The 243,793-nt window shown below is 37.1% G+C and overlaps 45 protein-coding genes, 1 non-coding gene and 1 pseudogene across 69 annotated transcripts in view; 16 read left to right on the forward strand and 31 right to left on the reverse strand.

The window, feature by feature from the left end:
• LOC18591323 (protein DETOXIFICATION 33) overlaps nucleotides 1-958 on the reverse strand; it is a 3,069-nt gene extending 2,111 nt beyond the window's left edge. Inside the window, exons 1-2 of the mRNA XM_007017379.2 lie at nucleotides 496-958; nucleotides 73-268 (exon numbers count right to left, since the gene is read on the reverse strand). Of these exons, the coding sequence (XP_007017441.2) occupies nucleotides 73-268; nucleotides 496-756 (457 nt within the window). The 5' untranslated portion in view covers nucleotides 757-958. The remainder of the gene's footprint in view (nucleotides 1-72; nucleotides 269-495) is intronic.
• LOC18591324 (F-box/FBD/LRR-repeat protein At1g13570) lies at nucleotides 2,030-5,355 on the reverse strand. The gene is made up of 5 exons (XM_007017380.2): nucleotides 5,271-5,355; nucleotides 4,678-4,793; nucleotides 3,247-4,092; nucleotides 2,747-2,902; nucleotides 2,030-2,569 (listed from the first exon to the last, which is right to left on the reverse strand). Exons 2-5 carry the CDS (start codon nucleotides 4,690-4,692, stop codon nucleotides 2,288-2,290), a joined length of 1,299 nt encoding a protein of 432 aa, XP_007017442.2. The 5' UTR covers nucleotides 4,693-4,793; nucleotides 5,271-5,355; the 3' UTR covers nucleotides 2,030-2,287.
• LOC18591325 (type IV inositol polyphosphate 5-phosphatase 11) lies at nucleotides 5,467-8,237 on the forward strand. 2 transcript variants are annotated; one of them, XM_018125899.1, is made up of 9 exons: nucleotides 5,467-5,673; nucleotides 5,999-6,113; nucleotides 6,210-6,366; nucleotides 6,472-6,602; nucleotides 6,796-6,872; nucleotides 6,979-7,104; nucleotides 7,455-7,645; nucleotides 7,733-7,870; nucleotides 7,990-8,237. In XM_018125899.1, exons 2-9 carry the CDS (start codon nucleotides 6,076-6,078, stop codon nucleotides 8,146-8,148), a joined length of 1,017 nt encoding a protein of 338 aa, XP_017981388.1. In that variant the 5' UTR covers nucleotides 5,467-5,673; nucleotides 5,999-6,075; the 3' UTR covers nucleotides 8,149-8,237. The 2 variants fall into 2 exon arrangements, with proteins under 2 accessions (XP_017981388.1, XP_007017444.2); XM_007017382.2 differs by having other exon boundaries at nucleotides 5,515-6,113; nucleotides 7,458-7,645.
• On the forward strand, nucleotides 11,145-16,665 carry LOC18591326 (protein DA1). The gene is made up of 12 exons (XM_018125898.1): nucleotides 11,145-11,721; nucleotides 12,467-12,624; nucleotides 12,927-13,017; nucleotides 13,196-13,331; nucleotides 13,548-13,668; nucleotides 13,788-13,871; nucleotides 14,402-14,521; nucleotides 14,652-14,864; nucleotides 15,094-15,156; nucleotides 15,269-15,387; nucleotides 16,000-16,058; nucleotides 16,150-16,665. Exons 2-12 carry the CDS (start codon nucleotides 12,508-12,510, stop codon nucleotides 16,461-16,463), a joined length of 1,437 nt encoding a protein of 478 aa, XP_017981387.1. The 5' UTR covers nucleotides 11,145-11,721; nucleotides 12,467-12,507; the 3' UTR covers nucleotides 16,464-16,665.
• Nucleotides 16,738-18,929, reverse strand: LOC18591327 (lysM domain receptor-like kinase 4). Its single transcript, XM_007017384.2, has one exon. The coding sequence runs from the start codon at nucleotides 18,730-18,732 to the stop codon at nucleotides 16,885-16,887; it is 1,848 nt and encodes a 615-aa protein (XP_007017446.2). The 5' UTR covers nucleotides 18,733-18,929; the 3' UTR covers nucleotides 16,738-16,884.
• On the reverse strand, nucleotides 19,642-20,607 carry LOC18591328 (probable calcium-binding protein CML41). Its single transcript, XM_007017385.2, has one exon. The coding sequence runs from the start codon at nucleotides 20,476-20,478 to the stop codon at nucleotides 19,906-19,908; it is 573 nt and encodes a 190-aa protein (XP_007017447.1). The 5' UTR covers nucleotides 20,479-20,607; the 3' UTR covers nucleotides 19,642-19,905.
• LOC18591329 (putative pentatricopeptide repeat-containing protein At1g19290) lies at nucleotides 20,750-25,016 on the forward strand. The gene has a single exon (XM_018125685.1). The coding sequence runs from the start codon at nucleotides 21,690-21,692 to the stop codon at nucleotides 24,501-24,503; it is 2,814 nt and encodes a 937-aa protein (XP_017981174.1). The 5' UTR covers nucleotides 20,750-21,689; the 3' UTR covers nucleotides 24,504-25,016.
• On the reverse strand, nucleotides 28,291-30,057 carry LOC18591331 (probable galacturonosyltransferase-like 1). The gene has a single exon (XM_007017388.2). It carries the CDS (start codon nucleotides 29,820-29,822, stop codon nucleotides 28,761-28,763), a length of 1,062 nt encoding a protein of 353 aa, XP_007017450.2. The 5' UTR covers nucleotides 29,823-30,057; the 3' UTR covers nucleotides 28,291-28,760.
• LOC18591332 (RING finger protein 5) lies at nucleotides 34,446-36,150 on the reverse strand. Its single transcript, XM_018125687.1, has 2 exons — nucleotides 35,771-36,150; nucleotides 34,446-35,404 (listed from the first exon to the last, which is right to left on the reverse strand). The coding sequence occupies exon 2, from the start codon at nucleotides 35,376-35,378 to the stop codon at nucleotides 34,668-34,670; it is 711 nt and encodes a 236-aa protein (XP_017981176.1). The 5' UTR covers nucleotides 35,379-35,404; nucleotides 35,771-36,150; the 3' UTR covers nucleotides 34,446-34,667.
• Nucleotides 38,192-39,613, forward strand: LOC18591333 (elongation of fatty acids protein 3-like). Its single transcript, XM_007017390.2, has one exon. The coding sequence runs from the start codon at nucleotides 38,520-38,522 to the stop codon at nucleotides 39,414-39,416; it is 897 nt and encodes a 298-aa protein (XP_007017452.2). The 5' UTR covers nucleotides 38,192-38,519; the 3' UTR covers nucleotides 39,417-39,613.
• LOC18591334 (probable 1-acyl-sn-glycerol-3-phosphate acyltransferase 4) lies at nucleotides 41,518-44,617 on the forward strand. Its single transcript, XM_007017391.2, has 4 exons — nucleotides 41,518-41,817; nucleotides 42,835-43,450; nucleotides 43,777-43,907; nucleotides 44,112-44,617. The coding sequence occupies exons 2-4, from the start codon at nucleotides 42,882-42,884 to the stop codon at nucleotides 44,555-44,557; spliced, it is 1,146 nt and encodes a 381-aa protein (XP_007017453.1). The 5' UTR covers nucleotides 41,518-41,817; nucleotides 42,835-42,881; the 3' UTR covers nucleotides 44,558-44,617.
• Nucleotides 47,090-48,580, forward strand: LOC18591335 (pathogenesis-related protein 5). The gene is made up of 2 exons (XM_007017392.2): nucleotides 47,090-47,505; nucleotides 47,705-48,580. Exons 1-2 carry the CDS (start codon nucleotides 47,448-47,450, stop codon nucleotides 48,388-48,390), a joined length of 744 nt encoding a protein of 247 aa, XP_007017454.1. The 5' UTR covers nucleotides 47,090-47,447; the 3' UTR covers nucleotides 48,391-48,580.
• On the reverse strand, nucleotides 49,224-56,015 carry LOC18591336. Its single transcript, XM_018125686.1, has 17 exons — nucleotides 55,466-56,015; nucleotides 54,422-54,781; nucleotides 54,153-54,293; nucleotides 53,932-54,064; nucleotides 53,694-53,807; nucleotides 53,525-53,598; nucleotides 53,368-53,442; nucleotides 52,986-53,078; nucleotides 52,826-52,886; nucleotides 52,330-52,662; nucleotides 51,836-51,962; nucleotides 51,617-51,716; nucleotides 51,225-51,294; nucleotides 50,992-51,144; nucleotides 50,756-50,851; nucleotides 49,968-50,290; nucleotides 49,224-49,826 (listed from the first exon to the last, which is right to left on the reverse strand). The coding sequence occupies exons 1-17, from the start codon at nucleotides 55,544-55,546 to the stop codon at nucleotides 49,569-49,571; spliced, it is 2,592 nt and encodes an 863-aa protein (XP_017981175.1). The 5' UTR covers nucleotides 55,547-56,015; the 3' UTR covers nucleotides 49,224-49,568.
• Nucleotides 63,468-65,245, reverse strand: LOC18591337 (calcium uniporter protein 4, mitochondrial). Its single transcript, XM_007017396.2, has 2 exons — nucleotides 64,534-65,245; nucleotides 63,468-64,236 (listed from the first exon to the last, which is right to left on the reverse strand). Exons 1-2 carry the CDS (start codon nucleotides 65,101-65,103, stop codon nucleotides 63,754-63,756), a joined length of 1,053 nt encoding a protein of 350 aa, XP_007017458.1. The 5' UTR covers nucleotides 65,104-65,245; the 3' UTR covers nucleotides 63,468-63,753.
• LOC18591339 lies at nucleotides 76,727-80,378 on the reverse strand. Its single transcript, XM_007017399.2, has 6 exons — nucleotides 79,875-80,378; nucleotides 78,349-78,475; nucleotides 77,728-77,867; nucleotides 77,517-77,579; nucleotides 77,337-77,405; nucleotides 76,727-77,129 (listed from the first exon to the last, which is right to left on the reverse strand). The coding sequence occupies exons 1-6, from the start codon at nucleotides 80,076-80,078 to the stop codon at nucleotides 77,058-77,060; spliced, it is 675 nt and encodes a 224-aa protein (XP_007017461.2). The 5' UTR covers nucleotides 80,079-80,378; the 3' UTR covers nucleotides 76,727-77,057.
• On the reverse strand, nucleotides 86,000-93,481 carry LOC18591340 (NAC domain-containing protein 30). 6 transcript variants are annotated; one of them, XM_018126181.1, is made up of 8 exons: nucleotides 93,384-93,481; nucleotides 92,930-92,961; nucleotides 89,777-89,820; nucleotides 89,094-89,259; nucleotides 88,165-88,391; nucleotides 87,897-88,007; nucleotides 86,955-87,267; nucleotides 86,000-86,442 (listed from the first exon to the last, which is right to left on the reverse strand). In XM_018126181.1, the coding sequence occupies exons 4-8, from the start codon at nucleotides 89,251-89,253 to the stop codon at nucleotides 86,213-86,215; spliced, it is 1,041 nt and encodes a 346-aa protein (XP_017981670.1). In that variant the 5' UTR covers nucleotides 89,254-89,259; nucleotides 89,777-89,820; nucleotides 92,930-92,961; nucleotides 93,384-93,481; the 3' UTR covers nucleotides 86,000-86,212. The 6 variants fall into 6 exon arrangements, with proteins under 6 accessions (XP_017981670.1, XP_007017463.2, XP_017981666.1 ...); XM_007017401.2 differs by having other exon boundaries at nucleotides 87,897-88,052; XM_018126177.1 differs by having other exon boundaries at nucleotides 87,897-88,052; nucleotides 89,094-89,313.
• On the forward strand, nucleotides 95,084-95,866 carry LOC18591341 (methyltransferase-like protein 2). The gene is made up of 2 exons (XM_018125410.1): nucleotides 95,084-95,425; nucleotides 95,505-95,866. Exons 1-2 carry the CDS (start codon nucleotides 95,213-95,215, stop codon nucleotides 95,739-95,741), a joined length of 450 nt encoding a protein of 149 aa, XP_017980899.1. The 5' UTR covers nucleotides 95,084-95,212; the 3' UTR covers nucleotides 95,742-95,866.
• LOC18591343 (protein BRASSINAZOLE-RESISTANT 1) lies at nucleotides 97,386-99,411 on the forward strand. The gene is made up of 2 exons (XM_007017404.2): nucleotides 97,386-97,849; nucleotides 98,273-99,411. The coding sequence occupies exons 1-2, from the start codon at nucleotides 97,610-97,612 to the stop codon at nucleotides 98,966-98,968; spliced, it is 936 nt and encodes a 311-aa protein (XP_007017466.1). The 5' UTR covers nucleotides 97,386-97,609; the 3' UTR covers nucleotides 98,969-99,411.
• On the reverse strand, nucleotides 99,925-103,415 carry LOC18591344 (probable GMP synthase [glutamine-hydrolyzing]). Its single transcript, XM_007017405.2, has 4 exons — nucleotides 102,730-103,415; nucleotides 101,408-101,549; nucleotides 101,043-101,184; nucleotides 99,925-100,591 (listed from the first exon to the last, which is right to left on the reverse strand). Exons 1-4 carry the CDS (start codon nucleotides 103,118-103,120, stop codon nucleotides 100,268-100,270), a joined length of 999 nt encoding a protein of 332 aa, XP_007017467.2. The 5' UTR covers nucleotides 103,121-103,415; the 3' UTR covers nucleotides 99,925-100,267.
• On the forward strand, nucleotides 104,949-106,694 carry LOC18591345 (peroxisomal membrane protein 11A). 2 transcript variants are annotated; one of them, XM_007017406.2, is made up of 2 exons: nucleotides 104,949-105,788; nucleotides 106,452-106,694. In XM_007017406.2, the coding sequence occupies exon 1, from the start codon at nucleotides 105,033-105,035 to the stop codon at nucleotides 105,786-105,788; it is 756 nt and encodes a 251-aa protein (XP_007017468.2). In that variant the 5' UTR covers nucleotides 104,949-105,032; the 3' UTR covers nucleotides 106,452-106,694. The 2 variants fall into 2 exon arrangements, with proteins under 2 accessions (XP_007017468.2, XP_007017469.2); XM_007017407.2 differs by lacking the exon at nucleotides 106,452-106,694 and adding an exon at nucleotides 105,967-106,115.
• On the forward strand, nucleotides 107,465-112,002 carry LOC18591346 (lysophospholipid acyltransferase LPEAT1). Of its 4 annotated transcripts, none has more exons than XM_018125827.1 (9): nucleotides 107,465-108,414; nucleotides 108,625-108,738; nucleotides 108,861-108,898; nucleotides 109,299-109,363; nucleotides 109,445-109,513; nucleotides 109,710-109,843; nucleotides 110,434-110,574; nucleotides 110,897-110,960; nucleotides 111,642-112,002. In XM_018125827.1, the coding sequence occupies exons 1-9, from the start codon at nucleotides 107,905-107,907 to the stop codon at nucleotides 111,647-111,649; spliced, it is 1,143 nt and encodes a 380-aa protein (XP_017981316.1). In that variant the 5' UTR covers nucleotides 107,465-107,904; the 3' UTR covers nucleotides 111,650-112,002. The 4 variants fall into 4 exon arrangements, with proteins under 4 accessions (XP_017981316.1, XP_007017471.2, XP_017981315.1 ...); XM_007017409.2 differs by having other exon boundaries at nucleotides 111,365-111,985; XM_018125826.1 differs by lacking the exon at nucleotides 111,642-112,002 and having other exon boundaries at nucleotides 107,471-107,673; nucleotides 107,885-108,414; nucleotides 110,897-111,363.
• On the reverse strand, nucleotides 112,203-115,447 carry LOC18591347 (deSI-like protein At4g17486). Its single transcript, XM_007017410.2, has 4 exons — nucleotides 115,085-115,447; nucleotides 113,381-113,633; nucleotides 112,923-113,210; nucleotides 112,203-112,712 (listed from the first exon to the last, which is right to left on the reverse strand). The coding sequence occupies exons 2-4, from the start codon at nucleotides 113,586-113,588 to the stop codon at nucleotides 112,480-112,482; spliced, it is 729 nt and encodes a 242-aa protein (XP_007017472.1). The 5' UTR covers nucleotides 113,589-113,633; nucleotides 115,085-115,447; the 3' UTR covers nucleotides 112,203-112,479.
• LOC18591348 (J domain-containing protein required for chloroplast accumulation response 1) lies at nucleotides 118,008-123,426 on the reverse strand. 2 transcript variants are annotated; one of them, XM_018126141.1, is made up of 8 exons: nucleotides 122,465-123,426; nucleotides 121,214-121,965; nucleotides 120,608-121,066; nucleotides 120,370-120,431; nucleotides 120,113-120,178; nucleotides 119,944-120,021; nucleotides 119,160-119,336; nucleotides 118,008-118,536 (listed from the first exon to the last, which is right to left on the reverse strand). In XM_018126141.1, the coding sequence occupies exons 1-8, from the start codon at nucleotides 122,938-122,940 to the stop codon at nucleotides 118,498-118,500; spliced, it is 2,109 nt and encodes a 702-aa protein (XP_017981630.1). In that variant the 5' UTR covers nucleotides 122,941-123,426; the 3' UTR covers nucleotides 118,008-118,497. The 2 variants fall into 2 exon arrangements, with proteins under 2 accessions (XP_017981630.1, XP_017981629.1); XM_018126140.1 differs by having other exon boundaries at nucleotides 121,139-121,965; nucleotides 122,465-123,422.
• On the reverse strand, nucleotides 124,701-127,407 carry LOC18591349 (arabinosyltransferase RRA3). The gene is made up of 2 exons (XM_007017416.2): nucleotides 126,914-127,407; nucleotides 124,701-126,100 (listed from the first exon to the last, which is right to left on the reverse strand). Exons 1-2 carry the CDS (start codon nucleotides 127,079-127,081, stop codon nucleotides 124,982-124,984), a joined length of 1,287 nt encoding a protein of 428 aa, XP_007017478.1. The 5' UTR covers nucleotides 127,082-127,407; the 3' UTR covers nucleotides 124,701-124,981.
• Nucleotides 127,598-132,011, reverse strand: LOC18591350 (probable protein phosphatase 2C 55). Of its 5 annotated transcripts, none has more exons than XR_001929069.1 (7): nucleotides 131,687-132,011; nucleotides 130,361-131,292; nucleotides 129,942-130,266; nucleotides 129,338-129,487; nucleotides 128,628-128,918; nucleotides 128,201-128,285; nucleotides 127,598-127,975 (listed from the first exon to the last, which is right to left on the reverse strand). XR_001929069.1 is itself a non-coding variant. In XM_007017421.2 (6 exons), the coding sequence occupies exons 2-6, from the start codon at nucleotides 131,116-131,118 to the stop codon at nucleotides 127,939-127,941; spliced, it is 1,569 nt and encodes a 522-aa protein (XP_007017483.2). In that variant the 5' UTR covers nucleotides 131,119-131,156; nucleotides 131,687-132,011; the 3' UTR covers nucleotides 127,598-127,938. The 5 variants fall into 5 exon arrangements, 3 of the variants coding, with proteins under 3 accessions (XP_007017483.2, XP_007017484.2, XP_007017482.2); XR_001929068.1 differs by having other exon boundaries at nucleotides 127,892-127,983; XM_007017421.2 differs by lacking the exon at nucleotides 128,201-128,285 and having other exon boundaries at nucleotides 127,598-127,983; nucleotides 130,361-131,156.
• On the reverse strand, nucleotides 132,809-135,331 carry LOC18591351 (cytochrome P450 734A1). The gene is made up of 4 exons (XM_007017423.2): nucleotides 134,612-135,331; nucleotides 134,079-134,323; nucleotides 133,522-133,885; nucleotides 132,809-133,332 (listed from the first exon to the last, which is right to left on the reverse strand). The coding sequence occupies exons 1-4, from the start codon at nucleotides 135,098-135,100 to the stop codon at nucleotides 132,919-132,921; spliced, it is 1,512 nt and encodes a 503-aa protein (XP_007017485.2). The 5' UTR covers nucleotides 135,101-135,331; the 3' UTR covers nucleotides 132,809-132,918.
• LOC18591352 lies at nucleotides 135,434-136,696 on the reverse strand (annotated as a pseudogene).
• On the reverse strand, nucleotides 138,603-141,775 carry LOC18591353 (protein indeterminate-domain 2). Its single transcript, XM_007017425.2, has 4 exons — nucleotides 141,200-141,775; nucleotides 140,669-141,065; nucleotides 140,331-140,563; nucleotides 138,603-139,638 (listed from the first exon to the last, which is right to left on the reverse strand). The coding sequence occupies exons 1-4, from the start codon at nucleotides 141,345-141,347 to the stop codon at nucleotides 138,926-138,928; spliced, it is 1,491 nt and encodes a 496-aa protein (XP_007017487.1). The 5' UTR covers nucleotides 141,348-141,775; the 3' UTR covers nucleotides 138,603-138,925.
• Nucleotides 146,668-152,936, reverse strand: LOC18591355. Its single transcript, XM_018126328.1, has 16 exons — nucleotides 152,773-152,936; nucleotides 151,765-151,976; nucleotides 150,835-150,971; nucleotides 150,647-150,757; nucleotides 150,435-150,536; nucleotides 150,125-150,233; nucleotides 149,820-150,020; nucleotides 149,432-149,600; nucleotides 149,253-149,334; nucleotides 149,073-149,166; nucleotides 148,681-148,777; nucleotides 148,189-148,282; nucleotides 148,039-148,111; nucleotides 147,415-147,588; nucleotides 147,189-147,311; nucleotides 146,668-146,986 (listed from the first exon to the last, which is right to left on the reverse strand). Exons 1-16 carry the CDS (start codon nucleotides 152,783-152,785, stop codon nucleotides 146,822-146,824), a joined length of 1,956 nt encoding a protein of 651 aa, XP_017981817.1. The 5' UTR covers nucleotides 152,786-152,936; the 3' UTR covers nucleotides 146,668-146,821.
• LOC18591356 lies at nucleotides 153,824-156,447 on the reverse strand. Its single transcript, XM_018125857.1, has 4 exons — nucleotides 156,146-156,447; nucleotides 155,437-155,555; nucleotides 154,940-155,012; nucleotides 153,824-154,121 (listed from the first exon to the last, which is right to left on the reverse strand). The coding sequence occupies exons 2-4, from the start codon at nucleotides 155,519-155,521 to the stop codon at nucleotides 154,109-154,111; spliced, it is 171 nt and encodes a 56-aa protein (XP_017981346.1). The 5' UTR covers nucleotides 155,522-155,555; nucleotides 156,146-156,447; the 3' UTR covers nucleotides 153,824-154,108.
• On the forward strand, nucleotides 156,471-160,025 carry LOC18591357 (COP9 signalosome complex subunit 4). The gene is made up of 14 exons (XM_007017429.2): nucleotides 156,471-156,690; nucleotides 156,780-156,931; nucleotides 157,263-157,366; nucleotides 157,470-157,530; nucleotides 157,717-157,809; nucleotides 157,904-158,004; nucleotides 158,218-158,326; nucleotides 158,410-158,454; nucleotides 158,593-158,661; nucleotides 158,749-158,840; nucleotides 158,928-158,970; nucleotides 159,153-159,212; nucleotides 159,341-159,400; nucleotides 159,492-160,025. Exons 1-14 carry the CDS (start codon nucleotides 156,561-156,563, stop codon nucleotides 159,564-159,566), a joined length of 1,194 nt encoding a protein of 397 aa, XP_007017491.1. The 5' UTR covers nucleotides 156,471-156,560; the 3' UTR covers nucleotides 159,567-160,025.
• LOC18591358 (probable serine/threonine protein kinase IRE4) lies at nucleotides 159,885-169,303 on the reverse strand. 3 transcript variants are annotated; one of them, XM_007017430.2, is made up of 18 exons: nucleotides 168,755-169,303; nucleotides 167,956-168,047; nucleotides 167,631-167,846; nucleotides 165,831-167,108; nucleotides 165,192-165,364; nucleotides 164,855-165,107; nucleotides 164,329-164,421; nucleotides 163,938-164,078; nucleotides 163,765-163,857; nucleotides 163,411-163,603; nucleotides 163,241-163,326; nucleotides 162,399-162,487; nucleotides 162,246-162,297; nucleotides 162,065-162,121; nucleotides 161,450-161,599; nucleotides 160,890-160,964; nucleotides 160,618-160,744; nucleotides 159,885-160,206 (listed from the first exon to the last, which is right to left on the reverse strand). In XM_007017430.2, exons 1-17 carry the CDS (start codon nucleotides 168,969-168,971, stop codon nucleotides 160,649-160,651), a joined length of 3,354 nt encoding a protein of 1,117 aa, XP_007017492.2. In that variant the 5' UTR covers nucleotides 168,972-169,303; the 3' UTR covers nucleotides 159,885-160,206; nucleotides 160,618-160,648. The 3 variants fall into 3 exon arrangements, 2 of the variants coding, with proteins under 2 accessions (XP_007017492.2, XP_017981345.1); XM_018125856.1 differs by lacking the exon at nucleotides 159,885-160,206 and having other exon boundaries at nucleotides 160,389-160,744; XR_001929064.1 differs by lacking the exon at nucleotides 159,885-160,206 and having other exon boundaries at nucleotides 160,677-160,744; nucleotides 162,065-162,137.
• LOC18591359 (uncharacterized membrane protein At1g75140) lies at nucleotides 170,045-172,442 on the reverse strand. The gene has a single exon (XM_007017434.2). It carries the CDS (start codon nucleotides 172,179-172,181, stop codon nucleotides 170,244-170,246), a length of 1,938 nt encoding a protein of 645 aa, XP_007017496.2. The 5' UTR covers nucleotides 172,182-172,442; the 3' UTR covers nucleotides 170,045-170,243.
• LOC18591360 (DNA ligase 1) lies at nucleotides 172,806-177,937 on the reverse strand. The gene is made up of 11 exons (XM_007017435.2): nucleotides 176,860-177,937; nucleotides 176,691-176,745; nucleotides 176,498-176,597; nucleotides 176,201-176,408; nucleotides 175,704-175,757; nucleotides 175,476-175,615; nucleotides 174,503-175,082; nucleotides 174,266-174,380; nucleotides 174,098-174,147; nucleotides 173,427-173,570; nucleotides 172,806-173,142 (listed from the first exon to the last, which is right to left on the reverse strand). Exons 1-11 carry the CDS (start codon nucleotides 177,346-177,348, stop codon nucleotides 172,879-172,881), a joined length of 2,199 nt encoding a protein of 732 aa, XP_007017497.2. The 5' UTR covers nucleotides 177,349-177,937; the 3' UTR covers nucleotides 172,806-172,878.
• LOC18591361 (outer envelope pore protein 24A, chloroplastic) lies at nucleotides 178,071-180,846 on the reverse strand. Its single transcript, XM_007017438.2, has 3 exons — nucleotides 180,519-180,846; nucleotides 180,066-180,422; nucleotides 178,071-178,309 (listed from the first exon to the last, which is right to left on the reverse strand). Exons 1-3 carry the CDS (start codon nucleotides 180,714-180,716, stop codon nucleotides 178,229-178,231), a joined length of 636 nt encoding a protein of 211 aa, XP_007017500.2. The 5' UTR covers nucleotides 180,717-180,846; the 3' UTR covers nucleotides 178,071-178,228.
• LOC18591362 lies at nucleotides 182,143-187,456 on the forward strand. The gene is made up of 6 exons (XM_007017439.2): nucleotides 182,143-182,302; nucleotides 183,275-185,190; nucleotides 185,272-185,347; nucleotides 185,927-186,309; nucleotides 186,506-186,604; nucleotides 186,770-187,456. Exons 2-6 carry the CDS (start codon nucleotides 183,304-183,306, stop codon nucleotides 186,923-186,925), a joined length of 2,601 nt encoding a protein of 866 aa, XP_007017501.2. The 5' UTR covers nucleotides 182,143-182,302; nucleotides 183,275-183,303; the 3' UTR covers nucleotides 186,926-187,456.
• LOC18591363 (transcription repressor OFP7) lies at nucleotides 187,911-189,610 on the reverse strand. The gene is made up of 2 exons (XM_007017440.2): nucleotides 188,217-189,610; nucleotides 187,911-188,130 (listed from the first exon to the last, which is right to left on the reverse strand). The coding sequence occupies exon 1, from the start codon at nucleotides 189,265-189,267 to the stop codon at nucleotides 188,236-188,238; it is 1,032 nt and encodes a 343-aa protein (XP_007017502.1). The 5' UTR covers nucleotides 189,268-189,610; the 3' UTR covers nucleotides 187,911-188,130; nucleotides 188,217-188,235.
• LOC18591364 lies at nucleotides 191,251-196,434 on the forward strand. Of its 2 annotated transcripts, XR_001929007.1 has the most exons (4): nucleotides 191,251-192,030; nucleotides 192,146-192,484; nucleotides 192,835-193,416; nucleotides 195,274-196,434. XR_001929007.1 is itself a non-coding variant. In XM_018125660.1 (3 exons), exons 1-3 carry the CDS (start codon nucleotides 191,728-191,730, stop codon nucleotides 193,330-193,332), a joined length of 1,140 nt encoding a protein of 379 aa, XP_017981149.1. In that variant the 5' UTR covers nucleotides 191,252-191,727; the 3' UTR covers nucleotides 193,333-193,470. The 2 variants fall into 2 exon arrangements, 1 of the variants encoding a protein (XP_017981149.1); XM_018125660.1 differs by lacking the exon at nucleotides 195,274-196,434 and having other exon boundaries at nucleotides 191,252-192,030; nucleotides 192,835-193,470.
• On the forward strand, nucleotides 196,807-198,662 carry LOC18591365. Of its 2 annotated transcripts, XR_001929008.1 has the most exons (4): nucleotides 196,807-197,276; nucleotides 197,359-197,574; nucleotides 197,646-197,759; nucleotides 198,200-198,291. XR_001929008.1 is itself a non-coding variant. In XM_007017443.2 (3 exons), exons 1-3 carry the CDS (start codon nucleotides 197,016-197,018, stop codon nucleotides 198,275-198,277), a joined length of 555 nt encoding a protein of 184 aa, XP_007017505.2. In that variant the 5' UTR covers nucleotides 196,807-197,015; the 3' UTR covers nucleotides 198,278-198,662. The 2 variants fall into 2 exon arrangements, 1 of the variants encoding a protein (XP_007017505.2); XM_007017443.2 differs by lacking the exon at nucleotides 197,646-197,759 and having other exon boundaries at nucleotides 198,200-198,662.
• LOC18591366 lies at nucleotides 198,741-207,475 on the reverse strand. The gene is made up of 10 exons (XM_007017444.2): nucleotides 207,278-207,475; nucleotides 206,183-206,271; nucleotides 205,089-206,009; nucleotides 204,892-205,012; nucleotides 204,659-204,802; nucleotides 203,408-204,172; nucleotides 200,472-203,208; nucleotides 199,793-199,983; nucleotides 199,626-199,685; nucleotides 198,741-199,352 (listed from the first exon to the last, which is right to left on the reverse strand). Exons 1-10 carry the CDS (start codon nucleotides 207,345-207,347, stop codon nucleotides 198,964-198,966), a joined length of 5,487 nt encoding a protein of 1,828 aa, XP_007017506.2. The 5' UTR covers nucleotides 207,348-207,475; the 3' UTR covers nucleotides 198,741-198,963.
• On the forward strand, nucleotides 207,845-208,975 carry LOC18591367 (deoxyuridine 5'-triphosphate nucleotidohydrolase). The gene is given in 4 exon segments (XM_007017447.2): nucleotides 207,845-207,943; nucleotides 207,946-208,241; nucleotides 208,345-208,436; nucleotides 208,537-208,975. Coding segments are annotated over 4 exon segments (684 nt in total). The 5' UTR covers nucleotides 207,845-207,892; the 3' UTR covers nucleotides 208,782-208,975.
• LOC18591368 (glucose-6-phosphate isomerase, cytosolic) lies at nucleotides 209,875-216,777 on the reverse strand. Of its 2 annotated transcripts, none has more exons than XM_018125659.1 (24): nucleotides 216,429-216,777; nucleotides 216,263-216,318; nucleotides 216,097-216,173; nucleotides 215,889-215,970; nucleotides 215,770-215,817; nucleotides 215,459-215,614; nucleotides 215,281-215,377; nucleotides 215,126-215,168; nucleotides 214,725-214,792; nucleotides 214,532-214,616; nucleotides 214,061-214,109; nucleotides 213,658-213,730; nucleotides 213,463-213,523; nucleotides 213,255-213,321; nucleotides 212,881-212,937; nucleotides 212,716-212,769; nucleotides 212,445-212,573; nucleotides 211,791-211,854; nucleotides 211,604-211,677; nucleotides 211,397-211,450; nucleotides 211,249-211,317; nucleotides 210,951-211,040; nucleotides 210,738-210,845; nucleotides 209,875-210,262 (listed from the first exon to the last, which is right to left on the reverse strand). In XM_018125659.1, exons 2-24 carry the CDS (start codon nucleotides 216,311-216,313, stop codon nucleotides 210,212-210,214), a joined length of 1,707 nt encoding a protein of 568 aa, XP_017981148.1. In that variant the 5' UTR covers nucleotides 216,314-216,318; nucleotides 216,429-216,777; the 3' UTR covers nucleotides 209,875-210,211. The 2 variants fall into 2 exon arrangements, with proteins under 2 accessions (XP_017981148.1, XP_007017511.2); XM_007017449.2 differs by having other exon boundaries at nucleotides 216,263-216,348.
• TRNAE-UUC lies at nucleotides 216,843-216,914 on the reverse strand. Its single transcript has one exon. It is a non-coding gene; the product is annotated as a tRNA-Glu (tRNA).
• On the reverse strand, nucleotides 217,989-220,103 carry LOC18591369 (protein LIKE COV 1). Its single transcript, XM_007017451.2, has 6 exons — nucleotides 219,911-220,103; nucleotides 219,539-219,591; nucleotides 219,247-219,356; nucleotides 218,836-219,003; nucleotides 218,530-218,754; nucleotides 217,989-218,434 (listed from the first exon to the last, which is right to left on the reverse strand). The coding sequence occupies exons 1-6, from the start codon at nucleotides 220,037-220,039 to the stop codon at nucleotides 218,331-218,333; spliced, it is 789 nt and encodes a 262-aa protein (XP_007017513.1). The 5' UTR covers nucleotides 220,040-220,103; the 3' UTR covers nucleotides 217,989-218,330.
• On the reverse strand, nucleotides 220,339-222,991 carry LOC18591370 (glucan endo-1,3-beta-glucosidase 7). Its single transcript, XM_007017452.2, has 5 exons — nucleotides 222,868-222,991; nucleotides 221,635-222,299; nucleotides 221,214-221,537; nucleotides 220,823-221,123; nucleotides 220,339-220,720 (listed from the first exon to the last, which is right to left on the reverse strand). The coding sequence occupies exons 1-5, from the start codon at nucleotides 222,932-222,934 to the stop codon at nucleotides 220,683-220,685; spliced, it is 1,395 nt and encodes a 464-aa protein (XP_007017514.2). The 5' UTR covers nucleotides 222,935-222,991; the 3' UTR covers nucleotides 220,339-220,682.
• On the reverse strand, nucleotides 226,149-231,336 carry LOC18591371. Its single transcript, XM_007017455.2, has 5 exons — nucleotides 231,024-231,336; nucleotides 230,045-230,106; nucleotides 227,585-229,948; nucleotides 227,376-227,484; nucleotides 226,149-226,973 (listed from the first exon to the last, which is right to left on the reverse strand). The coding sequence occupies exons 1-5, from the start codon at nucleotides 231,130-231,132 to the stop codon at nucleotides 226,345-226,347; spliced, it is 3,273 nt and encodes a 1,090-aa protein (XP_007017517.2). The 5' UTR covers nucleotides 231,133-231,336; the 3' UTR covers nucleotides 226,149-226,344.
• Nucleotides 237,204-242,508, forward strand: LOC18591374 (random slug protein 5). 4 transcript variants are annotated; one of them, XM_018125853.1, is made up of 9 exons: nucleotides 237,204-237,785; nucleotides 239,058-239,119; nucleotides 240,036-240,095; nucleotides 240,251-240,287; nucleotides 240,547-240,641; nucleotides 240,859-241,038; nucleotides 241,195-241,293; nucleotides 241,374-241,619; nucleotides 241,863-242,508. In XM_018125853.1, exons 5-9 carry the CDS (start codon nucleotides 240,576-240,578, stop codon nucleotides 242,160-242,162), a joined length of 891 nt encoding a protein of 296 aa, XP_017981342.1. In that variant the 5' UTR covers nucleotides 237,204-237,785; nucleotides 239,058-239,119; nucleotides 240,036-240,095; nucleotides 240,251-240,287; nucleotides 240,547-240,575; the 3' UTR covers nucleotides 242,163-242,508. The 4 variants fall into 4 exon arrangements, with proteins under 4 accessions (XP_017981342.1, XP_017981343.1, XP_017981341.1 ...); XM_018125854.1 differs by lacking the exon at nucleotides 240,036-240,095; XM_018125852.1 differs by lacking the exon at nucleotides 237,204-237,785 and having other exon boundaries at nucleotides 238,804-239,119.

The following is a 243,793-nucleotide window of genomic DNA, read 5'->3' on the forward strand; positions in this document are numbered from 1 at the left end:
TTTCAAAGTTCAGATTTGATTTTAGACAGATTTTTGTCAATTTTGTTTCAAGAATAGAGCAAAAATTCCAACCTGCAGCATTGGAGATTTCAGTGGTCTCTCCAAAGAGTTCAAGAATGGGAGGTGACCAAATGTAGACGGGAACCAATAAGCATGCTGTAGTGAACAAAATAACCCATGATCTCTGCATGTACACCCCCAACATCCTTATCCTCCCAGCACCATATGCTTGACCACATAGCGTCTCCAATGCGCTCCCCATTCCCAACTGTCACAAATTATTCAACCATGGAAAAGGAAACATAAAATTTCATTTCCAAAAATCAGTCCATATTTGGTAAAATATAGAGCTTTCTTACAAGCCTCAGTAACCTTCCTTTTGTTTTGGATTCTTTCCAACTTTTGTAAACCAAAAACAAAAAAAATCTTACCAAACCAAAACAGAAAGCTTTTTTAACGGACACAAATGACAAAAACTTAAGCAAAACAAATTACCATGACACCGAAAGCAAGACCAGCTACGACAGAGTTCTCAACGGACACCGCAGCAAGATCCAACTCACTAACATGACCAGCAAACGTTTGCGTGAGTGCTCCCAATGAGTACTGGCAAATTGCTGTTAATATCGCCGGCCCTGCAATATGCCATAACCTCTTGGACTCATATCCGAACTCCTTAACCCATCTCACAGGCTTTTCTATCTGGTTGCTGTCTGCGCCATGAGTGTTGAGCAGTGGAGCACTCTCCATAGCCATAGCCGCTGTTCTATGAAAGTTTGAACTGCCTAATGAACTAAACTAAACGCTTACTGTAAAGGGTTTCTCTCTGTCTAGTATTTAAGATAAGAATACCTTCAGAATCTTTGAATATTTTCTTGTATAGGAACAGACTGACTTGTATGCTGCAAAAGGCCAATATGCTTTCGCCTCTGGTTGAACGATTTGTTTGAATGGTTGTTTAAGAGTTAAAATAGCCCTCGTAGAGTTATGACACGTTCGGGAACTGGTCCCAAAGGCCTTTAGAGTCACCGTCGGTTGCAGCTCTAAATGGGGTTAAAGCTAGGTTGGCCGTCGATAATGCACATGTTCGATAAATAAAGATATATTAACTGTATTTTGACCCATTTACTTTTCCTGTTTTTCATTCGTGCCCCTATAGTTTTTCTTCTTCACATTCTTCTTTTTTGCTTTCAAATTAATGTTGAATTAATCACAGTAGTTTCAACAGGGGGTTCGGATTCTTAATTCCTCCATGCAAGTTTACTAAGAATAGTGGTGACTACAGTATTACTTAATCCCGGTTAATACAGTTTTAGTGTAGTAGAGTATGTCGTTTTCCACCTTTGGGGTTAGATTATTTAGAGCTTTTCTGGTGGGGCAGACAATGCTTCTCCTCTTGGGCCACGGGACTTATAGCTTGCGTATTGTCAATGTGAAAGACCCTAATAAGACTTTACTGGAAATTGGGCAGCAAATCTCAAGAGCTAATACCCCATAACCATATTACTTCTAGGCAGCAACTGTACCCCTACGAGAATTCCTCATTTGGTCTTGAAATTTAGACAGTGGGACTTGCCCCTTTGTCCCTTCGGGTACAAATGGAGCAGTGGTAGTTGGCATTCCCCACGTGCCAGCCGCCGCTACTATGGGATCTAGAACGGCCAGCAACCGCTACTATTGGATCAAGAACGGCAAATCAAGTGGTGTCGGTTGTTGTTCAATTTTCAAAACCAATTTTGCCTTATAGAATAATATGCTTATAGATTTCAATCCAACAACACTTGCACATCAACTTTATGTTTAAATTAAAGTGTTAGTGTGTTCCTTCACCTTTTACTTTAATGCAAACGATTCCCTTTGATCACGTAAAATCTCAACGGCAGTGCATGCATTCTCTCTGTTCATTTTAGAGTTTTTAAGTGTCAGGTCTCAAAGGGTTAACTCTGTACTAGAGCTGAGGCAAAACCGTGAGGCCCATCAAGATAATAGGTAGAGTCGTAGAGGAAGCAAGAGTAATATAAGAACAAGATAGAAATGAAAGATAGTTTCTATTTTCGATTTGCATAGATAAAATGAAGATACATTTTGATTAATGACAATAATAAAGGGTTAATGAGCACACCTCCGATGGGGGCTGCATTAGTTGACCCATTAATAAATACGTAAATAAGTGGTACTACTTACAAGAATTCTTCCGACAAGGCAAGGCACAACATCCAGAAGAACACAGCTTTTTGCATAATATTTTACATGTTCCTGTCTTTTCTTCATGGCAGCCACATGACTGTCATGGGTCTAAATAAATGACTTCTGCATATATTGAGGCGCGCCGGAACCGCAGCAATTCCTTCATCAGCTCCCATTCGCCATCCTGGGAAGCAGGCTTAACAGTCAACCGCTCAAGGACTGGCGAATTTGAAAGCAGGAACTTGATGAAATCCATTTCCGATTTAACACCGGAGATGCCTGATACTTTAACCAGTCTCAGATGGGCAAACAGTGAGCTCCAATGATCATCTTCCCAAAAGTTAGAGGATCTTTCCACAGTATTTTGTTCCTCTGGTCGAGCCTATAAAAAACACCATACTTTTACAATCGCTAACCAACCTCTAAAGTCAGGAATTATTACATGCATTACCATTTTAGATCAACTGTATATCTAAAAACGTTTATGTGATAAAAAAGCAGGAGATATTGCTATGTACATCAACATGAGAACCTAAGTGAGTAAATAAACAAAACTCACCAACATTTCCAGCTCTTGGAGATTTGGACTACTTCTTAGGAGGCATTGAGCAGCAATATTTTCCTCCAAATCATCAAAATCTATGCGAATGGATAGATAATTCAGATCAACACATGGGTTAGGCAACCTGCTTGGCACATTTCCAATAGCCAAATACTGGAGCAAAAAAAGGAAGAACAACAGTGCAAATTAGAATCTCATTTAGATAAATTAAGGTGACACATTGACATCCTTGAGAACTTGAACAAGTAAATCAGGATTCAATAACCAATTTATGAAACTAACTTATAATACAGAATCTATGATATTTACAAAGATCAGTAAAAAAAATCTGATTTTGGTGTTCGCAGAATCCTACATAGGTTGTAAAAAAGCATATAGATTTCTAAATGATAAAGAAAACACAATGCCACTCAATTGAAATCCCCAAGGAAACCATCAAACTTGTTCAATATACAAGAAGATACTAGTCTCTTCAATGATGCTCACTAAGCCATTACCTTCAAAAAGTAACTCTGAACCTCCAGCCTTCGAATATGGGGCAGATTAGCAAAGAATCTGAGCAATTTACTAGAGTTTTCTTCAGCATCGTTGTCTTCATCGTCGATATTCACATACAAACCAATGGAAACTAGAGATAAATGGACTGTATTCTGAAAGCTAACATCATCAAAAATACCTCCAATGTCAAAGAATTGCAGATTTGGTGCATCAATGTTAAGATGTGTGACACCAGTAAAGTTCATCAATGTTAATCTCTCAAGCAGAGGGCAGCTAGAGATGAGGTGTTCGAACACATTTTGGATGATGGTAATGTGCTGAAGATCAAGGCTCCTCAAATTCTTGAAACCTTTGAATGTCAACGGAGGTTTTAGCAGGCAATTAAATAGCTCCAAATGAATCAAATTCTGGCAATTAAATAAACAAGAAGGCGGCTTGTAGCGCTGGCCCTTCCATATTTCCAGTATGAATTCTTTGATAGAGCTCCTCGATAAACAAAGAATCCATCGATCAATGTCAGTGACTCCTAAAAGATCTCGATGAGAGAGTTTGAACTTGTGTAATGGACCACTGTGAAGTAAGAGTACATGGTCAATAATGTTTACAAGCTTGTTTTTTATGAAAGTTTGGTCTTGGGAAGAGACATTAAGACACTGATTATCAAAGACAAGATACGGTATTGTAGCCCATTTGTATCTCCACTTCCTTGACAGAACACTAGTCCTTACGGCATCCCTTATTGGCAAATGTGACAAGATTTGATCAATAACATGTCCTGGTAAGTTGCTGATCTTATCTAGCTCTGCCTCTGTTTTGATAGGCAATCTTAGTGGCTCTCTTTGCTTCTGAAACACTCATAAGGGACAGAACGAGCAAGTTAATGAAATATTACATACAGCAGTTAATACTCATAACATATTGGAGTTTCAAGCACAAACATAACCATACAACCATATGCAAATATATTCCATAAGAAGTGGCCAAGGAAACAGATTTTATGTCAAATTGCACCTTTTCAAGTTATGCAGTTAGTCATTTATTTAAACAAATAGATCCAAAGACAGAGTCTCTACATGCTAAAGATGGCAAGTATGAAAAAGCATCACTAAACCAATTGATGCACATTTCTGAGCGCATATTGGCATGTAATAACATAAAAAAGTAGCCATGGCCAAACTTAGAAGGGTGTATCTAGTCCTATTACCCACTTCCCTCCATTAGTTAAGCTTCAATACAAATCAAGAGTGTTGGAGAGTTTCAAATACAAATTTAAGCAAATCAAATCCTCAGTTCAGTACATGGAAACAGAACAGCTAGTGAAAATCTACTTCAATTTCCGAAATTTCACAACCTATGAGAATAATCAAAGCAATCACATTGTTGCAATGCAAAAAAAGGCTGGGACAGAGACAAATAAAAGAAGCACTCACAGTTACAATGCTCATTCTGCTTAGCTATTTGGGGATTTCAGGCATGCTTTTCAATTCCCCAAAAGAACATCCTAAGCCCGTCAAAGCCTTGTTTCAACTAATCTACCAGCCGAAATCTGAAATATTTAAACAAACAAAAATGATTGAAATTAGTTCCAAAAGATTCTTACAATAGAATAAAAATCAAGGCCTTAAATAACTTTAAAGTAAACAATTGTGGACTATAAAATTAGAGAAAAATATTAAATATTGCTTTGAAGTTTGTAATATCCAAAATATGAAATCAAAGAATAATACTATAAAATTAAAGCATTTTTAAGCTTGGAAAAATGGGTAATCGCCAGAAAAAGAAAATTCACTTTTCTGGGTACTACCCAAAACAGAATTATACAAAAGGGGGGGGGGGGGGGAGGAATCTTCATTACATTGGAATTTAAATCAAATTAGATGTTCAGCTTATACTGTTATAATAGGAAATACGAAAAATTGGGGATGGAATAAAGTAGGAGGAGAAAGGAAGGATTAGAATAACAATGCAAGAAGAAAAGGGAAGGATTAGAATAAAAATGGAAGAAGAAAAGGAAGGTCGTTACCTGAAGAAGAAGAAGCAGCGGGAGGAAAGAAAGTCAGCAAATGCGACTTTGGTTCGAGACTTGGAAGATAGGGGCCAGGGCTAGGGCTAGGGCTTAGGGGGCAAGCTCAAGTCAAGCCCCAATGGCAGTGAGCTGCGCGGGTCGTTGTACTCTCGCACGTGCACTCCCCGTTCATATATATAATATGTATCTGGACACGTACGTAACCATCCATCTTTGTTAACAGGGTCGGGTTACGTTTGTAAGTTAGCTCAACAAGAAAACAGTTTCGATCTTTCAACCGTGTGCTGAGACGCCAATCGAACATCCATGGTCTTGGCTCAGAAAACTCAGGGCGGTGAGCCGGTGACTCAATTCAATTGCATGCAATTTGGCTACGGCGGAGCTAGACCGGCCATCTTCGGTATCCTTCTGTCGACATGTAATTAGCTATATATACACGTTTGTATATATGTTACCATTCGATTAATGGATATCTGTACGAGCGAGAGGGTTGCTTGTTGGATTATGGTACTGTGGTATGGTCGTTGTCAACTTTGATTATAACTTTCATATTGTCAAAAACTCCCAACCTAACTCGTAGAGAAAAGTAGTCTTCAAATATGAGAGATCCCCATAGCCATAACATCGAAGATTTCAGACGTTTGACTTTCTGAGTTTCCATATCTTCACCGCCAAAAGCCAAAAATTTCCATATTTATATAAATATTACGTCTCTTTCTTGTAAGGTTTCCAAGTCAAGCGGTCGAGCTAGCTGCCTCCCTGCAGATGCTGGTTATGGTGATCTTATTCAAAAAGGAAAACGATGGGAAATTTCTATACAATATTCCGAGCTGGTAAAGGGTATGCGAGCTCCTTTGTAATTAGATATTATCAGTGTACTCTCTTCTCCTGACGATAGTGGGAATGATGAATGATGATTATGTCTTTATTTCGCAGAAGAAGATCAAAATGTCAGAGAAAACCAGTGGATTCTTTCAACAACCCCGCCGGTACTCATGAAGGAATAAAGACAGTGGGAGCGGATAATCTTTGCGACTTCTCTACAGATTCTAACCTCTGCATTTGCATAGTAACGTGGAACATGAATGGAAAGGTTGAAGTCGCATCCTTTTCACTCTGCTGATATATGTATTCTGAATTTGATGTTGATCAGTACTGTTCATTAGTATATCATATCTTATCCTCCTTTTTTATGAAGGTTTCGTATGAAGATCTAGTCGAACTGGTTGGGAGCAACCGAAGGTTTGATCTACTTGTGGTTGGTTTGCAAGAGGTGCCTCGAAACAATCTTGCGAGATTGTTGCAGGATGCTCTAGTTGAAAGTCACGAGTAAGCAAAACCCTTTCTCTCTCCTTCCTTTTCCTTTTCTTCTGTTGAAGCATTCTCTTGGTTGTTTCCCTCAGCAAGAACTCACTATATTGGCTTCGTTCAAGCATATGTTTTTTGACTGCCTTAATTGTAGTAAATCTTTATCCACAAGAAACCATAAATGATTGGTAGGTTTACATTATTTGCTTGTCAGGTTGTTAGGGAAGGCAATTATGCAGTCTCTGCAACTATACGTGTTCGGACCAAAGAATTCAGACCTGTTCACCAAAGGTAGACCCTGTCCTTGTGGTGTGAAGTTCATTTTTTTTCCATTGTCAAGACTAAGATAGAGCTTAAAATGGGATAACTTATCCCTTTTTCCAATTCGGAGATGTAGAACTTAAGGTGGATAAGCATTCTGTTGGAGGCTGTGGGGGAATAATCAGGAGAAAGAAAGGGGCAGTAGCAATCCGCATCAACTACAAAGGATTCCGAATGGTGTTTATCACTTGCCATCTCTCTGGTAATCCCTGTTTTATTCAATTATCTTCAATATCAATAGGCATTAAGCAGACAAATGGAGTTTCGATCCAAGTTTTCCTTGAATTTTCTTGGCAAGAAGTCGACGTTTTGATGATTATTTATCACAATCGGTGCCAACAAGAAGACCCAGCCTAATATAGTCTATAAGTGTGAGATCAATTCAAGATAGCAAAGTTGCTACAGAAAATCCCATTTAAAAAGCCCATAAATGCAATAGAGCTACCCTTGGACCAAAGTTAGAGCCCATAAAGATTTGTGTATCGAATTTTCATTCAAAGCCCGGAAAAAGTATGGGCCACTGATTGATGTTGTCATGCTCTCCTTGCAAAGCAGCTCATGCTCGGAATGTAGAAGAGAGAAACTCACAGTGCAGGCACATATCACACTCTCTCTTCTCCAAGTATTGGAACCCTTACGCCAGGCCAGCCCAGATCACAGTATGGTTGGGAGATCTCAATTACAGGCTACAAGGCATCAATACACATCCAGCCAGAAACTTAATACAAAGAAACCTTCACGGAGTCAGTAGTATATCTTGCCCATTTTTTCTCAACGTATCTTTCATTCATTAGTCTTCATCTGTTTTACTTTGTTGCCTGCTGCTACAGCTGCTCAAAAGCAAAGATCAACTCCTGCAGGAGGCCGAAAGAGGGCAGATTTTCAATGGATATTGTGAGGGAACACTCACATTCAAACCAACGTACAAGTACAATATAGGAAGCAGCAACTACGATACAAGTTACAAGGTGCATGCTCTCTGTCACATTCACTCTTTAAAAAACAAAGGATTCTTTACTAAGATACCTTCCTAATGAGATTCAATTATTTTCCCCTCACCTCTCTATGTTTCTTCTGCTTTTGACAGGTACGCGTTCCGTCATGGACTGATCGAATCCTGTTTAAGATCGAAGATCCTGACAAAATCAGCGCAAGTTTGCACTGTTACGAATCGATTGATGACATTTATAGTTCTGACCATAAGCCAGTGAGAGCCCAGCTTTGTCTCAAAGTCTGCAAATATTAGCTAGTAGTCACAACACCAACAGCAAAGTTCCTAGCGAAAGCAAAACAGAAAATCCCACTACTTCTATTTGATCCTGTAAATTTGCCCCACTATTGCTTCACATCAAACCAGTTCTGTTCTCTTTCTTTCATGTTAACACTAGTGTCATTGCATAATGCAGTCGAAAGGCTGCCCCATGCTTATTGTTTCACCTTAAAAATCAATTTTATTATTTATTCATTAAAAAAATAAATTATTACATCAATTATTGATATTTTATTTATTAATTTATGACATATATCATAAATTTGGTCACATTGTTCTTTGCCAAAATTCTTTTAAGTTAAATATGTTAATCTGTTTAAAGTCTACACTTGTCATGTTTCTATCAAAAAGATAAAATGTTTTAACTCTTGCATTGAGATATTGACCTTAAAGCAAAACAAGTGGATGTAGTTAAATGAGATGAACCAAATCTATTTAAAAAGCATGTATAAGTTTATCACTCTCAATAATTAAAATAAGCTCTATTACAATTTATTAATTGTTCTTAGACTTGAGAGATTAATATATTTTATTTAGTATCTATATGACTTTAATGTTGTCAACAAGTAATACCTAATTTAAAAGTTATATCTTGATATGCTGGGTTATGTACGTACTAAATAAATAATATTAAATGTTTAATAAAAGATTCACCCTTCTTTATTGAGAAAAATATTCAAGCGATATTCATATAATTGTCGGACTCATGAAATCCGACCAATATGTTTTTTAAAAGCAGTTTTAGAATTATATTATTTGCATTAATATTATACATTAATGTTTTTGAAGAAAAATATTTTTTTAAGTCCAACAGAAATGATAATCATGAATAGATATTACATGGGTTGAATATAACCATGGAAATTATTTATCCACAAAACTCATGAGGAATATGAAATGGTGAAAAGATTAATTAGTAAAAATTGTAATGAAAGTGACCTCATGGATTATTCTTTTTTCTGCATAAGTCTATTGCAATGTTGATGGATATTATTGTAATTAATGAGTAAATAAGATTTCTTAATTAATTTAAAAAACTAAATGATAATATTAAATTAAATAAAATTTTAAGTAAAATATTAGTAGATGACATGGGCTTGGACTAATAGTTGTAAAGAAAGATCTCTAAGGATTTCACGCATATTCTTCTTTTGAATTTTATATTTAAATCTTATTGGACTATAAATCTATGATTAAGTTTAATGGATGAAAGTCCATTAGTATATCTATAAAACTAAGGGTTGTTACTTCATAAGTCATCCAAATTAATTAACAACAGTTTTTAGAAAAAAAAATAACCTTAGGAAAAGAAAAGCCCGAATCTCCTTTAACTTTTAAAATACCTTTCAGAATTAACGTATTTAAATTATTTTTAAAATGTGAATATCTTAATCTATAATTTTTTTGTGATAAATTTTGTACTTTTATATTAAATGACAATTGTTGTTATTAAATTATAAATAAAAAATTCACATTTCTTATAGACAAAGACACTAACATGAAACCACTGTTGAATTTGTAATTTGTATGCATGTATTTGTTTTCCTATATTCAAGCTTTCATGTCAGCTCTCAATGTATTGACCAAAACCAGGTGACTCAACCCACAATCCAATGATGGTCAATTCATTGTATGATGAAGCCTTTGCAATCTTCTTATGCAACGCGTCTGCAAATTGGGTTAGAGACCAAAATTTCGGTTTCACATTTGAGAAGAAGTGGTCAACTACTGGTATAGATCTCTAGAAGGCCATTTTGCCATTTAAAAACAAAGGGTTTGGCAGGCTCATTAGACACTTCCCTCTAAACCCTTTTCTTGTGGAGCCTACGGTTTTGGAGTTTGGGACATGTCACAGTGGTTTTTACATGTGAACTTCAAACCAAACCAGACAACAACAAAAAAAAAAGAGAGACATATCTGCCTATATGGGAAAGACATTAGCTTAGGGATAGCCTCAACCAAAGCCATCTTTGTTGACATTGACTTGCTAGCAACCACTGCTTGCAACTCAAACAAGAATATGCAGTGTTTTTTCTTTTAATTTCAGTAGTCTAGATTAACCTAATATCATTTCCATTTACATGTTTAATAAAAGAAATTGCAGTCATAAAGGCATCATTACTCATTGTTTAATCTATAAATGAATTTACAAGCTAATTAGTTTAGTAATCCATAGCAGTAAATGCAGCAATTAAACTCAAAAGTTGATTTGTTTGACCAAAGATAGAAGTCACCAATGTATAACAATCCTTTTTTGGGGGGGGATAAGGGGAGATTTGAATCATCTTTATCTGAATTTTATGATGGTAATGATAAAAACCTTTGCAATCATATCCAATTATGTGTCATCTGCAAAGAATGTTTCAAAGACAAGTCATTATAATTATAATATTTTTCTAACAAATTATAATAATATATATAAATCCCATATTGTCACTTTCTATTGTATACATTCAATTATATCTAAATTAACATTGTGCATGTGGCCATATAATAAAATGAAGAGCCATGCACAAATGTTAAAGAGATTTTAAGGGAGATTGATTGTTAGACAGAAAGAGAAAGAGGAGAGAAAATTTTTTGTTGTGGGTTGGAACTTTTTCAATCACTTTGTGAGTCATTAGATATTCCCTTTTTTTAAAACCCTTTTTGCAAGCTAGTGGAACTGGAATCTTTACCAAAGAGTTTATTCTTTTTTTCTTTTTCTTTTTCCTTTTTTTCCCCCATTTTTATTTAATTTTTTATATTTTAAATGATCTCGGTCTCTTCGACATCCTAAGATCAGTTATTCGCCCCTTTTAGTCTTCTAAACTTTTGATCTGTTAGCAACTTTGAACAGGATAAGCCAAGCCAAAGCGGTAGTACCAAAAAAAGAAAACAGTTAAATTTTATTAAAAAAATCACTTTTTTGTTTTTTTTTTCACTTTTTTTTACCCTTTAAACAAAGAAAGCTTGCTCCTTTTTGTTGAGCGGGGTCTTCTAGTGGAAGAATTAGAAGAACCCCACATGTAAAGATTAAAGCTTTCTAAATTTTAGGAGGGGAAAGAAGAAAGAGTGAATGAAATGCCCAATTGGGTTTGATGAATCTTCGTCAATCCCTTTGGCGTTATGACAAAAATTCTTCAAAGTTGTACGCTTGCTTCATGTTTGACTTTGAATTTGCGTACAGTTGAAGAACACCTGTATTCTTAGCTTATTTGTCTTCCTATTTCTTACCACGTTAAACAAAATTCCCCAGCTTTTGTTTTTTATATTTCAAATTTATTTTTGAGGGTTGTAGGTGTGATAGATTCTTCTTTGGAGTCAAAAGAATAAAAGGTGTCACTGTTCTTCCTTGTTCTTTGTCTTCTTCAATAGATTATTCATTCTCATACACAAAAAAGAGAGAAAAGAAAAAAGGAAAGAAGAAAAGGGTGAGAGGGGGAATATATAGCTTTATACAGACTGGAAAAATTGAAACTTTTTTGGTTAATTTGGAGATCTTGTCTGATCTAGTTCTCTTCTGCAGTCTTCTTCCACCCTTTGCTGCAGGATTTTGGTTTGTTTGAGGTGAGTTATTTCTCCACTTGTTTGATTCTTTACCTTTTGTTCTTTATGAACCTGCAATTCAGTCGTTATATGTCATGAATTTTATGGGCATCCTGAGCTGGAAAGAATCTGTTTTCCGTTGTTTCTTCTCCTTCTCTTTCTTTCTACCTCTCTTTATATTCACTTGGTCTGGAGAGAATTTTGATGCTTTGCACTCATTTTTAGCTTAAGCATTCTGGCTTAGCAGAATGCCAGGTGGGTGATTTTGATTGCTAATTGTTTATCCTGGTTTGACTTGCTTGCATTGAATGACAAATGCAGCTGAACTGATATAATATAACCTATAGTAGGCAGTTTTTGTTTGATGTCTATATGTATGAACCGCTGTTATTAAACAGAAAATAGTTTAACTGCCTAGCCTATCGAGTCTCGTTAGCATTCTTCTCTTCTAGGCTGCTTATGATCCACTATGATTATATTCTTTAGGAACCGGTTTTGGCTCGATAAAATGACTGTTACTTGGTATTTTCCCCTTTATGTTATTTGCTGCGTTTTAATCTTCTACATTAGAATGGTGAAGCTTCTGTCAAGCTTTGTTGATTGATGATTTTTCAGTTAAAAGTATACATTTCTTCCTTTTATCTAAGCATGATTTGTGTAACTTTCTTCGTTTTGGCCTTCTGAATTTACTGAATTTGTTTTTAAATTTATTTAGAGTTTGCAATATCTGTTTGTTGATTAGCATGAATGTATGTTCTATTTGCAGGTGGAAACCTTGTTTACCATGAGCAGATAACGTTCTGCATTATGGATTGGATTAAAAAAATATTTAAAGGCTGTGCCCATAAATTTTCAGAGGGGCATCATCATGGAAATTATGTGGAGGATCCTCATCCCCAATTTAATGCTCCTTCTGTCTCAGGGGTATTTATATCTGTGACTGTTTCTCCATTTCTCTTTCCATATTGCTATTTATGTGTTCTCAACTTTTTGTATGATTTGATCCCATCCTACTCCCTGCAATGCTACTGGTAGGATATACATAAGGTCTTATCACTTGATGGATTTGGCTAGGTTGTGTAGTAGACATGTTACAAATTAGATTATGAAGCATTGGTTCTAAAGGATACTTTCTTATACAAATAAATCATTGGACTATTTGAGTTAGTCTAATTAGCTTCTAAGGTGTTTCCTATGTCACATCTTGGTCTCAACAATGAATGTAGGATGCATGGCAGGAGCTGGAGAATGAAGATGTAGATCGTGCTATTGCCCTATCCCTGCTAGGGGAAAGTCAGAAAGGGAGAAAGGTAATAGGTGAGTAGCATGTCTACCTGATGTTACCATGAATGTTCTTGTCAGCTGTACTTTATGATATCAACCAATTATTTTCTAATAAAATGAATTGAGATTTTTTTTATATTACCATCCAATTGTAATTCTTTTTCTTCCTTACTTTTCCTTATAATCTTAAGTTTCTCAAATTATTGGGTAGATGATGAATATCAACTAGAGGAAGATGAGCAACTTGCTAGAGCCTTACAAGAAAGCTTGAACTTTGAACCTCCTCCCCAGTATGAAAATGCAAATATGTATCAACCTATGCCAGTCCATTTTCCGATGGGATACAGGTATATGAATATGTCATTAGCTGCAATATCTATCTCATACCGGCTCAATTAATCAGGGCTTAAATATTGATTTATCTTTGAGCTTTTTTCTTGCGAATGTATGATGATAATGGCTTTTCTTGGCATCAATTATGCTGCATTGTATAAAAAATTTGTTGCTACATTATATAGCCTGATCCTTTTTGCTCCCATGATCAAATATTTCATTTTTGGTAGGATATGTGCTGGTTGCAATACTGAGATTGGTCATGGAAGATTTCTAAATTGCCTGAATGCATTTTGGCATCCAGAATGTTTCCGTTGCCATGCCTGCAACCTTCCAATTTCTGATTATGAGGTACAAATTTACATTCTTAGTAGACTTTTTGGTGGCTATTAATGTTGCTGTCTTAAGTTCCTTCATTAGATGTTTTGAGATATGAATAAGCTAACTTTAATGCATACTTTCTTCTGTAGTTCTCTATGTCTGGGAATTATCGTTTTCATAAATCTTGCTACAAGGAGCGGTACCATCCTAAATGTGATGTCTGCAACGACTTTGTAAGCTTTTTTCCCTTGCATCAGGCTTATGTTATCTAATATGAATTTGTGCTGTTGGTACTCCATTCAATGCATAAACATTTATGGCAGGATTATTTGTGATTTGGTGCATGTTTCAGTGCATATATATATATTTCAAATGAATGTCAATAACAATCTTATAGTAATACCGAATCATGAGTGTGTTTCTTATGTTATCCAGTTTTTCTTACCTAATAATGAATTTCAAGTGCTAAATAAACCAAAATCCTGAAGGTCACACAAGTAAATATAAGTGTCATCTGAATAGAGTCTTATGCAGATATGATGGCAAAAAGCATAGTGTATAGTTAATGCCCTTGGATGCAGTTTCATGTTTCAACATCTGAATGCATATCATGGGAAACCTCTATATGCATATCATGTTCATATCTTATATTATATACTGTTTTTTATGTGGTTTTGAAACAGAAGAAAGTAAATCTTCTATTTCTTATGCACATCACTCATTGCTAGTTGGTGTTGTCTTCTGGGATATATACTTTTGACAGATTCCAACAAACCCTGCTGGTCTTATTGAATATAGGGCACATCCTTTTTGGATCCAGAAGTACTGCCCTTCTCATGAACATGACGGTACTCCACGGTGCTGCAGCTGTGAGCGAATGGAGGTGAGTATGATGAAATACATGCATCTTTGTAAGCTTACTTAAGTTTCCTAAGTTAAATCTTGGCTACTATTTCTGAAGAAGAAAAGAGAAAAGGTTGAGAAAGTATGACACATTTCCTCCTAATATGCAGCCACAAGACACAGGATATGTTGCCCTTAATGATGGACGGAAGCTCTGCCTAGAGTGTCTGGACTCTGCAGTTATGGATACCAAGCAATGCCAACCCCTTTATCTGGATATACTAGAATTTTATGAAGGTTTAAATATGAAAGTGGAGCAGCAAGTTCCATTACTCCTGGTTGAAAGGCAAGCTTTGAATGAAGCCAGAGAGGGAGAAAAGAATGTAAGGGCAAAAATGCTTAAAGAATGACATAAATCATAATTTCTAAGACGTTTTTCCTTTGCAATATCATATGTTGACGCAACATCTTTTCAGTCATGTCTGACTGATGTTGAAAAAATATAGGCTTACTTCTGCTTCTAGATGTCATGGAAATACCATGTAGAATGATTTAATGTTTGGTCACTTCTTTATATTCTACAATTGTGTTCTAAAATGTTGTCTTGGGCAGGGCCATTATCATATGCCAGAGACTAGAGGACTCTGCCTCTCTGAGGAACAAACTGTCAGCACTGTAAGAATATTTAAAATTCTCTTTTGCTTTAATGTATGATAACTTGAAAATTTTCATTAGTAGTTTTTGTATTGCTCAGAGATTCATACTATCTTCAACCTGAAATCATCAGATTCTAAGGCAACCAAGATTTGGGACAGGAAATCGAGCCATGGACATGATAACAGAGCCCTGCAAACTGACACGTCGATGTGAGGTGACTGCGATCCTCATTTTATATGGCCTGCCAAGGTATTGTATTGCTTGTCATGATTGCTTTTACATATGCATTAATAGGTCCCCATGTAATCAAACAATTTTTTATAACATACAAATAGAGACTCAGTACAAGTTAATTAGATGCAGAAGATGGAACAAAGGAGATATTTATGTTACTTGCTTAGCACATAGCAATTTCATGTTTTTTTTTATCTTATTAATCCACAGAAACAATGAGGGGAAAAGGTGAAAAATGGTCTAGATCAGTTTAATTAATCATAACTACTTCAGTCATGTATGCCTTAATTCTTAAACAGGCTTGACGAGCAGGCAGCCCCCAAGATGAAGATACATAAAATGTTGCTGTCGGGTTCTATAGTCATTACATGTCTATGGTTTTAAAAGCAATGGAGTAATTGAATCAAGGGTAAAAGAGAAAAGAAAAAAAGGATGGAGTCTATGGGGATTGAATGAAAGAATTGTAGTCCTGATAGCCTCTTCTTTGTCTTATAAAGACCTAAATGCTCTTTTTGCAAACCTGGCATATTTGTAGCAGATGATGCTAGCTTTGATGTTGCTCTTAAATCTGCTAGTTTAAACAATGCTGATGTATTTGATGCAAAATCAAAATTTTTGACCATGTAGGTTACTAACGGGGTCAATCTTAGCCCATGAGATGATGCATGCATGGATGCGACTTCAAGGTTCTTCCTCTTTCCTTCATAATATGTAGAAAAAATCGTTTCTTTTTCCCCCATATGGAAGACATTGACATATATGGTTATTGTTTGCTAGGTTTCCGGACTCTTAGTCAGGATGTTGAGGAGGGTATTTGTCAGGTGTTAGCACACATGTGGTTACTTAGCAAACTCGAATATGCTTCAAGCAGCAATGTTGCATCAGCTTCATCCTCTGCTTCTAGTAGATTACAAAAGGGCAAAAGACCTCAATTTGAGGGGAAGCTTGGGGAGTTCTTCAAGCACCAAATTGAATCAGACACTTCCCCTGTGTATGGAGATGGTTTCAGAGCAGGCCATCAGGCAGTTTATAAATATGGTCTTAGAAGAACCCTTGAACATATTCGGATGACTGGGAGGTTCCCTTACTGAAATCCCAAGTCCCAAAATTCCCAAAAACATGCTTCCCTATTCTTTCAAAGAGTTAAAAGCTGGGCCTTTTCCTATTAGAACCAAAGGCCCCAACCACATAGGATCATATCTCCACAGAGTAGATTTTAGAAGAACTACCGATGTTCATTCCTTGTGGCTCTCAGTGCCACCCTTCATTTTTATAAATTTTTAGTTTTTAAAACTCGTGCTCATTAAATCTCTTTCATTTTAAGGTAAATTTCATTTCATGTATAATTGCAATAAAAATAATCAAAATCACAATATGACATCTTTTTATTGCTTGTTTCCAAGGAATTAAATTTTCTGAAGTAAGTTCCACTCAACAATTGGCTTGACTTCTAAAATTAGTCAGAATTTACAGAACTGTATCTTATATAGTAAAATAAACTTACAATGGCTGCTATGAAAATAGGTCTGCCCGAATTTTGGACAGAACTGACACTACATCCTCCATGCTTGGTCTCCTTGTTGGTTCTTCTGTCAAGCAGGCTACACTTAATTGAGCCATCCGAAGTGCAAATTCTGTCCGATTATCAGATTTTAGCCTAGGATCGATGAGGGAATCGAGCTCAGCTTCTGCATTGTCTTTTTCCATCATGGAAACAACTGTTGCTGACAGCAGTATTTCTCTTCCATCTTGTGTAATGATGGCATCTTTGCCAGTAATCAGTTCCAACAGCAAAACTCCAAAAGCATAGACATCAATGTTGGAAGTAACCTGCCCTGTCTGTACATGCTCAGGTGCCATATAACCTCTGGTCCCAACAACACGTGTTGTCTGAGCAACGCTGCTTGTTTCGTGGACCACCGCTCTCGCGAGGCTGAAGTTTGTAATTTTGGCCCTTAGACCACCGTTTAGCAGAACATTGCTGCTCTTAATGTCGCCGTGCACATAGGCAGGTTTGGTAAAACTGTGAAGATAGTGAAGTCCATAAGCAACATCCAAAGCAATCTGAATCCTCTTCGTCCAGCTCCCAGTCTCATCGGGGCTTTGATTGCAAAGCCAATCCCTTAGAGACCCTTCTTTCATATATTCAAAAACAAGATAGAAAGAGCCACCATTTTCACAGACACCTTGAAGCTTTATCAAATTGAAATGATTGATATTCTTCAGCAGTTGTACCTCCTTAGATACGTCTAGTCTCATTCTTTTCACAGCCAGGATCTTCCCACCAAAACCACCGCGGTAAACAGAACCGCTTATTCTGTTCATGGAACTGAAATTTTGTGTGGCTTTCTTTATCTCCTCAAATGCAAAAACTCTCAAGCCTTGGTCAAAGCTTGCAATTTCAACTCGGAGGTCTTCTGACAATACATGATTGATCTTCGTTCTTTCATGGCCACTCCGAGGAACTCCATCCTTTCTCTTATTGAACATAAAGATGGTGAACAGGATGATGATAAGAACCAGCATAGAACAAGCTGCTGCGATTATAAGCCCCTCATACAATTTCCTCTTTGATCTATGTCTTTCAGGATATTTTACAATTGGAGGTGAATCATGCGGTTGGTCCTTGTGAATTATGGTTTGTGAACTTGAAGGTTTCGTTGGCAAAGGAATTAGGATTGTTGTGGAAGGGAAAATAGTTTGTTTTTCTTCCAAACCATTTGCATCATCAATGCTCTTTCTGCTCACATTGAACCTATCACTGATGTCTGGAATATTATCCCCCAAGCTAATAGAGTAAGTCAGCAGATACTTTGTTCCACCTTTAATCTGATACCTTGTTGGACAAGCACATCGAAGTGGAACTTTCAATTCATTTCCAGGAACCAATTTGTATTCACTATGTGGATTTGCACGTTTAAGGGAGCTACATGTGGATAATCCCTGGTATGCCTTGGTTCCTATAGTATGATAGGTGCCGTAAATGCTTGAAATGTGAAACTTGGTGTTTGCCTGATAATACCGGCCTAAACAAGAACAATTTACAGGAATGATTACCTCTTTACCAGTTGGGAACTCCGCATGCCGTGTTACATTATTGATGGTAGCAAGCTCTGCCGGGTTCGAAGATGTGAAAGCTGAAATGCTGGGAACTGTGTCAAAAGGAGGTTGAGACTTGTAGATAAGAAAGGCCTGGCAATATCGCACTTGGCCATTGCAAGTGTAAAGAAACGCTGAAGAAGGACCTGATTCATCATTGTTACTGCAACCCAACGCTGAATTCCCTGAGTAGTTTTGTTGAGCAGTTATGTATAAAGTGAAAACATTGAGTAAGAGGAAGCAGAAAAGGAACTGATTCATGGTGAAAGTCAAGACGAAACAATTTGCGGATTGGAGAATATGAATTTGAAGGATGCTAGCTGCTGCCTGCTGCCTGCTGGGATTAATGTTGGGATAAACGCGTTTAAGGATTATAAAATATTGCAGTAAATCAGAGTTTGTTGACTCAAACAGCAACTCCTTACGTAGGCTACAAAAATGTGTAATTTCCTCAGGAGGTGCTTCATTAGTTTAATGATCCTACTTGCAAAAATACAAAGAATGACTCAACGTTTTTTACCCAAATTTTTACGTTCAATAACAAACGATTTCTTTCTTTTTCAAAGGAAAATTCTTAAGACCCCACTTCCATTAGTTTAGTCTCAAGTTTATCTAAATATATGCTGGCCCGTGATACAAGCTTGTTTGCTGTAGTATTCCTGGACTGTCATAACATTTGACTGCATACCTCCTGAACAAACCCGTGAATCCAAGCCTTGCCACCCCTATCAAAGGTTTTTGAGCTACCCCCAGATTTGGATAATCAACTCAATGTCTCCTTTTGTTATATAATTTTGTTTGATCTGAGGTTAGGCTTCACGATTTTATTAGACAGTAATCATACATTAATTATTAAATCAAATGTTCAGGTGCGATTTATACTTATAACTCACAGTCTAATTCTTGATTATCAACAAAGTGGGATTTTCCCACAACAATTATGAATGATTGAAAATCGAATTCATGTATATCTTTGTCTATTATTTTCCAGCATAATTGAAGCTTACAAGGACCGTTGCCTTGCTTGGTTTACGGGGCTGGGCCCGTCTGGGTGTGGAAATGAAGGAAGATACAAGACCTTGGTTATTCTTGACCCTAGTCAAGTCTCTCGTTAAACCATGACTGAACAGGCAAACTACCAATTTTGTCTACAAGTTTAGAACAGATATATTTGTTTTATCATTCACACTTTTTTATTGATTGAATTTGATACTAGTGACAATACAGAGAAAGCCTTGACCATGGTATTACTGCCAAAAGGCTTAAAAAGCACTTAAAACACTGATGAACCCACTACCCACAAAGAAACAAACATGGAAAGTAAATTAACAAGATTTCTCCATACATAATTTCAATGGAAAAACGTAGGGACGTTCAGCTGCTAGTGCCTGGTAGAACACATATATGAATAGACTCTACTTACACTACTTTTTTCTATGGTTCACCTCTCATCATTTGTTGAAATTCATGGAAGTCAAGCACTCCATTGCCATCAAGATCAAACACTCGAATCATGGCAACGCACTCTTCATACGATTTCACATCCCCTAGACGGTTAAGCATCTGCTGCAAACCTACCGGCGTGATGCACCCACAGCCTTTGTCAACCTCGTACATCTCGAACGCTCTTTTAATATCATCGTCACCCTCATTGCCTCCTTCCATCAACTTGACGAAGTCATTGAATTCCAACCGGTTGTCGCCATTGTTGTCGAAATCTTTGATGACCCTTTGAGCTTCCTGTCTTGATACGTAGTCGCCTATGGAGGCGAAGTAAGCACTGAGTTCCTCGCTCGAAATCTTACCATCTCCGTCACTATCAAAACGACGAAAGACAACTTGAAGATCTTCTTCTTTCGTACTGATATTAGGTGTTGGTGGACGAATTACAGTTGGTGATGGCAAGGAGCTTGAGGATTTGGATTTCGAGCGAAGTCGAGGAAAGCTTAACCTTAAACTCTTGTTGGAGAACCATTTAATAGGCTTGGAAATACTAGCAATTTCCATTGGAAACTACTTTGTTCAGGAGGAATAACTTGAGCTAAGGATAAACTCTATAATATGTATATTATATATACTAGCGAAAAGAATAGTTTGGTCAGAAATTTACCCTGGGATTTTCACATTGCTATGCAATTTGTAAACAGAGTTACAAAGGGGAACATCTAGTCTTGCGTAGAAGTTGCGCTGATTGGAAGACTAAAGAGGCCGAAGTTGCTACGCAGCTTCTTTGCCTTCTAGGGAGGGGCCAAACTACTGACCTTCGTACAAATTGTATTAATTCCTTTTGGAAAGTGACTGAGAAAATATGGAAAAAGTGGGAAACTTTTTTCCTTCCTTTTGGCCTTAATAATGGTGAATATCAACCAATGACTTTGAAGGATTATTGACTTTTCACCCTTTTCATTTGTCTCTAACTGCTTTCGTTGATACTTCCGCCTCTTCAAAATCTGATTGCACCTAGATGAACCGCTGAGCCTGAGGTACATAGAAAATGGCAATGGAAAGTGCGAGATTGTGGTATTGGCAGAGTTCATGAACCCCGGCAGCCTTCCGGTCCGGACTTGCTGGAAACGTATTTATACATATGTTGTCCCCATAAGGGGGAAAAAGATTCAATGTCACCTTCAAGAAAATGAAATGGCGGGAGGAACCTTTCCATCCTCAACAGCTCAAAAGCTTGGAGCTGGGGTGGTAGTGGCAGGGTATTCTAAGTAATTACTCAATGACTGCCACAGAAATGAGTCCGTGAAAGTTCAGTCACTAGTCTTTGGCAAAATCTTTGTGCCCGGATTGAAACCTGTTAGAACAAGACCAGGCATTGTGACGAGCTGAGCAACCACGAAAATTCAAGTGAGTTTCCACTTGACAGAGACAGGACATTGACAATCGAAGTACAACCGGAGTTTATGTTGGATTCGATGTCCTCATACCATGTCCGCTAACAGCAATGGATAGCCAAGAAATCGGCCCAATGAAAAGCCCATTCCTTTCCTATTAAACGGGCCATATTAACCCAATTCAAGTTTCAAGTCTTCAACTACAGTGTCGAATGCCCCCATCTCTTCCCTTTCAACTGCAGAGTCGGCATGGAAATTGAAGCATTTCCTCGCCGCAAAAGTTTTCATGCTCCAAGTCAAAACCTTGGCATGCAATTTTTGATTCTTCTCCAACGGCCGGAAATGCCGATTGTTTCATAACTGAGAAGATTAAACCCAATGCTCAGGTACTTTCGGCTCCACGCTCCTTCACTGCACTCTTATGTCCACCGCCCGCTCCAATCCTTCCACGCGTCCTCTCCACTCCACTGGAAACTCCGGGAAGAATTCAATATCACCCGACCCGACCTTATCTCCCGGATCACCCGACTCCTCATCCTAGGCCGTTACAACGCCCTCAACGACCTCTCTTTCGACTTCTCCAATGAACTCCTCGATTCCGTTCTCCGAAGCCTCAAACTAAACCCCAACGCTTCCTTCTATTTCTTCAAATTAGCTTCGAAGCAACAAAAATTCCGACCAGACATCACGTCGTATTGCATAGTCGTCCACATCTTGTCTCGAGCTCGCATGTATGATGAAACCAGAGCTCATTTATCCGAATTGGTCGGTTTATGTAAGAACAAGCACTCTTCTTTTTTAGTTTGGAATGAGCTCGTCAGAGTTTATAAGGAATTTAAATTTTCTCCCTTGGTTTTCGATATGTTATTGAAAATTTATGCTGAAAAAGGGTTGATTAAAAATGCTTTGAATGTGTTTGATAATATGGGAAAGTACGGTCGTGTCCCCAGTTTAAGATCATGTAATTGTTTGTTGAGTAATTTGGTTAAGAATGGGGAAAGTCATACGGCTGTACTTGTTTATGAGCAGATGATCAGGATTGGGATCGTGCCAGATGTTTTTACGTGTTCGATAATTGTTAATGCGTATTGTAAAGAAGGGAGAGCGGAGAGAGCAGTGGAATTTGTTAGAGAAATGGAGAATTCAGGTTTTGAGTTGAATGTGGTTAGTTATAATAGTTTGATTGATGGGTTTGTTGGTTTGGGAGATATGGAGGGAGCGAAAAGAGTGTTTAAGTTGATGTTTGAGAAAGGGATTTCGAGGAATGTGGTTACCTATACAATGTTGATCAAGGGTTATTGTAAACAACGTCAGATGGAGGAAGCAGAGAAGGTGGTTAAAGAGATGGAGGAGGAGTTGATGGTTGCGGATGAATTTGCTTATGGTGTGCTGTTAGATGGTTATTGTCAAGTTGGTAAAATGGATAATGCTATAAGGATTCAGGAAGAGATGCTGAAAATGGGGTTGAAGATGAATTTGTTTGTTTGCAATTCGTTGATCAACGGGTATTGTAAGTTTGGTCAAACTCATGAGGCAGAGAGAGTGTTGATGTGTATGAGTGGTTGGAACATAAAGCCGGATTCATTTTGTTATAATACTCTTGTGGATGGGTATTGTAGAATGGGCCATATGAGTGAGGCTTTCAAGCTTTGTGATGAGATGCTTCAGGAAGGAATTGAACCAGGTGTTGTAACTTACAATACCCTTCTCAAGGGTTTATGTCGTGCAGGTTCCTTTGATGATGCTTTGCACCTTTGGCATGTGATGCTCAAAAGAGGGTTGCTCCCTGATGAGGTCAGTTGTTGTACTCTGCTTTGTGTGTTTTTCAAGATGGGAGAAGTTGAAAGAGCTTTAGGATTTTGGAAAAGTATTTTAGCCAGGGGCGTTTCCAAAAATAGGATTGTTTTTAATACAATGATTAATGGACTATGTAAGATAGGGAAAATGGATGAAGCGAAAGAGATATTTGGCAAAATGAAGGAACTAGGGTGCTTACCAGATGTAATAACATATAGAATCCTGATTGATGGATATTGTAAAATTGGAGAAATTGAAGATGCTTTAAAACTTAAAGATAAGATGGAAAGGGAAGCAATTTTTCCTACAATTGAAATGTATAATTCTCTAATTAGTGGAGTTTTCAAATCTAGAAAATTGATCAAAGTAGGGGATCTTCTTACTGAAACGTTTACCAGGGGACTAGCCCCTAATCTTGTTACTTATGGGGCTCTGATTACCGGTTGGTGTGATGTAGGAGACTTGAAAAAAGCATTTAGCATATATTTTGAGATGATTGAGAAAGGGTTTGCACCCAACATAATCATTTGCAGCAAAATAGTCAGTTGCCTGTACAGGCTTGGCAGGATTGATGAGGCAAATTTACTGCTGCAGAAGATGCTAGGTACTGATCCTGTTTTAGCTCACTTGGGTTTGGATAGCTTGAAGACTGATGTTAGATGTCGGGATATTCAGAAAATTGCAAATACTCTTGATGAAAGTGCCAAAAGTTTTTCTCTGCCCAACAATGTGGTGTATAATATAGCCATGGCAGGATTGTGCAAGTCAGGGAAGGTCGATGATGCAAGAAGATTTTTTTCGGCTTTGCTGCAACGAGGATTCAATCCAGATAATTTTACGTATTGCACTTTGATTCATGGCTATTCAGCCTCTGGTAATGTCAATGAAGCATTCAGTTTACGGGATGAGATGCTGACAGTGGGTCTTAAGCCAAATATTGTTACTTATAATGCTCTTATAAATGGACTGTGCAAATCAGGGAATCTGGATCGAGCACAGAGGCTTTTCAGTAAGCTTCCATTGAAGGGGTTAGCTCCTAATGCTGTTACCTATAATACATTGATTGATGCATATCTTAAAGTTGGTAAAACTTGTGAAGCCTCTGGTTTGCTAGAGAAAATGATAGAAGAAGGGGTTTCCCCATCTCCAGCCACCTATTCTGCATTGGTCACTGGCCTTTGTGAGCAAGGAGATAATGGCAAAACTATGAAACTTTTGGCTGCTCAGGGTCATGTTAAATGTGGAGATTTGAAGACGATCACAAAGCTTCATGATATTATGCATACTGTGTGTCCATCCCTTGATGTTGCCACACAGAAGCAAATGGACTTGACAGTGTCCTCAGATGCTAGAGTGTCAGACAATGTGTATTATATATCTGAAGCTGTGTGTTGATGGATGCTCACAACTAAGGCGATGCTGGGATACTTTTATTTGTGGGAATAAGTTTAAAGATTGGCCATCCTGGTTTTCTTCTTTAACATTGAAACTCAAGGGTTGGTCTTGCATTCCCCTGCATAATACATACGTGAAATGCTTTAGAGCTTCCAGCATATCTTTTCTCCTGATGGCAATCAGATGCAATGGAGGTCCATTTTCGACATGCCCTATGGAGGAAGGTTGAAAACATATAATCCCATGTTTAACACATTGGTTTTGGACCAACTTTCATGATCTTCAGCTGGAAGCTTAGAATGATGCTTCATGCCTAGAACCAAGCTAGATGCCTCTCTAATCCAGGCCCTAGAGGCTAGAATAGGGTAGGATGATTAAAGTTTGTACATGTATCAGCCAAGGAATACATCCAGATAGTTGTTGAAATGAAAATTTAGTACAGTTGTGGACAGAGCCAAAACTTGATGTTCAAACTACAGATTCAGTGAACTATACATGGTCTTTGTGACAAAATCTCCTGTTCTTCATTCTGATCTAATGATGGGCAAAGGTCATAACAACTACTCGTTTCATGTACTTTTGTCCATTTGCATATTGTTTAGATTAATTAATCAAGATAATAGTAATTGAACATGCAATATCAGTAACTGCTGTTATTAATCTCTTAGAATTTTCAGAGATTCCATTGTCATATGATGGTCATCTTTTTCACGGTTACTATCAGTACTGTAAATCATAATAGACTCGACAGATTTAAGACCTCTAATCTTTGTATGGCTAATGGTGCAAATCAAAAGCCATAATATCTACCACAACTTTTGAGAAAATTTCCTATCCTTCTTCCACTCAATTTGACTCATCTTAGAATTGGGGGGTCTCCGTGGTGGCCGAGCTTAAGCAACTCGACAGGAAAGTATCGTTTTCTTCCACTATCGGCCGTCACTGTCTTACTTTTAAAAGACTATTCTCAAAAGTTGAGGAAGAGACGGATGTGTCTGTCTTCCTACGTTTACAGTCACTTGGAAGTTAAAGTTTTGTCCGAACCCAAGGACGGGAAAGCCAAGAAGAAGTCTCGAGCAGAGACGTAGCTAATTAATAACGGTACTAAGTCTGAACGAAGGTGATTATTGTTTCGACTTATTCAAAGCTTGAATCACCGGAAACCTTCAGGATTCCGGTGCCCTTTTTCTTCTTTCAGGTCTCTGCTCGACCAACAAGCAGTAGCACCTCCGTTAATCAGCCTAGTCCCCATTCTTATAGTTTGGAACTCAACAACCACCTTGATCTCACAATTCCAGGAAAGTTGCAGCTGCGACAGATACAACGACTGATGATGACTCGTTTGACAGAAACTTGACGTTTGACGCGTAAGTCAATGAGATTTGAATACACCCAAGCTTTAAAGTACTAAATAATACTTAGAAAAACCTGAAGCTTTAACCATCTTGTACTGTTCCCTAGTCAGGATTTGAAACTGATTTCCATTCTTTTCTCTAAAGGAAGGTTAAAGAAAACTTGCTCTGATATATGCAGAAAGGTATGGTTCATCGAACAAAGGTGTAAATTTTATAAATTTGCTTGTACAGCTCGATCAAAAGTGGGTAGACTGAAAGGTATACACCATCTACCAGGACTGCAGAAGTTGCTTAGGATCTCAGGAAAACCCCACGTGAAAAAGGAGAATAACTTGCTAAATATGGTGCTACTGCTACTGCTAACGCTAATTCCAATCGGACCAATGACAAACTAGCAAACACCCCATCTTCACAGATCGAAAGAGCTTTCTTTTCAGATGGCTGACCAGTGTTCTTCTTTGTAATTCGTGCAGATATCTGTCCCTGAGTATTCAGGTAGAATAGTCATGAAATGTGCAGCACCACTGCTTTTGGATAAAAGGGTTATCAAAAGCTACATCACCATGAATTGATGTTGAACAATACTACTTGTCATATTTGAAAGTCATTTCCATCTTTGATCTACTACTTCAAGTGGTCCTTTATTTATTTCTCATAATGATTGATCCTACTTCCTATCAGGCCAATTTCACAACGATTATTACTAATAAAAGAATTACTAACCAGAAGCATATTTAAAATTAATTATGCTTTCACCCTCTTTTAATTTTTATTTTTCTCTACACTAGCTAGAGAAATATTTTGGGGTTGAGAAAAGTGGGACCCACACGCTTTGACTTTATTCCCGATCACAGCCGTTGAATTTTCGTAGTCTTTTAAAAGTCATGCCACGCGGCATTCATGGAATCCCCCAACGAGCACGATTTATTGATGTTCCGGCAATACTTCTCCCTCTTTGTTCTTTCCCACTATAATCTACCGACACTCCTTTTTTTTTTATTAAATAATTTTATTTTCTTAATTAATAATTATACTTTTTTTAGAATAAAAAATTAGAAATAAAATGTCAAAAAATCTAACAGGCTGGCATTCGGAAAATGCCTAGTTGACATAATTGGATCCAAGACCAATAATTGATAACTTTATTAAATTTTAATGATATAATGCTTTAAAATTTTTTTTGAATTTTTTAAAAAATAAAATTATTTTTTATTACATTTTTTATCAAATAGATATTTATAATTAACGATTAATTAAAACACTATTTATTATTTTTATATTCACATTAAAATATGTAATGTAATTTATCACGCGATCATATCATCATGTCATGTCAATACATCTCGTTACCATATTTTATGACATGTGAGTGTTTTACGTTATTACCAAATCCCATAAAATGATACATGATAAACCATTATCATAAAAATTTATTTAACTCAAAATAAAAATATAAAAAAGAATATAATATATTTAACTTTTCATAAATAATTCAAGGGTTTTTTGTAGATATTATACCAATCTTATTCTAAATCTGATTTTTCTTAAATATAATTATTCAATGCATGCAACTAAATTAGTGATTAGCCAATACTTTAAGATCTAAATAATTAAATTTGGTCAGTTTTGGGAGACTAAAATATTCTATTCATCCAAATCTCAACATATGAAATCAATGTGAGTTGGAAGTTGACAAGGCATAATCAAACAAACCAGTATTTTCCCCATAAATAATTATTCCAAAATAGTTGTCATTCACATTTTTTTTTTAATTAGTGCAATTTTGTCATCCATATTTAAATAAAAATTAAAATGACTGCAAAGGCATTTGGCAATAATAACTTTCATTCAAGTACTAATATATACTTCTTCTGTCTCTTTTTCTTTATCCGGCACGACCTAACTTTGATTTTTAATTCGATTAGCGATTTAGAGTGTAATTATATTCTTCAATCTTAAAGCAAGATTAATTGGGATATCAAAAACGTAATTATAAAGAAAATAATGATTGAAAAATTAATTTTATAAGCTTTTTTTTTAATTTATAGATTAATTAAACCGTGAATCCCTAAGGAATATTGGAAAGATATATAGGATGGAGTTGTATGTGTTTGTCCTTTAATCATCCTTGAGGAATATGTATGTTATTAATTATGTCAACCCTATACTTTATTCTTCTTCTTCGTTAAAGAGTCTCATCAGCTGGCAAATATGTCTTTCCAGCCATTTCCACGTAAAAGACAAATTTCTAACCATTAAAATACCAGGAAAAAGAAAAGGAAGAAGAAAACCCAGTAATGCGGGTTGAATGCGAAATGCTAAGATCCAAGGAAAGAGGAGGAACTTGATCCTTAAGCATTCAATATTATAACCAGATTGCCAACCAGTTTCCGTTAATGGTTTCCCAGGGTATGTAACAAGCACATGAGAGGAACACATGGAAGGGAGGCCAGATTTATTTTATATTGAACAAGGAAAGATTCATGGAAAATTAGCCAACCAAAACAGCTCTTTTTGCTCTACAGACTTTGATTTTACAGTTTATCATCACACATCCGAGATGGAAATTTATGGATTCGTTATTATTACAACAAACTTCTTCTTTTTCAGAGTGTAGTCTTCTGGTTTGTGGGGAAACAACCAGCAAAAAAGAAGAGAAAAAACAAATTAATGCAGTATATATGGTACCTGTTTCAGTACTGTAATGTACAAGAAACAACTTAATCTTCCTCCATGGGCCATGGCTCCTCGTCCAGCTTCAGCTTAAAAAGTTTTACAGCTCCCCCCCATTTTCTTGATGATTCTGTCACTTTCTCAGCGGACAAACAGTTGCCAGAAAGATGGTAATAAACAATGTGCTCCTCCAGCAAAATTAATAAGCATTTCCCATTTCTTTTCCCCATCAAGAGTCCAATGCAAATGGAGTTTGTAGGAGATCATAAGGAGCCCATAGAGCGTCCAAAGGGCACGGCCTGTTTGCATCAAGCCTCGCCCATGGCTTCCCTTTTCCACTCCAATGTAAAAGACTAACCGGACCAGGATGCAAATCCCTACACAAACCTCTAAAATTATCCCCGCCAAGGCCATGCTGATTCCACCTATGATTAACCGGAACTATGTTTCCAGCAAAAACTAACAAAAATGGAGGCAAAGAACCCAACTCGTAAATTCTCATTCTTTTTTGAAGCTCCATCCATTCTTCAATCTTTGTTGTGTAATCTCCATCTCTCCATCGATCAAGGTCGATTACCATTACTCCAGTGTTAAAGTAACAAGCTTTACGGTTCGCAAAAGTTAAGGATAAAGAAGGGTTTGACCAAAAGGTTAGAGTAAAGTAGGACGTGAAGTTTGCATTGCAATATTCTGGTGCAGCCAAGACCGAGTTGTCTCCGAGTGGAGTTGCAGCGAGTTTAGCTATGTCGTCAACCAGAACCAGGTCCGAGTCAAGGTACACGACTCGGCGGACGCATAAAGGAAGGAGATTGGCCAAGTAGCTCCGAGCATAGTTCAAAGGGCAGTCCAAAGCTGAGCGGATTGAGGTTGAAATGAGGCGTGAGACGGAGGAGTCATCAAAAGGGTAGACCTGGAAGTTCAGGTAAGGGAAAGAGGAAGAGATGGTGGCGCGTAAAAGTGACGCGTTGGCTGTGGCGGAGGCGACGAAATGGAACGCAATATTCTGGGGACAAGAGGAATGCTGAAGCACCGAAAGAATAGCTGCCATGGAGCCCCGGATGTAGGCTTTATCAAGGGTCATTGCCACGTGCACGGCTTGATCCGAGCACAAAATGGAGCCTTCACCTTCTTCACCTTCATCAATTATCACAGGGCAATCCAGAGAGTTATAGAACTGCGGGGCTTCCTTGAATTGTTGGGCCATTGTTGAAACGGCGGTGGCATTGGCTAAGAAAAAGACAGCAAAGAGTGAGAGCAGGAGAAAATGAAAGAGTGCTGGTGATCTAGGCATTGTAGGGGGAATTAAAAGATATTGTTGAAAGAGGAAGGTAAAGGGGGGTGGTGGGCTTTAATGCTGGAGGAGGACTAGCCTAGGAAGTTAAGCTTGTTTTTATTTAAAACGAAGGTTGGGATTTACAAAAGAAGGGGAGAGTTAGCTGGAACGGTGGGCTAAAGCTGCAGAGAAAGGAAGGGGATTTTAAGGGGAGGGGGGGCTTAGTCAAGAATTCTCTTTAGAGGTGGGGGGTTGTTGTGTTCACATTAATTCTAGATTCTTTTGTATACTGTCTTCTTTTTTTTATGTATATTTCAATAAAGGGTCCACACTATGGTCCTACATCCTTTTCCCGCAACTCTCAAAATGCTCTTCTCCATTTCACTCAATTAGGAATGCTTTGCATTTTCTTAAAGATTAGAGTTGCTCTCCCATGGTAGAATCAAGTAAATGAAATGAGAGATATTAATTCTATAATGTTTAAGATTCGGAACACACGATCTTACCATTTGAATCAACTTAGCATTAATCGATACGTAATTTCTTAATATCGTTATGAATAAACTTAGATTTATATGATAATTGTCAATAATGGGTTGTAGGTGAGCTTCTTTTTGTTCTGTTCAAGTACCATGAGGTCACCATATCATCATCATTTCATGTTGTTCTTTCTCATTCTTTATACCTTCACAAGATGTAATTAATTGTCTAAAACCAGTGGACATGTATTTTGATTGAAGTTTAAGCCAAAAGAAAGAAAGAAAGCATCCTTTTGGCTTTTGCCATTCGAAGGGAGAATGAAAACGAGGGTGCTTTCTTTTATGCTCTCTCTGTCTCTGCCTATCTCAACAGCGACCATACAGGGAGAAAAAAGAAGGTAAAGCATATCGAAAGAGTGAACTCTTAGATATGGTCGACAATCGCAGTCCTGGAAAAGCATGGTCGAGCAACCAGAACAATCATGCTTTGTGACCAAGGTATGCTTCCCTTCTACAATGTATCGCCTATACCTTCCATAAAAGAAATCGAAATCTGTTTCATGTCCTTGAATGAAGCAAGTTACATGGTAGGAACTAGGGAACTTTCATATGCAAGAAACCCCAAAATTATGGGGTACTTAAAGTCAGTAAAACACGCTAATTATGTTCAAAAACATGTCTTAAAACACTCAGAAGAGATAATAGAATCAACCCTGTCGGAAACAACCATGCAAGAGACATACAGTAAGGAAACTCCTTTTGTTTGTTGTGGCGTATACACTGTGAATGAAGTTTTTAATCATTTACAGTGATCTTGGTTGATTCTTATGCTCTCTAGAGAGATTTGGAGAGGGATATAGGACCCACCATTGAAAAGCAAGTTGGCGAAAATGGATCTACTATTTGACCTTAAAAGCTATATATGATCAGCTATCATGCACTAATGGAGAAACATTGAAAATTTTACTGTTAGATTAGATCCTTTTGGAAGGATTTGTCTGAGCTTTTTGGTGATTTCAACTTGATTGCAGGGATGGGTAATTTCCTGTCACCCAACTTTACATAAATGTATAGAATTTAAACAAAGGAATGGAAGTGGTGAAGTTGGGGAAGTAGAGAGAGAGTACTTCCCCACCCATATCCTAGCCATCAACACTAATCAATAACCATCATCAAACCCATCCCTGTGGCATACCCCAGCAATGGGGATACATGTAACAAGCAGAAGCAGGGGCAAGGCAAAGATCCCTGTGAGGAACAATGTCAACAACCAACTGACCAAAAACACTAAAACAGAAGAATTTGAAGATGGAGATCAGCTCGGGGCTTACCCCCTACAACGTAAGCTTGGTAACAGTTGCTGCAGATGCCAAGGTCACTGACAGTTCCCCAATGCATCATTTTGGTCATAAAAGTCGGCTTAAACGAGCTGCACATGCCTCAACCCTTTTTTGTCCATATGCATCTAAGTCATCCCAGTAACACCTAGTACATGTACGTCGGTTGTTCTGTTCAGTACAATTAGGGGGAACGGACTGAACATTGGGGGGTCAAAGCGTTTGAAGAATTGAAAAATTAATGATTTTAGAGTTGAAGTTTGCGTGTTCCTCGTTTTGATTTCATCTGGTAAGGTAAATATAAAAATTCTTTGCCCTGCAAGATCAAACAAGTTGACAGAATGGAAATGGTATCCTTGAAAACCAGAGACTTTCATGCACTTACCAAGAAGCTTCTTCAATTCCTCCCCTTTTTGTTGTTTTGTTCATCATGTACCTGAAGCATTACACAGCAAGCCAAAATTTGCATTGTCTTCTACTTCTGTACAATAATATCTATATATATATTTTTAATATCCGACGACTTTTTTATTTAAATGAAATCACGTTTACCGACAAATCAATGTATAAACAAAAAAATTGATCAAATTTACGTAACGGTAATACTTGAATTTGAGATTTCAAACAATACATGATGATTTTAGTAATTTTTTTGTCATTTTGTTTAGTATTTTTTTTTTTTGAAAATGAGTGATATAAATACCCTAAATTATTTATCTTTTGCATAAATAGATAGATAGGATGGTGGTGGAAGAGTCCACTAAAATTAAACATGCCATGTCGCTTCTCTAAAAAGGCAAAGGGTTAAGCTAGCTATCTCGAAATCGTAGGCCACAGGCTTATCCATCGCAGCCGCAACTTGCACCGAAAAAAGAAAAGTGCTCGATGTTTAAGTCACAGAACCAGACACTCTGATATAAAAGAAAGTGATATGGTCATTTATACATGAAAAAAGACTGAACCACACCCAGACCAGCCCCGCCTGACGCCATGGACAGCTCGTAACACACAACATTACTGGTCCTTTTCGTGCCATGTGCACCTTCAAGGAAATGAGCATTTTTTGCAAGATGGAAGATATGGCCAACACACGTCTTATCTATAAACAACACAAGTCTCATTTCAAAATCACAAAACCAAGATCTTAGACTCCTTCAAATGCAATTACATGCTTAAGAAACATAAGGGCCAAGATCATTTTGTTACAAACCTATGATTAAGAAACATAAGGTCAAACTAATTCTACATCATATGCATTGGTCTGAAAATTGTATAAGAAACATCAGTTTACTATGTTAACTATGTATAAGTATACAGCCTGTATTTGAAACGATTCAAACCCGAACTTGTCCGGTTGTCACCTCTAATTTAGCAGTTGAGCCTCCAAGTAATTTCACAAATTAACCGCTCCTGGTACTTAGAGGGAAAATGAAATTACCTGACATGAGACCAAGGCTTTCAAATTTGCACGATCAGCAGTCCCAACACTCCAGGCCGGGCAAGCAACCCATGTGCTTAAAGCGTAGTCTTTAGATCCAAGGGGCCACAATCAACAAGAAAATCTGTAAACTGGTGGATCAGATGACTCTAGGAGGCAGAACAAATGGAGCCATGTTAGGACCACACGTCATACAAGAAGACATATGAAAACAATTCGAGCCCATAAGTACCCTGGACAAAAAGTCCCACTTCCAAGTAGAATCACTGTCTATGCCGTACAGCAAAATCATGTGACGGCTGTCTGAAAGTAGTTTTAAGGATAAACCAACACCAGACTCCACAATCATGTTGCAACAAAACCAACTTGAACAAAAATCTCTAGGTGCATGTGCGAACACAGGAGGATGCACAAAAAGAAGGTTGTTTCCTCTTCGAAATGGTAGGGTTCTAACGGGTGAGTGCTGACAATAACAGGGAAATGCCTACAACAACATCGGGTACAATATAACTACTTATTGTAACTTTTGATATAGTTCTATGGGGCAGCTGCCCTCAGTAAGACAGTAACTTTTATTGATATAGATGCAAAAAGGAGCTACCCAGCTCAACAATGTCAGCACAATGAACACTAGTATTCTACATTTGCCATTAAAATAGCTGAGCTTTAAAAATAGACAATGAGAGCCACAAGCTCAATTAACCAAGCAAAACAAGACAATCAATGTCATATCTATCTTTCAAATTGATATTCATAGTCCATGCAGTAGAATCACAACCTGGGTTCCAGACTCGAGCCAATACCATGATCTATAATAACTACAAGGATGGAAACATTTAGTTCCTTACTTACATAAACAGCTAAACAAGCATGTATAATTCTGTCATAGAAATTAACAGAAAGGGGCAATTTTTATTATCTCTGACTAAATAAAAACCCTTTGTTCATAAAGTCTCAAATGAGAGGGGAAAGGGCAGTGTCAACAGAACTTCGAGCACGGTTATGGCAAATGCATATAATAAAGCTTTAATTACAGAGAGAAGCAACGCCATCTAATCCTCTCTCAGCTATCCCCTCCCATAGACTCAAGAAATAACCAGTAACCATGAAAGATAGAACGGCAAAGCGTAATGTATTAAGATTGCAAGAAGTTCTAAAAATTGTAATTTACAAAATGGCTGGGCACATGAAATAGTACTGCATTTTATGTTCGCTAAATACTTGAAGACATGAGCTTCCACAATGATAAGTTCACTGAAAATGTTATAATAAAACGCAAAGAGGCAAAGAAGAGAGAAAAAGCCAAACTTGTGAACTATAGAGTATACAATATAGCAGCTGCTACAACACAAAGATGCATTTCAATGATACAGTAGATAAAAAGATCTTGCACTGCTTAAATACTGAAACATATAAGCTGCATTCCACATGTACCCGCAACCATTAAATGAGCAAAAATAAATATTGAAAGCACTATATAAACAATTCCTCACTCACAAAAAAGAAAAGAAAATAAAAGGAAAGAAAATGCATTGTTAGATTTATACAAGACATGGGGTTGACACTCCTAACATAAGTTAGAGATTTAGGCTCTGATAGCAGATTTGATCTATTGATAAATCATTGCAAAGATAACACAAACAATGATAAACAGAAACAGCATTTTCAGGTAATGATCCTGCTGGCCTTGAGCAGTACGATGATGATGATGATGATGGTGATGATGATATCCATGAGCATGGCCACCATGATATGAATTTGAAAACCCGTATGGATACCCAGCAGCTGCACCAAACATTGCCGCATCAGGAAACCCATGCACCTGAAGGTTAAACAATGATGGGATAAGACCACCAAAGGCTGCAGACAGTGTGAAATTCCCAAATCTAGCAGTTGCCATTGGTGCAAAACCTCCCAACCCTCCCATGAATCCCAATCCATTTTGGGGAAACTGATTTGGTTCAGGCGGAGGAGCCGTTTCAGGTCTTTGCCCAGCTGGACGATTCGGAATGTTGACACCCGGGATGGATTTAGACCTAGGATCACTCGATGATTTTCCCCTTCCATACAAGGGGACCAGCTTTTCTTCCTCAATAAGCGCCTTACACACAGGACATTCATGAGAACGGGAATGAATGTTAAGCCATTTGTAAAGGCAAGGCCAGCAGAAAAGATGACCGCATAAAGTCACAATGGGGTCTTGAGCTAAGTCAAAGCAGATATTGCACTCAAAATTACCAGCATCACCGTTAGCATTGTTGCTAGAGCAAGATGGACTTTGGGGCGACCGGCTCGCTGATTCCCCAAACCCACCTGCCATTTCTTAGACTTCCAAAACTCAGATTCCTATAAAATTAAAATGGAACCAAAATAAATCCTGAAACTAACAACTACCACTATATATTTAAAAATTCAATTCAATGAAAGAACAAAAGCTATAAAATAACAAAATCAAAGCAATTCATATGAACATCAAACCCTGTTAAATTCACTTGATTTCGAGAAATTAAACAATCTCAAAGATTCAAATCCCAACCATCAGATCTCTTATGAAAATCAGCATCACCAATTACAAAAACACGATTCATAACAACTAATCAACAAGAAATATTCGAATTTTGCCATCGGGATTCAACGATAACATAAACAAATGACGAAAAATTTAAAAAAAAAATCGGAAAAAAAAAAGAGGAGAAATGGGAAATTGCTGACCTTCAAAGAGACAGAGGAGATAGAAGGACCGATCGATTGGCCAATCGACCGATCCAAAAACGTAAAAGATAAAGAGGCAAAAAGAAACTCCTTTGTTTGGAAATAAAATTATTCTTGACGCGGTTCCAGCCTAGAGAACATTTCCACACTATTCCTGTTGCTGTTGAGGGAATCTTCTTCCGTTAAGGGATAGGAAATGGGGTACCCTCAACGTGGCGCCAATCTAGTGGTTGGTTTCCCTTGACTCGTTGACCGGTCGATGAGATCGCGCGTGTTCTTTGTACCGGCGGTTAACGGCGTTTGAATGCGATTGCTTGAAAGGTCCGCGTTGATTAAACTACACCGTCGCATTGACTCTCGGATTTAAGTTTTATTTAATCTCTAGAAAAAACAAAAGGCCTTTTCCTTTATAAATTTGGCGAGTCACGGACGGACTAGTCTCCTTGTCGCAACCGATAGTGGGCCCAATGTCTTTGAGGTGCAAAGCCCATTTTACTAATTTAAAAATGGCTGAGGCTTTTTTGTTGGTAACGTATCTTTGTTTTTTATTCAAGGCATGATGATTTATTCAATTAAAATTTTCAATTTCTTTATATTCAAAACATCTAAATAAATCCTTAATTGTGACGGAAATTAAATCGCTATTATATCTAATATTAATTAATATTTTTCTACTTACATAACATATGACTTAAAGAGTTGATATATGTACCATATCCAATATATATAATCACATCAAAAACATCTGTTATGTGAATAAAAAATTAAATAATTATTAATATTAAATTTAATGACCATTAAATTTTTATTAAATTTAAAGGGTATGTTTAAACTTGAATCAAAATCTGGTATCAAAATGTACGAAGCAAATTAATTGGAATGCAAAATTCTAATCAAAATAAGCAAAACGTGTGAACTTTGATGTATGATAGAGAAATGCACTATCAATATACCTATATATGATGAATTTAAATTAATGGGATGTCAGTTTCAATGTAATAACAGAGAAGAAAAACAGAACAAGGATCCCAGCAGCTACGTAATTGGTGTAGACAATTCGATTATAATGGGGGAAAAGCGGGCCAAAATTTATTGGGCATTTAACATTGGTGGACATCCTTCTTGATGATAAGGCTGACATTCTAGACGTGTTCATATGCAATACTTAATTGCCTAAGTAATTAGGATACAATTTCTCGTTAGTATTATATTATTTTCCAATAAAAATGACAAAGTAAAGATGTGGGTCGACTAAGAAATTATGGGTGTTTGTGGTAGATTATGTAACAGGGTTCACACTTTTAACTTTCAAAACATATTTATTATATGAAGAAAAATTTTTATTTATAAATTCAAGAAACATTTCATCATTTTTTAATGTGAGACTTATGATATTCTCTCATACTCAATTATACAATTATTGTATGGATCATTTTATCCATATAATAGGCAGATCTACTTTAATTCAAGTCTCTCTCAATATTGATATTTTTAAATAAGTTTTGATACTACTTATTGTCTGTCTTAATTTTATTTTAAGATATATATATTAAGTAAAAGAAGATTTTTATTTATAAATTTAAAACTTATTTCATATCTTTTTGAAAGAAGATTGCACACCTCTAAAATAAACTGAACCAAACCAAGGGAGACAAACATAACAACACTTAATTAAAGACATAATGTGAAAACCTTAACTTTAGAATGCGAAGACATTGCTCTGCCTTAATCGGCATGGTATAATAAATTCATTGTCCTAGTCTTCTAGAATTTTATTTCTTTCGGATTTCCAAGGAAACATCAAAATCAAAGAAACCATGCCAAACCCTACCATAGTCTTCCCTAACCTTCAACAATCAAAAGAATGATGCGTTACATTATGAAGATCACAACTAAAACCACGTTAATCATATTTTAGATTGCTATATTTAAATATATATATATATATATATATATATATATATATATAAGTGACAACGTGGATGAATTGATAAGGATTTAACCATAGAAAATATATTTCCAAGCTTTCTAAGATTTTAATATTCAACCTACACAATAAATTCAAGTCATGTGCTGGAATAGCTTATGCGATTGTCAAAAGAAGTTAGCTAATCTTTAAAGAAGATAGGATTATCCAAGAAATTATCATATTCAATTACTCTTCATTTTCCTATCTTCAATAACCCAAACAAATATGATATGCTATGCTTGACAGTTCAAATTATTACTATTACTATCAACTTTTTTTATGTTATAATAACAAAATCCTTCCAAAATCAGCTTTGTTGTGGTATTTTTAGCAGGGTCAGTTTGCTTAGCCTGAATTAACATATCCCAGAAAAGGACAAGGAAGTCGGCAATGCCCAATGTGGAAGAGGTTCCTTAGCCCTTGACCCCGCGACCGCGGTTGGTCTGACGAATGGGGCCCGCGCCACCTAATATTTTCCCTTTTTTTTTTCTTTGAAGGGAAAAAAAAAAGGAATATTGGAACCGGGAAAAGGATTCCTCCGCTGACCTCAAAACTAACAATCTCCAAGCTCTGTCTGTCTCCTCAAAGGTACAAATAGGCCGCGCCGTCCTTCTTTTTTTCTTCGTCATTTGCCATTTCTTAATCCTGCTCCCAACTATAACAAGTTTCTCTCTTTTATTTTCCCTTCCGATTCTGACTTCCCAAACAGAAATTTGTAGCCTTTTGTAATTCCAGATACAATTTTGGGTTTTGGGAGTTGATGTGAAATAAAATCGGGGCATGATGCAATCCGTGAAACACTGGCTATCAGAGCATCCGTCGATCGTGAACTTCCGGTGGAGCCACACCCAATCGTTCGGCTCCACGTGGTCCTTCCTCTTCTCCTCCATCGCAGTCTACGTCGTCGCAGCTACGACCCTCCACACCTTCCTCTCTCTCGTACTCCCCAAACGCCGACGGGTCCCGCTCGGGCCAATCCCAGCCATCCACAGCCTCTGCGTGTCCTTAATCTCCGCCGTTATTTTCGTCGGCATTTTGCTCTCCGCGGCAGCCGAGATTCGTGACACGCGCTGGTTCTGGCACCGCACCAAAACCATCACCACCCCATTCCAATGGCTCCTCTGCTTCCCGCTTGGAACGCGCCCTTCGGGGCGCGTGTTCTTCTGGTCCTACGTTTTTTACCTCACCCGTTTCCTTCACCTTTTCCGGACATTCTTCACCATTCTCCGCCACCGCAAATTAACATTCTTTCACCTCTTTAACCAATCAATTCTTCTGTGCATGTCTTTCCTGTGGCTCGAGTTCTCTCAATCGTTTCAAGTCCTAGCCATTCTGTTGGCTACTCTCTTATACTCCGTGGTCTACGGGTACCGATTCTGGACCGCGATTGGGCTGCCCAGCGCTTGCTTCCCTTTCGTGGTGAATTGCCAGGTGGTGCTTCTGGGGTGCAACTTGCTCTGCCATTTTGGGGTTCTTTTCCTGCATTTTCTGAAAGGTGGATGCAATGGAATGGGAGCTTGGGGATTCAACTCTGTACTCAACGGCGTAATTCTTTGGCTGTTCCTGAATTTCTACGTTAAGCGGCATTTGAGAAAGAGAAATGTCGATGATGTCAGTGGACATGGTGGTTCTTCTTCCGGTCGTTCCTGTGGTAGCTCGGAAATAAAGAGTGAATGACTTCTACACCCAATTTTTTTTTCTTTTAATAATTTTGTTCTATAGTTAGGGAAATCAATAGGTAAACATTTTCATTTTTATTTCAATATCTTGCATCCGATCTGTAAAGTGCGTGAGTGTATAAATCGACAAGTTGTTCATAAAAAGAATGAATAAGAATTAGGATAATTAAATACTATTTTTCCTGATTAATTGTTTCTTCATTTGTAAGTAAACTTGTAGATTTTAATAATAGCTGGCATTCCCTAAATAGCATAAGAAAATGAGTTACTACTAATTAAATATTGTATAAAAAAACATATTTTAATTAACTAAATGTTAACGTCACAAAAAATGTTTCAAATCTCGTATGAATAAATAGAAGATTTTAAAATATTTATAAATATAAGTATTACACGTTTTATTAGATTAATCTTTTCAAGAGAAAATAATGATCTTATTACAATATAATATTAGACTTGACACATACTAAGCACTTTTGCACGAGAGGCATGTTGAGTCATTAATGGTGGTAAAGACGTTATCGGATTTTTCTATCTGTTAGCCTTTTGTAAAGTGAATAATGGTCTAGTTTAGCAATTTTTTGTTTTTCTATATGTTAATAGTTACTGATATTATTTTCTTTTTGAACGTTAAAAGTAAAGTTATTACTACTATATAGTTGGGTATAAAAATAAAACAAAAATATAAATAATTCATTTATTTGAACCATTTTGTTTAAATTAGGATTACGTTATATCTACTTATTTAATCCTAATCAAGTAGATAATTTTAATTTGTAATATATCTTTTTTAAAAAAAAAAGAAAATAGTAATTGATAATTAATGAGAAATTAACAAGTGTGTCAGCAATGATCTCACCATATCCCCCAATCTGTTTCTTTTGGAGAAAATGACGTTTGTATCTAGAAGCGAAAAACACGTGACTTGAAACTGAAGGTTTCTTCTCTCTAACACGTGAGCTCTAAAAATGTAAAGTTAGTGTTAAAGAGTTTTAATCCAACTGGGGCTCCCCCCGGGTTTACCAGCGGGGTTTGCTAAGTCAGTAGTCAAGATCAGGACAGGGGAATGTGAACTTCTTCGACCACCACCCCAAAAGGAAAGGGTTTTAGTTTCGAAAATATTAACCACTGAAAATTCTCCTTCCTCTGTAGATATGTTTTGTTTTTTCCTAGGCTGTCGATTACAAGTAGGCTTCTCTGCCACATACACCGGATTCTCATTTAAAACCCACAATACAACATCACATCCCTATCATTTATGAATCATTACACCAATTTCTTCACATTTAATTCTAGATCTTTTGTCCCATGCTTTTAATATCTTTCTATAAAGTCAATAAGATAAAGATGTCTTACATTTATGTTTATAAATATTTTTTTTTTGCATTTAATAAGTATTTTTTGTGTTAAAAATGTAAACAAGTGACATGTATTAACTTTTTTTTAATGAGTGTAATACACTATTTTTACTAAATTCAACAGAGAGCAAATGCATCCCTTATATTTTTACCTTAAGGCTTAAGCCAGTGCAACCTTTCCCATTTAAAATATATATTTATTTAAATATATTTCTATGAATATCACTTTAATAAGTTTTTATAGATACGGTTTAATATTTTCTACTTTTTTTTAATAAAAATACGAATATGGGTTATAAATTTAGTGGGCCAGGCAATTAAATGGGTGTAGTGGTTTTATGAATCAGAGAAGAAGTCCACGTCGGAAAAGAATGCTTGATTGAACCGGAAGGATCTTTGGAAGAAGGAATGTTGCGTAACAATCGATGACGGCTTTGGAACTCCCACCAATACCAAAATCCTGCTTTTCCACCAATTCTTTATGAGTTTCATTATGTTCCAAGTAGGCCGGGAGTCATTAAACAAAAATAATATTCGATAATTAGATCGAATAATAAAATTAATAATAATTATTATTATTACGTAAATGACTAAATATAAACAAAAAAAAATCACGAAGAGTGGATGAAATCGATATTATTATCAACCTTAGAATTATCTAAAAAAAAAAAGAAAATGCAAACAAAAATTATCTAATTAGCAAAGTAGTTAGATATCTAAAAACGGGTGTCACTCATCATCGTGTCCCCAAACGTAGGACGGGCCACAAGTCAAAGCCACCCTGTCAAGAAATTTTGCCTGATTTGAGCCCCGAAAGGAAAAGACGACGTCGTCACCTGACGGTCCTCTGAATTGTAGTGAGCCAACCTTTCCTCGCTTCTTAAGATTAGATTAAGACGACTCCTCTACCAATTCTTTTTAATTCGCCAATCCCCCGTTCCTTTGACCATTTACTTTTCTTTTCCTTTTCTTTTCCATTCTCAAATCTGGAAAATAATTGCCCTTCATTCTCGTTCCGCTTCTTCCTTTTCGCGACACGAGGTACTATTAAATTAATTAATGTTTTTTTCTTTTATTATTATTAATTTTCTTTTTTTTGTTTCATGTTTTATTGGCATCCATTCATTCATTAAGAACTCTGTTTTTTTTTTATTTGATTAGATTTTTCATATTTTCTTAGGATTGGATTTCTCCTTTTTTCTCTGTAGAATCTTGTGTTGGTTTGTCTACTTTTTACTGTAAATGGACAAATTTATAATAAATACAATTAATATACCGTGCCAAGAAATGAAGCGTAATAAATATCTGCAGACTGCATTCAATTTTGAGTTGATATCTGCGTTTATTTTTATGGTTTGTTTGTTTTTTTTTCTGACTGCTAATGTTTGCAGTTATGTGAAGGAATGATTACTGGATCCATGGTTGCGTATTTCTCCTTTGTCATGGATTAGGAAATGAAAGAAAGAAAGAATTCTACTTAATCAGAACTAATTAGATTTGACAGAATATGAACCTTCTTACTGCTAATTGCTAATGCCATGACTTGTTAGGAGAATCATATAGTAATTAAAGCAATGAATGTGTTGCTGGCCAAGATATTTTTGAACATTTTCACCAGAAATCAGTTTGATTTTAGCCTTTCCGGTTACTGCTGTATGTATGTATGTACCAGTCTTCACCATTGTAGTTGAGCACCCATCCCCAGTAGTGCACCTTTCTGGCTGTAACTTTGGGAGGATTATCAGCAGTGCCAAGCTGTCAGTCAATTCAAAATGTACATGCTTGCAGCTTGTAATGTTATTGAAAAAGCAGTAATTCCTTTGAGGATGTGAGTTACCTATCAATCTTATGTAATCGTTTCCCTAGATGCTTGATTTCTCTGAAGACTAATCGACTGGTATGATGTGTTTGTTGCATGTTTTCCTTTTCTTTTTGAAGTAGGTTTGGCATTTTGTTCTTTGGAATTGTCATGGATTTGCATTTCACTTCCTATTAGTTTTTTGCTATGCTCTTGAACTCTAGGAACAACTTTAAGTGACTCTGAGGCCATTATTGCAGCTGTCTGTCTATAGGAGGGTGAGTCTTTGGACGGCTGCCAGGACAAGATGGAAGTTTGCAGGCCCCTCAAACCTGATGATAAATTAAAGCACCGCCCTTTGACTCCTTTTAGGTTTTTAAGGGGTCTGATATGTTTAGTGGTGTTTCTCTTGACTGCTTTTATGTTTCTAGCGTATTTAGGACCTGGGGCTGTCCTATTGCGATTTTTCAGCCTACACTACTGTAGGAAGGCAACATCCTTCTTCTTTGGCCTATGGCTAGCTTTGTGGCCCTTTCTTTTTGAAAAAATAAACAGGACTAAAGTGGTTTTCTCTGGGGATAATGCTCCACAGAAGGAACGTGTTTTACTTATTGTCAATCACAGGACTGAAGTTGATTGGATGTACCTCTGGGATCTTGCAATGCGAAAGGGCTGCCTGGGCTACATCAAATATATTCTTAAGAGCAGCCTGATGAAACTACCTGTCCTTGGTTGGGGATTTCACATCTTGGAGTTCATTTCAGTAGATAGGAAGTGGGAAACTGATGAAAATGTCCTGCGCCAAATGCTTTCAACCTTTAAGAATCCTCGAGATCCTTTATGGCTTGCTCTTTTCCCTGAAGGAACCGATTTTACGTACTCTTCAGTATTCCTTTAATCTTCTATACTCACATTGACACTTTTATAGCTAAACCCAAATATTCAAAAGATGATATTCTACTAAATATCTTATTAAACAAAGCTTATGATTTGTTCTGTGTTGCAGTTGCAGAACTTTCTATTAAATAGAGCTATTTTAGGTTCCATTGGTGCAAATACATGTCTTCAAAATGTTGTTTTGCATCTTGTATCACCTTATGTATCATTTTGAACTTACAAAATGATATTTTTGTTAGAAAAAACCAACTACTCTTGATTGATCTATGACAAGTATTAATACTTCGTTTGCCATTTTTTTGCAGCGAAGAAAAATGCAGGAACAGTCAGAAGTTTGCAGCTGAAGTTGGATTGCCTGTGTTGACAAATGTGCTGCTACCGAGAACAAGGGGGTTTTGCCTTTGCTTAGAAACACTTAGGGACTCTTTGGATGCAGGTTCTTCATTTCAAACAAACCTCAATGCTTTAATTTTGCCTGATGCTATCGTACTAACATAGAATTTCACAATGCTGGTGACTACACAGTCCAGGATTAACTCTTGGCACACATTGTGAATATGTTAGATGAGTAATCATGGCTTCTATTGATATAGCTTCTTCTAAAACTTTTACCCTCCTCTATGTTCTGATTTAACTGCAGTTTACGATTTGAGTATTGCATATAAGCACCAATGCCCCTTCTTTCTGGACAATGTTTTTGGTGTGGATCCATCAGAGGTTCACATTCATGTTCGACGTATCCCAGTTAAGGAGATCCCAACATCTAATGCAGAGGCTGCTGCTTGGTTAATTGATACATTCAAGCTCAAGGACCAGTTGCTCTCAGATTTCAAATCTCAGGGACATTTTCCTAACCAAGGAACTCAACAAGAACTTTCTTCTTTGAAGTCCTTATTAAATCTAACAGTGATAATATCCTTGACAGCCATATTCACTTATCTTACCTTTTCTTCCAATTTGTACATGATATATGTAAGCTTAGCTTGTCTATACCTTGCTTACATTACTCATTATAAAATTCGCCCAATGCCAGTTCTAAGCTCTGTAAAACCGCTGTCTTACCCAAAGGGCAAGAGAGATGAATAATTGTTCGTCACAAAAGACATTTAATTTACCAGCGAATAAATTTTTGGCCTTTGAACCTGATTACAATGCCTTGACATCTCTCTGCTGTGCTTTTCATTTTGGTTTTTGTTTCCCAGTGGGGGTCTCCATGGGCCAAGTCCATCGGACAAACGTTCTTAACAAGTCAAATCCGGCACGACCCGACCCATTCCTCAACATAATGGGTTTCACCAGAAATGAATTGGACTGTTGGACTTCGATTCCCGCCCTTCCTTGCCCATGTCCCAGTCCGCTGTACTGGCTTATTTGAGCTAACCTGATCCGATATTGGATCAGCTCAAGAAACTTTGCACCTTTACGTTCTCAGCTGATCCCATGTGATGGTTAAGACACAGGTGAAAAGCTCAACAAGCTATTGTCATATAGATAAAGCCCACATTTGATCTCCTCAAGAAATAAAGGAAGAGCTAAAAGAGAACCAATTATAAGCAGTTGGCTGGTCAATTTGTCATCAAAACTCACTTGAAAAGACAATTAGGAGTCAATTACTGAGTTCTCATCATCAAAATCTGACTAAATGAAACACTTTTGCTGGAATTATTGCTGATCCTTTGCAACCTTATCTTGCGTGTGGCAGGAATAAATAAAATATTTTAATTTTATATCAAATAAGATATTTTAATAGAGTTATAAACATGAACACTACATACTTCACACTCTGTCAGATAACATTTTACGGAAAAAATAATAGTTACATCATGAAGTATCTTCCAAAATTTTGCTACTTTGCGTTACTAAAGGAAACACTAGATAGCTTTTGGGCAGTTAAAAACGAAATAAGCGGTTAGGATTATAGTGCAAAAGAGGCATGGTGAAGGGTGGTTCTTTACTGCTGTCTCCTTGTCGCAAACAAACATGGCTATGTCTGTAAAAAGTGTAGGTTTTGTTTGTTTTACTTGATGTTGGGTTTGTTCAACTAAAAGGGACATAACAACAATCGACTCATCACATAAACAGACAGGGCAAGCTTTGTTTGTTCAGCTGCAAGTTTCCCAGACCAAATCAAAGGAAGAAATTTGAAAGGTTCACTTTGTCACCAAAAATCAAACCTGCACGGAAAGTTTTCCTGTTTGGATAGAAGGAAAAAAAAGAAAAAAGGAACAAAGAGATGAAGTAATAATCCATGAAATAATTGCAGGAAATACCAATGATTAGTCATCGTGATTAGTAGTATATCAAGATGATTAATAACATATAGACATTATCATAAGCTGTTTTCTCCATTGCTTTTCCAATGGCATTACAAATCTACTGTAAACAACAACCTTTCTCTTCTCTTAGCGTGTTGGGTCTTACCTCCATAATAATGAGTGAGTCCCCATGTTGACTATGAACATTTAAAACATCATGGCGGAAATCATGGAAAAAATGGAAAAATTGTTCCAGGGTTGCTCCCAAGTCAATTAATCAATCAAATAGACGGTAACTACTAACCATAGTCGTAAAAGGCGTTGCGGGAACGAATTCGACTCATCACCAAAAACTTACGAAAAAAATAAAATATTTTGTGTGTATCTTTTGTCACAATTTAAAAAAAATCATAAATTTTATAAAATAAAATCGTGTTCAATGAATTAAAATATACAATACCTTATAAATTAATATAGACCATGACAGTTCGAGTATAACTATCGATAGATCATCATCAGTTAAACCAGTTTAATGTCTTGTAAATAGAAAATTACAATGGTTTAAAGGGGAGGAAACGTAGGAAAAAATTAATAGAGTTGATTAATTATGGGGAATGGTGGAAGTTTGGCAACAAGCACGTGGTTATGGTGGTGGTGGAGGTGGGGGTGGGTTAAGTACCTAAGGACGTGTGAGGATCGGAGGTTGTGCTGATGCTTGCCACGTGGGGAGGAAGGGGAGGATCAAATCGCTTGTTGCGTCACGACAGCATGACCTCCATGACTCCATGAACAAACCACTTTGGTAGCTTCATATTAATCCCTTGTTTTTCTCTCTGCATCCTGTATGTCTGGCGGGAAAAAACTGTCTTCCTCACGTGACTCGATGCTTCTCTTGCACGTGCAAATCAAATTTTAATTTTGAATTGAAACCATAACCCGTAGTACTGTACTTAATTTGTCTACCTTCTAAATCTCAACATATTTTAATTGAAATATTGTAACTATTAATTTATAAAAATTAAATTAAAACAACTTTATATAAAACTCATACAAATTGTTATTGCATGGGATAAAATCAATTTACACGTAATATTATAATTTATTATAAAATATAAAAATTGACTTTCTTAAATTTTAATTAAAATTTTAAAGAGATTTATTAATTTTTGAAATGAATATTTCACTTTTAAAAAATATTTTTTGTTAGATACGTAATATTTATTTCAAAAATTAATAAATTTTTATATAATTTCAATCAAAATTTATAAACATAAAAGATATTACATAAAAAATTTTATATTTGATAAACTGTCAATATAAAAATTTCATAGAACACGATTTACACGCACCCATGACAGACACCCCGAACCCAACATGGGATTCAGCGTTCGACTATCTTAACCGACCACGAAAAGACAGGCGCCAAACAGTATGTAAAAAAGAAAAATTATTTGATAATTTGCTCAATGCTCTAAAAGAGAATCCGAAACAGAGCAGAGGTTACAAAAATCTAAGAAATTCAAAATTTACTGGATGATCTCCAAGAGACCCCAAAATCTAATCTTGGTCACGAAAAGATAGGACGAAGATTTAATATATCGGTGGACCCTGGTATAAATACAGGAAATTTCTATATTAACTCGCCCCACCGGATCAGAATCCTCTGCTCCAATCACTCCAAGCCTCTCCCTCCTTTCATTTTCTTCCTCACAGAAACCGTAATGGCGATTTTCTCCAGGGTTTATCTTGTTCTTTTTCTATTCAATCTCCTCTCATTTGGTAAATGCTTTGTCCTTTTTTGCATGACAGCATGGATATTTATGTGGGATTGTAATGATTTGTCTTTTCCTTGTTCCTTTTTTCTAGTACATAAAGCTGTTTGCTTTGATATTTTATGTAGTGAAAAGTTTAATGTTTGGTATTTGGAATCTGTTTCAGTTCAATGCTTTAAGCTTTTTTATTGTAACGACGATTTCAGGGACGATATTTGCTTCAGCAACTCTGTTCACGCTCCAAAACCATTGCAGTTTCACTGTGTGGCCCGGTTCTCTCTCAGGAAACAGCGCTGCCCTTGGTGACGGCGGTTTTGCATTGCCACCTGGTTCGTCAGCCAAATATCAGGCTCCACCCGGTTGGTCTGGTCGCTTCTGGGGTCGAACCGGCTGCACATTCGACAACTCTGGCTCTGGCAAATGCATAACCGGTGACTGCGATGGCGTGCTGAAGTGCACCGGCGGTGGTGCGCCACCCGTCACCTTGGTAGAGTTCACCATTGCCGGAGACTCTAGTGATAAGGACTTTTACGATGTTAGCCTCGTGGATGGCTACAACGTTGCCTTAGGAGTCAAGGCAGTTGGTGGCACAGGGGATTGCCAGTATGCAGGCTGCGTCACCGATCTCAACACAAACTGCCCGACTGAGTTGCGGGTCATGGACTCGGGTTCCATCGTCGCTTGTAAAAGCGCCTGCGCTGCGTTCAACGCGCCGGAGTTTTGTTGCACCGGCGATCACGCTACTCCCCAGACCTGCTCACCAACACAGTACTCGGAGATGTTCAAGAACGCATGCCCCACGGCTTATAGCTATGCATACGATGATGCCTCTAGCACTCGCACTTGCTCCGGCTCGGATTACTTGATCACATTCTGTCCAACCGAGTCATGAACATGATCTTGATTCATGTCTGAACCCATATTAATTTGGTATTCATTACTTTCTTTGGAAAATTTGATGTGTGGGATTGTGGGTATTTATTGATTTAGATTGCTATTGTAAGTTACAATATTGAAACCAAATTGTTTGCTTCATTTGCCTACAAATAGATGAATTAAGTATGGTGTTTTTAGTTAGCAAATTCTTATCTGATTTTAAAGATTGTGGTTGGTTTGTTTGGTGAGAAAGAAAATGGTGTAGAAATGTGAAAGCAGGAAATTTAAGAACCAAAGATGAAGAAGAGAAAAAGCCCATAAGCTTTGCGTGAGCTACAACTTTTTCAATGGGGTGGTTGCGTTTGCACTTGAATAAGTCTGATGTCCCTCCTTTTCAATGCTGTGGGTTTACATAACCAGACAAAGACCCATGTCTTCTTTGTCTCTAACTTCCAACTATTGAACTATTTAAGGAATGTGAAGGGTTTTGGTTCCGAAGCAAAGGGCATCTCTCATCTGTTTGAATAGGGCAGTATCAGTTGCTTCTTATTTAGCTCATTCTCTGTATATAATCTTTGCTTATTGATCAAACAAGAGCAACATACCAGTGTTTATGTTGCAATGTCAATAGCAGCAGCTGCAGCTGGATTCTTAATCCACCAAATACAACAAATCTGTTGTTTGTATTGCACCTCAAAAGCACATTCTACATTGCAACAAGCTCAATATACGTATCAATGCATATGAAAATTTCCAATGCTACATTACCAAAAAGGGTAAGTTTATACCCTTAATTGCTTGTATCAGTGCACCATTTCAGAGCCTATTGTTTAAGAGGGAAGAAGGGCATAGAAATAAGAAGATATGAGACTTTTCCTTTTCTTTCAAGGCCTTCGGCCAAACATCTGGTCACTCTTTTTTGTTTTTTTTTTCCTTTTCTTCCTTTTGGTTACTTTTCAATACATTTTCAACTTTCTCTACAAGAGGCTTTCATCTTTGGAAAGCCTGATGATCCTTGCCCAAATATTTCTAACTGACTTTTGGGCTAAAACACAGAAACTCTACATTCTAAGGCACAGTAATGAGTGCCACCTTTTCCTACAATCGAAGCCTAGAAAAATTACAAGCCAAAATTAGAAGAACAAAAGGAGGGGGAGATTGGAAGAACAAAAAAGAAAAGAGGGAGGGGGTGCGCTAATACTGCCTATACTTTACAGACGTTCCTTTCAAAGACGTATTGCTTGAAAATAAGCTACTTCGCAAGCGATTAAACCACGAAAGCTTCAACTCGCCAGAGCCTGTGCATTGGCCCTCACCTTCCTCTTCACTGCTAAAGAGAGTTTGGTCTGCACAGTCTAGTGAAGCTCCGCATGCTAAATTATACGATTGACATGCTGAATGGCATACCCGTAGTCTGTTGTCCCCATCGTTATCACATTTTTGGATCGAGATCTGGTCATATAAGATCAGCGTTTAGAGTCAAGTTATACCACTTCAATTAAGGGAAAGAGAGGGACGAGAAGCAAAATCAAAACAAGAATGGAGAGAAAAAATAATGCTTGGAAACAGACGAGAAAGGATGGGCTACTTTACCCAGCAGGCCAGTTGCTTGGCAGCTGCATCACAGTAGCTGCTCCCAAAGAGATTATTAAACAACTTTCGAGCACCACCAGGGAATAGACGGTGATAATTGGGCATGACAACAACTTCTTCTAGCTGCTGTAATATACTTGCCTCACTGGGTGCACAGTGTTGCCCATACAACTCCCTCTCCAATACATTTTTGCATACTGATAGACTAGAGAGGAGACTGGAGCTGTTCTGGCATGTGTAGCCTGCATAGTCAGAGCAGCGGAACTCACAAACTCCATTGTCACATACACCACCATGGAGGCTGCATTGTTCATCGCAAACAGCTGCATATCAATCCAATAAAAATGGTAAGAGAGAGGGGAAAAAATGGCATTTATTAACTGTATTTATCCCCTGATATATGCATGAGCAGAATTACATACAACACAGCATGAAATTGTTTCAGTAAGGAAATGAAAAACCTTAGAGGTATTGATGAATGGGTCAGCATATTGAAACACCACTAATTATTTAAGTTCTGTTTTCTTCAAAAAAATAAAATAAAATAAAAAAGAGCATATCTTCCATATGTGTGCTGAACTATGCAAGTAAAGGCACTTTAAAAGGGTCAATGCAAAGATGCGACAAGATAGAAGCCCTCGCCTTTTTCTCCACATGAACTACCACTAAAATGGATAGTATAGTGTATACTCTGAAAGTCACATTCAATAACTATTCCATAACTGTAAGAATACTTTCCAACTAAAATAATTAAAATAAAATGTTTAATAAACAAATAAACACATTACCAGTCGAGCAGTCAATGCCCGTATGACCATTTGCACATTCACAGACCCCATTTGACAGGCACTTGCCATGCCCGCTGCAATTGCTATGGCAAGATCCTGAAAATTATATAAGCCAAGAGACAAAGAAAAATAAGTACCAGTATACTTAAAAGGATTAGCTCGGAAGATATGGCATGACCCAAGTTTTATTTTGTATACTAGCTAAAGAATGAATAAGGAAAGATTCGGGAGCTCACGTTGACTACAATCATGACCATGAAATCCAAGAAAGCAATGACACTTCCCATTGACACAGTCACCATTAAAATTACAAGAGTTGGCACATTGCCCAGCCACAGGAACAGGGCTAGTGCTACAGAGTTCTTGGTAAGCAGGACAAATTAGTTCACCTGCAGATAAAACATCAAAACAAATCATTAATGCATATAAATAGATCCTGTTGACTGAAAAGTCAGTAGATCGATATTACCATTAAAACCAGGGAACTGAACTGGTCCACCAGCTTGGGGACACACTTTCCAAATACCATCCACAGCAACCTAAAAAGAACAATTATTAACAAAATTAATGACAAATGGCAGGGAGGAAAGAGCTTAAAGTTCAAAGCGCAAGATGATACTTTTCCGGCTTTACTTTTACTGTTATAAACAAGAGGAATATTTCAGTCAGCCAGACCATGATGGAAATAGATTTCTTGTAATATGGAAATTGCAGTAAATCAGTATTGGACAGGGTAACTGTATTTTGAAAAAACTAAGATCACAGCCCACAGCGCATAGATCACAACTCACAAGCTGCAAGGCCGCTTTTACTCAAAAATTACCAAGTGAAAAACTTGGCTTTACAAACGCCAATCCATACCTCTAATGAGTTATTTACACATCTGTGTTGATAGCAACCATTTCCTTGGATCATAGAACCCCGCACAAAACCAGTACGTACTAAGGATGAAGCCATGCACCTATGTAATCACAAAAATAAAATTTTATCAGCCATTGCCTCAAAAGTTCAAAGTATGTCTAGGGTCAAAAGGAAAATTTTAAACTACGTCCCTGAAAGTTTTTTAAGGTCAGAACTCACCTGGAGTTACTCCCTCTCACTTCACCTAACATTCTGTCTGGAGCCCTTGCACTATTAGTGTCTGTACAGGATCCATCAGAGTAAGCCACAAAGTATGTGCAATAATCAGCTAATGAGGACTGACCACCTGCAATGGTTAATAAATGAAGTTTATATACCTCGCAAGGAGTGCAAACTAAAAATTCAACAATTTTGATAAATGATAAGTGTAACACTGATTGCATTATATGCCAATATCTTGAAATCAGTTCATTAGCTACCATTCTGAGGTTGCATGCAGAGTACAAGCATCACATTAGGAAGAACATGTGGATGTAGACCAAAACTGAAAATAATTTTGCTTTATTTATGACTCGAAAATTCAACATTCATCAGTTAAAACACTAACTTTTAGTATGCAGAAATAAGGAATTAGTAGTGTTTAGGTCAGAAACATAAATACAAGGCCCTCAAAAACATGAAGTAGACAGATAAAAAACCCAACAAGGGTATACCTTTGTTAGCCTGAGGAAAATACCGAGCCCATTGAGGTAAGTCCCCACTATAACTTACAATAGGGCAGTAACCCTCTGCTTCCCTGTTATATGTACAACCAGACAAATTGGTTGTGTTGCAGTGATACGCCCCCTTCCAGAGATTGCAAGGAGAAGTAACAAAATCAGTTCCTTGGTTGTGACCCCAATCAAGACGATCTGCCATGCTATAGTTAGCTTGATACCATCCACTATCCTCCAACAAAGCCAGAGTCATTTTTGAAACTACTGATCTAGTATCCACAGATCCCGTCATTATCTCATTCATCAAAAGCCTTTTTTCCCAATGAGATCCTGCAGTGAAGCCATCACTTAAACATTAATGACCATCTTCCATTATGAGTCATATTTGTGTATTGTATGCTAATTTTGGGAGAGTATCCTTGTGTTGAAAATCTGCAACCAACGCATCAATAGAAAGGAAAAAGACACAATAAACAAAAACAGAATTGAAAACCTGATGTGCCACGTCCTCCCCCATCTTCTAGCTCTAAGCCAGTAAAATTTTCTGAAAATGCCTGTCAGGAAACTATCATCAACCATATGTTTGATCTCCCATTGTGTTTTCAATAATCTAAAGCCACAAAAGGCCAGCACAATGAAAAAGTTAACAATACCCCATAATGATGTCGTGAGTGCATGACAACACGTGGAAGCACCACACGAGTTACCATCCTCCCAAGCTTGTCATCCATGATCTGTTCAGTAACCTGCAAACAGGGACAACCATGCTATAATGAGGTTTTTAAGCTGTGTCCAGTGAAATACAAAGATCACTAATAAGCAATGTATGCTTTTTGTATTGGTAATTACAAGACATAAGCAACTTAGTCTCACAAGCAATCCTACAAATACAAAGTACTAAAAGTTCAACTGAACTCCAATTTCAAAGGCACAAGTCATTAGGGTTTGAGCTTTGACTTCAGAATCCAAAGTTTATTATGAAAATTGCTTTGATGTGTCTCAAGGGCATATTTATAGTAAATGCCATGTAATTACCTGACTACGTCTCCTTTTCCTCTCGTCCCTAAAGTGGGCAAAAGCATGCGGATCAAAGCCAAGAACATGCATAACCTGGATGAAAACAAACATGGCATTTAGCACACGAAATTTCCTTCTATACTCTTCCAAATTCATCAAATTAACATCAACAAACCTCATGGATAAGAGTAGCTGAAAGTAAAGTCTCTGCTTCAGCTGTTAAATGTCGAGGAGCAACATTCACATGCCCTACAAAATAGGAGTACACCATTGGTTCTGATTTCAGATTTCTACTGCACACAACAGCAGCATACACACTTAAGAGATAGGCCAACAAGAATTACCAGCAATTGCACGGCCCCATTGATCACGTTCACATGCTACTGCCCATGCCAAAGTGTTGCCAGTGGTAGGTCTTGTGGTCACAAGAAGGACCAAGTCCGCATCAGCAACACCCTCTGTGACAAAAATTAGACAAAGAGAACGGTTAAATAAGAATGAACCTAACAGGAGAGTGTTCTTAGAGGCCCAATCAAGATGAAAATGGAATCTAAACAAAGTAATGGAACCGCAATGAGATACCTTCAACATATTCACGAGGAAGCTGTACACCTCCATCTTGTCCACATGCAGAATATCCACTCAATCTCAAATTGCCTTTCACCGGCTCCACAGCCAGGGCTCTCTTAAACCAGTCAGCTGTCTGCCCTAGAGCCTTCATTAAATTTCTTTCAAAAGTTAGCATTGGCTTAATCATAACTCAAAGGAAAGCAAATTTATTTGTAGAATGTATAAAGTGAAACCTTGCGAAGACGACGGCGCTTGTCGTCCCCAGATATATCATCCAAAGTGCAATTATACCAACAATCACCATAAATTGGAGGATCACCATGAGGATTGCAGGAGGGTGTGCCAGGAGGAGAACTCACAGGAGGCTCCCCGAGCTGGTGAAATTAAAGCCAAAACAACGGCAAAACATAGAAAGCAAACAACAAGCACCCAACATTAGTTTTACAATCAGTGATCAGACCTGCAAAGATACAGAGTTTACCAAGGAAACAATTGCACTCACCTTCACAATTTCACCAACTTTTCGACAATCTCTATCCTGTGAGTGGCCAACGGCATCATAATTTAAATATATTCTTATAGGTTGTTTAGCATCCTTTGGATGCCCAAGCAATTCAGGAATCCCAAGCAACGACCTTCCTTTGTGATGAACATGATTTGAGATACCAGAGTGCTCGTAAACCTGTGGGGTAACCGAGTAAACCTTCCGACCTGGCCGTCTCCTCTGCTCAATTATCTGGTCATGAATACATGAATGTGAGACAATGTTTTCACTACTTCCTCTTTCTTGGCCTCTCCATTGCAGATGATGCTCCCGAAATTTTTCAGCAGAAGCTTCAAACCATAACAATATCAATAAAATCTGCAGTAGACACCAGAAAATCTTGAGTTTCAGAGGAATGCACACAAACAAAAAACCCCAAAATCAGAAATTAAAAGCAAAAAGCCAAGAAAAAAAATCTACACAACAATGGATCTAAGAAAACCAAGCTAAGAGTGGTTAACATCAGCACAAAGATCAAATTTTTGCAAATCATGAGCTCAACTTCAACTACCTGATATGGCGTAGACCCCATTAAATTTCAGCTTCAAATAATTCAAAGTACTAATATTGGGGGAACGGCTAAAGCTGTAGATATATAAATCCCAGCTTAAAATTCAAAATTCAATAGTTAATCAAACTAAAAGTTTACAGTTTTATCCAACAAGTAAACCCTTAGTGAACAGCTTTCCAAAAGGAAAGAACCCCGACCCATAAAAATGGTTATGGAAAAGGGAAGTAAATATGAAGTAAAATAAATAAAACTATGCATACTCAAATGAAACCCACCTTTATACGAAGAAAAAATTAAAAGTATTAAACAGCAAATTTTGAAATCTCTGTCCTTTTTTACAACTATTTTTCGCAGTAAACCAAGAGTTCTGCACCATTTTTTTTATTTCAAAAATTAAAACCCATAAATCTTCCTGGCCTTTTAATATTCAAACAGTTTGGAGCTTTTTCTGGGGAGGGGAATAAAACATTTACAGTAAGATCGAAGCTTACCTCGAATATAACGGCGGCAAATCGAAGCTTAAAATCAAATCTGGTTACAGTGCTTGAACCAAACCGGATTATAACCTCCATGAAATGTCCAAAAAGTAAAGCATGAACTCTTCTAATTCCATCAAATCTCCCTCGATTCTCCAGTCGTCTTCAGAACCCAGACAAACAGCTCTTCGCTCCACATTTCAATTCCAAAATGCAACCCCCAAAAATAAATACTCCAAAACAAAATCAAAAATTTGCAGAGCTTCTTTCGATTTGAAGAAGCCCAAGCAAACAAACAAAGAGAAAAGAAGCCTGAATCTCTGGGGTATACAAATTTCAGCTTGTTTTTCAATATAGAAAATGGGGTTTGTTCTCTAGCAGTGAATTAACACTGCTAAAAAGACACGATTTCTAAACTATTTCTCTTTACTGTTTCTGGGTTTCTTTTTCTTTTCTTTTCTTTTTTTTTTTTTTTTGGGTGTGCAGAGAGATGAAGAAACACTGACAGTAAAGAAACAGGGAAGAAAAAAAAGAGGAGATGATAGAAAATCAAATAGATTGGTGGGGTGGGTAGGCACGATAATTTTTTATTTTTTTCTAATATTAAAATAATTTTTTTAAAAAAAAGTTAGTAATATGAAATTAAATAAATATCAGGTAGCTAGACAATTGCCCCTGATGTTTAAGTAAATTACATGAATAAAGAAAAAAAAACCCTTTTTTAATTAGATTTTTAAATAAATTTTTATAATTACATTTATATCCGAAATGAGATGAATATAACAATTAATTCACTTAAATCCGAACTAATATTTTAATATATTACTAGGGTAAAATTTTCAGTTATTTAATAAAAATTAATTATTTTTTCCATTATATTATTTTTGAGTGGATAATTCATTCAAAATAAGTATAAAGTTTTCAGATAATTTTTTCAAAAAAATTTAATATTATCATTAACAAAAATAAAAAATTGAAAATACCCTTTTCCATATTTCATTTATTTATCCTTATATGCTATTGTCTTGTGAATTAATACAAGACAAGATAAATCTAAGAAATTTTATAATCTAAAATCTTCTAACTTTGTATAAATATTTGGCTGGCCCAATATTTAGTTATCAGCGTCATTCTCAAATTTAATTGCCAACAAAAGCCGGTTTTTCAGCAATAAAAATAAAATCCCATTGTAGCTATAATGTGATCCATATTTTTATAGCCAATTTGAAAGCAATTACCCATTGATTGAGACATATAATAATGTTACTATGATTAAATATATATATATTAAGGTTGTAATCAATGAATTATTTATCTTGAATTTGATAAAATTAATGCTATAAGTATATAAAACATAAATTAGGTTAAATTGTCAATCATGGCCATTGGTATATGTATAATAAGTATATAGCATGATGTGGATAATGCCTTGGAAGGAAAAAAAATCATGATTAAAACAATTTCACAAAATATTGACATAATAGTGATATGAATTAAATATCATATAAATTTCACAATGAATTTTGAAGTATATGCAAATTGAATGCTGATTTAATGTAAACTTTACCATAAAGATAGTGATAACGATTCATTTACTAGAATGATAAGCTTGAACAAATTAAAAAATAAAATTCGAACTCGAAAATGAAGCTAATATATATAAATATATATATATTTATTTATTTATTTATTGGAAGAGGGTGTAGAATGGGTTGACGTTTCATTGTTTGAATTCTCCAAATTTCTTGCCAAGAAGGCAAACCATACCCCGTTTGAAATTTTTCTTTGCCTCTTGAATATCAGCATGAAAACGAGTGCCAGGCACAAAATCATACGAGCTGGATGAGTTCATTAAATATTAGGACTCAACCCACGAGCCGTATTGCTAATTTCCACATTCAACCAGTTTTTTTATTTTTTGTATCATATTAAATTATTTTAAATTAAATAATTATTAATTAATTATAAAATTATTTATTATTTTATATCACATATACTAATGCAATATATTAATGTATATGACATACTGATATATATAAAAGAATATACACTATCACATCAACGTATGAATATAAAATAATAAATAATATTTTAATTACAATTATCATGAATATATTTAGTTTAAAATAAAAATTAACTTAAAATTTTAAAATAATATTTTTTTAGTATTTCAATAAAAAAAATTAAACTACTCTTTCAAAGCCACACAAATGCTTGATTAACATTTGAGTGCTTAGTATTAGAAAAAGTCAGTCAAATCCATAATTAAATAAGATAATTTCATGCCGTACGGCTCAAAACTTTGAATAGATTTTAGATATCTTCTATTGTATGATAAAATTAAATTCAAACATTATTAACTTCGGTGCTCCCATCAAATATTAAACCCACCGGTCCCACGTTTTTTCAAACTGCAAAGTGTCAGTTTTCCTTAGGCACTCGGTCCCACAATTTGGATAATTCTGATAATTAAATAAATAGATAATAGGTGGCAAATATGTCCCCTTAAATTTATTTTTATATAATAAAAATTAGAAGTATGTACCATAGCAACATAAGATTAGTCTATCTTTATATTAAAAATCAAATTCCAAAATTTATTAAGTAGGAGTGTGCAATGTTGGCCTTTTTATCGACCTACCAAGCTAATCCACGTGAACGATTTTTTAAGTTGCGGATTAGGTTATTTAATAATAATGTTGTCCCTCCCGGACGCATACTTATCGTCGAAAAAAAGAACATTGGGGGTTGTTTTGGTAATTTTATTGGAAAAGGTGGGCTTCGCTCATCAAATTTGCTCCTCAAAGCTATGAGGAAGTGGGGTTAATTTGTTTGTAATTCATGGAGGATTTGGTATAACGTGAACCAAGAGAAATAGTTTTGGTACATCATGATTGTGAAAGGGACGGGATAAGCAAAAGGCTGAGTAGGCATGAAGCAATGGCTATGCAAAATGTTTGGGGTATGGGCATTACGTGAGCTAGAATGTTGGGTTAGAAAGGATTCCTATTTGTGTGTTGAAAGGTTAAGGCAAAAACAGAGGAATCCCAACAAGCAAGAGACTAAAGAGGGAGGGAGGGAGGGGGGGAAGTGGTCAGATTTGGGTGTTTCCTTAACCAATTGTACAAGCTTGAGTTTGAGTTTATTACTAGATTAATGGGTAAAAAACAGATCTATCGTTGTCTTCAAATGTGTTTGCTGACCAACATTAGTTAGAACACAGCTCATCTACTCGATCAATAGAATAATCAAAAGCTTTATAAAAAATTTGTTTCCTTGGTGATTAACCTAACGACAACGGTATTGCAACTTCAAAAAATAACCCTAATTGTTTTTTTTTTTTCATTCTCATATAAAAAAAAGAACTTTAATTGAACCGTCTGTTCAAATGATTAATAAAATTTTATGTTAAAAAGATTGAGTAACGACCTTATAGGAAAACGACATTGGGTTTCTCATAAAGCTTTTACTGGTGAAAGTTTATACTGTTTGTCAAAGGAACATGTGAAGGACATGGAAACTTCAGAGGCAGCTTCCAACCAGGGAACGCATGTCACTGGGGAAGTCTCTTTGCGGATGACAAAAAGCTCTTTATCCAGCTTTAGAAGAAGATGGGAATATACCCATTTCTTCCTTTCTTTTTGGGGATAAGGATATGGAACAAGATGAATATCAAACAGATAAGGACCATAGGTTTGGTTGAAAGTAAAAATGTTGAGCATCTTAGGATGTGGACAAGGCTTCTTTCTAACAAATAATTTTCTGGGTATTAGGTAAATGACTTGGCTCTTTCTCTATATTCCATCATTGATCTCTTGCAATTTGAATGTAATCCCATGTCTTAGTTTGCATCCGAGTTAGATCAGTTGTCATAATCCTTGGCAATCAGGCACCAAAGCACTGAAAACGAGACTGTTTCTTGTGCCCAACTTGAAGAAATTAGTCAAGTATAATCTTTATCTCAGGGCAATAGAGACCCTTTTTTTCCAATCTTTTCATATATTTGAATTTCAATTTCAAATGTTTCATCTTGCCCTTTAGCATATACTGGAAGGGCAGCACTTCTGTTTTGTCGTTTTCTTTAAAATGTTTGAGGCCATTCTTAGATTATTATATAATGCTGGTGGATTGGAGGAAAAAGGTTCATCATGCGAGAAAAGTTCCCCGATTTAAGCCATTTGCATGATAATTAAAGTTACTCTCCCTCGATGAAGCTTTTCTGGTACTTTTAGCTTTGAATCTCAACAGTTGGGTTTGACATCCTTTTTTGCCCATTTTTTAAATAATATTAGGTTGCCTACCACCAATCAGGATTGCCTGTGTATTTCCAGGTAGCTAGACAAGTTCTCTCATAATTACACAAGCAAAGCAAAGCCAACTGCGATGGTTGCATAATTGGGCAGACCTCTGACTTTCCTTCGCGTAATCAGCCTGAATAGAGAGTGGTGGATGAATTATTGAGAGGTTACCACAGCCATTGGTTTGTTGTTGCTACATGCCAAACTAAAAAGCAAAAGCCGCATCAAAATTATTGAAAAGGAAGATTGGGCCATCCAGCTGAAGTTGAATCTGGTGGTGCACCTAATTAATTCCTTGTTCTGACCAAACCCAAAAGAAGATTTATAAATATTTATGGAACCTCAACATAATTTGTATGCCTGCTTGCGAGCTATAGCAAGTGGTTTTAGACCTTCGGAACCCTTTGCATTATGGACCAGCAGCAGCAGAAGCACCACCACGTTTCGTTTCCTTGACTAGTAAGCTTATAGGGAAACAAGTGGGGCTAGCCCTGACCTCGATCCTGTCATTTCCAGTCTTAGCCACATGGACGGGGGTCCCAAATTCGTGACCCCCAATGGAAGTGACTCGTGAGCTGAATTTCTCAGTTGCCCTTTCCATTTTAGTATCATTTCCTTGCAGATTTTGACAACCCAAATTACCAAATGAGTTGGGGAATTTGCTTATATTCTTGCTCCTTTCAAAAGTATGGCAGTTTCAGGTTTATTTTGGATTGAACCATAGGGAAAAAAACAACCAAATTGATGGGGTGTGCACTCAACTCCACAGGGACAGCTGAAGCCGAACAGAAAATCCAGAAACAAATCTAAAAAAACAGTGCAGATAAGGCACAGGGTGAGTAGTGAACAGTGATAAAGGTTTCGAATTTGCTTGCAAGTTTGTCGAAAAATGAGAAAAGCATGTCGCAATCTCCATTAGCCAACATGTACCAAGAAACCCAAGTCACTACAAAATACCAATCTCCTTTGGGTGGCTGCTATCGTGTTTTGTTTTGGTCCATGCTCCTTTTAGCATCTAATGCTCGTGTAGCCAGTATACCAGTAACTGCCAACACCTTTTTCCTTCTTGCCCACCTACGAGGAGTGGCTTTGATGCATGCAGCTGTAAGACATCCAGCCAAAAAAATAATATGTTCCACTACTAGTAGTATTCTTTTTCACCAGCATGTGTACTCTTTCCTTCTGATATTTCGCCTTTTACCCCTTTTCTTTCCCTCCAACTGCATATGTGAGTTCATTTTGTTCTCCTTTTGGTAGGGTTTAGTTCATTTTTCCATCCAATCCAGGAACAAGAACTTGTATTTGTATGACCTTCATTGTTCTAATCTGCTGAACAAAATGGTTTATCGTGAAGGAAAGTAAGAACTTGTCAGGACTGACTGCTGTAGCAAATTAAACAACATAACAACTAGGAATACTTGGGATTTCTATTCTTTTCAAAGAAAGTACTAAGAATATTATAGATATTTGTTTGTGTGTTCATACTGTACCAAATAAAGCCAATCCAGTACCTTATCAAATACTTCAAGGGAAATTCTCATGCACCTTGCTGATTGAAGGGGGGTGTCACTAGACCAAACAATTTCAGCTTTTTGAAAGAGTCCTTGTTAAACCCTTCAAACTAGGAATTCAATGCTGTCTTTTGTCCACTAGACTGGTAAAATGGCCGTTGCATCTCCGAGAAATTCAAAGTCATTCATTAAGAGAAAGGTAATTCAAATCCTCATGAGCAGTCAGAGATTTTATTCATTTACTGGGGATGGGAGAATGCTTTCACCCACCCCAGCCCGGATTCGAGCTTGGAGGGGGCCCTTTGCTTACAAAACAAGGAGATAAAAACAGCATTAAAGATTAGCTACCTCTCTGCCGACATTATCGCACTAAGAGCTCCTTACAACTTGTGCTATTATAAATGTAGTTTTTTTGCTATTTAAAGTCATAGACAAGTTGGATTCCAGCTCCTGCAATAAAAACTAAAAGAATAAAAGAGATTATACAGTGCAAGCTCTCACATGACAAGAGATAATCGAAGCCATCTAGCAGCCATTAGATTGCATGAATCGAAACAATTGTTCAATCATCCAATGGTCTCCATTTGTCAGTTGAGAAAACTGGGTTTACAGCAGTAATTCAGAATATAATGAAATGGAAGGAAAAGCAGAGTGGCTACTTTTTGTTTAATACTGATGTATTGGAGTATGTTTGTGAAGATTTAATTAAATTCTTATCACCTTGAGGCCGGAGAGGGAAGGCCAAGAGCCAAAGGGCAATATGCTTACAGAAATAATAATAAGCAGAGCTTTAATTCACAAAAGTCTGGATTAGGACCTTTTATCAGTTTCATCATATCTGTAGGCCCTACATAAACAAGTCAATAAAATCAAAGATACATTGCTTGTAAAATCAAGTGAGATTAATAAATTAATTTTGATTTGGAGCTGTTCAAGTTTGAAAAAGAAAAAGTTGTGGAATGGTTGGATACCAGTAACTGGAAAGGATTAGGACATGGGCTATGACCCAAGAGGACCCACTTGAGAAAGAAAATGAATGGAAACACACAGAAATGGAGGAAATGAATTTGTTGCTTAGTCTCATGCCACTACCAAAGATTTCTAGATGTAGCAAAGTTGTTGGGCTGATTAGTTGGATTAACGTTAGTTTTTGGACTGTTGCCTTTGCATACATACAAAGGAAGTGGTTAGATATTAGATTTGCTCCCCAAAAGTTCTAATAACAAAATTTCCACTTGAGCTTGGCTTATGTGCTATGGTGGTAGAAAGGGTGAATAATTAAACGAAGATCATGAAATTAGGGTGCATTATAATATTCTTTGTTGTTTGTAATCAAAAGGGTTGAATTATATTGTGTTGAAAGTGATTAAGAAGTACCACTTCTGCTTGATCACAGCAAAAAATCAATGAAGCAAGCGTCTGGGATGAGGATTGAGGAGGGGAATGAGCAGTAAATATCTTCATCCTGTGGGTCATGGTTTGTTGTGGATAATATCATGTTCATGTGTATATGTTTTATGGCTTTTGGAAACAGAGGGTCGAGTGGGGAGTGGGCACCATGCTCTAATGATTTTTCTTCTATACTCGATGGGAATGGCCCAAGAGGAAAGGGTTAAAACATCTTTTTCTCGGAGAAAATAAAGTGAGCTGTGGCCTGTGAGAGTGTGAGGTGTATGTATACATTGTTTCTTCCAAAACAAGCACTGGCAGAGATCTGGAAATCTGCCCTGCTTTCGCATTTGAAAAATTTGTTAAGCTTGCAGAACGGGATGATGTTTCCTTGGGTGAGATGGTGTAGACAGACAGCACTGGTAATCCGATGTGAAAGTAACATAGAAAACTTGGTTGCATTGTCAAATCCAAATAGAGTGTAGATTTAGACTGTTGTTTGTCTTCCCATTGAGAAAACAATGGGCTACGTGCCCATCACCCTGCCACGATTTGTTTGTATAAAGCCCTTCTCTCTTCAGTCTGCTTGAAGCCCATTGCTCTTTAAGCCTGTAAGTTGCATCATACATGGCACATGGGCCATTGGGACCAAGGACCAGGGGAATGAGCAATACACAAAAGTACCCATTTGTCTATGGAAAACGAGAACTATTGGACAACTTTACAGTATCTTTTAACAAAGGACCCAACCCGAGGATTGGACCTTAAAATTACATGCACATGGACCTCAATACAAAGCCGCGTTAGTTCATGTCTATATGCACAACTTAGGCTTCAATTCATTTTAGATACACTGTTTGAGCCCTTTAATCCCTGTACAACTATTTACTATACACCTGAAAAACTTAAAACTACAACCATGGATGTAGATCTTGCTTCTTGCATCCCATAACATTTGGGTTTACTTAATTCTACGACTAGATGAGACTAATAAGTCTGGAAAATTGATACTTGAAATGAAAATTCTCATTCAAAATAAACAATTTTCATCCGTTTTCTAATCATTACTATAGAAAAAAACTCTACTAGTTTCCTTGCACGGGCGTTAGATAATGGCCTCCTCTTTATGTTTCAAGGTTGAGTTAAGCTCCAAGTTGGGCAAGCCACTGGGGGAGAAGTTGGGATAAAATGCCTGGCGGAGTTGATTATACTTTTCAATGTCAAAGTTGTGGACCTTCATGAGTTTCTTCTGTTTAGCTTTGAAACGGCGTTGAAAGAAGCCTTCGAAGGAAGGTTCTGTCGAAGTCCTGAGGAAAAAGCCATAGGCCATGGCGAAGTGAAGGGAGGTGACAAAGAAGCATATGGGCTCCATGACATCCCAACTCAGTTCCCAAAACGTCAGCCTCATGAACCCAAGAGTCTGTGCCACTAGGAACCCCAGCCCACAATAGAGCTCACGGCGAACCAGAGTCTTAGCCTTTTTGTCTATTTGACCCTTTTGTTTCTCCATTTCGTCCAGCTCTGTTCTTCTTGGGTCGTTTGGGAGGGCCATCGATTGTGAAATTAAGGTCTCCATTGATTTAGCAACCTGCAAGAATGAAAATCAGTCTGTTTTAATTATTCATGCATCTAATCAATTTCATGTTATGCATCCAAAACAGAGCAAGGATAAAGCCTTTCTCGGTTTAGACTCAGTTCGGTCTACTGCTATGACAAGGTCCGCCGCCGCTGACCATTTCGGCAGAAGCAGACCCACATCGCAACTTGCAGGTCGAACATGATGACCACGTTTTCCAACAGCGCGTGTATCGCACTCTTCTAATCCGCTTTTAGACTTATTAAAAAAGAAAGAAAGAAAACAGAGTGCCGGTGAGAAATTTTATACCTGCTCGGGGCGGAGGAAAACGACGTCACCCAAAACGATGACGTTTCCGGACTCATCCAGCATCTTGGCGAACTCCAAAGCTTGAGCTTGATTTCCGCATCCTTCGAGGCAGACTTGAACGAACTCATTATAAGAAATCGAACTCTTGGGAATCTCCCTCAGCTTCGCTTTAAGCTTCTCGACCTGAGAAACCCTCAGTAACTTCCTCGCATCCTCAACCGAAATCGTAGCCAACGATTCGCCGGCCGCAGCATCCATCTGGGGAGGTGGAGTAAGCCCTTCCAACCAAAGGCGATCTTCGGTAATGTCAATGCCTCGGAACCTCTGTCCCAGTTTCTCCCCGAGTGGCAGCGAGAAAAACTCCGAATACATCGGAGCCATCTGGCCGGGACTTCTCCGGTGGATGAAACGTCGGAAGAATCCTCGCAAGACGGGTTCGGGCGAGGTGACGTAATCCCGTCGGGATGCGTTCTGCAGTGAGATCATCGAAGAGTTTTCTGGACTGACCAACGGTGAGGGAATTCTGTAACCTCTCAACAGACGCTCCGCTAGCGTTTTCCGAGCCGCCATTCTCAAGGGGCACAGAGAGAGAGAGAGCTTGTCAGTGAAAGAGAAGAAGAGAGGAATCTGGAGTAATGAGTTGAATGTGGGGGTGAATGGGAGAGATCTGGTATTTATAGTGTCCAAAGTCGTGGGAGAATCTTTCTTGATGACAGAATCCCGGTCCTAATTGCCTTCTAAATAATTTTTGTTACCTTTTCATAACTTTCATTGCTTCTGTACGTAAATTTTGTTTTAGGTTCAAATACACTGTTCTCTTACCTCCTTCATCTGGAAATTTTATCCAATTCATAGTCCAAAATTAGCCTACTAATTTCCCTTTCAACCTGCTTGGCCAGTGACTGAAATAGTCATTCCCTATATTCCCAATCCCTCTCTAACAACATGTTTGCTTCACAATGATTGTCAGTTTTTGAAAAAACCTAAATAAACATTAACAAGGCATCTCAGTAATAGCTATTCTAAAAATAAAGAATAGATTAAAAGTTTTATTCAATAAAATTATTTTTAAATAAATTTAAAAATTACCATCATATATTTTTTTTTTCTCAATTTTCACATTTTCTTTCACTCTTTTATCTATTTTCTACATCTTTCCTCCTTTCTAAAGTCTTTCCACATAGGGCAATGGTGGCATTGCGGGAAGCGTTGATTAGTGTTTCTTCACCATATCTTCTTAATTATGAAAAAAAAAAATTAAGAAGCAAATAGCAACTTATTTTCGATTATCAAAATAAGTCTAAATCATATTTTCTATTTTTCTTGTTTTTAAATTTTAAAATAATTTTAAAAAGTGATTTTTTGATAAATAATTTCGAGATAAGTTAATTCAGATATAAAGATTAGTTTTCCAAATTTGGACTAGATGGATCGTACTTTGAGGATTGTGTGTTCTTATATTAATGTCATTGAAAGATCACGACGGAAAATAATAGATGAATATCACAGATTAAGCGAACTTTAATTAATTAGTCAATCTTTTATTTTTTAAAATAAATTTCTCATTATTTTTTAAAAAATACGTAATATTAAAATGTTGACTCATTTGTTCTTTAAGGGTTTATATATAAGTAATGTTATATTTCTTTCAAATGCTAAACCATTAATTAGTTCATTTAAAATAGTAAAAATAATTAAAAAGAAATATGATTTATAAAGAAATAATAGCTTTTTCATTTCTCTTTTTCCTCGTCTACCTTCTTTTTCCCAAGATAATTTACACAATACAAAGTATTTTTCTCAATATCATCCAAACAATAGAAAATATTAAATTTTCAAAGAAAAATGTCTTCTATAGAAAAACTCCTTTTTTTTTTCAAAAAATTAATTTTCAATTATCAAACAGAGCCTAAATCACACTCTCTTTTCTTCTTGTTTTGGGGTTTTATAATAATCTTAAAAGATGATTTCTTAGGAAATAATTTTGGAGTTAAAAGTTTAAAATAAGTAGCCTAGTATAGCAAACTCGCACTAAATGTATCGTACTTCGAAGATTGAGTATTTTAGATTAGTGTCATTGAAAGATCATGACGTTAAGTAACTAATTAATATCAAAGATTGAATGAACTTTAACCATTGGGTCCATCTTTTATTTCTTGTTTTTTTTAAAATAAATAATATTGAAATATTGACTTTTTTTAAAAGGTTTGTAAATAAATTTATAATGCTAAATTAGAACCATTAATTAGTTAATTTAAAAATAATTTCAAAAGAAATATGATTTTATAAATAATTAATAGGTTTTTCTTTTCCTTCTATCTCCATCCACTTTTTTTTAAACAATTGATAATACGTTTTTCAGTATTATTCAAATAATAAAAAATATTAATTTTTAAATAACTTTTATAAAAAAGCTCTTCTTTTAAGAAGCCAATTCCTCAATTGCATTTTCTTTTCTTATTGTTTTTGGGTTAAGGAATAATCTTAAAAGAAAATTTCTTGAGAAATAACTTTGGAGTAAAAATTTTATTTCGATATTCCATATTCAGACCAGATATATCGTACTTTAATGATTGTGTATGTAGATTAGTGCTTTTGAAAAATCATGATGGTACGTACTAATTAATATCAAAGATTGAATGAACTTTAACCGTTTGAGATAATTTTTTATTTCTTAAAATAGATCCCTTATTGGTATTCATAATTCATAATATTAAAATGCCAACTCCTTTGTTTATAAGGGTTTATGAGTAATTTTATAATGTTAAATTCGAACCATTAATTAACTTTCAAAAAAACAATTAGAACCATTAATTAAGTTAATGCTTATTTGACTTAACTCTTTTTTCAACTTATCTCTTAAAAGTAGAAGTCGGGTCAAACAGAATTTTGAAAAACTTTAGAAGAAATAAAAGTAGTTGTTTTCAAGAACAAAATCTAAAAAAAAAATTCAGAAAAAGCTCCAAAAAGAAATTTTCTCTTCTCTTGCTTTCAAAACACCTTAGTTTTTTGAGAGAATTTTTATTTTTGTTCAAAAAATGTAATCTTTTATTATATATAATCCCAACAATACGCTTTACGGTAATTTTAATCCAAATTAAGGTTTTATAAGTTGTTTTACTAAGAAATTATAAAAATAAATTTATCAAATAGTTTTAATTTAATTTTAAAGGTATTATTTTTCATAAGAACTTCATAATAACTTTTAAGTTTAAAAAAATTAAACCAAACAGACTCTTAAATTAAAATTAATAAAATAATTAAAAAATAAATATGAGTTAAAAAAAACATTAAGTTTTCCATTTCTCTCTTTCTCTGTGCATCTTCCTTTTCACAAGATAATTTAAGTCAAGATAATATANTTTAAGCAAGATAATATATTTTTTTAATGTCATCTAAGTAATAGAAACTATTACATTTTCAAAGAAAATGTTTTTTATAGAAAAAATTTTCTTTCAGAAAGTATATTTTCAATTATCTAACGGAACTTAAATTAATCACATTTTCTTTTTTTTTTGTTTTTAGATGTTATAATAATCTTAAAAGGTGATTTCTTAGGAAATAATATTCGAGTTAACAATTTAAGATAAGTAGCTTCGTATTCCAAATTCGGACCAGATGTATCGTATTTCAATGATTGTGTATTTCAAATTAGGGTCATTGAAAGATTATCACAATAAGGAAGTAATTGATGTCAAAGATTGAACGAACTTTAACCGTTGAGTCAATCTTTTATTTCTTAAAATATATATCTTATCGGCATTCTTTTAAAAATAAATAATATTAAAATAATGACTCATTTGTTTTTAATGGTTTATAATTAATTTTGTACTTCTTTAAAATGCTAAATTAGATCCATTAATTATTTCATTCAAAATAGTAAAATGATTTACCAATAAATAATAGGTTTTTCCATTTCTCTCTTCTCCTAATTACCTTCATATTCTATTCATGTATGATAAAACATTACTTGCCACTAAAATATTTACTCTTTCACTCCTTTGGAAAATTAAAGTAAATTCAATTATATAAACCAAAAAAAAAGGTTTTGCTCCACTTGAGCATAGTTCTAAGGAGTAAAAATGAAGAAATTTGGATAGAAACCTTAGATTAGAGTCTTAGTTAATTTCCATATTAATGCCAAAAAAATAAAAAATATTTATCAATTATGACCATGACGAAAACTAATATTACAATTGGGTACATAGAATGGGTGGCATTATATAATTTCGTAAAGGTCAAGGACCATATTAATAAATCAATGGATTTGATGAAGAGACACATTGAATCTGAACAAAAGCAATTGACCTTAGTAAGCTGTGTCTTTTCAATCAGAATAATCAACTCCTTTATCAAGGTTAATTGCCCTTTAATCACTGTAATTATTACCAAATACTAATCCATTAATCAATGGATTTGATCAAGAGACACATTGAATCTGAACAAAAGCAATTGACCTTATTAAGCTCTGTCTTTTCAATCACAATAATCAACCTCCTTTATCAAGTTTAATTGCCCTTTAATCACTGTAATTATTACCAAATACTAATCCATTTAAATACGAAATCCGAAAACTGGCAACCGAATCTGTAAATAGCAATGAATTTGTGGGACTAAACAGTGAGGCTCTCACTGGTCACAGTCGGAAACTTTTGCGGGCCAGCCTCTTTGCAGCTGTCACTCTAAAATTTACTTCGTGGCATGCCACTTGCCTTGCAGTTTCATTAGAGCTTTTGTTTTCAGTCTCAAGTCTTAATTACGCGTGAGACTTGGACAAGACTCTATAGCCCATGCTAGTGTGTTTCTTGGAAAATTTAGTTATGTATTTCGATGATGATAGTCAAAATTTGCACACGTTTTTTTCCCATCATGACCAGGGATGGGAGCCTAAACCAACCATGGTTACCAATATTTGACCCAAGGTGTCTGGTTTTTATGGTGTCTGCCTCTTGGCATGATGAGCTAGGTCGGTGGTTTCCCCAACGTAAATTTGGGGCTTTTTGCTTACTCGAAACAGTGCAGCTCATGATGTGTGTTGTCAGAGGGTTTGAACCAATCATAAACCGGCGAGCCAATCATGGAAAAGGCCTGTTTTTTTCCTTAAGAATCACCTGGGAACTGGCATGTCCATGATCTTTTACAACAAGAACACATCAGCTAATGGGCCGGGGAGCATGTCTCGGACAAAGAGCACTAACATTTTGGCTTTGGGGTTTTTTTTCAACAATTTACAGCTAGCAAAACGAAACTTTTTAGTATATATCGTCTCTAAGCCATGATTCACACCATGACTTGGGTTTTTTCCGGGGCTCTGATGATGCTTGCGTGTGCTCATTGCGCAAATCTTCTCTGAATAAAACTCTTTCAACCCATATATCCATATGGAAAAAGACCCTTTTTTCTTTTCTTTTCTCATCTGAAGAATTCTTCACGAAACTCTCTAATTAGAGTGCCTAATTAACCACTTTGGCACCTTCACTTCACCTATTTAAGTATCATAGTTCACGAATTATGGCAGAGGAACATGTCCATTTCCTTTTAATCCTCAAAATTCTTTACGCAATTCTTATTCTTAGGTACGGGTAAGTCGAGGCACGCTTAAGGTGCAAAGATACTTGCGAGTTTAGAATAATATATATAGTATAATTTTAAAATAAAGGCGAAAAGTGAAACCAACACCATGCTGATAGATATTAAGATTGAAGTGCGGCACATTGTGCAGTGCTCATATCTTCTTCTTCTTCTTCTTTTTCTTCTTCTCTGTTTAAAAAGGAAATGAATCAAAAAGAATTGTATGAACATAACATTAGATTTCTTTTTTGTGCTTAGAAGTTGACATGGGGGGGCGGCTGGTGATTTGGAGATTCTTAAGCCAAGTGGGGTGAAAGATTCCTAGCCTTACGAAAGAGGTAGGGACTTCTATCTACAAGAGGTGATAGGGAAAACATGAGAAAGAATCCCATGAAAGAATGAAAGAAAATTCACCCCAGGAATGTTTTGTTAGTCACTGAATAAGAATTAAAGAATCCCAACAAATTGGGGTTGGAATCACAAATGCAGAATGCTGTTGGGTTAATTTCCATTTGAGAGTGTGTATGAGAGATTCTTGGACACTAGAGGCAGTGGGAAGTCTGCTATACCCCGTTTTCGCATCTCACATGAAAGATACATGCCACTGATACATGATCGAGCCAAGTTCTCAAATGTTTTTCCTTTTTTGGATAAAATTTAAGGTTATGATCTCCTGGTTTTTCCAGGAGGTAGGTTTAGAGGGTTAGAGCCATACGTTCTTTTTCTGCAATGAGTCAATATCAGCTTTGAGACATCGTCTCATTTGGTCCACATATCCCGGTTGGTTTCGTGCCCTACACTAAACCAGACAGCATCCGCATGCTGGAATCGTGCCACAATTGGCTTGCAATCATCAGCAACCATTGGTGTGGTAACTTAACTTCCCAAAGTTAGGGGTCTCTGTTAGTGGGAATCCGCCACGGCACTGCACCATTTCGTCCATTGGACACCCATGTTTTCATTTCTAGTTTGCTAATAATGAAATATAACGCTATCTGATCCTCAACAAGAAGTTACAAGTACAAGTAAAAATTACAATCATCACGTATCTTGGCTTTACAAGTTCATGAAGTTTGAAATGCATACCAAGCTATGTATAGGGATATTGCACCAGAAACAGGCTATACCTATGGAGGGATTTGGTAGATCTATGCTTACTCCACGTAATCCCCCACTTTTATTTTGTGGTCCGTGAAAGATTACCTAAGAGTAATCAGTGACGGCACTTCGGGTGACAAAAACAAACTATATTTCCCTACGAGGGCCACTCACTCAACCACTTGCCCTTAGGATGTTTTGGAACAATGACGCAATACGAGAGGAAGGCACTCGTCCAATCAAATCATTGCATAGGAATTGCACCATCCCTAGCTCCTTAAGCATTGTTCTTTGGGCAATCACATAATTAAGGTTCCATCCAACATAGGCAGCTCATTTTTCATCAATCAGAGATCACATGCAATGTGGTTAGGCAAGATGACCTGCAATTATTCATTTTGTTTCCCTATGAGCAAAAGAGTGGATTCCACTGATATTATGGGATGATGCAATCTTGAGTGCCCATTGCTATATGTAGAGATAAAACTTATCCCAAAGGCTGGTTCCTTTAGTCTCCAAACCATGCAATGTTTTTCCATACCATCTAGTTCTCTGCAAAATGTGGAGGTGTGTCGGTTTCCACAGCCAATGCAGAATTGAGTTGCTATACTGTTGGTTTGCACCCAAATTACCCTTGAAGTTTTATCACATTAGCCTCTTTCGAGGCATGAAGTGGAAAGCCAATTGCTCTTAATGGACCCTTTAAATTAAGGATTAAGACAAGATTTGCTAATTAGAAAGCAATGGCATCAGCATTCGGTTTGGCAGGCTTAGAAAGCATGGTACTAGCATGCAATTAATGGGATCCGAATCTGATTGTAAAAATTGACAGGAGTGAACAAAGGAGTGCATGACATAGGTTTTTGGATAATGAGGGTTTATTTAAGTCAATTGTAGGACTCCACGAATCAGCTTCTGATTCTGCAGGAAGGTTTGCATGCTTCTTGGTAGCAATTAGCAAAAGGAGATCTTTATCGATTCTTCCAGCAATAGGTTGGGAAAAGGGACTGGCGTATCGGTAAAGATGGCCCGAAATCTGCCCCATAATTAGCAGCTATAGATGAAACTTATAGCAATGAATTCTTTCCCATCTTTTTGGTGTCATTTTATTGAGAATATGAAAGTGATTCGAGTGAGATCACGTATTCCTACATGTGGCTTTGACATTATTTGCCACTACCAACGTCCACATGCAAGAGTTAGGCCGGATTAGCCGCTTAAATATGACGCTGCCTTTGGATTTGGTGAATTCAGCCACCCAGGAGTTTCTTTTTCCTTTCATACGGTGAATATGTAAATTACAGATCAATATCACTGAACAAATTTTCATTACAGAAAAGATTTTGCTAAGGAGAGATTCTTTAAAGTTACTTAAATTCTTGTTTAAAGGAATATTTTCATATTAATTGTAGCAATTGACAACTAATGTGATATATTTTAATATATTAAAAAATATATATCATTTAATATAATAAGTACTTGAAAAGCCAATATAAAGTTGGAATTGACGTAATAAATTACAAATTAATATATGATGAATAGGAAAATTATAGATTAATATCATAAAACAAATTTAATTACAAAAATGATTTTGCTAACTTACTCCTTTTTAAAATTGGTTGAGTTCTTGTTTGTAGTAATCTTCTCGTATTCAATGCAGTAATTGATAGTTAATTTGATGAATTCGAATACATCGAGAAAAAATACCATTTAACATGATAATTTTAAAAAATTATCTTAACGGGCGTAAATGGAACCAACAAGACGGAGTAATTTGGATGTATAGTTAAGCCTTTGTATTACCATAAATTAGAGGCGAATATAAAGTAAAAGGTCATAATTCACAATTCGGAATCTGCATAACTCTTTCATCACAGTTGTGTGGATGCTGTTGTTGATACGTTTCTACCTTTTGTAGCTGAAGCAGCCTCCTCCTATTTATTCTTGTCCTGGTGTTTGAGGGCAAGCCCCAATTTGGCAGATTGATTGAATCTTTATACGAAGCAAATTCCATACTAAGGGGGAATAGAGTGCTTGGTAAGCATCATTGGATTCATACATATATCATCAGGAAGATGTACATGAGCTATCCCATGACTTGCAAAAGGAGTATTGATTCATGTGTCAGCTCTCCAATGGATATGCTTACCTCACCAAGTGAAGAACTTCCAACCCAAATGTATGTTGTCAGGATAATACAATTAAACTCCCAAAATTGGCTTCGGTCCTTCCCCTGGTTTGTGCCATGCATGTACAATCACTTTAGGTCCATATGCAACCTTTATTACAACTTCTCTTCTTGTTTTCCTTCTCAAGGGCTGAATCATATTCATGGGGCGAAATATGGTTTATCCATCATTGGTTGGCCAAAAACTATGGAATTTTTTTATTTGTACTTAATTGAAAATATATCGTATGTTATTTTCAATGAATATTGTCACTTTTTATATATATAAGACTTGATAATATGTATTTATATAATACAAATGATGGTTGATGTGCATACTACGTCATAATACGTCACGTCAAGTTTCAATTTACATCAAGTAATAGTTGTTATTGAAATAACATTTGTCACATTTTTTTTATAAAATAAAAATTCAATAGAGTCGAAAAAAGGAAAAAAAACTTAATTAAATACGATAAAAATGTGAAAATTTAATTGCAAGAAGGAATATATAATTCAGAAATTTTCTTTTTTATTATTTTAGCCATAGTTAAAAAAATTCAAGGCAATCATTGGGGTCGATGAGACTAGTAATGATCAACTGTAGTAATATACATTAGAGTTGGAAAATGGACACCTTTCTCATTCAAAAAGCCTTGTACATGCCTGGTGACGTGATGGAAGAGCATTAGCATTAAAAGAAACATAGAAAGATTGCAAAGCCTCACAGAAAAGGGTTGCCTGAATATAACACTCACGCAATTTCCAACTTTCTTTCTGTTGATTGCAACCTCGCACTCATCTCTTTTTGCCTTTTAAAACTAAAGCATGAAACATAGCTGTAAACCTCTAAAAATATGTTCCTGATAGGGTTTTCGATCACCAATCCTTCCCATTCTTTCTTTCTTTCCTTTTTTCATGTTTCCTTTTGTCTTTGTTAGTGTCATAATTAAAAAATTTTCATTTTATTATCAATTAATTTCAAACCGCATGTCCGTCCCATTACTATCGACTCTATAATTCATGTCATGGGAGTAACTTGATTCACTAATTAATTTTACATTGGATGTGCAAACCATAACTTATTAGAGTCAAAATATAATTATGAATCAAAGAGGAATCGATTAAATTTGTTATTGAATTCGTTTTAGATTCAGAAATCGTTTTATTTTTTAGATATCGGTTAATTGTCAAACCCTGAAATTAAATTACTATAACTAACCCAACAAGAATAGATTTAAAACTATAGGGCAACTTGATTATTGAATGCTAATGCTCCATTAGAGAATTAAAGTAGAAAGAAACAAAAGGGGAACACGTCATATTAGAAAAGCAGTTTTTGTTGAATATATTACGAGGAAACTGGCTTTAGGTCTTTGACCAAACGACCTCCGACCAGTAATACGAAAGGGCTAGGTAAGACAGTGGCTAAAAGATTGGGCGTAAAAGAAAGTATCCCCCACGATGTGGGATCCGAGAATGAATCTGAAAGAATCTTTGACTAAAACAGGCTGAATCTTCCTCTCTGTGTTGTTCGAAGGATCAATCATGGAAAAACCTGTCCAAGATAAAGACAATGAAGAGCTGTCGATGACTGCCCGCAAATTTAGAGATGTTTGAGACCAAAAGGATGATGGTTTTGTCGAGATGAAGGGTAAAGAAAATACAAAGTTTTTTCTTCTTTTGGTGGGTGGATTTGGCTTTTGATTAATGGTTGAAACTGTACAAGAAAAAGGGTTTGAAAAAGAGCAGCAAAATCCCAAATATGACAAAGAATTGAGAATAAACAAACATTTACCCCCGAAGGATATTGAAACTATTGAGTAATAATTGATTTAGCTATTTTTTTTCTTAGTAATACAGTCAAGGGTATATCTAAACTCTGTTTAGATTTAATCCTCTCCTCGAGCCCTTTTTACAACCCAATTATTGGGCCATTGATGGCCCAATCTAGCCCACAGAAAATGTACTATGATTGCTCAACCCAATTATTTAGAGATTATTGTCTTTAAATTTTCCTAAAATCCAACAAATTTGAGCCAAATGGCCCAAATTTAGTTCTATGGAATACTTGGCCTTCCACTTTTCCTTATCATGCTTGATAGTCCATTTTGTGTCTTTCTTAGGATGCTCAAGGCCACTACACATTTTCTTTGTGAATTTTTTTTTAAAAAAATACAGAAATATCTATTTACATAGAAATGTATGAAGATAAATAAAGAAAGCAGCAAAAAGGGTAAAAAAAAGAAGAAACAGACCAGATATTGATTTGGGAAAATGGGCCTAGTGGTAGATGTGTGGGCACAGTCTGAATTTATGGTGCAGCGGTGTTTCTAGTACAAATTCCGGCTAATGAGGCAAAGAAAAAGAAAGCAGCCGCACATGGGTTAAAGGGGGGGCCATCTCCATCTTCCATGACTTTGAAAATGGAAAAGCTGTAAAAATGGTAACCAAAAAAAAAAAAGCTAATGAAATTGGAAGCTAATTTATCCAGCTATCCAACAATGAACAAACTGACGAACCAACTTTATGAGCCATGCTGGTTTTCTTTCCCTTGAATTGCTATGGTGGGGGCAACTCAAACTTCAACTTTCATGCTTACCCTTTTGTTTATTGGGCTTGTTTTGGTTAAGGAATCAACCTCCCAAGAATCCATTGCCGACTGCCCTTTTTTCAGTAACAGTGGTTTTAAAGATTGGGGAAAGAGTTAATAGAATTTTGTATTTGAGTGCTTTATTAGAGTTAAGGAAGGCCTATCAAAATTTATTGTTGTTGTAGCTGTAATGAACCAAAAAAGAAGCATATAATTGAGGACTATGCAGATGTTGGACCCAAACCTTTTGCCTAACTATACTCTAAATGCATCGGATTCTCTGAAGAGAAAAGGGAGGATAGGTTTATCATCCCTTGGCTAAATAACAGAAGCTACATAATTGTTGCTGTGTGAAATAAGTGTGTTGAAAGTAGTCTTTCCAGGGAAGTTTCTTCGATAGTTTCATAATAAGTACATAACTTGGTTTTGATTGGAAATCCATTGGACAGTAGTTGGGTCCCAGAAGGATACTGACATCTTACAGATTAGGACATCCTAGGACCGTATGCAACGATGAATGACTGATCGGTAGCAAGCTATCAATGAAACAAAAACCAAGGCGCATAGCAGAGTTCCTTTTCTTTTTCCCTGTTTCTACCAGTAAGTTCGTATTAAAATCGAGTGAACTTGAGGAGTTACCTCACAGACAGTCATGGATGGAAGCCATAAGGTTTTGTCGTTTTTTCAGTATGGAAGCAAGGCCATCAGTCTCGTTTTTCATTTTGCAACAATGGCAACTCGAAGAGAAGATGAGATGAAGGAAGTAGAGAAAGGAAGAATATATACATTTTTAAGAAATCCACTTCCCCAAGTCAGCAGTACATTCAACCAAGCTTAGAAAGGGCGCCCCCAGAGGGGCTACTTAGAGGTCTTTGTAACCAAAGTTTTGGATTATATCTACATAAACTACTCTACCAAAAAGGAAGAACCTCTATAGCTTGAAGTAAATACTAACCTACTTAACAAGGGACCGGAAAGATAAACAAGCCACGAAGACATATTTTACAGATATCACTACCCGCGGGAAGAGGACATTAGGATGGATACACCAAGTATCTGTTAGCATTGACAACCAAACTCAAAAGCTGTCCAATGTCATTTGCAAACGGTCTTCAATCTCTTTGCAGCCTGAACAAATCCCACAATGACCTGCAGCTCATCCATTTGCTACACCAACAGAAGGCCATTTTTAACCATGTCATCAGAAATAGTCCAAAAACTAAGAATAAGCTTAACAAATGGAAACTTCTTATCATATCGAAGCTAAGGTTGTTAGTTTCACAGCACTGGGAGAGAATGCAATCAGGTGCACAGTATAATGAAAGAAGAAAAAAAAAGAATCAGAGAGAAGCTATGAGCAGTTTAATAAGTTACCTGTGACATGAAATGCCTCTGGACAACATCAATTAGTTGCTCTTTTGATGGATTGGGGATGGCATCCACCTAGCAATAGCAAAAGCAATGAAGGTTTTAAGCTATCGTTTTCCTTGTCTTGTAATGTGCTACACACAGTACGGATAATTTTATTTAATGTTTCTCCATGAAGAAACTTACAAGATTGAAGTGTCGCCAATATCTCCATAAAGCAGCCATCTCCAGTTTGCTGAGGTCAACTTTCTACAGGGGGAGATATTATGAAAAAAACAAAAGCCTAATTAGGCAAAAGAATAGATAGCTAACATATTTTTGCAATACTTTATTATGGGCAACAGACCAAAACGAAAATTAGATTAAAACATATGGGATTTATAATTTTTATATATACCGTGGACCCGCGGGGTGTGGAAACAGATCCCTTAGAGTGCGAGTCACAAGAAAGGGACCTGCTCATAGTCTTGTGAGAAGACCCGGTCGATTTATGTGTTCTATGCCTCGATCTGTGGGACTTTTGAGTGTCATCAGATGCTGGAAATTGAGAGATAGAACAAGTAGGATTAAAAAAAAAAGTGCGGTGGGACCATTAAAAAGATAAGAAATCAGACAATGGAGCTTTTAGAAATAGTGAAAGTTAAAGGTGAAGACACAATGGATCCTATGTACCAACCTCAACTACTTTCCACTAGTGAAAAATTATCATCCAATATCACAATATCAAAGGAAATAGCTAATCAAAACTTCAAGGATTATAGCACTCCCATTTCAAGACACAAAAGTCTTACTCACTACATAGCATATGAGCAGCACAAGAGTTAATAGCACCCCAAGTCAGCACTAACACATGAATGGGATTATACACACAAACAAGACAATTTAGACTCAAGTAACTAACCGCCTCCTGAAGATTGTTTTGGTTTGAAGCAGCATAAAAGTTCAAACTTATACAGGAAACTAAAATTTGGAGGCAGATGCAGTTTTTGAAATAATGAAATCAAAAAGACAAACTCACCCAAGTCAGATCCATTCCACTGCATGTTTTCGAATTCCAGGTCGTCATCTTCTTCATTACCAGTAGGAGCTTCAATCACACTGAGGGCATTCCTCTGTAGCTTTACTTCTATGCCATTGGTAAGAACCTGTGAATTTTAATGATTAGACAGACAAATATCACTATCAGCTACAAAGTAAATGCCTAATCTACTAATATGCTCCAAGAAGTGGAAGCACATCGAGACAAATTTCCAAATTTTTGGCATGACAGAATAGGCAGGGAAGAGAGATGAAAAACACTATAAAACACTATTCTAATTTAACAAATTAATTACATCATAGTGTTGGGAAACTACCAAGCCAGAATAAATTAGAAAATTATACGATTCTGTTAAAATAATCTGTTAGAATTAACACTGTCAATTTGTCTTTTGATCCACGCGCTCATCTGAGTAAAAAATAACAAAAATCAAAAGCAAACACACACATGTCTACAACAAATATAACTTGACAAGAAATCTACGAATTTTTCAAAACAAATCTGCAGTTACAAGAAAGGAGCAGAAAATTAATTTAAAAAAAAAAAAAAAACCCAGCTCCATCTGTTCTTGCTTATCAGCAGTCAAGGAGTGGCAATTGAATCAAAGGATGATGATCTCCAGCAAGCCATGACTTTGATTGCATGATCCGCAACTTAAAAACCAAGGAAGCTAAGTCAAGCATAAAAATTACTGCAAGTTTTGAATAGCTGATGAGCATCGAGAGATCGACATCCAAGCAGAATCAGCATCAGAACATAGAAAACAGAATATGGGTTTCTTATAGCGAAACATTACAAAATCAATTCCAACAAGATCCCAAGGCCAAGGATAACCCAATCATGCAATCCCAAAAGTAATCTCTGTATAAACATAAATTCCTAATTAATTTAATTTATTTTTTAAAAAATTGAATAGCAGAGTAGATTTTAAGCACTACAACTAAGGTCAAGTAGAAAAAGAAAATACACTAAATAAACACAAAAAAATAAAAAAATCATTGTAAAAATGCGAGAATAGTATCAGACATCAGCTAAAACACTTCAAGATACCAGATCCATTGACAGACACTTGCATGCAATCAAAACCCACAATCAAAACCTCATATTTGCAACTTGTAACCAATAAAAAACCATTTTTTTTATTAGATAGAATCATAAGCATCAAAATTCAAGCAATTTTAGACAAGAGAAGCTGATTTCGCAGATTTATTAAAAAATCAATGCTATAAAACAGGACATGCAATTGTACTAAAGAGAAAAAGATTCAATATAAATATCGTAAAAAAAAAAGAATATAAATCAATGAAGTGAAACCAATAGCAAAACATTTAAGCTCGAAAAACCTCAAATTGAATCCACATTACATTAAAAAAATCAAATTTGAAATTACTTAAACTTGAAGAAAATATCCACATTATAAACCAAAAAACCAATAGCAAACAATTCCCAGATAAAACCCCCAAACCCCATTTCCACCAAAACCGAAAAAAATTCCAAGGAATTACCAGCCAATGCCACCCGCCTAGTCCAACAGCCTTCTTGACCACGCCTTGAAGACCAACGAGCACCGATTTGGTACGATTATTCCCAGTGACGACCACCTTAGTATGACGCGGAAGCACCGAGAGCTCTTCTTCGCTACTGTCTCCGCAGCTCTGTAACTGCGAGAAACCGCCACCATTGATGGAACTCTCCATTGCCTCCAACATGATTTTTTTTTTCGCAAAAAAATAAAAATTCCCAACTCAGTGAGTCACTTGTGTGGGTCAAACTCGGAGGAAATTCGAAGCGTTAAGGATCAAAATTGCATTGGATCGGAAGATCATGCATTGGTGGTTACGTATGTGGGATTTTCGTAAGCAAAAGAGAGAGAAATTAAGGAGAAATATGGGAATTTTGTGGAGAGAAAAAACACAGTTTAGAGAGAGAAAGGGGAAAAAAATAAAAAGGAAAGAGAGAGAAAAAAAATAAAAGCAGAGTGTTTTCTTAGTGAGAGAAAGATGAGAGTGACTGGTTTTTGTTTATTGGTTGTTGTTGCTATGAATCCCGACGACCCGAAATGGACCAATCGCAGCACGCCACGTAATTGCATTTAAGTGTTTTCTCGTTAATCATGCGCTACAGCAGTGAAAGAGAGAGAAACATGCTTGGTTCGCGGCATGATTCGAATACAACTAGCGGTTTTTCCCTTCCCCCTTTTTCCCTGCTTTAACAAGTGGTTTTGTTTTTTGTGTGGAGCGGTTGACCGTTTGACTAGCGGTAAAATGAAGTTTTGTGGGTACAGTGAAATGACAAAAATGTCCTTCTCTCTCATTTCAAAATTCATTCTTTCCCGGAGTTCGGACAGGTTTATCCAATGGAAATCCTACTAGTTTTGGACTAATTGGACTTAAGAGGAATAATAAAAGAATTTAAAGACGACTTAGGTTCAAGATTATTTAAAAATTAAATAAAAAATAAATTCTGGGTTATGAAGCACATGATAGTAGTAGAGAAATTCTTCTTCTAAAAATCATTATTTTAATGTACAATGTCAGAGAACTACAGCTATAGGTTTAAGCAATCAATGTTTTTCTATGCTAATGGATAAGAGACCATTATTCAAAAGACATCAAACGCAATTCTCATAATGTAAACTCAACGACTATGTACGCAAAAGGATATCGATTGATTAAAAGTAATTACAACATTATTACATTCAAAAGAAGGTACTTTCTTTATAATCGTGGAGTAAGTTTTTCAATTTTATTAATAATATTAGAGAGTCGAGTTTATATAAATAAATTATTAAATAAGTCTATCAATATAGAAAATAATCATTTTTAAAATTAAAAAAAAATGTAGATATTTTTTAAGAAGGCTACCGACACGAATGTTAATGTCTTTTTATTTTTTTCTAGCTGTTTCTAGATTTTAGACAGAATCGTGAAATTCAGCAAACATATAAAGTTTGGTTAATATGGTAATTTTGGAAAGCTAGCAACCAAAATAAAAAAGCAAAAAAATTAGCACAACTCCCCCACGGTAAGAGAAAGCGTAACGCATACTGAAACGTAACGGAAACCGGGAATTCATAACCGGGACCCACAGGGAGAGGAAGCGCTATTCACCGTCGGTGTTGTCTTATCCAACATGGGATACTTCCCTCCTCTTCCCCGCCCTCACTGAGGGCAAAAAAGAAAAAAGAAAAGGCCCTTTCTTTTTTGCCACCCGATTTTCCCGCCACAACGGATCCATCACATCCGTTGATTCAAGATGACAAGTGCCAACACCGTTGGATCATTTCGGCGTCAATCGAACCGTCCGATTGAAAGTATAACTTTGCGGGCAACAGCGTCATAAAAAAAGCGGACATGTCCATATTAACATGTGTAATGATCACAAAGTTGAAAGAGGGGTGGACCAGCAAAACAGTGGGGACAAGACGACTGCAACCAAACCGAACCATTATCCCTATGCCCCCCCCCGACATTTAATCAGAGCCGTTTGATATTTGATCCGATTTTGATGCATCGGCTGATTGTATCGTGATTCGTGTAGGAATTGACGCACCGAATTGGTTCGGATAAAATTAAATTAATGGTGGTCTAATAATGTGTGTAATCAGACAATATTTTGGAGAGAATTTTTGACTTTGATGATTTGTTGCAGTGGAAGTGCTATTGCCAGCATTGTTTTCTTGCTAATTAAAGGCCAGTGGGTTTCTCTGTCCTTATTCGGCGACGGTGTACTTTAGCAGTAGGAGTCAGTCAGGATTAAATTACCATTTTTTTTCCAGAAAGAAGGTTCTATAAAAATGGTAAAAAAATAATTAACGGAAGATAAAGAAAAAAGTGATTATAAATTACAAGTAGATTTTTTTAAAAAATAATGAATGTTGACACTATCAACTTGCTAACGTCAAAACCAAAAAGAAAAAAAGAAAAAAAATCTAAAATTAGACTTGCAAAGTTTCATGTATCACATTTTTATTTTATATGATTTGAATCTAACTTTTATCCACGACATATTTCAATTTTATTAAATTTTAATATTTTAAAGTAAACAATAAAGTTACTTGTTCGAGTTGGATAATGTTTTTAACTAAAAAAAGATATTTTTCATCCGTTTAAAATTTGTAATTTTATAATGAAATAATCGTAATTACTTAAATTAAAGGTTGTTTAAAAGAAGCATATGAATATATTTATATGTTTTTCGTATTCGGAAATAGAAGACAAAATATATATGAAGACAAAAGGATATTTTTGTACAACGTGATGGGCAAAGGAAACAACAAGAGGAAATGGAAAAATTAGGAAGGTACAAGGAAAGGAAATAGATGAGATAAAATCAATCAAAGCAATATGAATCAGTTTGGATTTATTTTGATTTTGGGGTATAATTCGATGAATTCAATTAATTTTAATTTTTAAAAAAATTAAAATTAAATCAATCTTATAGTCATCTCCATATATAATAATGGGATGAATAAGGGGAGAGCAGATGCAAGCAAGAGGGACCAGGGTAAGGCATTTGATGGATAAAGCAGACAAGACATCGGGGCTCCACCATGCAACTGCTTTCCTGCTCACTCCCTTCCTAGCAGGTTTTGCCAACGCTTTTTCCGTCTTGACTGCCATGTGAAACACCCCCCCCCCTGTGAATTTGTCAATCAAATGTCATCAATCCTCACTGTTCACCTCCTAATAATTTCACAGTTTGCTGCAAATTTACTTCCATTTCCATGGGGACCCCTTGGCTTTTTTCCTTCTATGATGCATTTTCTGAGTTGATGAAGAATAAGATGAAGGCTTACAGACAGGGGAAGAACGTTAGTGATATGCATTCCATGCAGAGGATGCTACCAGCCTAGTACAACCAGGCTGTTATCAAAACAAAACCTCTGAATTTTGTCTCGCAAAGCCTTTACTTGGTTACTTATTTCACATAGAAAAATGTCAAGGACTGAAGAAGAAATAAAATTATGGGCAGTGCGCAGGGGGCACTAATACGAGAGAAATCATAAATGGTGCATATGGACCACGGTATGCTCCTTATTATACATACAATCACCATTGGTAGTACCCTTGTCAACATTATTGTTTTGTGTTTTTCCTTTCGCATTAATTACTTTATCTCAAAAAAAGGAAAAAAAAGATTGTCTACTAACTATTTAAATTATATAATCTGATTCGAAATTTGTTTATTTTCTTTTTTTAATTATATTTAATTTATGAAATGAAAGAAATTAATGATCGGTAGATTTTTGTTAGATAAACATGTATACGAAAGATAAATTTAGGTCAAATGGTCATGTTGTAAATGTTGGTAGGCTGCTGTTAGTTGGGGTTTTTTTTTAAAAAAAAAATTGTGTATAAAGATTTAAATGTGGTCGTTGGTGCTTATTTACTTAAGCAGCCACATTAGTTTTCGTAGGCTCCCTATAACCCATTGAGTGGGGATTCATTTGCTTGAACATGTGGGAAAACAAGAATCATCAATGGCTTAGAACTAATTGATAAATGGACCCGTACGTCATTTGTAATATATTATAATAATTCTCTTTGGTCGGTATCTTTGTTTCCTGTTTCATTTTTATAAAACAAGAAAAGCCCTTTGATCATGGCTCGATTTCCTGCTCACCAGGTAATATACTGCTCTCTAAATGGGGCATGTTGGGCTGCCTACAGCCCTCCGACCTAGCCCTTTGACAATGCCTGTAGGCTGAACCCAAATCCAAACTGCTTCCAAGGGGAAAAAAGCCGCCAAATCACTTGCCTCAGGCTTTTAGATCCACTCATTTTTATTATATATATATATATATATATATTAATATCAAGAAGTGGATACGTATATTATTTTCTAAGTAAGAGAATCATATATTAATTAATAAAATAAATACTCTAATATTATATATATATATATATATATTAAATTTGTAAACCCTAATTCAAACAAAGTGACGCCACATCTAGGCATGTTAAAGAGGATATTCAATGAAGTTTGGTATTCTGGGCACTGTGATTGAGTTTGAAGTCTTTCATTTAACTTCTTTTTAGTTGTTATGAGTTAGTCACCCGTGCATGATCATGTATTGTTCATTAATTTGCTAATGAATGCAATTGGACATATTTCTATTTCATGGGGCATGCAAGTGGCGCTTGCCATAGGCGTCCCGCTTACCTTTATAAGCTGATGATGACTTGTTCTAATTTTTCTTGCCGTTAAATAGAGTTTTGTGTATGACTTAATTTCTTCCTTTGTTTTCAATATAATGAAATTAATCAACATAATCAATTTGAATTAAAATGTATAAATTTATACTTAAATTTAAACATAATAACATGATCAAAAGATAAAATAATCATACTTTCTTGTTGGGTCTTTGTTGTATCATGCTTTCTTCATCTTCATCTTCCTTAACAACCTTAAAATCCCACCCAACAAAACGTTATAATTCTAAAAAAAATTCCAGATCGGGATATACCATTTATTGACTTGTTTGCTATTTCATTGGGAGGTTCTTTTACCTTTCTTCTTGAGACTAGTGATTTTGTGTACTTGTTGTTTGAAATCTGTTGTGTATGGTTACTGCTGGTGGTTTTGCGTCTCTTTATTTTGTCTCATTGGGATCATACGTTCATTTATGTTTCCTATATTTTGTCGATGCCGATTCCTTTTTACTTTTGTCGGGTTGAAAATTATGTATTCTACATATTATCTTATACGAGGCCCACTTTGCACTGCTTTTATTAAAAAACTATTTTAAAAACTTGGTCGAAGGAGTTGCGGAAAGGGGTTTCTTGAGAATCATTCTTCTTGTTCCAACTAATGAACAAGTAGAGCAACAAGATGCTGCTACTACTGCCTTTTGGGTGGAAAGTTGTGACAATTTCTTTTGAATTTGGAATGATTTTGCTAACCTTTCATAAATGGGCTCCGAGTCTAGATGAAATGTTGGTCAATGTCCTAGGTTCTCCATGGAATTATGTTTCATGGGGTCTTTTCTCTGTTAGTCTGCCTCATGTTTCAACCACTCCTTAGAGCTGTAAACTCTATTTTCGTGCCAGTACAGCAGACACTTCAAGTATCGTACAATCCGTGTAAAGCTGTTAACTCCAATCCCGAGCCTATACAACAGATGCCTCAAGTATTGGATAACCTGTGTCGATGACGTACAGCCTGCACGACAGACACTTGAAATATCTATCTACGTTGATGACGCCCAAACTTGTTAAAATACTGGGAATGAGAGTAAATAACGATGATCTCAAATTAAAGACAGGTGAATGGTTGTTTGGACGCCCACTCGTTTATGATTTTATGATTCATATGTTTGGGCCTTTTAATTCTCCAGCCCATATGCTGTCTCTAAATGGGGTATTTTGGGCTACCTACAGCCCTTGAGCATGACCTGTAGGCTGAACCCAAATCCAAACTGATGTATACCAGCAACCTTCCAACGTGGGAAAAAGGCCTCCAAATCACCTGCTTCGAGCTTTTAGATCCACTCATTTGTATTATATATATGTATATATTATGTTCAAGTCAAGTATAGGAGTATATGATTTTGTATTTGTCAACAGGCTCGCTGTGAGAGGGTAGTCAGAGAGATGATTGCGAGTCATGCTAAGGCTAGCATTTGTCATCATTTAATAACAATTTCATTCATTTGGCTAAGCCCTTGACCTTTTACATGCTGATATATAACATTTAGAATATGATAATTCACTACCCTGTGAGTGTTGAGTGAGATGATTAATCCTCCAAATATGTAATATATATATATATATATATATATATATCTTAATTTACTAGTTTCTGACAATTGCAATACGTATGAAAAAATAAGTATCTAAACCTAAAATGGCATGAAGCATAAGTACTTCTTTCGAAGTTTCTTCATTCCGCGAAAAGGAACTCTCTTTCTTCCACCTGCAGATGCTGCCATATGGCTATCGGGTGACGACGATGGACCTTCACCCCTTTGATCCCCTTTGGCATGCTTTGAAGCTGAAACAGGCGCAGAGCCAGCAGTTTTGAAGGATTCGTCACTACCCGAGTTGCTTCCCTCAACACTAACCACAGATCCTGTTAAGCAATCAAAGGTCAATGCTTTGGCATACCCCATGGGAAAAATCCATCATAGCAATAAATTGAAGTTAAGTCAAGGATGCAATGGGTGGGTCTTGCAAGGTTAAATCTCAGTCTCACTAAAGAACTAGTATACTAGGCTGCAGTTGATGCTAGATGCATCGTTCTTTAAAATTGTCTCGCATCCTTTGCCACATGTTCAGGAACTTAAGTTTTAATGATGTTTCATCTCATTGGGGTATTGAGAAAAGTCTTCATCTTACATTCAAGAAAATGAGAAAAGTTGATTATGAATCAGAAAATATGAAAGTTTTCAGCAGTCCTGTCATCAGGCCGGTTCTAGAGAAATAAATTCACAAAGAATTTCAAAATGCAAGAGCAAGTTCACTTCCATTTTCAGGAAATGGAACAGCTGTATGTTTCTAAGGAAATGTAAGAAAATCTCAAATGATGGAGCAGAAAGAAGATGGAAAACCAATGAGCTGGACAAAGTAAGACAGTTGACATACCTAAAGTGGGTGGAACTATAACCACCTCGTCCAATTTTTTGGATGCAGAGACATTAAGCTTTTTACCTTCATCCTTCTGTTCTATAACTGGGTCCTCAAGGTCTTGCAACAAAGCCATTGCATCAAAGCATTCACCTGATGAAAGGCTCATGGCACTTGAATTATCTGAGCTTGAAGAAGGTGATGCTGGGCTATTAAGATCATCCAATTCCAGAAAGCCAACTCCTCCTGAGAAAGAATCCATTTCATTGAGGTTCTCTCCATGATGCTCTGGAACTGGAAGTCTCCCTGCAACAGCATCATGCTTGTTCACCTACAAATAATGGCTAGAACTCAAACGCACAAACAGAACACCCAAATTTAATTATTGAAAAAATGACAGAGAACAAAAACTACTCCTCTTCAGATACTCTTCCTATACAACTAATGTTAATGAGTTGCACATGGATTTTCTAGATCTAGTTGTCTAGTGGTATCTTATTAATCTTACAAGACATCCTATTACTCAAATAAACTCATCTGTTTGATTTCCAGATGCCAGCAGTGATAGAAAATAGTTTGAATATTAGAAACTTCCAGACTGCACAAGTATTTGTACTCTGACCAACTTAAGAAGAAGTTTAGCTAAAGTATAAATGATTCATAACTATTGAAATCTAGAATTTTTCCTGCTCTGTGAGAAGGATAATCCTAATCAAAGCACAGATTTCGTGTCCTAGGGCCATCTTGCTGATATTTTAGGTTATTCTAAAGGTGATTTGTATGCAAAATCAGCTGCTCATCAAGTGTCAACATGGTGCCAGGGAAGATATGACCAGGTATGCATATTGTCAAATGATAAAAAGTGAAATTGAACATAATTTATCCCAAAAAGATTACAAAAGAAAAAGAAATTGAACCCAAACTGGCCAAAGAAAAGCACAGATGCAGATTCTGACATACCTCAGGGTTGCTTGAGGAAACTCTTCTTGTGCTACTGTTAGCATCTAGAACAGGAGGTTGTGTTAAGTGATTCCTGGTTTCAGTCTCAACACCAGCACTGCACACTGTCTTCTGCATCTCATGAAAAAGAGAAAGTCTACACATGGAGCTCTTTTCCTGCGTATCATTCAACCAAACTGGCTAACGAATGGCAGGTCCAGTTGAGAGTTGATATAAAGCCAATATGTAAACAAGTAAGCTTGTAGGACTTTCAGTTTCAGTTGAGTACCTTTTTCTCATTGTCATCGCTCAGTATCTTCTGAGTTATGCTGAAAACTTGCATCACATACTCAGTCTTACGCCCATAAGGGACTTGACCCTCATAGTATTCAAGAGTGGTTTTCCAACCAATAATATCAGAGTTTGAGAACACTTCACGGGCCTCCTCTTTAGTCTCCCAGAAGCCATGTTCCACATCAATGTTCTCGTTTGAGCTAATCAAGAACCAAAAATTCTCTGCATTTGGCAATTAAGTGCCATGAGCTTTATAACTCTAGAAAACTAATATTCTTGCACAATCGTTGGTGTACAAAATATTATTTAACTGGCCTTATGGCTAAGAAATACACATGCTTGACATATGGCTTTTCGAAATTAACACACTGTATCAATGATATAGCTTTCAAAGACCTATCAGAACTCAACTTCCTTAGAAAGTAATAATAAGAATTACCTTTTGATTTTGAGGACAAAATTTTAACAACTAATTCAATCCTTATTGTTTCCTTTATATGCCCACTCTAGTGTGTAACATCAATATTGAAGAACTCGTCCATGACTTCGTGATAAGAAGAGCACATATGAATAGACTTTTGAAAATAAGCTCAGAAAGAGTCAGAGGAGATACAGCCTTCGGCACATATCAAAGACCAAAGACTATTGAACATACATATTTTTTACAATAGGGAGGATACAAGTAAGAGCGTATGCAACTATATTGAACATACATCTTGTTTACCATAGCAGAGAAACAGGCTTACAGTCCTGTAATGACATAATAGAGACAAAAGCTTACTCACTATTCAGAAGCGATATTAAATTAAATTAGTATGGTTCAGAAAGAGAAGTGACCAATTGTTCTTGATGATGCACTATGTTAGTTTATAGCAAAAATCAGGGTAATTATTGATAAATTACGGAAAACATAATGACCCTTACTTGGTAAATTTTGGGGCCGATATCTGTAAGGATTGTCATCTATAACATTGCTTGGTAGAGGAGATCCACTAGTATATTTGTTGAACCAGGTAAAGAACTCCTCATACGTGCAGTTGAAATCAATATTATCCGCAGGTCGGGAAGCTGCCGGATTGGCCATGGTGATCTGATTTCAGGCAACAAAAGACAACCTCATGACCAAATACTTTATCTGGTCCAGCTGGAAAAGGAAGGCCTTTCAAGCTAGTGGATATCAAGTTTCCGCAACACTTTAAAAGGGGAAACCAAAAAAACTAGGAAATGATGCATTAAGTGCAGAAATAGAACCATGCAGCATCAGCCAACATTATCCATTTAGTTGACTAGTAATGAACAATAAATTGAAGACAACATAGGTCCATTCCCTGAATGGGCCAACCTCTCACTTAATGTCAACTATAAGCAACCACTCAAATTGCCAGTTCCTTTTAACTCCAGGAACACTTTGAAACACTAAAATTCATCCAGGGAGTAATCAATATATGTCACACTAATTTTAATTTAAGGCAAAGTTTTTAAATTTGTAATGAAGATTTTTTTTTATCCAAAGATTGTAGCTTTCAGAGTAAACGCAGTCAACCAAAGACCAAAAAACTGAACCAACAAAAGAAAAAAAAAAAGGAAGGATAAGATGAAAAGGGCACCTCACTTTCCGGTGGAGTTGAGCTGCCGGATTCTCGCGTTCAATCTGTTTCACGAATCAAAATTCAAAGAAAAGCAGATGATCAGCTGCAAGCTATGATTACTTATTTGCTTAGTTTCCAAGGAAGTGAAGGAAAAAAACAAAGAAAAGAAAAGAAACCAAAACAATTAGCGTCTTTCAGCTCTCGGGTCCGCTGACTCATTGACTCGGGGTGACATTAACATCCACTGCTAACCAACATAACAAGAAAGGAAAAAGCCTTTCGCTTTCCTTCCTTCATCTAAGACTACAGTTATCTTTTCTCTTTTACTTTCTTTTCCGACCAACCAAACAGACGATCCTTAACTGGTTTTAACCATTTCAGCTGATTTCACATAAACAAATTATACTTATATATCCAAGGACAGCTCTGATGCTCATTACTAAACCAAAAGAAGAAGAAGAAGAAAACAGAAGCAAATTAAAAGAATTTCTTTACCAGTGACGAGCCACCGGAGAGAGTGAGTCCCTGCTTTCGTTTCCAACAACGTTAGTAATATTACCCCAACAACGTCAACGGCCCCTTTACGTCTATAAAAGAACCCCCAGTAACCTAGGCTAAGCATGCCCCGATCAGAGGGTAACACGTGGGGATTTCTAGTTGGATAAAAGAAAACCCTGCTTTGTCCAAGTGGCTTTGGCCTTTTTGTCTGGTTAGGAAATTTCCATTTTCCCTTCCTTTAAGACTCGCGATAGGGCCCGATTATGTCATCCGAGAAAATGGAGAGGAAAGGGCAAAAAAGGAAATCGGATATGCCTACGTCGTTAAGTCAAGCAACGGGAATGAAAGGAAAGGACATGGAGTCGTCAAAATCTCGGTTAGCTAGAGATAAGATTACTAACACTTTACAATGAAGGGTCATGATTTCATATAGTACGCCTATTCCAGAATAGTCCAGGGGATTCTAGCTCTAATTTAATGTTAAATTTTATGTTTTTCTTACCATTGATCTGATTGGATCAGTTTTATAACAACCTGCGGTAATAGAAGTAATAAGTGTTACATCATGTTCAGTGCAAAAAGCGCGTAGAGTTTCATAAATATCTCGGCCTGTAGTACAAAGGACTTTTCGGCCTACATATGGAAATGATTGTGAAATGAATAATTAATTATTGAATTTTTTATTAAAGGAAAAAAAGGCGTCACTTGGAAGATACGTAGACGATTGAATTTTCCATGTCTTTTTCTTTTTACTTGAAATCAAATCTCAGCTTGTCATTAATGTGACTATGTTAACCTATACTAATTATGAACCAAAAATCTTCTATTCTTGTCTGTTCCTTTTTAATATTTTCTAATCAATTTTGTGTAATATCGTCATATTTTCGGTACATTATTTTTTATATTGTTAGGATTTATAGTCCAAAATTTAAAAATTTAAACTTTTTATTGATGATAAATAATTAAATATATGATGTATATGTTAAAGAAACACGAAATCGTAATCTACTGTTCCTCTCACCAAACGACTTTTGCACTTACAATTGGATTAGGGACCGCGAAATCTTATTTCCAAGAAAAGCTTATCCATCTACCAACTTACTAGTAAAAGATTCCACTTGACTACCTACAAATGGTCATCATCTAGTTTTGTTATATATGCATAAGTTTCAAAAGAGAGAGCTTCCCATATGTACCTAAACCAATCAAATTCAACGATACATACCCAAATTTTGTTAGGCAGACACAAAAGCCTTAATAAATTCGTCAGGTGGTTAGCAAACTTACAATGAAGGCAAAAAAAAAAAAAGTACTGCTCCACGAAATTCTTATGATTAAATTCGAGGTCAACAGGGTAATGGCAAACGGGTTTGGTGCATGCATTAGCCAGGTGAACAAGGTAATGATGATTCGCAAATTCTTCGATGAAATCGTAGCCAACCCCGCCTAGAATATCTAACGAAAGTTTCCATTTTTATTAAATTTTTAGTGTAACCCATTATTAAAAAAGTTGATATTGACAAATTTTGGTGCTCAAATTAAAGTTTATTGGTATAAAAAATGAATTTGAGAAATGATGGACGGGTTCAAAAGGGTGAGTTGTAGGTTCACCGATCATGGGCGGATCCACATTGGAGGGAGTGGTGTCACGTGATGCCATTCACTTCTTAAAATATTTTAATTTTTATATTATTTATACAAGATTTAAGATAATTAATATACTAATGAATTTATTATATTTTACAATTTTATAAAAAATGGAATTAAAAACTCTGAGTAAAAGTGAATTATCAAAAAGAAATTTAAATACTATAGAAAAAGACAAGAAAATTTTATTCTATAATTTAAGATTTAATTAAAAAAAACCAAAACATAAATTACTTTCTTTATTTAAAAATTCAAATCTTCCCTTTCTTGGTTATTGGTTGTGTTTTTTACTCTCTTAAAATAATTCATCTAAATTTCAATTATAAGTAATTTTCAACTCAAAATAAGTTTTTAAATACTTCATGTTTAAATATTTTTTGATTNGAAATTGTGAGTTTTTCTTTTTTTAATTATTTTATAGATATATTATTTAATTATTTAATTTATGTGACTTGTAAATATTTATATTTAGTTTTGATCAATAAATAAAAAATTATCATTTTACTAGTTAATGAATGTGAGAATTTGTTAAATAAAATCATATTTTATTTAATTTTAATATTTTAATTTATATTAATAAATAGTAATTTTTAATAAATTTTTTAATTATATATATATATAAGCTGAAAAGATGTTTTAAAAAAATCTTATAAATTTTAAATCTTGAACAACAATAACAAAACTCTAATAATGGTATTCAATAATATTCTTCAAAATAAAATCATGTAAAATTTAATATAAATACTCTCTCAGTAGACCATTTATCAAAAAAAAAAAACATTTAAATGACATCACCCAAAAAAATTTATGGATCGGCCCCTATCACCGCTGTAACCCCGCCTGAGCAGAGCCCAAACTGAGGTTACTCAGTTTCCGAATAGGCAGCAGCGCCGCCGCCGAGAAAACGCCCACCACCCCCCACCCCTTTCCTCTTCCTAAAACTTAGAGAAAGACCCAAACAGGAAAAGAAATTAAAGCGGAAAACGAAAATAAAACAGAGCAGAAGTGCAGAGCTCAAACTCTTACCTTGATATAAGAGCCGGCTTCCAGCTTTCAACCTGTTTAGACAAAACCGAAACTCGAACGTACAGATAAAAGGTTCCAGAAATGCATGGAAAATTAAAAAAAGAAAGAAAGAAATGGAAACAGTATTATACTTCAATCATATAGAGCTTCTATCTCCTTTCAGGCTCAAAGAAAGCAAAAACCTCTCTAATCTAGACCATCACGATTAACTTATTTGACATCAAATTCACTCTAATCACCGAGAAACACATACAAAATCGTAAGAACAACGGTTTCATTTTCGATTTCCTCCAGTTTCTTATCAACCAAACAAAACAGAGAAAAGAGAAAAAAGAAAACTCAAACAACCAAAAACAGAATCACTAGAGAGTGTAAACCCACAGCTGTAAAACAAAATTAATACTTAAAAATAAAAAGGACGCAGAACTCAAAAAAAAAAAAAAGGAATTCTAACCTTGAAACGATCGGAGGAAGACAGTGACTCGGTGAGTCACTTTGTTTAATTTCCTCAATCACTACTCGAAAAGAGGAAGAGCTTTGGGACCTATTTATATTATACGTGAAGGGTTCACTCAACTACAAAAACTAACCAGGGTTACCCGCCCACAGTTAACCATGTTTGATCGAGCATTCACCACAAGGAAGTGTATGACGTGGCCCTCCGTCGTTGGCTGAGCTCATGCAATCAGGTGGAGGCAGAGGGAGCTTTGTTGTCAAAAGACTTTATTTGGGCCGCCAACCTTCCAGGAAGCTTCCTGTCTCCCGTTAATTGAATTGAAACACGCCTTTAAATTTGTTTTTGACGAAGTCAACTCAAAATTTACAAGGGTTGCCAACTTTGTCATTGGCTGATTGCTACCATGCAAAAAAGCAACTTTGTGAAAATAAAATTAATGATATTAAGTAGCAAAGTAAGAGAAATAAATACAAGATAGTTAAACTTAAAATAATTTACCTCAAATTACAACATTTTTTTTTATAATTTATCCTTATATTAAAGCATAAATATTAAGAAATCTTTTTTAATAAATAACACCAAGTCAAATTACCAATAAAACTTAAATCATTACCAACTTTTGGCATCAAAGTGAATACATTTTTTAATTTAATTCATTGTTTACATTATATAAGCAAAAAGAGTTTACCTTTTTAAAACTTTACTTATGCTACTTTGTTTTATGTCAAATTGAAAGACTATTTTAAAGTGTTAATGTACTTAACATTACCAACTAAGTCATCAAATTCTAACACTTAAGTCATGATGTATACATTTATTTAGGTGAAAAATTTTACCTTTATTTTTTAACATGTAAGAAATTCGATTCTAAATAACGTTTGTGAGCAATTAAATAAACAAAAGTAAATTGAAATCTCGAATTTCTCGATTTTATATACAGAGGAGAATAAATGGTTTCAAATTACTGTCTAAATTTCTTCGAATTAAGGTGGCAATAGTAAATATAGTACTAGATTAAGTGTATGATTCTATTTATACATGCAAAATTTGACTATTTTACTATACCACAATTTTATTTACTACTTTTTGCGTTTCTTTTATATTGCTCAAATCGGTACTTATAATCTGAACCGTCCATCATGGTGGTAACGCTGGGCCCATCATGTTGATAAGGTGGAGCACCTAAAGTAGAGACTTGGTCAACCATAATTTGTTTAAGTTTGGTCTTCTAGATGGACAGAATAGATATTTGAAAAGGTTAATGTATTTGTCTATTTGGGGTAAAAAAGAGTAATGAAAATTAGGAAGGCATGCATTAGAAAATACTCTTAATTAAATAAAAGGATAATTTAATTTTAAATTTTTAAAAATACAGTGAAGTATAGTAATTGTAATTTAAATACTCATTTTTTGAACTTAAATATTCATTTTGTATATGAACATATTAATGAATAAAAATTTAATACATTGTCATTGTATATATTTCATGTACTATAATTGAATTAAATGTTAGTATCTCATTAATAAATAAATTTTAAAATTAAGAATTTTTAAAAATAATATTCATAATCTAAATTAATATTTATTTTAAAAAATTTTATATTTACGTGTTCAAGAAGTGACACTTTACGGTGTATAGATATTTGCTACCTTCAGTCCGGCCCAATCTTAATTTTCAAGCTCTCAGCCCAATTGAACTGCGAGCCCCGAGCGGCATAAAAAAGACGCGTAGCTGAGTTGAGTTGCGAAAATGGAGGGCGAGTCGAAACCAAGCGACGAGCTATCTAAGATTCTTAGATTCCGGCATTTACCGATTCCCAACTCAAATGCCGTCTTCATCGACCCGGTTCGCGTGTTCAACCGATCCTACTTCCGGTTTAAGGTATCTCCTTTCCGCCTACTACTCCCGTTTCTTTGAATCCAAACACCCCACCCGAGAATCCGCTCTCTCCTCCAATCCAAAGAAACGGAAACGAAAACGGAAGAAACAACCTCACTCCCTCAATGAAAAAGAACAAGCCGCCGATCAACGCCATCAGGTAATTCATCGACCAATCATGTAAACAGTCTTTTAGAAGTTTAATTTGATTTTTAATTTCTTTTTCCCGTTCCTTGTAGGAGGCGAGGCCTTTATTGTTAAAGGCGCATGAACTTTTACTTGGAGCGGCTGATTTTCCAGCAATTATGAGTAAATTAAGGAGCGAGTTTTGTTCTTCGACGGAATTATGCGGCGGCGAAGAACATTCGTTCATTGAGCTTGGAAGAGTGTGGCAAGCTCCTTTATATGATATAACTCTCGATTTTAAACATAGTCGATTGACAAACGAGAGTGAAAATGGAGGTTTGGTTCGCTGATTTAATGATTTAAATAAAGTGTTATTCCTTTTTTTTCATTATCAGTGAGAAATGTTTTAACAGACATTTCCAGTTCATGTCATTTGGTTATAATAATTTTGAATAATAAATGACGTTTCAAGTTATTTTGGATTATAAAATGTATGGTACTGTATGAATATTATAGGACAGTACATCAAATATAAATCTTTTTAAACGTTGTTACTCTTATGATTACATGTCTACAAGGAAGAACAATGATGGCATTGTTCGGGAAGCTGGAAGACTGTAACATTATCACAGTGGATTAAAATAAGTTGAGATTTTTAGTTGGAGGAGGATTGCTGTCACATGCCAAAACTAGAAGTTCATGGATTCTTCTTGGATGATCTGCTGAACTTTGAGGTCAGAATTCAGCCTGACGAGGGATGATTAAAGGAAAGAAATCCCCTTCAAGCACGTAAACTAGGCTTTGAATTGAACCACCTCTGACTCCCCTGCTGGTCTATCTAGGCGTGGTAAATTTGACTTGTCATTCCAAGTTCCTTCTACTTATCTATTTCTGCCACCAAAAAGTCAAATCCTAAAACAAAGGTAAACAAATTCGAGGTGTAACATTTAATTAATCAACATTGAGATAAGACTAATATTCATGCAAATTTGATCTTACAGGCCTACTTGTCCAACATTCACTGGCAAGGAAATGTTTGCCTTAACATTCTTCGCGCAGACTGGAAGCCAGTTTTAATGATAAACACCATCATTTATGGTTTATATCCTTCTTTTCACCTGTAAAAAGCTGTTGATTTGATCCTTAATTGATTAAACTAACTGTAATTGTTTGAACAAGCAGCAACCCAATCATGGAGATCCCCTGAATAACGATGCAGCTGCATTGTTGAAGGCTAATCCAGAAAAGTTCGAAGCCAATGTGAAAAAGGGTATTAGATGGTGGGTATGTTGGAGGAACCTCTTTCCATCGATGTACATAAACATCCAATCTGTAAGCAGCAGGAACAGACTAAAAAAAGTGACGTGGTGACGATTGTTATTTTTAATTTTTAATTATTTATACTATTATATATATTATATAATATATATTCTTATAATTATCATTTAACCACTTTTTATTTTAAATCCTGAATTACAAGAGGTAATTGGATTCACTTTCTTTGTTGTTTCTAAAGTTAGAACTGGAATGATTGATCAGCTGGAGAAGAGAGGTTATGAAATTGGCAAAGAAGGAATCCACTGATGTTAAGACTCTTCTATGAGACCAGATAAAACTGATGAGATGATAATCTGTCTGACACACTCATATCCGGCGTGGGTCCCATAACGACTTGGTCCCACCTTGCTTTTGTACAAAAAATTATTTGGTCATGACTCGTAACGTACTTGGAACTTTCACGCGCCCACCCCTTCCCACTTTTTTCCCGCCTGCTCACGTTACCCTCAACTTTTCCCACTTTTTCTGATCATCCCACTAATCCAACGCTCTCAAATTGCTCTCTCTCTTTTCCAATGTACCCTGCCGCACAATATGATTTCCATATAAAGAAAGCTAACACAAGGGGGGGAGAGAGAGAGAGAGAGAGTAGTTTTCTTTTTATTTTCTTTTTCTTTCTTTTAGTTTTTTTTTGGTTTGGTCTCACNCTTTTTATTTCTTTTTCTTTTCCATTTTTTTTTTGGTTTTGGGTCTCACACAGAGAGCGAGAGATTCTTCCTTCTAACATTTTTTTTGGTCCAGCGAAGGAAAAGCGTATTCCTCGTGAGCCTCTCTACTGCCCTTTCCTTCCTTTCCTTCTTGTTTTTTTTAGTGATCCTCTACATCGCACCCAACGCTCCCCCAAATCTACACCTTCGCCGCTGCTGGTAGAATCAGAGAGATGACGTCAGATGGTGCGACGTCGACGCCGGCGCCGAGGAGGAAGCCGTCGTGGAGGGAGAGAGAGAATAACAGGAGAAGAGAGAGGAGGAGGAGAGCTATTGCTGCTAAGATATATACTGGGCTTAGAGCTCAAGGAAATTACAATTTGCCCAAGCACTGTGATAACAATGAGGTTCTGAAAGCTCTTTGTGCGGAGGCTGGTTGGGTCGTTGAAGAAGATGGCACCACTTATCGGAAGGTAATCTCTTGTTCTTTTCACTTTTTACAGAATGGTAGATCTGTACAAAGAAGCTGCTAATTTTTTTACTCCTCTGCTCATTTCTTTGTTCTAATTTAGTTGGATCTAGCTCTCATCTTGATTTTAGTTTGGATTTTTGCTTTCTGGGTTCTTTTGATCTGCTCAGTTTCTGTTTGATTTTGCTTCTGTTTATTTGCTTCGAAATATTGGGTCAAAAAAAGAGAAGTCATTGTTATGGAACGAGAAGTTGCTAATTAGACAATTATTCACTGATCTGTGTTGGAACTAGAACTTCAAGAATAACTGAAATGAAATGTTGATGAGCAAATTTTCCTGATTAGCTTGTAGTTATTGCTCTCGCTCTTGATTGATAAAGCATTTCCTGTTAATAATTTTTAGTTTTTAATTGGATTTGTTGTTCAGGGATGTAAGCCACCTCCAATTGATATACCAGGCAGTTCAGCTAAAATTACTCCATTTTCTTCCCAAAATCCGAGTCCCTTATCTTCTGCATTTCCAAGTCCAATTCCTTCCTGTCAAGTCAGTCCTTCCTCCTCTTCCTTCCCTAGTCCAACTAGGCTTGATGCTAATAACCCGTCTAGTCTCCTTCCATTCCTTCGAAGTGCCATTCCTTCATCTCTGCCTCCTCTCAGAATCTCGAACAGTGCCCCTGTGACACCGCCACTTTCATCTCCAACCTCAAGAAACCCTAAGCCGATTCCCAACTGGGAAGCCATTGCTAAAGAGTCCATGGCCTCTTTTAACTACCCTTTTTATGCTGTATCTGCTCCAGCTAGTCCAACCCACCGTCATTTTCATGCTCCGGCCACTATACCTGAATGCGATGAATCTGATACATCCACTGTTGAATCTGGTCAATGGATAAGCTTTCAAAAGTTTGCACCTTCTACATCTCAAATGCCAACTTCTCCAACATTTAACCTTGTGAAACCTGTGGTTCCACAAAGTTTGCCCAATGATCTGATCATGGAGAAAGGGCGAGGTTCGGAGTTTCAGTTTGAGAGTGGACAGGTGAAGCCGTGGGAAGGAGAGAGGATTCATGAAGTAGGACTGGATGATCTGGAGCTCACGCTTGGAAGCGGGAAGGCTCGGTGTTAAACTAAGTGAGGCTAACAGTCAAAATGTTGTTCTGAAAGTATGTTAAAACAGAAGAAAAAGCTGTTTTGCTCATTCCTGGTTCACACAGTTAGATATCCAAGAGCATTCGGTTCGGTTGTTTCATCTATCAATGAAAATTGGACATCTTAAACCAAAGGTGGGAGGAGTTACATTTTCATCTGCAACTGTTCCTTTTTTTTTTTCTCTTTTTCAGTCAGTTGATGCTCACATTCCCTGGTTGAATTGTTGGGGGGATTGGGTTGTTTTTACAAGCATTACCTGTAGATACTGTGGGATCTTCTGGTTGTGATAGAGTTCGTTTAATCTTTCCTTTAGGCTTTGTAGGCTTGGGTAAAACCTCACAGAATTAAATTATTTTTAGTGGTTTGTATTGTTAATGGGTGTATCATGTTGGTAAGCAAATTTTTTTTTTTTTATATTCAGTGTTGAAGTTTTCATTGTCTTTACATGGTAATCAACCTACAATCAAAACTTGAATCCTAAACCAGGAGGAAAATGGAGATGCAAATGGAGAATTTATTGCTTCAATAGTCATTCTATATCGACCTCCCACCCACCACCAAGATTTTATTTTACACAAGAGTTGGCCGCCTCTAGAGTGGGGATTGCCCCCGACAAACCCCACGTTCACTCAAATGATCTGATAATAATACACCTCATAAAACATGGAAGAAAACGTGTAGGAATTTAGATTGCAGAGCTGTACTGCAAGACCATTCTCCACTGCCTGATTGGAGTGGTCTGGCCTTATCCATATCTCTTCAGAATTCAGATGATTGAGCCTCAAACCTTCCATCTTGTTCCCATTCGGGGCTTGGGCCATCAGCCATGTAGCTTTCTGTAATCATCGTACCATTTATCTAATTATCTTGTATGTGAAGTTTGATGGTTGCAGCCTTATCAGCATTCATAAGACCAGATATCGTTCCATACAATTGTTCAAAGATACCACAACCAATTTCTATAACGATCAAATTTTATTACAATAACCAAATGAGGAGAACAACGGGTTTAAGACATGTTACAAAAGCTCTACAAAGACTACCGAGATAAACAAGGCACATAGCATAGGGTAAGAATTCTTTCATTGTACAAAGACTTCTCTGGTTAGGTAGATGATACAGAGGAGGATGAAGAACGATGCTACAATACCATACGGAGATGGAAATACTAACCCAATCATTTGGAACATCTGGTCTTCATTCTCTTGCTACAATCTTCTCAATACTAAGATCTTAGTGATTAGTCAAGAGAAAAGGTGAGTGGCTCAGGCATTCACTAGCAAGATAAGCGCGTGTTCTCCACATCTTTGGTTAGCCTTTCTATTTCTGGTTTTATATCCTTTTTGACATTTGCATTGCATTCTTGGTATCTGAAGCAAGTCACAAGATGATCGTTAACAATTCCTGCCACTTGCATGAATGAATAAACAACAGTCGGTCCCACACAACGGAAGCCTCTCTGCATCATATCCTTGCTAATGAGTTCAGCTTTTGGGGTCTTAACTGGTACTTGACGCACATAACGGAACCCATTTCTAATTGGCTTGTGGTTTACAAATCCCCAGCAATAGCTGCTGAAGGAACCAAACTCCTGCTGAACCTGCAATATTTAAGAAACCATAGGCTTTAGCATACAACAATTTCTTGTGTTACTTTGACACTTGATTCAGCTGCTATAGGCAGCTTGATGCCCTTTTTTTTAGTTTGTTTTGTGTGCGAAGGGAGGAAGGGGAGGGAAGTTTGCAGACTCAACAAATTAGCAGTATCACCAGTCAAAGTTGTCAACACTTGCTATTATATCAGACATGAAACTACCATCTAAGGATAATATATTTTTCATTTTGTGAATGTTTCAAAGATATAAGACTAATATCAAACAACTGTCCAGGTGGTATGAAGTCAAAGCATTCAAATGCTTTCATGCTTTGTCAAGTCCACACTATGTGGCACTGGCATGCACTTAAACAAGGGAGGATGAAAGACTTGATGCTATGCCCTGATTGCCCCTGTTTTTCTACTCTTTTTCCCTGGTCAGATAACCAGATAATTACCTTAAGCATCTGTTTAGCATTCTCCACTACTGCACGGAGCTTTGGTTCAGAAAGCAATAGGCTACCATTAACTTTCAATGACAGCAACTTCTTCTCAGTAAACTGAGCAATTGTTGATGGATCAAAATTGTCAAAAAGCTTCCTGCAAAAGAATCCAACCATAAACAAAGAACACTGATCAAATGCATGAATATCTTCTTCTTCTTCTTCACTATTTCTTGTCTCCTTTTATAGTTGACATCTTTGAAAAGTAAATGCATAAATAAACAGAAGAAAAATTAAAGAGAGGAGGAAAAAGAGAGAAATCAAGGTAGTATCTTGTTCATGTACTAGTTCAACTATTAGAGAGACTAGAGACAGAATACCTGAATATGTCTCTCTTATTGAGAATTGTCGGCCAGCTGAGTTCAGCTAAGGCTTGTGAAAAGACCAGCAGCTCAAACAGCTTCCTGTCATCATGAACTGGAACACCCCATTCTTTGTCATGCAAAGAAGTATAAAGCGGGTCTGCATAAATAATGAAATTATAAATTTTCGATTTTCTCTCAAGACAAGATCAAAGACAGGTCAAAGATGAAATGAAGTGAGAATGAAACACACATGCATCTAGTGTTTTTGTTAAAAGCTTCAACACACTAGAAAGTTAATGAATTAGACACTGATATGTTGTATGCTACAAAATGTAAATTTACAATAGCATCAAATGTAATAGAAAATGGCTATAACCTAGCTCTGCTAGAACTCATGGATAATTTAAAACTCAGGAGGTCTAGGCATGTCAAATTAAAGGGTTAAGATTCTTGTGTACATTTTTGGTGTCTTGCTGTGAACCTGTGACAGAATATATAGTAATGGTATTAAATGTCAAAGCCTTAATAGTTACTAATAAATTCATAGCATGTCAGGTCAAATCTAAGAAACCATGCTTCTGTTCAACTATTTGGGTGGCACTGCTAATGCTACTGCACTATTCCAACACGCTCTAAGCCATGTTTCTTTTTGTAACCCATCAGTAGCATTACCCTATGACCATTCCGAGCTTTCAATTCTTACTAAATACAGAGAAAGGCTTGCATCCAGTTTCTTAATCCAAATCATTTTTCTGGGAAATGTGTAATTCATCACTAAACAAGACCCTAGCTTTCAAGGGTATAAAGAGACTAAACACTCTAATAATGAGCTAATTCAGCAACAAAACCTTAAAAGTGGGAAATTTTCCACATAGAGAATGCAGGGATTAACATTTCCCATCATGGCAACCTTGTCTGCACCGCCAGCTAGAAACAACAAGGTTAATATACTAGTCACTTAATCAGTATTTATCCTACCTAACTATCATAAAAACGGAAAATACATTATAATCCTGAAAGCAACATGGACGGAAAAATTAATAATGTATCACTGAATTTCCAGACATTTACTTCACTTTGGTGTCAGTGTCAAAGCATCAAGTCATGTAATAAAAGCTTTCAACTTCTTCAGCGGAGAAGACTTGAATGAACCTTAAATGGTGAAAGCCTCAACACCATCTACATTTATTAAGCACCGCCAAGTTCCTATATCTAACAAATCACAACTATATTTAATAAAAGAAATTAACTGCCTCAGTAAAATCTCATTTCTTTTACCCCACAAAAAAAAAAGTCCAGTAATTTTCAGGGTTTTTTTTTTTTTTTAACTAACTTACCAGAAAATGGAGTGATCCAATCACATCGCTTTAACGGTTCAGGTAACACCGGAGAAGGTTCCGCAACAACCTCGTCAGCTGTTGGAGCAACTTTGGCTTTCACCGGCTTCACTCCGATTCGTTTAACTGTTTTCTTAGAGCTTACCGTTTTGACGGAGGAATTGCTTGAAGAAGAATCCGAGGAACATGAACTGTCGACGGAGACGTTGCTCTGGACAACGGACTGTGGGCTCTTGGAGACTCGAAATTTCGGTCTTTGTGGCTTTTTTTGAGCTTCGGGTTTCCTCTTTGACTCGTCCGAAACCCTAACTCTGTTCCCGGTCGGACCGAGAATCGCTCGCGGTTCCGTCACCGGTGTTGGTGATGACTTAAGCTTAGTAGCCACGGACATTGCTTCGAAAAGTGAGAAATCTTCAAATGTCAGCTGTTTCCGGACCTGATTTGTGCTCCAAGAACATTAAACTTGAATTTATACACCAAATATTGGAAATTTCCGGGATTTTTTTCGTTTGAAGTGGCAAGAGAGATAGTCACTGAGCTTTTGGAGGGTAAAACGGTAAAGAGAGAGCGAACAGAGTTTGGGAGGTCCTGAGAGCAGAGAAGCAGAGCACTGAGCAAAGAAGCGGAGGAGGTGTGGGAGAAGAGCAGAGTAAACACTAAACGACGGGAAAAACCAGAGGGGCTCTCGAACGTTTTTAAAAACTAAATACCTGTAATGGGTAAGGTACCGGTTTTAACCGGTGATGTGCCCGCGTGTCGGTTCCCTTTTACCGTTTTGGTTTCGAAAGGGATTTGGATTTTATGTTAAAGTACCAAATTTGCCCTGCATAGTGTCGCTCAAGATAACGAACTGCCACACTTGGCTTCTTGTTACATCGAAGTCCCATGAAAATTTGGCAACATGCACCATCACAATTTTTGTCTTCAAATGGTTTAATAGTAATTTTAGACTAAATAATTTAAGAATTTCAATAATAAAATTAACAAGCATACATAAAAGGATAAAAAGAAAGTTAATATTCATATTTAAAACACCTTGAAAATATATATTACTAATTAATTAACTCAATTAAGAATTCAAATTATTAAATGACTATTTTATGTCATAATTAGTGAATTTCACTCTTATACATATATATTATTTATTTTACATAATGATGTAATCTTACCTTATATTCTATACTAATTATCATTTGTTAAGTATTTTTTAATATTTATAATATTCATACTAATTTGACTTTCTCGTCACTTTTCAATCTTAAGTTATAATATTATAAAACATTATTAAAGTTTTGTCATTAATTGTATTACTCAATTACCAAACAAAAAAATTATTACACAACTATCTTACAACATAATTAATAAATTTAACTTATATGTATTTATTAATCTTTAATTTAATTTAAATATTGATAAAGTGAATATATATTTAACACTTTTCGCATATATAATTAAGTAAATCTCCATCATCATCATAATATAATAAAGCAAATTAAGCTCAGAAGATATAAAAGATAATTCATGATTGCATATGCTAAGCTCTTTTAGTTTTTCTTTTTGATGGTTAATCATGGAAATTTATCTCATGATCAGATCTAATCATCACCATTTATTATGGATTAGTGTGGAGATCATCATCGTTGTCATAATTTGTAGAAACCCAACTTTCTTTTAGTGGTTGAAAGCTATGCAACGGGGGTCAAGATGGTAATTTTAATGGACGAGGCAACCGATTGAAGCAAAGGGGCAAAAAGCCTTTAGGCTGAAGGTCGTATTCAGTTGGTGATGTAGAATGGGTGGGGAGGTGTTTGGCGAGCAGTAGCTTTGCAGGGAAGTTCCTTACCGTTGAGAGAAAGAATCCAAAGTCTCCCCCTCCACCACAAAAATGATAAAAGGTGACTTTGGTGGGTAACTAACGGCTGTTTGACCTGGTCTACCTGATTTCTGGATTGGGCCACAATCACGAAGGCCCATTTATTGATCCAGTCCAAACCCGACTCAGTTTGGAATTTGACCGAGATTGAAAGACGGACTCTGGACTGGTTTATGGCCCAAAGGCCTAAACATTGTTCAGATAGCACTGTGCGCGGGTTTGGCACGCATATCAAAAATAGGCGCCAAGCTGCCGTTTCGTCGCTGACAGAGCCAGTTAACTCCTGCAACCCTTAACAGTATCTAAACGGTGTCGTTTCGATGCTGATAAATTATGAGTACCCCCTTTTTTTCTCATTCTCCGTTGACGCTTGCCTTACCTTCAATATTCTCCTTCTTCTTCTTCTTGCCTTTTGTCTCTCTGAACCGCCATGGATTCAAAAGCTTCAACCGTGGCTCCAACCCAGTCAAAGCCTAAAGAAAAAGACTTCCTGAACCATCTCGAAGCTTACCTCGCCAAGCGAGACGGCGTAGACAAGCTCCTCAAAATCTCTCGTTACGCCACCAAGATCATATTAGCCTCCTCGGTCCTCCCCGAAACGGTCCCACTAACTCGCCGACTCAAGAGCTTCGAGTCGAGCGTCGGACTGAGTCGGAAAGCGTTTCGACTCGGGAAATTTGTTCAAGACGTTAACGCTCTGAGAAACTCCCATTTGGATTCGAAGCAAGAGATTTTCCTCTCAATCATCGCCTACGGCGGCGAGGGTTTATATTATTTCGTCGAACAGTTTATTTGGTTGGCTAAATCAGGATTAATCGACGCCAAACATTCCCGCAATTTGCAAAAGCTCAGTGCTTGGGCTGAGTTCATTGGGTACATAGGAAGTATTAGCCTTAAATTTAGGGATTTAAAGAGGATTAATGAGGATGAGGCGTGTTTGAATTCGAGTATTGAGATTGCGGTTTCGAGAGGAGCAGGCTGTAAGGAAGAAGAAGAAAGGAGAAACAAGTTGAGAGAAAAGAAACTGATGAAGAAACTTTCAGTTGTTCAAGATTTGGCTGATGGGTTAATGGCATTGGCTGATATTCAAGACGGCAAAGGAAGGTTTTCGGATCCTCTTGTGGTGTCTTGCGCTGGACTTTTATCGGCTCTCATTAGTACCCATAAAAATTGGGTTTCTTGCTAGGTATGATCACAAGGAACTTGGTTTTCTTTTCAATTATTATTATTGAATCCTGAGAAGAATTTGGGTTCTCTTGATTTTCATTTCTTTTTACTAATAAATACATATACAGGCAGTGGATTGATATGAATTTGTGCTAAATTCACTCATGAACAAATAATATAGTTGTTGACTATTCCAGGTCACTGAAGCTTGGTGTTTGTTAATGAATTTGAATGTTGGTATATCTATTTGATCTGACTTAGTTTACATGTGTTTGAATTGATTAGTTAGAAGCAAATTCCTTTTAGTATCAAGTAAAGGAAAATATGTTATGATTGTGTTTCGTCATCGGTTTTGCCCCTGTCTAGTTCTTCGATATCTTAGCACAAGTTCTTAAGTCATGAGTTGTAGAGCTTGATAGAATTAAAGGCTTTTGCATGGATTGTTCTTCGTTGGATTTTAATACTTTCAACATTAGTAACTTTGTTATTTGAGGTTGGATATTGACTCCCAATCTCAGAATACACGGTTCTCAGCTACTAAATCCATCTTCCATCGCCTTCCAATCAATTAGCTCTAGATGTCTGGTTAGAATATCGAAAACCAAAAACCATTTTAAGATCATAACTATATCCGATGCTCATTTGGACATTTATTATTAACAATGAACCCCTGGTTTTGTAGTTTGCACCTGTTAGATGGTCAGATAACAGCATAACATAATGTGGAAAGGTACACGCTTGTTGCCATCAAACCATCAACATCCTGAGCTTAGTTAAATTTTTCTACTATTTTTTGCTCAAACATCATCGGAACAGTGACCTTAATGCACTGCAATGAAGTTAATGGCTGCTATTTGTTTCCCTTTCTTCAGTGTGAAATCTGCTTTATTTATAAACTATTCTCGTACTGCAATAAGGATTACATGGAAATTTAATGTACAAAGATTTCGATAACTCGTTTTCTTTATCTTTAAAGGTATACCACCATAGATTAAAAGATTATAGAAGCTATAGTTTCGAGTAAGATCTTGGTGTTCTTCTTTGTTATGTTGGTCTGAAGGTTAATTTGCTCCACATGGTTTAATCATGCATGAATGTTAGGAGTGACACAAGTGTCGGAACCAGGGCTTTCTCTGGGGCATTTCTGTCCTGAGCCCCAAGGTTTACTCATGATTGGGCCTTGAGCTTTAATGTAGCAAGATTCATTTGGATCCTCAGGCCTATCGTAGCACTTTGGGTTTAGTTTATTTAACGAAAGGGTGATTACGCGAGGCGGATAACACCATCTCTTTCTTGATAAGTAAGAAAAACTTTCTCGCTGGAAAGAGACAAAACAGATTATTGTTGGTTTGTGGAAGGAACTCAAGTGGCTTCAGTTAAAGGTTGCTTGGCTAAGCTTATTGAGGAAAAAATAAAACAAGAACCAAACTAAATATGCAACTACACGCAATTCGTCAAATTACAATCAAGCGTAGGTGTAAAAAAAAAAACTGCTGGAGAACGGAAACCGATTCGTTAAGGCGCTAAATCTGCCAAGAAATCTGTGTTTGGACACGTGGCGGCCGATGGAACACCGATCAAAAGGGCAAGCCCTCCCGATTAACAACACGTGGCGTAGTGTAAGTGAGCTTAGGACGAGGGTTACCCAATAGCTGTAGAAGCCGCCAAAGGCGGTCCCCGTTGTACTCTCTCGACGTTGGTATTGGAATCAAATCAAACGGTCAACATCATCGGCATTCCATCAAGCGGCTGCTGGTTGCATCTTGATCGGACCCACCTTTCCCTTCCTGAACGCTCCAAGTCGAAATCACATCCCAGTCCGTATTCATTTTTTTTATTTTTTCAATTTTGGCGCATCAGATTCCCAGCAAACCTGGCCTTCACGAGAGAGCTGGTGGAAGATGGTAGAGACCATGACGCTTTTCCCAGATCTACAAAAAGCCTTCCTTTTAATACCTAAAATCCCCTTTCTTCCTCAAAATGTTCCTAAAAAGATCCAAAATGCCTATCCAATCCAATAGTTTGCCTCTAAATAAATAAAAAAAAATCAGTGATTTTTTTTTTTTACATAGAGAAGAAAATTATTTGGAACTAACTTGTTTTCCAAATCGTTAGGGTTCTTTCGAAAGTTTAACATGGAGTCCGAACTCAAGGACCTCAATTCAAAACCAGCCAAGACGACTCAAAAACCCGACCCGACCCACGACGATGGCTCCACCAAAGACGACCGACCCCTCCTCAAGTCCGACTCCTCATCCGCCGATACCAACATCCAGGAGCTTGAGAAGAAATTCGCTGCCTATGTACGCAACGACGTGTATGGTACCATGGGACGTGGCAAGCTCCCATTGAAGGAGAAACTCCTACTGGGCATCGCCCTCGTCACTCTGCTCCCTGTCCGCATCGTTCTCGGGATGACTATTTTGGTTTTCTATTACTTGATTTGTAGAGTTTGTACGCTTTTCTTGGCCCCAAATCGGGAGGACGAGCAGGAGGATTACGCACACATGGGCGGGTGGAGGCGAGCCGTGATTGTTCGGTCGGGTCGGTTTTTCTCTAGGGTGATGCTTTTTCTGGTAGGATTTTATTGGATTAACGAAACTCATAGAGATTCAGCAAACACTCAAGAGAACTCAAAAACTGAGGTATGCAATCTTTTTTTTATTTCTTTTTTAAAGTAAGTCATCAAGCCTTGTTTCATACTCGAATTTAATAGCTTTTAAAGAGAATATGTATGACTTCAATCACCCAAACTTCCAATCTTTAATCAATGAACATTTGCATAAAAAAGGTAGTGATTTCTCGATCAATATTATTTGAATTTTTCTATTTTTGGGTGCTTGAATTTTCTTCAGGGTATCAATCAATCAGAAGAGCAAGAAAGACCTGGGGCAATCGTATCAAATCACGTGTCGTATTTAGATATCTTATATCACATGTCCTCTTCTTTTCCAAGCTTTGTTGCCAAGGTCTGTTAACTTAGCCACTCTTCTAGTTTTAATTATCCTATAAAAGGTAAAATTGTGATGGTTTAACTGACATATTTCTGGTTTGGTTTTGTCAATCATAATCTTGGATTTTATTGCTGAAGAGATCAGTAGCTAAAATTCCTTTAGTTGGTCTCATCAGGTGAGTTTATTTTAACCTTGTAAATGTCTCCTGTGGTTTGATTCAAAACGGTGTGCAATTTGGTTGTCATTATTAGCTTTTTGTTTCTTATCAAATCGATAAGTTCTTTCCCATTATAGTAAAACATTTGTACTTTACTTCTCACTGAAGTTCTTAATCAACTAGATTCCTAGCTCATGTTACAGCAATGTCTAGCGTGACCTGTTTATTTCTGAATGCAAATCTTTATTTTTGGGAATGAGTGTTGCTTGCACAAAGGTGTTGTTGATGGCTATATACTTCTTTTGTTCTGTATCGTACCACTTGTCATCTTTTCTCTATGTTGTATGCTGAATTCTTTGGTACAAATAAATTGGTTCCCATTGGAGTGTTGAATGATATTTTGGCTTGTTTCTTACAGCAAATGCCTTGGTTGTGTCTATGTTCAGCGGGAGTCAAAATCATCTGACTTCAAAGGTGTTGCAGGTAAAAGACTCTTGATTTTCATATGTTCTTCACCACTTACTATTGGTCAAAAGTGCAAGTTATAACTGGTCTCTCTTTCAGGTGTTGTGACTGAAAGAGTTTGTGAAGCTCATCAAAATGAATCTGCTCCAATGATGATGCTCTTTCCAGGTTAATCATCTTCTTGATCCAGTATATACATTTATCACATGGTTCAATTCATGGTGTATGCTGTACCCAAATAATGTATGGGTTTCTATGTGCATCTGTAGCTGATATTTCATATCAGTCTAAGCTTCTGTCTTTCCTATGCCTTTACGTTCCCAATTAGTAACAGCTGTTTGATTCATATTCATTTTGACAACAGAAGGAACAACAACAAATGGAGATTTCCTTCTTCCATTCAAGACTGGTGCATTTTTGGCAAGAGCACCTGTGGTGCCAGTTATATTAAGGTATCCATACCAAAGGTTTAGTGTGGCCTGGGATTCAATATCAGGGGTGAGTTTTTCTTAAGCAAATTCAAGATGGCTTTGTGAATATTTTAAAATGAATCTTATTTGATCTATAATTAAGTAGCTGTTGAATGCCTGCAACTGATTACTGGATATTCAAGGTTAATGCATGAGAGATGTTGGTTTGTTCTGTTAGTTGTGAGGTGACGCTCTCATTATTAGGGGTTTCTGATATGAGTCATTTGTGTGCAGTAGAGTTGATATAGGAAGTAGGAATTCTGTGTTAGTTACATTGATATTCTAATGATGGTTTGGAGTTTCTTTAGTACATTTGTATTAAATCTGATAAGTAATTACAATAAGCAATGTTTGTTCCTGTAATTTTTGTTGGGTTTATTGCAGAAGTTTACTGAAGAACTGCTTAATAGTCAAGACAATAATGTGCTTAGATAAATCAAAATGGAAAAACTGGCAAAATGTTATTAAGATAGATGGTTATTTGGAAAATATAAGTATGATTTATTTGCCCCTGCAAGAAAACGTTGAAATTGTTGTGAATAATTTTTATGATAAGTATTTTTTGTATGACATTTTTTCCCTAGTGGTTTTAATGTTGTTCTATATTGTTGTTTGTAGCTGCGTCATGTGGTTTTTCTTCTGTGTCAATTCGTAAATCGCATGGAGGTAACATGGTTACCTGTCTACTACCCCTCACAGCAAGAGAAAGATGATCCAAAACTATATGCTAATAATGTCCGAAGATTGATGGCCAGTGAGGTATGCATATACTATCAACTTGTCTTTTTGAAAAATGTAAAATTTGGTCATGTTTGTCGGAGCCTCTTAGATGTCCCCTACCATCTCCATTGTTACAATGAAAGCTAAAGTAGGCCTTTCAAGAAAAGGTGCAATCCTAACCAGTTAAAGACAAATGTAGCTCCATTGACAGTTATCAGATATCATTTATATATTTCTTGTGCCAAGTGGTCACTAATATGCAGAAGAAAAACCATCTAGTCTTATAGTAAGATGACACTATTACTTGAATCGCCGTTCATTTTAACTTGAGTTTACTTTCTGTTTGCTTTTTTGACTGCAGGGTAACCTGATTCTGTCAGATATCGGACTGGCTGAGAAGCGAACGTATCATGCTGCTCTCAATGGTAATAATAGCCTGCCTAGTGTTTTGCATCAGAAAGACGATTGATAATTTCTTGGCCTTGCTCCCAAATGATATATAGTCTCAGTTGAGTTTTAGTTTCCACCGGTATTTTCATGAATGCACAGACAAACCAAAGGGGTGGTTTCTCTTTCCCCATTTAACTGAAAAAGACGCCATGTGCAGTTATATTGTAACTTCTTTATTCATGGGAACTGTGGCCACTAGATACAGTTTTACGTGTGCTTATGGAACATTTAGTCAGATCATCTGCTATTAAGAGACTCCTGGGCTTTGTTGTCATAAAATACACATTAACAATAAGTTGACTATTAAGTGCCCTTAAAAAAACTTGTATATAGAACTATGCATCTGTAAATCTGAAGTGTCTCTTTCGTGTTCCTGCAGGTTTGTTTTGTCAAAGCTAATTTGGATTCGCCATCTGTATAGTCATTGTATGATTCTATTATTTATGCAAAAGATTAAAATTTTTAAAAAAATCCTAAGCAGAACAAGAGATTTTATTTTCATCAGTTGGAAATATTTTCCTGGAGCTAAACTGCCCGTCTTAAAGCAGGCCTTTGATGTCTATACCTCTTCAGTTACTAGAGATCCAGGAAAGTTTAATTGTGTTCAGTGGAGGGAGCATAGTGTTTTTGCTATTTAAATGTTTTTGCCATTTCAGAGGCATGATTTATAAAGTGCATGGATGAGGGGCAAGGGGGCTCTTCCTCGGTCGCGAACGCTTCTTCCAGTGCTCTGCTGCCACATACATGTGATGAATCTTGAATCCTCCGCAAGTCTTTCATACGTATTCTGGGGCGTAGTAATGTGTATAATTCAGGGTCTCCGGGTACAAGATGGGATCAAATTGTGTGAACATTTGTACATTGGCAGGTTAAGATCATTGACATTGTAGGCAGCCTCCGCGAATCTGACATGAATTTGCTCTATTAAGCAATCCATTCAGTGATGCACTTCTTTCCATGGTTCACCCAAAGACTAAAGGTTCTCGCCGAGATTTTCTTAGACTTAAGGTTCATATTCGGGTTTGGTGTCACGGTTTTTGATCTAATACACAGTCGACTTGAAATGCACAATTCTCCTCCGAGATCGAGACATTTGGGATATGAGTCTAAGTCATTTCTAACTCCCACGGTCCCACCATTATAGGCTGCTATGTGCCGATTACCAGCCCTCAATCCTACGTTGGATTTTAACAAATTAAACAATTACATTGTCGTGCTTCACTGAGAGACCAGAAAATCTATACTACTTTCTCTAATCGTTGATGATCTGTGTCATCATCAGAACCCTGCATTGACAATACAAGGGCCTATTTTGGATAGGAATGGATCAGCATCTTATAAAAATTTTAACAACACATTAGTGTTACATAGACGACAACCTCCTCCACAAAATAGGAAGACAACTCCTAAAGAAATCTTCAATCATTAAAGCTCATGGAGCTTGGCTGCTGAACATTCACTCAGATGCCAAAGGAAACCCCATCCGGTTGTCTCTCACCTTTCCTTCAATAAAACATTGTTCGATCTTTTTGATTCCCATGGTGGTAGGCAGCCTCTTAAGGGTGATTGTAGAAGTAATGAAGACTTCTGTCGCATAGACACTGAAGATAGGCAGCTGAAGGTGCATCTCAGCCTCCTTCGCTCACTATCATATGGTTGATAATTCGGATCGTGCCGCACAACAGAGGTCTTAAGGGCTTCGGGAAGAATGCAGTTGCACATTGAACCTACGATTAAAAAGATGAGGTAAGTTATTGGAATTGTGGACATATCAGAGGGATAAGGAAAGCAACAAGAACACTAGCAAAAAAAAAAAAACAAGAAAACTAGCATGCACCATATCAAGAAAATGCTTGAAACAAACTCAGCTTTGTGTAAGTGATATAAGAAACGACTATCATTTCAATCTTGCTAGTGGTGGGATGTTGTAAGCGTACCTATTTTAGCCAGTCTATTTACCCATTTAGGAATGTGTTTCCCAGTAAGCTTGTGACAAATATCCTTGCAGAAATGGTTGCAATTCTTGACGATCAAGTGATACGTATCTCCGTTGTACCTTGCCGAATTACGCTCCATGAATTCCCTTACTTGGATAGGGTCCAGTGATGTGGTCCCAATGAATATTGACTTCCTGAACTTGAAACCCGGGCATTGTCGTGGTTCAACCTCAAATACACCACTGGTTGGATAGTCATGAGCTCCAAACGCATATTCCACGCCATAAACTGTACAGTGTGGGTTGGGATCAGAAAAGCTAAACTAGGACTCAAAACCAGATAACAATATTATGCGAAAGAATTGTCAAGTCCATCTTTCATAAATTAAATTTAAGTGCACTGAATGATATTATGAATAGAAAAGGGCAAAAGCATACAGTAAACTTAATCAAGCCTACCTTCCACACCAGAATGAAAGATACCAAGGCCAGCCCAGTAGAAATAGCCATTCATGGGTGTTAGGTCATACACATTGAGATACACTGGTGCACTGCCTGGATCAAAACTAGCTGGCTTCACCTTTGGAAACAAACAACGAGAGGCTGATTTGTTTTTCAAAAGACGTGGCACCACAGATTTCCATCTCTTCTTTGATTGAAAATCCATATTTCTTCAATTGTAAGACCAGATTTCAATTAATGCCTATACCACCTGGGGAAATATTAGCAAGAATTAGCTATTTATGCAAAGCACATTATTACAAAATCATGAGAGAGGCAAAACCAAGAGAGCAAAGGGATACTGGAAAAGAAGAAAAGGAGATTAGAGACCAAATGTGTCTTAAAGACGTAACTACAGATTATAGCAATTGCCGTCTTTGTGTTGGCTCTTGAACACTCTTAGTAGAATTCAATGCTCTCATACTCAAAGATTGCAACAGATGGTCTAGTTATAGCACATCACATCTTTAAAAGTATTTTTATACCTAAGACAACCCATTGGGTGGAGATATCATAATAATGTAATCGAGGTGTAAGCACTTAGCATATAAAAGCAGCATATCCAGCGTCATGAACTAACATTTCAGATATCCCTTAGTTTCATCTACTGAAATTTGAGATCCCTCTAATGAAATTCAATGACAAACATCGAGCAACAGAACTGTTCCCAAGCATGTTAAGGGTCATCTAAGATTCAAGAGGTATGGATTTTGCTCGACAGAGAATGAATGGAACAACTCAAATACAAAGAGAAGCATACTGCTTCATCATAGGACAAAGATTGATTGTAGAAACCATCTTTATCATCATTATACTTAAACAATTAGGAAACAGTCTATAAACTTAAAAGATAACAATCATGATTATCAACAGTGATAAAGAGAGAAAAAGAAGCAAGGCTCAAGTCAAAAGCTTCAACAATCCTAAGTTCCAATCCAACAACTTGAAAATGGCGAAATCAAACTATAAAAAAAATGGTTAAACAGTAATCAAACTACAGCATGCAAAACTCCAAAGCTAGCTAATTAACCCTTCATTTTAGATAGAAACTACACAAATACCACAACTTTCCTCCAAAACTCATTTTCTTTTTTGCTAGGAAGATAGAAATCACATAGCCAGGAAGAAAAGAACAAAAGGAAACCAATACAGCATGATTCAAACTTAGCAATGAAAAGAAGTTAAAGGTAAAATGTTAATAAGAACAAAAATAGTAGCTTTTAGCGTTAAGTTCAACCATCAAAGTCCTGCATTTTCCCATATTCATCTCCTGATGAGCTAGATATTCAATGCATTACTCAAAGCATATTAAAATTGTTCTATATTATTATATTTGGAAAACAAAAAAAAAGGGGGTAATCTTAATTGGTACTCCATGAAAAGCAAGAAGTGGTTAAAATTCAAAGAGAATAGATTTCATAAGGAAGAAGAGAATCACTTCAGATCTACTCGAAACCGTTCATAACCACAAGGAATATGAAAAGAACAGAAACTAAAACAATAAATCAGACAAAACAACAACAATGTAATAGATCAGACAGATTTAAAACCTTATTTCCAACAAATGATCCTACCCAAAAACACAAAAGCAGAAAAAAGAAAACATTTTTTGTTTTCGAAAAGAAACAAAGCGAAGAGAAAAATGGAAAACAGAGATCCTACAGATTCAGAGAAGAAGGCCAATTAGCGTCCAACGAAAACCAACCGCCATTACAAAAAATCGAAGCCAGCTGGCATTTGAAACGACTATGGGTGGTGAACGGAGGAAAAACAAAAGCAGAAGATGATATAACAAAAGAGAGAAAGATAAGCTTGAAGCCCCCTTTTGAAAACTGGAAAGCTCTGAAAAGGATTAAAAAAGAAGAAGAAGAAGAAGAATAGGCAAAGCCATATTCTTTCTCTCTTTCTTTTCTCCTTTCGGTCTCTCCCTTCTCTCCCTCCTGTCTCTATCTGTCTCTCTCTCTCTCTCTTTCCCAATCTTCTTTTTTTATTTTTCACCCCGCTGCTCAATACTGCCAAGCTTTCTTTCGGATATATTACTGTTTTTTCACTTTTTCTTTTCTTTTCTTTTCTTTTTTAATTCCCCTGCCAAGGAAAAGAACATGGTTTTTTTTTTAATTTTTTATTTATTTTAATCCCAAATAAAGTACTAATTTCGATTCTATTGAACACTACTATTCTCCACTTTTTGTCTTTCTCTCATGTAGAATATTTTATCTACATCTTATCTTATCAATTACTATATCAATACATTTTCATTATCAAAAACCCATTTTTAGTACAATTGGAACTAATAAATTAACATCATATCTCTTTCTTTTATTGAAAACATGCTTAATTACTGATTTATGATGAAATTTGATGTATTAGTGTTAATATCATTGAAAACAGTTAAATTCGTCACGATAAAATATATCAACTAAAATTTTTATATAAATATAAGAATTGACTTAAAATTATGTATTTTTTTTAAATAGTATTTTTGTAACTTATCCTAATATGCTATTTGGAAAACCAAAGCTTATCTAAATCAAAAAATTTCAACTTTCTATTAATTGGACATGTGGTGGGGCTTCACTTAATTGGGCCAATTAACACATAAATATAAAATCTTAGGGTTGTCTTCGGTTGGGAAATTATTAGTAAATTGAGATATCTTGTCAATTTTCTTATATTGGAAAAAAGACAAGTTGGAGAAATTATGAAAGACGGCAAAGCTCGTGCAAGTATTAATTGATTTTTATTAAATATATATTTTTTATTTTCACTTCACACATGTCTTTCTCATAGGATGCTGACGCACGTGTGTGCCACCTGCGGCATCCCATAGTTTCCAGCAGTTTGTCCCCCTCATTAACGTGAGAGATCTCTAGCTGTAAATGAGTAAATTGAGTTGACTTCATTTTCCGACCAATCCCTTTCTCTTCCACGTCTTCATATGTTCCAAACGCGTAATGACGACAATAACACGAGGATAATTCCATTCTATCCCCTTTTCTCTATTCGAAATTAGGGTAAATTTTATCTATATCCTCGTAATTTTAAATTTTTTTCCACATATTATTTATGTTTTTTTAATTGATCTTTTATAGAAGAATTTTATTTTTGAAAAAAGTTACCCAGATAATTTGTCTTAATAAAATTTTATCGAATGAAATTGACAGTATAATTTTTTTAAAAAACAGAATTTACGTACAGAAATTAATTCAAAAATGTTAAGTAAGTAGACAGGATTTATCTTTTGGAATTTTATACGAATATAGTCAAACCCTTTGTATGATTTATTTAGAAGATGATGAATCAAGAATGGGTCTAGCAAGTTAGATAGATGGATTCATGGTTTCCAATAACAAGAACACTATTATGGTTATACATTTATTTGTTTAGGTCTATACTCTAATGTAGTAGCAATGAAAGACAAACACTATGGATAGATAGCCTAATAGAAAGAAAGAATGCCAGCTACTCCTTGCAGAGAGGTACAGTTGTTTTTTTGTGGCTTGTGTCTACCTCTTTAAAAGGCTTTCATGTGTCTTCAGTATTTCCTTTTCATGGCTCTATTTTACCATGCTAGCCTTTCTTCCTCTCCCCCTCCTTCTCTCTCGAACGAATAAGGAATGGTACCATGTTATTCAAACAGCATAAAAGTTTGTACAGTAGATTTGGTGTAATTTAGTTGTCCAAGACAAATCCCATGCACCAACTTGTCATGATCACTTCAAGGTTATTATTACTGGTTCAAATAGGTAAAAATGTCAAAAAAAAAAAAAAAGCTCTACTTTTTTTCAAAGTTTTTACTGTAAGCACAAAGGGAATGGGCAAAGGGTTAAGGTACAAAAATTCTGGCTCAGAGTCATGTGGTAGTGCCGAAGAAGGCAAATGTTTTTTTCCACAAGGGGGATAAAACGACAAGCAAGTAATGGTCAAAACGCATGAAAGTTGCGGAGAGTGAGAAAGGGGTAAGAGCTATCTGACCTCTTCCCACGCATTGTTGCAGGCTCTGATCACATGGAGCCAAAATGCACCCGACCTGGTGGACCCTTTCTTTTCATCATCTCATCATAAGTTTTTCCATTTAATTAAAAGATTGGGATAATGGATAATCCTTTTAAGATTCGATTTTCATGGTTTTATTGGTAATGCTTTTCAGGTTGTAAGTCAGTGGTCATGATGTGGTACCGAGCTGGAATGTTATAGATTTCATTTCAAAACAAGAGGAAACAGGAGAGACAAGTTTCCATTTTGCTCATAATTCAATGGTCAATACCCATACAAATACTGAGTCGTGAATTCATATTGACTGTGTATTATCGAGAGATTTAATAAGTAACATACAGACATTGGTATAGATCGTGACACCTCGAAGATCTTTTCATCTTTGTGTAAAAATGGTTGTAAAAACTGCTCTTTTTTTTGTTGTTTGGCTATGCCAGGAAGACAGGTAAATAGAACACGAAGGATTGACCAACCGTACTCCACCTTTATATTCTTTTTAGGCGACAGTGTTCAAACAACAATGACCAATGTGCACAATCCCTTTCACTTTTTTCTGTGCTAAACTGCAAATGAATAGGTCCAAAGGAAGTGAAAAATGAATCAAGCCATGGTCTTGTGGTGGCATGGGCTCAAATGATTACTAGATTTTGAATTCAAAAAGAAATTCCGACCAAAAGACAAGTAGCTAAAGAAAGAAGATCAGGCTGGGGACTCAAAACCCCATTTTTCTTCCCCCATGGAAAGTACCTGTATCTCCCTTCTTTTTGCTTATTCTTTGAGTGTAACACTGAACAACCTCGTGGGAAACTTGGGGACTTTGTCAAACCTAATCTTCAGGGCATTCCAAATATTGGGTGTGGGATAGACGGGTTTCCAAGCTGTTACCATACTTACACAACCTATAAAGAAAACAAGATGGATTAATCCTGTGCATGCATTCCAATTCTACCCCAAGCTGTTACCATATTTACACAAAACAAGATGGATTAATCCTGTGCATGCATTCCACTGATACTAAGCACCTAACTTTTCATCCTTTGTCTGATTGATGGAAACGTGGCGTTCGAGCAAACAGTGAATCAGACCGAACCAAGTGAGTTGAAATGAGTCCATGCATCCTGAAATTGCAAGAGGTACTAATCAGGCATTGCATTGTCTTACCACTATAGGCGTATCACAGGGAACATGCTGAAACCAAAATTTTGTCTTGCGACCATGGATGTTTAAACATAAGCACATGGAAACATTTGACATGTCTTGTTTTGATGATAGTTGCAGCTCAAGGGTTCTTCCGAGGTGAAAAATGATGCTGGCTAAAAGATTAACAAGAGCCTAAACTTGACAAATTTGAATGCTATTTGTCCAGATAAGAAGAAATGCTGGCCGGCTAAACAGATTGTGGGCGAGCAACCGGTCATCCCATGTGCATGAAATTTCAGCTTGTGAAGGTCCAGTTGTCTAAACTTGTTGATTGTTTGAAGTACAATTATTGGTATGAAAAAGATTTGGTAGGCCAGCACCAGCACGATGAACAACTTTCTAAGTTGTTCTTTTACTTCTATAGTCACCAAGAACTTCTAGACATGATGAAAATTTTCATGACAGTACAAATATGAAAGACCATTAAGTAAGAATTATAAAGATAACTTCTCTATCAGATCAAAATGACACCATTGAAAGGAAAGAAGTACTAAAAACATATCAATACGTGACTAAATGTTTACACAAATTTATGCATTACCTGCAGAATATCGAATACTTTTTCTGCAATGTATTTTTGGTCCGAGGCCACACCCTTCTGCTGTAGCTTATCCGGATGTAGACACAGTAAAGCTTTTTGGTATGATCTTTTCACAGCAGGTCCTTCAATTATGTCAACAAGGGGAACTGTCTTCCAACCACTACCGGGCCAAAGAACCTGTGCATACAACCTATGTTAGTCTTTTAGAGACAAAAGAAAGTTATTTACATTGGCCTCAGGATCACAGAAAATAGTTCCGATAATTTGTTCCCTTTGATGAGTGAAAATATTCCTTAATCCTGGCCAAAAGAGGATCTCTTACCACTCTTTATCCGTGTTATGAACAGTTTACATGGGGGTGACTTCCTTATTGAAATACTGAAACAGACTTGAAGCACCATAAAATGTAATATCCTTGGCAAACTGTGTAACTTTCATCCTATGTGACTTTGCCTAAAGTTTTCGAATATTTTAGGGCATTTTCCTTTATTGAACCATGATAAGTAAGTTACTGTTGGCAAGAGGCAATTGTGAGTTCTAAGTATTTAATGAGCAACATGAAAACATTGGTTTACCCACTGACCAGCATGTGAAACTCTTTTCACTTCAGAAGTTAAAATAGAGATTCATGAAAAAAGATATAATTTCTTAGGTGCCCCAGAGAGTTGGGTAGTAATTCAGGGGAAGTTTACCATTGCTGGCCTGCATACTCTTGGAGATTGACACGGGAGATAGCTTTACTTGAGAATAGATAATGATTGAAGTTGGATCCATTACTACTTACATATTGTAAGGTTGACAACAGTGAACGAATATTTCCTTGCTTTCCATTTGACCATTGCCGTATTTTAGCATCAATGACCTGCATTAAACGAGTAGCCAGCTGAAAAATGTGAAGCAACATGGGTGTTTGTGCAGATAGTTATAACTGTATTTAGTGTACTCTATGTTACCTGGAGGGCTTCCGGATCAATGCCAAGTTGTGGCAAAATTTTCGCTTCTGGTGTCAGGTCTTCTATCTGTTCATAAGCCAGAGCGCACCAGCTCATTAGGGGTTCAGTTTAAAATTTCAGATTCTTAATACCATTGAAAGTGTATGTGGAATCATAATTAAATTTCCAGACCAACCATTATACAGGAAATTTAGAAATAGATGAAAAGCCAAAGAATATGACATCAGTACAGTTTTCAAAATAGATAAATCGCATACCAAAAAGTTTGCCTCAAATGAATCTGCTGGATCTTCAACAACAGTCTTGGAGCCATCAGAGACTGATGCCAACAGAATGAGTGGATAATTAGTATTGAACATTCGAAAATTCATAGTGTACTAATTGAAAGAAATATCACATGATATATATGTTAAAAGATTTGATCTGTTCAGGGAAATGCAGAGAGAAGTGATAAGTAGCAGTTCATGACAGTAGTTAAAGAATAGATGAGCTTACTGGTATCTTTTACTGAGCTATTGACATTCTTTTCCGATGCACCGTTAGTAGGAATATCTGAAGATGATTTCTTCTTTTGCATGTTAGTCATGTGAATTTTCTCATCCCTTTCAGTCATGCTAATACTCGGTTCATTCTCTGGCATGACAGTATCTCTTTCCTTCTGTCTAGAGCTATGACTCTCAGAGACAGTGCTTGATCTAGGTTTTGATGAAGCATCCTGGTTGAAAATTTTGATGAATTCTTTGACCTTTCCTCTAACTCTGCCTTTTCCATTATCCCATGAGTTCATAGGGGAACCCTTTACGCTTGTTTTACTAGCTTCCACATTGTTGGAAGTTGCCTTTTTCTTCACATCTTGTTTCTTGATGCTTTTACCATCTAGAATTTCAGATAACTTTTTGGCACTCTTCTTGGAAATTTCTTTCGTTCGAGCATTTTTAGTTATCTCATAATTACCTGCATGTATAGAAGAAATTGTGTGAGAAACAAGAACATCAGCAGCAACACGTCATGTGGAATATGACTCACCTTTTTTATCATAATCATCATTGTCGTCCAAAAGCAAATTCAGAGGTTTTGACTGAGGCTTGTGAGTTTCTTTACCTACTGCAGAAACTTCTATCTGAGGAAGGGAACAATGGGTTTTTTCTTCTCCTCCTGAACTGCGCAAGACAGTGTCACCAGAAACATTCTTATTAGAACTCTTAAGGCTGCTTATGGTTTCTGAGTCAGCCATGGGAATGTTGTCTTCCTCAATAATTCGACTTGGTTCTGCATCGCCATTTCTTGAATCAATAAGAGAGCCATTTTCATTTTTCCCATGTTCTACTCCAAAAGATTTACCATTTCTTGACATTCTATCAGTAGAGCCATCATTCAATTTTGCTTTCGGCTCCATTGCTATACTTTTACAGCCGATCCATCCATTAGCACTTGAGCACCTCTGCAGTTTATCCTTTTCTTTGTGTCTATCGTTTCCCCTTAGAGGAATGGCTAACGGTAAGCCTCCTTTGTCTGCCCATTTGTATATTGAGAAGTGAAAGTGGCTGCCATTTATTGTAATCTCTGAACTATCTGAATTGCATTTTGTTTCTGTTTCATCATACTTACTCAAGTTTGTTGACTCCTCGCTACCAGTAGATAACTCCCGTGACAAAGCACTAAACCGATTAGATGTTTGAAAATAATTTCTCAGTTCCTCTTTATCTTGATTTGCTTGGCCTGAGAATCTAGACAGAGGAGAATAGGCATAATAACTTGAACCATCTGAAGAGCCATCCTTGCACCTATACGTGCTACGAGTAGGGGAGCCAAATGTGGGGAGGTCCATTCCTTTGTTCAATTGGGGAGGAAGGCTGGGAAGTTCAAGGCAGCAGAAGTAAGCCATTGGCAGAACCCATGGAAACAGATTCACATCAAACTTAAACAATAAACAATGCACACAAAAAATAAACTGAACAATCCTTCAACACTTGAAGAGATTTGATTTGCCCTCAATGAATCAACAACACAAGATAAGAAAATAAAGGGCATGAATCAACAACAAGAATGAACTGGTTTTTTTAGCATATAATAGCATGTGTCAGAATGTACAGATGCAACCAAAACATGAAAGATGCTAATGCATTTGAAAACTAGAAGATCCAACATAACTAAGAAACTGAAAAAAAAGAACAGACAAAAAGATTTTTTTTTTTTAATTTGATCTCTGTCAGGTCTAAGTGTATGGTATTGGTAAGAAGTGAGTTATGGCAGTTTCTGAACTGTAACTAATCCTGCATTTCTAAGCTATTGTCTTTTGTATTATCTAGTAATGATAAGAAAATTTGAAGGCCAAAACAGGTGAAGCAGAACCTGAATTGAGCAGGAATCGAACTCCCAAAAGGTTCGAGCTTGGGTGGCAATGGCCTAGCCGGACTCAATAACTGCGAACCTGGTGCAAACGGGTCCTTCATCTCATACTTTCTAGGAGAAGAACTCGAAGACTCGTTCCCTCTGAAAATATCATCGAAGAAATCATTTCTCGAGTTTCTGCTCCGGCTGCTCATCACTTCTTCACCGAACACGGGCTTTTCGCTTAAACCAGACCACGGATTCGGTGATGCAGCAGCCGTTTCCTCACTTCTTCTGAAACCAGATGAACCCGTGATTTCGCCAAAACTGTACCGTGTCTCTTGAATCGATGACCTCCTGGGCGGACCACCAAAGACATCGCTAAAATCTATGTCTGAGTTTCTACCTGGACTCTTCGGACCAGAACTCGAGTCCACGAATGTCTTTTCAGGACTACAGCTTAAAAGAACGCTTTCTCTCTGTGAAAACCTCTGCATCTTCAAAATTGGCGGGAAAGCTCGGTGACGTTTTATAAACTGTCAAAACGGGGTTAGAATATGTAACCTGAATCAAATTGCAGAGAGAAAGTGAACATGTTGAGGAATTTAGATGAGTAGATAGAAAAGAAACGAAAGTACAAGGAAGGAAGGAAGCAGAAGAAAAAGACAGGGTGGGGGTTATATGTTCGTGAGGTTTAGCAAGGATTGGAAGCCACAAAAGCTGAAGTGGATTGTCTATTTGTCTGTGGATAAGAGTAGGAAAAACGCCAAAACAATGCAAAGGCGTAGGGTGGGGGAACAGATGTTAAGTCTATTTTGTCATTCAGTGAACAATTGTCAAAAATTCTCTTGGTGACGGTTATTCAAACATTTTTTGTGATTCAAGGTTGATTCTGAGTTCGTTTTCCGCCATGTCGAGTCATATCGACAGCCTGGTATCATGTCTTTCCTCTTCTAGCCCCCGGAATCTGCCTGGTTTTATTTTATTTCGGGAATAAGGAAAACAACCCTGTCTTGGCTAATTGATGAAATGCCCGGACAAGATTTATTTGCCATTAATTTGGGTTTCAGTTGCATCCTTTCCAGGGCCTACCTTTGAATGCAAAATGCCTTCAGATTCAGATCCAATTGGCAAGAGTGCAAATGACAGTTTATTTAGAATGAGATTACCGGTCCTGAGTAGGTTGTGAGTGGTCGCTTTAGAAATTTACAATTACGATAACAACGTCTTATTAAGGAGTTCGGAAACATCTCATCCACAAGTCTTCTTCCCACCATGGTTCGGTACACCAAACTAAGGTTGCTTTGGATACTTAAATAAGTACAACAGCAACGTTCCAATGAAATGTGATTGTTACAGAATTTATAATTACGATAACTTCGTTGTATAAAGAGATGCAAGAAATATGTCGTATATGTGTCTTCCCATCATAATTCATTATATTAAATTAAAATTACAAATGATACTTTATAGATATAACGGTAACATCGTGATTGTTAAGAAAATGGTTACTGTTTATAACAATTCGTCTTAATCATTATTATTTTTATAATAAAATAACATTTTCGATGGGGAAGAATTAAATGGCTAGAAATAAGTTGTACACCCACGATACCAAATTCAGCCTAAAGAGAGAAAAGTCCATAAGAATTATAATAAAAAAAAGCTTATGATAGAATATGAAATATTGTGGATATTAAGACTTGAATGATATTCACGAGATTTGCCTGAGGAGCACAACGCTCAAACCATGCTTGGGTGCAGAATCGTTATCGAAAATAGTTGTAACAGTTGGTAATGGTTGCAAAATCCTTGTCGATAACAGTCTAATGAATAGCAAATTTTACTGGTTTGGTGCCCAGGGTCTTTGTGGATAAAGCAACTATCGTTGTAGCTAACAATTATACTAATAGTAGTAATTGATAGAATCTAGATTTTAGCAACTGTAATTCGATTGATTGAAGAGTGCCCCTCGCCCTTGCTCTCTTCTATTGGCAATTCGGAAATCTCAAGCTCTCACCCTCAAAACATAAGGGTAAATGGAGGTCTTGAGACAAAGATTCAATGATGCTCAAAACAACCTATTGTTCATGTCTCCTTTTGACAAGTTGACAATAAACAGGCAGCATACCAGGATCTCCTGTTCATTTCCACCCTGGTTATACTTTACCCTATTTTTGCAATTTCTCAGTAAATTCGGACGATATAAATCCAGAAGGATAATCACACAAAGTACGATGCAGAAGTGCAGCAAGACTTTATCATGAAAAACAACAAAAACCTTAATAAGATTTGTAGTATGCATAATACACAAACAAGTCATATCAATTGAAGTGCTTGTAAAATTTGCCCAAATGTTACAGCAGAAATACAACGCAAAAATTAAGGTAAAGGAGGAGAATAAAGATGCACATTCGACACTTTATCAGACGATAATATCAGAATAACCTACCTGTATCAAGTGACTCTGCAACTTGAGAACCGGCGAGCCCAGCCATTGGTCAACCATTCAATCTGAGACCCTCAACATTGCCACTCCTACCAATCAGAACCATCTGGGAAAGGGTCCAAAGCATCCCGCTTGCCATTAACATAGAATTCTACAACTGCTTTCATTCTTCGAAGCTTATCTGGGTGGTAATTTGCATGAACAATCACTGGCTTTAACTTCTTCAGTTTAGCATCTTTCCTTACCGTTTTAAAGAGGACCTTACTGTTCATAAATTTGTAGAAATCCATAGTTCTCTTGGCAGCATGAAGCCCATCATACCCAGGATGTGAAGGGAAAAAGAGTTCCTCATTGAAAACAGCTTGGTCCCATGCGTTCTGTTGCCGAGCTAACCGATCCGCCACACGGTCCAAAAGCTCAATTGAAGGAATTGTAGGCCTTATATAAAAGAAACCAGAGTTGAAAACCCAGATTCTCATTGTATGAGCATAACGAGCCCAACCCATGGCAGGTTCATCAAAAACGTCATTATATCCATAAGCAGTCATATTATTGTGACCATCAGACATGGACTCTACATCAGAATCCCGATAAAGATGGTTGAATGGGTTTTGTAAGTACACTATATCAACATCTGAGAGAAGAACGCTGTAACCCAGTTGCAAAAACTCTCTTAAAATGCGGAACTTCAATCCCGAGACAGCATGATTTCCTCCTGTTCTTCCAACAGCATCAATACCATCATCTGGATCCCTCTTGTACACTGGAACATTATTAGATTTACAGAAGTCCACAATATGGTCATCTAAAGCTATAACTAGGTAATTGAGTATGCCAACTCTCTTGATGCTAGAAAACCAAACCTCCAATGTCTCTTTCACATTTGCATTGGCAAGTGCAACTATAAGCTCTTTCTGAATGGCAACTTCCTCCAAAATTTTAGCCAATCTCGGGTTCACAGAGTCATCAGGAACAACACTTGGGTTAGTTCGCAAAGCCTTGACAGTACCAAAAGGTCCAGCTTTGTGCTGTTCACCCAACACCAGAAACTGCTTCTGTGCATGATCTTTTCCTTGTTCAGCTAGTTGTAGCTTTTCTGTCAAATCCCTGACCTGCTTCTTTAATTCAGAATTCTTCTCTGATAGTGATACAATCTCAGACTTCAGCATCTTAATCCGCTCTGAGGATTCACATGACGAAGAGCCAATCTAACAAATAGCAGAAAAAAGACAAAACAAGAGTACACACATCAAACAGCTAATAACAAAGAAAAAACAAGATGATACTAACTTTACAACGTTCGGGTATCCCACGGGAAGAAGAAAGTCCATGGTCCTTTACACATCATTAAAGTGCAAATCATAACATTAAATTCCACTACTAGCAATCAGCCCTGCCCATTTTATGTAACAAAATATCCAAGGGTTGACCAAAGTGAGCTCAGAGTCAAGGCAAAAAATCAAACAAAAGACAGAAGGATACAGCCTAAAGGGGACCAAAGCTAAGGAAAATGGAAGCCAGCTATTGCAAGTAAACGTACAAGATGGGTTAGAAGACGTCCTCAAAAACAACTCCGATTTCAAGAATCTTTTACTACTACGTGCCATGTGTAGCAATAGAGCTAATCAATTTCCGTGCAGCTTTACTGACGATCTAATGAAGCTTTGTTGGGTCTCCAAAAAAGGGAGAATAAAATAGTACTATACGTTTTTGTTTTCGTAACTGTTTCAAATTCCTTTTCCCTTGCATCCCAGAAGTGAAGGTTAGACTAGTATTAGTGAATTTCCTACTAAAATCAAAGATAATTTAAATCCTTTGCTTTCCTTGAACACCCAACTCTCTAAAACAAACCCTTTTTGAGTCAAGAAAGAGTTAACACCGTTAATAGCACTCATAATTCCAAAGTCAACTCAGTCCGATTAAAAATTTAACACATTAGCAAGACAATATTCAGATTAATATCAATAATCTAAAAGAAAACATTAACCAATGAAAATTTTTATGAAAGAAAAGTTGAAAACCTGGAAATTGGTTTTGCCAATTCGACGATTTTGAACAGAGGGAGTTGGGTTGATGAGTCCGTGAGGGAAAACGAAAGCGATGACGCAGCCAAGAAGAACTCCGATGACAATGGCTATAGCAATTCGAGATCCGCGGATTGACTGCCCTTTGTCCCTACGAACCGCCATCCTCCTTCCAACTCAGTCCAACACTGAAACGCAGTCGCAGAGAGAAAGATGAGGAAGCGAAAGGCTCTTCCTTTACCTATCGCATCAATCGCTTGGTCAGTAGGCAATTCTAAGCTTTGCTCCTTTTGGCGTTTGGCTCATAACTCTAACGTGGGAACTAAAATTTAGACAGCTACAGAAAGGAAAGAGGTTAGTCGTCGCTGCGAAGTTGTCATCTTTGGTTTCTACCACAGAACATTCAGGAGGTCGGATTCGGTGCTTCGCGAGTATGCTATTGACTAAGGGAGAAAGATTGAATCAGCCCCTTCGTTTTGATGAAGACTTCCAATGTTGAAAAAGACATGATCCAACGATTCTACAAGAGTCATTGACTTTTCCATTCTCATCCGGATCCAAATCGCAACTTAGCCGCCTTTGTTTAGGCCAATGGGTATGGGAAACAGCTAGTTGGATTTAAATTAATATTAATTAATACAATAAATATTAGATGACTATAAATAAGGGAGACGGTTCCGGTTAAATAACAAGAAAACCCATTTTTTGCTTCACTTTCATGGCTGACAAGGACATTTCATTTCATATACTCAAATATGCAATTCTATATACAATAACAATTGTGGTTTGAACATGGGGAGCATCTCTCATTCCCAACTCTTTTGACAGAGGGAAGGCATAAAGGGAGTATGACAAAAACTTTTATCTCAAAAAGAGGCAGTTCGTTGCTAAATTCTAACTAAAGAACAAGGGATCGATCCTCCAAAGCCAACTGAGATCAACTTCAGGATTTGCTTTCCTAATAACAAAATTGGATGGCCGCAATGACAAATCAAAGTAAAACCAGGTTCGTTAACTTCCCCTTACAACAGTTCCACGTGCTCATGAAGACTTGTTCTCCTGCATAACTAAAAGTTAAAAGATATTAGCAACCTTTTTATGTAAACATGAAGACATCAGCCCAGGGTCTGATATACGGAGAACAGGGATGTAATGAAATGATTTATCATAATCCGGTTTTAATGGTTATGTACCAATGCAACTTAGAACAAGTCGATTTAAGAGGGTAATTTTGTTTTCTGAAATCAGAAGGCGTGGCAGTAAATAATTTTCATGAATACCAACCAAATGGAGTCACTCCCAAAAGTTCATTTTGATGTAGGTCAAACTGAAGGCGACTGCCCAAAATTCAACTCTTATGCCTTGAAGCCTAGATTAATGTTCAAGAAGTGAGGCTGGTTAGATTAATGTTCAAGAACTGAGGCTGGTTAAGTAAAGAAGAATAAGCAAATAAAAAACAAGTTCGACTAATGGAGATATTAAAATGAAAAAAAAAGGAAATCCAGATACTTGGTAGGAACACTCAAGTCATGTGTGTTTGGGAGAAGAGTATGCAAACTAGGGGCTTTCTAGCCAAAAAAAGAAAACACTGGCTTTTAGCATGAACTCTGAAGTAACATATGACACTAGCGATTCCTCTTTATTTATTTTTACTTCCCCTAAAAGGATCAAAAGGACTAAAAGAGCGAATGCAAGAGAAAGAGAGACATACTTCCTCGGAGCTAGTAATATATGACACAACAACAGTGATGTCATCAAGCTTTCCACCATAATAACGGAACCCAGCATCTTGGGCAGCAGTTGAGAAAGGTGTCTGTCGGTCTCTATCCTGAGCTCGTTGCCGTGCCAAAGCTGCTATCTTCTGAGCAGTCACTTGAGGCCCCAAACCAGCTCTCACTGCATGAACCACCACTGCGGTAATTTCATTATTGTACAAGTTATCAAACAGTCCATCTGTGCCAGCAATGACTACATCTCCTGGAGCAACAGGCACTGCAAAAACCTGATTTGACCAGAAGATTTAGATCCTTTAGAAATTTCACAATCAATTGAGTAAACTAAAGCCTCAAATATAATAACCAAACCGGAAATATTCTTGTTTAAGACAGCAAGGGGGAAATAAATAAAGGGTTCAAAAGATGTAACAGGAATCAAAACATGTAACTACCCAAAGCTTAATAAATAATTTGGTTGACTTATCAAGAAATATCAAAGTGTATCCTCTCCCACTTAAATATTTAAGTTATTAGCCACAGGAAACAGGCAGCAGAAACAACTATCTAACATCCCAGGACCACTTAAGCCAAAATCTGTCAGAGCATAGACATTTTATTTATATGATTACGCAATCAACATATCATTATTCATAAAGTCAAAATAAGAGTTGTTTTCTATAATCACAAGAGGGACATGTGTATCTACCTGACCAGAGCTAGGTAAATCACCATTACTCCCACTCTCAAGTTGATATGTGAAGTTAAAATCATGCTGCTGCACTGGGGATCTAAATATTGTGCATCCATCTCGAACAACCATAAAACCACTGTCCCCCAAGTTTATAGCATGAAGACCCTGCAGTGAAAACCAAAAAAATAAATATATTGTCCCAGCAAGTAACTTCATCCAGTTATCCTTTAAAGGAGAAAGAGGAAGGAGGTAATTTATGCAATTTTGGTGGAAGAGAATGTAACTTAATACACAAAGCCTCAATCTGATTTCTGACCCTTCATCATTTCAAGTTTTACCAAGCTATCACAAGTGACAGGTCATATGCTATGGGAAACTTCTGGTCATTGCCCATTTCAGGTTACCTTCCACATAAAGGATGCAATCCCTTATAAATTCGTTTGGACAAAGACATCCAATTGCAGGTCATTGATTCATCAGTTCATGGTAGGCAGAGAAAGTAATATTTTGGTTTTGATGAGAGTGCTTGAGTGCAAAACAACTATTTCGGGAAAAAGCTACTCATGTCAGAATTAGAACACTCAACACAATAGACAAGCCCAGACCAGAAATGGCTTACCTGGTCTGTGAGTGCTATGATGCATGCTGTTGAAGAACCTTTAGCTTTTGTGCAAGAGTGAGCTTTCTCTAAGACTCTTGCGGGGTCAACTGAACCCTTGGGCTCCTCTTGGATAGCAGATACAGAATTAGACATGAGTTCCCTAGAATATTGCCCTGCATCAACACCCAGGTCTGCCCAGCCACCAACTCCATCTGCTACACCAATTGCTTGTTCATCCACACAAATGAAATGAGCATCCTCTCCGCCAGTATCTTCTTTGTCAGGATGGGGTAGATAGCATGATCCTGAAAGCAGCTTCAGAGTTTTGCCAGCAGAAATCTTCCTATCATGAGTGTCAAACACGGCATAAATATAAATTACATAAAATATTAAAAAGACTTAATAAAAGGATATTGGAAACAGCACAGAGAACATACTCATCTGATGACACAGAAGAATTTGCAACCTGTTCTTCACGTCCAGAATTATCAAAGGAAACATCAGGGGCAGTCCCAGCTGATAAACAAGAAGGCAATGAACTATGGAAAGCCCTTGAACCTGACCCCGAAGAAGGATCAAAGTTGCACCATCTTTTTCCAACAGTATACATGACATATCCGTAAATTGGAGAATTGTTAGGTTCCTCACGGTTTTTCAAACTCATTGTAGCTTTTATGCAGCTACTCAAGTTTCTATTTCCATAGGAGATGCCGGCACTACTTGTCAAAGGTGCAAGGTGCTCATGCTTTAACTTTAATGAATCAACAAGATATTCACCAAATACAACTCTAGAACCAGAAGCAGCCATAGGTTTACTTTGAAATTTGCTAACTGATGGTGGTATTTGACTGGTATCAGCAAGTGCACAATCAATGTGATACCCACAAACCTGGAAGGCAGGGCCTGATACAGATGGAACAGAAATTGTTCGAGAAAATGCACCAACAACAGAAATGTTCCTTCTTCGATTAGCCAAGAGAGAATCTGATCTTGCAGCCAAAAAAGTCCCTGTTTGCAAAAGACCTTGCAAATCCGCAAGCCCTGAAAATCTTAAAGAATGAAATAACCTACAATTGTCAAACCCTAGCTTCCCTGTCCCAATCAGAACCCCTATTGAATCATGAAGCCCGCATTCTGTTCTCCGGATTCCATTCTGAACTGCACTCCTCAGTCTCACAAAAAAGGTAGATGGCATCTTATCTTCTTAAGCAAAGCAATTTTGCTTCCAACCGTCTATTACAGAGAACACAAAAGTCACTACTACATGCACAAGAAAATCTCATAACTTTTTAACACAACTAAGCCTTAGATTACTAAAAACATAGATAATTCCTGCTCTCCCTTCGAAATATAGCAGGAATTAAGAAACCTGAAAAGAAAAACCAAAAAGTTTGCACATAAAAAGTTAACAAACCAAGAAATAAACAAAGAAACGAATAGACAAAAAAGAGGATTTCGAATGGTAAACACTATAAATCTCTAGAATATTAAACAACACCGATGAAATTCCAAATAGCAATGTTCACCTAATCTTAATTTCAACGAAAAAAATCAATTTGTAATCAAAATCCGCCAATTAAGGGAATCATATTCTAACCAGATATTTCTCATAAAACCAAGGGGCAGCTTAGATACGATACAATTAATTCCAAATCAGCTCGTTAAGATAATTATCTACCAGAAAAAAAAGGATAAAAATTTGCGGAACAAAAAGTCAACAGTGGTAAAAGAGAACGGAAAATGAACAAGGCGCGGAGTCTCACCTTTATAGAGCCATCAAGACCCAAAAGATTAAATCGAAAACCCTAACCCCAAAGTTCTGGAAATGAACCGATCGGTTTAGAGCGAACCGCCAGAATCCGGTTCTTCCGTCTAGTTGTCTTTATAAACCTTAAAGAAACAAAAGACTCCAAAGCTTTTCTCCGGCAAGAAACGGTGGGACAAGAAAATATCCAAGAAAGAAGTCGAGAAAGTTCTTCGAAACGGAGCTCAGCTAACGCAACTGAAACCCTAAAAATAGTTGCAGGGAGGGAAAATTGACAAATAGAATCCGCTAAAAGGTTTCTCCTATTAACTCGGGGGATTTTTTTCAGTATGAGATTTAGATTTTTATTTTGACCAAAAATGGGCAACATGCATTTATGAATTGACGGATTTCACTGTTGGATAAGCTAAAATTTACTCGATGCTTTCGGTTGTTTCTGGGCTTGGAAGAGGGTAGAATTGTCTTTTTGAAGCTTAACGGTAACGGTAATCCGGATTGTTGAAGCTGGACGTCTTGTGTACTTTGCAATCAGGCTTGTTTCTTGTCCAAATTGTTTGGAAGGTTATTTTGAAGATTGCAAGCGCAAAGTACAGAATTTAGATTTTAGGTTTTTGGCCCAAAGTTTTTTCCTCTTTTTAAATTAACCCTGTTTTGCCTTTCATATTTCAGTATTTGGACTTTAAAAAGTTTAAATCAAGTCCTTTGACTTTTCTATCTGTTTAATAAATTATTAAGGGAATAATGAATTAATTCTTAATTTAATATAAATAAATAAATCTTAATTAAGATAGCTTGTTCAATATATAAAAAACCGTCATCTTTTATACATAATCAAAGCGTGTAATAATAATTAAGTTTTATTTTTTAAAAAAAATTCGAATTCAAATCTTCATGTTGTAACTTAATCATTATAATATTAAAAAATTATGCCATCAAAACTTTGAAAATCTTTTAAGTATACATCAATGATCTAACCATTGTTTGTGTAGACTTTAGAGTAACAAGAGTCTTCTTCAAGCTAAAGGATGTAATGTTCTAAATTGGATGAAAACTAAAATTTATACTATCTTTTATATAGTATATAATATAATCACAAAATATTATTATGATAAGGCTAACATTAACAAGCAAATTTTGTTCTTTCCAATCAAAGATTTCTTCGCATATGAGCTCAGACAATAATGTCAAAGAAGACCATCTTTGCATCTATTTTACATCGATTTAGAGCCCTTAGAGTTTTGTTAGGAGCATCTGTAGACCATATTGGGGCTGCAGGGTGATGAACAGCATAGGGGCATGAACATAAGTAGGGGACACTGCCAAGGAATATTGCCGGACAATCATAGCTAGAGCAATTTTAAACTCGGCCATGGCTAAATTCTGGCCAACACAAGTTCTAGGGCCCAAACCAAATGGAAGAAACGAGGCTAAATGCTTTCGGGACTCTTTGAATCTCGAGGGGTTGAACTTGTTAGCATCTTCTCCCCATATGTCAGCGTCGTTATGAACAGCGGTCAGTGCCAAATAGAGCTGTGTACCAGTAGGAACGTTGAGCTTCCCTAGCTTAACGTCCTTGCCTGCTTGCCTCATCATCAACACTGCTGCTGGGTAGAGCCGAAGTGTTTCATTGATTATCATGGTCACCTGTTCAAAATTACGCAATGTTCAACCTGTTACTATGAGAAAGCAGGATATGTTCAATTGCAAGCTATTCCTTTGATCTTAAACATGAAAAAGCTGAAGTTAGCATGCGTGCTACTACCAGTGTTTAACCAACAAACAATTCTACCAGATCAATTTGAATTTGGCAGATCAGTCAGGAAATAAACTTACAATCTTCAAGTCGTTCAAGTTCTCTGCAACTGGGAGCTTATCATTTCCACAGATGCGAAGCACTTCTTCTCGTGCTTTGTCTTGCCATTCTGGATTCAATGCCAAAAGCAGAAGTGCCCAGGATAAAGCATTAGCAGCTGTTTCCTTTCCTGCAAAGTAAAAGGTCTTGCACTCGTCTATTATGTCTCCCTCGCCTAACCTCTCTTCTTGATCATGTTGATTCTTGTATGAAGACATCAAAAGACCAAGTAGACTTGAAGAATTTTCTCTTCTGTTGCTGTTAGCCCGTATCAGTGCCCGTACAGATTCACGAGTTTCCTTCTCTAATCTCCACCTCTCTCTGTTATTCCTAGTAGGCAAAAACCTGACACAACAATTTCCTGGCTTCAATTGTCATGTGTGGGATAAGTTAGGCATGGAATACATTACAACCAGTCACCAGACCACTCCTTCCAATTAATTTACCAGTATATAATTTTGTATACAATATATATGTTTGCATAGTTGATAAGCAACTTAATTTCTTTAAGAAATTAGAAGAAAAATGAAAAGGTGACCTGAACCCTGGGATATAGACACTTCTTACAGCCAGAGAGAAAAGCTTCATCTGCTGTTCTTGTAACATGAAGATACGTTTTCCTTCTTCAAAACTGCTTCCAAATGCTGTTCTGGATATAACATCAGCAGAGAAGTCATGAAGTTCTTTGTTCACTTCCAATTCGAATTCATCTCTCCCGGCTCTGTTTTCCTCCCACTTCTCAAGCATTTTCGTAGTAGCAGCCACAATTTCAGGTATCCAACCCTGTTCAAAGCATTTTGTGCAGGTGTTTACCCCACACAAATAGCATTAGTTTTGAGTTATGATTGATACTAAATCCACCATTGCCCATGGAGGCCATCAGGCCCATCACCAACATAACCAAAATTTTCATCTCTGTTGCAACCCGGTAAAGAATCAAAGTATACTTGGTTTTAGATTGGTAAGTTGCATACTCATAATGTCTGAGGAGAAAGTTAGACAGGCGGGCTTAACAGTTGAAAAATCATTGAGGCCCATACTATGTAAAGAGAGGGAGGTAGTTTGGTTTACCTTAACTCTTTCCATACTGAAGGCCTGGTTTGCAATCCTCCTGTGAACGGCCCATTCTTCACCTTCCAACCCCACAAGTCCCTGTCCGAAGAGCATCCTGCTCATGGGGTTAAACCCGACCTTATGAAACGCCGCGCCCGTGTTCATGGCAGCCTCCTTGATCATAGCCGGATCGGATATTCCCAGCCTCGGTTTTGACCCGAACCAATACAAGAACGGTTTCCCATACATGTTGGACCACCTGTGGTAGAATGGAGCCACCCGTTGAAGGACATCGTGGTGGTGAAGTGGAGCTGGCTTTGACTGAGCTTCTGCAAACAGACGGCGGATCTCAGCTGAGTTTCCGAAGATTGGACGGTAGCCAGGGCCTGCTACTCCTTGTTTTTTGAAGTGGTTTTGGATCTTCCAGGGGATCCATACGATTGAGTACACAAATTTCAAGAGACAGATGCAAAGAAATGCTATGAAGAGAAGAACTAGATGATTCATTAGTGAAATATCTCTGTATCTCTAAAGCTTGGGGCAGTTAATGGTGAGTTGGTATAGGGATTAGAGTTCACAAGGAGCGTTGAATTTGTTTTTATTGTAACTCAGTAAAGTAATGCTTTGATGACTCTGCTTTTTAACAACCGTTGGACTTACATAGTCTACTTGCAGTGTTAGAAAATAGACTCAAAAGTGAACGAGCAATTCCAATTTCCATATAAAGTTGACTTTTGAGATATTAAATTGCAATTCTTTATAAAATCTAATCTGCTGGCTTATTGTCTTTTGATGATCCTGCTGCAAGCCAAAAAAGAAGCATACGGGCACTCCATGTACATATCCAATGATTCCAAGTTGTAACTTATGTGCTATAGAATATAGAAATTGAAAGATTTATGCTTACTGCAAGTTCTAAACATGCGGTAAACATGCTAAAACGCCCCATGCAAATCTTCAATCCAAGCTCCTGGTAAACAGGATCTCTGAACCATATTGAGGCTGCAGGGTTACAAGCACCATCGGTGCATGAACAGATACTGGTGACATTACAAAAGAAGATTCCAGGGGGATCATAGCGAGCACAAACCATGGCTAAATTCTGACCTGTGCAGATTCTAGGCCCCAACCCAAATGGAAAAAATGAGGCTAAAGGACGGAGCCTCTTTAAATCTCCTAGGATTGAACCTATTGGCATCTTCTCCTAATATATAAGGATCATGATGGATATAGAGCAGCCAGTCCTAACTGGAATTTCTGTGCCAGCAGGAATGTCGAGGCTCCCTAGCACAACGTTCCTCGTTGTTTTCCTCATTAACATCAACAGGGAGGATAAGGTCTAAGCGTTTCATTGACAATCAGACCGGGAGGATAAGGTCTAAGCGTTTCATTGACAATCAGAGTCACCTGCTTCGACAATTTAACTGTTTCTCCAAGCAATTTCCTTGTTCTTACTCTCATCGTTCGCAAATTATCAAAGAAGAATTTAACATGGTTATCAAATCTAACTTATCTGGATGAATTGGATTAAGAAATCCAGTTTATCATAGATCCTAAGAAAAGCGGCTTAAGTCTTCCAATATCTCCTTACCTAGAGCTTTTCATGGTTCTTTTGTTCTTAGCTTAAGAGGTCAACCACGTGTCAGCTTACAATTTTGAAGTCGCTTAAATTGTCAGAAACCGGTTCTTTGTGTATACAGATAGGAATCACTTAATCCCTCGGTTTTTCTTGACAATCTTGATGCAATGCTAAAAGCGTCAGTGACCAGTTCAACAGATTGGCAGTTGTTTCCTTCCCTGCAAAAGTAAAAGTTCTGCATTCACCTATGATTTCTTCCTCCATTAATCTCTCTTCTTGATCATTCTGATTACTACAAGAAGACACCAAAAGACCTAGTAGATTTGTTGAATCTTCAGTCTCCACCTTTCTCTGATAGCAGGCAGAAACCTGTGTAAAACATGTTTGAGAGTAACCTCCACAATCATGTCGGGGTCAGTCATTGCAAGCCCAGGCTTCAACCAGTCAGAACTAATAAACGTGCGTGACCACTTGTTATAACTAGATGCCACACGGTCAAGGATATCGTGCTGGCCAACAGACATTAATTTGACTGAGCTTCCAAAGATGGGACGGTAGATACAGCTAGGGCCCCTTTCCCCTTGTTTTCTGAAGTGGGTTTGGATTCTCAATAAAACCCAAGACAGAGCAATACAAGCAGAAGCAGCTGATTCATATTACACGCAGAAAGACATGCAAGTGGCCATGGCATTCGCAAAGATTTTTATGTAAACATTTAAGTTGTATATATAACTAAAGATATTCAATGTCTACGAAAGTAGGTGTAGTCAAATTAGCTGTGTCAGGAAAGTCAACAAAACAAGCATAAGGCTTAAAATCTAAGTGATTCGATTAGATTACGTGACACTATCGCACGTCCAAACGTCAAACTTTAGACCAGCGATCGAGAATGCTTGCAGCCTTCTTGCTGATAACTCGTCGCCGAGCTCGGAGTTTTGTTTTAGTTCTTCCTCGGTAAAATTACGTTCACGTTGCATGAAAAAAACTTAGTACAGCATACATGCAATTTATTGGAATTTTTTTTATTTTGAGTGTTTACAATTTTATATTATCAATTAAAAATTTTAATTTTTACATTTTAAATCTTGAATTTTAATAATAAAAATAAACAATTTGATGATAAAAATGATATTAATATAAGAAATTTATTAAACATCTAACGTAAATTTGAAAAAAAAAATCAAATTGAAAATAGAAAGATTTTTGTTGGAAACAGGGTTTATATACTCTGGTTGAAGAAAGGGTTCGGTCACGATTTGATAAAGTCTCGTGCATGCTTAATTACTGTGATATATTGATGTTGAGACAATTTTTCTGGTGGAGCCACGAGGAAACTCTATGGGGTCAGTAATGTAAAGTGAGAAATTAATAGGTAAATAGCAAATCGTGGTTTAATGTTTACAATGTTTTTCATGTGCGAATCTATAAGCTCTATTAGTTGTATCAAGTGGAATGCTGCTTTCTAGTCCTTTGAATTAATGCTTGTCATATCTTAAATTGTACTACTATACGAAAGAAAAGCATGCCTTTTTATGTAAATGGGCAGTAAATAATTAATTAATATTTGACCATTCAAGTTTACAAACATAATCCAACATTCAACTCTAATAATGACAGTTAACGACGAATGTAAAATTTTATATAAAAAATAATTATAAAAATAATAATAATATATATATTAAATTTTATACATATAATAAAAAATTAAAAAATAAAAAATATGACCGTCCATGAAGACGGTTCCTCTTTTGTAAGGCAAAAATGGGATTTGGGCTGCCAACGAAATGGGTGTGAAATGGGTTTAAACTCATGAGTCATGAGCCTGGAAGTTGCATGATAACGAAGAGCTACATCAATCCCACGTAAGAACAGGGAGTCAGCGATCACAAATGCATGGCAAAAAGCAAAACACGTGACATGTCCGAAACGTGTTCCTAGTGCCGGGGCCTAAAGCCATAAACCAAGCATGAAAGCTTACGGAACGTCCATTTGTTCTGAAACGCGCAATCGTTTCGAATCGCCAGGGCAGAGAGAAAAACCCCACTACCCATAAAAACTCGAAGGGCCCAGCAGCGGCCAGGGTACACATGCCCCTGTGGCATTGCCAACTCACCTCATTAAATGGGAGTTCGACAGTTCTGAAATCTGAACTCACCCCAAGGGCTTCGTATCCTGTTTAGAATTGACTAGCCGACCCCCCTTATTTGACCAACGCCTTTCAACTTCAAGCTCACCATAATGCCATGCACCGTCATCTTCCCATCAAACAAAATCATTTTCAAACTTGGACTACTCAAAAACCTTGGGTTAATGGAACTTAAATTGTCTTTAACTGAAGTTTGCAACTTGTGTTTTTTTACGTTCAGTCAATGTGTGGTAAATTGGACCCTGCGTGGACAGTCAGGTTGGAAGCAAAGTGAAACACAGCAATTAAGAAAAAGAGAACTGTATAATAGTAGCATCATATTTTGTGCTACGTTTGCTAGCTTCTAACTACGAAGTTCCTGTACAACCCTTTTCCCCGAGTGATATCTCCAAGATTTTAAAATTAAACTTTACCTCAAAAGGAAACTAACTTTAAAAGGCAGTACTAACAAAAGGAAAGCCAAAATTAATGTCTAACTCTAACATCCTTCTCTGGGTTCTAAGCACTTTTGTGTCGACGATGGACAAAAAAGATTGAAAAACAAAATGGTGTAACTTTTCTTCTTCAATTCCTTTAGCAGGGGGAAGTTAGGGAACTGAATTAACCTCTAAAGCATGGCTGGGCCATTGGGTTTTCTCTCAGGTGCACCTTCCCATGTTTCTCTAGGCGAACTCCCTGATCCTGCCGCATATGATGTAGTAGCTGCTCCAACATTGAAGCCACCTCCGAAGGAAGTGAGCAAAGCAGACAGTCCGTTTGAGGAAGCTCCACCATCACCCATGCCAAGGCCAAGAAGGTCAAGTGTAGTAGGCTTGTTCCCGAACAGCGAGGATGGGTCCATCATATGATCAGTCAAGTTAGAACTTCCGTTTGAGGGAAGGCCAAGGCCAAGGCCAGCTGTCAAAGAGCTACTCTCTGGCTTCACATTAGGATCCTGACCGGCAGTGGAGGTTGACGATACCGCCAAGCCTAGACCGCGGAGCAGTGAAGGGTTTGATGCTGCTGCACCCATTTGGGCAGCCTTCTGTAGCAATGCGGTAGCGGACATGGCTGGTTGCGGAGACGGAGCATAATGGCAATGGTCATGTTCAGGTCCAGTGAAGATCGAGGAGCCATTGTTGGAGAGGTAGAGAGGAGAGGAAAGGGAGAGGGATGTGCGCTCTAAAGGTGCTGCTGATCGAAAGATCGGAGATGGCGCTGGTATCTTGGATGGTTGAGAGTTTGGTGCAAATATGCTAGCAAAAACATTGCTATTTGAAGTAGAGGTACTAGTTGCTGCTGGAGTTGGTGGTGAAAGACCCATCGGATTATCTGGTATTTCTGCAGGAATGTAAACAGTGAAAATATCAATGAGAGGCCATTGAAGAAACTTGCAAAAAAGAGGTATATAGTGAAAATACAATGATGAAGATTGAAGTAGCAGCAGACAAAACCAAAGACATTAAGCTGAGAGATTAAAAGGGAGAGGGGCTTTTCTTTATGGCCTTTATGCAAGTCCTATAACTTGAAAGCTTCGGAAGTAAAAGCAAAGGCAATAATAATGGCTGCCTTTCTTTCTCTCAGTTCACCCTTTTCGCTTTTCGATCTTCGATCATTGAGCTTACTTATTGACACTGTAACCATCTCGCTCGTGAACCCAAAACCAAACTCCTGAACTTCTCTCTCTCTCTCTCTCTCTCTCTCTCTCTCTCTCTCTCTCTCTCTCTCTCTCTCTCTCTCTCTCTCTCTCCCCTCACCAACCACACATTTGCTAGGTACTCTCTAAGGCTAAATATCCAAACGAGAACGACATCAAGAAGAGACAAAACAGAGCCATAAAAAACCAGAACTTCATCTGAATGGACTCTCATCTCTCTTCACCCACAATAGAAAAACAAAAACAATTATATATATATAAAAGTACCCCCACGATTATCTCTACTTTGACCTATATATCTAAATAAACAATACAAAGCAAGAAAACCGTCCATATAAAAGTAAACGTATAAATTGACATACACACAAATTTTTACCTGAACTCTGAATTGACAAACCCGGTGAAACTACGCTAGCAGTAGACGGTGTTAAAGGCTGCGGTGGTGGCGATGTTGCTGCTGCTCCTCCAACCATAGTTTTCCCGTTCCCATTGCCATTGCCACTCACGTTAACATTCCCTTCTGTATTAGCAATGGCCAGCGTTTGAGCCCTCGCGCTTTCCTCAGCTAAAGCATCGCAGAAAGCTCTATGCGTTATGAAACTATCCCTCCTTCAAGAACACATCATCTACCGTCAAAACCAAGGAAGAAAAACGCATAAAGATGGAAGAGAAGGGTGTTCAATTATGAAATGGAAACGGATGAGTTCCTCTTACCTAGAAAAGATGGTGCCACAGTCGCATTTATACTCTCGGGTGCCGCAAGTCTTCATGTGGGCCTTCCAATCGGACTGAACAGCGTATTTTTTAGAGCACCGCTCGCATTTCCATTTCTTTTCCCCGTGTTTCCTGCAAAAGTGTTTCTTGATACCGGTAAGATCACCGAGGGCTCGAGCTGGGTTGTGGTGGACGCAACTTGGCTCAGGGCACACGTAGACTCGCTTTCGAATTTCTTTGCTGGTTCTCTGCCGCAGCTTCCATGGTAAGTTATGACCCCGTCGGTGGAGCTGAAGGTTCTGATCGCGTTGAAAGCCTTTATTACAGATCTCACAAACGAAGCGGTTGGTGGCAAGTAGGGATTTTGGAGATAAAGCTATTACCTCAGCATCTGGATCTGAATGAATCAAAAAAGATACAGAAAAAGATGATTCTTTTTTCAACATTGCGAGACAAAATGAAGGAAAACATGGAAATTCAAATTATTGAGATTAAAAACATGGGTGGACTTTGACTGTTCTTATAATTCACCTGGCATTCCAGGAAGATTCCTTTTCTTCTTCGGTGGTCCTCCTCCTGTTGGTTGAGTGCCTTGAATCTGATTACCTGAAGAAGATGCACTTGCTTCTCCAGAAGCTGTAGAAACTGTCATTGGTGACGAATTTTCAAGCTCCACCATGATTTATTTCTACTCCAAACCCCAATCAAAGACAACCAAAAAAGTTCTGGTTTTTGCTTTGAGCCTCAAAAAAACAAAAACCCCGTTTTAGTTGGAGTAAACCATCGAGCTTGAGTACAAACAATGGGTTTGAATCAAAGATTATGGTCGTTTTTCACAAGGGAAAAAAATGATAAAAACTCGTAAGAAAAAGACAAAGTTTTTTGGCTCAGTGTGTAGCTTCCATTAGAGTGAAACAAAACGAAACTAAATGAAAGCCCCAATTCAACTAATTCTTCGAGTCATGACCGGGAAGAGCACGCGAGGTCCCATAAGGCGGCTTCATGTCCATGATACAGAAAGATAAAGAACAGTGAAACACAGAGACATTGAAGAGAGAGAAGCGACATACAAGCAAAAATAATTAAAGAAAACGAGAGAGAGAGGGATTTGAATGAAGTGAAAAACGAAAATCAAACTAATAAAAAAATATGGTTAAAGCGGCGCCAGCATTAACCATGGTTAAGTTTTTCGAAACTGTGGATTTTTTAACTATGGTTTAGAGACAATCTATACGCATCAGCTCCCTCTTCTGGCTGCGTTTCCAAATCTGACCGTCCACGTGTCGATCTCTCCGGGTTGCTGACATTTGTCGGGAGAATTCGGGACTAGGCGGTGCTTGTCGTTTAGTGCAGATAGCCCCCCTCAGAATTTTCTCGTCTTAAAAACTCATTCCTCCATATTTTTTTGTGAACCTTTTTTGAGACTCGCACCGAAAGTCAATTATACCCCTGCAGGAACCCCTTTGTCACGGTCTCCGAGGGATGACATTTTGGACTTTTCAACCCCAACTCAACGTGTGTTTTGCTCAAACTGACTAATAATAATGGAGAAAAGAAGAAGAAAGATAGAAAAATAGAAAACTGAATATTTGTCCTTGTTCAAGCTTAAAGATCATGTGTTTTGTATTGAGGTAATATTTTAGGAGGTATTAACGATAATGCCATTGAGCAGATAAGGACGAGCAAGACAATGAGACAAACCTGAAATAACTTTTCGTCCGACGGGGAGTGGCTTTCTCGTGATTATGCTCAAATTTTTGTCCAAAAGACAACTCATAGCTTTCATTTTCTTGGTAAATATAATTCCTTCTGGGCGAAGAGACGGAGATGGGTGGCAATTTTGGTAAATAAGACGGTACTCTCTGGGCTTATGTAAAAAAAAAGGAGTCTTTGATTGTCTCTATTGTAGCCCGTACGTTACAGGATATTGGTGATGACAAATGTCCTCGAAGCTCTCATGTGCTCACAGACAAAGTCCTTTGAAGTTTTGATTCTTCTGCAGTTCACAGCCTCGATTCTCTGTTTCATGACTTATCATGCTCCATGGTGCATGTTTCATCTTCAAGATCAAAGATGATCATGCATATAACCTTTGATTGTATCGTTTGGTGCCCCCAAATGTAGAAAGTTTGCTTACAACTTAGACTGAAAAAAGCAAAGTAAAATTTGTCTTTAGTGGGAAAAAGGCCACCGGCTTTGAGCAAAAGGTTGGAGCTTTCGATTTCACAAATGCGCCGAGGGGGGGTGCATGTGTCTTAAGCCTTCGGGTTCGACGTAGGGTTGAGCCGCACTGGCCTCCACCACCATTCATCACGGCTGGGCCCCTCCATTCAAGGAGGAGGGTCGAGTCAAACACTCCAGATGCTAATAATGTGGACGGCCTAGATGGAGTTTGATCAAAGTTTCCCTTTGTCTAAACAAGCAGGAGGGCCCCCCCTCTGTATTAATAGTCATAATCCACAAATTATTGACTTAGGATAAATGATGTTTTGGGCATATGGCTTGAAGTTGCATGTGCAGCCAAAGGCAAAAGTATGAACACAAAGAATCTCTTTAAGGGGTTTTGCCAATAATGTTTTCGTTGAAAACATTACAACATTAACCTTTTCTTTTTTAAGGTCAAATTACATCATTTACTCCTTTGTACATCCTGCCAACGCGGGGGGCAATCTTACATGGGGGCTCATGTAAAAGCAAAGACAAAATTTTCAATTTAATAGTCAATATTTTGTTCAAGCCTTAATATTTTTTTTTCTTTTCTTTTGGGAAGGTTATGACGTGTTTTGGGATAGCAATGAAGAGAAAAGGTGGAAATAGGTAATACCCTACATTACTCGATCCTGTTAAGAAAAATTTAGATATTTTATAATCGAGTTCTAAGAAGATTATATAAAAGTTATTAATTGTCACAAATTTCGATAATGAAAAGTATTTATTCTTTAAATTCTGTCATAAATAATTATATTAATTATATATATTGTTTATAAATTTTTTATAACTAATATAATGCTTACTAAAATTCATTAATTGTTTTAAATATGTTTTTAAATTTTAATTTATTTTTCATGAACTAACTTTTAATTTTTTAATTTAATTTTTATTAATAACATATACAAAAAATTATTTTAATAAAATATTTTATTTAACTAGTAATATTTAGAATTTTTAAATTCAGGTTTATCAAAATAATAAGATTCGTGTTATGATAGTTAAAAATTAACAAATACTTTATTCGTTAACATCTTTAAAGACAAGATCATAACAAAAGTTTTAATAATGATTTTTATACGTAGTCAAGAGTCAGCTCAAAAATGGGAAATGGTTTTGATTATGTTCAAAGAAATCAATCAAAACTACTACTTTATTTGGGTTCCATGGGAAAATGACTTGAAATTAATTCAACAAGAAATAGTCTTTATTCCAAACCCAAGCTAAAATTAGTAAAAGCACTTTCTTTTTATTTTTTATAACGTAATGGGGCAATAGGCATTTAGCTTAAAAGGCCAGTTTGGATAGGCAAGACTCAGATTTCGTAAGAGTTGCGCCAATCAAGTGTTTCGAACGTGGAGCCATGCTTTGCATTAACGGATAAGAACCTTTCCCCTTCTTCTTTTTTTTTTATTTAATTTTCCTTTTCTTTACCTTTAATTAATTTTAGATTTTTTCCTTTTCATATTGCTAAAGTAGAGGAAATCGATCATTATAATAGGAAATTAAATTCATCAATCCAATCATTCTTGTTGTCATTAAAACATGTGGGCTTCATTAATAATGAATACATGTTTAATTTCTACCATAGAAAAAAAAACTTGACTATCTTTTTTCATTAATCATCAATTTGACTTTATATGTGTTTTTTAATAATTTTATATTACATATCCAATAAATTTTTTATATTAACATCATTCTTATCATTAAATTATTTATTTTTGTTGTTAAACTAAAAATTTAATTAATAATATAAAATTAAATACGTGATGTAAAATCACGACAAAAAACACTAAATGAAGTATCAATTGAGATTAAAGATTTTTGTTTGAATAGATGTCCTTAACATGCATTTTATACCATAATACCAACCTCGAGCCATGTCTTAATTAAAGAATAACCTTTCTAAAACAGCTCATATGTGAACACTAAAACAAGAATCTAAAGTTTGTGGAATAAATTTCTCAATGGAAAGAAAAAAAAGAGAAAATCACAGGTGCATTGTTTGAGGGAGGGTTTAGAAAAGAAATCAATCTTTATACCTTTATAGACAAGCATGAATGAGTTCCTAGGTGCGAGTTTTGCGGTCTACTTGCCCTAACAAGGTTGGCTGTGATTGACGTTATGTATCAACACCATATAGTTTTGGATTGAAGTCCTTATTTTTTGTCTGAATTCTATGAGGTCTGGTTGGCTGTTCCTGTCTTGCAAATAGGTAAAATGGGTGTGGGTATGTGTGTTTGCAGCTCAATTCATTTGCTCTCTTGTTTCTCTGCAATCTGTAGGCTGTAGAATGAGTAAAAATTTGCAAAGAAGGCTATGGAGGTTGGAAGAGTAAATGAGGTAAAAGGTAAATGGAAACAGGAAAAATAAAGAGCATGGGGGAAAAAGAACAACATACTCCAAATTGTACTATGAGGTTCAAAACTGAGCGAGATGGTGTCCAACAAGTTTAAATTATGAAAAGCAATCTACTTTTAACAGGTTTCGGTTTGAAGAAAGACCCTGAGCTTTGCACTTTTATGATTATGCTCATCTACAACAACAGGTATATATTGTTTTCAAGTTACAATAACAGCAGATATAGAAATGTGAGGCGATGGGCAATTGTCAAAAAGCAAAGCCAATAAATATATAAATAAAATAGAATAAAATAAATAGAAAATAGTAATTTGAATGACAGGCCATGGGGTAATCATTACCAATTTGATAAACTTTTTGGTTGCTTTCTTTTCTTTTTAATTTTTCCTGATTCCCATAAGCAGCAAAAGGTCCAACCTTGAATCCAGACACGTACATTAACCTCTCTCTTCCCCCCTCCCTCCCTCCCTCCACCTCACTTTTCTTCTTCACACAAAAGGTTGCCTACAACCCACAAGAGCCAAACGTTGCTAATTGTGACATTTACAGATCGTGGGGTCAGATTCAGATACTAGCTCTGGGTGAGCACGAGCCAATAGCTTTTTGCCTTTAATTTTTTTTGTCTCTTTTGAGTCTTTGGTCTTATTGCTTACCAGTTGCCACCACCCACCCTACAATCTACAAATCTAGCACCCAAGTACAGGACCAAAAGAGCTGATTTCCCATCCCCAGACTTCAGTTCCATTGGCTTGCGACCACTCTAGCTTTGTATCAAAACTTATTTACTAGTTAGTACCTGATAAACCCCATTCTCGGTGCGAACCAAGCACGTGGAAACTTCATTCCTACATGGTCCTGTAATTTCGACCCAAGCCTAATTTCCATGGATGTTATTACATGTTACAGAATTTGTTGTTCTGAATAAGGAGATAACGTGTATCCAAGCACACGCTTTAGTTTATGCATCCAGATTCGAAATTTTGGACAAACTTTGGTCCTGGGACCATTTTTTTTCTTTTGGAGGGGTGGATATGAGAAAGGGATCGGGAGATGGTGGGATTGGGAAGAGAAGGGAAAGTAACTATTAGGAACTAATGCAGAAAGGAGAGAGTTTTGCAAACAATGAATATGACTCTTTGACTACTATATGAGTAAATTCATTTGGACCTAAAGAGCAAGGGCCATGGAGGCCAAGCCCGAGACTTTTGAGGAGAAGCTCCTCAAAATAAAACCTGAGAAATGAATGAAATGTGTAGGAATTCACTGGGTATTTTCGTTACCTTTACATCATATGCCTGGATGGAAGCTAGGGGGGTGCGTTGAGATGCAAAGATGCCCAACATGTGCCTTCATTTTCTCACACAGAAGAATCACTCTTCGTCGATGCCACTAAACCATCATCTGCAGCTTATCCTAATTACATGTCGACATAAATTTGAAGAGTTGGCCGAGAGTTTTCTTAAATTTTGTCTTTTTACCATTGCATAATTTATACAATACAAAAAGTTTCTATTCTATGAATGAAAATACTGTTACAAAAACAAAAAGGGAATGTCAATGACATAATGACAGGTATTCATGAATTCATGATGATCTACATGTGTTGAAAATCTCACCCCGCATTATATCAATGGGTACATGTTCAACGGTGTAACGCTCGGGACCTAGATAAACACCTGTCTTCTCTAAAAGGGCAAGCCCTTCCTCCCTGCCATATCTTGATGCATAAAGCTTCAGGTATTCAAAGTCCTAAATCCACATTAAAGAAAAGACGTTAAGTAAATCAGAACCAAATGTAACACTCATAACAGGAAAGTTACTATAACTATCTTCGAATTATTTCCTTTTCGTATTCCTCTAACTACTAAATGCCAGAAATGGCAGCTAGTATGGTACTGACAGAAGCTAAAACAATGTGAAAAACACAGGCTGACTCCGAAATTTGCCCCACCTGCAAGCCACTAAGAATGCGCTCTAGTCTAAGTGAAGCAACAGGTTGACTTGAAGATGAGAACACCTCACCAGGGTAGAATAAAACCCCATCACCTGGAGGGAGGCCCTGTCTAAATCTTATCTGCACAAAGGCATAATTTGCATTTTCAGAAAAACCTTTGACAGAGCTCAGAAATGCCATTCAGTTATCACTATTAAAGACTCGAATGCCAAGTGATTAATACCTCTGCACTGGGAACTGTTGCCTTCTCGTAGCAGTTGGCACCCCAATACAGAAAACCGGTTCCACCTTCCTTCCATACACGCCACATCACAGCACGATGCTGTGTTCCTCGCATTCCAAGATGCCAGTTTGGATGTGGGTCAGATGGACCCATGCAGACATATGTCCACCATTCCTAAAATAAAAGCTCACTCCCATCAGCATAACCTTTCATAGTGCTCATAGCTGTAATGTCGGGGCTTAGAAGTTTTATTTTTACAAAATACAAAGTAAGAACTCTGCAACTGTGCAGTAGAATTTTGGACCCTGACAGGACAGAGACATGATTCAAGCAGTGATAAACACATTACATATTTTAACGATGAAGCCAGTAGCAATCTGTTTTCACTTCACTTGATGAAAGGAAGTAAATAACATTTTGTCTTAATCTAAAAATCATGAAGGGAGGAGATTTTTTTATGCAAAATCCCATCATAATCATCATCTAGAAAATGGTTGATCTCAAAAATCTTCATAACAAAATAGTTAAATGAACTATGGTTTATATTCACACCACCCCCTCCCCCTCCACCCGCCCACACACACACACACACACAGAAATAGGTAAACCATCAGTAAGCAGTACCTCTCCACTTTCTGGCTGCAATTCAGAAATAACATCCTTAACCAGATCCTCTCGATTACCAAAAACCCACTCACTGCATGCAAAAACACAAATTTTACTTATTCTTGAGGATAAGAAAGAACCCTTTGAACAAGAATTAGCAAGAAATACCTTGTACAATAGATTTGAGTGTGAGGGCGTAGGAACTTTGGCACTTTTACAAAAGCCTCAAAAGGAGTTGGTGCAAGAGGAGCATCACTTGGGCCTACATAAAAGAAGGAAACCAGGTGAAACATCACAAATGATCAGAGAAGGATGGCTTGCTACCAACCTGCAATTTTATAACGTGAAAATAGCAAAAAAAACTCCTGAAATCTTGAAACTCGGTCATGGATTCACATAATTTGCAATAATATAGAAGAACAACTAGAACAGCTGACCGATAAGCCTTTAATAGTCAATGATATGACCATGGCGCCTCTTCAACACATGCAAAAGTGAATAATTGCCCAGATAAACTTTATACTACGATATTGGGATGCAAATATCTGATTCTACATTCAATCAGTTAACAAACAATTGCTCCAGGGAAAATTGTAGCTTATGAAAGAGGTAGCTGACATGTTGGATGGAATATTAAACAAGTAGACTGTTAAATCATACCGCAATAGTAAGTGGTTAAAACACGAGCATCAGGAGCATAAGCATGAATCTCACTTGCCATGTTGCGAACAGACTCATATTGTTCCATGTTCAGTGGCTGCGTAAGAATTAATTTTTCATCAGTGTATCAAGGTCATCATATAACGCTAACACACAGCAAACAATATGCTAATGCCTTTGCAACATCATCAACTACTGGAAATACAGCAACAGAAAAGACTTCTAGCACACCCAAAAGAAGTATAAAGATGGAGATTGATTAACCTCACTGTACAGACCAAAAATAATAAATAGAGAAAAGCTGAGGCATCATGTCCTTTCCAGGACATTAAGTCTCATTAACATGTCATATAACAGATAATTTTTTCTGCCAATCGAAATACAGATAATACCTCATCCCACAGGTAAAAGTATGCTTTCTTCCAATGAGCTTTTGTCCTCAAGATCTCAACTTCTTTCTGCAAGTAATCCTTTGCTGCATCATTACTGTTGCACATCAACAAGCCATGGACATTCATCAGTTTTTATGACAAAAATACCTGAGAGAAGTGAGCATGCGACTAGCTGTATACCGAGAGACAACTGGACTATATGGAACAGCATATGCTGCTAGTCGTGGGTCTGAAAAATATTCGTCTGATTTTGGATGATCCGCTGCAGTAGCAGAAGATGAAAAATATATATCAAAGAGAGGAACAACGACAAGCAATCGCTGCTGTAATAGTAGATTAATGACAATTTACTTTGTTACCTGGCCAGGGAGATGTGTAAGTCAAAACACGCATGCTATCACCCCATCTGCAAAAATATGGGCTAATTCTGTACTGAAGAAGCCACTTGAAATGCTGTTCCAATGCATCATACCACTCATTGCTCCCGTGTTCAACACCAAAGCGATCCTCAATTACGGTGTCAGATATCTAATACATGGTTAAGCAGACACTGAGTTCTCCAGAGAAAAGAAAATGAAATACCTATAACTTGTCATCAGTCATTCCAAAATTAATCTGAATTGAATTATTATGCCAGGGTATATGAGGACTGGATAATCCTTTAGTCTTTGGTCTCAGTCATAAAGGCGGCAGCCTACACAAATTATCAATACAGAAAGAATTCAACTTAATAAACATACAGGATACACCAAATACAGCAGGAAGTGACGGAGTTGTTGGAATAATGAAGTCCCAAACTGTCAAACTTAACTTGACCCGTACTGAAAGGTTTGATATAGCATCTTCATCCATCATATCAACAGGTCCATTATCTGAAAAGAACTCAGAAAATGATGGAGACAGGAGAACTCTTCTTAAAGACGTAGTTGCAGATTTCACTCTTTCTACCTATAAAGCAATTAATTTATGAACAGCTTGAAAAGAGAAAGAAAGGAGAGAAACAAAAGGTAAATCTAGTAGGAAAACAAATAAGAATAAATTCAGATATTCACCACTTCATCCAATGGTTTTCCATCTATAGGCTCCACAGCATCAAGACAGTTACGAAGTTCCATGAATAGTTGATGCTTCTCAGCCTTGCCCAAGCATTGTGATGAGGATCTGAGTTAAATCAGAATGAATTCTTAAGATTACATGTTTATAATAACAAGTGTGAAATAAATAGAATTATGGGCAACAATACTCAATTCATGCAAAAGCCCATACAAAATATTAAGCACAATCTTTTAACAGCTGTAATTTATTGACTATGATGAACAACGCAGAACTAAAGGTAACAGTATAAAGAGGAAGGCCTGTTACTCTGAATCTGCCTTTGTAGCATTAATGATAATCTCTCCTTCGTATAGGCCTGGGGGCTGTGTATTTGGCACATCTATAGAAACCCAGATAGTGCTTGTCTCCCTGCAGCAGGGGAAAAACAAACACAACCTTCTTAGTCTTGAGCAATAAGAAGCCACTCAGCATTAGTTCACACCAAAACACAAACCATGAAACCATTAACAGGGGAGTACCCTGGTTGTAGGCTTATTTGGCTAATTGGAAGATCAAGAGGGACAAGAGCATCTGGTACACCCAATATAGGAACCACACGTCGCAATGTTAATGATTGGCCAACAATCAGGCTGCCCACAGCCAAATATTAGCAAGTGTTATATAAAAGTATCCCATAAAAAGAGCCGTAAATTGTCTAGAAACTGACCAATCACCAGATGCAGAGCATAAGTCACCGCACTGAACCTGCACAACCCCAGCAACACCAGAACAGCTCCAAGAGACTTTTGGACGGATAGCAATTTGAACACTTTCTCTCTCATTTCTAGCTGCCAGAAGGCTTATCTTCAAGATTAAAAAATTGTTAGAAGGCAGATCAACATATCTACTCAAAGAACATCTGAGTCATTTCTTGTAGTAATCACTCCTTAAATTTGTTCTCTACAACCCCTCATGCCCCAAAGAGAAAATGTAAAAGAAAATAGAGAAAAAAAGGACAGAAAAGAAGAGTCAAAAAAATCAACTGCACACAAAAAGACAAAGTGTTTCTGTTCTGCCTACAAACTACGAGAAAGGAAATCTAAATAAGAAGGAAAAAAAGTAAGATTATAATACACATATCATACATTGTGAAATCTATCCTGAAGTTCCTTTCAAACCTCCTCCACTGCAACCACCCTCCCCCCCACAGCGTGCATCCATGCAAAGATGTGAGAAGGCTATTTCCCTATAGACTATAAAGATAAGAGAACGAATACATAATTGAACAACAGCAGTATGGAAAGGTGAACAAATTTGATATTTCTATTAGGATATAAATGATAAATGTCAAAAGAAAGCAATCTTTTATCTTATATAAAAACATGAACACATTAATAAGCATCCACACAATAATGATTTACCATAATATGATATAAAAACATGCAAGTCTAAACCAAAACAACAGGCTAAACTATCAACCATGACTTATACTTGCATGCATGGGGTGAGCAAACACATTTATAAGCCTACTCAAAAAATAATAAGGTTAAATGAAGATGTCCAAATCTACCCCTTGAACCTGCATGAATATATTCCTAAGAAGAATTTCTCATTTTATACTCATCAGCAACAATAAACAATCATGGTGATGACTTACAGGCTCTAAATTTCTAGGCACTTCTTGTGGTCCAATATTTGCTGTGCTTGGGAGGCACCACACATGTATTAAATCAGCAGTTGGAACTTCTGAGGGGTCAATTGAGCCCTTGAGTGGATTCGAGACATGGAGACCACTGTCATTCCATCCATATGCTGTGCCTCCCCCTGCAACACCTTCAACTGGTGGCACAACCATATCTTGCGGATTTCCTGCCAAGTTGTACCATTCCAAATGGAGTAGATTAGATCAATATACTGATCCAAATTTTATATTAACAATGTTGAGGAAGTTGGCAACGACAAGATATAGTTAAGGATGTCTAAAGAAATTGTTCCACACCTAATGCTTAGTTTCATACCCTAAATCATTCATTTCAAGAACCAAGTTCGAGTGCAATTAGCCAAATAAAGCATTTGAGATATTCCTATTTCACAAGTAATAGCGGAGTTAATATGCTCATAAGACATCAAAAAAGTTTACAGTTCCTTTGATTTTGCTTTCACAGATAATCCGGTAATATTTCAAATATACATGTGAAGGAATCACGATCAAATTCCAAAGGAACCTCATATTTCCATCCATCTTCTAATGATACCTCAGTATCCTCTCAATTCAACCTTAAACAGCAATCGGTGGAACCTGTAAGGCTATAAAACAGCTTTCCAATTGTCTAACCGCCATAGATCTCTCCTAAACAAAAAACAATAAAAGTAAAAAAGGCAACGGAATCGAAAAGCAGCAAAAGAAAAAGTAAAAAACAAAATAAAAGCAAAGAATATTATTATATTGAGTAAGCTCAGCAGTGTAAGCTTCCAAGTTCTTTATTCTCTTTTTCTATTTTCATTTTCCCTCTGATTTTCTCAACAACCAAACAGAGCACTAAAAATCAGAGACTGTAATAAATTAAACAGTTCGAAGAAGAGTAAAAGGAGAAAACCGCCATAAAAACGCAATGTGGCGAAGTGAATTCGGGAAGGTAAAAAGAAAACAAATATAGAAACTAACCAGGATTATCCATTTCCGGTGCGGTTATACCACGGCGTTGCTCGCAATTACAACGATCTTTGATATCTCTTTGTTTTTTTAATACAGTTCGCCTTTTTTTCTGGATTCAATAGAGGAACAGAGAGCCAAACTCGCCCGACGGAAATGATCGCGTTTTATAGAAATATGTAGCTAATTATAGTAAAGAGAAAGTGATATTTGTACTCCAAAATTTTGCTTCTTACAAACCCTCTAATGCCACTTGGCGTATTGTTTAATGTTTATCATCGAGAGTGCCCGAATTAGAAATATTGTTCTAGTAATTCCTTTTTCAAATTACTTTTACTTCTTTTTTCGTTTTTTTTTTCTTTCATAGGAGGAGTGTGGAGACTGGAGAGGGAAATTCCAACTTGAGAATTCCCCGCAAAGGATGGTTAACAATCTTTGGATCGTTTAAGGGAGAGTTTCCATTGAATATGAATTTCAAATCTCAAACATTGTATTTAAAATTTAAATATTTATTCCTTTTAAAAAAAATATTTATAAAATTTAATACATTATGTACATGTTTAAAGTTAGTTTACAGTGTGATCAACATTAATCGATTTCACTGAAATAAATCGATCAAAACCAATTTAAGTTGGTTTATCTTGTGATGAATATTAGTCGATTTCAATGAAATAAATCGATCAAAACTAATCGAATTTGATTTGTTCCGACTTTAACTTTAGTCGATTATTTTGATAAGTTTTTTAGATTCGAAATTTATTATCAAATCCATCTGAAAATGATCTTTACTAAGATATTTTATATCCTTATAATATAAATATTGAAAAAATAATAAAACCAATCGATTTTAACGTATATTATTATGAGAATTCGATTAATTTAATTTTTTGAAATTTTTAGACTAAACTAATCAAGAACTCACCCTAAATTTATCTGTTAGCCTTTCTAACAGAATTGAATAACTTGGGTACTAATCCCTGTTCCTTAGGGATTACAACTGGCTGCATAAAGTTTCAACAATAAAACCTCATAGAAAAACTAATGGTTAAAGATTGTAGGGAGATGAGAGAAATAATACAGTATGCTACATTAAGTGGAACACAAAAAAGCTTTGTATGTTAGAAAACTTTCAACAATTACACAACAACGCCAATGCTTTGAACCTTTTTGCAAGGAATAGCTATGAAAACAGTGCGGAATACCAGTGAGACATGCACCGATTGTTCACTAAATACTAAAAAAGTAGTATGTGAATCCAAATCAAAGTAAGACTTTCAACCAAATAATTTAAAATTTTCACATTTGGGATCATCGTCACAATCTGTCAAGCCGATGCCATTCCTGACCTTCACGATAGATGCCTGAAATTTTAAGGGAAAAATGAACTAAATAAGTGTTTCCGACTGTAGCGGTTGACACAACTACCTCTACGATAAGATAACCTTTACACTAGCTGTCAAGAAAATGCACGAGTATCATGATTTTTCTAACAAAGTCGAATTAACAGAATATTTTCGTTATGGCAAGGCATACAGCAACATCCCAAACACAGTTCCAATCTTCCGCGAGATTGGACCAAACTTAAGTTCTATCATATGAATAAGTTCACAATATGCAGTACATAACCTTGAAGTACATTTGAAAACATCATTTGAAATATCTTACATGTGTAAGACAATAAAGCAAGGAAAGAACATTAATTTCCCAATCACGATATAAGCAATGTATGAAAGCTTTCAAAGAGGAAGGGATGGATGAAGAGTAGAAGATTTAAAGATATCTTCTTTTATTTCATCCACAGTCTTGATTTTATAATCCTAATTTTCTAGGTCACACCAATCAGCTTCCATAATCTGTAACAAACTTAAGGAAACTACATTTGTGATCCCCTACTTCCCTCTTCTGTTTGTAAATTATTTCTAAAAGAGCAGATTAAAACAATGTAACATTGAGTATTGCATTCCCCAGGACGATGCAAACAAGAACCAAACTCCTAATACCAAAAAGAACTTAAATCCACATTTCTGTGACAAACAAGGCACAAGATAGTCAGGACAATATGACAACGAAAAATATTACGATGAGGAACCAAGTTCTAGACGATCTAAACATAACTTCTGCCTATCTCACCAAAAATATTTCAATGAAATGGAACCAGAGGAGAAGGTGAGGGATCTACCTCTTGCAGAACTCAGTTACATATTTTGAGCTATTGTAGAAGATGAACCACATCAACACAATCACCAAAATATCTGCCATGGTCTAGGAACTGACAAGTGGGATATGATAATGGTACATAGACTTAAGAAATGGTATTGCGTGAACAAATAGATTAACGGGATCCTTTGCTCTAGTCTAAACTCGCAGATATCAAAGCCCAATTTCTAAAAATTCCAAAAATTTAACCTTTATCGAATTAAACAGCGATCACAAACTTAATTTGATCACACAGCCAATCACAAAAATGCTAGAAAACAAAACGCAGCTCCTTCGATAACAATGTCAGCATAATTCTGTTGTAGGCATCCAGAAAATGACCATGTTTAATCCTTTTGTTTGGTAAAAGTTAGTTATGAATAAGGAGATCCAAACAAAATCTTAACAAGCCTAACAGCATGCAAATCCAAGAATTCTAAACCAGAAGTTACAAATTAGGTTCATAGTGAAAAAGGATACTGAAAAGGTAACGCTCCCACCAATCCAACATGTAGAGTCCAAAGGTGACATTGTAGAGATAGATCTTGCGTTGAACCCAGTTCATATCTCTAAACCCCTACAAATAAAAAAATAGATACCTGCAAAAATAATCAGAGTCACCAAAAATAATCAATTCACAAAACAAATCCAAGAGAATTAATATGAAAATTCATGGCCAAAGTGATTACAATGATGAAATGTGTTGAATTACACAGCTGAAATTATCTCAATTCATAATTCAATTTCTGTCAGATGTAACTTCTTTTTGCTCAATATAAAAGCCATGAAGCTAATAGTCATCCATAATTAACATAAAGATGTCAAAAACTCAATAACTCAACATCCAAAACTTATCCAAACCACTTAACTCTCTGGTGCTTTGAACCAATTAAGAAAGAAAAGCACTTTTTGTTCTTTTTTGAGGAAACAACAACTGAAATTATTACCAAACCATAACAAAGTAAAATCAACAGCTGTGGAAATGAAAATTGAATAAAATTTCAGACGTATCCACAGCGAGGAAGATCAGGTTCTTTGGATCAAATGAAGATAAATTTTTAAAGGATTGAATGGAGAGAATTCTGAGGGAAATTGAAGGAAATTCTATGCTAATTACAACTGAGAAATAGCTCCTGATTTCTTGAATAAGTTACCAGAAAAGAAAACAAAAAGGAATTCAAAAGCTTACCTAATCGGTGCACGGGCGGTGGGCGGTTACGTTAAAGGCGGCTCTGGTGATCAGATCGACAGTGAAGAGCTTCTCTGCGATTTGCTATGGCAAAAGAGAGATAAAGAGCTTGGTCCATGGCGTTACGGTCAAAGAAGACAGCGATTACTTGGCGTTCACAACTTAAATGACGGAAATGCCATTCAGTTAATGACGTGGCAGTTATTAATTCGCTTCATTCTAAACTCCAACAAAGAGCCGCTCCGTACCTCGTACACAAAACCCCAGCATGACTCTCCAGTAGAATCGAAATAAAACCACCATAAACAGTAAACTTCGATTTCGCTAAAACACACACACTTTCTCTCTCTCTCAAGAAAGAAAAGGAAATTTGGGGTTTAGGGTTTCGGAAATTTGAAGCAGCGATCGAAAGCCAATGGAGAGTGCATTAGCAAACGCCTCGGCGATCGTAGATCAGAGGCAGAAAATCGAGCAATACAAACACATTCTATCAACTGTCTTCTCATCAAATGACATCGTTCAAGCCAAGAAATTCATCGATCACAGTAATTAGCTCACCTTTGCTTGGTTTATGCGGTTATTTAGGGGTTTTTTAAATACGTTTAAATATTTTAATTTGTGATTTTTTTTTCAGTGTTATCGGACGATGTTCCACTGGTGGTATCAAGGCAGCTTTTACAAACTTTCGCACAAGAATTAGGGAGATTGGAGCCAGAGGCACAAAAGGAAATTGCTCATTATACTCTTGCTCAGATTCAGCCTCGTGTCGTTTCATTCGAAGAACAGGTTCGTTTTAAATTTTGTTGATGGCGCCTTATTGAAAGCTACTGGGCAAATTGTTCTGTTTGGAATTACTTTTGTTCCTTTGGATGCCACATTGATGAACCTTTGTCGCAGCCGAAATCATCTGGTTGCAAAACGCTCCTGAATTCATTTATTATATTTCTACCAAATTGTTTCTGTTTTTTTCCCTTTCTTGTTTATGTTTTGCTCGCAGCTTGGCTTCTAGTTTGGTTGCAAAACAGAAAATACTTTTTTTCTTAAGCCTCCTGTTTCCTGTTAATGTAATATGCTTGGTTGTTGAAGGAAAGCTGTTTACTTTGTATGAGTTATATAGGTATTAATTATCAGAGAGAAACTTGCTGAATTATATGAGTCAGAGCAGCAGTGGTCAAAAGCAGCACAGATGCTAAGTGGGATTGATTTAGACTCTGGAATGAGGTCTGAGAGTAAGATTCTGTTTAATTTATTTGATGATGGCTGTGGCAAATTTTCTCTTGTTCCTGTTGATGACACTGACATGCCTTTGTGATATGGCTATCAGGGTTGTTGATGATACATTCCGATTGTCAAAATGTGTCCAAATTGCTCGTCTATATCTTGAGGTATTGACTTTTGTTTTTATAATTTTATGATTTACTTTTATTTATTTATTTGTTGAACGGTAGCATGATTTAGACAAATTTGCATGTGATAGAATGTCAAGGACTAATGTGGTTTAGTTATTCTATTGCTGTCACAGAAAATCAATTTGGAATTTTAACTGAAGTCATTGCTTGAATAATTTACAGGATGATGATGCTGTTAATGCAGAAGCTTTTATTAATAAAGCTTCATTCCTAGTTAGCAACAGTCAGCATGAAGTATTGATTTTACAATACAAGGTTTGACATTGTTTTTAGGCCAACAATTCCAATGTTAGAGCTGTAAGTCCATTCATTTGTTAGTTTGCTTTAATTTTTTTTTTCTTGTTTTCAGGTCTGTTATGCAAGGATTTTGGATTTAAAGAGGAAGTTCTTGGAAGCAGCGCTGCGGTACTACGACATTTCTCAAATTGAGAAGCGACAAATAGGAGATGAGTACGTAATCTTATGTTCCATTTGCTTCTATAAAACTTTTGCTTGTATTGCCATCTAGGGAGCAGTTATTAGCTGACATATACAAAAGAACCTTGACTCTGTATACGATGTAAACTTATTAATTTTCTTGTATCTCATTTCTGCTTTTCCGATTATTGATGATTGATGTTTGAGGAATTACCATACAAAATTATTAATGTTCACCTATTACAGAACAATTGATGAGGATGCACTCGAGCAAGCTTTATCTGCTGCTGTAACATGTACAATATTAGCTGCTGCAGGTCCTCAACGCTCCCGTGTTCTTGCCACCCTGTACAAAGTAAACACTTTCTCTTGCTTGAATGTAATATGAGAATTTCTTATTGTGTGATTCTAATATTAATGGTTTGGGCCATGTTTCAGGATGAACGGTGCTCCAAGCTGAAGATTTATCCAATATTACAAAAGGTTCTCTCTCACTCTCATGTATTCAGGCACACTCAGTCACATATGCTTCCCCACATGCAGTAGTCTTGCATATCATTGCCTATTTCTATCTCAGATTCTTAAAGTCCATTCTGACAGGTATTAATATGAAATTGACAGGTTTATTTGGAGAGAATATTAAGAAAACCTGAAATTGATGCATTTTCTGAAGAACTGAAACCACATCAGGTTATAAAAGTTTCAACTGTCTTAGATGTTGCATTTACAATAAAAGTGAATTGTCCTGTCTTAGAATAACCTTTTGTTTCCCACCAGAAAGCACTTCTTCCTGACAATTTTACTGTGCTGGACCGTGCCATGATAGAGCATAATCTTCTGAGTGCAAGCAAACTTTACACAAATATAAGGTTAGAAACGTAAAACTATTGATTTTCATCTTATCTTATTTTTAGGTTTGGAAATTTTTAAAAACACTTTTGCTATCTTTGTCATAGTTTTGATGAGTTGGGTACTTTGCTGGGCATTCCTCCTCATAAGGTACGATTCTTATGTGGCACCCTTTTAGTACTTTTGAGCAACAATAGCAGCTGTCATTACAACCTTTTAAGCTACTTGTTTTGCTTGTGGTTTTTAATTTATTGGTCTTCTCTCTCTATGAGGAAATACTTTTATATATTTTTGTTAAAAGGAGAAAACAATTGATGGCTGTTTGTTTAAAGGCTGAGAAGATAGCATCAAGAATGATTTATGAGGATAGAATGAGGGGATCAATTGATCAGGTATCAATTTGTTGCCACATGGTTTTGTTTTATTACTGCTTTGGTGGTTTCCATGATCAATTAACTTTATTATTGTGTTCTTATTATTTCCAATTATGTAAATAATTAATAACCGTCTTACACATTAGGTGGAAGCTGTTATACATTTTGAAGATGACACTGAGGAGCTGCAACAATGGGATCAACAGGTAATGCATTTTGAGTTTGGACTTGATTATGGCTGATGAGCACCCCTTTCTTTTCCAGTTCTCAGTTTTATCTTGGCTTGTGATTCTGCAGATAGTTGGTGTGTGTCAAGCGCTGAATGATATACTAGATACCATGGCAAAGAAGGGCATGGCAGTTCCTGTCTGATCTGGTGCACTCAACGATAAAGAAGAAGGCCTAGAAGAGGATTGATTTTAGCCTTCACCGATATGCATAAAAGAAAACTGCTAAGCCCCCTCTAATAATTTAGTTACTCGGGTTTACTTTTTGTAACTGTGATTTCGCCTGTTAGGGGGGGGCAGGCAGGCTTCAGATTTTAGATAATCAATTTAAGTTTCTGTAATTATTTTTTCTTAAGTTGTTTACCAAGAAAGGTGCCTCTTTGATCAGTTATAATACTCACACATCAATCGGAGATCTGATGAAGAGCAGAGAAAGCGGAATATACAATTTGGGGATATCTGATGAAAAGACAATGAAGCACATTAAGCTGCTTTATGTGGTCTTATCAGTGACTGTATTAAATATCAAAGGGATATCTCTCCCACTTTTAGAGATAGCCGAGGTCTGGATTATGACATTAAAATGCTGAATATTTGGCACTAACTTCGCACAGTTTTCAATGAATGACCATATAATTCAATAACTTTGCCCTTAGTTACCTCCCGGCTTGTAAGTTCCAGAAATTGCCACCATATCTTTTTGTGCAGCGTTTAAGGCAGGAGGTGGTGGTTTCAGCTTTCAACCGAGCTCAAATGAGGCATCCTGCCAAGCTGCTCAAGAACATCTGATACAAACATGTTAACAGAATGGTTTTTAACAGTCCCATTTGATTTCTTGGTCAATGAATCCGAGTAACATAGACTCGAGTTCAAATGCATATGAATCGAACTAATCATACGCATAAATGTGCATTACCGGTACCTACCAGGTTTATCAACGAATAATAACCACTGCTTCTATACTATATACAAATGTAGTGCAACACTATTGAAGATTAAACAAGTAGAATTGATACAGAGGAGTTTTCTTCTTCTTTCAGTAAACTTTTGTTCTCATTTAATTACACCTACTCGAAAGTAGCTATGAAAGTCCATTGTTAATTACAGTGTAATTTTGGAACCTTTTTTTCCTTCCTTTCCATTGATCATTCTGAATAAAAAAAAAATCATCATAGACATGGATTCATGAAAGATACCTTTGGCACTTGAATCAGCCATGATTTCAAATTATGTCCCTAAACCTCTGGACGGGGAGCTCTTGGCTGAATCCTTCCCAGATTGTAAGAGCACGTCATTATTGATTGATGCCAATTGTGACAAATTCTGCAATACAATAACCTTTTAAGAGAAACAAGCTCATTTGTTTTATGAAGGAACCAATCACTATTAAATTTTCTTTTTCAGGATACCAATCACTATCAAATGTACGAGTGCATTTACTTCTGTAGAGAGAGATTGAGTGGCATACCTTGAAAGAGAAATTTATCAATGAGAGATTAAGAGGAGAGGAAGCAAACTCCGCTAGGTCACCACATTCGTCCATCTGAATCAGAGGAAATAAGAGATGATCAGGACAGAAATACACAGCAGAGATGTAGGATAGGGTAGAACCGCCACATGCATGCAGCAGCGGACTACGAGCTTCTGTCCAAATTGAAAAAACGTTCTATATTCTACAAAACCTTCTAACATAAAGGATGAACATTGCAGCCAGTTTCTGGGTGTACTGTACTGCAACATTATATGACTCAAAGCTCCTCTGCTAGAAGTCATGCACTATTATTTTATCTGCAAACTCAAGCTCAATAAAGACACATAGCCTTTACCACTCAATGGGGTTGGCCACAAAGATCAAATTTCATCATTGTGCTCTATTTAAGATCAAATTCCATAGGTAAAAGTAAAACTCTTGCATTCTAAAATTAAAATCCTCAGTGGCATCATTCAAAACTATAATTCTGGATAGAAACTAAATCTGAGTATGCATGCCAACATGTCCATCTCTCTGTAAGTAAGCTAAAACCATACCTCAATTCCGGAATTCGAGTCTGAGTCGCAAGGGTCAGTATCAGAACTACTACAAGCATTCTCATCAGGAAATCCACTGGAAATTTGAGTAAAACGTGATACAAAATAGCTGGTGTCATCTGCACTGTCAGGGTGTGGCACAAAGGCAGCCTACAAAAAGTTAATGTTCACCTGTTAATATTAAAACTTCATCAAAGGCAAATCAACATTTTCTCTTGTTCTCCTGACTTTGTCCTCTTTTCCTCTCTCAACAAGTGAACAGGGTACTCTTGCTGTTATATAAAGGACATATACATACATAGAAAAGCATGAAGACATCTATGAAAGGTAAATAGTTGATGGACTTTTACAACTTAGGCAGACAATAGAAGAAATCACTGTATCAATACACATGGAAGTCTTTAAGCATAGAAAGTTAAATCAATGGGTAATGGTTAAAGAAGCCCAACAGAATAAGATGAAAAAAACCCCCCAAACTTAACTGATATTATTGAGCAATAGAAAGCCATCATCAAATAAAAAATATAACAGGCATTGCACCTAGGATTAACAAAAAATTTAACTATCAACCATTTTGCTAGAGGCAAGAATAGAATGAAAGCTGTGAATTCATACCTTTTGCATTGCAAGACTATCCCAGTTAACTCCATTGAAGAAAGCGTGTGCTTTTACCTGTAAGATGGTCCCACTTAATGAAAAAAGCCAATTAAATTACATTAACATGTATGTTCTATCAAGTTTTAATAGTGAATGGAAGGTATATTTTGCTTTTCCAATGAAAAGTTAGAAATAAAACCTCAGTTGATCCATTTGCTCCTAACCGCTGATTGGGATCATGTATAAGAAACCTGTAAGAAATGCTTCAGTCTTGAACAAGTTGTTCTGAATAAATTTTTCCTTTCACATGATTAGGTCAATAAAAACCTAAAAATCAAAACCAAAAACCAACCTGTTGATTAAATCTTGAGCCTCATAGGACATCTCACTAGGCACAGACGGCCATGGAATTTTTCTGTTCAAAATGTTGTCAAAAATTATCTGCAAAGCCATGACAAAAATGACAAAAGCATGAAGCAGAGCATTTCCTAGTCAGCCAACAATTTTTACAGAGCATTATGCTAATAAGAAATAATCCAAATAGGAATGAGTTCAGGAGATGAAAAGGGTATGTAAACCAGTTCACAGAGAACCTAAAACTTAAAATAAGACATGGTAGTTACAAATCATATACTGTGCCGGTTAACAATTGAAGGGTGAAACAAGTTCAATCAACTAAAATTTCATCCCTCATACAACATTTCTCTTAGAAATTAATTTGATAAATAGAGTTACCACCCAGTTCAATGAGAATAAAGAGAACACAACAACCAGTGAAGGAATTGATAATATTGCACAAATTATAAATCTTAGTGGCACGCTATTATTTCCACATCAATCCATTATGGTGCAAGAAAGCGATTATGATAGAGACAGCTATCTGCAGTTATAAAACAAACCTTAGCCATGGCTTCACAACAATATTAGGTCTTTTATATATGTTCCCTTCTCAAGATTTAATCTAAATATCAGAAACCTTTTTGTTTTGGGCAGTAAAATCACATTTACATAGTTTGAGAGGCAGCTAAAAGAATTAAAAGAGAACCCACATCAACATGAAGATCTTATAGACACAAGATTCTTCTTGACCATAGAACACAAATAATAATTGAATACCTTGATCAAAGTTACATATTACTTCAGTAATGATGAGGATACAATTGAATGAAGAGAATACTTGAAGAAGATACAAACCTCTGGACATTCAGCAGTGAAAGGTGGAATTCCTGTTATGAACTCAAACAAGATTATTCCCACTGACCACCAGTCTGCAGCATAACCTGCATGAATGCCAATGTGGTAAAATATTAAATGCCTGGTCTAGTTAGGACCTGAATAAACCTGACCTCAGGTTGAATCCAAACCATGCTCGGTTCCAAGAAGAATTTCAGGGGCCAGGTAGTCAGGTGTCCCAACTGCCGAGTGTCGACTTCTATCATCTGTTTGTTGAGTTTGTAGATTACAAGCATCTAATGAAGTGGTTCCACTTGTCTCAGGTCCAGATAAATCAATTGTGTTGTTTATGAGGCCAATTTTTGATAGCCCAAAGTCTGTAAGCTGGTAACATAAGCAATAATTAGCTTGTTATCATTACAATAACATAAGGTTAATGCAGATGTGCAGAATGAGTAAGCCAAACCAGTAATCAAATGCTTCTTGATCAGCCATATAATTCACTTATACATCAAATAAAGACAATTAGTGTTCATACACCAGACCTTAATGTGACCATCATGTGCAATCAGTATGTTGTCTGGTTTCAAGTCACGATGCACAATTCCAAGGGAATGGAGATACTCTAAAGCAAGAACCTGAAAAATGGATATATTTAACAAAAATTCAGACAATTATTAAACTGGATATGCATAATACACAATGAGTTTGTACAAACCAGTTCTGCAATATATGTACGAGCTACTTCTTCCTCAAGGCATCCGACTTTTCTGAGCAAAGAGTACAGATCACCACCATTGAGATATTCCATAACCAAATACAGGTTATCTCTACAGGTGAATGAATAAAAGAATCGAACCTGAAATGATGCACACACATCTTTTTATTCAACTAGCATCGTTCTAAGACAATAAGAAAATTAAGAGCTACAACGTCAACCATCTTTGTCAAACAATAAAAAATGACAAGGATAAGCAGGTTCAAGATGAAAGAGAAATTACATGATTCAGGCTCAGCCACAAAGTAAACTTAAAAAAAATACTAAATGCATTTTATTAAAATTGAAGTAAAGAATGTCATAGCTCAAAGCATGCTAAATTAGCTATTACCACAAAAGGGTTCCGGACTGCTATAAGTATATTCCTCTCCGCTAATATACGCTCAATATCATTTTTACGTATCATATCCAATTTCTTGAGAACCTGCAAAAGCAGCAAAATTGCATTCAGTTAAGAACTAAAACCAAGATAATTTTTTTTAAAGAAAGGCTCAAGATTACAATTAATTAGTTGAATGTTTTACATGAAAATCAAAAGCTTGAAACTTATAACAAAACTTATCGCTAGTATGTTCAGCCAGAAGGAATCATAATGTTGAACTCAAATGGGTGAGCAAAGACTCCAAATATTTATTCCTAGAATAATCAATTAAGCAACCACTTCGTTCTGTCACTATCAATTTTTACAAACTGAAACAAGTATTCTTCTGCATGCATATGTAGCCTGCATTTATACTGCCATACACATGTTTATTTGAAACTAATCTAAGACTTTATAGATTCTTGTAGAAAAGAGGACAGGACTGCATGTTCACTTTATTTTCTGTTGGTATAAAGTAACAAAAAGGAATTTGTACCTTTATTGCAAACAAGTCACCCGTTGTCCTTTTGCGGGCAAGAAAAACTTTGCCAAAGGCACCTCTGCTAATAGGTTTGATGATCTCAAAGTCATCAATAGTTGTCCTCTCTTTATGGGACATATTGAAAGGAGTTAACATTGTATTACTTTGAGATGCAGTATCTGATATAAGTCCAGAGTTTTCCCTTTGTTCAATGCACCTCATTGGACTTTTTATATCTGTTACTTCACAAGCAAGTATATATTTTTCCCTGCACGAGTAGTTAAGAAACATGATGAATGATTCATTGAGTTGAGATATGTCTCACAAATATTACTCTCTAACACCGTACTACCTCAGAAGTTTTTCTATCCGGCCTCCAAAAGTGTCTATTACAAGAGCTTTAAGCTTACTATGCCGTAAAACATCCTGCAAGTCTTGCATGCATGCAAGCAAAAACTCATGAGACCCTTCTTTGGACAAGTCTGTGCCTGCTACACAACGGGCAATATCTGATAGGTCAACCATCTGCCAGAAACAATTTCAAAGGACTTAAACTCACGCATAACATTACACTTTTACATTACAAGAATAGCATTAGATGCAAGATGGAAGCCAATTGCAAACATAAAAAGAATGTATCAGAAAAATAATTGAGAGAGAATATATAATTACACACATGCATCTAATATATGCATATTCATATTATCATAAAATTAAAAAATATATATATGGACAAATTATTGTTATCCATTCAGAAAATATTAGTATAGTAAGCACCTCTTGGGAGTTTGACAAACTAGGTCTTTAATTGGGTGAATATATAAAAGACTGATCCTACTTAACAGAGCTACACAAAGAATGCATTAGTTCTATAAGAGTCAAGAGGGCTTCATTTAGCATTTGGGCAAAACATTATGAATTGCTTTTACACCAACAATGCAGGGATGAGAATGTAAAATACAAATATCTGAGATCCTGTGGTTCAACAAACCTGTTGCACATCCTCTAGTTCAGAAGGATTATTACGCTCCAACCAGAAAGAATCAAAGTGACTTGCTCTTGGGGTATTAGTAGAGGATACTGAGGTCATGCTACCAGTTGACGATGATGCTCCATAGTTGCCAAGCCTCAGTCCTAAATGGCCCTTAAAGTCAATAGAGGTTAGATGAGAATCTTCTATACAGGCAGTGTCCATATCATGTATGTCCTCAAACATTCCTTCTACACCCTTGTTTCGCCACTCACTTATCTTGGGAGAATAACCTTCAGATGCAACCACAGAGCTCTGATTTTGCATTCTTGAATTCTCAGGGCTTCCAATGGAACTCAAATTCCATGACTCTATAATCTGTTCCAATATTTCTGCAAGCTTTACAAGGCGTTCATCTACATCTATACAATTTAATGCACATTTATCTGCATATGCACATATATAAGAATGAGATTCTAAATGAGAAATAGGAACAGCTTCCTCACATATCCTACAGATTACTGAGTCAGATCCATCTAGTGTTCGTCCAGGCTCAATAAGTGAACCATCCAAATTAGGGTTGTGCTCATGAAGTGAACTACAACAGGAAGTATTCACTGAATTTCCTACAATACTGTCATCAGCTTGACAAAAGTGTTGCTCTTGAGAAATTAAATCAGATCGGGTTTTCCGTGTAGGTGAAATTTTCTCAGGAATAGTGGAATTGTTTTCAGAAGTTATATCACTCCGTCCAGCTGGCTCCATAGAACTGTTCCAAGTTGGCTCAGGGAAAGAAGACACCTTATTTTGTCCCTTCAATTTGTGTTCACCACCAGCCCTCTGATATACGGCATTAGCTGAATGAGAATCAGCAACTGCAGGAGTGGGAACCCAACTCATTTCAACAGCAGGAATGCTTTCTAAACATTTCTTAAATTTATTAAGAGATTTCTCATCAATCGGCTCTTTCTCTTTCTGAAACTGTAATAACCTTGTGCAGCGTGTCAAAATAAAAAGCATGCGCGTGCACAGCCACTTCACTAATACTGTTTGACACTGTTGTCTTTTTTCAGTCAAATTTTGAACTATTGTTTCACACTTAACACGAAACTCAGAAGGGGTCATTTCAACACATTGTTGAGCAACAATCAGAAGATCCACCGCCATTTTGCGACCCTCTGGAGATGAGGACTCGATGGTATCAAGAAGATCCATCACATCGCCTGCAAAAGTAGCCAGCTCTGCATTCACCACCTCTTTAGCAGCATCAAATCTTGAATGTAATGAACCCAATAGTTCCTGCAGATCAATTCACAAAAGGAGAAAGACAAAGTAAAAGAAACCATTAGGTGCCATTGGAGCAAAGCTTCATAAACACAAGCACTGCCTTCTTCATTAAGATGGCCTAATGTTATAGTATTATTTTTCATGCAGAATTGCACTAATAGTGATCCAGATAATCTAAAGTGACCCTTTTTTTTAAAATCACATTGGTAGAGTAAGAATGCCTTCAGAAGACAAACTTAATACACCAAAATATTCTTGCCTAAACCGAATGTGCCAAAAAAAAATCAGCTTAAAGAAACAAATATGAGAATCAAGCTGTTATTTGAACATGCAATATCAATGAGGCCTCTCAAGGAAAGAGAGAACTACTTCACGCTAAATAATACCCACAAAAGCTTCATTTAATGTGTAGAATGTTAAAATTTTCAAAATTTATTGCAAAATCCATTAGTTCTTTTAATTTTTCCCTCTTCAGAAGCAATTGAAAAGCAGGTTATTAACCAAGCTCTTTCTTCATTAATATCAGCAAGGTACCTTTAAGTCCTTGTAACTGTGGGCCCGAGGATGGGCAGATGGAATACCACCCTTAGGCCCCAATTCATGCGAAAAACTCTTTAGCCCTTTTGATAATATGCTAGAGTGTGCACTCTCAGCTGAAGATTGCTTTCCATTCAACCTATTTTCCATGTAGCCAACTTTAGCTCTTGTAAGTTCCTCTTTGTCATGTGTCTTAATGTCTGAGCTACCAGCCTGGCAATTTAGCAGCATGGTTTCTTAGGCACAATTAATGTGACAAGTGTATCATGAAACTAATCTGTAAGCCAATGTTAGAGCAAAACCAGCATAGTTTAAATGTCACCTCAATATTTGTAACAGTATTGAAGGCTTGAGTGGAATTCCTTGAAATATATGATGAAAACCACTGTGCTATCTTCTTTCCTTTTTGTTCCACTACAAATATGAAACCAGAAAGAGCAACAAATAAACATTACTTTTTATTTATTATAAAATAAGGAATGGTAAAACAGAGACTCAAGACAAGTATAGATAACGAAAGATAATGAACAGGAAACAGCAAAATTCTAAGTCACCAGAAAACCAAGCCTAAGAACTAATGACACAGTGAAAAGCAAAGACAACTTCGTTAAAGTTGCAGGAATCCGTTTTAGACTCGTATTTTAAGAGCTGAAAAAGGTTGCTTTGTATTCGTAATGGAGGGGACTTTGATGAACTCAATGGATAACTATTTCCTTGTGACATGATTAAATAACAAAGTCCTAGCAAACAACACTACCGTAATCACTTTAAGTCACTTTCATGTAGGAATTCATTGTCTATGGATGACAATCTTCTTTTTCATCATATCATATATGGTTATGTTTCAGCATCAGCATGTTGAATCTATAACGAGGCAAAACATATTGATTCAAAAGGTGTCGATAATGAGAGTCCTAATCTAGTTTTCATGCTTAGTTATCCTTAAGGTCTAGTGTGTTCTTAACGCGTTTGATAAATCATCAGTAAATATTCAAGAATTCCAGTTTTGTTTTTTCCTCCATGTTTTCTCAGCAAACAAACAGAGCCTCAACAGAGACGTATATCAACTAAAATTCATAGAAAAACAAAAAAAAAGAAGAAGAAGAAGATGGAATTCAAACCTTCTTTAGAGAAACCGTATGTTTTTCCTTGTCCTTGAGCAACAGACTTCTGTTTCTGCTTCAAAGGAGGCTTCAAAGTCCTTGACTCGTTCAACTCTCCCAGCTTCGAACTCGGTTGTTCCTTCAAAGAAACTCGCGGCGTTTTGATCCGATTCAATCCGGAAGGAATCCCGACTTCCGAGGGCAAAACGTTGTCGTTTCGTCTCGTATTAGCCATCAATCTAAAACTAAAACCCTAGCACTCGAGCTTTCTTCAGACTACCGAAGCAGTTCGTAAACAAAACAAGCCGAAAACAGAAAAATCAAGGTAAAAGAAAAATAAATACTAACAAATCGAAATCAAGGATACTAAATAAAGAGAAGTGGAAAATCATAAAGAGAAAGAAAAAAAATTAAAAAGGAAGAGGAAAAGTTCAACAAAATTTGAGCTCCTGAAAGTGCATAGTTAGCGAAAGGAGGGAGTCGTTATTGCTCGCGTGGTTGTTCGTTTTAGTTGAGAAAAAGAGCCAGCAAAAGTTTTGTGATGTGTGGAGCGGGGTTCGGTTACGATGACGGTTGATATTTTAAAAAAATAATAATAATAATAAAATAAAATAAAATAAAACAAAAAAGGAAGTTGGTTTATCAAACTGAAGACGAAAAGGATACGTTTTTGGATAAAGCCTCGTTTTTCTTATTGCTAAGGATTTTGACCTAGATTTTTTTTTTTTCATATTTGAATGTCTTTTTTTAGTTATTATCAAAATTAAAATAAAATTTTTATTTTTATGTATTTTATATTAAAACGTGAAAAAAATTTTATATTATAGATGTTTAATTTAGTTTTTTAAAAAATAAAAAAATATTAAAAATAAAGTTATAAATATAAAAAATAAGAATATTAAGTGTTTTTAAAAATAAACAAATTTAGCCTCCAAAACCTTAGTTGAATACACCAAAACTTTTAATTTTAGTTAGAAATTTAGATGTCAATATTCTAATAAAAGTTTAATATTATCTTATTATTGTATTAATTCTAAGTAAAAAGTCAAAGTCAAAACTCCTAGTCCTCTCATAGTTTTAATGTAATAGTACTATGGTTTTAATTTAATTGACCCATTAGGTCCACAAGCATTATTGTTTAATGCAGGTTAAATTACAAATTAGTATTTTTATTCTCATTACAGAAATGAATATTACATAACCAAAGATTAGAAAGATGAAACTTTTCAATTTAGTCCTTGAAACAAAAGTCACAGGCACATCATCTGCAGTTTAAAGTTAGGGACAAATGATAGGAGAGAACAGGCAGAAATTTGAACCTCTTTCAAAAAGGATAATGCTTGAAATTTTTGGCATTTATTCTTTGTTTATGTCACTAAAGATTAAAATTACAACATGGCGGGGTTCAAATGGCTTCATAATATCTTATGACAGCCAAAGGACAATCTAAAAGAAACTCCCCCTGCCCTCCCTGAAGTAGAAGCTGAGCACAACTGGTTTTAAAAAGTTAACTGTTGTCATCCACAACTTGGCTGTTCACAAATAAACTCTCCCTTCTTTTAGAGAAGCCGGTAGATTCCAGGGCTGAACCCCTAAATTTTAGCTCTGGGGCGGATCTGTAGTTGGGATCCACAGAAGCAGGTCGAGAGCTGGGATCAGCAGCATTTGGCCCGAAAGAACTGGGAGCTCCAGCTGGATATCGAGTAGGAGATCCATACCTTCGACCTCTAAGACCACTGCTCCTCAAGTCAATATCAACAGCACCTCTTGAAGATGAATCTATAAAAGACCTGTCTCCTGTGCTTGATACTAGTGGAGGCCCGTTTGCAGCTGATGTGGAGCTAAAAGGGTCATCAGGTCCCCATGAAGTAAGTGCTTCTTTCTTCTTCGCAAAGAATTGCCATGCCCCAAACAGGAAAAGTATGAAAAACAGCACGGGGCTAGTCCATAGCATCATATTGGATTCCCCTTTCAAAACAGGGAGATTAGAGCGATACATACCCACATACTCCCCTCCAAGGCCAAGAACGACAAGCTTTTCCCGATCACTGGCGATTACGGGCATCACCTGTCTTCTCTCATTATTTATATCCATCCCTCGGTAAGTTAAAAAGGATGACCTGATCTCATCCAAACTGGCAGAGAAAAGAAGTCGTGGAGAACCAGCCCTAACATAATGCAGGGTAGAAACATTATACACAAAAACCTTTTCTTGATCAACAATAAGCAAATATCCCTTAATAGCCTGAAAGGCAAGAGGCTGACGCAATTCCAACTTTTTCTTGGACCTAACCCTGCACTTGAAGTTCATAATATCCCCCAACAGCAAAACATGAATCAAATCACCATCTGATGTACAACCATACGCTTTAGACCGCTCTGTGGGATCAAAGACATAGTTCAGAGCAAGAGAATGATTCAACCCTTCACATTCTGATTCTTTTATTTTCATGCTTCGCAAATCCAGTGAACCAGCACCAGTCTGTGTCAAGAATAAAAGCCTTTGCTTCAAGAACACAAGTGGCCTACTTGTTGGCATGGCAGAACCATAAAGTGATCCATTTTCTCTAAAAACCCTGATTTTCCCGCTAAGATCCGTAGACAAAATATACCTCATTCTTCCAACATAATGAACTTCCAATGTAGTTATTGGCAACCCATCTTCCCCACTATCAGCAGCCACAAATTTACCAACAGTTTCCATTACAGGTGAACCTGACTCTTCTCCATTTAATCCTTCATAAATTCTATGTACCATGATCACACCGTTTTTATGTCCTGTAACAACAACACTCTCATTCTTGTAAACGGACATGTATGAAACCATTGCCATAATTGGCGAGTCGCACCTGGTATAAAACTCCGCCACAACATCCCCATTTCTTAAAAACACATAAACCGTTCCTCTGTCATCCCCAATGGCAACATACTTGCTAAGCCCCTCGTAATCACGAAAGGGCAAAACGTTTATACACGTTGCATCAGAATCTAACTTCACAGCTGACATGAATTGAAACCTCTCAGACCAAAACGGACTGAACGTAGTAACTGAAACAGCCCTCCCTCTTTCCCCATCTCTAACTTCAATCTCTTGAATGGGTGCTTTCCCATCATATTTTCGCTGGCTAATTTCATCTTTCTTTCCAAAACCTGATCTTGAACTCTCAACACTATGCCTGTCATCAACTTTTGAAGACTCTGATAATTTCGATTCTAATCTAGAAACTACTTCACTAAGATTTCTTACTAATTCTTCAAGCTTATGTAATAAAACTTCCTGGTGATTAGAATCACGTGAACTCTTAGTTTCAGGAATCTGATCATGTCCGTGCTCGTTTTGGATTGAGAGGGAGTTAGCGTTTACGAAAACTACAGAAAGTGGTGGAGAAGTAAACATGAAAAGAAAAAGGACGAGAAGAAACTTGCCTTGGAGGGGATTTGCCATTAGAAGGAAGAAGCTTGAAACACTTTCCGATTCAATGTTTTGCCATTATAAATCAAACCCTGTCTGAATTGCAGATCTTAGTTGTGTTTTTCGGATCTGGTTTGGAGAATTTCGGCTGGAATCTATGTTAGATTTGATGAATCTGATGTTGGGAAAGATTGGAGAGAAAAGGAAGCAAAAGACACAACTGTTCTAACGTTTTGACCTGGGCTTGTCCTATGTACGACGAGTTAGGGCAAGAAATTCGGATTTCCAGGCAAAAAAAAAATCACTCCGGTAAATAAAAGAACATATCTAAAAAGAATGATTCAGTCAGGTTAACTTACCTGTAATTTTGTTGAGACCCAATCGCAACACGACACGTTGCTTAAAAGAACCAATAATTGGAGGACGTTTGACTATTTTGGATCGGGTTTGGGCCCCTAGAAAACGCAGCGTTTCGTCACTGTCCCCATTTGCTGGGGAGGCCATCAAAGCAAAAGCATCATCAATTGGTTCCCGTTTAACCAGACAGAAAACTACATCCTTTTTATAGAACTTTTTCTTCTTTCTAAAAGATTAGGCTTATCCAAATGACATCAGGACAGTGCCAACTTTAGCAAAGATAACGTAAATACAACCATCTAGAGAGAAACTAAGCATTGGCAGAAGAATGCAATTCGCATTGGATAATCATAAGTTCAATCTAGAATAATCTTTAGAGAGTTTTCATTGATACATTGGCTTTATTATCTACTGATTTCTTTTCCAACTTGAATGCAGCAAATATGGATTCAGTGTGGCCAACAATACTATTACGAGTGCTGTGACTCATTTGCAATGAGGAACGCCTTAATATTTCCAGCAACTGAGCACGTGAACTCGTTTCCATTTCATCTTTTCTAGGCTGAGGAGTTGATTTGATTTGTGAGTTAGTAAACTTGGCTGATGCAGTTTTGGTTGGACGATGCTCCCTTTGGACCTGCATATGTAAAACAAAGACATTTTTAGTAGTCTAATATCAAGAAATTCAATGGCAGCACAACTATAGCAATTAGCAAACAAATGTTTAGGGATTATAACCTATGTTACTTGCACTCAAGAGGTGAGTGCCAGATATAGGTATGTGTCCAACATGAATAACGTTGGATTTTTCTAAGTTTATCCGTATGTTTGAAGTGTCAAACTTCCATAACCATGTCAAAAACCATGGATACTTTAAGGAAAATGAAGATAAGCTAGAAAACTTGCTGTAATTAAGCTTACCAGATCAGAAGAATTTTCTGCAACTGAGGTTGTGCTTCTGCTATTACTGTCTTCACGTTCAAATACAAAAGAACGCAAGATGCCTGATCCATGCTTGCGAGATGATGATATAGAACAGTTTGACCCCCGACCTATGAAAGATGACTGCAATATTTACCAAGGACCAAGTTAAACTTAGTTGTCTCAGAAATTGAAATCTCATTCCACAATGTCCTACTCATCTATATAGATACATACGGTCACAAAAGGAAAAGATGACTAAAATCCTATTATGCCTAAGATGTAAAATAGAGGACCCTATCATGCCTAAGATAAAAAGGAGAAACCATATCAGGTTGATAAAGGAAAGAGCTTGAATAGCCCCAGATAGAAGTCAAACTAGATGCTAAATTATATGAGAAGCCAAAGAAGCAAGCATAAGGAGCTGAGATTCATTTAGTTAGTGAAGGGACGTGTCAAACAGAAACACAGAATGTGCATGAAGCACAGTTATCCAGCAAAATCTTGGTGTAAAGTCAAGGCCAAATAAGTTATTAGATTAGGCATGCTGAAATATAATACCATTAGAGGCTCCTTTTCCTATACTAAATACCACTTTATTCAAGTCATCAGAGTTTCTTATAATAAATGCCAACAGACTCAAAATCCAAAAAGATTGCAAACTAGTTTACCTTTGAGGACGCATTCCCTTTTTTTCCCATGAACAGCATATTAGAAATGGCTGCCAAAAACAAGAATAATGGTGATGACAAGGAAATGTTATTTATATTTATAGCAAAACAACCTCAGCTGGGGAAATGCGAATAGCTTATCAAGACATTCATTGATAAGAATCTTACTTGATGGTTTGGCTTTTCTTCTGGGGTCAGGCATATTATTCACTTTCTTTATATAACCAAAGAGTTCTTTGGACCTTGCATCCGCAGTTGGTGGCAAGAGCTCAGCCTGCTGATTCTGTTCCATGTCACTTTATTTAGTTGCTATCTCATAATCAGAGCAATAAAGAAACAAAAGATACATAAATATGACCAGAAAAATGTTATTCATGCCCAAATCTAAAACTACTAATAACTCACAGCTTTCTCAGACAAGCACTGTTCAGCAAGCTTTTTTTCCACTTCCTCATCATCAGATGATATATACATGTCATCTTTATCTGTAAACATATGTGGTATCATTTCCTTTATCTTTTTTATATGCATGTGCAAATTTATCGGAGGTAAATCTTCTGTAGTTTCAACAAAATCCTCTTCCTCTTCTACAGACTCATCGTCTTCCTCAAATCCTTCCTCATCAAGCAAGGTTGTTTCTCTCTGCTTCGGACCCCATCTCCGCAATAAGTTCTCTGTTTTAGCAGCATCCTGTCGGTCAAACAACTTCTGATGGAGTTCCATGCGCTTTTCAATATCACTTTGCTTTTCTTCATATGTAGTTGCTATCATATCTCTAAGTTCCTCTAAATCTTCACTATCTTCATCTTCTTCATTGTCATCATCCTGGAAGGGAAGTAAGTCATTATCACTGTCATCTTCTTCTTCAGCTTCTTGATCAATAAATGCTTTAACAGGATCACCATTAGGCACTGGAGACAAATCAACAGATCCATGTGGTTGTGGATCAACGTTCTCCTTGTCATTGTCCTCCTCATCAGATGAACTACAACAAACAAGGTGACAAACTGTATAGATTAGAGCAAACAAAATTTATATAAGGCAACCATTGATTCACTTTTACAAGATATAATCAATACAATTTTGCACATATGACAAATTCATTCCAATTCCTAGCAAATTCTCATGTATAAACATAAAAGTAACTGCAAAAAAAATGCTACACTTGTTCCGATGACTAAACAATTAAAGTAACTAAAAAGAACCTTGAAATATGTGATAGAAGCTGATAGATGGAGTTGTCATACAAATACTGTAAAAAAGCTTCCGCACAAAAGCACTATCCTGAGGATTAATGCTGCTATGAATCTAGATGATAAGACCAGTAAAAATAAATGATATCATTGTAAAAACAAATAAAAGAAAGTATAAGACTTACATGTCATCAGGAGGAGCAGAGTCGAGCTTTAAGTTCAGAGCAAGCAGGGATGGTGCCAGAACTTCTTCTAAAGGGCTCTTAGGGGTCTCCTCTGCGAAATCATCTTTAGAGTCACTTGTTTGGGAATCAGAAAATAGATCCTACAATATGCAAAGAGACAAGCAATTAGAATTTCATCCATAAGTGGCACTTCTTCAACCAATGAGATGTGAGAGGGAGAAAAGAAACCTGAGTATCATCTATAGGAGCTCGAAATGCTTGTTCAGGCTCCTCATCAACAGCCTGTAATGTACCAGGTGCTACCATCAGAACACATACAAGTCTACCTCAACATAATGCAAAAACTCATGTGACCTGAATTATCAGACTGATAATCTCATGGCAACCCCAATTGCCACAAGGAATTAGCCTTCCATGGCCATTAAAAAAACAGTGAAAGCATACACTAGGCACCATATTCAGATGGAAATATGACAACCAAATATTGTGTGAAAATAATGTCATGTTATTTCAAATCCAAAAATATAGAATGGCAGATCAAGTTTGCCATCTTGCTCAGGAGAAACATCATTCCCCAACTTCAAAAGGATGCAAGCTCATAAACGTGTAATTGAAGCTTGCCATCTACCAGAAAACTGTTTGTAAATTTTAAACTCATGAAATGTAAATAATTCCTGATGTGCAATAATCAGATCCATTATTGAAACACAACATGAATAACTCACCATCTCTGGTGAAAGTTTTTCATGACTTGAGACATTTGCAACACTTTTTATTTCATCAGCAGACAAGGTATCTGAAATCCCATGATTTGCAATTCCCTTCTCACTTCCAACTTCCACAGCCTCATCATTGCCGCTCCCCTCATTAGTGACAAACTCTACCATATCCTTGTTCGAAAAACCATCATGATCATCAACAACAAAATATGTCCTGGGAAACGTGACGCCTTAGCATAACCATCTATAAATTGGCAAACACATAAAAATATAGAGGGGCAAAATAAAAAGTTAACTACTCACTTTTTTGAAACCTCAAGCTTTCTTCGCCGAATCTTCTCCAAAACTGATGATATGGGTTTTTGAACCAATGGTGCTGGTTTAAATGCAGCATCTCTAGTTTCTATCCCAAAGTAATACATAATTCAAGAATTAAAAAATGACTAATTTAAATCAATTATGTGTGTTTACAGAAACCCATGCTTGTTTACAATACCCCGTAGTAGTCTCTGAGATTCAGCACGAAGTTGGGCAAGATGTTCTCTTCTTTCCTTTAAAAAAGACCACGGCAACCAAAAATCAGCATACAAGTAAGTTATATATATATAAAGACTATGTTAAATTGTTATTTGTATTCTAAAATTAAAGAAAATATTTCTTCATACCTTCGATGTTCTTCTTTCTGGTAACAAGGGCATCTCCTCATCACCATCGCCTTTGACTCTCTTTTTCTTTTTCTTCTCTCTATTCTCTAATTCATCCAAACTAGGCCGTTTCTTTTCTGACTCCTCCCTTTCCGAATCCCTAATTTCCATCTCTCGGCTCTGATCTTCACCACCTCCATCAACTTCCTCGGTCAGGGAATCAAAATCTAACGTCCGCTTAGCAACAGACTCCTTTTCCTCGACAGGCAACTCAGCAAAGCTGGAACTCAATTCATCTTCCTCGTCGGAACCCTCGAACCCCGACCTAGATCCCGATCTCGGTTCCTCAATAGCTTGGCCGTCGAATACATCGAAATCTAGTTCTTCATATTGAGACTGATTCTCAGCAACCGTTTTGACCTTCTTCAATCGTTTCAACTTTCTCCCAGGAACAGGAGAAGCTGGCCTGTCGGACGGTGAAGCAAGTTCTAGATCCTCGTCGCTGTCCATCTCTACGGCTCTCTTTTTCTTCTGGACGTAGGCGGAGGAGAGAGAGTATGGATTTTGTTTATTGATATGGAAATGCCGAAATATTGAGGACTGTGGATCCAGACTGGCTCGTTGCAAAATTGGAAACTGGAAGGCGGCAAATGTTTTCAAACATTTGGAGGGCAATTGGCGAGGGCGCGATTTGGTTTGGAAAATTTTGTTGCTTTGGCGCGGGAACAGAAGCGGTTGGCCTTTTCGCTTTACTGACAAAGGGGTTAAAATTAGGAAAATTACGCTTTTACCACTTTGCGGGAAATTGGCCTAGTAATTGCTGTACTTAAAATGTTTTCGAATGTCGGATTATCTTGATTGGGCTTAATGGCCCATAAGAAGCCTTCTACCGCTTCAAGGAAGCTATAAGCGAAGCCCGAAATCTATAGCAACATCCCAACAAAGCAGATAGGCTTTATCTGATAATACATTCAAGGCTTCCTGGGTACCAAGGCCTTCATATTTGTCCATCCATTCAGAACCCCAGAAGATCAAAATTTGCATGCTTTTCTTCTACACTTCATAACCCAAAATGCCACTGTAAATAAAAGTATCTTTCCGCATCTCTGTTTCTGATTCAAAGACTGGCATGTTCTCATCATAAAAGGGGAGGACAAAGCTAAGAAAATACTAAGGTATTGCAAGAATGGGGACCTGATATTCAAAATTGATAAATGAGCAGTACAAGATTGGTGCAGCCATCGAAACAAAGTAATCAGCCCATTATAGATGGTAAATCAGGAGCAAAACTATGTTTTGAAACACTATTGAATAGACAGCTTGCAATAAGCTGTTTGTCGAAATGTATATAATTCAAACATGCAAATGGATAAGATTGGTGAACAATAAATCACATTTCCAAATCCCAAGTACTCTCAGCAATAATTTTGGGGATCTTAGATTCTTCAGCCAGGTTGATGGATGCAGAAATCTGGAAAAAAAAAAACAAATAGGATGATGATTAGAAATCATCTCAGGCAAGGCTTAAAGTACCTTATATCAAACAAATTGTATCAAGACATCAAAGCTTCATTTCTAACTAACACATCACACCTAACATACCATGTTTATGAAACACAAATAATTTTAGCAAATTTCATAATCATATCAGCACAATAGGTCTTTTACCTCCATTTCTTTTCCCTGTTTTTTTTTTTTCGACAGATGAAGAAACAAAATCACAAAAGAGACACCAAGTTAATTTCTGAAGAAAGAGATCTATGAAATCCATACCATCTTGACTGTCTATTGATTACTGCCAATAATACCAAAATTAAACCGTGTAAAACCACTTATCTAAGAGCTTTCCAAATGAGTAATTCTTCCCCTTCATTTGCTCTTCCATTTCTTTCTCTTCACAACAACCAAACAATAAAAAGAGGGATCAAATCTACAGCTTTTCTCCGATCTGTACAAGAAGTTACACCTTTCCAAGCCTCTTCAGTTGAACCAGCCGTCACCAAGGAATGCCTAACATTGCAGAAGCTGAAGGCCAAAGCTAACCCACCAAGGCAAGTAAGAAGAAGATTATTAATTGATTACACAACTGCCTTGTATAGAACATATTTCATTAGCCAAAATTTTGCCCCGTTTTGGATTGTTACCAATAGTCGAAATTCATTCCCATGTAGTCTCCCAAGCAAAGGAAGCAACCTTATTTGGAACCCTTGTCTCTCGTCACCACAAAAAACCCTCTCATATGTCTCCATATAGGATGGTCCCTTTTACAAGACATCCACTCCTTAACATACAGCAACATATCATCTACAATCTCCTTGGACTAAGAAAAGTACTAGTTCAACCTGATGCAGTATAAAGAATGCATCCACACAAGTATCCTCCCAAAAAACACCAATGTCTCTGCCTTAAATCAACATGACCTACCTTCATCGTTTGACATCATTATTTAATGAGTTAGAAGTAAAATAAGATATGCTGGCATTTTATTTCAACCTCTAAATGCCTGGTCATTAAAAAGAGGGCCCTGGCTTAAATAATAGAAATAACATGCATATACAGAAAAGACATAAGCAATATGATCAAGCAATCCAAAGCCTTGCTTGCTCCAAGGTCTTCTCAAACATTTCAAGCAGCATTCCAGAAGTGAGTTGCAACGACTAGATTCTACATCCTCTTCAAACAATAGAAGACTGAATCAACAAAAGGGAAAAGTTTCTCCTGATTGCGGGATGTAACTTGAGGCCACAGTTATCCATTTATCTTCCTCAGAACCACACCAGGTATCCATGTTTTAGTAAAACACCCTCTCGCAGCAAATGTGTTCTCAAACTTCTTAGGCTTCACTTTTCCTTTTTACACTCAATTTATTGAACAATCCCTCTAATCCTCATAAGACATAAATAGTTCACTCCCACCAAATTCTTTGCTGAAAAATGACAAGTTATCTTATGAACTTTAATTCACTTCTGCCCTTTAAAACTATAATTCCACAACCATATCAGTCACTTAGAAATTTTTTTACCAAGTGCAAGAGTTAGATTAATCAGTCAAGTCAGATTGAAAACCCAATCTTAGAATAGGAATGGTAGATTTTGATTTCAATACTATACTACACTGTACCCATGCATAACCCAAAGAGTACCCACGAGATAATGTGCAATGGAAACACTCAAATTTCAATAAAATAATCAAACAAATAATAAAGAAAAAATTATCTAGTTAGTTACCTTAAAAGTCCCATTAAACTTGGAATTTCTCGACCACTCCAAAGCCAAGTCCCTGCTCCATGTCTGATACGTCGCCTTAAAAACATCGTCGTATACTCTCTTCGAAATTCCAAAATCCCACGCATTCTTCCCCAAATCATAACACGGTTCGAAAGTAGTGACCCCTCCGTGCACGTAGCTGTACTTGAGCTTACAATTCCTCGTACCAAGCATGTAATTAGCTGACAACTTGTTAGCAGAATCGAACGCGAGTGCCCCGTCCACCACCGTCCGGTTATCCCCTCTGCTGTGAATGTAAGTAAGCTTCAACGGCTTCTCCACAACCCTAACCGTGTTCATAAACTGAAACCGAAAATCCTGCCCCCAAAAGAAACAATACAAAAAATCAAATAACTAACAAGTCAGTGATAAATTAAAGACGTAGTACTAGCATAGTTTTCAATTTAAACGTACCTTCCTGGGGACGTCATAGTCGACGATGAAGAACCCGGGTTTTTCAACTGATAAAGTCAAACCGTTCAGGCTGGGACCATTGACGACAGTGGCGTCAGTCATGGAGGCGCGTAGCTTGACATCCCCAGCGCCGACGGCGATAGTAGCGGCGGCAGTGCTCTTGTCATTCGTGTATCTGCCTTTCAAAGACGCCTTCATTTCTTACGGGAGGTACAAGGAACCGAGACAATCGGGAGAGGCTGGTGCCTTGATGGAAATGTCGAGGGTTTTTTTCTTCCTTTTTTCCTTGTCTTTTGTAATTTTGCTATCCAGAAAATTTTATTTTTCGGCGCACCTTTGCAGCTTGACAGCTCGAGTCCTCAATTTGGACCTTGGGCTTTTCTGTGGGCTACCGATGATGTAAATTAGAGCCTTGACACAAGCTTATGACGCAGACCAATGGGCCCCTTATTGTAACCTTATTCCTTTTTCCGAAAAATCTTGAATTTCGTTATTTCGATAATGAAATTTGTATTGTTACACACGTATGTGTGTACACACACACAAAACATACACATATATATATCTATATATATTTGTAAAAATTTGAATGTAAATTGATAAAATATTAACATATATGATGAATTAAAAATATTTGTTTTTTATTAAAATAAATAGTATGATAATAAAAAAAGTACAAATTTATCAAAATTTTCCCACTAATCACTTACATATATCCTTATACTAAAAAATGGAAGGGAGGCATCATTTGCTGTTATAATGAAGGGTTTTCGGCTTATAGCTACTTGCTTTTTGTTCCCTTTCGTCTTATATTATCTTCACTTATGAAAGAAATGAATATTAGCAAATCTACCAACCTTTGATTTCTCATTCATATTCCCTTTAGTACTAAAGAATGCACATGGTTGCTTCATTTCTTATTACTCTTCTATAAACTTTTTATTCTTCCGTTTTCCTTTTAAAGAATTTCATAAGGAAGCTTTTATCTTCCTCTCTCGACGAGTATTAAACGGTTTTTAATTTTAATACCCACACCCAAGTTGATTAATATATAAACGGTTTCAAGTAGCGAGTATCTTAACTCTCAAATTTAAATTTTATTCAAAACTATATCAAGGAGTAATTTTTTATCTAAAATCTATTTATAATAATTCAAAACCACAATAAATTTGAGTTAAACACCCGTTCAAGACTCGCTGACCTCCATTTATAATTATGATTATTCCTTTCATGTTTTTTTTAACTTACCTATCTTTTTTCATTCATTTTAAAATGTTATCACTCCAAGCAAATATTGGTTAAGTCTTCCAAAGAAAAAGAAATAAAATAAAATAAAAAGGATAAGAAACTAATTATAATGGGTCAGGAGCCTAGAACCCAATATTGCCGTAACCCGGCCACGTAAGGAGATTCAGAGTGGGTGAGCCCAGTTGCCTAAATTTACGTACGATTAATGACGTGGCGAATATCTAATATCACCATCAGATCGAACGGTACATGTTGCAATCACGACTTCAAGATATCATACGCGCGTGACGTACGCAAACCCAGCCTTTTTCCGATTTCATTTCGTCAAAGATCCACTCGAGGCTTCGCGCTCATTTTGAGTTCCCGCCACCAACAATTTGGCGCGAGATCATAAACGATAAATCCCATTTTATTTCACAAGCGAGCCCTATCATTTTATTTTTGTTCACTCAAACTAATTCGAAATCGCAATTTCACCAGCCTCTCGTCGTTTTCTCCCCGTCTCTTTCTCCGGGTAGGAAAGTCTCCAATTTCAGGTGAGTTGATGCTCGATTTTCTTTTTATTTTTTCCTGTTGGATTTGACTGCCTAGATTTGTAAACCGCATTTCAACCGTTTAACGATAACTAGATCTGGAAATTTTAGATCTTACTTGTCTGTTTCAGACATTGTTCGCTAGTTCTGGTATCAGTTCTAAATCAGATTTAGCATAAGTAATTAGTATCAGTAAGCCAGGAGAAGAGCTCAATAGTTTACTGGCTTTTGTTATTCATTTAGTTTGTTTAATACTTATACGATTAATGTCGGTAAGGAGTAAATCGTTTGATTTTGTGAAATTGTGCCTTCTGAAATGAGCAGCACATTGTTTTTGGCATTATTAGCTCACGCGTCGCTTAGTCCCATGAGCCGTTGGCGGTCTTGCCAATGGAATTAACAGTGCACAGTTTGGTTGTTCTTGGATTGTCGACATTGTCAAAATTTACTCAAAGATAGGATCATAGGAAGCAGCATTGAGCATATTTTCTTTTACATTTGAAGTTTTGTTTTGCCTGTCGCGACATTCTTGTGCTCAGAAGTTGTTTCTAGCACTACCTTACCACTCGAAAGTTGGTTGAAAGGGAGAGAAAACAAACAGTAAGAAGTTTCTGGTGTAATTTTGAGTTATTCCAATATTGCTTCCAATGTTTTGGCAGATGAAGAAGAATTTGATATAATATGTGTAACTTGCTGTTTTTTAATTTCTGGTTTCTTATTATTAATTTGTTTCCTTGTTCATCTGAAATAAGGGGTTCTCAGTGTTCGACCTTAAATTTATTGCTTTTTTCCTTTGTGTGTGGGGTGTGTGGATTGGAGAAATGGGGATTTCTATTTTCTCGTAGAAAAGCTAGACTAGCATTGTTTTATCTTATCATGTAATTAGTGCTTTGTGACTCTCAAAAAAAAAAAAAAGTTCGTGCTTTGTTTAATTATGAGTAGTTTCTGAAGAAAGGAATATTTTACAAAATGCAGACAAGCATTTAAGTCCAGTGTTGAATCTAATGGAGTTAAGGAGCTCGACCCATTTGCACTTTATCCAGGCAATTAAGGGTGGCTTAGTCGCAAAGTTCATAAATGTGGATACCCATGGGCGACCAACACTCAAATTTAAGGAAATCAAGGAAATATTGAATTTAAGGGACGCCATCTATCATAATCAAGTTCCAAAAATCCACCTAAGGGATGACTTGGAGAGCTCGCCAACAAAATGTTGTGTGGTCAAGGTGGAAGGCCCAGACTCACCTTTGGTGAGAGGTATAAAAATCAAAACTGAACCTGAAGCATCTGATTTTAACTGCAACAATGACGGCGGGGGAGGAAATAATGACCTGGATGATCTTAGCTTTGGCAATATGACGCTGAAACAGATTCAGAAGAAATGCAAAACAAAGAAAAGGAAACGCTTGAACTCTGTTGGTTTAAATGAGGAAACCGTGGAAACTTGGTCTAGTGCGAAAAATGAATTTCCTAACTGTCAGCACAAGGATGATGAATATGATCTTGAGGAGCCTATCATCAGTTGGAAATCTAAACTGTCCAACAATATGAAGAGTAAGAAGAAGTGTTTGAGGAAGAGAGTCTCTGCTTCATCTCCTAATGCCATGTCTGCAGTTAAATCTCAGCAGGTTAATAGCGGTGAAGATTTCCAGCAACCAAATGGGAATTGGCCTGCGCCTATTGATGTTAAAGTTGAGGTTCCTGAGTCTGGTTACTCGGGCCAAACCATTTTCAGTGATTCCTCTGTTTCTGACTTTAGTTGCAGTGAACAAGTGGATTATTTTGTTACCGTATCTAATGAGGTTCCTGAAACTACTAATGTACAAATTCTGGTGACTGAGGTGCCTAATCCTACAAAAGAACCTCAATACTGTTCTCTTAATGAAGTGTCCTATGAATATGTGGAAAATCTTGAGTCCAAGTTTGATGTGGGGGTTTCTGGTTGGGAAATTATTAAGGTAGACAGTCCAGAAATAATAAGCTACGAGTATTCGGACTTATCAGAATTTAAGAAAGAAGATTATATTATCTATTCCCTTCCCTATGATGTCTCCTCAGAACCCATGTCTCCAACTAAGGATTATAGCTGTGACATTCATGATAGCTGCCAAAGTAATTCTACCAATCATGAGATGCCATGGCAGACAAGCAGTTATAGTTTGATTCAAGTTCCTGAGACAACCATTGCTTGTGGTTTGGAAACAGGGGTCCCGTTGTATCCCGTAGAAGAACCTGTCTGTCATGTTTCGAAAGGGCTGTCCTATGATTATATGGAAGATGTTGATCGTAAATTTGGTGCCAGGTTTTCTGGTTCGGAGATTGTAAAGGTAGATAGTCCAGAAACAATCAGTTATCAGTGTTCAGATTCACCAGAATTTGGAAGAGAAGGTACTGTCTACCTGCTACCCTATGACATTTCCTCAGAGTCAATGTCTCCACCAAAGGATCATTGTCCTGATTTCCATGACAGCTTCAAAAGTAATTCTTCTGAGCACAAGATGGCTTGGCAGACAAGCACTTACGGCCAAAATGAAGTGCCTGAGTTGGACAGTGATAATAGCCTCCAATGCTCGGAAAATATCAATGAAGGCAGTGGGTGCTTCTTTGAGAGTAGAACTACACATGATTGGCCTTCTAATTTTAGAAACGTCGCCATCAGCCCTTCCAGTGAAAACAGCTTGTATTGGAGTTCATCATGCTTGAATCATGAGAAACATTCAGTACCTGTTTCTGTTGATTCTCCTTCAGCAGGGAAGCAATCCCTGTCATCTGCCTTCAGAGCAATCAATTCCTTTGATGCTTCTGATGAGCCTAATGCATCAGCAGGACCTCAAGATTATCATCAATTGAAGCAGCAGCATCGTCCTGAAAGGCTTCTCTCAAGTAGAAAGGTGTGGAAAATATGTTGGATTTAAGTCAATTCTACTTTTGTTCTGTTGAAGGTTTTTCTAACCAAATGCTTCGACTTTCAGGCCATTTCTCCAACCTCTCAAGAGAGGCTTTGTCAGGCTATGGAGTTAACTGGGTTGGATGATAATGAGCGACACCGTAAGTTTACTAAAGGTTGCCATTAGATTGGAATTCTAACTTATATCCCCTGCTTTTTAAAACGGTCTTCATAATGAAACTCGCTAATTAATATTAATCGACTGCTTGATCATAATTTGTGGAACAAATTAGTGGTAGCCTAGTAGAATTCTGGGAACATATGTTTTGTCTGCAAAAGTGAACTGGGAAAAAGTATTATTTAAATGGAATTATTCTACTGCAACCGATATTACTTCTCTTTCATGTTTTATGCAGTCAACTTGTTAGCGTTTGGAACATGAAAATTACTGTGGCTAATGACAAAAAGAGATTTCTTGATATTCTCAAGCATCTTATATCTACTAGGCCTTAAAATTATTAAAGTATCCATTAGGTTTTCCTGTTTAAGGTGATGAAAATTCAAGAAACTTGTTAATTCATATATTTCAATATTTGCAAAGGAGATTGAAGCAAAACTAAGTTATTTGCATTCAAATGCTGTAAACTATTATTGAACTATTCCTGTTTTGTTTATGGAGACTACTTTGTCCTTTTGCATTCCATATCTATTTGACATTAATACGGTTGTAATACTATCAGAATGTAGGGGGAAGCTGTATTTTGGGAAGCAGACCAATCATAGGATTTTAAGAGCTCAAGGGCTTGACCAGTTCAGGAGAGATGGAGCCACTGTCAGCCCAAAGTCAATCATGAGAAAAGAAAAACATAATAAGAAAGGGTCACCCCCTAAGGGCATTCTCAAGGTTACTCATCCTTCACGTTCACCACGTGTTAGCACTGCATCCTCCACTGTCCAACGATTTTCACAAAGTGCAATAGCATTCTCACAGAGACAAATGCGGGATATTGAATCTTTAGCAACTAAACTCACAACAGAGTTGAAGTCTATGAAAGACATTGTGAAGGGGAAATTGCACTCAGAAGCCTCTCCTGCCACTTCTGCAGAAGAAAATGCTGATGAGGTGTGTAACTGTACGACCTTACTGGGTTATCACTGAACAACTTTTAACACATAAGTTTGTCAGGGTTCTTTTTTCAGTGGTTTCTTCCCTTTTGAAGTCAGTAATAATGTTCATATTACCTTTTAAAATAAGTCTGTTCATATCTGGTTAGCTGCATGAAGTTTATATATCTAACCACACTTTACTACTCTGGCAGGTCAGAAAAGCCCTTGAAAATGCAACAAAAGTTGAAGAAACTGCAAGAAAATGGCTTTCTATAATGGCAAGAGACTGCAACCGATTTTGTAAAATCATGGTATGTTTCTCTTTTGATATTACTAAAAGCAGAACAAAGCTGAGAGGAAACACAGTGAGTTGGGATAGAGGGGGTGGGAAATGGAGAGGATGGCAGAACATGTAAAAGCAGGAAGACAGTATGCTTCATGAGCTGTGCTGATTATTTTCATGGTTTGATTTGCAGAGATCGACTGGGGATAATACTGCTGCCTCTGAACGTGTAATCCACAAAGAAAGGAAGATTACTTTTGCTGATGAGGCTGGCGGAAAGCTTTGTCATGTCAAGGTTTTTAAGGATGACATGTGCACGGCTTCTTTACTAGAGTGCGGCAGTGAATAACATCTTTGAACGGTACCCTTGTTCTGAAATACCGATCCAATTCCACCTAGAAATGAGGCAAATACAGGGCGACGCCATTGACGTATGTGTTCTACAGTATACATGAGTGGAATTGCTGTTACACGAGTTTCTTATCAGCCCAAAACCAGAGATTCGCAACTGCAGAATGTAAGTAAAGGAAAATGATGAGGAAATAGAGGACTGCACATCTAACTTTAAGCCTTCGAGTTCTGGTTGTGGCGAGGGTGATCTGTTGCCTTTCTTGATCCTCAAGGCTACATATTCTGTCTCTACTGTTTGTTGTGTTCATATATTTTCATGAATTTTGTATTTATTGTATTAAGAGTGGATAGAAAAGGATACTTCTACGACCCTTTTTCCGGTCAAGAAGTCGGAACTCTTTGAACCTGGGGCGTTCTTATTAGCTTCCTGCAGTCTGCTTCCTTCATCAGCCTGGCTAGCCGGCTAACTGGAAACTGTTACTACTAATTAAAACCATTGCAACATCAATCTACCTCCAAATTCCAGCCATGGTGAGTTCTTACAGTCTTATTGCTTGGTTCTAATTATTTTTCTTACTGTTTTCTCTTTGCCTTGAGTTAAAAGACTGGTTGCACCACACCATGCTTTTGCTAGGATTTTTTCTTGACAAGAAATTCTTCAAGCTTGAATTTCTTGCACATAAAGAAAAAACATACAAAATGCATCAAAATTCCTTCATTTAATTTCCTTTCGGTTCAAAATAAATGCCCTTAAATGCTAGAAAATGATTGGATAATTCGATACAAACATAACATGGAGGGCAGGCTGCATGCTTTCTTTTCAGTTGACATGACTCAATTTCAGTGGTATCCTAATAAACCCCAAGGCAAAAAACAAAACAAAGCAGGACCCTTTGTTTTTTCCATCAACATGACTCAATTTAGTTCGATGAAAATTATGTCCAAAAGGGCATTTAACACCTTCATGGAAAATAGACATCTCATTTAAAAAATTAATTTGTGTAATAGTACCTTTTTATTCCATGTTTTGAATAATTCAGGAATAAAGAATTACATCATATATTTATAATTAATAGCCCTCCCACCCTCAAATAATTAACAAGGAAAAAAGAATACAATATACTTCCCATTATCCCTACAACAGCTTATCTCATTCTACCTTCGACCTTGATTAAGTAACTTGGAAGAATTCAAGTTCCTTCCCTATAAGATCACAAATGAAATTTAATTAATAATCAGAATAAAAAAAATGGTAAATTTGGTATTTAGATAAGAAATTGAGTGCTCACCATCTTCAAGGTTTGAAATTCAGAGGCAATTCATGGGATAATCACAGAACAAGGCCTCCCAAATCTCGGTGAAGGCCTCCACGATGATGCCGTGATATTGCCTTGAATTCAAAGAAAGAAAACACTGCAGCAGCTGCTCCAAGTCCTTGGCTTCGAACATCTGCTTCTCCAGTATCATTTCCAACATCGACCTCTTGAAGTCCTCGTAAGGGTCCTCCGATTTCTTCACCACCGCCACGCTCTCACTCACCTTCCCTTCCGCCGCCTCGCGGGGCATCATCCGCCGCAACATCAAATCCTCGGATGACAGAGCTGACGAAGTTTTTGTCTTTGAAAAGATTGAATTTGATCCTCTGTCTTTCTTTGAACCGAAGCTTCTCAGTCCTTTCATCTTCTTCGTGTTGTATGCTTTTTTCTTGTTCTTCTTGGTTTCCATGTGGGAGCCCTCGGTTAGACTCTCCAGTGACTGATCCAACTCATCAATGGATGAATCGTCCAAGAAGCTTCTTGAAGTAGAGATTAAGGTTTCAGTCTCTTCATTCTCGGCTTCTTCGCTACTGAAACATCCACTGTCACGTGATGAAACGCTCGCGATTGCCTTCACTCTCTCCATCTTCTTTTCCTTCTTCTTCACCGATATATCTCCATTACGCCCATCAGAAAATGACGCTTCATAGTTTTCCCTTTGAAGCTTCGACTTCTGAGCTTTTGCCACTATGTTCAACCGAGTTGCTTCTTTCTTCCACGAGTAGTCAGATGACTCAAAGCTTACGTCCGGGGACAAGTACTGAGTGCATGATCTTGCCCGGCAGCCGCATCCGACTGATGCTATCTTCGGTGACAAGCGGCGTTTGATGAAGGAATGGTCTGGTGTCGACGGTGGCGGGGCAGGGAAGTTCGGATAGCCGATGTCTAACGCTTTAGGATTCACCGGAGAAATCCGATGAATTACCGGGACTGGAGTCTCCGGCAAATTGGAAGGTTTCTTTGATCGACATAACTGGAAAGATGGTATAACACGAGAAAGCTTGTGCTTGAAACGTTTAGCCATCCCTGGAAATCAGGTGTACTCTCCCTGTAATTTTTTGTTTACAAACTACAAAGTCTTGAGGCTTTCCAGGACCCAAGTCGATCTATATAACAGAGAAAGGCCGGCCTGGCCGTATAGAAAAATACAATAACATCTCTATTCAATACAATTAACTGACCAAATCCAAGTGATGACATGAAATCAGGTTTACACACTCTGAAAGCTACGTAAAATTCCTTAGCGAAACGTTGTGTTCGAAGACGTCTGTACATTAGGTGGGTGGTCAATGTTAGAAAAACCAGCTCCCTCTCTGTAAAATCTACTTTTAGCTAGAGAGTGTCTGTAATAAGCACGTATTCATACAATTAAAGTAAAATCGTAAACTTCTATGTCAGGTTCTCTGTATTGTTGTGTTGGTCTTTAATGGCAACATCCCTCCAACCCCAAAGGGCAAAGGGTCGAACTTTCTGTCAATTCGTTGTCAACATCATGGAGTAATTGCTGCAGGAGGGTGACAAGCTTTCTTCTAGAAAGGTGGGGAGTCTTTCTGATATAATTAGTCGATAAGCTTATCGACAAAACCTAACACCGCATTATATGTTTTGTATTGTCTTTCAAAGAATGTCAAGCCTTGCTGAGAATGAACCTTTTGCCTTTAAATACTGACACAAACTGATTAAAGCAATTCCATCGTAACTGTGGCGCATGAACATGAACATCCTTCCTATTGGAAACTAGACTCAGGCAACCGCATTAAACAAAAAACCCAAAATCTTATTCATTCTCCTTAAACAAATTAATGGGGAAATGGGTGAGACTTGGGAGAAGGAAATGGGTGTGTCCAGCCGTATTTTGAAGCGTTCATCAGAAGCCCCCAAGCACAAACAAACTAAAACTTCTGGGGCCCCCAATCCTGTCGCTGCCAAAGCATGTACGGTTATTGGCACTGGTAAGACACGTGGACTAAAATTAAACACTAGAAAACGAAATTGGAAAAATTCTGCTTCAATGCACACGCGTTTTGAACTTTTTGACTGAAACTGATCCTAGCTGGAGAAACTAACTACGCCAATGGGAAACATGACCACAGGAGACCACGACAACATGGTTTTGTTTGTTGGGCTGTGGTGTCAGGAGATCCACCAGGTTGAGGCGTCCGGGCCCCAAAGTTCCAGATTAAAGCAGGAAGAACTGTAGGGAGTCAGTTTTAAATGGGCCAATTTAATTAATTTTGGGCCTTTTCTTTCAGGTTTTTAATTGACTATTACTTGTATTTTAAGCCATGTTTGTTAAATGGAAACCTAATTATTTATTAATTAGTTATATATTCGATATGTACCAACCTAGGTACCTCTCTATTCATGGTCTATACATGCTTAATTTTGCCTAATTAAGATGAAAAAAAATTGCCAATCAAAGCTATTGAGAGATTATTATTTTTGTGATGGGTTCATATTATGAGGTATATATATATAGTATAACTCTAATTAACTAATAATATTGTATTATAACCTTAACTATATATTATAGTCTAATTAAATAATAATATTGTATTATTTTTGTTTACTAAAATTCTATAATCATTTAATTTTGAATCAAAATTGTATATTCATTTATATAATATATGGAAATTATTAAAATTTCGTACCGATGAAGGATTGAGATTTGTATAATTGAACACAATTAATTGTAGGTGAAGTGAATCTTTACTGGTATATATATATATAGATATATATTTGATATATCATGCATGTATAAGGGGAAAAAAAAAAAGAAGGAAAAAGTGGATAGAAGGAAACTTGATCTTCCCATGTATGAACCACCTTTTAAATTGATATAAATAGGGGGGGTCAGGCTCCATGGGGCCTAGGGAGATTACTGTTTCATCACCAAACAGAAGTGCCGAATTGTTTGGTAGTCATGCCAAAGCTCTAAATTAAACAGAAATTCAGGTACGAAATCTATATAGGATTTTCCTCATTCTTTTTTTCCTAGGGGCAGTCAACTTGCGAAAGGTTTCATCACCTGTCGGCCTGATTGCCGATTTGCCATATTGTTAATTCGAACTGGCCAATTACAGGTTGCCACTAGAGCTGATTGATTTGGTTGCATACAAAAATGGGGAATTCCATCTGTGAGATCAGTATTGTACCTAAACATAAGACTGCTGCTTTGCTGATGCTGGGCTACCAAATCCCAAATTAAACGAATTACATACCGTTAAAATCGTGCGTGCACGACGAGACCTACGGGCAAGGGGCACCTCAAGCCTCAAAAAATCTTCCCTCCCCCAAAGGCCAAGGCTCTGCAAATCATATCTCATTCCAGGTGATTCAACTTGAATCCTCCAACGCAAAAAGCAAAGTTTCCATTCGAACAACCTCAGGCTCAGAGGGGAAGAGGAAGGAGGAAGGTTTCCTTTCTCTTGCCAGGGCTCCTTTTCCTCTTTCTCTCCCATTTTGTCTTTCCCTTCCTGTTGCCATGATGATAAGGAAGCTGTGTCCTAATCTTGATAAAAAAGATGGCCTGGAGACCGTCCTGGAAGTGCCCATACCTGAAGAAATGTACACCAAGATGGGCAGCAATGCAGCTTTGCGGTGGCAAAACATGCGTGCCTTGATGAAAGCTCAATCAGCTTTTGACAAGTCAACCCATCTCCAAGCTAAATCAGACAATGAGTTCTTGGCGTTGCTTAAGATTGTTGGCGCCCCTCTCATCCCTTTCCAGGTTCATTTGGAGAATTACACACTTTCAGGTCCCCTGAATTCGAAAGATTGTTCTATTGTGAGTACAACTCTTCCATATCTTCCTCAATTCCTGGAATATATATATATATATATATATATACACACGCACACAGACATAGTACATGATAACAAGATTCTTGTTGTATGAATAGGAAGCTTCTACTGCAAAATATATAGTACAGCAGTATGTAGCCGCTACCGGCGGACATTTGGCGTTGAGTTCAATGACCAGCATGTATGCAGTGGGACAGGTGAAAATGCAGGGGTCAGAGATGCAGCAGGGTGATGATAGCGTGCATACCCGAGGCAACTGCGAGGTCGGCGGGTTTGTATTATGGCAAAAGAACCCGGATTTGTGGTATTTAGAACTAGTTGTTTCTGGTTTCAAGGTCAGTGCAGGCAGTGACGGTAAGGTTGCCTGGAACCAGTCGTCCTCACAACCTGGTCAGGCAAATAGAGGCCCTCCACGACCCCTTCGCCGATTCTTCCAGGTAATTTTCCTCGTTAGATAGTTTTGTTGGTACCTTGATGTAATGAATTTGGTCTGACGGATGTTAGAACCTGAATATTATGATAGAAATCAAGGATGGAGCCGGATTCATGATTGTGGAATAATGCCGTTACAAATTGTAAAACTTTTACCTCTTGTAGTTGGCCCCAAAGATTTTCTTATTCTAATTAGTTCTTTAATCAAATCAAAAACATTGTGAACCCATTATTTCTGGTACCTTGGGCCACGAAAACATATTCACAGAAATAATATGACTGGAACTTTCGTATGGTACTGTCTTATGCTGCATTGAATCTAACTTCCATGATATTCACCCTGTGGATTCCTCAGGGCCTGGACCCCAGGTGCACTGCTAGCTTATTCTTAGATGCGGTTTGCATAGGAGAGCAGGCTATTAACAACGAAGATTGTTTCGTACTCAAGCTTGAAACTGCTGCAAACGCCCTCAAAGTGCAGAGTTCAGCGCAGACAGAAATCATCCATCACACAATCTGGGGGTACTTCAGCCAAAGAACAGGACTCCTCGTCAAGTTCGAGGACACGAAGCTGGTCAGGATGAAACCCGTCAAGGGAAACGACAGTGCGTTTTGGGAGACCAGCGTGGAGACGGTGGTCCAAGATTACAAGTACATCGATGGCATCAACATAGCACACAGTGGGAAGACGATCACGACACTTTACAGATACGGGAAGTCATATAATCAGAAGAGGAAGATTGAAGAAACTTGGAGGATCGATGAGGTTGATTTCAACATTTGTGGGTTGTCCAATGAAACCTTCCTGCCTCCAGCTGATCTCAAGAGAGAGCAAGAAGGTGGAGAGCAATGATAAGCTTAGATTTCCTCTTCCTTTTTTTTCCTTGTAGAAGTTGAAACACAAAGGAAAGTCGAAGAAAAATGCGTGTACATATAGGTAAATTTGAGAATCGCTTCATTTTTCCATGGCTAATTAAGCTTTTCTGAATTCTTTGTTGGTGGTAAATTTATCTTGCTATCCCAAGACTAGAACCATAAGCCTACAAAAAACAGTTTAACCTCTTGGGCCTGGTGAGGCCCATTTGGCCCATTTTCCTATATTATAGGGGTCCTTTCAGCCCATTTTCGGAACAAAATCCTGCTAAAGGCCCAAATAAACGGCGCCGCTAAAGTCAACAATGGACACTTCTCAGGAAACAAAAAAAAAAAATGCTCACTTTGAAAACCCTAAATCCTGTAAACTCTATTTAACCGACTAAAGAGCCCAAGCTTCTTCTCAGCTTGCCGCCTCTGAAGATTTCTCTCTCTCTCTCTTGATTTTCTTCTCCCTGCACTTGACTTTGGTTAGGAAAACCCTAGCTGGAAATTTCCATCTTATTTTAAATTTCGATTCCTAAAATCATATCAAATTACAATTTTTTTTCTTTTCTTGCATCTGTTTACCCTCTCCTTTTTGAAGCAAAACTAAGTAATGCTTAAGGAGATATAACGGATGCAGATAGTGAGAGGTTAGCTTACCAGCCCATTGCATTATCTTTATTTGCCTTGGTGTCAAATGGACTTACCGACATTTCTTTTTGGAAGAAAAATTACTGTTGTTTGCTTAGTTTATAAATCTAAGTAGAAGCTTTCGTTGTTGGCAAGGGATGAATGCTTATCTTATCCTACACTCTGATGAACCGTGTTGATTCAATTTTCCGCTTATTGATATTCTGATGCCAATTTTTCTTCTAATTTTCTCTTTTTATTTGATTTTTTGGTTGGAATTTTGAAAGTGAAGGCAGATGATGTAAAGTTTCTTATCCTACACACTGAAACATGAATGTAGACTGATAAACTCCGCTTATTATCTGATGCCTTTTCTTAACTGAGTTTAAGATTCTCTTTTTTTTTACCATTTTCTTTTGTCAATTTTTTAATTTTATTTGATTTTAATATTATTTTCAATGATGAGAAGAAGCAGACGGGCGGTCTGAATCTGATGCCATGTTGTATGTCTGCAATTTTCCACATGTGGAATTTCTCTGAGTTTCAATTATTTCAATCTTTCTTTGTTTTCTGATTTCTTTTCTTTTGTGAACTTTGTAGTTTAAAGCTGAAAGATTTACCTTTTTATGCAATGATGAAGTTGCTTGAATTATGTCTGGACATATGATATTAGTCTATGATTAGCTATAGCTATGCATCTTCTGAGCAAAGTATTATCAATCTATATGGTTGTATGGTGAAATAACACTTGAAATAGATTTGGGTTTGTGAAGTTCTTACTTATGGACTTGCAGCACTGATGGTCCTTGGTTTTATTTGGAATGTATCTTGAGTTTAGTCTGCTTGTTTGTGGTAAATACTTTGTGTTTAATGCTAGACAAATATCAGGTTTTGTAAAACGTTTGGTGAACTTGTTATCAACAGCCTTAAGAGTATTCGTTAAGGTGCTATTTATAGAAATTTCTTTCATATAAAATGCAGTTGTTCACAATTATTGTGATGATTTTCTATGCATTGAATGTAGATATTTCTTTAAATAGTAATTTTAACAATTTGCTCTTATGCATTTGGTAACAATTTATCATGCTTCTACATGGATTAAGGCAGAGGACCTTATGACCATGTGGATGTTGTCCATAAGTTTTTTGAGTTGAGGATTTTAAGATTGTGTAGACTTTTGTAATTCTGGTTGATCAACACCACTGGATTTTCAGCTTTCTAAAATCTTTAGGAATATATATATTAGTTTGGGAGCGCATGTTTGATTTTAAGGCTATTTCTAGATGTGTATTTTTTTTTATAACAGGAGATTTGAAGTTCTGATAAGCTTGGAATGATCAAGCTAGTTGATACGTGGCCGAGTTGGCTGGATGGCAAAGTGTGGTGCGGGATTTTTGGATCAGTGGTGCAAGGCTGTGGAATTTTTCTCGCCGCTGCTCTGCATCTCTAAATTGTTTTGGGTTCACATGGGTCTGGTATGGATTTAGTGGGGTGTATTGCAGTGATAGGGTACTTTCAAGTAGCACATAGGTTGTGGTTGGTATGCTGCTGTATGTGTAGTACTTTCCCTGCATTTTAATGGATGTAAAGACATTCCATATTTGGTTTACCATCCAATTAAAATGCAAGAAAAGTGCCCCACATGTAGTATACTAAACTCAAACTTAGTCTTAGTTAATTGTAGATTAATTTAATTGCTTTTATTTTAGCATTGTGTTTAACTGAACAGATCAAATGTAATTCAATGGAGATCTATTAATGAATTATTGTTGATATTGGCTTTATGTTTTATTGCCCTTTCTATCACCTTCTTTGATTGATTATCTTTGTATATTTCATGCTGTGGTTTGATGCTTTGATATGCTTTGGGTGGGTGGCTTCTTTTACTGACCACATGAATGGATGTAAAAGGCTAATCTGTTTAAAAGATTATGAACTCGACGAAGTCAACAGTTGGGGCCCAATGATGCAGAACAGACAATTGATGTTAAATTTTTGCTACTGTAAAATCCCAGCTTTATCTGGCTATGAATGCTTTGTTCCCCCATTGGAATCACAACGGTAGTTGGTTGGTCAAGTGCTTATCCAGAACAATGTGGAAACCACAAACCCACAACTGTAAAGTGCTTGCCTAACTGCTGGATAAAGCATTATGAGGCTTAGTGGGATCAGGATGGTCTCGCCTATAGTAGAAATGGATGGTCAAATCTAGATCTTCTTACCCTTGGATATGGTGCTGTAAATCTAAGACAAAGACTGTTGTCCTTTGTGTTGCTGTAATCTTCGTTTGTCTTGGTGGTTTCTACATCATATCTATCCTCAAGGCAGTCAAGCAGTGGGGACAATGATATGCCCTTTGATCTTGCTATTTACCTGTAAATATTAGCATATGGTTATGGGACTTAGCTTTCCCACCTGCTTTGTACTCTGTTAGTAGCTCTTGGAATAAAACAAATAACCCACACTACATAGAAATTTGCCAAAAAAATTACTTAAACATTGTCTTGTAAGACCAAACTAGTTCAAAGACAGACATTGATTCACTATGGTGGCGTTTGTGTTACTTTGAGATTGTGTACGAGAAAAAGGACAATGTAATGTTCTTCAACATTACGCTTTCTGTCTTTCATTAAGTCACCATTTAAACATTTATTAACACTAATCATGTTTTAACCCCTATAATTAAACGCATACTTAAGAGCAGCGTCACGATGTAAAAGTCAACCTGAGGAAACGCGGTGGTCAAAGGCTAGTAAGACATTAAAGTCGTATGCAACGGCGCCTCGTTGGACCCACCAAGAGCAAAAACAGCGTCGGTTGCGAAAAGATCTAAAACCAAGCTTTCGTGGCTAAATCTCATGTTAATGGTTTAATTACTACAAAGTCTTCTCTCCCTCCCATTATTATGACACTTCACCTACCTTTCTGCTCTCTTTTCCACTCCCTCTAATAATAACATTCAATTCTTTCTCTCTGCTCTCTATACCCATCACTGGTTCTAGCAAAAGCAGGCAGGCAGCTTCAAAAAGTTGTGGTTGAGAGCGGAGAATGAAGGGCCAGGATTCACCGACAGCGGTTTCGATAGCAATTCCCGTACAGCAACAAACGACAGGCAGTGCGAAAAAACACAGCTCCGTCGCGGGTTTCTTTGGTAAAAGTGGGTACAAATTCTGGGTCTTGGCTGCAATTCTCTTACTTGCTTTCTGGTCCATGTTCACTGGCTCTGTTTCTCTCAAATGGTCTTCTGGTGACCTTACTAGATTCTCTGATGACTCTGAGTTCTCTGTCCATGACGATCTCGACGTCCTCGTAAGCAATCAATCTCTCTCTCTCTCTCTCTCTCCCTCTCTTTCTTTTTCTCTTTGGGATTGACTCGTTTGTTTCATCCTAGGAATTGGAAGAAAGAGAGAAGGTGGTGAGGAAGATGTGGAATGTTTATACGCATAGCGCTAGCCTTCGTTTGCCGAAGTTTTGGCTTGAAGCTTTTGAGGCTGCTTATGAATATTTGTCAAGTGATGTTCCTGGTGTTCGAGACACGGCTATGTCTGAGATTGCCAAATTATCCATGCGCTCCCTGAATCTTGATCCGCTCTCCCCAAAATCAAAGGTCACCATTCTTTTCCTTTGATATTGATCCCTGTTACATGATTTTGATCTACCCCATAGCTTCATGTAAAGATTAGAGCCTGGTTTCATTCTTTCATTGCTGTGGGCATGAGTTGAACTCTAAAGGTTTGGAGAATTTGAGTGCACTGTTCTAAACAAGTAATAGGATCCCGCAATTCAGTGAAGGTGCTGTATTTTAATTATTTTTTTAATGATTAAAAGGGTTGCTTGTTCCTCTTGGTTGGTTCCCTTCAGATTTAAGTAACATTTCCTGTCAACTCAGAAAAATCCAGGATTTGTCCGAATGCTATGGAAGTTAGATTCTTTTATTGTTATCAATGCAGAGATTGGTTTATAGTAAAGTTCTGTTAGAAGGGATGCGGGTCTGCAAATGTCCTCTACCTCCTAATAGATAATCAAATCAGCAATCCTTTTTCTTAATCACTTCTCTAAAATCTTACGATTTTGGGGTTAATTTGGATCTATTTTGCCCATGGTTCGAATAATTTTCCTTTAATAACTCGGGAATTTCTCTGCTGTTTTTTTTATTATGAACAAGTCATTTCTTCATATGATGTGACAAATAAGTAGGTTTCTAACATTCGTCACCGTGTTGTAACATCCAGAGTACCAGTCAAGGAAGAAAGACTTTGAACCAAGCTGATAAACACAAGGACATATCTGTAACTGGGACTATGCAATAACAGGAATTCCGCCATTCCATACGAGTTGCCAGTTTCACCCTTGCAATCTCTCCTTCTGCTTCAAGTTCGAAGGAAATGGCACACGAAAAGGTTAACTAGTAATTACAATTGCTGGTGTCCAATTTTTCCCTCCTTCCACCGTTGAATAAGCAGTGGAAGCTTGACGTCTTTGAGCATTGAGATGAAGTTCTCTGTACTAAATTGAAACTGTAAAAATGGATGCTTTGGGTCAAGTCTAGGTCCTTGGATTGTGGACCAATACACTTATGGAATTTTAATTCTATTTGTACCTGGTGGATATATTGGAGGAAGAAAAGTGGCCTCCATTTTACTAAATTCCTCTGTTTCTAACATGCAAGATATCTGTATTTCATGTCTTCCTTCATATATGAAATTTTTTAGATGCGTTGAAACTTGAAGAATAAACCTGAATACTAATACACAGAGCACACCGCTGTTATAACGAACCTCTCTTGTGATTAAAAATAAATGACTTTACCGCAACTGACATTTTCTTCAACAAAATCGCTTGAGCAGATTCAAAATTACTGCTGCTGCTGTTACTCACTCTATAAGGAGGAGGGGGAAAAATCCTAAATTAGAACATTTACAAACAGAAAATCCAAATGTATTTACACCGTACTCTCGAAAATCTTGTGCCCTCTGAATCTTATCTCTCGAAAATATCAATCTTCTACTGTCTGAATCTCGCCCATCATGATCCGGTTACTAACAACGTTGAATCCCAAGACAGCAGGACTCACCTTTTTTCCTTTCTTCCCCTTCTTCTTGCCTCCGCCCTTTGAAGAACCATCTGGGCCGACTGCATTGTCCTGGTCAAAGTCACCAGCAGCTGTATTGCCAGAATTTACATTTCTGGGACTTGCCTCTGTGACCTTTAGGTCATTTCGACTTTGAAAGGCAATCTCAAGTACGTCTGCTGGTAACAACTCCTTGTAGTTGAGAAATTTTTCAATGAACTCGTGGTTAGGGTCAAATGACCCGAGGTTCTCTACCAGAAGTATCTGAGCCTCTGATCTAGATTGCTTCAAACAAAATTCCAAGAAACTTGTATCTAGCAAAGAGAAAGGAAAAGTGAAACAAGGTTAAAATGCCAACAATCACCAAGTATTCAGCCAGCTTTTATATCTAGAAGACTAGAATGATAGATTCACAAAATTAGAAATAGGACGAGCAATTATTAGTACATCATCTTAAGCTGAAAAGAAGAGGTTAAATCCAAAAATGACATGCTCTGTATTACAACAAAAAGAAAACACGATAATATACAAATATAGTCTTCTACCCAGAACAGGTATAACTTATACCACATAGCAAAATGCCATACCTTTTGTCCCAATAAGCCTAACACACTCACTCTCGCACCAGTCTCTGAAATCCATGGCCTCTGCATAAAAGTGAAATGCATATGATGTCAAATTTTTTATAGCAAGTAGTTAATAAAAAGCAACAAACTTTTTCTACAAAGACCTTAATCATCTCAGGATGACTTACCAGAATGCTTGGTCGATGTGCCCCTTTTCCCTTTAAGGGAAGTTGCGGAGGCAGGAGAGGATAACACAGTACTCTCAATTTGTCTGCCACCCACTGACTTCTGTCGGCTTAATGACCTGCTTGCAATTCCTTTAACAGGAGTATTTTTGGTTCCCCAACTGCCCATGTTTGCTAGATGCGGGAAATCAGCTCTGTTTACAACAAAAGATAACAAAAATTCACATCTGTATGGAATAATTGACTGAATCTCATTAAATGTAAAGTCAACAAAGATAAACATCTACTTCTCTCTGTTTGCAAGGATGTATTATAAGTCTTGGCTTTTGATGGGATAAAAATGGCAAAGAGTATTCCCATACTGACTCCAAAAATTGGGATAATTATATTTAAGTTTAAGTCAAAATCTAAATTTTCTTTTCACTAGAATAATATCACTCTCTAGCTGCCATACTTAGCTGTGTGCAGGTTATATGAAGTAAGATTGATTTAAAAAGTACTCCAGATAAGGTGTTGCCGAACAGGATAGCTGATGAAATAACAAGAGATAGACCCAACTTCCAATTCACTCTAGCAATGACAATACCAAAGAACTGTAAACATTTACGCAATGAGTGTGTGTGTGTGTGTTTTCTTTTCCTTTTTGCAGGGGGGTGGGGGTGGGTTGGTGAAGAGAACTCACTGCTTTGTTTCTTGCTTTGTCTGATCAATAGGGCCCCAGAATAGGTCATCTTCGCCTTTATATTTTGACTGAGAAGATGCATTTGAATTAATATGGATGGGAGATGCAACCTTCGATGGTGAAGATGCAGTGATCGACCGTGATGAAGCAGCACCATGAGTTGACTGACTTGGCTGGGATTTCTGTGGAGTTGGTATTGGATTTGTGGGCTGGACAGAGGAATTCTTCTTCTGCTGCTCCTTTTGGATGTCTCTTAATGACGTGGGTTTAGAAAGTTTCTTAGAATCAGTAGACCAAGCTGGTGCAGAGGAGGGGTTTACTTGCTCCCCTTTCCAAGGAACAAAATCTCCCAAAGAAGGACCAGAAGGAATTGAAGGCAATACTTCCTTCTCCTGCTGTGCAGGACGAGCACTTCTGCTTTTCTCAACAGGGCTCGCACTAACAGGCACTTCAGTGGGAGTAAGAGGAACCGACACTTTTGCTCCTGCACCCTTTGCTTTTGCAGACTTTTTCCGACTCTTTTTAGTTTCTTTAGCCTCAATAAAGTTGTCATCATCAATAGGTTCCACATTTGTGGTGGTAACATGAACAGAAGATAAAGTAGAAATACTGTCAGGAACATCTGCATCTCTTTCACTGGAATTTCCCAAAACTTCGTCTGCCAACAGATCATGCAATGGGCTCTTTTTACTATTTGGATTTGCAGAACTTTCAGGTTTCCCGACAGCTGACTCGATAATATCTGCATCTCTTTGACTTTCTCTAGAAACTTTGGGTTCCAAACTAGCCACAACTCCAGACCAAGGAGTCGACAAACTCATGGAGTTAACAGAAGAAGTAATCTCTGATACTGCCATCTCAACTTGTACCTTCCTTTGTTCTTCCTGTTGTATTTCCAACAATGACTTTGCCTTGAAACCGGGAGCAGGTTTCCAAGCACGTAAGGCTGGCTGTATTGGTGTGTTTTGTGCTGGGAAAGAATCCGAAAGACTGGATTCACCCTTGAGTTCTGTGGTTTCAACATCAACAATACCAACATTTGCAGCTGAAGAGCTTTTAACATATTGAGAATCCATGTGGACAACAGGGGCAATTCTGGATTTATTCTCTTCCCTCTTTCTTGGAGATGTTCCATAAAGGTTATCTCCAGCAGTGTTAGCGTCACCAACAACTGGCTCTTCAGTTTCAGATGGTTTCAACTGCACCGAAGAGGAAGCCTTCGCAACTCCCTTTGCCTGGTCAGAAGCTTGTGATGACTTACTAGATTTTTGCTTTCTAGACTTCTTTTCTGAAGCTTTTCTTACCTCACGAGCTTCAACATTCTTAACCTCTCTCACCACAGAAGGCTGATCGTCACTTCTTTCTCTTCCAACTTGCAGTTCATTAATAGCAGCTGTAGGTTGAACACGCTCATTAATAGGTGTATCAATTTTAGAGGTTCTAGTAATAGCAATTTCAGGGTGCTCCAGAGTTACACAATTTGCATCATTCCCTGGGGTTGCAATTGGTACAATGTCATCAATCTTCTGAGCATCATCCAGTGGCTGCTCCAGTTTAAGAGCATGACAGTCAGAAGCAATGAGGGGGGCTTGCACAAGAGCAGCCTCCTGGGAGGATAAGCTCATCACTTCCATTGAAGGTGAGCTTTCACCAATCGTTGTCACTGGCAAAGACTGTTGGATGTCATTAACCTGTTCTGGGGCATTAGTTCCCCAGCTCATCTGACGGTTGATGCTACCAAACATCTGGTGCGGCAATTGCAGAGGGGCTTCAGAACTAACAGCATAACCCATATCCTTGGTAGCTTGCAGAGGCCGATTTATATAGTTATTGGCATGTTCATCTTGGGTGGCTGGGAGTTGTATCTGTGAACCAATCTGAAGCATATCTTGTGATGACTGAAGTCGATTAGGATCCACTGATGCATTCCCAGTTGGCATTGTAGTAGCCTGTAAGTGTCCATAAGAAGGCTCACCAAAATGCTGCTGGGAATGATGTTCTTGATAAACCTGTGAAAGCAACTGTTGTTGCCGTAATAACTGTTGCTGTTCCTCCTGTCTCTGTTGTTGCTTAAGCAACATGATCTTCTCAAGCAATAACATATGTTGTGTTGGTACTGATGCCTGGGGTGGTAGCTGCTGCATCAAATATTGCTGCTGCTGCTGCAACATTAGCAGTTGGGGGTCTTGAGATAAACCAGAGGAGATTAACTTTTCTGGCGTTAAAATACCAGATGAGTTATCCATAGTTTGACTAAGCAAACTTGTCAAGGAAGGTGGGGTTGGTGTTTGCAGCCTCTGTTGCTGGATCCCAAACGATGCTTGGGTAGGAAAACTCTGAGCGTGATGTAACTCAATCTTATCTTGAAGAGGATCCAAAGCACCTTGTGATGGGAAATTTGACCAACCGCCAACACTATTGTTTACTCCAGGAGCAGACCTTTCAGATAATCCTTGGAGGATGGACATCATATCAGCACCTTGTGAATGAGGTGGCTGAAGAATGTTGTCAGTCAATGATGTTAGGAGCTTTGCATGAGGTGCGGGTGATTCAGAGATGATCTCTGACTTTGAAACCATAGATGCAGCATCTCTCCCTGGCCAATAAGGGTAGGGTTTTGGTAATGACCTCTGCCTTTCAAGCGTCATTCTCTTGGCCAAGAGATAGAGGTCATTTCCACTTTCTATACCAGATGCCGGAATGCTACTAGAATTATTTGCAATATAGCCTTGCAGACCTAAAACAAAACCACACGAGACATGTTAAGCTGTCACCTGTTTAAAAATACTAGAAGAAAGATTGAATAAACTTCCGGGGGTGGGAAGGGGGGATTCCTTATAGATCAAAACCCTAGAATACTCTACCTTTCAGAGTTCAGCACACAAGATTATATCAAATAAATTAAATAAATCTGGTTCTGTATGTTAAAACCTAACCTTGAGATGGATTGCTCAAGCTACCGGACATGAGTGACTCCAGAAACCTATTTTCAGCTTCTGTTGTCGAACCATGTTTAGGTCTTGGCTCATTTCTGATAATATCAACCTCACTTGCACCAACATGAGCTTTCCCAAAGCTACTCAAGTTTGGCTTGCTTGACACATCTGAGAGTTCACCCTGTTTTTGCACACCAAATCCAGGTGGTGGTCGTGCTTTAGCTCGTAAGTGTGGCATTACATCACCAAGTAAAGAAAACGGTGAGTCCTTGGGTGCACTAGCAAGCCGAACTTCCAAATCTATCCCAAAATATCCTGCCTCAAACCAACCTATAATGTCAATCCCTGAAAAAGGGCCTTGAATTTCACCTTGAGGATCTTTGTAGTGTAGGAGAAGGTCCTCTGGTGCAGGCAGCTTCCTCGGTTCAGGTTCCCTCTCCAAAACTCCAGAGGGTTGCCTCTTAAGAATAGGATCCTCACTAGTTTGCCAATTCGCTTCATCTCTGGAATAGGATGAATTCATCACATTACTTTCTCGTTGGTTAATCATATCTTCCTGTGGTTGTGACCGGCACATATCAGGGGTTCTTGACCTGACATCATTTGGAATCTCCTTCCAATCATGTGCCACTGTATGTGACCGTTCTACCAAAGATGAGGCTCGCCACATGGTGCCAGGATTAACAGAGTTAGTCACTTGTGAGCTTATCTCCTTACTTATGGGCACCTCATCAGCCTTTCTGTAAGAACCGGTATCATCCATAGCTGCAAAAATATAGGTGCATAAAAGATCAATGGTAGAAGTCACATAATAGAAACACTGATGCTATCATGATAGAGCAAGCAAATAATATGTCAAATCTACACAAAGCGGTGTGCCGCACTGAATTTCAGACAGAACGACAAAAGCTGAAAATCAGTGTGCAAATAGCCTCAAAACAGCAATCACATTAAACTAACTTACCAATCCATTTAACATACAAATGTTATCTACAAGAGCTGATTATCTCCTTCGCCATAACAAATCTGAACTATCCCTTAATCCCCAAGACAAACTGATTGGGGTTGGCTAACTGAAGCCTTCTTTATTCCAACCCATATAACAGTCATTCTTAAAAAGATGTAGCAATGAACTATATCAGATATGGTTCAAAAACTTCAAATGAGAAGACTTTTCATAGCCAATAAAATAATTTGCAGGATGGTTGCCATTGCAATGAAATATAAACTAAACAGTTTATGTAATTATACCTTCGGGTTTAAATTTACTATCTGGGTATCCCTTATGCTTTTCAAGTGGTGAACCCTCTAAGTAATTTGAATAACTGCTCTTTGGAACATCCACGCTTTCATCTTTACAATCGTCAACAGCAGGCGGTAAATCTTCCCTGCTGCCTGTGTAAACCAATCCAAGCAGAAATTAGACACTACACCAAAATAAGCACAGATATACAGGAGCAATATATCTTGAACTGGTAGAATACCAATCTTGTTTCGTCTTGAATGAGTAAACTCTATTGAGTTCCGGCCAGCAGGCCCATCTTTAGGCACCTGAGGAGCACCACTACTTGTTATGTCCCCTTTGTCAATTCCCTTCAGAACAACCTGTCCAAGAGGCAATCAAATCAACAGCAGAGTCTAAATTGAAGTTCACCATTATAATAAATAGAAAGAAATTTACCATTTCATCAGAATTTGGAGCACAAAGAGCTAGAGGTTCCAATGGTTCATTCTGTGTAAGAGAAGGCACTTGTACAAGCTCTTCTAAGGGTTTTTGATAGATTCTCATGTCAGTTCTCCTATATACATCAAGCAATTTTGTCCTATTATATCTTAAAGGGGACGGCTCTCCATGGCCAATTTCACTCTTGTCTGATATGGTTCCGAGAGATTGGCGATGAGAAGATACGCTAGCCACTGAATTTCCACCAGCACTTCCCCTTCCACGGCCAGCAGAAAGTGTTGAAGGGTGGTTTTCTCCACGTCCCCGGCCATAGGAAAATGTGGGAACCTGTTTGCTTGGAGTTAGTGTTTGGTGATGAGGAGGCTCTCCCCTTCCTCGACTTTGAGAAGAGGTGGATCTCCATGGCCGATAGTGATCCCCCTCCCTCTCATCCTTCCTGTGGCTAGAAAGATGTGACAACCCTTTATCAAGAGGCATATCACCATCTCTGCCAGAGTCTGTCCACTTGTCACGCAAGCTTTCAGTGTCTTTATCATCAGGTCCCCAGCGTGTGTTCCATTTGCTCTCACGCCGTTGATCATAGTTTGAGTCCCTATTACCTGAATCAGTCCACCGCTCAGAGGGAGGACGGCGTGCTTCTCCGAAGTGTCTTGAAGGCAAGTTATCTGCCCATCGATCCATTCTGCGGGTGTCACTGAGCTCTTTATCTCCATCCCTCCAGTGATCTTTGCGCACAGATGAATGGGTGTCTCGTTCTTCATCACGCCAGCGGTCTCGGCGACCAGTTTCCATATCAAGTAAGGATGGCCTGAAAACATCCTTCTTCTTCAGGGTATCATGCATCTCCTCACCATTTCCTGATGGCTTCATGACATCAGACTGACTGCCATGAGCTAGATAAGGAGCAGGATGACTTTCCTGTATAGGTAATTGAATATTCAGGGGGAAAAGGAAGCACCTCTGACACAGTAAGAATATTAAACAAAACACTAACTAATTCTTGAGATGAGAACAGTTTGTTGAAATGAAGATGCAAGAAGCATTCAAACAACATAAAACAACAAGAATTCTATAGCCAAAAAACAACATACCATAGTCCCTAGTCCAGGCTTACTCTCCCCTGGCTTTGGCAGAAGCCACTGTGGAGAAAGCGGAATAGGATTCTCAGATCCCTGAACATCTGCATAAATCAAACAGATACGCCATTTAGAAAAATGGCATAAATCCAAAGTAAGTGTTTGAAATTAAAATGCTTAAGCTTACATCCAAATGATAACGCACAACAGGTACACTAGCACCTATACAAGAAATGAATTTTATAGAAACAGATTTCTAAGAAATGACCAAACTTGCCTCTTGAAACTGCCACATTGGTTTAACAATGGATAAGAGGGAAAACAATCATGAATGAGAAAAACAAAAATCAGGAGTGTAAAGACAAAACTCGTTTGCAAAGTATCAAGCAACTTTCAAATGCAGCAATGCATTGCAACTAAACTAAATTAACACAAAGAGATGTCTTAGTAAAAGCAAATCCTGAATCAGTTAATGATCTGAAATTTAAAACATCAGTTGATAGCAATAAGTTAAGTTGTCAATGATCATGGAATAAGATATATAAGATTAATCACATAAATCCTAGCATCTAACAAGTGGTTTAAAGCAATTACTTTGTAATCAAATTGTGCAAGAAATGAAATCAAAGAAGTATGTCCAATAATCGCCCTTTTGAGTCGAATTAATTAAAAACAAAAAGAATAACGTCAGTACGTCGCCATCAAATCGCACTTTTAACATTGAAAATAATTTTTTTAAAAAATAAATTTTCAGTTCGGTAACTAAAGTGCGCCGCACTAGTGAACAGCTTAAAGCTATCCTTATTTCTCTTCTTCACATTTCAATAACCAAACGGCACTTAAAATGACACCAGAGAAACAAAAAAAAATGAACAAAAACCTGGCATTTCCAAACGATAAAACCAAAAACCCTAACTTCGAGCCAACAAAAACAATAATAACCGCACCAATCTCCCAAAACCACTGAATCTACAATAATGCTTCAATAACACAAGGAAATGAGCACAAGAGAGCAAGAAAAGGTCTGAGCTAGGGTTTTACTCTGACGAATGAAAGGAGCCATTAATCCTAAATGAGAGAAGAGGAAAGGGAAGCCCTGAGGTAATATACCTTTGGAGATCGGGTGCGGAGGGTTGACAGTGAGGTGGTGGCGGGAATCGGAGGCAGAGCTATGAGCCATGGATGATCGGTGAAAGTTGAAAGAACTGAAGAGAGAAAACCAAAGGAAAACCCTTGTTGCTGTTTTTCTTTTCTTTTTTCCTTTTTTCTCGTGCCCTTAAGCGAGGTGAGAAAAAGCAGATTGTGAAGAGACGGGGGAAATATGGGTTCGGTGAAAAAAAAAATTATAATAAAAAAGTGGTAAAAAGATAAAATTATGGAGGGATAGGTACGGCTTACGTTAGTGAGTAGGGGTTACTTTGTTGTCCAACTATAGTTACTGTTTATGATTATCTGTTGATAACATCTACGCGCCAGAGGAACTACGTGGAAGGCACGCTTTCAGTATAATTCTTTCAGTGAGTTACACGCGAGGTCGTGGTGAGGGAAGAAAAAAAGGGTGTATCCGTTTCGGTTCGATTGGTGCGCAATACGCCACGACCGCCCAGGTTAGGGTGGAAATATGCTACGACGTAATGGAATGTCGTTTTTGGAGATTAAAGCAGCGCACCATGTAATTTTGCTCCGCACTTTGGATACAGAGCGGCGCACATTGCTGCAGTGAAAATGGCGGGAACACTCGGCGCCATCACAAAGACCGAAATTCCAGGGTTTATTCATGTATATATAACAACAATGGCGATGCTTCAAGAATGCTAGTCTTCAAACCCATTCGCGGGAACCCTCTGCCTGTTTGCTTTTCGTTCTCAAGATATTTCAAAATGGCCCAAGCAGATCAGCTTAACACCAGCCCTGAAATCAAAGAGCCGTCCACGAAAGTTCCAAAACTCAGTCAAAATGGGGTGCACGAAGTTTCTCAAGGTGTAGTCTCCGTTTTGAGAGTCAAAAAGCTATCTGAAAAAGCCGTGTTGCCTTCAAGAGGTTCCCCTCTCGCAGCTGGCTACGATCTGTCAAGGCAAATCCTCAAAACCTTATCCTTCATGAAAATCACATTGGATTTACTATAAAATTGATGGGTTTTTCTTTTTCTTTTTTCTTTTTTTTAATTTCTGGTACAGTGCAACGGATACCAAAGTGCCAGCTAGAGGAAAAGCCCTGGTTCCTACTGATCTAAGCATTGCAATACCTGAAGGCACCTATGGTCGCGTTGGTATAAATCTCTTTACTTTATTAATGTCATCTTTATACTAATCCAGTTGATTGATTTCGTTGATCGAGTAAAATTTGGGGTTTATATTTTTTGGGTGTAGCACCAAGGTCTGGTTTGGCTTGGAAGCACTCCATTGATGTGGGTGCGGGAGTAATCGATGCTGATTACAGGGGCCCTCTTGGGGTTATTTTGTTCAATCATTCGGATGTTGATTTTGAAGTGAAAGTGGGTGACAGAATTGCACAGTTGATTGTTGAGAAGATCATGACACCCGATGTTTTAGAAGTTGATGATCTGGATTCTACTGCAAGAGGCGATGGGGGATTTGGATCCACCGGTGTTTGAATCTCTGGGTTCTTCATTTTCCTATGTAATGGGCTAGGATTAGGTGTCGTTTTAAAGGGTTAAACTTTGTTGGGTAGTTTAGCTGAATCAATGGTGAGGAAAGCTGCTTTGTTTTGCTTCTCATGGTATTTTGAGTTGTAAAGAACCTTATATATCCAGCAGTAACTGAGCTCTCTCACTGATCTTTTACATTACGGTACAGTTGTGTTAGTTTCTGGTTTCTGATGATCTAACCGTGAATTTCTGTAGGATACTTGTCAATATCATATTTGCTGTGCTATGAAATTATTATACTCACAAATAAATAGGGACCAATAGGCCTTTGGAAACCTATAACAAGGCCCTAAATTCATACAATGTCTACAGTTTCTTTCGGTTTGAAAGGGGAACGGCAATTTGGGCAGGTGCGTTTTCTTACCAACCAAAGATCAATACAATGTGCATGGAATATATGTCTACAAACTGGAATGGTCCTGCACCGCTCCCCGACTTGAAAACCATCCAGGCAAACAGCACAGATCGTCGTGGTATTTACACAACAATAAAACCAAGGGAGTTGTTGTATCTCTTCGATAGACAAACCCGAATAATTCCCTTCTTTGCTGGCACGCATGCTGCTGCTGCTGCTGCTGCTTTCGTCTTCGGTTCGATCATCATCATCCTGGCTAACTAGGTAAGAGATTACAAGATAAAGCAGAACAAGGGCCGCGATGCCCACAAAAGGAAAAGGGGGAGGAAGCATTGAAGAAGATTAAAGCTTAAATGGCACATATAACGTGCCTTGGTGCCCAGCATGGATTGACTCTGTCCAATTCAACAATTTTTTTACTTTAAAGAATCACGTGCCTTTGCCTTGAAAATTACTTAGAGTGAGAAGCCAATAATCTTCTATTACCTTCCAAGGAACAATTAGGCTTTATCATATGAATTTTTTATTTCAAACGATTCCTTTTCTTCCGCTTTCAACTAGCCTGTTGATCTATTTTGATAATCTTACCTTGGCAAAGACTCAAAGAAGAGCCAATGCGGCATGCTCAAGCCTCCAGGTCCTGATAGAAACTTGAACTTCCAGCTGTTATATAGCACAACCTCATAGCTAAGAAACACAGGGCATCTATAAAAAAATGAAATTCCCCTTTGAGCTTTCAACAAGTCTGGTTTTCGTCTACCTTCAGCTGTCACTATGCTGTGCAAAGCAAGTGCAATTATTCAAACTATTCTTTAGAAGATTTTGAAACTGTTATTGGTAGCCTCAAGTAAATATTCCACAATCTAGCGTTGTAGATTTATTACATCCATTTTATAACCCAAAAGGTTCAATGGATCTTCGTATACACCAAAAAACAAACGGGAAAATTTCAAGCATGAGACTTACAGATGAAGCTATATAGTGCAAGGCACGTTTCCATAGAGCCAATGCATCAAGGCAGTTATATCCGAGGTAGAAGAGTAGGTGGGTCAGCTGGGATATCAGAGCTTGCCTGTCAAGTAATTTACTTAACTTTCAGTAACAGTGCAGTGTCATATTATTGAAAAAATCCTTATCCCTAAGGAAATTTTAAAAGAAAAATGGGTGGAAATTTCTAACTGATTGCTCAAAACAGCGCATATTGCAACAACATAGGGAGAAAATGCCAGTACTGTGATTACCCCCCATTATAAAAATCAAATCTGATACTGAGAAATATTCTTTTGTTAAAACGTATTGCAGTATTTCTTGTGACACTAAAGGAGGGGTATATATTTCTTAGTATCGGACACTAAGAATGTTGACATAAATCACAACATCAAATCCAATACTAAGAATGTTGTGATTTATGTCGACATTCTTTTTCTCAAAGGAGGGCTATATATTCTGGTCCTTACAGAAGGTTTTGAACCCTTAGCAAGCTTAGAACTATGAAAAGGAAAATCAATTTTTTCTCGCACTCCAAAGTACTGATGAATTTGTCTTACCTCTAGATATCTTGTTAACAACGTGGTCGTACTGAAATTAAAGCCCTCAACAGGATCTCCTTTTGTACGTGATGCATGAAGCTGTTTTCGTACTTGAGTAGCTAGTGACTGCATTTATAAAAATAAAACAGATATTCTAAGTTGAGACAGAAAAAACAAACTGCGAAGAAACATTCGGCAAATGCACATCTTGGAATGTCCAGTGATACATACCTTCCCTAACTCAACTCCCCACTGGTCAAAAGAATTAATGCCCCAAACAAAACCTTCCACAGCAATTCTATGTTCATAGCTTGCCAACAGCTGAGGCAGCCAAGAAGTCATTATGTTAGAACAGAAAGATGGAAACACATTATATGCATCAAGTTCTTGTACTTGAAGATTAAAGCTAGATAAGTTATGAGGTAGTAATTGACTTAGTGATGCAGAGCCACATCAATAGTATTAAAGTCCTCAACAGTGATAACCAGTTATATGCAACATTAAAATTTAAAGAGAAGAAACCACTCACCTGCCCAATATTGTAAGCATTCAGAGATGGAAGCAAAAGACTGAGAGAAGGCCGATTCCCAGAGAATGTCTGTGGAAGATAACAGAACAGTTACAACATTGATCCCATTATGAACTAAAGCTTGGCAGCAAAGCTGACAGTAAATCACCTTATGAGGAATAAGATGCTGTGGAACATTCTCCTTCAGCAACTGCTCTGATGTCTGCGGTGAATCAATGTTTTTCACCAATGACATAGATTTTAGGCAACAATTCATTGCATAAAAAAATTAAATGATTTAGTGCTTGAAACCTAATGACATTTGCCTTTTCTAATAAAAAGAAATAATGGACACTTAAGAAAGCATAAAACCTACCTTCCCATATGCAAGGGCATCGGGCTGTGCAAAAAAGTTGGACATGAGCTCATCATGGTTGCTCACCAGTTCACCTGCCAATAATAATAATAATCATGATAAATATCAAAGTTCAATAATGAAACACAAACAACAAAATATATGATCTTCAAGTTAACAATCAATACAGCAATAGATTGGATTATACCTTTAAGGTACACAGGCTGCTGGCTCTTCACAATACCAATGAAATCACATGGAATTACACGTCCCTGAACATGTCAAAATGAGAAGTTAAAATGCTTTGGCTTGCAGCACCTTGTGGTTTAGCACAGAGCTTAAATCTACAAATACCAAAAGATGAACAACTATCCCAACCCCACCCTTTATGGCTTGAGCACGATAATTTGAGAGTACCAAAAGCTGAATCTATTGACACAGATGATAAGCCATTGAGGATGTGCAGTAACAGAAACATTCCTTCCATCAAAGCTACGGAAAAAGATATGTGAAATTAAGACTCATTGAAATCTCGAGAGTCCATTGGAACCCATGTGGTAATAACATTCAAAAACAGCTTTGATTCAACCAGTTAAAAGTTCTCCAAGCACATTTTAGTACTTCATCTTATTATTTTCATGGGAACTAAATAATATAATATGCCATATCTTGCCCATTGTCTTATAGAGCTTTCTAGTCTCTTCATTTTATGCAAAAGCTTCCAAATTAAGGTTGCCTATGGGCAGATCCATAGCTCTCCCATCCCTACCTCAAAATTTCATGGTGGTCTAAACCAGTATATGCAACAAGAATCACCTAACTAATATTCTTCTATCATATGCAAAACACTGCAGACAATTACCTGGTGAATTAGTTGATAAAAGCTGTGCTGGCCATTTGTTCCAGGTTCACCAAAATCAATTTCACCAGCCTCATAAGGAAGTGGCACACCATCAATTGACACCCCCTTGCCATTACTCTCCATGCTGACCTGAATTGAAGTAAATTTAGCAAGGTATAAGATTTGAAAACAATTTCACCAGCCGCCCCCCCCCCCCCCCCCCCTTCCCCCCACAAAAAAAAAATGCTGCCCGATAAAAAATAAATAGAAAAAGGAGTTTCAGCAAACATGCCTGTTGAATATGCGGAGCAAATTTCTCCAGGGCCTGGGAGTAAGGTAAAATGGCCTGACATACACTTAAAGTGTCACATGATGGCTAGTAATCATTTAAAAAGGGAGAACAGAAGAAGAACCAAGAAATGGAAAGTTTAACTAAAGTTTGAAGCAAAAAACTCACTCTTGCAGGATATCCAAGAAAAGAAACGTTCCATACACTGAGCAAACCCAACAGTACCTGAAGAATGTTAGCATACATGTCATCAAGTATTATTAAGCACAAAATCATACCAATTAGGAAAGATATTGAATAATCGATCAAACCTATGTTAGTAAAACAGTCTAATGTGTGCTGAAATCAAACATAGCATCTGGTAAATCCAACTTGGGAAATACAAAGAAATAGCTTATACTGGGTTAATCCATCCAATTTAAAAGAAGATTCTAGCCAAATTCATTAACCCCATATACCACTGGTAGATAATTCTATTGGACCTAACAAGTAACAAAGACCCACAGCTGCAGTGGAAGTAGATGTTATATAAAGGCACTTACAGGTATATTCTTCTCAAAAGGAGCTGAACAGAAATGCTGATCAATACTTGAAGCCCCCTTTAAGAACCTTCAAGCAACAAATAGAAAACTAATTCGAGTATACACCAAATCATGCCAAAATGAAAAATAAGTAGATGAACGAGTGACTATTAAAAGCACCAATGCAAAGCGAATGCAATATAGTCGAGATGATAAGAAGTAACCATACTTTTCTACAATTGGGAAACCATACTGCAGAGATAAAGGCAATACTCCAACGGCACTGCAAACTGCAAATGGCAGTTTACTTCATGGTTAATTATCTTCCACAATTCAGCTAGAAAAGGTCTCAATCCGCAACAGAAATCAAATGACCATACATGATCTTTGGAGAGAAGCAAGGGGACAGGGAATAAAAACTTACCACTGTAACGACCACCAACCCAATCCCAGAATGCAAATGCGTTATTAGTATCAATGCCAAACTTTTCAACGAGCTGCATAGGATCAGTACCAGTGTATCATACGTGAAATGAAGGCATATTTATAAGCACTTTAGTAGTTGATGAGGAGAAGGATTATAAATATAAAGCTATCAAGCACGAAAATTGAAGAAAGAGGAATGCATGATCAAGAGGCCATCGGTTTCAAGCAAAAAGAGAAAAAACATATTCACTTTATCAAACATAAGCTGGGAACTGTACTCTAGCACACTAGAAATGATTGATTTGCTGCACCAAACCCAACAGAAATGATTCAATATGTACTTAGCAGTGTGGCAAATGCTTAATCACTCAAATTCAAGAGATGAAAGAACAAACTGATACCATTAGATTAGTACTGACTGCCACCATGTGCTTTGCAACTGCACAAGGCCTGAAAAAGCATTTTGGATCACAATTGGCTTAGTAACAAAGAATGGTCATACCACACATTAACATAGGAAAAAGAAGAAAAAAATCTTGAACATTCACAAAATACACAGAAATGTTAAAACAGGCAATAAAACACCAAAACCCTCCAATCCAGGAAAAATTTAGATTATGCATTAATTCATTGAATATTGAGAATGATGCCTAGCAAGATTGAGAAAATCAAACAGTTATTAAAAGTGTTAAAAGATGTGAACATCTCCTCTGTTTTTAGAACACATTCCTTAATGCTTTATCACTCTGAATTTTAATTGTTAAAATTACTGACAAATAGTTCCAAAATATTCGAGCAGAATAGTACCAGAATCTGAAACTACCACTGCATGCATATAGTCATAAAACAGGTAGTATTATCATGACACTAACCCAAGAGCAGATGAAATCCATTCCCTTAATGTTCGAGCATTCAACATAGTTTCTGCTGTTGTAAAAGTCTTTGAAACCACCACAACTGGATAAAATTACAACCAAAACGAAATCAGAAGAAGAAACTGTAAAAAAGGAGTTTATGCAATAGAATAACAACACAGTTTCCAATGAATAAAAAGGAAGTACTTACCAAGGGTGGTTTCAGGGTTTAATCCCGCGATGTTTCTAGCAACATCAATAGGATCCACGTTTGCAAGGCTGCGGCGAATGCAAACAACAGATTACATTGAATTTTTAGAATAACAGAATGAAACAACAATATATTATATATGCAGGAGTTACAAATTACAAAGCAAATGTCAGAAAAGCAGCTAGAATAACAGGCACATTCATGTTAAGAAACCACCACAACCAAAATGCTTTTAACTTGATCTTACTTATGCCAATGCCAGTCTTATCAGACCTATCTGGTATCAAGTCTTCCCTCTTATATGACAATTATACAGTTCTTCTTCTTCTACATTATTTTTCATGAAAAAGGAAAATGAAAGAAGACACGGGAAAATACCAGTTGCAATAACAAGTACTTACAAACGTAGTTGGCGTCCTTTTGCAAATTCAGCAGCCTCAGGGTCTGTGAGTTGTCAAGAGTAAACCAAATGCATCAACTATACTTCCTTCTTCATAGGTTACAAGCTAAAAGACCAAGTAAGAGGGCAATTAATGGTAAAATGCACTAGCATAACCTGTTTGGAGGGCAGTATGCACAAATAAAGGACCTAAGAAACTGCCACCAATACCGATTGCAATAACATTCTTCAGTGGTTTTCCAGTAGCTCCAACCTGCCAAGGTTTACTTGTTTCTCAGCAAGTGAGGAACAAACATATTCAACTTTGAGGATTACTAAAACTGCTTTGCATTACCCAGGAGCCACTGCGAACTTTCTCTGAAAAAGCCTTGATCTTATCTAGAACATTCCAAACATCCGGCACCACATTCTTCCCATCACTGTATATAACAGCGTCCCTTGGTGCTCGGAGAGCTACATGAAGTACTGACCTATTCTCCGTGCTATTTATCTGAAAGGTTCCAGCAAAAACACAATGCAAAATCATATACACTTAAATAAGGAAAAAAAAAAACAAGCATTAAATGCTAATTCAACAATTATCGACAGAAACCAAATTACTCCTTTCTTTAAAAATGAATGGCGTGAAGAGAAAGTTAGACTTACATGCTCACCGCTGTACATTCGGTTGATTTGTTGTTTGAGAGATGCCGCCTGAAAATGTAAAAAGGTTTAAATAAAATCGAAAACTATTATTTCGAAAACCAGAATTAATCCAAATTCACCTCTGCTAATTTATAGAGTTTATCCATGGTCTCAAGAGTGGCGCGTTGCCTTGAATAGTCCAAAAGCATTCCATCGAACTCACTGTAAGAAAAATATATTTACTTATATCTATAGAGTCGAATATTTAATAATTAATAATTGTTTTATTCAATGCTTAGTGTAGATATTGAATCAGAAAAACGATGAGAGCTCAACAGAGGATCTTACACCATCATCGACTGGCATCGCTCTTTGTCGTTCATCAAATCACGAAGATGAGTGTTCTTGAAATCCTCGACATGAGCCTGTAAAATCCCAAATGAGTTTCGTGATAAATACATAGATTTCTTGATATTCAGCGATAATCTAGGCTAGAAAGTGACCGGAAAGTTACCTTCAAGTCCTTCCATGGCTCGGTGTCGCAGATTAAAGTGGTTGAAGCCATCTCAGCTTATATTAAAAATGGAACAAAAACAATCTCTGCAACAGATAATACGAGATTTCAAACTAAAAAGAAATAAGGAAGAGAAGTTTAAATGAAAGAAAACATGAGAAGATACCGGAGCAAAGAAGGAAACACAGAGGATGATGAAAGGAAAGGGGATAGAGAACTAATGGAGGCAGAAAAGGTTGAAGCTGGCAAAGCTTTGGCGAATCACGTGACTAGAAAAGGTGACAGGCTACGTGGTAGAGATAAGAGGGCCGAAAGGGCATCTCCTCAAATTGATACGGATCAGGAATTCCGGTCACTGAACTTGGGTCCGGTTTAACGGCTTTGGAGCATGGAGTTTGTTTGATTGTGACTTTTGAGGGTTGAATTCGGTGGGCTGGGATTTCCGATGGGCCCCACGAAAGCAGCGGGCTGAATTACCAAGTGTCAGTACCACGTAAACAACGGCGTCTGATATTGGACTGATTGTCATTCGCCAAGGCCAAGCGAAAATAAAGAAGTGCAAAAGAGGGCAAAAGGATGGTTCCGTTGCCGGGGATCGAACCCGGGTCTCCTGGGTGAAAGCCAGACATCCTAGCCACTGGACGACAACGGAATTTGATTGTCTCGTTATCAGCATTAAAAATCAATTGTTTTTAGGGAATTGCTTGGTTTCGGCACACGAAATTTCAACCTGAATTAGAGAGAAGTTTCGCTGGTACCGTCTCAAGGATCACGACAAGCAAGTACGACAATTTTGATTTCAAAAGCAACTAGCAAAAAAGCAGAAATTGTAATCTTAACTATTAAACGGAGGTTGGCTTCTTACATTTTCCAAATAAAGGTAGAAGTTCCATTCTTGATGAATTTGAAACTGAAACATGAGGGGAAAAACCTGAGCTCCGTTGCCGGGGATAGAATCCGGGTCTCCTTGGTGAAAACCAGACATCCTAGCCACTGGACGACAACGGAAATAGGAGTGGTCGTACGTTAAGATAGACACCTGACCTGAATAAACAGGCAACTTCTGGGTACACTGTGGCTAGCTTGGCTGCCTGATTGTTCTCCACCACTAAGCACGGTTAACATTGTTTATAGTTAGACATTTCAGCTCTAGTGCATATGTACTGGCAAGTTTCCATAGCTGATTCATGTGTTCCAGGACTGAACACTTTCTAAAATGTCAATCATCATGTTCATAAATTTCGTGTCTTACTGATGAAATCATACTGTTATGGGATGCTTGAGTTTGAATTGACCAGATTCCAACCTGGCAAGAACTTAGAACTTTCTTTCTATGAACTGTTAAACTTCTGCTATCAAATTCTAAGTTCCATTCTTGTAGTTAAGCTCATTATTTCCTCAAGTAGACATAGAAAAGCAATAATAATCCTCGTCAAGATGCCTCTCAAGACCTGGAAAGGATCTCTGCATGACGGCATCCATCTCATTCTGTCTCAAACCAACACTGATAATTGGGATTAAAGATGACCATTTCTTTCGAATATTACAATTAGCAAGTCCTATATCATTAATAAAATGTACTGATTCAATCTTAACTTTATCCCCGGAGTATGGACTCTTTTCTTCTCCTAGTTGTAGTCTGTTTCTTGAATTGATATGCCCTCAGTGAGGGTTTTAAATTACTACTAATGAAGACTTTCTTTCTATAATTTATTTATTATTACATGCAATAGTGTATCTTTTAAGGCAAAAAGAAAAAAAAAATCATTTTTACTGCTACAGAGGAAGGAAAGAAACTCTACTATGAACAAAACACTGCGAACTACCATCCATTGCACCGATGTATATATATTTCTAAGTAAAGGGATATCTTTTCCTCATGTTAATATCAAGAGTGGTGGAACTATGTAGTCTCTGCTGACTCCAATGCCTGCCAGAGACCATAACTGTTCCCTTCATTCATTCTCAAAGAGATTGATTTCTTGAATGATTGAGAATATGCTTGGCCCAACATATATATATATATGATAGGAAACAGAAATGAACTCCAATTATTGTTAATCCATTTTCATACTGCTGCTTCAAAATTGACAACTCTTGCTGCAGGAATGCCTGGTGCATCCACTGTGGTCAATATTTTAGGCACAGACATACCCCCAGAGATCACAATTTCTGCACCAAAAGGGAGGAACAAAAATTTTAAATCAACACAAATATATAAATTATAGAGGATGTTTCAGTCTTAATTTTGAGTTTGAGTTTCATACCAATTCCTTCGCGAACTGACAAATTAGGCCTCAAAATGTCCCTTGAACTAATGAGAAATATATCACCCAGATAGAGATGGTTTGTGGGCACATAAACACAGCAGAGTTCTTCTTCACCTATACCCTTCTGAAGAACAACTGTGGAAGTAATAAATCCAAACATAAACTGCCCAATACGCGGGTGCCTTATGATCGCTACTTCTTTGAAAGCATTAGAATTCTGATCTGCAAAAGTGGTTTATTGTGGCTTTGAGGTAACAAACCTGGAAGCTGTAGCTACTAGCTAGATATCTGGAAAAGACTTACCTGGTGATATTGCAGCACTTATTTGTTTTGAGGCGGCATAAATATAGCTCACAAGAGGCATCTTCTTGATGAACCATTCACCAAGAGTAAGGACTGAAGCCCCCCACCATGATGACATGAAAACGCCTACTAAAAAGATGAAAGTGATGGAGGTAGCAAATCCTAGACCTGCATGTTGGCCAAATCATTTCAGCAGCAAAAACAAAAACAACAGGGCCAATAGTAAAAGCTGACAAGGTTAGATTAGTTAAAAGTATAGCCATGCATTCTCATGGGTGTTCAGATAAAAAAATGGCATCCAGTTTCGTAAGAGCTATATATAACAAGGCTTTCTAAGCTGAAGAACTCAACCCAACAAATTAATCAAAGCTAAAAGAGGATCCAAGAAAAGGCAGGTAATATTCTGCTTACCAAAAATATTGATGCCTAGATGATCATAGACAGGGGAGAAGAAACCGTCAACGAAATGAATGAAACCCCAAGTAACATAGAATGTAATGGCCAGTGGAAGAAGTATGACACTGCAAGTAATACCACATTTCCGAAGAATCTCAATCACTTATGTATATATCCTTTTCAGGCCAATGAAATCATAAATATGAACAAAATGCACTAAAAAATTAACAAGAATAAGTTTAAAATGCCCATGAAGACACATCAAATAAGTTGCAATGCATCATCGTTCAAGATAGAAAGGACTTACCATCCTGTCATAAACTTTTTCGACGCCCAGCTGCGGATTACTTTTAGAAATGCCTATGCCAGAATGCAAAAGAAAACGCCAGTCACAAACAAGAAGCTATAACAGTTTTCTGTCTGATATTATTCATAGCCATGAATGATGACAAGAGGACTATGTTGTCTATACTTTTGGTTTATGTTTACCCTTTTTCGTCTAGTAGCATTTCTATAAGTGGATCTAATTAATAGAACTAAACATATGTATGACAAATCATCATCTTTGCATCGTTGCATGGTTTTGACAATGCATGCATGTGTTTTTGACCAATCTCCAGATTAAGAAAACGCAAGAACGAGGAAGGAAATGAATGAAGAAGGAAAAGAAATTAGGCACCTCGCGGCCATGGGAAGAGGTGACGGTAGGAGAAACAATAGGGACGGAGGATTTGGAGCCTCCATTTTCAGAGATTGTTGCTACGGGGATCAGCAACTCTCGATCTCGCTCCCTCTCTCTCGTTCCCATTCTCTTCCTTTTCGGCCCTTCTCTTCCCAGTGTGTCTCTCTCTTCTTCTCTGTCTCTGTTTCTTGCTCTCTCCCTCTTCCCTCAAGCGAGTATAACGAACCATGGGATCAAGTTTGTTAGGATTACCAGGAAATGTATTAACTGAAAATAATGGAACCGAACTCGCAGGTTTGACTCAGCTTGCCCTGTTGTTACAATGTTTTATTTCATTGAACGACGTCGTTGAAGCTTAAGGAACAATATTGTTCAGTTAAAGGCCTGCCACGTAATTTTAACCACTCCTATCCATGAATATGATATTGAGAATAAAGAACACACACCTCCAATTAGATTCCCTTCTGCACTAAACTCATAAGTACATATTTTACAGCAAATCTTCAAGAGTCTCTAAATAAACATATACATCGAGACATAGCCTCATAGATTTCCAAACAAATAGGAAAACAAGCATAATTCTGCCCTTACATAAGAAAAGGAGCAAAATAGAAGAACTTGTGCATATATATTTGCACATGCTGTGCTGCCAATCTCCACCTACTACTCGTGAAAGCTGATGATGCCTTGCCCACTAAATGAGAATAAGAACAGCAAAAGTTGCCCAATTGCCTTTATTTATCTGTCCGATTATTCCTTTTTTTTTTTCTCAGGTACTCCCACCAGGGTAAGTGCAACCATTATAGCCTGTAAAGTGTAAAAGCAAAAGGATTAGACAAATTAATAAAATAAGACGAATGAATTGTACCGTAAAGCAAGGTTCTACTGATTTAAGAAACTTGAAATTACTTGGGTTGTTGGAAGAAAGCATGGCTGTTTGTGAGAAATCACAATTCCATGGATTCCGACCAGCAGTTTGATAGAAGAGATTCATGGCATATGCAGCATGTGATGCGATTGTATTTGGTTCAAAACAAGCCCCTCCTGGTTGAATCGGACTACAATCTATTCCATGTCCACAAGCGTAATCCAAACTCGCCTGCAATTCGGCATCTGAAACACCAGCCCTTGGCACACACCAAGCTGCTTTCTTTGGCTGTGAGGACGGTGTCACCGGTGTCTTTGGCATTGCCGGAGTCTCCACCGGAGTCTTAAAAGAAAAGTTTAACAAGATTCAATGCCAGTTCTAAACAGTAAGAAGATGATAGTTGTTGACCAATGATTAGTTGCATTTTCTCACCTGGCTACTCTGGGAGAGGCCAATGTCATAAATCATGGTAAGATCAGACTTGAAAATCCCGAAGGATCTCTCTGAAGTTGGTCCAGGTTTCAAGTCCTCATCGTACAGAGCAAAGAGATATGTGTCAACCGAATTCCCTGGCATCAATGGAGTTCCCACCATTGATCGAAGGTGTGCAATCAAGTTTCCATTGTAAGCCTTTGCGTTCTCAATGCTTGGCCCTACTTCGTCGCTGTCCCCTTTGTAAGGCCACCCTGTCTCAGCCACCACAATCTCAACATTCTTAAACCCCATGGCGTTCAATGCAGAACGAACAGCATCCACCTGTCAAAGCAGTCAACTCATGAATTAAACAAAACAATGTTTTTAACTGGCAGATATAGAAGTTGTCGTAGCCAGTTCATGTAACATGCAACTCAACCTGAGCATCGAACATGTTCATGTACTTGATTTTCGTGTTGGCATCGACACGCCCGGAATTCGGTTGAAACAAGCAGAACGCCAGCGTTTCAGGCCTTGGATCGCTCCGGTACGCAAAATAAGGGTACGGATTAATCGCAAAAGGCGAACCGTTAGCATTGTTAAACGCCAAGAGTCCCTTCAACACGTCTCCGAAACTCGGGTCGAAGCACCCAGAAGATGGCGGCTCAGACTGTTTCAACAAAGCCATTGAATGCACCGTCGAGACCTTGACTTTATCACCCAACGACGCCGCATCGAGGGCATTCTTAACATTTTGCATGGCCGGCAACAACTGAGATATCAAATTATTATCTCCAGACATAATAACCTCGTTGCCAACGTTTATAAGTATGATTTTGCTGGATGGGTAATATGCGACTATGTTGGCGTTCACCCAATTTTTGGCAAAATTTGGGTCTGAGGCTAAGGCGGGGATGTCGCCGTTTGCGGTGCCGATGACGATGCCAATTCCGGTGTTGGCTAACGCCTTGATGATTGCTGGGTCAGACCCGTATAACCGGACCTTTTGGATTGAAGTGGACTGGAGAAGCTTTGCAGTGGCTGCCGGTGACGGTAGGTTGTCGGCCACTTGCCCATAATTTACTCCAATAAATGATTGGGATTCTGCAAAGACAGACGTAAATTAGACTTCTCTGTTCTCCCTCGATTTTCTCAATAGCCAAACATGAATTATTTTTTTCCCTCTTATTTACTGCAGGAATACAAATTTCTTAGAGATTGGAGACCGTTGCGTGTAAAATGAACTAGTGCCACTATTTTGAGTATTTTCTCTAATATGCAAGAGAGAAAGTGAATATCTCACATATGAAATATAAGTCATTTAACCTTAAGATTATCAAAAATCAACAAAATATAAAAGAAAACGTACTTAAAAGTTCAATTCAGGTCTCTGGTTAAGGAGCGAACAAAGAAATAGTCTTAACTTTTCCATGTTTGATGTTCAAAGAAAGGTGCTATAAAAAATCAGAGAGAGCCAGAGAGAAAGAAACTTAGTGAAAACTCGGCTTCTGCATTAACAAGAGAAAACCAAAAGTACTACATCTTTAAGCAAAAACGACAAGATTATCTTCCAAATCTAGAAAAATAATAAAAGGGAAAAGAAGATTCTGCAAAACCGGACAAACCCAGAAGCTTAGATTAAACTGAGGAAGAAAGGAATTCAGAAGCTTACTTGCTTTGTTTACTCCCAGTACCAGGGTCAGAAGAAGCAAAGTTAAAGTACAACGAAGCACGGCCATAACTGAAGAGAGATGGTATCTGTTTTGCACGTTACAAAGCTGATGGTCTTTGAGGTATTGGAGTGAATAAATAAACAAAACCAAGGGAAGGGACGAAGGGTAGAACCGTAAAAGAAATCTTTCTGTAGAACTTAGTTTCACGTGTTTAAAGGGGCCACGTGTAATTTTCTACATGCAAACGATTCGTGTCATCACGACACGAACCGAAAGTTGCTTTGTTCCTGACAAATTTTACGTTGAGTTATTTTGACACAAATGCCCTCCGTTCTGACCGTTATGCCCCATTATGGATTCTTATTGTAGTAAAATTTGTCTGAACTCGGTCACGATACGTGGTCCTGGACAGGTCCAAGCCGGCGTCACGATATGTAGACGCAGACACAGGCCGTAGCTAATCCAACAGTTTCTGAGGTATACCTAAAAGGCTGATTCCAGCTCAGATTGGATTCTTTAAAGCCCATTATGTTCTTTTAATGTCCTCTGAACATTCAGAAGGCAAAAAGTGTCAATCATTATCCAAAATCTGAAGTGATATGGTGTTTCATTTTGAGCCTTTCAGCTATGCTTAAAGCCCTGGAAACACAGTCCTGTCTTTGAGGGAGACTGCATAGTTTTTTCCTTCTCCATTAAGAAACAACAACCCCTTTTCTAGGTAGAAGACATTTCCCACACACAAAAAAAAAAGGAGCTTTGAACATAACTGAGAAAGAAAAGCACATTCAATCAAAGCGCGCACTGGAAAAGAAGAGCTTCTCATATAAATATTGTACAATATTGATAGTCCATGGAGGAAAAAGCACAAAGGTGAACCAACTTTAAGAAGGTGGAATAATTGGTGCACAAGCAATCTTTGAAAATAACTAATAGAAAAGTATAAGCTTTTAAACCCTCAAAATTAAGCTTTCTACTTGCCCCTCCCAATCCACCAAATTATTTGAGCAGGTATTAGTCTTCTTAATAATAAAATACATATACCTATTAAAGAGTTTTCTGTATGTACGATATATTAATCCACCAAATCCCAATATGCTGATCTTTTCAACTGTGACACTTGTTTCCAGAATTATAACTATGCATGTATTTGATTTTTTTATATATATATATTTGACATAATGATAAATGCAGGAGATCATAATTTATGCAATTTGACCATTCAAAAAAAATATTGAAGTATGGTTACGCAACTTGTTCACATTTGAAGGCAAAGTGATGCAAATTGAGGGTCGGTTGAATAGAATTTGGAATATGATGCTATTGATCAATGTTGCCTTTTTTGTACCAGATTCCATTAGTGAGCTAAATACAAGAAAAGAATAAATTCTCGTTGCTTGGAAATCATTACTGATTTGATGGGTTGCAATTAATTTTAATGGCGCATTTCAGAGATTTTTTGAAAAAGCAATCACGGAGAGGTTATTTGAGATGCAAAAGGGAATTGAAAAAATAGTTATACGATGAAACTGGGCAAATGCTCAACCTATCGAGTTGAGTTATGAAAAATTTATCATGACCTTAAGGCTTGCTTGGGACTTAGGATTCAGAAAGATTCTGTTCCAAGTTGATAATAAGTCGTGGTATGGGCTGTTACTTCACTTCCAACTCATTTGTGTGCAAACTCGAATTTAATCAAAGCCGTTAAAGATTTACTTCACCAACACTAGGAGGTGAACGTATGCATATTTATTGTAAAAAATAATAATATAATCGATCATATGACGAGTATTGTTTTTACTATAAATGAAAGATTTTTAACTTGTAATATTTCTATTGAGGTTAAGAGATTATTATTGAACGATATATTAAGAGTTTATTTACTCATAATGATTCGGTCTTAATAATATTCGAGATTTATCCATGCAATTATTGATTTGAGGCTCTCTACCACATAAAATACCTTGTGGAGGTCTAAATCCCATTGTCATCATACACCCCTTTATTTTTTTGCCTTTAAAAAAGCACACGTTTGGGTCAAAAACTCTATACTGTTCAGCAAAGCTTCTGTCTTGTCAATGTCAATGTCTTGCTTTCTCTAACAATTGAGACTATTTGAATTTAAATCGTTTGACTACTAATGGATTGTTGAATAGTACTCTAATTCGTGACCATAATCCTTAATAAATTTGAATATAAAAATTTTCTATTAAAGAAAAATTATTGAAAGTATATAAGTGGAATTTTTAGAACCATTTTATATTTTATAATGTTAGAAAAAATTTTAAAATTATTTAAAAAAAATTAAATTTTTTTATTTTTTATTTTAAAAAATAGATATTTATAATTAATAATTAACTAATTACTATTAATTAAAATATTGTTTGTTATTTTTACACTCACATGTTGCTTATGCACCACTAACATAGAAAGTGAGCATTTCACATGACTATATCAACATATTACACCATTATTTATTATGACATGTTAGCATGTCACGTTAACATTATGTAATATAAAATAATAAATGATATTTTGATTAATAAAAAATAGTTAATTATTAGTTATAAGAATTTATTTAGTTTAAAATAAAAAAATAAAGATTTGATTAAAACGTAATAAAAATAAAAAAATTATTTAAAATTGTTTGAATAATTAATATTTTTTAAATATTATGTTTTTTTATTTTTTAAACAGATTAAAAGAAATTTTTCATATTGGACTTTATGTTACGGTTGAAATTACAGGCCCAATTTACAACCATGTGGATCGGGTTTCATTCAGCTTTGAGGACAGGCCTCGAGCGAAAGTGTAACAATCCTGTTTTTGCCGCGCTGAGAATACAAAAAAATAAAAAAAAGGAAAAAGTTTGAATTTACCTCCATTTTCCCCAAGTGATTTGGTTCCAAAATTGGAACTGAAATTAATTGGTATCGATTTTTTTTTTCATTTTCGTCCCTACCTGTTGATATTCTTTCAGCAAACAACCGAAGCATTAATCAATTCTCGGCTTCTCGCAATTCCTAGTCGAAACATTCATTGACGAAGGACTTCGGTGCTCTGCTGATTCTTCGAAAATTTACGTTAAAATTTTTGAAGTTTTGGAGCAGATGTCGGATTTGATCTTGCGTTTCTTCCTTGACAGTACTAGATCAAGATCAGGTAAGCTTCACCATTTTTGGTTCATACACCTTTTTTCTTTGATTTTGCTCTTTATATGTTCTCTTTTTATGATAAAACTACAATTTCGAGAGAGAGAGAGAGAGAGAGAGAGAGAGAGAGAGAGAGAGAGAGCTGAATTGATCATTCATTATATGCAAATATTTGAAAACTTGCAAGAAATGCAAGTAAGAATCACAGTTTTGGGTAGTTACAGGGGGAAAAAAGGCTATGGGAAAGTTTGCTCACTGATACAAACAGTAACATAATACCAACTCTGCTTAAATAGTTTCATAGTTTTTTTTTTTTTTGGTTTTTTCCTACTTAACTGAAGCACTTATGCCTTTGAAAAGATCTCTGGTAATCTCATCTAGGAGTCCATTAAGCACATACTTTTCCACATCCCTTATAACATCATCTTTCTCAAGGAATGCAAACATCACGCAGTTCCAACCCAAATCCCACATACAATTCACATCTGGTTCCTTGCTGTAGACATCGGCCTCAAGCATCTTCGGTAGGTAGTCTTCGAAGGGAGAATCTTCTCTCCCATCCCTTCCATATAACTTCAACTTATCAAAGTCTTTACACATTTGCTTGACCAATTCATCCAAGGATTTTGCTTTTTTTGAAGTGATGGATACCTTCAGGAATGGATGAACGCTTAGTTCCTGCCTTCTGCCTTTCCTTTTCATTACTTCGTAGCCACAGTCTAAAACGAGCTTGCTCTCTTGATTGTGATAGTCGAGGCCGTTTGCATGAAGAATGCTGATGGGAATGTTGAGTTTGAAAAGCGCCTCTGCTGTGTTCATGAATAATTGACTTTTCATAAGTATCTGCTTCAGCTGATTTTCACTCTCTGTCAGTGGCTCTGGCATCTCTGATGTATAAGTTCTTTGGGTTTGTGATTGTGGGGTGTAAGAGATTTCTGTGCTCTCTTCTTGAGTTCCTAAAAAACAATGAACTTTGGAAGATAAGTTTCTTCATTCTTCCCCTTCCCAAATCACCAAGCCTACTAAAAACATAAAAGGAAAAAATCGGATTGCTGCTATTCCTATGGCCTTAATTGTTAGAAAAGATCAGAAGAAAATTAAGGTTTCCTTAAGAGGGCGGTGTAATACACATGCAGCCAACTTTTTATGGTTCAGTCTCCATATGGTAGAGGTGGACATCTTATGCATTTTTTTTTATATGTGCTTGTGTTGTTGTGTGTGCATTAACACCTATTTAAAATTTGTAGAAGTTGGTGTAAGCTCATCTTTATAGAACCATTTGTTAAATGAAAAAGCATTTCATGAGTTGTAATGGGAAAATGTGAGAAAAGCAGTTGAAAATGCAAAATTGTACTTACGTCGTAGAAGATCAGTTGCATTGTTCCTAACTGTGTGTTCTTTGGCTCTACCAAGATCAGGTTCTTGATCTTGCTGTTCATTTGTAGCCATTGGCACTGTATTTTGACACTGCATAAGATCAAAAGAGTTATATGCGCTCCAAACAGAATGAAAGTGGCTTCATTTGTCTGAAATAATTGCTTAATAATTGCAGTAATTGTGATCTTACCCTATCTTTTGGAGCTAAAGCTTGTGATTCATTTAGGCTTTGGCTATCATCTTCTACAGGACTGCACAAAATTGAATTTTTCTGAGCTGCTTTCTGTAGCTCTTGTGCCACACTTGATGGTTGTAGGCTTGCTACTGACCTTTTGGATCTAGTGATCTCTGTTTCCACTTCTTCGAACCTGCTGGCTTTCATTTGATCTGCTTCTCTTGAGATAGCAAGTTTCTCCTGCCTTGTCTGTTTCCCCTCTTGCAAAATGGAACTCTGATGCTTCAGCATCCTCGGCAAGTTAGTAACACTTCCACCTTTTTTGGTCATTACTTCATCGACCTTCCGAGGAACCTCAAGTTTGTGCCCTTTGGCACTCTTTGCCTTCATTGTCGTTTGAACTTGAGGTGGTTTCTCATCCACAGCAAACAGGATACGAGCTTTTGCTGATTCAGATTCTATATCTCCTCGAGAGTAATGCTGACTGGATTTTCTGTTTATTGAATCTTTAATTTTGAAGTTTAAGTTTATTGAACTTCTATCTCTGGCAGGATTTTCTTGGTGCCTACCATCTGGGAATCCATTGAATTGTGTTGCATCAGTATATTCGGTGGAGCCTGTCCTAGTAGTTGCTGCGTGGCTCATTTGTGGCTGCTTGTTTTGCAAATTCGTTGCACCAGACATTGGTTTGGAGAAATTACCAGATACTGGTTCATTTCCCTTTTGTTTCTTCCCCTGCAATTTCTGTTTAGAACTATGTTGTTCCTTCTCTTCTGTTCGACGCTTTTTCTCTTGAAGCTCAGATTTTTGGAGCATGTGTACGTGTTGAAATCCATGATTATTTTGCAGCTTTTGTTGATTGCCTAGGAGAAGCTTGTTAGAATATCTGTTTTCCATATGATGCATGCTTTCACTGAACTCTGTTGTTTCTTTCAGTGTAAGTGCAGATTCTGATCTTTTATGCATATATGGTATCATCTGTTGCATCTCATCCTTGAAAACTGGTTCTTTGGATTCACTTCGCTCAGCACTCCTGTGTTCCCTGTGCTTTATATTATCCTGTTTTCTGTCCTTTTCTTGATTTTCTTTTCTACTTCCGTAGTTATAGTTCAATTGGGCATGATCACTTTGTTGTTTGTCTATCGTGATGTTGGCCTTTCTCGAACTTGTCACTGATTTCATGTCTTCCAAGTCCTTTCGAGGTGGCAGTTTGTCGTGGACAGCAACCCTTGTGCCACCATTTCTAGTTGTCAAAGTTTTTCCTGCTGGTGATGTAACTGTATCCTGAATCAATGGAATCTTGCTGGCTAGTATTACCTTCTGTTTTACTGGTGGGAGAACGGGGTTTGCAGTATCATTTGTCCTTTGTCCAGCCTTTTTGGTAGTTTCCCGTGCAGGTTTCTTCGTGATCACCCCTTCTACCTTTTGCTTTCCAGACTCCTTCTGTGAGGTAACCCTTGAATCTACATTTCCTGGCAGTTCATTGAGCCCCATCAGTTTCGCAATTACATTTGGAATTCTCGACTTTTCTTGTTTGGACGGCAATGAACTTGAGTGATTCTGTTCTGAGAATGCAGTGAGATTTTTAATGTCTGGACCATAGCTAACAGATCGCTTGTGAGAATGTGAATTTGAGACAGCTAGAACTTTCTTCTCATGCTTGGAATTAGTAACCTCTGGAGAGTAAGTAAGAGCTGCCAGCCTCAGCTTGAGATCAGTTCTTGCAACTTCTTGAATGTCATTATAGTTCCTTGATGGTCTGTCAAAAGAAAACGTCGGCCTATCCAATTGCTTCTGATCAGCTATTCTGACAGTGTTCTCATCCTCCTCCTCCTCCTCTAGCAATGTTATCCGACTTTTTCTCTGTGGCGTTGTTAAGTACTCTGAAGCTTCCTGCATGTTTACAAGCATCCTTAGAGACTCCTCCAAATCCATTGCTCCTTTCAATAGTTCCCGCCCAATTTCTATTGAATATCTGTCGAAGTTAAGGCCGTTAGAGCAGGCTCGGAGGATCTGATTTAACTTTTGTGCACCCCTTGATATTTCTTCGATATGGAGATGAGAGAGAGTAGGGAGTTGGCTACTTGAAGGTTGATGCCTACTTACTACACTGTTTCTTCTTTCCATCTTCCCATAATCCATCTGTCTCCTACCAATGTTATGCAGAAAACTGAACACTGAGCTATTGCCTGAAGAATCTGTTCTGCTTAGTTTTCCTCCATTTTCAAGTGCAAAAGCAAGGGCCATTGACAGACCTCCTATTTGTTGTGACTTCTGGCCACTCCCAAAAGGAACAATCTGATTTGATACCTGCCCAGTGGTTACTAATTTACTGCCCCCACTAGACCTGTTTTGTGCACTTCCAGCTCTAAAACCAGTCTGCAGGAAACCAAACATTTTAGCTAGATGAAATCATGATATCTGATTAATCTGTTGTATGAACTGATTACTTCCACTGGAGCTTTGGAAACTTACAGTTTTGAGTGGTTTCGGTTCCCTGGATGATTTATAACTTCTCTTGGAGTAAGCATATGCATCTGCCAAAATATGCAATAAAAGGAACAGAGAATATTATGCATTTGAGTTGCTTGTTGATGGGGACTTTGCTAGCTAGCTAAAGCTCTGTTATCAAGAGTCTAGCCTTATACAGGTTTAATTACTTAAACATCACCAAACTGATGAAAGTTCTCCTGGAGTAACCATATTTAAAAGAAAATCTGTGTTTTGCCTTCAGATATCACCTGTCTATGTCTTACCCCCCCTACCCCGTTTAATTCAATTAAACATAAAGTCATCTCGAAATTCTTTCCTTTCTGTTCTTATACGAAGTAAACAGTTCTCTCATCTTTTACGTTTGACTTTTACGTGCCATGTTTCCAAAAAATAGCTGGAGATGATTAGTCTGGAAGAGGGTAGCAGAGTGAAGAAGCAATGCTGTATAACCTATACCAGACAAATCCAGATTGCCCTTAAAAGAAAAGTTCAACAGATTTTACACTCTTTGAGCTTCCTCTATCAACGTCTACAAGAGAGAAGGATAATTGCTTAATCACGTGGCTGGTTTTTGTCAGGTAAGTGAATTGAATTGCTATTCGCTTTCAAACTTAATTTCTTTGTTCTTTAACTTGTTCTTAGATAAAAGCAGGGGAAAAGAGTACCTCCAGAAGGAAAGAAGAAAGGCTAGTCGTTGGTGCTAGAATGACACACTTCAACAGTTGAATGCATGTGCATGATTTGTGTATTTGTGTGAGTTCATTAGCATTAAATTAGCTTCGAAATGTGCATTAGTAAGTGATGCCTCCTGCTTTTCTAATGTCTCGAAGTCATTCAATAAGAAACATGATCCACAAAAATGGTTTATTACAGGGTTTTAACTGATAAAGATGGACACTGGAATTCTTTGATGCATGCTCCACCATGCGTGTTTATTGCAGAGAGTTCAGGAAATGCTCACCTGCAACCATTGGATTTGTACCCTTTGAGTTCTGAGATGCAGCCATCCGCTCCTTCCGCAACCGGAGGTCATCTAACAGCTTCTGTGCAAAATCTGATCTCTTGGCCATGTTACACTCTCAATTCGAGCAAGGTATCTTCAACTCTCTTTAAGCCAGAATAAAGATAGAATTTCTTTGCATTGTGTTTTGTCCATTACTTTTTCACAGATAAGAGGTGGGAACATGAATGTTTTTGTTTCTTTTTCTAGTTGGGAGGGTTCTTTCAGAGTTGGGTAAGTTGGGAAGTCTAGTCTCGTAGCAATAAAATGGAGTTTGAAAATTTATCTTAGATTGGTTGACGTGAACGTTAGCTTTCTTTCTCTCTCTAGAGGGTCTCTGTAACATCACGAGTGTCCTGACTTTGATTCTAATCCAAGCAATGGCAGAAGTTTCAATGGAAGGGCTTCCATCCCAAGCCTTCTTTACCAGCATCTTTCCCTTCTATTTTCTCTCACTCCCTCTTGATTCCCTCCAGCCACCTGAAAAACCTTTGCATTTTCCTTTCATCTATGTATTCATGACGATTCAAACTGTGGTCTATAGGCAGCATTGCCCATTGGCACATGTCAATTATGGGAACATATCCCAGCTTTCAGACACTGATCTGGTGGAGTAACTTAGAATTCTAAAAGGAAAAGCTAGGTCCCCATCTTTCCATTCTTTCCCTATCTTCATTGTTTCCTTGAACTCCAAAATTACAAAGTTGTGAAGCAGTCCATTTGATTGATATTTTTTAGTTGCAAATAAGAGAACAAAATTAAGGTTAGATAGGAATGGCAGGCCTTTGAAAGGGGGATCTGATAAGTGAGAATTAGTGGGGAAGCGGTCTTTTGGGAGCTTTAAACTGACCCCACCATTAACCAAAGAAGCAAGAATTGGGTGGGGAAGAGGTGTCAAGTAATCAATCTTAGTGATGAAACAAAACGGGGGGATTGCAAATTTGCAAGACTAAAACTCCATTTTAGTTAAACAAAGTTCGTTCCAAGGCTGCAAAAAAACAAATGAATTGTGATTGGGTTTCTAAACAAACACATTAAATTTATGATGTGTCGTGGAAGTACCTTATTTTTCTATTTTTAGGTCTTTTTCTTGAGCTAACTACTGCTGACTACTGGACAAGTATGTGCCACCCATTTGATTTTAGAAAAGATATTTAGGACAGCCGAAGGGTATTCTATGTTATTTTGTGGTCTACCATAAGAAATAGCTTCATATGGAATTTTAGGAGAATTCCTTATTGGATCAGGGAGTGTACCAATCAATTCAATTCGAAGGTACCTTGGTTTAAATTGTGAAATTTCTATCACTCAACCTTTGGACTTAATTGTTTCTAATACTTTTAGATAAAACGGAAAATAATTATCTTGTTTAAATTATGGATAGTCCAAAACTAGTCATTTGATTATGAATTTATATTTTTTATTTAAAAAATAAACTTATTATGTAAAAGAAGATTTTTATTTATAAATTTAGAATTCATCTTTTTTTTTTTATTTATGTCAAATCAATGACATCGTTACTGCATTGATTAGAAGAGAGAAATTCACTTTAGTTTGACTTTATCTCAGTTATAGTATCTCTCATGGAGATTACTCACCTTGCTTTGGATCTATCTTGATTTTTATCTTGATTCAGGTCTATTTCAATCTTAGTATTTTTCTTGGGGCTACTTAACTTGGTTCAAGTCTATCTCGATTTTGTTTTGATTTGGATGTGTTTCGATTATAGTATCTCTTATGAAAGTTTTGATATCACTTGTTATGGATTTATATTTTTAATAAAAAATATATTTGTTAGGTGAAGTAAGACATTTATTTATAAAAATCGATATGAAATTTGTGATATATAATGATAGATTAGATAATTTGATAACGTATTTATTTTGGTTGAGTCGCTTATGGTATTTATGTGTTAACCTAATAGAGTTCAGTCCAATCAAATAGGAGCAACCCATACCCGTCATTGGGCTTAGTCCCTTGCAGGCCTAATGGTATCTATAACCCAGGTTTGGGCCTATTTTGGCCTATTAGCCCAAATGATATAACGTTGACCAAAGGCACGTGGCAGTGCAAAGTCGCCATCAAGGCCTCGCCTCGAGAACCTTCTCCGCTATCCAGAGCCGTTAGTATCATGAGCTATTCCTCAGACCCCGGGAAAAAGTATCGCACAAATCCAACCGTTGATCTCATCAACCACAAAACAAGCGAAGCCGTTTGTAAGCCTAATTCCGTTCCAGAAATATCTCGCACCTCTATTTATAACACTTGTGGCGCCACGTTTTCCAGATCCCCTTCTCCCGTTGTCGCCTCTGGCAATTCATTCCAAATCTTCAAGCCGTTGAGGATCTTCGTCTTTTGTCATGGCCTTACCTGTTTGGATCAAATCCGTGATTTCTTTCCGTCCTTTTTCCTCGTCATTTTTCCCTCCATCTGACGATTATATGAATCGATTTCTTTTCAGCGATCAACTGAGGTAAGTCGGCTGATTTTCTATAAGAATTGCTAGCTCGTTTGTTCGGTTGATAGATTAACTAAGCTAGAATTTCGCTCTTTCTTTTGAAGGTTGCTTGTCCTGATTTAGCTAAGTTCGAGTTGTTTCCTCTCTGAAAAGGCTAATATATCATGTTATCGAACTCTGAAATGAATCTTTGGATCTCTGTAGCGGTATTAAGATTGAATCGTTATCTTTGTTGACTATGTTCTGGTTCCTCCGGCGTTTTTAGATTCGGAAACATCGTTCAGATCGGTTTTAAGATTTGGAAATTAAAGGACTGATTTATCGATCGAATTTTATAAACTGTTGCATGCAGCAATCTGTTTGATGCTTTGTATCTGAACGAAGATTATGGCGGTGAATGCGCTAGTATTTTCGGAGCAAGAACAATCTACAAGAGTTTGCTGTATTTTTTGTTAGCGTTTGATTTATTTGTTGATCTAGCTTCTGTTCTATTTTATCGATCTCCTTATTGTAGACTGATGAGCTAGTCATTGTCCTGATATATGGACCTCCGGATTGTAGACTGATGAGTTAGCCATTGTTATGAGTTGAAAGAATCGAGGGTGAGGAAAAATTGTGTGCTGAGAAGAGATAGGTGAACAAATCGTGAGGGAAAAGAAACCGAGTGATTGTTTTGTGTTATCCGACCTTTGCCCTGACAGGTGCGCTTGCATGGCAGGTCAAAAACCCTAATAAAATTTTAATTTTCTTGGTTTTTTTAGGGGGGAGATGGCACGGGAGATAATATTTTTATTTAGTTATTTTTCCCCCCGGCTCTCCCCCTGTGTCTTGTCTCTTTTGTTTTTTTTTTTTCTTAATTTTCTCCTGCATCTTTGATTGCTTATTTGTGATTTATGCCAATCGTGCGATGCTACTCCCAATCAAAGCAAATAAGATAATAAAGCAAGCCCATTTGATCGACTGAAGCAGAATTCTAATCTGGAGAACGAATGGTCTTCGATGATTGTGATTGCAACTAGTAAGGTGTATTCCTTAATTGCAATTTCAACCTAAAAGGTTCAATTCCTCACTTTTATGTTAGTTCTGTTATAATAACATTGTGTCTAATTCCCTGTGCCTGGTTCTGATATGATATACCATTTATTTAATGCCATTTTATACTCCATGAAAGAATTGAGTTTAATCTAATTTATACTGAGCACATATTAATCTTGCCCTCAGTGTAAAATTTTGTCATACATTTCACATGCTGTCATTTATATGATTGGCAATAAAAGCTCAATAACATCCCCTAGAATTATGGGATTGAAGTTTATGTTGATGCTATTGAGCCTGTGGTTGCTGTCCTTTGATTTGATATTAGCTTGCTGTCCAGAGTTTGCTGTAATTTGCTTCAAGAGAAGTGGTGATTGGTCTCTTGTAAAATGTATGGAGGGTTGAGTTCTTTTTTGTTGTAGCATTGCTTGGCATGATTATGTTTAAATTCACCAAATGAGATGCCTTTTCATTGATCAAAAGTTATGGTATCCTTTCTATTTGAGGCTGATGTCAAGATCTTACTGATAGCAACTTGGCTTCATGGTCGAGCACCTTATATTTATAGATGTTTTTGGAGTCTCATGCTTTCTAATCCATTGTGGAAGGTAAGCTGTTTTTTGGATCTTTACTGCATGTACATCAGTTGTAGTGTTTTCTCTTTGATGGCTTGCCTATTAACTTGTTGGATTTGCAGGTCTATGTTTTAACTCTTTTGGAATTTACTCCCTGGAGAGCTTTAGTCAGTCACATTAAGCACCGTATGCGGTAACATTTACTCCTTCAATCATTTTGGCAGGTGTTCACTTTGCGGTTTTTTTTTAGCAAATGTAGCTGTTTTCTGTTACAGATAATTGCTAGAGCTGTCAAAAAGTAGGCGAAGAAATCTTTATCCGATACTTTCATTATGGCAATGGCGTTTTCATTATTGAGTTTGCATGCATATAGAAGCATTGAACCTTTAAATCTGAATGAATATTTGAAAAAGTTTCTGTGAATAGTTTTTATTTTGCTTTACAACTTTGCGAACTTGATTGGGGATATAAAAGTCTGTTTACACTTGCGTTTCAGTTAAAATGCTACATTTTGCCTAATCTTGGCAGGGATTTTAGCATGAAATTGCAGAAGAAAATTTATTTCAGGATTCCTGCAGAACGAAACTCTTTCTGGCCTTGTGTCACTCCAATGATATTACCAGAGTTCATTCCAATAGCTCTCCATACCTTCTCTCTATTATTTGATGCTTTGATTCTGTTTCTTTTAAACGAGTCACTGAGAACTATGATAAGTTTTTGATGATCTCCAAATCTTCTGCATGCTTGGATTAAGTTTCTTTTAATTGAGAGGTATAGCCATTTTTTTGTTAGTTTTTTAGCTTCTGTACGATGAGTGATGTTCTTAGATTTGTTAGGTTGGTAATTCTCTATTTCGTGTTCCGGCCATTTTTTTGCTTCTAATTTTTATCCTATAATTCCCTGCTTCATTTGTTCTTTCTTTCAGGTATTTTATGATACTAGCTTTTCAGTTTTCAATAGTCATTATGCAAAGGCATTTTTCTTGAACGCATTGGTATTTTCGTTGGTTAAGATGAAGTGGCGATAAGAGTGAACATGGAGTAATAAGGAAAGATTAAATTATGTCATTGTGGAAATTTTACAGGTAGGCTCGTACTGTTTGTTCTGGGTTCCGTTAATTATGAATTGAAATCCTAATTTAATTTGGTAAAGTTGACACCTGGCAATATTGAACTGGTTTACAGAGTTAAAAAAGTTAAAAAGATATTCATTTTTGCTTTAAAAAAAAGGGATGAAGGGCAGCAAATCTCTGGTGGTGGTTTGTGAAGGCAAGTATTCTTAGGCTTATAAGTAGTATTAAACAAAACGGGGAGTGGAGTGGTTGAGAAAGAAAGGTAATAAGATTGATGGAATTAGAACCGTCCCTGATGTGGATCCAAAAGCTCAAAATTGGTAGAGCGCTCAAACGTTCAGGTTTGGGAGGGTGGTGGTTCGAGTCCACCTGGATCCATGGTAGTTCTAAATCTTGAAAGTTATTGAAGGATTTTTAACTCTTTGTTGCGCTGCTGCTGAGCCTGTTATTTATCAATGATCAGGAAATGTGATGCCCCGTGGTAATATATTCGAGCAAGTTGGATACAAATTTCTAACCTTTCAAATTTGTTTTGATTTATTTTTTTGTTTTAAAATTTTGAGAGAGAGAGAGAGAGAGAGAGAGTGAGTTGGAACGAAACGAGATGGGGTGGAGGGAGAGTATGGCGGCGGAGGGGGACGACAAAACCGGTGGCGACGCTGGAAAAAGTAAGGGAGGCAGACGTTTGGGAAGAATAGGGAGAGGCAGTAGGGATGAAGAGAGGAGAGGAAGAGATGGAGTCAAAAGCTGTCATCGGATGTGGCCTTTGGCTGCCAGATCGGCGACAGTGCTAGCCTACCATTTCAATGACCGCAAATGGTAAATATGACATGATATAAATTTTATATCTGTTAATGATTGCTTTTATCTATAATTAACACTATACAAATTTCTATGAAAAATTTTTATTTTTAACATTTTTTATTAGAATTTACGTTATAATATTGATTATTTTTTTAAAAAAACTGTCTACGTCTATTATTGAAAGAATGGCAACAAATGGAAGATGTATAACAGTGAAATGTAAGGGTAGTGAAAGTGAGTTTTGGAAGTAGAATCAGCTTTATCCAACAGTCCAGTATATAGAGCTCTGATTACAGAGACGAACAAAAAGGGGCAAGGTAGAAAAAATACGCTCTCTCCCCATCCTTCTCTTCTCCTGTATCTTTTTCTCGATGCTTTCGTTACATTCGCTTTTATGTAGTGCTGGACGCATCATTCTTCGCAACGTGCATGGGATTGCCAGTAGCCAAAGAATGGAATTAAGCTCCAGGACTAGACTGTTCCTTGCAGGGCCGTATCTCCAGGGAAGCATAAGCTCTTACTCACACGCCTTGTGATTCCTTCCAGTGGAATCTGATACCCTTACCCACAGCATCAAATCGTTTTTCTTTCAACTTTTGGGATTTTGCTTGTGTAATATTTTCATTTTTCTTCGTGGTAGGTGTTTCTTGGCTTTTCCGCCTTGTTTTTAAATTCCTCTTTCGACGTGTCCACCTTGTTCTAAAGCCCTGGCGTGGAATGCCACCGGGTTCATCAAGCCTTTTCCGGGCCCCGCTTTCTCCATCATTTGACCGACACAAGTAAGTTTATTTATTTACGATAAAATCTCGACCTCTTCTTTTTGTGGTCATGTAAAATTTGATATATAGACTTGGAAACAATTACAAAATGTGCATTTAAATCTTAACTTAAGGTTAAATTAATCTGAAATACTTAACACTTATAAATCTGAAATTCTGGTAGAAATTAATAATTGCAAAACGACAATTGAGAATTTTGGTGACAAGGAGGTACTTCTAGAATGGCATGGAAAATCAATTGGAAAAGTCAGGCATGCACTATCAGTCTACTTGAAGATTTGCAGCATGCCACATGTTTCTGGGGACTTTGCCTAGGAGCAGTTTTCAGCACTTAACTTTCTTCTGGATGCCATCAGTCTGGCGGCCGACAATCCATTTTTAAATCCTAAAACACCATTTTCTGTTGTCATTTCCTGTTCACTCTTGGTTTTTCTGTTTCTTTTCTCCATTTTGTCCACTATAATGGTTGACGTTGTTTCTCTCTAATTGTCGACTTTCTTTTTGTTGACCAAGTTTTATTCTTTTTTTTTTATAGTAAAAGTATGCCAAAACGCTACATAATTTTACTAACGTAACTACTTAGAAATGTTGTGAACCCAATGTTAATTTTATATTATATAACTAAAATGATTTTTTTCTGGTGTTATTCCCTAAAAATTACTACTTCTCACACAAAACACATGGCCTGACCTTAAAAAGGCAGGTACGGATTTAGTGTCCCCATCTGTCCCCTGTTCATTCCATTGAAGGAAGAGAGCAAATCCTTCAAGATTTTACTATTGAATTCACGTGTAAAGAAAAAGGAAAGAAGCAAAAAAGTACACAAAAGGATTTACTTACTCCACCCTTTTTTTTCTTCTTTGGCCTTTTTCCCTGTCCTGCCACTGTTAAAAGCTACAGTGTCTTGGATCTAAAATGAAAGATTTCTGTGCCATCGAGTATCAAAATTAGGTCTGCATTTCCTCACAAACGTCAACAGCATGTGGCTTTAGCTTTTGTCCGATAAAACTAAGCCATAAAGACCGAGCAAACCACAAAAAACCGTACGACTCCCGCAAAACTTTCACAAAATATCTGGAGCTAACCACCAAAGGCACCTACTCACTATAATCTAAAAGGCAACCAATCAAGATCGGGTCATTTATAACTCTTTTCCTTTCGCTTCCAGTCTTTCTTTGGCCTAGCTGGTTGTGTGGTAGAATTCCATGGCACTTTCGTGATCAACCCTTTTCTTTTGCTCTTTCTTTTTTCATTTTTTGTTGTTCTCTCTAGAGGGAGGGAGGTAAGCAGAGGAGACTTTTTGCTCTGTTTCTTCACAGGCAGGACTGAAGGAGGTATGTTTTTGTTAAGAAGTTAAAGCCCGGGAAACATCTCTGCAACTTAGTTTTTTCTTTTCTTTTCTTTTTCCAATTCTTTGACTACCCTTGTTTTATTACTTTTCTTTATACCGACTCTTCTTTCATTTTATTTACCTTTTCATATTGATATGTGGAAATTTGAGTGGCTAGTGTGTTTCTTTCTCTATTGTTTTTTCTCTTTCTCGTTTGATTTGTTTTCTAGCACAGAAACAGCTGCAGCAGGGATTTTACTGAATATTGGACAATTTAGTTGTAGTGATTTTTAAGAATGCAGAAGCTTTTCTGGGTTATCCTAGTTAAATTCTATATATTTTTTTAACAAAAAATTATATAAAAGCAGGAGAAATTTCAAGAAAATGAAACTATTATTACTATGTAAATGGAACAAGCACTAGGATTTGGTCAAACTAGTGGTACTATGTAGTGAGGGACAGGACCGCCCAAGTGTTTCCTTTTACTTAATAGGCTGGTGTGAAAGGCATTATCTTTTTTCCTCCATCATTAATGTGTAGTAGAATAAAGCATCTGTTACTTTTTTTCCAATTAATTTAAGTATTATACGACTGTTAGTATTTCATGAGTAATAACGAAATCATAAAGCTCTGTTCTAAATAACCCTTTGTATGAGATCTGCTGTTTCTCTGTATACTTTCTTCTCGTCCATAGTTGGAAACTTTAGCAGTGGTTGAATCATGCCCCTTCCGTTGATTTAACTTGTAAAATGTGTGACCAACTTTAACGGTTACTACTTTTTATGTCAATGTAACTGTTGAGGAATTGACCCCATAGCCCATAAGTATAGCCTAGTTGATGGATTTGCCGGGTTAGTGGTGGAAAATTGGCAATGACTTTGAGAATATAATACTAATATGATGGAATGATATGAAAAGAGGTGGCCCTTCTCAGGTCTGATTCAGGCTTATGTCCCAGAGGACTCATCTCTGTTCCCAAGGCATGTTACCCTGTAGTATCTGTTTTTTTTAATATTTTTTTGCCCTTGTTTATAACATCTATCTAGTTCTACTATCAGCCATCTAAGCAGTGTAATCTCAATTCTATGCATGCCATAGCTGCGCCCGTAATTCACTGCTGATTTTTATGATTCAGCTCTGCTAGCGGCTTGACCTGAAGATTGTTGCCTTTGGTAAGTTTTTTATTTAATTTGATTGTGGTTTTATATTGTATATTACGTTGTTGTTCTTGATTTAATTCCTATTTTGTGTGATTTTTTGGTGCTTTATTGGACTTGATTTCATGTCTGCTTGTTTGTTGTGTTTCCTCATAGACTCTAATTGTCTGATTAAGGTGTACAGGGGCTTGTTTCTTGATTCTCACATCAATGTTTACTTTTTAGTTGATTAATTCTGAAGAATAAGTCTCAAGTCCTATGCAATGTTATGCAGGTTGCACTAAGTTGCTAGGATTAATCACAATGTTTAGTAGATGGAGCAATTCTAATCACGTCCAAGAGAATGATTCATTGCAGCATGAATCCAAGGTAATAAAGTCTGAGAAGTTAGTGAACTTATATTTAACTATGGCAAAACCTTTCTGTTGTCTACTGAGATCTCCTTTTGCTGCTCCTTATGTTGAGAAATCTTGCACCAGTAAATATGTGATCTACCTACTAATAGTATCTGTTAAAATTTGTTTTAGTCTGTCTCTAGATTGTGATCACTTTTTGGTTAATATTTGCTTTTACATAAAAATAAAAGCAGGTCAAGGAGCTTAGAGCTTCACTGCCACCACTATCTGGGCGCTGTTTGAACTATTGCACTGATGCCTGCTTGAGGAGATACATGGAAGCACGAAACTGGAATGTTGACAAATCAAAGAAAATGCTGGAAGAGACAATCAAATGGAGATCAATTTATAAGCCTGAGGAAATACGTTGGGTGAGTTACTAAGTTGTGTTTCATATTTTTCTTCCTTTTAATGTTCATAAAATAGGGTTAATGACGGTGGCTAAGTGATATAATTATAATAAATAGCTCCTCTATAAGTTATTGAGATTAATTTTTACCTAACCACATCAATCGTTTTGTTGTCAGCATGAAGTCGCAGTAGAAGGTGAGACCGGAAAAGTATACAGAGCAAATTTTCATGACCGACATGGTAGGACTGTTCTTATATTACGACCAGGAAAGCAGGTAATTGGTTTAAGTAATTCAAAACTAAATCTTTGAATTATTGTAAATTTTGGAAACTAACATGGTAAAAAATGTTGTAGAACACCACATCATTGGACAATCAGTTCCGCCATTTGGTGTATCTGATAGAGAATGCTATCCTAAACCTTCCAGAGGGTCAAGAACAGATGGCATGGTTGATAGACTTCACTGGATGGACATTGAGCACTAGCGTGCCCATCAAGTCTGCTCGTGACACTATTAATGTATTACAAAACCACTACCCTGAGAGGCTAGCTATAGCGTTTCTCTACAATCCTCCAAGAATTTTTGAAGCATTCTGGAAGGTTTGAATTCTACCCGGTCGTAACCACATTCTGATTCTTAACTGAGTGCGCTGAATGTCTCTTGACTTCTACTATGAGTTGTTGTGTTTAAGAATGGTTTAAACAATGTGAAGAATGAGGTTTGCAAAGCTAAATGACATCACGTTAGTGTATTGCATTAGCATTAGCATTATAAGTTACTGCTAATGCTGATTTGATCTATTAACAGAAATTAACCAACTTGCATTGCTTTCATTTCTGCAGATTGTTAAGTATTTTCTGGATGCTAAAACCTTCCAAAAGGTGAAGTTTGTGTACCCCAAGAATAAAGACAGCGTGGAGCTCATGAGATCATATTTTGATGAGGAAAATCTGCCAACTGAGTTTGGAGGAAGGGCTGTATTGCAGTACAACCATGAAGAATTCTCCAAGCAAATGATCCAGGATGATATCAAATCTGCCAATTTATGGGGATTTGATGATAAACTCCAAAGCGTTGGCAATGGGCACTCTTTAGCTGAGGTGGCTCCGGAACCAGTCTGCCTTGCACCACCAGTCAGTTGAGAGCTACTTGTCATCGGCTTATTATGTAATAAATAGTTATATATTTTCTGTGCAACTGAATGTGAGCTGGATGAAGCAGGCAGTGACCATGACCTTTTGACTAACTGGAGCTGCAAGTGATCGTCAGGTAAGGATAAACATTCAGCATGTTGCTTACTCAAAGGGGATTATTTTCTGTCTTTCCCCTAATGATGTACCTGGCCACCGGCTTGCCATTCTATATCTAGTAAAGAGAAAATAAAGCATGTCATGCCGGGAAGAAAGTTACCAAATCAAAACTCTGAATTTGCTTTATCAAACGTTAGATTTATGTTCCAATTCATCATATGAAATACACAAACACACAGGAATCTCTCATGGCAGGTAACTACTATGCTGATAATTGAAGTAATAGGGGTCTGAGGAGAGAATAGATATGTCCAAAGCTTATATATTTATCAGGTTTCGACGTCCTGTGTGCACAGATTACTGTTCCCCGCTTGAGCTTAATACTCGCTGAAACTCTATAGAAATCACAAACATTGGAAGAACCATAAAAGTTTTATCCAAAGCCTGTACCAAATTTAACAGGGCAATCTTATTCAGATAATCTTAATGGATAAGTGATTCAATGTTTGACAAAAAACCAGCATAGAAGCGGGAGAAACCCAGCAACCTAAATGGTCAGATTCCGACAAAGATTCAGAGGAAATTAGTTAATGACCTCCAGAGATTTGGACTTTTCCTGATGTTCATTTGCAGGCATACAGACCATGCACGGAGTTGGGAAAGTACAGCATCGATACGTAATGTAGTTTCTAGTGAATCTTTAAGGGAATCTACATCTATTTATAGCGTATTTATTTATTTGTAATTTATCTTAAGATATACTTTTTTTTTACCAATAATATTCATTGTGACATTACTGTTTTTGCTTTTGTTTTACATATTTTGGTTGACAAGAAGATTCGGGGAACGTTGAGTATAGGTTAAAACTCGCATAGCTGGTGTGACCCAAACCTAGCTGAGTTGACTTGAAATCGGCTCAGGCAATTTTAGTTGTCGTGGCTTGACCAGGTCATCGGTTGACTTGTCTGGCAATTCCACGGTTTCCTTGCTTTTGACCTTTTTTTTTTATTAGCTGAAACAAATCCAACACAATTTCTTGCCTTTATCAAAGCACGTGCACGCTTTTGAACCCTTTTTGTTTTTGATTAACTGACAACGAATTCCTGGACAAGAAGCTTAAGAAAACATGAATCATGCAATCGAGTAGTGCAAAATTTGGATAAGTCAACGACAAGGTGACAATAATTAAGAGAATTATAATGGGAAAAATGGTAAAAAGCCAATTTTCAAGTAAAAATATGTAGTAAGTTATTTTTATATATTCAGCTACGATCATAGGAGCGTAGGGGTCATCAACTACCCATACGCATGCATGATTCATGCAAAAGCATCACGGCATTGAAAATATTGTAAAGGAAAGAATTTATTATAGAGTGAATATGAGATAGGAACGCAAGGTCAAAACATTGGAATGGCTAGTTTCTAGATTGGTGGCTATGGATGCACTTTTTGATTTCTGAAATTGCATTGGTACGTTCTTCTCAATCTCGAAAATCATCAGGAAGGCCCATTAATTTTTGTGA

Source organism: Theobroma cacao, chromosome 8 (genome assembly GCF_000208745.1).
Source record: "Theobroma cacao cultivar B97-61/B2 chromosome 8, Criollo_cocoa_genome_V2, whole genome shotgun sequence".
NCBI lineage: Eukaryota > Viridiplantae > Streptophyta > Magnoliopsida > Malvales > Malvaceae > Theobroma > Theobroma cacao.

Excerpts from the sequence above, each read along its gene's own strand:
- LOC18591324 (XM_007017380.2), bottom strand. Across the intron at positions 2,903-3,246 it reads TTCAGAGTTACTTTTTGAAG|TATTTGGCTATTGGAAATGT; the intron begins GTAATGGCTTAG and ends TTTTTGCTCCAG. Across the intron at positions 2,570-2,746 it reads TCCAAGAGCTGGAAATGTTG|GCTCGACCAGAGGAACAAAA; the intron begins GTGAGTTTTGTT and ends TGTTTTTTATAG.
- LOC18591325 (XM_018125899.1), top strand. The coding sequence starts at position 6,076 with ATGGGAAATTTCTATACAATATTCCGAGCTGGTAAAGG. Across the intron at positions 6,367-6,471 it reads CGTGGAACATGAATGGAAAG|GTTTCGTATGAAGATCTAGT; the intron begins GTTGAAGTCGCA and ends TTTTTTATGAAG. Across the intron at positions 7,105-7,454 it reads TATCACTTGCCATCTCTCTG|CAGCTCATGCTCGGAATGTA; the intron begins GTAATCCCTGTT and ends CTCCTTGCAAAG.
- LOC18591326 (XM_018125898.1), top strand. The coding sequence starts at position 12,508 with ATGGATTGGATTAAAAAAATATTTAAAGGCTGTGCCCATAAATTTTCA. Across the intron at positions 13,669-13,787 it reads TTCCAATTTCTGATTATGAG|TTCTCTATGTCTGGGAATTA; the intron begins GTACAAATTTAC and ends TTTCTTCTGTAG. Across the intron at positions 14,522-14,651 it reads GCAGCTGTGAGCGAATGGAG|CCACAAGACACAGGATATGT; the intron begins GTGAGTATGATG and ends CCTAATATGCAG.
- LOC18591327 (XM_007017384.2), bottom strand. The coding sequence starts at position 18,732 with ATGAATCAGTTCCTTTTCTGCTTCCTCTTACTCAATGTTTTCACTTTA.
- LOC18591328 (XM_007017385.2), bottom strand. The coding sequence starts at position 20,478 with ATGGAAATTGCTAGTATTTCCAAGCCTATTAAATGGTTCTCCAACAAG.
- LOC18591329 (XM_018125685.1), top strand. The coding sequence starts at position 21,690 with ATGCTCAGGTACTTTCGGCTCCACGCTCCTTCACTGCACTCTTATGTC.
- LOC18591331 (XM_007017388.2), bottom strand. The coding sequence starts at position 29,822 with ATGCCTAGATCACCAGCACTCTTTCATTTTCTCCTGCTCTCACTCTTT.
- LOC18591332 (XM_018125687.1), bottom strand. The coding sequence starts at position 35,378 with ATGGCAGGTGGGTTTGGGGAATCAGCGAGCCGGTCGCCCCAAAGTCCA.
- LOC18591333 (XM_007017390.2), top strand. The coding sequence starts at position 38,520 with ATGATGCAATCCGTGAAACACTGGCTATCAGAGCATCCGTCGATCGTG.
- LOC18591334 (XM_007017391.2), top strand. The coding sequence starts at position 42,882 with ATGGAAGTTTGCAGGCCCCTCAAACCTGATGATAAATTAAAGCACCGC. Across the intron at positions 43,451-43,776 it reads CCTGAAGGAACCGATTTTAC|CGAAGAAAAATGCAGGAACA; the intron begins GTACTCTTCAGT and ends ATTTTTTTGCAG. Across the intron at positions 43,908-44,111 it reads TAGGGACTCTTTGGATGCAG|TTTACGATTTGAGTATTGCA; the intron begins GTTCTTCATTTC and ends ATTTAACTGCAG.
- LOC18591335 (XM_007017392.2), top strand. The coding sequence starts at position 47,448 with ATGGCGATTTTCTCCAGGGTTTATCTTGTTCTTTTTCTATTCAATCTC. Across the intron at positions 47,506-47,704 it reads ATTCAATCTCCTCTCATTTG|GGACGATATTTGCTTCAGCA; the intron begins GTAAATGCTTTG and ends CGACGATTTCAG.
- LOC18591336 (XM_018125686.1), bottom strand. The coding sequence starts at position 55,546 with ATGGAGGTTATAATCCGGTTTGGTTCAAGCACTGTAACCAGATTTGAT. Across the intron at positions 52,663-52,825 it reads GGGAGGACGTGGCACATCAG|GATCTCATTGGGAAAAAAGG; the intron begins GTTTTCAATTCT and ends GCTTCACTGCAG. Across the intron at positions 51,963-52,329 it reads TTTTCCTCAGGCTAACAAAG|GTGGTCAGTCCTCATTAGCT; the intron begins GTATACCCTTGT and ends TAACCATTGCAG.
- LOC18591337 (XM_007017396.2), bottom strand. The coding sequence starts at position 65,103 with ATGGCGGCTCGGAAAACGCTAGCGGAGCGTCTGTTGAGAGGTTACAGA. Across the intron at positions 64,237-64,533 it reads TTTTCCTCCGCCCCGAGCAG|GTTGCTAAATCAATGGAGAC; the intron begins GTATAAAATTTC and ends TCATTCTTGCAG.
- LOC18591339 (XM_007017399.2), bottom strand. The coding sequence starts at position 80,078 with ATGTTGGAGGCAATGGAGAGTTCCATCAATGGTGGCGGTTTCTCGCAG. Across the intron at positions 77,868-78,348 it reads GTGGAATGGATCTGACTTGG|CATCTGATGACACTCAAAAG; the intron begins GTGAGTTTGTCT and ends CTCAATTTCCAG. Across the intron at positions 77,406-77,516 it reads ATTGGCGACACTTCAATCTT|GTGGATGCCATCCCCAATCC; the intron begins GTAAGTTTCTTC and ends TGCTATTGCTAG.
- LOC18591340 (XM_007017401.2), bottom strand. The coding sequence starts at position 89,253 with ATGGCCAATCCGGCAGCTTCCCGACCTGCGGATAATATTGATTTCAAC. Across the intron at positions 88,392-89,093 it reads TCGGCCCCAAAATTTACCAA|AGAATTTTTGGTTCTTGATT; the intron begins GTAAGGGTCATT and ends TGCCAAATGCAG. Across the intron at positions 88,053-88,164 it reads GCGATGACAATGAGAAAAAG|GAAAAGAGCTCCATGTGTAG; the intron begins GTACTCAACTGA and ends AATGATACGCAG.
- LOC18591341 (XM_018125410.1), top strand. The coding sequence starts at position 95,213 with ATGCCGTCTTCATCGACCCGGTTCGCGTGTTCAACCGATCCTACTTCC. Across the intron at positions 95,426-95,504 it reads CCGCCGATCAACGCCATCAG|GAGGCGAGGCCTTTATTGTT; the intron begins GTAATTCATCGA and ends CGTTCCTTGTAG.
- LOC18591343 (XM_007017404.2), top strand. The coding sequence starts at position 97,610 with ATGACGTCAGATGGTGCGACGTCGACGCCGGCGCCGAGGAGGAAGCCG. Across the intron at positions 97,850-98,272 it reads ATGGCACCACTTATCGGAAG|GGATGTAAGCCACCTCCAAT; the intron begins GTAATCTCTTGT and ends TTTGTTGTTCAG.
- LOC18591344 (XM_007017405.2), bottom strand. The coding sequence starts at position 103,120 with ATGTCCGTGGCTACTAAGCTTAAGTCATCACCAACACCGGTGACGGAA. Across the intron at positions 101,185-101,407 it reads AATAAGAGAGACATATTCAG|GAAGCTTTTTGACAATTTTG; the intron begins GTATTCTGTCTC and ends ATTCTTTTGCAG. Across the intron at positions 100,592-101,042 it reads ATGCTAAACAGATGCTTAAG|GTTCAGCAGGAGTTTGGTTC; the intron begins GTAATTATCTGG and ends TAAATATTGCAG.
- LOC18591345 (XM_007017406.2), top strand. The coding sequence starts at position 105,033 with ATGGATTCAAAAGCTTCAACCGTGGCTCCAACCCAGTCAAAGCCTAAA.
- LOC18591346 (XM_018125826.1), top strand. The coding sequence starts at position 107,905 with ATGGAGTCCGAACTCAAGGACCTCAATTCAAAACCAGCCAAGACGACT. Across the intron at positions 108,739-108,860 it reads TTCCAAGCTTTGTTGCCAAG|AGATCAGTAGCTAAAATTCC; the intron begins GTCTGTTAACTT and ends TTATTGCTGAAG. Across the intron at positions 108,899-109,298 it reads CCTTTAGTTGGTCTCATCAG|CAAATGCCTTGGTTGTGTCT; the intron begins GTGAGTTTATTT and ends TGTTTCTTACAG.
- LOC18591347 (XM_007017410.2), bottom strand. The coding sequence starts at position 113,588 with ATGGATTTTCAATCAAAGAAGAGATGGAAATCTGTGGTGCCACGTCTT. Across the intron at positions 113,211-113,380 it reads CTTTCATTCTGGTGTGGAAG|TTTATGGCGTGGAATATGCG; the intron begins GTAGGCTTGATT and ends CACACTGTACAG. Across the intron at positions 112,713-112,922 it reads AAATAGACTGGCTAAAATAG|GTTCAATGTGCAACTGCATT; the intron begins GTACGCTTACAA and ends TTTTAATCGTAG.
- LOC18591348 (XM_018126140.1), bottom strand. The coding sequence starts at position 122,940 with ATGCAGAGGTTTTCACAGAGAGAAAGCGTTCTTTTAAGCTGTAGTCCT. Across the intron at positions 121,067-121,138 it reads TGATGATTATGATAAAAAAG|GTAATTATGAGATAACTAAA; the intron begins GTGAGTCATATT and ends CTATACATGCAG. Across the intron at positions 120,432-120,607 it reads TAGCTCAGTAAAAGATACCA|TCTCTGATGGCTCCAAGACT; the intron begins GTAAGCTCATCT and ends TGTTGGCATCAG.
- LOC18591349 (XM_007017416.2), bottom strand. The coding sequence starts at position 127,081 with ATGGCGGTTCGTAGGGACAAAGGGCAGTCAATCCGCGGATCTCGAATT. Across the intron at positions 126,101-126,913 it reads TTGGCAAAACCAATTTCCAG|ATTGGCTCTTCGTCATGTGA; the intron begins GTTTTCAACTTT and ends GCTATTTGTTAG.
- LOC18591350 (XM_007017421.2), bottom strand. The coding sequence starts at position 131,118 with ATGCCATCTACCTTTTTTGTGAGACTGAGGAGTGCAGTTCAGAATGGA. Across the intron at positions 130,267-130,360 it reads TCTTCTGTGTCATCAGATGA|GAAGATTTCTGCTGGCAAAA; the intron begins GTATGTTCTCTG and ends CACTCATGATAG. Across the intron at positions 128,919-129,337 it reads ATTTACCTAGCTCTGGTCAG|GTTTTTGCAGTGCCTGTTGC; the intron begins GTAGATACACAT and ends TGGTCAAATCAG.
- LOC18591351 (XM_007017423.2), bottom strand. The coding sequence starts at position 135,100 with ATGAATCATCTAGTTCTTCTCTTCATAGCATTTCTTTGCATCTGTCTC. Across the intron at positions 134,324-134,611 it reads TCAGTATGGAAAGAGTTAAG|GGTTGGATACCTGAAATTGT; the intron begins GTAAACCAAACT and ends TGCTTTGAACAG. Across the intron at positions 133,886-134,078 it reads GTCTATATCCCAGGGTTCAG|GTTTTTGCCTACTAGGAATA; the intron begins GTCACCTTTTCA and ends TTGTTGTGTCAG.
- LOC18591353 (XM_007017425.2), bottom strand. The coding sequence starts at position 141,347 with ATGGTGGAGCTTGAAAATTCGTCACCAATGACAGTTTCTACAGCTTCT. Across the intron at positions 141,066-141,199 it reads GAATCTTCCTGGAATGCCAG|ATCCAGATGCTGAGGTAATA; the intron begins GTGAATTATAAG and ends TGATTCATTCAG. Across the intron at positions 139,639-140,330 it reads TTTGTCAATTCAGAGTTCAG|AAATACCAGATAATCCGATG; the intron begins GTAAAAATTTGT and ends ACATTCCTGCAG.
- LOC18591355 (XM_018126328.1), bottom strand. Across the intron at positions 150,234-150,434 it reads GCTACAAAGGCAGATTCAGA|ATCCTCATCACAATGCTTGG; the intron begins GTAACAGGCCTT and ends GATTTAACTCAG. Across the intron at positions 148,112-148,188 it reads ACTCAAATCTATTGTACAAG|TGAGTGGGTTTTTGGTAATC; the intron begins GTATTTCTTGCT and ends TTTTGCATGCAG.
- LOC18591356 (XM_018125857.1), bottom strand. The coding sequence starts at position 155,521 with ATGAACTGGGTTCAACGCAAGATCTATCTCTACAATGTCACCTTTGGA. Across the intron at positions 155,013-155,436 it reads GTGGGAGCGTTACCTTTTCA|ATATTTTGGTGATTGTGTTG; the intron begins GTATCCTTTTTC and ends AGACCATGGCAG.
- LOC18591357 (XM_007017429.2), top strand. The coding sequence starts at position 156,561 with ATGGAGAGTGCATTAGCAAACGCCTCGGCGATCGTAGATCAGAGGCAG. Across the intron at positions 157,367-157,469 it reads GATTTAGACTCTGGAATGAG|GGTTGTTGATGATACATTCC; the intron begins GTCTGAGAGTAA and ends TATGGCTATCAG. Across the intron at positions 158,841-158,927 it reads AAACTTTACACAAATATAAG|TTTTGATGAGTTGGGTACTT; the intron begins GTTAGAAACGTA and ends TCTTTGTCATAG.
- LOC18591358 (XM_007017430.2), bottom strand. The coding sequence starts at position 168,971 with ATGGCTAATACGAGACGAAACGACAACGTTTTGCCCTCGGAAGTCGGG. Across the intron at positions 167,109-167,630 it reads ACAGTTACAAGGACTTAAAG|GAACTATTGGGTTCATTACA; the intron begins GTACCTTGCTGA and ends ATTGATCTGCAG. Across the intron at positions 160,965-161,449 it reads ACTCGAATTCCGGAATTGAG|ATGGACGAATGTGGTGACCT; the intron begins GTATGGTTTTAG and ends CCTCTGATTCAG.
- LOC18591359 (XM_007017434.2), bottom strand. The coding sequence starts at position 172,181 with ATGGCAAATCCCCTCCAAGGCAAGTTTCTTCTCGTCCTTTTTCTTTTC.
- LOC18591360 (XM_007017435.2), bottom strand. The coding sequence starts at position 177,348 with ATGGACAGCGACGAGGATCTAGAACTTGCTTCACCGTCCGACAGGCCA. Across the intron at positions 176,409-176,497 it reads AAGCTTGAGGTTTCAAAAAA|GACATATTTTGTTGTTGATG; the intron begins GTGAGTAGTTAA and ends CACGTTTCCCAG. Across the intron at positions 173,143-173,426 it reads CAGAAAATTCTTCTGATCTG|GTCCAAAGGGAGCATCGTCC; the intron begins GTAAGCTTAATT and ends TTACATATGCAG.
- LOC18591361 (XM_007017438.2), bottom strand. The coding sequence starts at position 180,716 with ATGAAGGCGTCTTTGAAAGGCAGATACACGAATGACAAGAGCACTGCC. Across the intron at positions 180,423-180,518 it reads ACTATGACGTCCCCAGGAAG|GATTTTCGGTTTCAGTTTAT; the intron begins GTACGTTTAAAT and ends TTTTGGGGGCAG. Across the intron at positions 178,310-180,065 it reads AGTTTAATGGGACTTTTAAG|ATTTCTGCATCCATCAACCT; the intron begins GTAACTAACTAG and ends TTTTTTTTCCAG.
- LOC18591362 (XM_007017439.2), top strand. The coding sequence starts at position 183,304 with ATGGAGTTAAGGAGCTCGACCCATTTGCACTTTATCCAGGCAATTAAG. Across the intron at positions 186,310-186,505 it reads CAGAAGAAAATGCTGATGAG|GTCAGAAAAGCCCTTGAAAA; the intron begins GTGTGTAACTGT and ends CTACTCTGGCAG. Across the intron at positions 186,605-186,769 it reads ACCGATTTTGTAAAATCATG|AGATCGACTGGGGATAATAC; the intron begins GTATGTTTCTCT and ends TTTGATTTGCAG.
- LOC18591363 (XM_007017440.2), bottom strand. The coding sequence starts at position 189,267 with ATGGCTAAACGTTTCAAGCACAAGCTTTCTCGTGTTATACCATCTTTC.
- LOC18591364 (XM_018125660.1), top strand. The coding sequence starts at position 191,728 with ATGATGATAAGGAAGCTGTGTCCTAATCTTGATAAAAAAGATGGCCTG. Across the intron at positions 192,031-192,145 it reads ATTCGAAAGATTGTTCTATT|GAAGCTTCTACTGCAAAATA; the intron begins GTGAGTACAACT and ends TTGTATGAATAG. Across the intron at positions 192,485-192,834 it reads CCCTTCGCCGATTCTTCCAG|GGCCTGGACCCCAGGTGCAC; the intron begins GTAATTTTCCTC and ends TGGATTCCTCAG.
- LOC18591365 (XM_007017443.2), top strand. The coding sequence starts at position 197,016 with ATGAAGGGCCAGGATTCACCGACAGCGGTTTCGATAGCAATTCCCGTA. Across the intron at positions 197,277-197,358 it reads ATGACGATCTCGACGTCCTC|GAATTGGAAGAAAGAGAGAA; the intron begins GTAAGCAATCAA and ends GTTTCATCCTAG. Across the intron at positions 197,575-198,199 it reads CGCTCTCCCCAAAATCAAAG|AGTACCAGTCAAGGAAGAAA; the intron begins GTCACCATTCTT and ends TGTAACATCCAG.
- LOC18591366 (XM_007017444.2), bottom strand. The coding sequence starts at position 207,347 with ATGGCTCATAGCTCTGCCTCCGATTCCCGCCACCACCTCACTGTCAAC. Across the intron at positions 204,173-204,658 it reads TAGTAAATTTAAACCCGAAG|CTATGGATGATACCGGTTCT; the intron begins GTATAATTACAT and ends ATATTTTTGCAG. Across the intron at positions 199,984-200,471 it reads ACAAAGCAAGAAACAAAGCA|AGCTGATTTCCCGCATCTAG; the intron begins GTGAGTTCTCTT and ends TGTTGTAAACAG.
- LOC18591368 (XM_018125659.1), bottom strand. The coding sequence starts at position 216,313 with ATGGCTTCAACCACTTTAATCTGCGACACCGAGCCATGGAAGGACTTG. Across the intron at positions 215,971-216,096 it reads CGATGCCAGTCGATGATGGT|TGAGTTCGATGGAATGCTTT; the intron begins GTAAGATCCTCT and ends TTTTTCTTACAG. Across the intron at positions 214,793-215,125 it reads AAAGGACGCCAACTACGTTT|CCTTGCAAACGTGGATCCTA; the intron begins GTAAGTACTTGT and ends CATTCGCCGCAG.
- LOC18591369 (XM_007017451.2), bottom strand. The coding sequence starts at position 220,039 with ATGGGAACGAGAGAGAGGGAGCGAGATCGAGAGTTGCTGATCCCCGTA. Across the intron at positions 219,357-219,538 it reads AAAAAGTTTATGACAGGATG|TGTCATACTTCTTCCACTGG; the intron begins GTAAGTCCTTTC and ends TATTACTTGCAG. Across the intron at positions 218,435-218,529 it reads GTCAGTTCGCGAAGGAATTG|AAATTGTGATCTCTGGGGGT; the intron begins GTATGAAACTCA and ends CTTTTGGTGCAG.
- LOC18591370 (XM_007017452.2), bottom strand. The coding sequence starts at position 222,934 with ATGGCCGTGCTTCGTTGTACTTTAACTTTGCTTCTTCTGACCCTGGTA. Across the intron at positions 221,538-221,634 it reads TGAACATGTTCGATGCTCAG|GTGGATGCTGTTCGTTCTGC; the intron begins GTTGAGTTGCAT and ends CTGCTTTGACAG. Across the intron at positions 220,721-220,822 it reads GCTTTCTTCCAACAACCCAA|GCTATAATGGTTGCACTTAC; the intron begins GTAATTTCAAGT and ends TACACTTTACAG.
- LOC18591371 (XM_007017455.2), bottom strand. The coding sequence starts at position 231,132 with ATGGCCAAGAGATCAGATTTTGCACAGAAGCTGTTAGATGACCTCCGG. Across the intron at positions 230,107-231,023 it reads TACAAATCCAATGGTTGCAG|ATGCATATGCTTACTCCAAG; the intron begins GTGAGCATTTCC and ends ATATTTTGGCAG. Across the intron at positions 226,974-227,375 it reads TGCAACTGATCTTCTACGAC|GAACTCAAGAAGAGAGCACA; the intron begins GTAAGTACAATT and ends ATTGTTTTTTAG.
- LOC18591374 (XM_018125853.1), top strand. The coding sequence starts at position 240,576 with ATGTTTAGTAGATGGAGCAATTCTAATCACGTCCAAGAGAATGATTCA. Across the intron at positions 240,642-240,858 it reads CATTGCAGCATGAATCCAAG|CAGGTCAAGGAGCTTAGAGC; the intron begins GTAATAAAGTCT and ends TAAAAATAAAAG. Across the intron at positions 241,039-241,194 it reads AGCCTGAGGAAATACGTTGG|CATGAAGTCGCAGTAGAAGG; the intron begins GTGAGTTACTAA and ends TTTTGTTGTCAG.